The sequence below is a fragment of the Aedes albopictus genome, chromosome 1 (assembly GCF_035046485.1).
Source record: "Aedes albopictus strain Foshan chromosome 1, AalbF5, whole genome shotgun sequence".
NCBI classification, from domain to species: domain Eukaryota; kingdom Metazoa; phylum Arthropoda; class Insecta; order Diptera; family Culicidae; genus Aedes; species Aedes albopictus.
This window is the reverse complement of record NC_085136.1, coordinates 84,656,824-84,942,546: the sequence shown is the minus strand read 5'-3', so window position 1 is coordinate 84,942,546 and position 285,723 is coordinate 84,656,824. Positions and strand designations below refer to the sequence as shown.

The window sequence follows — 285,723 nt, the reverse complement described above, 5'->3', positions numbered from 1 at the left end:
ACCATTTAGAACTTTGGTTCATATGATTAGTTGGCAATTCGGCCGCTAGAGGGACCATCAACAATTTGATGCTAAATTGCACTACAGGAACCATATCAGGTTGTCAAGCAAACGTTACGATATGCGACAGCTCAAGACCCTGATAATTTGGAAGGATAGTGTCTTCGGAAAAGTTGTTGGGTACGCCAATAACTTACTGACGATGAGTTGCGACGTTCGAAATTCCTCCACTGGGCGGCGCTAGTGAGCAAGTAAATTTTCAAAACCTCATATCTCAGAAGCCCGATAGCTTAGGAAGTTGGTGTCTTCGGCAAAGTTGATCAGTATGACATAAACTTACATAAAAATAAACATTTGTTACAAAATTCTGCCACTAGGAGGCGCTAGTGAACTTGCAAATTTTAGAAATCTCATAGCTCAGAATCCTGATAACTTAGAAAGTTGGTGTCTTCGGCAAAGTTGATCAGTATGACATAGACTTACATAAAAATAAACATTTGTTTCGCAATTCTGCCACTAGGCGGCGTTTACCGGGTTTTTTGTCTTTTTTCGACTTTTTTGGCAGTTTTTCGGCTTGGCAAAACTAGTGTCGCTCTCCCCGATAACTTAGAAAGTTGGTGTCTTCGGAAAAGTTGATCAGAAAGACATGAACTTACATAAAAATAAACACTTGTTTCAAAATTCTGCCACTAAGAGGCGCTAGTAAACTTGCAAATTTTAAAAAATCTCCTAGCTCAGAATCCTGATAACTTAGGAAGTTGGTGTCTTCGGCAAAGTTGATCAGTATGACATAAAATTTCATAAAAATAAACACTTGGTTCAAAATTCTGCCACCAGGAGGCGCTAGTGAACTTGAAAATTTTAGTAATCTCATTGCTCAGAATGCTGATAACTTAGGAAGTTGGTGTTTTCGGCAAAGTTGATCAGTATGACATAAACTTACATAAAAATAAACACTTGTTTCAAAATTCTGCCACTAGGCGGCGTTTACTGCTTTTTTTTCATATATTTTGACTTTTTTGGGGGGTTTTCGGCTCAGCAAAACTAGTGTCGCTCCCCCCGATAACTTAGAAAGATGGTGTCTTTGGCAAAGTTGATCAGAATGACATAAACTTACATAAAAATAAACAATTGTTTCGCAATTCTTTAATTTTCTAATTATTTTAATTCGTCTAGTAGTTTCAGCTGGCATACTCTTAAAAATTCCACGGAGGATTCCTTTCGAGTCCGACTGACATCAAGTTATACAACTAATAAAATACCCAAGTAACACAGATTGTTTTATAAGAGTTTAAAATTCAAGTATCGTACTAACTCTGTTGTATTATTCTTGCATTATTCACGTCGTATGGGATACTTATATATTCAAAACAGCGCAAAAAATGGCGGCTTATAGAACATCGTAAAGGTTATACAAGATGTATCCCAATACTTTTATAGTACCAATAATTGCCTTCGATTCAACTTTTATGCATTAATTAGTTGCAATAAAGTTATCTGTCAACAATTGACACATGGAAAACACTTTAATAATGCAACTTTATTTATTGGTTGTAACTAAGCTGCTTTTTAGTAATATAACCTGTAGAATACTGTTATATAGCATGTCACATGTATAGGTTCAAATTAAGAAATTTTATAGTTATATATCTTGCGAGAGCCTTATTTAGAACAAAGCAATATAAACATGATCTCATAACAACTGTATTTGCTACGTAGTGACTGACAGAAAAAATAAACATATATATTTATATTTGTTACTTCAACAAGCTGGAAAATTATTTTCAGATGATGAAGGCAAAGACCATACATGTTATTTTATAAAACAAATAAATGAAAATTCGTGGATTGGTTTATTATCAGCAAGGGTAGTGCTATTTTATGTGCGATTGAAGATTTATGGTGAAACATATGTTTCTACTCATCCATAATTCATCCGCCACTGTATTGAATTTAAATATGCAGATTGAATCAACCAAATGAAGCATTTTTTTCTCTAAGTTGTCTATTTTTTTCCAAACTGAGATCAGATCAACATGGCAACTTTTATATTTGGCTTACAGTGACGTTCAAAAATTTCACTTTTAATATTTACTTTATTCAATAACTGAGCGTATGACAAGCTACTGATTATTACTCAAGTAAAATTCAAGTATTTTTAAAATGAAAAAGCATTTTTCTTGAAAGTTTTGATCAAGCAAGAGAAGCGTAAATTTTTACCATTTTTTTAAATAGTGTATTAACATATTTGTTCGGTACTGTAATCTGCATGACGTTCCTTGAATAAACAAAACTTTTCTCTGAAAGTGAAGTGTTTTGATTTGAAAACAAGTAAAAATTACGTTAAAGTTGCACCTATAGTTCACCTCGAGAGCAACTTTGCTATAAATAACGGAAAAGCGTTCAAAATACGTCGAAATAACATCATTCGAACATATCTTCACGCTAGTTATAATTTTGTTTCCAAAAACTTATAACTGCACCAAAATAACTTATTTAAAGCTACATTTTCAGCGGGGCTACATCTGTCAAACTGACCAAATAATTGGCAATAGTAAATAATTACGCTGCTGATGGAGGTTTGTTTTCCTTGACCGTGGGATTATAGGTGGTCGTGACCGTGGGAATATTCGGAATAAATCCGCGATTGCAGTGAAAATGACAACGCATGGCTCACTTCGAAAAGGTTCCGGTAAAACGCATGTCTACCATAGGTTGAGCTTGCGTAACCGTCGTTAACCAGCAGGTGTTAGCAGAACCGGAATGTAAGCTTGAGGAGTTAAAATAGTACCGACTGTTGGATGCTGACTCTTCCACGTAGTCCGGAATACCAGATGCGCGGTGATTCTGAATTGTATCCTACAGACCGGTTAGATTAACAGCCTTGACCTTTTGGCCTTCAGGATGTTCACCAAATTAGAGTACGCTGATTCTATTCCGGCGGGGCGTTCGTATATAAGGATATGGTACCCGGTAAAAGGTATGTGCGATCGGAATCTTGATGGTGGCTCAACAAAGACGTGCTGATTGAGTGTTTATTCTCGGAAACTCAACTGGTACTTTAGGTCAGTTCCCTTGAACCGCTTATTGTCCTCAATTGACCACAGCATTACAGAAACGGAGAAAATGAGTAGCATTTTAATTTTTATTCTTCTTTCTGTTATCGTGACGCAATTGTTTTTATAATTGCATTAACAACTTGATGTTTATGTTTTATAATAGTCATATAAAAATATTTCATACGTGATACAGAGAAAAATATTTGTTGTTGTTGTTTGTTATCGATCAACACAATTACAACTGGAAATTAACACAACATGTTTTCTGTATCGCTTATAATACACTTAAAATACATCTTTGGAAATTTTGTTGCCCAAAGATGTTTTCTGTGTTGCTTGGGTATGCATGCTGCCCAGGGGCAGAATTTCAAACCAAGTATCTCATCAATGAAGAATACAGTCTCTCCAAGATTGCAGAATTCTGAGCTATGAGATTTTCGTAATTTGCGTGATTACTGGTGTCACCTAGAGGCAGAATTCTGACACGTGTGTCCCATTTTGTGCAAGTCTATGTCATACTGATCAACTTTGCCGAAGACACCATCTTTCTAAGTTATCATCATTCTGAGCTATGAGATTTCTAAAATTTGCATGTTCACTAGCGCCGGCTAGTGGCAGAATTGCGAAATAAGTGTTTATTTTTATGTAAGTTTATGTCACTCTGGCCCATATAGCCGAGGCGGTAAACGCACGGGTATTCAGCATGACCATGCTGGGGGTGACGGGTTCGATTCCCGGTCGGTCCAGGATCTTTTCGTAAAGGAAATTTCCTTGACTTCCTTGGGCATAGAGTATCTTCGTGCCTGCCACACGATATACGCATGCAAAATGGTCATTGGCAGAGGAAGCTCTCAGTTAATAACTGTGGAAGTGCTAATAGAACACTAAGCTGAGATGCAGGCTTTGTCCCAATGAGGACGTTATGCCAAGAAGAGAGAGAGAGAGATGTCACTCTGATCAGCTTTTCCAAAGACACCAACTTTCTAAGTTATCGGGGGGAGCGACACTAGTTTTGCCAAGCCGAAAAACTGCCAAAAAAGTCGAAAAAAGACGAAAAAACCCGGTATACGCCGCCTAGTGGCAGAATTGCGAAACAAATGTTTATTTTTATGTAAGTCTATGTCATACTGATCAACTTTGCCGAAGACACCAACTTTCTAAGTTATCAGGATTCTGAGCTATGAGATTTCTAAAATTTGCATGTTCACTAGCGCCGCCTAGTGGCAGAATTGCGAAACAAGTGTTTATTTTTATGTAAGTTTATGTCATACTGATCAACTTTGCCGAAGACACCAACTTTCTAAGTTATCGGGATTCTGAGATATGAGGTTTTGAAAATTTACTTGCTCACTAGCGCCGCCCAGTGGAGGAATTTCGAACTTCGCAACTCATCGTCAGTAAGTTATTGGCGTACCCAACAACTTTTCCGAAGACACTATCCTTCCAAATTATCAGGGTCTTGAGCTGTCGCATATCGTAACGTTTGCTTGACAACCTGATATGGTTCCTGTAGTGCAATTTAGCATCAAATTGTTGATGGTCCCTCTAGCGGCCGAATTGCCAACTAATCATATGAACCAAAGTTCTAAATGGTAAATCTTATCAAGCCCTAAAACTTTGCCGAAGAAAGTATTGCGTTAACTCTTAACACACCCGAGATAATAGCCCACATCCCCGAAATACCGAAATCCCATAAGCTCTTAGTCTCCTATTAAGCGGATTCCTATTGCGCCCCCCGACCAGTGATCTTATAAGAGTCTCGACTGTAAATACGACTCGATACAATCGGCAAAGACCCACGCGACGAAATAAGGACTACGATTGGAAACTTGGAACATGGAATTGCAAGTCACTATCACTAGGTTTCGCAGAATGTGACAGGATAATTTACGACGAACTACATCCCCGCAACTTCGACATCGTGGCGTTGCAGGAACTTTGTTGGACTGGACAGAAAGTGTGGAAAAGCGCGCATCGAGCGGCTATCTTCTACCAAAGCTGTGGCACCACCAATGAACTAGGAATACTGTGGGGTAAGATGCGACAACGTGTGATCGGGTGGCAGCCGTTCAACGCAAGGATGTGCATGTTGAGAGTTAAGGGCCGTTTTTTAAACTACAGCATCATCAACGTCCACTGCCCACACGAAGGCAGCCCTGATGACGGGAAAGACGCGTTCAACGCGCAGTTAGAGCAAACATACGATGGGTGCTCGCCGCGTGACGTGAAAATCGGTGAAAATCGTTGTCAGCGACTTGAACGCGCAAAGGTAGGAAGGAAATATGCAGACCGGTAATCGGGCGAAACAGCCTGCACGCCGTATCGAATGATAACGGCCAGCGATGCGTAAACTTTGCAGCTTCCCGTGGTATGGTAGTCCGAAGCACCTTTTTCCCCCTCAAAGATATCCACAAAACCACCTGGAGATCACCCGACCAACACACAGAAAATCAAATCGACCACGTTCTAACCGACGGTTAATTCTTCTCGGATATAACCAACCGCACATTCCGCAGTGCGAATATAGATTCGGATCACTACTTAGTCGCAGTATGCATGCGCTCAATACTTTCGATGGTTATTACCACGCATCGAAGTCGAACGCCGCCGCTCAACATCAAGCAGCTGCGTAACGTAGAAGTGGCTCAAGACTACGTGCAGCAGTTAGTAGTGGCCCTGCCAACGGAAGAGCAGCTTAGCGCAGCTACACTTGAAGATGGCTGGAGGGACATCCGATCCGCCATAGGTAGTACCTCGGCTGCAGCACTAGGCTTCGCGACTCCAAATCACAGAAACGACTGATACGACGGCGAATGTGAACAGTTGAAAAACGAGAAGAATGCAGCATGGGCGAGAATGCTGCAACACCGTACGAGAGCGAATGAGGCACGTTACAGACAGGCGCGGAACAGGCAGAACTCAGTCTTCCGGATAAACAAGCGTTAGCAGGAAGAACGAGATCGCGAAGCGTGTTCGGTACGATGATAAGTGGACTGTATTCTTCGATAGGTCACTGCTTCCCGGATAGTTGAAGAGGGATTTGTGCCTTCACTCAAATCGGAACACTGTTTTTGGCAATTCGTTGGCCACTTCACTCGGCACGTTTATCCGTCGAATTCGAGACGGGTTCAGAGTCAATTGACTCCTTTTGTTGGGTTTCACTCGCGACGATTCTCGCAAAAAGGTTCGCACACGGGACAATTCGCCAAGAAATATTCTTGATTCCTGATAGCTAGGAATCGAAGCACTTGCGAAATTTACACACTCGTTACGGCGGTACGTAATTAGTCCGGACTTTAATTAGCAATTAGAGCGCAAAGTCTCAAAACTGCGGCGACTCGTTTTAGCACGTGCTACACTCGCGACGGGTCGGAATACAATGGCCGACCAGAAAATTTCTGCTGCTGCAGTAGGCATGCCTTTGTTCGCACTTCGCACGGCTCACACCACTCGGAACGACGATCGTTTTTTTCTCTTTCGTGTGTTCACGCATAGTCGATGCGGGATGTTCGCTTTCCCGCATGGCACCGTTTTTCGATTAATTGATTCGATATCACAGTTGGTTTTGGTTCACACCGCGGCCCTTCAACTCCGGCTCGAAGGACCAAAATGTTCGGTACGATGATAAGTGGACTGTATTCTTCGATAGGTCACTGCTTCCCGGATAGTTGAAGGGGGATTTGTGTCTTCACTCAAATCGGAACACTTAACACCGGTTTATTCTCGGTACAACAATTTTGTTTTATTATATCGAAACTATGATCGCGTAACACTTATTGGGTCGAGTGGTACTATTTCAAGAGGGATTCAAAACTCTAATTACCCTAGTATTTATAGGTTGCAGTAATGGTAAATCTCTATGTTTGTCTTTGTCTAGTTTGTACTTGTCTTTATTTCTCGGGACTCGTCTAATTTAACCACAGAAAATTTACCTACATTGTCAATGCACGCTAAGAAAGGGTTTACTCACTCGGGACGTCTTGTACAAAGCGATAGAAGAGCTGTACCGCGCTAAGGACACACGAAAGTTCTACGAGAAGCTGAACCGCTCGCGCAGAGGCTTCGTGCCACAAGCCGACATGTGCCGAGATAATTACGGGAATATTCTCACGAGCGAGCGTGAGGTGGTCGAAAGGTGGCGGCAGCATTACGATGAGCACCTTAATGGCAACGTTGCAAGTACCGAAGGTGACTCGAAGGTAACAGATCTAGGAGTATGTGCACAGGACGAAAGACTTCCGGCCTCTGACCTCCAAGAGATGGAGGAGGAGGTTGACCGGTTGAAAAACAACAAGGCCGCTGGAGCAGATCAACTACCAAGCGAGCTACTAAAATACGGTGGAGAAGCACTGGTGAGAGCACTACACTGGGTCATTACCAAGATTTGGGAGGAGGAAGTATTACCGGAGAAATGGATGGAAGGTATCGTGTGTCCCATCTACAAAAAGGGCGACTAGTTGGATTGCGGGAACTACCGCGCGATCGCACTACTGAACACTGCCTACAAGATACTCTCTCAAATTTTATGCCGCCGTCTATCACCGATTGCAAGAGAGTTCGTGGGGTAATATCAGGCTGAATTCAAGGGGTGAACGCCGCTATAACGGACCAGATGTTTGCCATCCGCCAGGTGTTGCAGAAATGCCGCGAATACAACGTGCCCACACATCACTTGTTCATCGATTTCAAATCGGCGTATGAAACAATCGATCGAGAACAGCTATGGCAGATTATGCACGAATACGGATTCCCGGATAAACTGATACGATTGATCAAGGTGACGATGGATCGAGTGATGTGCGTAATTCGAGTATCAGGGACACTCTCGAGTCCCTTCGTATCTCGCAGAGGGTTACGGCAAGGTGATGGTCTTTCATGCTTGCTGTTTACCATTACACCCTTTAAGTGTAGTAAGGGGTCATCCATAAACCACGTGGTCATGTTAGGGGAGGGGGGGGGGTGTTGGGTTAAGACCACGATACATACAAATTAAAATAAATGTATGAACGAAAGACCACGCAGGGGGGGGGGGGTAGGAATCTCCCAAAACATGACCACGTGGTTTATGGATAGCCCCTAAGGAGAGCGGAAATAAACACGAGTGGGATGATGATACACGCTCAGAAAACCGTTCTGATAAACGTGAACAAACAAACGCAAATATGAGAACAAGCAAATATACACCGTAAACTGGAACTAGTTCCAGCTGTCAATATGGGCGTTCTAGAAAACGTGAAATCTAGTTCACGGTGTACATTTCTTATTGTTGTTATCGTTGCTATGCATAGTTCCCGTTTGTTCCCGTTGCCGTGATTGGGAGTTCACGTATATCGGAATGGATTTTTTTGCGTGTATTGGTATTATAGCTCGCAAATTTGAGACGATGGTGGGAACGTACATCCGACTAAAGCTAGGCAAATTGGCTCTAAGGGGGAATCACCGCGCCCGCCACCCCGTATTTCTATCGACGGTGATGAAACCGAGGCGGTTGTGAATTCGAGTATTTGGGCTCACTGGTGACCGCCAACAATGACACCAGTAGAGAAATACATAGACGAATTATGGCAGGAAATCGAGCTTACTATGGACTTCGTATGCTATCGAATAAAGTTAGCCGTAACCTAAAAAAGGCTGATTACGTGCAGAACCAACCCTTGGAGTTTTCAAACGCAAGGTGTTACGTATCATCTATTAGTGCAGATGGCAGAAAGGACTTGTAGAAGGCGAATGAACCATGATTTGTATCAGCTGCTGAGACAACCAACTATCGCCAACATGGCATAAATTGGGAGGCTTTGTTGGGCGGGTCACGTCATCAAGATGTTGGATCACAATCCGATCAAAATGGTTCTCGAGAGCCATCCGACCGGTACCAGAAGACGTGGTGCACAGCAAGCTAGGTGGCTCAATCAAGCGGAGGACGATTTGCGGACCTTTCGCAGAGTGCGGAACTGGAAACGCACAGTCATGGACCGAGTAGATTGGAGATAAGTTATGCGTACAGCAGAGGACACTCAGGCCTTAGGATTCATTAATCAAGTCATAGGATCTGCAAGCGTAATTAGCTCGGAACGTCTGGAATCTCTTTTAAAACCGCCTGAAACGATTATGAAATGCTTTAAAGCGCCTCTGTTATCCCCCTGAAGCACACCTGAGAGAAGTGAGCCGAAATGTACTGAAGACTTTCTTAAACCCACTCAAAGTGCTTGTATCGCCATTGGCACCACCAGGAATCCCCCAATATGCCTCTGAAAACCGCTGAATACTCTCTTTAACTTCCTGAAATTGCACCTGGAAGCAACCTGAAACTTTCTCAAACCCCATGCAACGTACTTGAGACCCTCCGAAATCTCCTGTTAAGCCTCCGGGACCTGAAAATCCTCTGAAACTTCCTGAAATGCCACTGAAAGACCTTTGAACTTCTTAAAGACCCCATGTAACGCACCTGAAACCCTCCGAAACCCCTGAAAATGGTTTTGTAACTCCTCCGAAATCCGTTGACAGTTTTCAGAAACTTACTGTGATCTAACCGGGAATCCCCACGACCTCGGTGTAACGCACCTGATTTCTCCCGAAACTCCCCAAAGCGATCCTGTAACGCCTCCGAAAACCGTTGAAAGTATTCTGAAACTTCTTGCAATTCCAACGGAAACCCTCTGAAACCCCCTCGAATCACATGTAACGTACCTCAAACCCTCCGAAACCCCCAAAGCCGCTCATGTAACGTCTCCGAAACCCCTTGAAAATCCTCTGATACCTCTGATCTTGGAACCTTTGATATGCACCTGTGACCCTGCGAAACCAAATAACGTATCTGAATAACAGTTAAATTGGCCTTGCTGTTGCGAAAACTGGAGATCTTCCGGAGGGGTAGACGTGGCGATACGTGGAAGGATGGCGAGTTTCAGGCATTGCTACCTAAGAAGGAGTACACCAGATTCTTTTTTTTTTGCACGGGTCTGGTTTTTGCTATAACTTAGTCAATTTTCAACCGATGCTCAAGAAATTTTGTACACATGAAGGCACAAGTAGTACTATCATGAGAATCGGTTCAAAATGACTAAGTTATAGCAAAATAACGACCTTGATAACGACCCATGCAAAAAAAAAAAGAATCGGGTTTACTTGTTGAAGCAGTAAGGCGAATCCAAGGCAATTGCTTCAATAGATTTGATTCTTGAGCGATTGATTCATGGAACTAGAACGTCAATGGGACGTGAATCTCGAGGGAAATCTCGGTCCACAATATTTTTCCAAGTGCCTACTGATGGGTCATAGATCCGACTGCTTGGCCTAAGATGAGTAGCATTCCAGGGTAACAGCTTGGCCCAGTAATGTTGGAAGAAAAATCGATAACAAAACTGTAGATGCTACCACCCAGTAAAATCTTTATTCGCTATTTATCCGTTACTACGTTTTGTCATCAACTGCAGAACTAGAAATCGAGCTTGCAGACGAAACGATGTTCTGTACGCGAAGAAACACGAAGAAGCTCTGGTCGCATTCGTAAAGCTGGCGCAGTCAGAGGGAAACTGTCAGATCCAGAAGTGAAGGGAGAGCTGAATCTATGTTCGAGATTGCTCTAGGGGAAATTTTGTTTGCGAGATGGACCAAGTTTGGGCAAGATTGGACTATTATTTAGAATGTGAATATTTTGCCTGTCCTGATCATTTTGTCTATACACTGAACGTGTTACCGAAAGACCTTGCCTTGCTCTAGTGTTATTTAGCAGAAAGCGTTTGATAGTGCTGAACAGCAACCATTTATTGAAGAAGCTAATCGTCATGGTTGACTAATACAGAGTGCTCCTCGACAGGTATCATCTGATGCTATCCTGAATGTAGGAGAGATTCTGACCATACGGAACGTTGTGCTTCAGAGAATGTCCACGAGTCCACTCATAGTTGATGGGAGATCTGCCTATGGAACGACTGTGGGAAGCCAGAAGTGGTCTCTTGTGCCAACGCCACGAACTTCGTAGGAATGCGTTGAGAAATCAGCATTCTGTACCGTCTGTTCCAGAGCGCAGTTATAACAACGGAAACAGCTAGCAACTCGATCGAGTTGATAAGTTGAATCCTACCAAATCAGCGAACTTCAGCGGATTATTGAAAACGATCAAGGACATGACAGTGAAGTCGCTGAATGGCCACATACACCGTAGTCCGTTCGGACTGCATACTGTTGTTACGCAGATCGAGTTCAACCATACACTCGAGGCCATTTATGTCGATAAGCGAAGCAGCAACACCCCCCCCCCCCTTAACGCTCGCCAGATCTCCGGCAAGGTCCACCTTGCACGATGCCCTCCAAGTCTTTTCTTACCATCCGGAACTCTTGCGAATAATAGTTTTGCAGGGTTGTTGTCCGTAATTTTCACAACATGCTCTGCTCATCGTGTCCTCCTTGCTTTTGCCACTTTTTGGATGCTAGGTTAGCCGTAGGATGTAGCGAGCTCGTAGTTTATCCTCCGCCGCAACACACCGTTCTGCTGCATACCGCCAAAGATGGTACTAAGCACTCGACGCTCGGACACATCGAGTGCTTGCATTTCCTCTTCGAGCATAGACGAGATCTCGTACCCGTAGAGAATCACCTGTCTTATCAGCGCCTCGTACATGGTGCGCTTGGTGCAGGGTGAATCTTTTTCGTCCGCAGGTTCTTGTGGAGTCCATGGACTGATGACGCGCCTTCGTATTTCACGGCTAACCATGTTGTCCGCGTTAATAAGCATCCGACGTAGACGAAATCCACCACCACCTCAATGGTCCGGCTAGTCATATAACTCCATCCAGGGCAATATTAAACAGCAGGCGTGAGAGTCGTAGTCCCCGGCGAGATTCGAACGAATTAGACTGCCTAAGCTAGGGGAGCAGTTTGTACACGACATTCAAAAATGTGATCGCTCTGAAGTTCTCACATTCCAACTTGTCTTTTTTTTTGTAGATGGGGCAAACGGCCCCTTACTTCCACTCCTTCGGTAGCTGTTCGGTCTCCCAGATCCAGTCGATTAGTCTGTGCAAGCAGGTGCTCAACTTTCCCTGGCCCATTTTGTTGAGTTCAGCTCTGATGGGATAGTTACGCAGTAAGCGGTACATATTCCGCCGTCGATGTCTGGGGACAATCTTCAAGTTTATGTGAAGTTACTGGTAATTGAACCACTGTAGGGTTAATTTAAAGTTTTTCTGCTACGCAGTCTTTATTAAACTAACGACGTTTGCTGTTATCCCAACGTGGGGTCTTCCTCAGGGGGTAAATTACACAAGTATTTACCCCTTGAGGAAGACGCCCAGCAAGCGTCGAATCGTTGGGATAACAGCAAACGTCGTTAGTTTAAAAAAGACTACGTAGCCGAAAAACTTTAAATGTAAAGTTACTGCCACAATCACCACCTCAGTTTTGTGGTAAGCCAATTCCAGTTTCCTGGAGCTCATCCACTCTTCCACAACTGCAATGAAGTGGGCTGCATTCAATTCCATTTCTTTGATCGCTTCACCGTAGACCTTCAGCGTAATATTGTCAGGAGCTTTGCGGGATTCGTGAGGTTAAGTGAAAGCACTTCCGACCCACTTCTGTGTCGTAAACTTGTAACTCTTCAGAATCTTGTACAGGTACCCGGGCATGTACAGACGTAGGAGCACATCGGAAGTAACCACCCAACTCATATCCAGAGTCATTACCCGTCGCCCATCCTACTCCTCATAAGTACGACCTCGCTGCGTTCGCATTCTGGCTCGTAGGCAGGCGTGGAGAAGGTCCGTAATTGCTTGATCTCACCAGTACACCGGTGGTTTCCCATTTCATGAGTAGACTTGCCTTGGCATAGTCGCATCGCATGCACGCGAAAGCACCGTTACCAGATCGTCCCTGCTTAGACCTAGTAGAGTGAAGTGGGGCAAAAGTTCGAGTGGGGCAAAAGTTTCTTTTGAAGTTTTTGAGCTCAATTCAAATTATTTCCTTCGGGTGTCAAGGTTGTTCGAACCCTTTTTGAAAAATTGATCTAAATTTCGAAAAGTTATGACATAAAGTTGGTTTTTGATCAAAAAATTATAACATGCGATGATCCTTCCAACGCATGGAATGGAATTGTAATGAAATCGACTTCGATATTTTATTTTGGGGCGTAACCAGGTAATTTTGAAGATGATTTAGCATGCATAACTTTTTGCAAAAAAGATTTGGAAATCATATTTTACACATAGTGGGGCAAAAATTCGAATTGTGGGGCAAAAGTTCGAGTCATGTGGCAACTTCAGGTAAAAACCTAAAATTCTGCAAAATGTACATAGCATCTCTAAGAGTGATGGAATTAGTGAGAAAATTCGATCAAAGTTGAAAAAAGATGTTGTTTTTTCTGAATTTGGCGAAAAACTACTAATTTTCGGTGTAGTAAATTTAACCCTGATTTGGGTAAAATCCAGATCGAACTTTAAAGTGTATTCCAGTTTCAACATCAAATATCAAGTGGTTTCAGGTATTCCTATTACCAAAGTGTCAAAATAGTGTGCTACGGTTGGCGAAATTCCACAAACACTAGATTCGAACTTTTGCCCCAGTAGTGGGGCAAGAGTTCGAATAAAACACACATGTACAAAAAGTGTTGTAACTCAAAATTAAAAAGACATTTGGCGTAACTTTGTTCAGCAAAATATTAGCTCATGGAATGTAGAATCACCACACGGTATTTATTTATTTCTATCCGCTTCGATTTTTTGAAATAAGTTGAATTTTCAACTAGGGTCGAACTTTTGCCCCACTTTACTCTAAGTATCGCTCATAGCGGAGCGCCTCCCTAAATACCTCGTGTTGGGGTACGATGTCTTCCACCTACGACGGCTTGGCCTTGGCCTAGTCACCCCTTCGTCTATCCGCTGGCGCTGCGCCGCTGCCTGGTGTTGTTGAAGTCGATACGGTAGTGAAGCGACAGAATATCACTGTGAAGTAGGCATCGTTAGTTAGGCAAGACTACAAAAAGTAGCATCGGTGATCGATCCCGCCACGTCACGATTAAGGATACTGACATCAACCAAATCGACTTCTAGCATGGCAAGAGCCTCTAGCAGGAACTGACCCCCCTGCCTGGTTCGTAGAACGGCTTCACCATTCCTCGGCCCAGGCATTGAAGACACCGCTATTACCACCGGCCTTCGGCCTGTCCGCATGGTCGTCATACTGTCCAGCATTTGCGTGAACTGCTCGATCGTCCACGGCGAAGGCGCATAGCAGCTACAGAAGAAGACCCCGTTTACTTTGGCGACCACGAAGCCCTCATAGGTAGTAGATACCAACTCCTGCACGGGGTATTTACCCGTCGTCCATATCGCCGCCGTTTTCCTGGTCCCATCCGAGACCCAGTTGCCGTTGCCGGCGGGTACTCGGTATGGATCTACTATGATGGCGATATCCGTCCCCCACTCAGAAATCGCCTGACAAAACAGTTGCTGAGCCGCGTCACAGTGGTTCAGGTCCAGTTGCGTTACACCTTGGACCACCCGTTCGATGCCTGTTGCTCACGGATTTCCCGGTAAAAAGCAAACAATTGGGTAGACTCGTGCAGCCTTGTGCCTTATGGCCTTCGGCGCCGCATCTCGTACACAGTTTGCTCCTGTCAGTGCCTTTGCAGTGCTGGTTCCAGACACCTGAAACAAACCTCCGGTGGCTCGTGGAACGTCAGCTGACATACGCCAACAGCCTACCTTAATCCTCCCTACTTTAACGGATTTTTTTACGTCTACCACAGGTAGCTGAACCAAAGCTACCTGTGTCTCTGTCGGTTCCTTCCGTAGCCTAACAGCTGCGGCGACCACTTGCACCTCGCACTACTGTTGCCGCAGTGCCGTGACGGGCTCTTCTGCTTCGGTGACCTCATCTAGGTTTTTCACCTTCAGAGTCGCCTCTTGTGTAAGAACCCTCAACTCTACCCCTTCGCCAAGGACCTCTTTCGCCAAACAAGGCGGCTCCCTTTCGCTCCTAATCGCGGTTTAGCTCCAGGCAAACAATGCGGTTCGATTTGAGCTATAATCCGAAAAATCGGCCAATGGGAAGTGCCTTAAAAATGAGTGAACTTTTTTGCGCACAGACATACATACATACACACATACATACATCATCTCAATTCATCGAACTGAGTTGATTGGTATATGTGACTTGACGCTCCGAGCCTTCTATCGAAAATTTGTTTTTGAGTGAACTGAGTACACTTCGGTGTACGAGAAAGGCAAAAAGAATGGAATTTCCGAATATATGTGATATACACGCCAAATGGTCATTGACAGAGGAAGCTCTCAGTATATAAATAACAGTGAAAGTGCTCATAGAACACTATGCTTAGAAGCAGGCTTTGACCTAGTTGGGACGTTACGCCTATACATCCACGAATAAGAGATATCTGAAAGAAAGCAATCATAATGTGTAATTACATTTCTCCTCTCCCAAATCCGGCCCACAATTCCCTGATGAACGCACGTATCAGGCCCAAAAAATGACGACTCCCTACCTTCCATCCATCCCACACCCCCCAGTCCCTCGTTGGTGTAAACTGTGCTGAACGTGACAGCCATACCGACAGCATAAAAGGAATTCCCCGTGCACTTCACACTCCATCCGGGTGTCCGAATCCGGTAGTGATTGATGTCGAGTGTAGCTGAAGGATATTTATCATCACCTTTTTCGTCTGTTACCTACTGCTCTACTGGTGCAGCAGCCAGTTCCTGCGATCCCATGGGAAACTTTTTTTTTCTCACTCCCTCTTTCTCTCGCTCTGGTCGTTCTCAAACCATTTACACCACCGAAATTCCACCCCGCAATATGTCTCCGTTCATGCCAGCGCTCATAACTATGCGGAAGATGATGATGAAGAGCTACATCTACCACGACCGACTGACGACGGCGACGACAACGACGACTAACCAACCGGTATGGCCATTGTTTCGCTACTCAGGCAGCCAGTCAACGCCAGCGGGTGTGATGCTGCAGCATTCTTCGGATTCGGTTATTTCCGGAATAGAGCTTCCTCAATCTCCGTCGCATTCCCACACTGTGCTGCTCTCCCCTCCGGGACTTGCTTGTTGAACGGTCGCATTTGGAATACGGAATGACACTGACGAACTAGGTGGAAAGATCTATAGTAGCAGAGTGGGTTGGAGGAGTAGGAGTAAAATGAACTCTTTAAAGTAAGCTTCGATTTTCGCCTACAAATTTACCAGCCTCTTCATTCTACTGGCTTTCTACTGGTTTTGAAAGCCCTTATAATTGTTACTGGAAACTGCACCAGTTACGTACTATACCGGATGCAAACTTTGGAGATGCAGAGGGTTCATCGTGCTCTAGTGACCACGGTTGCTTTACTAACTTATATTCCTACCCTGTCTCAAATTACCGTAAGGCCGTGATTGGCACCGTTAGTTGCAATATTATGTCGTTTTGCCCCAAAAGTGCGCATTACACCACCTCCCCCCATATCCTTCAGCGGAAAGAAGACCCGTACAAAAGCAATTCCGTCCAGTCATCAGCCATCAGCAAACGTACTTATACCCATACCTCTATAGTCCGGATGGGTGCTTGTGCTGCTTCTGCCGCTGTCGCTGCTACCGCTCCTTCTGATGAGACGGAGTATAGTGCTTTATCATCCAATTAAATATTTTTCGAGACGATTTATGACGGGGGGAAGACTAGGTCCCCTTCGTTTCGTTTTAATTCCGACCGCGCACCACACCAACCGATCCATCCATCCATCGCCGTGTAATTTACATTCACCGCGTGGAGAGTTGCCTTCACAGCTCGCTCACGACTTTGGTATGCGTGTGCGACCCCAACGTTATTCGGCAAACTTTCAGGTAAAACTACAAGGTTAAATTCATCCATACATTGTTTTTCGATAGTATGCTTCTGAACTGATATAATAGCAAATGAATGTAAATCTTTGCAAATGAATGGTCGCAACCTTGCCAAGATGTAAGCATTGCAACGAATATCACTATCAGTATTTCGCATTCCCCATATCCATTGAGGGGAAAGTCGAACGTTCCTTTTCAGGCGGTCATGCTGGAGCATGGGATCCAAGTGATCTTTAAGGATAATTAACGCCGTTTCCCGGGTAGAGCGAAATGGCAAATGAAGGGCAAATTTTACCATTAAAATAGAATGTTTAAATGGCAAAATTTGCTATTTGTTTGTTTGAAATAAGAGTTAAAATAACAAAAATAATAACTAAATTTCTATGGCATAACAACTAAAGAATAACTGATTTTGCCATTGTAATAACAAAATAATAGCAAAAAGAATGTCAAAATAATAGCATATTTTAATATGATGGTTAATTATGTTATTGTTTTGATATTGTGGCAGGATAGTATGATAGTAACATTTGTTATTATTATGTTATTATACTATTTAATAACAACTCGTTAATTACAAGTTTTACAATGATAGCATATTTTGTAATTTATGTGTCATCCTGAGCTATTCATAAAGAACTGAAGAATTGCAAATTAAGATATGATGACAAAATATGTTATTCTTTAGTTATTGGTTTGTTATTCACCTCTACCCGGGTTGGAACACGCAGAAAAATGAGGCTTGTGTTTTAAACATATAAAACACATGGTTGATTTTCAAACTGACCATTTACTTATTCCAAAGTTATATTTCTTTGTTCTTACGTAGAGTTTATCGATCAAAACAACCAATTCTCATCATTCCATATAACGTTAAAAACTTCATTTGTATCAACAAAATGAGGACCACAAACATGGCCCGGAACCACTCACACATCTTTAAAATTCTTACCCCAACATCGCCACAACGAAGAAAGTGTAGCAAATCCATCACTCCAACTTCCAAGTGCAGTTCTGGCCGTGATGGATAACACGCAGGCACTCAAGACATTCATTTATTTAGTTAACATCAAATTTATGATAATACTGAATCAACCGGCCGTCTATTAAACCGGTTTGGTAACTTCCCACGAACTCATTTACTTTAGGTGAAAGACGACAGCAGATGATCTGGGATTGCACTTTGTAGGCGGCATTCAAAATGGTGATCGCTCGAAAGTTCTCACACATTAGCTTGTCGCCTTTCTTGTGGATGGGACAGATTATCCCTTCCTTCCACTCCTCCGGTAGCTGTTCGGTTTCCCAGATCTTGACTACTAACTGGTGCAGACAGGTGGCCAATTTTTCCGGGCCCATCTTGATGAGTTCTGATGCAATACCGTCCTTACCAGCCGCTTTGTTGTTTTTGAGCTGGTGGATGGCATCCTTAACTTCCCTCAGCGTGGGAGTTGGTTCGTTCCCGTCCTCTGCTGCACCAACATAGTCATTTCCTCCGCTGCCTTGGTCCTCCGTGCCTACATTCTCTTCGCCATTCAGGTGCTCGTCGAAGTGCTGCTTCCACCTTTCGATCACCTCACGTTTGTCCGTCAGGAGGCTCCCTTCCTTATCCCTGCAGATTTCGGCTTGCGGCACGTAGCCGTTGCGACATGCGTTGAGCTTCTGATAGAACTTTCGTGTTTCTTGAGAACGGCACAGCATTTCCATTTCTTCACACTCCGCTTCTTCCAGGCGGCGCTTTTCTCCCGGAAGAGACGGGTCTGCTGCTTCCGCCTCTGTCTGTATCGCTCCACATTCTGTCGGGTTCCTTGCTGCAGCATTACCGCCCGCGCTGCATCCTTCTCCTCCAGAACCGTTCTGCACTCCTCGTCGAACCATTCGTTCCGTCGATTTCGTTCCACGTACCTGATGGTGCTCTCGGTTGCGTCGTTGATGGCTGCTTTCACTGTACTCCAGCAGTCCTCTAAAGGGGCCTCATCGAGCTCGCCCTCGTTTGGCAACGCAGCCTCGAGATTCTGCGCGTATGCTGAGGCGACATCCGGTTGCTTCAGTCGCTCTAGGTTGTACCGTGGCGGTCGCCGGTATCGTACATTGTTGATGACGGAGAATTTTGGGCGCAGTTTGACCATCACCAGATAGTGGTCGGAGTCGATGTTGGCGCCACGATAGGTCCTGACGTCGATAATGTCGGAGAAGTGCCGTCTGTCAATCAGAACGTGGTCGATTTGAGATTCCGTCTGCTGTGGTGATCTCCAGGTGTAACGATAAGTGAGGCTGTGTTGGAAAAAGGTACTACGTATGGCCATATTTTTGGAGGCGGCGAAATCAATGAGTCGTAGGCCGTTCTCGTTCGTCTGCTGGTGGGCGCTGAACTTACCAATCGTCGGTCTGAATTCCTATTCCTGGCCTACCTGAGCGTTCAAATCACCTATGATGATCTTGACGTCGTGGCTTGGGCAGCGATCGTACTCGCGTTCGAGCTGCGCGTAAAATGCGTCCTTGTCATCATCAGTACTTCCGGAGTGTGGGCTGTGCACGTTTATTATACTGAAGTTGAAGAATCGGCCTTTGATCCTCAACCTGCACATTCTTTCGTCGATCGGCCACCAACCGATCACGCGCCTCTGCATATCACCCATCACGATGAAAACTGTTCCCAGCTCGCGTGTGTTGCCGCAGCTCTGGTAGATGGTATGATTACCTCTAAACGTTCGCACCATGGATCCTGTCCAACACACCTCCTGCAGCGCTACGATGCCGAACCCGCGGTCCTTCAGTAGATCGGCGAGTATGCGGGTGCTCCCAATGAAGTTGAGAGATCGGCAGTTCCACGTACCGAGTTTCCAATCGCAAGTCCTTTTTGTTCGCTGGTGTCGTTGCCGTTGGTCTCGGTTCGTATTATTCTGTTGCTGATTTTCCGTTACAATGGTTTTTTACGGCTGGCTCGTAGGGCATGACACCAACCCCCTACTTTCTGGAGGACCATAGTGCACAGTTGAGCTTAGAGTCCTTACCTGGCACTCGGACGTAGATCAGCCGCCCCTAACATGGAGATCAGACGCTGTTGTAAGCCGCTCCTCCTGGAGAACAGACGCTCAGGTTTACCGAAGCAAACCCCCCCTTCCCTGTCAGCCTACGACCAAAGTTCCCACCGGGGATGGTTACCCGATCTTCCCCAAGGTTGCTCATAGTTTCCAACGGGTACCGCGTGGAGGTTGAGATAGGAGTTGCTGGGCAGAGGCCATTGGATCACAATGGGATCTGAATTGCGCAGCATACCCAGCCTTTACCGTGCCAGGCACTCAAGACAACATCCTCAAAAAGTTGGTCGGTTTCGCCTTTTTGTCTTATTTTTATTCGTTGTCGCTTCCATCTGCTCGACTAGTGTCTAAAAATAGATTTTCGAGCTGCCGCAGGAGCAGCCAACACCAACACAATCACATTCCGGCTTTGTTGGAGGCAAAAGTGCAGTCGTTTAAAACAATCCGGTATTTTATGTTGAAACTACCAAATCTGTGTTTGTTCTAACAAACTGTCAAAAATTTCGGCAAATAAAAATATATGTATTATCAAACAATGGAACAGTTCAGTTTTAACTGGAAATCAGTTTGTCGCTATAGCAAACTGGAAAATTATTTGATTTGAACTAGAATTTAGTTGTGTTCACAATTTATTTTTCTGTGTGAAGAAGCGAAGAGCGAGAAATTGGAACTCATGAAACATGGAAGTTCTACTAAAAGCTCAAAGCGTTCCACAACGGTTTCGTGCCGCTAGCCGAAATATGCATAAACAAAGACGGGAACCTCTTGACGGTCGGATGTGAGGTGATTGAAAGGTGGGAGCAGCACTTCGACGAGCACCTGAATGGCATGGAGATCAGGAACGGGAGACTACGATAACAGAGGAAACAAATACGCCAATGAAACAAAGGACGGAAATGAGCCAACTCCCACGTTGAGGGAAATTAAGGATGCAATTCTCCAGCTCAAAACCAACAAAGCAGCTAGGAAAGATGGTATTGCAGCTGAACTTATCAAGATGAGTCCAGAAAAGTTGGCTCCCTGTCTGCATCGGTTGATAGTTAGGATCTGGGAAACCGAATAGCTGCCGGAGGAGTGCAAGTAAGGGGTAATCTACCCCATGCACAAATAAGGCGACCATTTGGAATGTGAGAACTTCAGGGCGATCACTATGTTGAATGCTGCCTACAAAGTGCTATCCCAGATCATCTTCCGTCGTGTGTCACCCAAAACGAATGAGTTCGTGGGAAGTTTTCAAGCCGGCTTTATCGACGGCCAGTCGACAACGGATCAGATCTTTACCGTACGGCAAATCCTCCAGAAATGTCGTGAATACCAGGCCCCAACGCATCAACTGTTCATCGACGGCTAAAATATAAACGACTCATAAGAAAGTGATCATTCTTCATAAATAATTCGAAAAGTCCCAGTGAAGAAACAGGGGTGTTACCAGTAATAAATAACAAAATTTCCATAAACAAATAAAAAAATGCATAAATAAATCAAAAGTTTCCATAAATAATTGATTTTTGAGCAATGAAAAACGTCAAAAATGCAATGAATAATTCAATTGTTGCAATAAAAAAAGCCAATTTTCCCACCAAAAAACTTTGAGTTTTCCATAAATAAATTCGATTATTCCATAATAAATTAGGAAATTCACAATAAAAAAATATCGAAAAAGCAATAAATAATTCAAAAAGTGCAATAAACAAGAAAATAAATTATCAATAAATGTCAAAAAAACGAGCAATAAACGTAAATGCATTTTGAGCCAAAAAAAAAATATGTAGACCATGCGGTGAAGCCGCATAGAGGATTGAGGAACTGAGGCGGCAGAAGGCCGCCGAAGTTTCCGATATCCGATGCACCGCAACTGCATCGATTCGGTTCTAGGCAAACCACAGATCCAAGAATTTGCCCGGTATAAGGCAAACTTAGATGAAATCCCTATTTTAGGTCCGACGAGCGATAGCGAGTTCGGACAGCAAGCAATTGCTCGGTAAATCTAAATAATAGTTACGCAAGCTTTTCAGTCGTTTCAGTCATATAAGTGCAGTTCAGCATTTCACTGTCTCATACGTTCCTGCATTTGTTTTTCTTGGGTAATTTCGTCATTTTTTATTGCATTTTTTGAATTTTTTATTGCTATTTCGATATTTTTTTTATTGTGAATTTTCTAATTTATTATGGAAAAATCGGATTTGTTTATGGAATATTCGAAGTTATTTGGTGGGAAAAATGGCTTTTTTATTGCAACAATTGATTTATTCATTGCATTTTTGACGTTTTTGATTGCTCAAAAATCAATTATTTATGGAAATTTTTGATTTATTTATGCATTTTTTTATTTGTTTATGGAACTTTTGTTATTTATTACTGCTTACACCCCTGTTTCTTCACTGGGACTTTTCGAATTATTTATGGGAAATTTTGTATTTATTATGGATCGTTTAATTGTCTGCCTTCAAAGCGGCATAAGAAAGTATTGACCGCACAGAGCTATGGAAAATCATGGACGAAAATGGCTTTCCTGGGAAGCTGACCAGACTGATTAAAGCAACGATGGACGGTGTGCAAAACTGCGTAAGGGTTTTGGGTGAACTATCCAGTTCATTCGAATCTCACTGGGGGCTGTGACAAGGTGATGGACTCTCATGCCTACTCTTCAACATCGCTCTAGAAGGTGTGATGCGCCGAGCCGGGCTCAACAGCCGGCGAACGATTTTCATAAAATCCGGACAATTTGTGTGCTTTGCGGACGACATGGACATTATTGCCAGAACATTTGGAACGGTGGCAGAGCTGTACACCTGCCTGAAACGCGAAGCAGCAAAGGTCGGACTGGTGGTGAATGCCTCAAAAACAAAGTACATGCGGGTAGGCGGAACCGAACACGACCGGATACGTCTGGGTAGTAATGTTACGATAGACAGGGATACTTTCGAGGTGGTGGAGGAATTTGTCTACCTCGGATCCTAACTGACGGCTGACAACAACGTAAGCCGTGAAATTCGGTGGCGCATCATCAGCGGAAGTCGGGCTCCGTAAGAAACTGCGGTCGAAAAAAATTCACCCATGCACCAAATGCACCATGTACAAAGTTCTATTAAGACCGGTGGTCCTCTATGGGCACGATACATGGACCATGCTCGAGGAGCACCTGCAAGCACTCGGAGTTTTCGAGCGCCGCGTGCTAAGGACGATCTTCAGCGGTGTGCAGGAGAACGGTGTGTGGCGGAGAAGGATGAACCACGAGCTCGCTGCACTTTACGGCGAACCCAGCATCCAGAAGGGGGCCAAAGTCGGAAGGATACGGTGGGCAGGGCATGTTGCAAGAATGCCGGACAACAACCCTGCAAAGCTGATGTTTTCAACTGATCCGGGGTTGGCACAAGAAGGCGTGAAGCGCAGAGAGCACGATGGGCGGACCAGGTGGAGCGTGACCTGGCGAGCATTGGATGCGACCGAGGATGGAGAGCGGCAGCCACAAACCGAGTATTGTGGCGTACTATTGTTGATTATGTCTTGTCACCCTAGGCACCCTACACACTACTCAAACCGTTTGACCAACATTGCCACCGCCCCCTGGTTGGTCGAACCAGCGAATGTTTCTGCAACTGTATGACGAACTGCCAAATCGTGTTGCACCAACATACTAATGTGATGTTGATCAAATAAATGTCTGTATGTATGTACGGTTCAATCAGAAACACCTCCTGGCATGTCTTTGTAAACCATTGCAGATTTTTTCAAATGTTCTTCCTGTTTTTTTGCCTTTCTCGTACACCAAGTGTGGCTTCGTGGTCGTGCGGCTAGTGTCACCAAGCATATAGTCGCATCGTGCTGGGAGCGCGGGTTCGATTCCAGCACGCAGCTGTCAGGAAAAGTTTTCGGCTGTGCCACTGGGCGTTGCATGCTAGTTCGTTGTCTAGTGTCGTGCTTCCTTCAAAGAGCGAAAAGCTCACTGGAAGTACTAAACGTGTCCGTGTCAATTTAAGTGTACTGGAAAGGCTATATGTTCACTCCAAAATTGACTGTTTGATAGGAGGCCCGAAGGGTCGAGTCACATATACCAATCAACTCAGCTCGACGAGTTGAGGTGACCCGAGCAGAGGAGAATAGCAAATTAATAGCAACATAATCACATTGCCTGTTTTATATCATAATTTGTTATTGTTAAATTATCAAAATATATCTTTTTAATAACATGTTTTATTGGGCATTCTTATTTTGTTATGTTCAAGTTATTGGGATATATTCACAAGACCACATTTCAATAATATATTTTGTTGTAGAACAAGTTTAGTTATTATTCTACTTTAGAGAATGTACAAATATGTGATGAACAATAACACAACAGTAACAAGTTCACAAATTTCCTGTTATTAAGTTGTAATTGGTCTAACAAAACATGTTTTTGAATTATTCTTCCCGGAAATTTTTTTTGTTATGATATTTGGTATTTTGCCGCTTATGACAGACAAGTTTATAACATAATATGTTATGCTAATAACATAAAAATTACTGATTTCATTGTAAAGGTATTAAGCCAAAATAACATATTTTATTATGTTGTTGATATTTTCTTCTGCTCGGGGATGTCTGTGTGTGTATGTGTGTATGTGTGTGGACAAAAAAACTCACATCTCTTTTTTTGAACTAAACCTCAACCGATTTTAATGACCGACGGTTCATTCGACGCGGAATCTGGTTCCATTGTTTCCTATTGAAAATGGTTTGGATCGGTCCAGTCGTTTCGGAGTTATGGCCATTTAGGTGTTCCGGACCGGTACCCCATGGGGCAGCAGGGACGGATGTCCTGGGGCCTGACGCACCCCCCCGCTTGCGAGTCAGCCGCGTAGTTGCCGGCTAAGAATAGGACTACTAACCCCAATTCAAGGTGTCAAGCGACCCGTGCCGAGGAATGAGTGATCGAGGGGGTGAAAAAGATGCTCGATCTTTAACGGAGCCTGTGGGGCACCTGGGCACCCCCCACAGTAAGCTGTCCCTTACCGCGTTAATGCAGAGCTCTGGCGTGGTGGACATTCTTTCTCGTGCGACTCGTGGGAATCAAATATGAGTAAAAATCTTAAAAATCAAAATACAGGTGGAAGTAGCGGTGCGATCAACCCCTTCGCAAGAAGCGGGTTGATGAGGTCTCCTACAAGGAGAAGCGAGGAGTCAGGTGCTGGAAGCTGCTTACGCAGCTCAAGCGTGGGAGCTCCTGTCCACTCCACGGCAAGCCAGCCGGCGGAGGTCATGGACGGAGCATGGTTGCTGAGGGCCATCAGCCAAGTTGCAGAAAAAGGACGGCCCGCATTTGAGGTAGCTGAGCAGCAGCTCGGCAAAATTATCGACTTTGCGACAACTAAGTCGAATATAAGCAAGGACCTGAAAACGGCCTTGCTTCGGCTTAGGGCGTCTGTCGATAATGCCAAGCAGGAGCACGCGGTTGCGTTGCTGGCTGCAGCAGCGGCGGAACCCGCAAAGGAGAAAGCGTCTAAGTTTACACAAACGGAGGCCTTCTCCTTCGCGGGTAGTCCGAAGAGAGTGGAAGCGAATGCTCGCGACAAAAGCGACAAGCATTCGCAGAAGCGGGCGAGGCAGCCGTCAGGTGAGGAGCTGTCTGGCGGCGCCCGCAAGGCCAGGCGTATAATAACTCCGAAAGCCGGTGGTAACGCTGGAAAGTCGGACCCCAGCCAGGGTTCCCGGAAAGCTGGGAAGGGTGGGCCTGAAAAGGCCGGCCCGTCCCGGAATGATGGGAACAAGGGGTTGCGACCAATGGTGGGCCCTCAGCAGCCACAGAGCAGGGCGATCCAAGGAGAAGACCCTCCTTGGACAAAGGTAGAGCGGAAGAAGAAGAAGAAGGTGAATCCGCAGGTAGAAGTACAGGACGCCAAACCAAGGCGTAGGAAGGCAGGTGCCAGGCGTGAGAAAGGCGACGCTATCGTCATCAAGACGGAACAGTCCAAGTACTCGGACGTCTTGAAGACGATGCGAAGCGACGCCAAGCTCGAGGGTCTTGGAGCCGACGTACGCAGTATTAGACGTACTCGTACGGGCGAGATGATCCTGGAGCTGAAGCGCCAGAAGGAGCACAAGGGCGCCGCCTACAAAAGGCTGGCAGAAGAGGTCCTTGGCGAAGGTGTGCAGGTGAGGGCTCTGACGCATGAGGCGACTCTGAAGGTCAAAGACATTGACGAGATCACCGAAGTGGAAGAGCTCGTCACGGCACTGCGGCAACAGTGCGATGTGCAGGTGGCCGCCGCAGCCGTTAAGCTACGGAGAGGGCCAGCAGGGACACAGATAGCTTTGGTTCAGCTACCTGTGGCGGATGTTAAAAAGTCCGTTAAAGTAGGGAGTATTAAGGTGGGCTGGTGTGTTTGTCACCTGACATTCCACGAGCCACCCGAGGTTTGCTTCAGGTGTCTGGAACCAGGACACAAGTCGTGGGACTGCAAAGGCCCTGACAGGCGCAAACTGTGTAGGCGATGCGGCGCTGAAGGTCATAAGGCCCAAAGCTGCACGAGTCCGCCCATATGCATGATCTGTACCGGGAAAACCTCGAAAAACAGACATGCGATGGGTGGTCCAGGGTGCCCGGCCTTTAAGAAAGCCGCAGTGAGCAACAAATCACAGTGCAGGTAACGCAGCTGAACCTGAACCACTGTGATGCGGCTCAGCAACTGCTTTGTCAGGCGGTTTCTGAGTGGGAGACGGATATCGCCATCATTTCGGACCCATACCGAGTACCCGCCGGCAACGGCAACTGGGCCTCGGATGGGACCAGGAAAATGGCGGCGATATGGACGACGGGTAAATACCCCGTGCAGGAGTTGGTGTCTACTACCTATGAGGGCTTCGTGGTCGCCAAAGTAAACGGGGTCTTCTTCTGTAGCTGTTATGCGCCTCCGCGGTGGCCGATCGAGCGGTTCACGCAAATGCTGGACCGCTTAACGACCGTGCTAACAGGGCGAAGGCCGGTGGTAATAGCGGGTGACTTTAATGCCTGGGCTGTGGAATGGGGAAGCCGTTTCACGAACCAGCGGGGTCAGATCCTGCTAGAAACACTGGCCATCTTAGATGTCGACTTGGCTAACGTCGGTACCAAGAGTACCTATAGTCGAAATGGAGCGGAGTCAATTATTGACGTGACCTTTTGTAGTCCTGGCCTAACAAGTAGTCCGAACTGGAGAGTAGATGATGGCTACACTCACAGCGACCACCTGGCGGTTCGCTACAGTATCGACTACAACAACAGCAGACAGCGGATAGAAGAAGAGGCGGCTAGGCCAAGGCCAAGCCCTCGTAGGTGGAAGACATCATACTTCGACGAAGAGGTATTTAGGGAAGCGCTCCGCCGTGAGCGAAACTTACTCGGTTTAGACGGCGACGAGCTGGTAGCGGTGCTCTCACGTGCGTGTGATGCGACCATGCCTAGGCGAGTCCACCCTAGAAATGGGAGGCCACCGGCTTACTGGTGGACCGACGCGATTGCGGACCTGCGCCGCGCCTGCCTACGGGCTAGGCGGCGGATGCAGCGAGCACGATCAGAGGAAGAGCGAAACGAACGGCGGGTGGTGTTCGCCGCTGCAAAAGCCGCGCTCAAGACCGAGATAAGAGCAAGCAAGAAGGCCTGCTTTGAGGGTCTCTGTCAGAGTGCCAATACGAACCCGTGGGGTGATGCCTACAGGATCGTTATGGCCAAGACGAGAGGTGTGATGGCTCCTACAGAGCAATCTCCAGAGATGTTGGAGGGGATCATTGGAGGACTTTTTCCGCGTCATGATCCTAGTCCTTGGCCTCCTTTCGTAGGACAGCCGGGGACTGGGGCTGGCGATGAGGAAAGGGTCACCGATGTGGAACTTGCGGGGATAGCTAAGTCCCTTAGCGTAGGTAAGGCCCCAGGTCCGGACGGAGTTCCGAACCTGGCCTTAAAAGTAGCTATTGCAGAAGCTCCCGAGATTTTTTTTTTTTTTTTTACCAGTTTATTTATTTATTTGGCTCGATCGCTTAATTAAAAACTTTACTGAGCCGAGAACTTGAAACAATAAAATATTGTATGAATATCATTTATAAAAAGATCAATAAAAGGTTTTCCGGGCGCACTTTTTTCTCGGGACTGTGCCTGAGCCTGAGCTTGAACCGGAACCTGAAGCGGCGTATTGAGCCCGTCGCTGTTTCGCCTGCGAAATGCCGAGTGCTTCCTGGATTGCATAACCGATCTCCTCCAATGTAGGTTCCTTCTTCTTTTTAAGTTTTTCTCCATGCAAGCGATCTGTGCAATCAGCAAGCTGCAGCTCATCCGATTCACCCGTATTAGTCGTTTGGTCAAAGCTTTCCTCCAATACTTCGATGATATCGTCCTCATTGGTGTCCGTCACTTTATCATCCACTACGTTCCCAGCCACCACCTCCGCATACGAGACAACCGTTTCCTTTTCTGTTGTTTTCCGCATATTTTTCTTAGGGTTCTTGGGACAGGAGTCCCTCCTGTGTCCAACAGCTTGGCAGAAGAAGCATGTGTCCTTGAGACCGTCATAAAATATATTTCCCCTCCAATTGGAAACGTTGATCGATGGGGGAATGTCCTTCGTGACGTCTATGTAAACACCCCGTACGCCAGTGTACAGGTGCTGGAGACCCGATTCCGCTGGAAATCTCTCCCTGATTACTCGATCCACCTTACCAAATTCTTCCAGTGCCAGCGATAGACTACCATCACAAATTTCTGGTGGTAAATCAAAAACGCGGACATACCGCACATTGATGCCCGCCGTTGTCATCCGAACATCGACCGTCTTGCCGCACGAATATGAAAATGTTCGTGGTTCCGTGTTATTTTGCAAAGCATTCTTCATAGCGTCCGGAGAAGCAAACTTTATATATAGCGACCGGTCATGGGCCGTCTTATAAACCGTTTCCATCTGTAGCACATCGGTATCCAATTGCTTTAAAAAATTTGCAATTTCAACCCAAGTGGGTCTCGGGCTGCCCGGTGGGAAGCAGAATTGTACAGTGTTAATCATCACTTCCATTTCGGTTGTTTATTTCAACGACACGAAATCACCACCGATGAGTGAGCTATTGTTAACCCGGCAAACAAAGCAATGCGTGTGTACCTAACAGCACAAACTGAAGGCAGAAAAAATATCCGATCAGAGCGATTTTACACGCGTCCGCTTTCAACGATAGCAGCGACAGAACTGAAGCTCCCGAGATGTTTAGGTCTGCTATGCAGAAATGCCTGGACGAGGGAGTTTTCCCAGAAGCTTGGAAGAGGCAGAGCCTGGTACTATTGCCAAAGGCGGGGAAACCACCCGGAGACCCGTCGGCATATAGACCAATATGCTTGATTGACACGGCGGGGAAGGTGCTCGAAAAGATCATCCTCAATAGAATGTTGAAGTTCACTGAGGGCGTAAATGGTCTCTCGAGCAACCAGTATGGCTTCCGGAAGGGGAGGTCCACCGTAGACGCTATCTTGTCGGTTACAAAAACCGCCGAGAAAGCACTCGAGCCTAAGAGGAGGGGAATTCGCTTCTGCGGGGTAGTGACTCTGGATGTAAGGAATGCATTTAATAGCGCCAGTTGGGCTGCTATTGCCGATGCGCTCCTGCGTCTGGGGATACCGGAGTACTTGTACAAGATTCTCGGAAGCTACTTCCAGAATCGCGTACTAGTTTACGACACGGAGGTGGGTCGGAAGTGCTTTCACATAACCTCAGGAGTCCCGCAAGGTTCCATCCTGGGTCCGGTGTTATGGAATGTCATGTACGACAGACATGTCCAAACACTGCACTGCACGAGGAGTCGATGCTCAAACACACAACCGTGGGTGCCAAGCCACCACCTAGCTCTTCGTGTTTCAGAACAAACACGCACCGTGTCTGGCTCAACACCGGTGTCTGTGGGTGCTCAGGCACTGGGCACGGTGTTTGACGCTTCGGGTAACACGGAGCCCGAGTGTTTCCGATTATACAAAACACTCGTGCGAGTTCAAGCGCTCGGTGCCGTTCATTCTCTAGCACCAGTTGCAAATGCTGTTGGTCGACGACGAGAGTGAAGTACTTGGCGGCTCCTTTTGTGTCTTTCTCGTCCCTTCTGACTCAGTGGCTCTGATGCAGCCAAGCTACCACGCACTGCGGCCGAGCTCACTGCTTTGGTGTTTCATGCAATCGGAAACACTCGGCCTCCGTGCCCAACCAAAACTAAAACACGGAGCCGAAACTGAGGCTCGAGTTATAACACCGACACGAGTGTTTCGCCAGTCGCACTGCGTGTTCATCAGTAGAAGCTGAACGAAGGTGGTGATATGAACACACACGGTGGTGTGTTTACGGGCAAACACGCCACCGGTGCGGCACGGTTTGGTGTTTTGCCCATGTCTGATGTACGACGAGGTGTTGAGGTTAGAGTACCCAGTGGGAGTGGTGATTGTTGGATTTGCCGACGATATTACGCTCGAAGTCTACGGTGAAACGATCGAGGAGGTGAAGTTGACTACCGACCACTCGATCAAAGTTGTGGAGGCGTGGATGCGGTCCAGAAAACTGGAGCTGGCTCACCACAAGACAGAGGTGACGGTTGTGAACAACATGCAGTCGGCGCAGCAGACGGAGATCAGTGTAGGAGAGTGCACTATCCTGTCGAAGCGCTCTGTCAAGCACTTGGGCGTGATGATCGATGATAAGCTTACCTTCGGTAGCCACGTCGATTATGCCTGTAAAAGAGCCTCCACAGCTATTGCGGCACTGTCCCGGATGATGTCCAATAGCTCAGCGGTGTACGCCAGTAAGCGCAAGCTTCTGGCTAGTGTTGCTACGTCCATACTTAGGTATGGCGGCCCGGCGTGGGGTACCGCGCTAAGTACTGAATGCTACCGACGGAAGCTGGAAAGTACTTACAGGCTTATGTGTCTGAGGGTTGCAAGCGCGTACCGTACCGTGTCACACGACGCTCTCTGTGTCATTACTGGTATGGTGCCCATCAGCATTCTTATCAGTGAGGATATGGAGTGCTTCGAAATGCGCGGCACAAGAGGCATACGCAAGACTGTCAGGATGGCCTCTATGGTCAAATGGCAGCGCGCGTGGGACAGTTCCACCAAAGGAAGGTGGACCCATAGGTTGATACCGAGGGTAGATAGTTGGATTAATAGGCGCCATGGGGAAGTTTCATTCCACCTGACACAGGTCCTTACAGGTCATGGTTGCTTCCGACAGTATCTACACCGTTTCGGGCATGCGGATTCTCCCGAATGCCCAGTGTGCAATGGTTTAGAGGAAACGGCGGAACACGTTTTGTTCGTGTGCCCGCGTTTTCGCACAATGCGTGACCGCATGCTTGCCACATGCGGGGAGGACACAACTCCGGACAACTTGGTCCAGAGAATGTGTAGGGATGAGATTAGCTGGAATGCCGTTTCAACGGCTATCACCCATATCGTCTGGGAGCTACAAAGGAGGTGGCGCGTGGACTCGGAGAATGGCTAGTCCAGATGCAGTACAAGAGGTGGTCCAGGGGTTCGAAGTCGGCTTCGTAGGTCATACCGGTGCCCTGCGGTCGAGATCGACCCTTACAGCGATTAAGTGGCCGCGGAGAGGAAGTCCCGGTAGCGGTGCTGTCGTGGCGTCAGTCTACTGGGTTGGATCTGAGCCCGCGGTTGGAAAGGGGTCCCCGGCAAGGGTCGGGGTAGGTGAGACCCTGCTGTCTGCAACCTACGGGTGCATCTGATAGGGCCTGAAGGGTAGTGATACCCTTCCTTTGCGGGCAGGTCAGATCGGGTTGCACGTGGGCATCAGTTCTTGATGTCCGCTCAGCAGTAGGGCGCGGGCGGGGTTGACCCTGCCCGCTGTAGTATCCGGGTTGTGAACGTACCCCATCCCAGCTGAAGAAAGAAAAGGGAATTTGAAAGTATACAAACTGTCGATATCTAAATATACATTAGTCTTGTACTGACTACCAACTGGTAAACATGCATTGTTGCTATTCGGTCCATCCGTCTTCCCCGTCGTTCACTTTGTGTGATCAAATACACGTTTATTACAGTGGCGAACGAGGATAAACATTTTTGCGTGATATTTTGTAATTTTTTTTATTTTGCGTGCATATCAGACATCAGTACAGTGAGAAGATTGTATAAACCTCGATCGTGTACATTAACGAATGACTTTAGTGCTTTTTTGTGTTTTCTATGTTTTTTTACCAACAAGTTAATCGCATTTTGTGTTGACTATGTGACATTTTTGTAATGGTTTTTATTTATACCAACATTTGAAGAAAAACATCCATGTAACAACACATTTTTTTAACGAAAATACTATTTTTAGTGATGCTTTTTATGTTTTGTGTGTGGTTGTTCTTATTCTTTCATGGATTTTTTGTGTACATGTTTGGTATTTTTTGGAGGCCACTGTAGCAGACCGATGAAACTCCAATGTGCAGCTGGCGTATCTGTGTCTTTTGTTTGGCGAGAATTTTTGTCGAGTTTTGTGTTAGCTAAATGCTATGACACTTTTTCCGACAGCATTATATTCATATACAGAGAACGACTTTTAGCTTCTACAGCTTATTTTTTGTCTCTTTTTGCTGCCAAACATTGCGCCGGGGTACGAGCACCTCCGTGCCTTTTTGCGATTGGGAATACACGATGGCTGATTACGACAACGATCACCATGACCGGATTTATTACGCCATCTAGGGTAATTCGCTAATTGTTGAACACTACCCAAATGTTGAACAGTTTCTGAAAATTTTATTATAAGTCTTACTTAAGTAATTTTTGCTCAACGTAAACGTATGATGTAGATGCATATACATGTGTGTCACGATATTGCTTCAATTAAGTTACTAAATTATACATATTTTACGTCAAAAATATTAATTGAAAATTTTGTACCGCTGATGACACGAAAACTGCACAATTCTTAAGATTAATTTTAAGAAATTGCTGTTACGAAATAACCTTTGCGGGCAAATTGATCACAAATATCAAAGTCACACCATAGTTACAAGAACTGTAGGGATGTCCTTAGCAGTTTAACATTGTTTAAAATCATATTTTCATTGTAATTTAATTTGAAAAAAATATTTTTCTTATCACACTATCATTATGCATCCATGATCCAATTGTTGAACACTGGCATAACCTACCATGTTAGCATGACTGCCAGATTTTTTGTTTCACTTTACCTAACCGTGCATTTCATGGGGTTTCAAGGGCGTTCCAGGGATGTTCCAGGGGTACTCCAGAAAGCTTCAGAAAGGTTCCAGTGGTTTTCAATGGGTTTCAAGGACGTTCCAGAAGTGTTCAAGAGGAATGCAGAGTGTTAAGGGGATCCCAGGAGTATTTTAAGGCGTTTCAGGGGGTTCAGCAGCAACCCACGGATTTTCAAGGGATTTCAAGGACGTTCCATGAGTGTTCTTGGGGGTTGAGTAGATCCCATGGGTTTCCAGGAGTGTTTCAGGAGCTTTCAAAGGCGTACTTTTCTTTTGTCGTTTTCGCTTCTAATCAAATCTTTTCAGCCATGTTTGCATCTAATCATGTTTTAAACGATTTCAGTCCACTAGAGCTGTCTTCAAATCAGCGATTCCTTGTCATTTAAATGAATTGTCACTAGCTGGGACTAGCTGGGCACAAAACACGAAAAACCCGGAAAAATTCCGCCAGAGTGAAAAAATGTCGGATGTCGGGTTAAAGTCGGGTCAAATTTTATCAAATGTTGGACCACTGTTGGACTCATTTCGGATAACTGTTGGGTCTATGTTGGGTTTGGTGCCCAAAATAAAAACAGATGAATGATAGGTTGATGTCGGGTTATACGTCATCAATTACGAACAAAACTTCAACCGTTCAACAATTGGCGAGAACCGTCCAACATTAGGATGAGCTAGCTTAAGGAAGCGTTCAACATTTGGGTTACAGACTTCTCATACAAATGTTCTATTTTCTCTTAGAAAATGGAATTTAAGGGAATACAAATTCAATGGGCAGTATAAGGGATAAGTAGATCTAGACGTTCACTGGATATTTTTCAACTAAAGTGGAATTATGCACGGAAAAACAAACGAAAACCAAAATGCCGGTACTAACCGTTCAACAATTGGCGAATTACCCTAATTGTGTTATTTAAAAGCGTTTAATTAGGTGCAATAAATTGATCAGTGATTTTATGATTACGTTTGCTTCAATTGATGTGATTTTGTGCTTTGATAAGTATTTAGCATTACTTTGCTATGGCATGTTTTTTTTACATACTATTATTTTATGTGAAGCTTTTCATCGAGGGAGATTTTTAAATGTGACATAGAGAAAGCAATTTTACGACGTTTTTTATTTTATATTTTTTTGTCGTTTTGAGTGAATACTTGTTCAATGTTAATATTGTTTGTCACCACTTTTTGTATACTGCCTAAGATTTATTTTGTTAAAAGAGTCATGCTGCCATTATTTTTATGAGCGATTTTTTTTAATGGACATTAATTTGTGTATGTGCCAAGACAGTTTTTTTTAGTTGCGTGCAAAACCTTTTTGTATGATTTTTGTTTGTTCTATACGAGTATTGTTTTATTGCTGCGCTTCGTTTGGCTATATTGTGTTTGGTCATATCATGAGCTTCGTTTTTATTTTACAATAGCCATTGTACAGTTTCTCGAAGCCTTTAAATGATGAATGATGTATACGAATGTATAAAAAAACAGAAAGCTTTTTTGATGAAGCAATTTTGTCGGTATCCGGTACAAATGATTTGTTAGGGTCAACGAGTTTATGGATTTCTGGTATCTGTCATCCTCTGAATTTGACTGCACCACATCCCACTTTATTACGGTGGAAAGGAGGATCACCACTGTATGACAAACCACTTGGACCAAGATGAGAAGCTGTGGTTTAACGAGAGGATGCGGAGACGGAAAAGAAGCTGTGCTGTGAACACCAACATAAAAAAAAAGTTTGAACGCAGTTGTGTTGTATTTAAAAAGGCTTATTAAGTTTTTGTAAATAGTGTAAAGTTAGTGTAACATAATTTATGTTCAAATTTAAAATGATTGTTATTATAAACTCGTTGATTGATATGTGTAACTGGACACTGGAAGTGGTCAAATGGAAAAGTGATCTATACCCAACCCATGCATGAGATAAATCAAATCGTGGTTTTTTAGGTAACCAAATGAACGTTAGCAATGAAATAGTCTCAGACTATATTTGGGAGACCTGTTACGGGAACGCATCGAAAGTAATCAAATGTACCATGCGACACATCACATCACGGTCTTTTTAATAACCTGAGGAACGGTTAACTAGAATATAGGCTCATACCACATTTAAGGCTACCGATAGGGTTGCACAACCAGCGTTTGGTACTTCTCCGGAACTACGAAAGTAAATAAAATCAATGCAAACGATAAATATGTGCAAGAAGACAAAATCTTGACAAATTAAACTCACATACAAACAGACTTCTCACTATACTCACTACTTATCGTCCTTGTTTTCAACAGTCAATAAAAAATAGCCTAAAACGTGCAAAAAAACTTTGTTGGAGACCGCAAAGTGATCTGTGATTGTGTGAAAAGTTATATCTTAGCTTATTAGTATCGTCTTGATATTGATCAGCCTTCAGTCACAGACAAACAGACGTAACAGCTTGAACGATTTTCATGAAAACCCATCGCCCAGTTCACACTACCTTCACCTGATGATAAATCGACTGATTTGGTGGAATTGATTAAGTTTGGCTACGCAGTCATTTATTGAACAAACGACGTTCTTTATTTGCCCGACGTTTCGACACGGGGATTGTGTCTTCCTCAGGGGGTAAATATTCGTGTCGTTATTTATCCTATGTTTGGTCTAACTATAACTGTCGGGTTTAGCGGTTTTTGGTACATGACTATGAAATTTCGAATTTTTCCCGCACAACTTGTACTGCTCAATGGCGCAATCTTTCTAAATTGAAATGTTGGGGGATCGCGGTTCGTGGGTTGAGTTTATACCTCTTTACAATCCTACGCTGTGTTGTTGAATTTTTTGTGCTTTCGCGAGACACTTTCTTTCCTAATTCCACAGAATTCCTCCCAGTATTTGTCCACCAGAATCTTTCCACTCCTTGCACTTCCCAATCTTCCTTTTTCTTCCACCAGAATAATTCCACTGTCAACACAATTTATATTGAAATTAAACCGAAACTTTATTCTTCGTAAAAAATAACTGCAATCTTTATTGGCTTAGGAAAAACTCGCGCGCGTGCATTATCCGTGTTTATTGCATGGCTATCGTTCAGAAAGATTGCGCCATTGAGCAGTACAAGTTGTGCGGGAAAAATTCGAAATTTCATAGTCATGTACCAAAAACCGCTAAACCCGACAGTTATAGTTAGACCAAACATAGGATAAATAACGACACGAATATTTACCCCCTGAGGAAGACACAATCCCCGAGTCAAAACGTCGGGCAAATAAAGAACGTCGTTTGTTCAATAAATGACTGCGTAGCCAAACTTAATCAAAACTACCATCACCTGGTGGAAAAGTTGCACGAATCACTGTGTTGTGCAATATCGTCAACAGAAGGCGCTAGTGTGAAACGTCAAACGCATGGAAAAACTATGCGCGCGCCTCTGGTTGTGAAAGCCACAACTACGAAAATTTAAAATGATCGGTTAAAGCGTGGTTGATGGAAATTTCGCAAGTGTTACGTCTGTTTGTCTGTGCTCCAGTGTTAGTGAAGGTGCTTAAGCAGTCAACTGAGAAGTCTGATATTATTCAGCTCTGCTTATACGTTGAACATAACGTTGGACTATGTTCTATCAATAAGTTTTAAGTCAACTCAATGATGGCTTTGATAAAATGCTTGCTTTTCTTTAAAAATATCAGGATTCAGGAACACTTTGACTTACGTCGACAGAGAGATTGTGAGTACATATTCGACGAGAAAGGCACTATCACCACTAGGTGGATTAATTTGGGTTTTTTCAATAGTTCTTCCAGAAATTGCACAAAAAATACTAGATAATTATTAATGAACATCCTGAAAAAGTTTCTTGAAAAATCCTGGAGAACTGTCTCAAGAAATCTTGAAAAAAAAAGAGTTCGAAACTCTTAACTATTTTTGAAAAATTTCGGGGGAAAATTGAACAAAATTTGGGAAATTATCTCTAGAGCGTTTCCTGGATGAATGCGTAAGGTAATACCTAGGATAATACATAAAAAATGCTTTAAGATGCCCCTTTTGCTCAGAAAAAAAACATGAGAGATTTCTGGAGGAACTCTGCAAGTTATTCCGTGAAGAAAATACTTGAGAAGTTACTAGAGGGACCCTAGGGAAAAATCCCGCAGAGGAATTTCTGAAGGAATCTCTTACACATGTTTTGTAAAAATCACAGACAAAAGTACTGGTGGGATTATTGAAGAAAACCGTCAATGAATTTCTGAGAGATTCCTTGAGAAGTTTTTACAGGAATCTTTGGAATAATTCCTGGAGATACCTGTGAAGTAATTTTCAGAGAAAAAATATACAATTTCTGAAGGAATTTGCACACAAAAACCCTAAACTACTACTTGGGAAGAAATTTCTGAATAAAATCCTGCAGAAATAAAAAAATAAAGGAATCAATAATTTCTGGAAATTTTTCAAGTAAAATTTCTAAAATGCTTAAATAAACAAATTCTGAAAGTTTTTTCAAAACTATGTGAAAAATTTCTCCTAGAATTGCATTTTTTAAAGAAATGTTTGGGAGAATTCATTGAGAAACCCTCGGAGTAATTCCTGAAAGAGTTTCTTGGTATATTTCTAAAAATTTCTGAAAATTTCCTGGAAAAATATATAACAGGTTTTTTGGAGGAATTACTTAAGTTTTGTTTTATGGAGTACATGAAGGAGTACCAGCCTGAACTGATGTAGTAATCTTTGATGTTATTTTCAAAAAAAAAATCCTTTCAGGTTTCTGAGGCGGAAATGCGGAATTTAGTTTTGAAGAAGCCTGTTATAACAGAATCCTGTGAGAATTTTTCTATAAACTCCTGAAGAAGTCCCCAAAATCAAATATCATGGACAGGAATGCTTTCTGAAGATATGCAAAGAGGAATCTTTAAAGATATTATTGCTAAAATTATTTAAAGAAATTATGCTAGAATCTTATTTTAATAAATAGGTATTCCAATTTTTCTGTTGTTTGCCTTTCTTGTACACTACACTAAGTGTACTGAAAAGGCTATATGCTCACTCCAAAAATGACTTTTTGATAGAAGGCCCGGAGAGTCGAGTCACATATACCAATCAGCTCAACCCGTTGAATTGAGGTGATGTCTGTGTGTATGTGTGTTTGTTTGTGTGTATGTATACAAACAAACTCACGTAATTTTTGGCAGTAAATCTCAACCTACACAGTTAAAATAAAAGTGTAAATTTAAGTTTATTTTGATGCACATATTTGGAGCATCAAAATAAACGCAAAATTCCATCGCGTTTTAAATTTACACGAGTTGATATGCGAGATAAATCGTGTAAATTTAAACGCCATTGATTTTTACATAAAGCACAGCCCGCGGTTCTCGCGATATGTTTCTTTTCCCGTTAGTTCCCCCTGATCCCACTTCCCTGGCCCGTAGAAGACAGTATGGTTTAATAAACATCGGTAGATCATGTCAGTATTGATTTGACAAGTATATTTTATTCAGCATGTTTCCATATTTTCATTCTGTACATTGGAGTTTATTTCGCAAAATCAGCTGCGGTTCCAGAAATTGATGAGTCTCGTCGCCCGTATCGATGGCCAGCGCCTCTGGCTGATTGTAACGAGCGAGAAGCAGCCTCAGATTTGTTGTGTTATGTGCATATCTGCAAATACGCAATTTATGGATAAAAACACTTACTACACTCAGCAACAAGAGCTTTATCTGTACTTACAATTCACTTCGGATGGATTTCAATCTAACGTACTCGCGTTTTCTCCTGTGTAATGGTCAAAAGTGCAAAATCCTCAGCAGCGAAGCTATTTCATGTCGGCCATACTACTTTTCTGAACGTGTCGGTTTTGGAAGCCGTCAGTGTAATTTTACACGTCAGTGGAAAATTATAGTTTTCATGATAGAGAAATCGATGCATATCAATGCGTTTTTGAGAGAGCGTTGCAAATACACGATGAAGTAATATCGTATGTTTAAAAATGTAAAATCGTATCTTTTTTCATGCTCTTATTATGTGCATTGATTTCAATGCAATTTTCCATCATTTTCTTTTTTCAAGTAATGTAAATTTATTGTTTTCATGGTTTACACGCAATTTAAATTTCAACATTTTTTGGTGTGTACCTATTTTAATGACCGATGGTTCATTCGACGGGGAATCTGGTACCAAATATATAAGCGAACCAAACCCATGTGTGCGACTCATCAAACTGCGGCTTTTCTCGATATCCTGATGAACGGAAAGCGGGAAAATAGTCTCCGACCATATCTGAACAGGTAGTGTTCCGGAACCGGTTCCAGGTGTCCCAGCGGAAGTAGTCAAACATAAAGTGAACCAAACACATGTATGCGACTCATCAAAGCGGGAAAATAGTTTCAGACCATATCTTAACCGCTTGTGTTCTGGATCCGGTTTTGAATGTCCCGCTGGAAGTGTCCAAATGTAAAAGTGAACCAAACCCATGCATGCAATATATCAAATAGCAGCTTTTTGGAATAGCTAATGAACGGTTAGTAAGAAAATAGTCTGAGACCATATTTTGGTCAACCGATAGTGTTTGGGAACCAGCTCTGGGTGTCCCACCGGAAGTAACCAAATGTAAAAGTAAACCAAACCCATGTGACATATCAAACCACGGCTTTTTTGATAACCTGATGAACGGTTTGCAAGAAAATAGGCCCAGACCACAATAGTGACTACCGCTAGTGTTGTAGAACCAGCGTTGGGTGGTTCGCCGGAAATACGAAAAAGAACAAAATCGGTGCAATATAAGAGTACAAAATCTTGACAAAATTAAAACATCTCATCAAATCACGCCTTTTCAGATTTCTGAGGTTAAGCTGTACAGTAGGATGATTCAACGAATTATAATTCAATCGCAATAACTCTAAACAAAGTTTTTTCCAACCTCTTTTGCGTCTAAAATAACTGCGTAAATTTTTGATGCGACTGGTTGCACCCTCGCGCTCTGTAATGTAGTTGAAATTTGAATGGGATTGAGTATGGTAAATTCCACTTGCTGGGCCTAAAAACTTTGTCCAAGACCGCAAAGTGATCGGCCTCCAGTGATAGTGAAGGTGGTCATGTAGTCAACTTAGAGGTCTGATATGTTTCAGTTCTGCCTATGCGTTCAACTCGGAATTTGTCAAGAATATGTGCCTTCAATTAGTTTCCCATTTCGATGATGGGTTTGGAAAAAAAGTTTGCTTTCTGGAACACTTTGACTTCAGTCGATGAAAAGATCATGAGTACATATTCGACGACACTACCACCACTAGATGGATTAATTTGAGTTTTTTATAAGTCTTGCAATAATCCTGCAGAATTTTTGAGAAAATTTGAGAATATTTTTTGATACACTCCCTGAAAGAACTTCATCGAGAATGTCTTCTGGGTAATAATTACATAATGCACTAAGGGGTTTTCTAGGAATAACTCTAAATTACGCGGAAGGGTGAAGTTATTTCCTTGGGACATAGCAGCATAAGGGGCGCTGGAATTGGAAATCTTGAGTAACCAGCTCTGATTTTAATATGACAGCACTGCTTTTAGGATAAGTTTATCTCAGAATTCCTTAAGAGGTATCTTCCAGGGATTTCTCCAGAAAATGTACCCAGATTTTTTTTTCAGGAATTCCACAAATACCTTTGTCTGCATTTCCTGCAGGGATTTCTGCAGACGTTTTTAGGTGATTTTTTTCGGAAATGCCTCTACGGTTTCTGAAGGAATTTATTCAGAAAGTTCTTCCAGAAGTTTCTCAGTGTTTTTTCCATGGAGATAACTTAGAAGTTTTTTCAGGTATTCTCCCAGGCATTCATTCAGGAAACCCTCTGAGATAATTTTTGATATTGCTTCAAGAATTTTTGACCAGGAATCCCTTCTGAAAATTTCTCAAAAATTTCTTTCAGAAATGTCCATAGCTATTGCCAGAGATTACTTCAGAAAATCCTTAAAGACCTTATTTAGAAATTCCTTCAGGGATATTGAGTGACGGAGTCTCTGAACATATTTTCGAAGGCATTTCAGAATGAATCTCAAAAGAAATTTTGGATGAAGTAGAGCGGAGCTGGTGTGATGGTTAAAGCAAGTGCCTGTCACGCCAAGGACCTGCGATCGAATCTCGCTCCCAACATACTCACACAATATGAGTTCTCCTACGGAAAGGATGTCCCGAGATGAACTTGACCTGGGTTATAAATCTTGTGAAAAAAAAAAATGTGTTTCAGAAGAAATCTCCAGTTGAATCCCTGTGGAGCATTTTGTAGACGTAGGAATACTTGAAGAAACGCTTAGACAAGCTTTTGTGAAGATCTGTGATGTTTCTTTCAAATCTTTCGTTTCATTACCGATTTTACATACTCCAATCTCCTCTAAATTATCTTTTAAGGAATTTTAAGGAAATGATTTTAGCCAATGTATGTTTCGGTATAGTGTGATATTGGTTTGCCAAATTCAAGATAAAACATTATGGGCGTAGTGGCCGTGCGCGGTCAGCGGCGGCAGTCGTCTAGGCGTTATCGTAAGCCTCGGAGTGTGGGATCGATTCCCACTTCAGCCGGTGGAAACTTTTCGTCAAACGAAAAAAAAGTACATGACTGGGCCACTGGGTGTTCCGTGTTGTCCGTTGTCTAGTGTAAGTAATGTGTTCAGTCTGTGCAGCCTCTGGCCAAAGGCGGTGTGAATTGTCTTTTTTTTTATTTCATTGACGAAGATAATTACGCCCCATGTCACATTCGATCTGTCTACCAAAACCGAATCCTTTGCCTGACCGCGTCACACAGGGCCCGCAACATACGTATCAAATTGCAGCTCAATCATCACTCAACTCACAGAATGTGTGCGCGACGCGCGTGTAACAGTTTTCTCACACACCGGACGCAATGTTTACACAAAAGCACCGGATACACCTAGTAAAATTGCTTATTTCTATACCCATCACCATCCATAGAGCATCCCAACCCAACCACCCCCACAGCTGCCGACGACGACGTCTCCTTGTGTATCCTTTATCGGGAGCAAAACAGCGAGAGCTTATCACCACCCAAAAGTGGTCCACATTCTCCGGCGGTGGACCAACATCTCCCTGTTCTCACGAGAAGAATGCAGTCCTAGCGCAGGCTCCCCCGGAGCTGGACCAGTTCTGTGCTCTTTTGAGAGCGAATCATCATCATCGGGTGGATACCCGATAAAAAAGTGAACGTGGAATCATCATCATCACCATAGTCATCGTCGAAAGGATGCTGCTCCCTCTCTCACTCGTGAGATGAGAACAGCGAGAGACATCCCGGAATCCCGACGACAACGACATCGGATTCTGGGGCCAGCAGATCCGCCAGTTCAGGGCATCCGTGCCGTCACTCGGCTCGGCAGTTAATACTGCGACTCGGACGAGGTCAGGCCGAAAATCTACCGCTAGCCAAGGGGGAAGAGTGTATCGCGAGCGTCGCGCGGTCACAACTAGAGAAACCGAGATTTCTGGGGATTGTGCTGATTTTCGGATTAAGGCACAGTGCGGTTCTGTCGGGTGCCATCCGCGACTATCGTTGGGGGAAAAATTCTGGGTGGATATCGATTGCTGTTTGCGCTGGTGGGATAGCTCCGGCGTAGATTCAGTGCCGGGGTTGGGATATTGGTGACTTACCACACCCTACTTGGAATAATTGGCACTTGGAGGGAGGGCGCGACATTTTGCTGAGTGGGCACTGAGGCCATGCGGTGAGGTCAAGTGTTGGTGGATAGCTCCTTGAGTGGAAGATGATAACGCGGAAACTGTAGTCTACGTGTATGTTGGAAAGCCAGCCGTCCTACAGCGTCCCCATGCGGTGGCTGTGTCCTTGGGTAGGAAGAAAGAAGAGCCTGACGTGGAACCCACTCAAATAATCATAATAAAAGGATTAAGCTGTTCCGGAGGACTCTCCTCGAATGCCATAAAGAGTGAATGCATTTTTCCTACTCCACAAACCAGTTCAACCCACTTCGGTAGATTGCGCGTGGTACAATACGCTGTGCCAAGCCACAAAGCCATTCGAAACTAATTGAGTGAAAATATCATAATTGCTGTTCGGGTCGGGTCGTGTGCTGAAGAAGAAATCCGTTGCTCAACGTCCCACATTTGCCAGCAATTAAAAGGAAATGAGCGCTCTATTGCCACCGCCGCCGCAGAGTTAAGCTAGTAGTGTTCCACCCATTGCTGCATTATATCCAGCTTAAAAGGGGATTTGTGCGGGGAAAAAAGCGTCGTCGTCGGTCGCTGTTGTTTGTGTCCAATGAATGAGTGAGTGGGTGACGTGTTGTCTCCGGCAGAGTTGTGGTGGCAATTGTCAGATGAAGAGGCGATAACGCTGAATTGTTGAAGGCCACCCGTGTTCTTCTCCTACCGAAATAGGACGGAGCCGTGTTTGTTGATACAGCACCCGGTGTGGGTCGTGGGAGTTTGAGGTGTTTATGTATGAAGTGGGGGAGTGTGTAAGTAGGTGGTAGCAGCATCCCCACCCGCCAGAAACAAGGAATTCGCGGAAGGAAAGAAAATCGATCCAAGGATAATTGAAGCAGCACATTAAAACTTTTTCCTGAGATTGCTGTTGGTGCTGTTCGGAAGCACATCCGAAGCGAGGCGTGTGAAACCATGCATCATCAGTGGAAGGCGATACTGTCGTTCATCTTCACCCTGCAATGTAAGTATGGCACGGAATTGTGTTTTTCTCCGGGGAGAAGTTACCTTTTTGCGATAACTTTCAGGGTGATCTGTAAACACGTATACCGGACAAAGATAGCCAGCAATTGATGAAACAAGTTACAACGAATTGACCATGGATTTTTTGCGCAGCGCAATTTGTACATAAATGCAATAGATAACTCGTAACAAATGTCGTATACAGCTCGTCAGGGATCAATTAGAAATTCTACAAAATAACAAATATTAAACTTTCAGTTTAAATTTGGTTCCATGCATCATTTAGTAATAATTCGAGAGTGTTAACCGTGGATTACTCAAGGGGCCATAAGCAACGCAGACTTGAAGAAGGACGGTGGAAAGGTCTGGCCAAAGTCTACGGTCCATACAAATATCAAAATGTGAATAAGGACAAAAATCTACGGTGAGGGGAGGGAGGGCAATTTCAGAGACGACCAAAAACGAACCTACGTAGTTTATGGACAGCGCCTAAGTGCTTCGGAGTTTTTTACGTATCAAGCAACATATTATTGGTCTTAGGAAGGGTATATTTCCGTCTTACAATCTATTGATTTCTGGCATCTTCACTACTGTGTGACACAGAAAAGTCGATTTTTTTTTCAAAACAGGTGATAAAAAGTGATTTTGAACATTATTTTTGATGAATGATTTATTTTGTGTAACGTAATTCCTAATTTTATGTGTTACAAATCAGGCCAAACTTTTCCGAACAACAGCCAGCGAGTCGCCAAAATTCATAGGTGGTACAGTCCTAGACCGTTATCATCCTCCCTATGGTGTTTGGGTCAATATGTCCAACATTGTCCACCTGGTGATCTCGAAAACATGATCAGTTCTTACCTTTCGTATTTTTTTTGTATTATAGACGCTAGACCACTATCGGTCATTCGCGTCTGTCTTTATTAAATACTATTTACAAAAGTTTTGCTACATCTAGTTGTTTCACAAAGTTTATAATATTTTCTTCTTGTTTACAATTATTTTACAAGAAACTTTTGAGATTGCCTGATATTTGATACTTTTTTCGGAGTTTTTTTCAGAGTATGACATTCCAATAATTTGTGCTCTATAGTTAGTATATCAGAATATTTTATACATCGGGGAGCTTCCTGATATGGTGATAACAAATAGCTATGTGTTAGACGACTATGTCCTATCCTAATTCCAGTCATAATCCTCTGTTCGTATTGATTTACTCTGCCCGTTCATTTTTTTTACATAATTTTTAATTTTGTTCAATTGCGTGCCTGGATTCGACGACGTCCACTCCAACTGCCAAGCTTCCCATGTTTTCTTTTCGACAAATGTATTTGCATCATGTCTCATTAATTTGTTGTACATTAAATCAGAGGATCTACCCTTGTTGGCCAATGAATCTGCGGCTTCGTATCCATAGATTCCAGCATGCCCTGAAATCCAAAGAAAACCAATATTTTTTCCTTGGCAAGCATATTCGCAGGCTTGTATCCATGGGTTTCTGGATGATCCTGGCTCAAGAGCTTTAAGAGTGCTAACACTATCCGAGAATATGACTGCCTTTTCCTTACTTTCAATGTTTCGAATTGCTGTGCAAACAGCCATTAGACAAGCAGAATATACCAAACATTCGTCATTTACTCTACCACACAGTTCCAAGTTTTCCGAATAAACACCATATCCTGTACGTCCTCTGCCCTTTGATCCATCAGTAAAAAACTTGGAATAATCAGTATATTTTTCGCTGATTAGTTTTTTATAAAACAGAATTGCTTTTCTTGAACTATCTCCAGCACTAACATTGCATTGAAGTGACCAATCTACATTCAAAGTTTTTTGATTCCAATGTGGTGGTCCCATCCTCCAAATACTGGTTCGGCGTATAATGGGCAAATCGGAAGAAGTTTTCTCCATTTCTAGCAAACGCATAGCGATTTGGTTTCCCTCAAATTAGCAAGTGAACCAAACGGCAGTTGACCTGCTTCCGTATAGCAGACTGGGTACCACCAGGGCATGCACAAGAAGATTGATGATTCCTAATGTTGATTCTCTTCTAGATTTTGCATGGTTTTGAAAGTTCAATTTACTATCTATGGTAAGTCCAAGGACTTTCATATGTTTAGCAACTGGAACAACAGTATTTTGAAGTTTTATATTTTGAACTGCTCCACGATGACTACGACTGTGGCACGCATGTAAAAGTTGGCATTTAGGCACAGCCATTTCAGGACACAATCTGCTGCCTTTTGCATTCTTGCACATAAACATTTTCTGTATGTTCCATAAGCAATCAACAGAATATCATCCGCATACACGTGAAAATTGCTTATCAGGAACAGTGAAACGGAAATAATAGAGCCTTGAGGAATTCCCCGCGATGTGTTGCGAGTATTTGATTCTGCGTGACCGACTTTAACCTTAAACGTTCGACCATTCAAAAAATCTACCAAATATCTGAACATTCGTCCTCCCAGCTTCAACTTTTTTAATCTAGGGTAATTGTTCCCTTCGTTGTGGTAGTACCTAATGTTGCGGTAGTGGCATTTGAGCACTTTTTCAATTGAAATGTTACCAAAAGACATTTTTAATAGATGTATTATGCTTAATTTATAAGATTGCACTTTTTGTGTGCTTAAGTTTTGCCCAAAAACCTCGTTTAAAAAAATATTTTCCTTAATATTTCTGCTGCTGTGTTCCTATTGTTGCGGTATCCCAGATGATTTCAATGGGATACCGCAACAATAGGAACCGAAATTAAATTTTACCTCCATAATAGGAACAGTGTGCCTATTATTGTGGTATGCGATTTTTGATCGAAAACAGAGAGAAACGATAGTTTTCATATTTTTCCCAGCAAATATGGATAGAAAACTACCGACTAACGTTTTGAAACCGTTCATTAGATGGTACACACTTAGATTATTTTACAGTATACTGTAATTTTTTACCGAAATCTCAACAGCTGAACGTTCGGTAATCCGTTCGGTAATCGAAACGATTACTGAACGTCCGGTAATTTAGATTTTCGACGAGCTGTCAAAAATTACCGAATTTCTCCGGTAACGTTGAATCGTGGATTACCGTAGAACTTCGGTAGTTTTTGTTTTCTTTTGCAGGTTTACAGTATTTCGGTACATTATTTCATTGAAAAAGCAGACGCAGTTTAGGTTTTCTTAATTTATTGGACAGAATTTTGTGCAACACAGTAAATTTACAATCTTTCCGAGAAATATCTGAAAGAATTGATGGATTGCTTGCGGGTTCCTTCACCTAGCCAAGTTTTCATGCCAATGGAGAGCAGGAGGACCTGGAACGTCATGTTGATCACTTGTAAGCGCAATTAATAAAATTATTGTATAAGTACTCACGCTATTGCTGCAGAGACGGTGATAGATTCTGTTACAACCAATCGCTTCACTTTATTGGATCACTTCACTTTACTTAAGCAAATAACAACTCAACTTCTCCAGCCAAGTAACTGGAGTGGGAATCACAACAACAATGTGACAGCTTTGACAAAAGCAAACAGTTTACCGAATTTCGGCCATAAATCGTAGGATGTACAAACTTTTTCGGTACTTAATTTACAGGATACGGTAATATCTCCATTTCACAGTTCGTACTGTAATGTATTTGACAGATGCTGACTAAATCACAATTCTATCGGTAAAAAAGTTACCGAACTCTTGTAAAACGAACGATAATTACCGGAAAACGGTTATTTTTTCACTTTACCAAATTTTTCCGGTAAAATAATTACCGAACAGCGGAATTGAATCTGAGTGTGTACGATCATATTTTTTGAATTAATTTACCTTATTACCACAACGATCGGCACACTTACCCTATCGATAACCACTTTTCTATCAACCGTGTCATACGCTTTAGAGATATCGATTGACATAAGCTCACAATGATTTCCTTCTTTCAGTGGATCACCAAGCAACCCTTCCAGTTCTGCTAAATATACATCAGTCCCTAGACCTCCACGGAATGCAAATTGCTTGGGGTGTATACACTATCTTTCCTCAAGACAATACATTAGCCTTCTATATACAAGCCTCTCAAGAACTTTTGCCATACAGCTTATCAAAGAAATCGGTCGATATTCTACTGGATTTCCTTCTTTTCGATTTGCTTTAGGTATAGACACAACAATTGCCTCGTTCTCAGGAATTATACCTGACTTCCACACAATGTTGAAAGTTGTTAAAAGGGCGCATTTGCCTTCAAGTGGTAATTTTTTTCAGAAGAGGATATCCTATTCCATCGGATCCAGTTCCCTTACTCGACCATTTGACCAAAGCCCAATTAAGATCGTCAAGCGTAAAATCAACATTGTCATCAGTATCCACATCAGTATCATTATCTGACAATTCTTCATCATGTGAGCTACTTCAAGACGGTTCAGTTATTGGGAGATTCGATTGAGATGCAGTGATGTTTGAAACTGTTGAGTAATGGTCTGGCCAGCCAATACCTCAATTATTTTGTTTGGATCATCAGTAACTATACCATTCGATTTAATGTGGAATTTTGGTATCTTATACCGGCCTTGCAAGGCACCAACCTTGCGCCAGATATCCGATGCTGACGAATCAGATTTAAGACCTTCTACAAAGTTTTGCCAACTATCATCTTTTGCCTTCTGAATAACTATGCGCGTATTGTTTCGTTCAATTCTGAATTCTTGCAAAGCGGAAGGAAGGCGGGGGTCATCCTTTTCGATCTTATGTAAACGGCGCAAAGCTGTTCTTCCTTTTTAACTGCAACGGCAACGTCCTTGTTCCACCAAGGCACCCTTTTCCCTCCAATTTTACCAGATGTTCGTGGAATACATGTGCCACGTTAAATATCAATTCGGATTTTTTTTCCGCTGAATAGTTGATTTCATGATCCAGAACTGATGCTTTTCTAGAATGATATTCCATCCAATCTGCATTTTTATATTTCCATCTTGCAGATGAATATTGATCCTTTATCATGTTGCAGGTTTTGAGGATAATCGGATAATGAACTAAGGTAGGTTTGAGATCCATCATTCAATACATCTAGATCGAACCCGCCCATCATTGACACGATTATACGCCCTCTTAAATCAGTGTTAAGACAACCCCGAATTTCAGAGTGAGCATTTAAGTCTCCCAAGATCATGAATGGCTTTGGAAGCTGACGTACTAATGTAAACATTTCATCCTTCAATCCATCATTTTGGTATGAAGGATTTTTTTTTGTTTTGTTTTTATTTATGTGTATTTTAACTAGTTGCTAATTGTACACTCAGGTATGAAGGAGGAATATATGTACAAAAGTTCTTTTTGTCGGGACTTCAAGGGTTACAGCGATAGCTTGCAAAGTCGTTTGTACCGGAATTTTAACAAACGGTAGATCTTTTAGCACGGCTATACGCCACCCCACCCAGTAAGCTGAGTGGGTGGTAGGCACAAAAGAGTGTAGTCTGATGAGAAGCTTGGGCAGTTGGCGGTGCATATTGTCTCCTGTAAACACACAACATAAGGTTGGTGTTTGCTAACTACGTAAGAAAGCTCAGCCTTTGTTGCGTGAGAATACGACTTGGGAACCCCTGCACAGTGTCGGAGCTGCATGTGTACATTTATTGTTTTTCTTTGTGTTTCTCTATTTCGCTTTGTCAATCACATCACAAAGCAGAATATATGAAATCAAGAGGCAGAGCGCCTCTAGGAGCGGACCTGGTGTGGTGGTTAGAACACAAGACTATCACGCCGAGGACCTGGGTTCGAATCCCACTCCCGACATACTCACAAAATGTGGGTTCTTCCTTCGGAAGGGAAGTAAAGCGTGGGTCCCGAGATGAACTAGCCTAGGGTTAAAAATCTCGTTAATACAGACAAAAAAAAAGAGGCAGAGCGGGGCGCATCGGGATTAAACAATTCCTGTGTGGAGAAACACCGAATTGCAAGTATTGTGATGTCTTATATGTATTTATAAAGCATAATAAAATGTTTTACAGCTTTGTAGCATGCGGCAAAAACAACTGTGTGTTTCATTTGCCCTGCTGAAAGGTCGGTGCCCAACTCTGTTCTCAACAGCCTTTCTTGCACGATAACCTCTAACGTTCCATTGAAGAGCCAGAATCGAGGAATGTAGTGGTGGAGTTAGTCTATCTGTTAAGTTGTGTTGACTAGTTTTCTGATTCGAAGAACTGTTGACTAAGATGTTAGTTGATACGTTGAAGATGTGGTTTTAAAGAAGGTACGGGCAGATAGAATTATGGCGGAGTTAGTTCAAGCATGATCAAGATCCATATCACGAGGTGGTGATATGTCCGTCCGAGAGAATTCCAGGGTTTTACCGTTAGATAACGTTACTGTATCAGTGTTAGTCAGATCCTTACCAGTTTCCAGTAATTTCTTTGTTTTAGGTGCCGTTCGGTTGCCGTTAGGGGATGTAGGGTTTGAGTTCGATTGACGCCGTTTCGTTGTTTTGTGGTCCTGTTTTGCTTCTTTTTAAGTGTGATTCAGCGTTGTAGCTTCCTCGGTTTCGGATGATAGATCCTGGGAGTTGCCGATTTGTGGGTGCGGTTTTGAGTGTAAAGATTTTTCTTTTTTCAGTTCTGCTACTTCGTTGATCAGCTTCTCGAGTAATCGCCGGAGATTAACAATTTCTTGGTCCTTCAATTCTAGCATTTTCGTCAACTCACATGATTTTGGTGATTCAAGTCTCGGTGACAATTACCACATTGAAGAGGGCTTGGATAATACGGTTTGGGTGTAACTTTAGCATAACTCAAATAGAAGCATTCGGGCAATGTTGTTCCTTGAACCGAAATTAGGCAGGTCGTTGTCGTTGGGAGTAATTTGTCTTTGTTTCCCGGATCCCGTGTGAGGAAATGTTTTACTTCTACCACACGCTGTAGCCAAAGTTCATCTAACAATTCTTGGTCGGACATCTTTAAACCGTGTTTGGTTGTTACTGTGCATTTTCTGATGTTCAGGGTTTGGTGGTAGTCTAATTTAACTTTGATTCCATCGGAGAGCTCACGGAGGTTCAGCAGTTTGTGTACTTGCTTGGCTTGTCTCACCTTCAGGATGTACTTTGATCCATTTGACTCGGGGCGGGCGTCCTTGATGCAACCGAATGCACATTCAATGGATTTCTTTATCAGCCACGGATTGTCTGGCAACGTACCTTTTTCTTGAGCTGGCATCATGATCAAGATGGATAATTCACCGTTGAGTGGATCCATCCATTCTGGTACACGTCTTCCTGCAAAGCTTCCATCAACCGTCTAGGATACTACGCCGGACGAGCTTGCCCAGTTCGTGCGCGTGTTTGAATCAGTGGATAAGTATTCATTTCTCGTCCCAGGAGATGACCCTGCCATCGCGCTGGACGTGAAGGATACCTGGGTATACCCCACTAGCCTTTCACCTGAATTCACTTAGCTGCAAAGGCTTAAGGTTCTACAGCTGAAGTTCACAAAAAAAATTTCAAGGTCAACTACTAAACAATTGACGAGTATCCAATCTTTGTTCTTCAACAATGTACAGGTCGGACTCGATTATTCGGAGTTACGTTCGGTTGCTTTTCAAACATATACCTGGGAAACGGAATGCTCTATAAGGCTGAAACTTTGACATGTTGTCAAGCCTACTTTGATTTGTGATCAGTCAAAATTTCAGCTTCTTACAGCATACCGTTTGCGAGATATTATTTCGGGAAGCGCCAGAACCCGACTCTGGATAATCGAGTCTGACCTGTACTTGAAACGGACCACTCTTTGAATACAGGGGATAGACAAAATAATCGGGGTCTCCAGTTAGCCTAGTGGTTAAGGCTACGGATAGCCGATCCGGAGACGGCGGGTTCGATTCCCGTTCCGGTCGGGAAACTTTTCTCGATTCCCTGGGCATAGTGTATCATTGAACTTGCCTCACAATATACAACTTCATGCAATGGCAGGCAAAGAAAGCCCTTCAATCAATAACTGTGGAAGTGCTCAAAGAACACTAAGTTGAAGCGAGGCCAGCCAAGTCCCAGTGGGGACGTAGAGCCATAAAGAAGAAGAACAAAATAATCGGGACAGGCAAAATTTCCACTTTTCAAAAAATGCCCAATTTGCTGTAACTTTTTGATAAGTGCATCAAATATTCTAAAATTTTCACTGTAAGTTGATCGTTTAGTTGTGTATTATTGAACAAAATTTGGAAAAGATCGGGCTATTATGCACGAAGTTATAAGCATTTTAGAAAAAGGTAGAATTATTCGATAGCCAACTTTGAGCTGTTATATCTCCGGATTTAATGAACCGAATGCAATGAAATTTTGTCCATTTATGACTCATATAATGAGCTCTGAAAAACGTTTGACACAACTTGAAGTTATTACCGAGAGAAAAAGTTATAACGATTTCATTAATTTTATGATTTTTTAGTAAATTGGTCAATTCTTAATATGCATCCCATTACTTTTTCAATGAATTGCCGCCTATGTTGTTTCTTTCTTTCAAAACATATCTGTATTCAAGAGAATCAGAGGGAATTTAAATAAACTATAATTAGCATCTTGAATTTCAGAAAGATGTTGAAATTTAAGAAAATTTGGTGTTTTATTTGAAAAATAATCTAATCGTTATAATTTTCTTCCGTGTTAAGAATTTTTAGTTATGTCAAAAGTTTTTCGAAGCTCATTATATAAGTCATAAATGGTCAAAATTTCATTGCATTCGGTTCATTATATCCGGAGATATAACAGCTCAAAGTTGACTATCGGATAATTTTACCTGTTTTTTAGAATATTTTTAACTTCGTGCAGAATCGTTCGACCTTTTCCGAATTTTCTTCACTGATACACATATAGTTAATCAACTTACAGTGAAAATTTGAAAATATTTGATGCACTTATAGAAAAGTTACAGCTATTTGAAATTTTTTTGAGAAGGGAAAATTTTTGCCTGTCCCGATCATTTTGTCTATCCCTTGTAGATAGCTGGAATGACACAATAGCTACACTCAATGTACTCGAAACGAGGAGAAACCGAAAAAAAACGTCCGATTCGCACGGTCGTTGAGAGTGAACCTTTCGTATAATTATACGCCATGGGGCACGATAATGTTTGCAGTTCGCGATAGAATCCACTTTCAAACGTAAATCGTTGGCGTTCCTGTTAACGCTAGCAAATTCAAGTGGGTTACCTGTTCGAATCAATCAAATACGTTTGAAAGTGGATACGTTCGTAAACAAAATTAGGGATGTTTCAGGGGTGCTCCAGGGAATTTCAAGGGATTTCACGATAGTATTATAAGTGATCCAGTGAAGCTTTCCGAAGGTGTTACAGGCCGTTTAACCTTTCTTTTGCATTACTTTGGCAGCAGCTCGCTGACGTAGTGCACGGTTTGGGTCAAAAATGACCCCAATGCCAAAGAAAGGTTAAGAGGGTTCAGGGGCGTTCTAGGGGGTTACAAGAAGTATCCTGAGGTCTCTATGGCGTTCCAGAGGTGTGCCACCTACGAAATTCTGCGAATTTAGATGTGTACAGTAGTGTAGTTTTACGAAATAAAATTGAACACTTTTCTAGGTCTAGGACAGAAGCTTCAAAAGCTTCAATGAAGTTTTATGAAAACTTGTGAATTACATCGTGCGTTTACATACAACTAGCTGTCCCGGCAAACGTCGTACTACTGTGTTTTTTGACAAATAGCGCCCTACACTGCCGTTCTACGCCCTATTGTCGGCAGTACAGAAATGCCCCTCAAACTAATCTACATAGGAGCCATTCGAATCCATAAGGGTCAGACAGGCAGACAGAAATTCATTTTTATATATATAGATATAAGTATTGTTTTTTATATCCAGTTCATTTATTTGGGGCTCAATCGCGTATAACGCTTTACGGAGCCGAAGATCTTTTTTGTACTTAATAGTATACATTATACAGAGTAATAACTTTTTATTGATATCTGTTAGTAATGGGTGGAAGCCACGGTACTCGTAGCAGCTCGAGGTTAGAAGGTCACATTTTGAAGGATGGACAGGGTAATGATTGGGCCAAAGGTTTCATGTATGTGACTTTGCGGGTCCCCAACACATCTCTCACAAGAACAAAGGGTCTCAAGGGCCTCAAGGGTATCCAAAAGTAGTGCTCTGGAGGCGTCATTATCCGGGCACTGCCAAACTATGTGGTCGATGTCATCATAACCGGAACCGCACTTAGTACAAACATTGCTCAACGCGAGGTTAATCCTGTGTAAATGCGCATCTAGCGAGTAATGGTTGGACATAAGCCTAGACATAATGCGAATGAAATTGCGATTTACATCCAAATCATACCACCACACTCGCAAGGAAACATTAGGAATAATAGAATGTAACCACCGTCCCAGATGGCCATCTCGCCAATCATTTTGCCAACTTTGAAGAGAACTCTGGCGAACAAAATGGAAAAATTCATCGTGTGAAATTCTTCTATCATAGATCTCACCTTCCTGTGCGCCCACGTTTGCGAGAGAGTCCGCCTTCTCATTGCCATCGATTGAGCAATGTGAGGGGACCCATACAAAGGTAATCTTGTATGATCTTTCGACCACTGCAACAATCTGCTCCCTGATTTTTGTAAGAAAGTAAGATGGGTGTTTAACAAGTTTCATCGACCGGAGTGCCTCAATCGAACTCAGGCTATCCGAGAAGATGAAGAAGTGGTCTACGGGCATGTTGGAAATCATCCCCAAAGCGAAGTTGATTGCTGCCAGCTCAGCAACATCAACCGAGCAAGGTTCCTGAAGTTTGCGGAAGGCGTTGAAATTTTCATTAAAGACACCGAAACCAGTGGATCCATTTATGCGAGACCCATCAGTGAAGAATCTCTTACAGGAATTGACTTTTTGGTACTTTTTGTTAAAAATGCGAGGAATAGATATACATCGAAGTTGATCTGGTATTCCATGAATAGCTTGTTTCATGGACAAGATCGTATTTAACAGAGGTACTGTCATTAGTGAAGTGTACACGGGGAGGATTATAACTTGGTAGGCTTATGTCAGATGACATGTAGAACAGATAGATTCTCATGAATTTTGACTGAGTGTTCAGACTGAGCATTTCTTCGATGTTTTCAATGACAAGTGTGTTGCTCACTCCACACTTGATAAGTAACCTTAGCGAGAGCTCCCAGAAGCGGTTCTGGAGAGGTTTCACCCCTGCCAGGACCTCTAGGCAGTGCCGGATTTAGGCTTCGGGGGGCCCGGGGCAAACCGTATAAAGTGGGCCCCCAAAAACAAGATTTTTAATATGTAAACCGTACATTAACGCTTTCTATTCAATGTTGTTTACTATTCGTTTTTTTTGTGCTGATTTTTGCGGTTTAGAAAGAACCTATGTCACTCAACTGTTTTGTTCATTCCAATGATGAATTTTTCATTCATTTATGATAAAATATTAAAAACCTTCAACTGAAATTCTCCAAATTATCGACCGATTAGGCCGATGCAAATATTATTTTTCTTTTATGTCCGAGACCTCTCATCGTGTACGAAGCGTGGACAAAAATAAATAAGGAGCAAACGAGAAAAAAAAACTATTGAAAAATTACAAATTTTACCAACTATTGAAAAAATATTTTTCAACTATTGAAAAATAGTTGCTTGTTAAAAAAAAATCTATTAAAAATGGAGTTATGTGACGCCATTTTTTTTTTCGCCCCTTCAATATTTCGGGATTTTTGAAGGGGGTGGGGGTGACATAAAACAAATTAAATATTTGAATCGACCTTATTTAAATAAATGATAAAAATGTTACGAACATGCATTCTAGTATATATGCTAAAATGTCAAGATTTCGCATACAGGTTTAAAGCGTACATGTAATCTTATTCACATCGTACATGTATTTTTAACTTTCATTCGAATTTAAAAGATTTATGAAAATTGTACAAATTAGCGTTCAGTTCGAATTGCAAAATTCTACGAGTGAACAAAGTCAGGATTCTAGGGGGCAACTGTAGCAATAACACTGTAAAAACATTGTTCTGAGATGTTTTTAAAAACTAGGTTTCCAAATCTGCCCCAAATTTCTCGAACATCTCCAGGAATAGTTATCTACGCTTTCCAATGATAACATCGGTGCTCGACGAACTGATGCAGATAGGTATTAAGCAGTTATTTGATAGAGACGCTTTTTTGTTGTAATGGTAAGTCCTAAAACAGTTTTTTTCCATTGAATTCATCAAGAACTTCATGGGGTTTTATAGAAACTCGCGTATAACGAAATTTAAAAAAAAAACACTTCATTTTACCTGATTATTAAATATTGTTATACCTATCAAGATAAGAATTTGCTGCAACCAAGCATTAAAACCGATCCCTCAAAATAGTCGTTCTGGGAAATATACTTCAATTCTACAGTTGAATGGCTTAGAAATTTAAATAATGTTTTTTTTTAACTTAATCGAAAGAGCAACATATTTTGGCACCAAACAAATATGAAACTGTAAAGCAGTGTTTCCCAAACTTTTAGGAGGTATCGCCCCCTTGGAGCTTGAGAAAAACTTTTTCGCCCCCCTAAATGAGATTTTTTTTATGAAAAAAGGCTGAAACTTTGTTGAGCTGAAGCCCTCAAAAACCCACTATTCGCCTCACTGTGGTGAAACTGATATTAAATGTATCTAAATTAGTATCTCTCTTATTAAAAAACGCATTATTGCATGTATAACAACGCATTTTGAAATCATGTTTGTGCTATACATATTCTTGAACAAAAACGAGCAAACAGAACGCACTGTAAACATTTACGAAAATTCGTTATCTTACACCAGATATTTTACTAGTGTTTTTGAAAAGGGTTCTACTACTGGTGGGATATTGAAATACAATTTAAAAAATATTTTTATACAGAAAGAACAAATCAGGAATATATCTGTGTATTTTCAAATGTAGTCAGCTTTTCAAAGTAAAGGCAAATAATGAAAAGTCAGTATAAATTGGAGAAACTTCTATTGTCAAATAAGTAAATATGCAACAGTCATTACTCGGTTTTGAGGGAAATCAACGCTGAATTCGTGGAAAAAATCAAAATAGCTATTAGTAATAAGTTAGAAATTTTCAAACATTGTGTGATAGCTCCCATCCAAAACGTGTTCTGAAATTCGTCTGAAACATCATGGTTTTGATTGAAAATTCCATAAAAAAAACGCCCATGAATTAAAAACAAAACTTTCTCATCAAGTAAAAAACGGTTCTTCTCATAATCTCTTATAAAAGTTTCTTCATAGTTTCTTAACATGTATAATATTAGATCTCCATAATTCCTAGGAATTATTTAGGAAATTCATATAGCAGTCTTATTTGTGTTTTTTTTCTTTGAATTTTGTCGAAAAGTCCTCATAAACATAAAAAAATTCTGTAGAATGTAGTCGATCTCAAAACAGACATTTTTCAATAATCCTAGAAGCAAAAACAAAATTTGAAATGTTAGGGATTTTCAATGATTCAGTTGACATTCTGGACTAGTATTTCAATACTTTTGATTATTTTCAATTATTCAAAAAATCGACCCCATTTTTAGTATTTTCGCCCCCCAATTTTGGTTTTTCATATTTTCGCCCCCTTCGGCCTGATTTTTGCCCCCTGGGGGGCGATTTCGCCCACTTTGGGAATCACCGCTGTAAAGATATCAAAAATAATGAAACTTTGGATTTTCAAGTGAAAATTCAGATATGAAAAAATCTGAATACCCTTAAAGAACTCAGTTATAACTACTCTAGGGCATGTATAAAATATAATCGTCTCTTGAAGTGCATTTTATGTTTTGATGAAGAAAATATAGAGTGCTTCAGGATTCTTGGGGGCCCCTGATCGGGGGCCCCTGATCGGGAGGCCCGGGGCACTTGCCCCCATCGTCCCTCCTAGAATCCGGGCCTGCCTCTAGGCTCACATTATGCGTTGAGTGGATACTGCCGAGGGCAATACGCAAACAACGGTATTGAATTCGTTCCAACTTTATTAGGTGGCAGTTTGCTGCTGAGAGGAAGCAGAAAGATCCATACTCGAGAACAGAGAGAATAGTCGTTTTGTAAAGTTTTATGAGGTCTTCCGGGTGAGCACCCCACCATGTTCCGGTAATTGTGCGTAGAAAATTGATCCTTTGTTGACATTTTTACACCAAATACTTAGTTTGGGTACCCCAAGTGCCTATTGAATCAAACCAGACCCCAAGGTATTACGAAGTTAAATACTGGTCGGTTTCTGTTCCCAAAAGCTTAAGTTACAATTGGGTTGGATTCCGATTTCTAGAAAAAAATAACTAATTGAGTTTTTTGCGGACCAAACTCGATCCCTAAATCTCTTGCCCAACCGGACAGATTATTTAGGGAATTTTGCAATGGTCTTTGCAACATTTCTTCATGTGGGCCTTTCAAAGAAACCACAGCATCATCAGCATCACAGTCGGCTCAGCGTGCATTGGCCTTCCAAACAGCTGTCAATGTCTTTCACATAGAAATTATAAAGCAAAGGGACTTAAACATGAGCCTTGGGGTAGGCCCATGTAGCTAATTCTGGAAGTTGTCAGTTGTCAGAGATTGAAGCTCATATGTTTTTCTGACAACAAATTATACAAGAAATTATTTAAAATTCCTGGAAGTCCACTATTGTGCAGTTTTTCCGACAATATGCCTATGGAAACTGAATCAAAGACGCCCTTAATATCCAAGAAAACTGAAGCCAGTTGCTCCTTTTCCGCAAAGGCCAGTTGAATATCTGTTGAAAGCAACACTAGACAATCATTTGTTCCTTTACCCTTGCGAAACCCGAATTGTGTACAGTCGGAACCCGCTCGTTGAACCACAACCTCCACCCAACCAACGAATTCGATTCGCTAGTTGGGTGAAGTGACAGCATCACAAGGGGCGAGTGCATTGTTTTTTTTTCAATCATGTTTAAGTTGGAAGTAAAAAGTAAAAATTTTCAATTTGTTTTACATTTAGAGCAAAACTGATCCGTTTTGCAAGATACATATATGGCCAATGCAAGAAATAATTATTTTCACCCATTTTTAGTCGGTGAAGTGAAAATATAGATGTTTATTAGGCCTGTCCAGCTTTTCAAAAATGGTCTCTGATTCTCAAGTCCACCCCCATATTTTGATTGGCATCCTAAAAGAAGTAACTGGTCAAAATTTCAGCCAAATCCATTGAAATTAAGAGGTGCATCAAATCAATTTTGTGTTTTTCGACTATTTTTGAACTTCAAAAAATCATAACTACACTAAAACATGTCAAAACTTAATTCTTTCGGCAGAAATTGAAAGCTATACTTGTCTGCTACAACTTCTCCGAACAACGTGTGCCAATAAAATTGAAGGAAACATGTGTAATTATCACATTTGTAATCAGAAAAACCTTAAAAAGTTGATTTTTTGATAGATTTCGTTCTGGAACACCCTAATTTACTTATTAAGTTGGATTTTTCAAAACGGCATCATATTCTCCAATGTTTTTTGGTTATTTGCTTCTTTGACACCAATGCTGTAGGAGTTGAGCAAAAATTACTAAAATTCGTGCAAGTCAAATGTGGCCTAAAAACTACCTTTTTGGAGGCAATCACGTTGTGGCGCGAAATTGTACCGAACGTAGTAGCTTTGCTTCCTAGTAGTTTGCCTTGGCTACCCCCTACCACGGGTGATAACAAACAAGCGCGATGACAGGTGTTGGCTATCATATCAGTGCTGACGCGATGCCACTTTTTGTGCGCCAAAGCGTGATTGCACCCGAAAAGCTAGTTTTTAGGCCACATTTGGCTTTCACGAATTTTAGTAATTTTTGCTCAACTCCTACAGCATTGGTGCCAGAGAAGCAAATAACCAAAAAACATTGGAGAATATGATGCCGTTTTGAAAAATCCAACTTATTACGTATATTAAGGTGTTCCAGAACAAAATCTATCAAAAAATCAATTTTTTAAGGTTTTTCTGATTACAAATGTGATAATTACACATGTTTCCTTCAATTCTATTGGCACACGTTGTTCGGAGAAGTTGTAGCAAACAAGAATAGCTTTCAATTTCTGCCGAAAGAATTAAGTTTTGACATGTTTTAGTGTAGTTATGATTTTTTGAAGTTCAAAAATAGTCGAAAAACACAAAATTGATTTGATGCACCTCTTAATTTTAATGGATTTGGCTGAAATTTTGACCAGTTACTTCTTTTAGGATGCCAATCAAAATATGGGGGTGGACTTGAGAATCAGAGAACATTTTTGAAAAGCTGGACAGGCCTAATGTTTATGAAACCACCCGGACCAACATGCAAGCACCAAACGCTTTCAATGATCGACAAAATAAAGATTGCCGATGTTTTGCATTTATTTCGAAGTAATTGTACATATTGTTTTTTTTTCAGAAACATGAAATAGAAATTCTTCTCGATTATCAGTAAAGTTTAAGAAACCAAAAACTCATTAGCTCGCCCCTCGGAATTACAGATTGGTTGTCATTTTCAGTTTGACATTGAATTATGACATCCAGGTACTTTTTAGTTGACTGACAGCTCAATTAACGGAGCCCCAACTAAAAGGCCACCCAACTATTAAGCCCCCATCCAGCGGGTCATGACTGTATTTGAAAGCAAGTTATTCGATTCGGCCCAATGATCGAGTCGTGATAGGATCATTTTTTCCAACAATTTCCTTAAACATGATAACATAGCAATAGGGCGGTATGAATTATGATCAGACGCTGGTTTACCAGGCTTTTGAGCTATTACTTTGACCTGTCTCCATTCATGCGGAACGATGTTGTTGTCCATTAATGAGTTGAACAGGTCCAGTAATCGTCTTTTTGCGATATCTGGGAGATTCTTCAGAAGATTGAACTTTATCATATCGCGTCCCGTAGCTGAATTATTTGATGAAAGAAGAGTCAGAGAGAAATCCAGCATGGAGAATGGCCTATCCAGAGAGCCGTTTCCTGATGAAGTTTCCCAAGAGAGCGGTTTAGCTGGGACCGATACTGGGCAGACCTTTTTTGCGAAGTTGAATATCCAGCGATTGGAGTATTCGTCACTCTCATTAGAGGATGAACGGTTTCGCATGTTGCGTACTTTCCACTTTAATCGATAAAAGCTATTTAATTGCATGCTTTTGTTAGCCATTATTATTTTTCGTTCATGAGCTTATTTGTTTTGTGTCGCTATACGTATCGCACACGGGCTTATACGTCAAAACATACAAATTCTCAATAATTTTTTGTTCGGCGCTAAACGATCTGTCAAAGTAACGCTTTGATTGTGAATATCAGAAAGTGCGTGCGCTGCTTTCGTGAGCTCTGTAAAAGCGAGCTTCAGTTATTATCAAGTATCGTCACCAGAACAAAGGTATAATTTACGTTCTAAATGTAGAAATTCATGTGACTGCAGCTAGTTAAAGCTTATTTCAGGCAAAATTTAAGTGATTCATTATTGTGCCAAGGAACACCGAAAATCACACAACTAATGGGTCAGTTTTTGTGCAGCATAGTATTGAGAGTTCTGCGTACATGGGCATTGCATACTTTTAGGCGTTTATCGGTGGTTGTGTTGAAGATTTTCTCCCAATTTTGAAAAATTGATTCCAAATCGTGAAAACACGCTTCTTTAAGAGGTTCATTTTTTTATACATTCCATTCATTTATTTTTTCATAGAATAAGTGATCATTCACTGAAAAAATAGACAAAACATTATAGTTGAGCCGATTCCTCTTGAGTGACCCATAATAGGCAACAAATTGACCCATAATTGTTAAACAGTCAATTTCGACCTATTATTGTGATTTTCATTATTTATCTCTATTTTAGTAATTTTCACCGCCTAAAGTGAATTTTACATTCAGATTTTTATTCAAAACAATAAAAAAGAATTTTCAATGAAGAGAATAAAAAATAAAAATAATGAAAGTGTTATTTTTGTATGTAAAAGATTCATATTATTAAATGATTGTTCCTTGAGTGACCCATAATTGTGCAATGAGTGTAAATAGGATAATCTTCCGCCTTATAACCAAATAGTTATTTGATTTTTGGCATCTTCACAATAGAACATCCTCCTTCGAACTACAGCTCAAAAAATGTGCTTTTTTATCGCAATCCCCCTCACGGTGAACAAGCGAAAAATTTTCTTTGAGCCCTACTGTGTAACAAAAAAAGATTAGTTTTTTTTTTAATGGTAAAAGTGTTTTTGGAAATTATTCTTTACTAGCAGTCCCGGCAAACGTTGTCCTGCCTGCCTACTCTGTTTTCTGATATCCAGTTCCATGAAGAAATGCCCCTCAAAATGGATTTTCAGATTTTTCTGTTTTTTTTGGCTTCCCGGTCACTTTTTCTAATTATTTTTTCGTACGAACACGTCGCGTCGTAGCCCTGGCGGAATGCAACAGTGAATGAATCATGTCGATCTGTTGACCCGTTCCCGAACCTATCGTGACATACAAACACCATTCCATTTTTATGTATATAGATGAACAATTTATTTTGTGTAAAGAATCTATTGAATATAATGCCTCATTTACTTACTACTTTCAGTCCTGTTCACCAACGGTGGTGCAGAGGGTCAAATTGAAAGTTTTCAATCCTGGGCGATTGCCAGCCATCGCCTTGACCTGTGGCCAGGTCAAATTTCTGTCGACATGCTTGCTGCTGCGATGTCCTGCTGGGTTTCAATCTTACGCTTGCTTGCAGATTTCGTTCCCGCTCCTACGTAGAGTGTGGCCGACCCACCTCCACTTTCGCTCCCGAATTTATGTTTTTATCGGCTTTTGATGACATCGACGGTGGAGCTCCACGTTGGACATCCAATTGTGAGGCCACCATGCACGAATTATATACCGTAGGCATCTATTGATGAAGGCCTGCAGCCGTTGAGTGTTCTCCACTGATACACACCAGGTTTTACTGGCGTATAGCAGTACAACGATTTGGTCTTGTTGACGTTGATGGTAAGACCTGCCGCTGAGGAGTGATTGACAAGATCTTCGAGCTTGCTCTGCATATAAGAGCGCCGTTGAGCTAGGAGAGCAACATCATCAGCCAGATCGAAGTCATTTAGGTATCCATAGTAATGGGCTGCCAAAGTAATCCACGATTTGTTCACGGTCAATCGCACCTACCGGGATCTCGTAGATTACGATGAGGAACAGTAAACGGTGATAGTATACATCCCTGCTTCACTCCAGCTACAACCCGGGTGGGATCGGTCAAAACTCCGTTGTGCAGTACTCTGCACTAAAATGCCCTGTACTGTGCTTCAATGAGGCCGATTTTCTGAGGGAGATCCTTGCGCCGGAGGGCTTCCCACATATTTCCGTGATTGAGACGGTCGTATGGGAATAATAACGAAAATCGTTGGTGATCCTGTTTACGCCAGCATATTCAAATGGATCAAAAACTCAAAACTTTTGAAAGTAAAGACGTGCATGAACATAATTGACGGCGGCTTAGGGATGTTTCAGGGAATTCCAAGGGATTTCAGGAGCATTCCAAGGGTTTTCAAGAGATTTCAGGGACATTTCATGAGTGATCCAGTGAGTTTCAGGTGCTTTCCAGGGACGTTCCAGGGGGTTACAGGAAGTATCCGGGGGTCCCAAGGGTGTTCCAGGGGTATTCTATAAGATTTCAGGTCTTTCCATGGATGCTCTTTTTTTCCTTCGTAACCATAGGGGGATAATCTGCAAACAGACACCCTAACATCAAGGATAGGGTAGTGTGGGGCTGAGGCCGTCTTCTACACCAAAAGTAAAAACCAGGACTACTCTCTCCTCGTACTGACTAAACACATTCCTATGGTCGCCAAACCCTACGTCTCTCCGGAACCACCAAGAAGGTATTGCTTCAGAGAGGGGCTGGTACACATCGCACCCTCAAGGTTAGCTGCGTAGCCTAGCAGCAACGAACATCGATAACTCGCTTAGGAGAGTCCATCACGGTAGCAGGCTGGCGCTTAGCCAGTTTCCCGAGTGGTCCTCGCCACTCCCTTTGTCCTCGGAAGGCGGGCAGGATCAACCCCGCCCGCGCCCAACTGCTTTGCAGACATCAAGTACTGATGCCCACGTAACACTATCTGACCTGCTGAAGGCAAGAGTATCACTATCCTCCAGGCCCTATCAGCTGCACCAGAAGGTTGCTGACAGCAGGGTCTCCACCTGCCCCGACCTTTGCCGGGGACCCTTTTCCAACCGCGGGCTCGGATCCAACCCAGTAGACCGACGCCACGACAGCACCGCTATCGGGACTTCCTCTCCGCGGCCATTTAATCGCTGTAAGGGTCGATCTCGACCGCAGGGCACCGGTATGACCTACGAAGCCGACTCCGAACCCCTGGACCACCTCTTGTACTGCATCTGAACTAGCCATTCTCTGAATTCACGCGCCACCTCCTCTGTAGCTCCCAGACGATATGGGTGATAGCCGTTGAACGGCGTTCCAGCTAACCTCATCCCTACACATCCTCTTGCTTCTTTCATAAGTTTATCGTATGAAATTAGTCATAACAAGCCCAATATATTTTAATAAGGTTTTGTTATGGCATCCATAGTGATTAGTTATTGCTATAATTCATTAAGTATGTTTAATAATGTCGTAAGTTCAGTTCACTGTTAAAGTGTAGAATTAGCTATAAGTTAAAATAGACATTAATAAAAAAAAAATCAGTTCACTGAGTTTATTTGCAACGAAAAAACTTACAGAATTCATAAAAAGTCCATAGAATTTTCGCCATATTTGTAATTACATGAATGCTACAAGAATGGTGGACTAGTAATTGTTCCATGTGGCGACCGTGCAACCAAAGATATTATTTTCCAATGTCAAAAAAGATTTGTTTCCATCGCAAGGTATGTGTGGTTAGAAACATGACGAATATCCCATTCGGACGGAGCGCAAAACAGTGAAATCTTAATATAAATGGCTCAACTTTCGTTCTCCAGAACTCTTAAACTGTCTGAACGCCCAGCGTTTTTCGGGATTTCTAGACCCCCCTCCCCCCTCTGTCATGCTATGTTCCTAGACCTAATACACGTACTGCCACACTTCTCAAGCCTCCCCCCTTCCGCAAATGGTGGACGTAATTTATGGACGTTCCCATATATAACCTTACAATTCGTAGTTGCTACTCCGTGTATAGCGATTGTGATAGTTCAGGGTTGTAGTAAGTGGGCGACGGTACTCCCGAACAAAGTCCGTTAGTCCACCACATCTTTTTCCTGCAATATTGCCCACTAGTTGTACAATTCATTTTTTGAAGTCGCCGAATTTCGATTCATGTGAAATTTCTCTTGAGACCCTTCTCAAACGAAACGTCCTTTCTAATTTGACCAAAACTTACCGAAATAAGACATCGGTTACACGGGGTCAAATATTTGACAAGGAATGAACTAACATCTAAACATGAAAATTCGATCGAGTCAAACCAAATGTTTGAGTATCGATTTGTTTTGCACATATATTTGGCCCTGTGTGCTACTCAGTACTACTTAACTTAAGACTTAATGTTTATGGGTTAATCTTGAATTTCTTCAGCTATTTCATGGAGAACTTAAAGGAATTCATTTGAAATTATGGAGGTGTAATTAGTTTAAAATATGGACTGAGCCGTGAAGCTTGAGTCAGCTCTGAGGAGTGACCAGTACAGAGTGTGGCGCATACAGAAATGAGAAGTGAGGAGTGAGAAGTGAGTATATGCACTATAGATTTGAGTGCCCAGTAAGGGTTGATCAGTGAAGAGAGATAGTAGTGAGGAGCGAGATGAAAGGAATAGTCAGTGAGTGGGGAGAATTGAGGAGTGAGCAGTAACGACTGAGGAGTGATAAGTGAGGAATGAGAAATGAGCAGTGAAAATAGAGAAATGAGGGATGTGTAATGAGGAGTGTGGAGCAAGGCGAAGTAAGAATTGACCAATGAAAAGTAAGTAATAAACTGTAAATAATGGTTAGTGAGGGGCTATGCGTTAGTGAAAAATGTAGAGTGCAGATTTGATGAGTAAGAAGTAAGCTGCGAAGAATGAAAGTAAGAAACTTTAAGCTTTGAGAAGGAAGAAGTGATATGTTAACAGCTCATGAGTGAGAAGAGGAAGGTGAGCAATGGGGATTGAGGTGTGAACCGCAAGCAATGAGCAGTGGAGTAGTCAGGATCAGGAGTGAGAAGTGAGGAATAAATAGTGAGGAATGAGCATCAAAACAGTATAGAGAGGAGTGAGGATGTGATTCAACAAGGAGTGAGAAGTGCGGAGCAGAGTGTCTGAAATCTCATGTATGGATTACTGCACGAATTTCTACTGGCCTGCTTACTCTCACGCGAAATTTCGCGCAGGCCAGCATAAATTCGTGCAGTGGACCATACATGAATGAGACAGTGTGCCATGCGCTGACTTGAAATGCGTCTCAAGAAAACTTGCGAGATTTGAGATCATAGCATGCTCATAAAAAAATGTGTGTACGTGTCTCAATGAGACGTCTCGAGAGACTCGTCTCATTGAGATGTTTGTCAGTTGAATTGCAGAGGAATTATATTAGAGGCCCAGATGAGATCTTGTAAACCTGATCCCAACCCAGAATTAGGGCAGAAATAGCGAGATCGATAATTATCTGGGGATTCAATACATTTATCAACTAGCGGTAATGGCGGTGGTGGTTTGGATTTTGACGTTTCATTGGAGATAATCGAAGCGGTTCTGTACCCCCTAACCCTTTCGCAGACCGCTCGCGAACTGGTGATCAAATAAATATTAGTTTTGGTGGTATCAGTTGAGGTGGCAATATCCCTAAACAAAGCCCACAAAATAGCTCATTGTCTTTAGAAGTTATGTAAGGTACAAAACTCTGGTGCACTAGGCGCACACGTTCAACTTGTCTGTGTGGATCATATTGATCCCAATAATTTACACATCCTTTTTTGACACCAATGGGACTGGTGACACTGAATGGTGGTGGTGATTACTCTGCGGGGCATAACTGGGTTTACGTAAAACTTGTTTTTTTTTTGGCTTTCAGTCACAGTTGATTACACAGCGCAACATTTTTTTTGTCTCAAGAGCAAACTTATGTGTCTCTGATAGATTTTGGGCTGCTGAATCTGAATCCGGGCTCAGATTTGCTCTAACACGTCACAATTTTGAGCTATACCCCAATTTATAGGGTAAAATATGCGATTTTGGGTTTTTTTGACTGCAAACCATTAAGTATGGACATATTTTTTTTAAGTAATCAAAAGGTAAATTGCTCAATTTACATCTAAATTAACGACTCATGCAAAATATTTCATTTTACCTAATCAAATTTGATAGGTTTAAGCATTTTATGTTAGTATCGAAACTTGCATGCAACTTCTGGAGGGTGACTTATATGGGAAAAATCGTACCTAACATAAATCGCTTAAAACTATCAAATTTGATTTGGAAAAACAAAATATTTTGCATGAGTTGTTAGTTTAGATGTTGATTGAGCAATTTACCTTTTGATTGCTTAAAAAAATATTTCCATGTTTAATGGCTAGCAGTCAAAAAAGCCCAAAATCGCATATTTTACCCTATTAATTGGGGTATAGCTCAAAATTGTGACGTGCTTGAGCAAATCTGAGCCCGGATTCAGATTCAGCGACCCAAAATCTGTTAGAGACACATAAGTTTGCTCTAGAGACACACCAAAAGTTAATTTTTGTTACGCTGTGTTATTTTAGATCATTGGATTTTCATCAGGGCTCGATTAGCCACATAGGAAGCCTAAAAGCTGTTCTCGTTTCTTGTCGCTTCAGGCTCTACTTTTCAAAGCAATTATGACATATGAAGGTGAAAAAAAAATTACCCGCCGATTACAATCTTCGCCTTGATGAACGTTAGGGCCATTTCCCTTGCACTTAAATGACCCTTCATCCCTCTCCGTTGGTCAATCAGAACACGTCCAAAAAATCTCACACGAACTGACCAAACGAGTATCAACAGCACTCTTATGCAGTTTCCCAAAACATTATGAACATTGGACATCTTGTTGGACATACTCACATCACTAGAAAAAAGTTCGTTCCAGGATTGTACCACGTTTCCCGTCGTATAACAACTTCCGGCTGCTTTCCATATGCCCCAGAGTACGTATTATTCTAAGCCCTTTCCACTCCTGGAAAACGTCAACCCAATCCCAGTGAAGGTTTTGTGAGTGTATCAAGTTGGCGTCGGGTCGTCACAAGCTGTACCTGGAGCCTCCTGGAGCTTGTCTCATTGAGATGTCTCATTGAGACTCGCAATGCTAATGTAATGTGCACCAACATCGCGAGTCTCAAGCTCAAGGAATTTTCATGTGCACACAGCCAACTTTTCTCAATCTCATATTGATATTTGTGTGTACAGATACTCTGGTGCGGAGTTAGGAGTGAGCAGTGAAGAAAGAGCGTGTTTAAAAAAAAAGACACTACACCGTCTTCAACCAGAGGTTGTACAGACTGAACAAGCACTAACATGACAACGGACAACACACATAACACCCAGTGGTCCAGGTGAGAATTTTCCGATTGACGAAAAGTTTTCCCCGACTGGAGCGGGAATCGAACCCACACTCCGAGGCTTACGAGACACCTAAACGACTAACCACTCGGCCACGTAGCCCCAATATACATTATGCATGGGTTTTCATTGATTCAAAACAACTGGAATCATGTGATATTCAGAACCATTCCGGAAATATTCCGGATTGTACTGTGATCAGGGGGTGGGGAAGTGGTCTACTTTGCAAAATGGCTAAAAGTGATTATTTCTTGTGTTATTGTTCCAGGTGTTTTGGAGTAGCCACATCAGTTGATACATACTTCAGTCAATTTTTTCTGCCCCATTCTCTCGAAATCATGAAGATTGATACTTCGGACGGCTTGTTTTGCTTGAAAACCAGAAATGTTCCCGATGACACCCCCGTAGAACCTGTGCTAGATGGTCCACGGTGGCCATATTAGTTGATACAAACTTCAGTCTATGTTTCTGACTCAGCCAATCGAAATCATGAAGATTGATATGTCGCACGGCGTATTTAGGATAAAAACCAGAAGTGTCCCCAATGAGGCACCGCGGACCCGGTCACGGGGAACCGGATGGGTCAACTTAATCAAATCTGGATATCACAGTTGTGTTCCACTGTTCGCAACAAAGATTTCGCTGAAAATCGATGGTTCAAACACAATAACACACGAAATAATCACTTTTGGCCATTTAGGCAACCCTTCTGACCCCAGGACAATCCGGAATATCCTCGGAATGGTTCCAGATATTGCACGGCCCTTTGAATAAAATAATCTAACGTCAATTTATGATTAATTGAGGGTGACTTCAAAAAAATCGAATAAAAATTGACAAAATGCCAGCATTTTGAAAATGAGTTGTCGGGGGTTGGGTACGTGAAGGTTATTAAATGATGCAAACTCTTAGTGGAATTAAAAGGAACAGTACCTTACCCGTTTATTTGAAAATGACGTTAGAAAACGATTTTCAGCATCTATTTGTCGAGCCTGTTCCAAAAATACACGTTTCACATGGGTTTACATTAGGGCTCCTATAAAGGCATATGTATTCAGCATTATCATGCTAAGGAAGACGGGTTCGATTCCTGGTCAGTACACGATCTTTTCGTAATGGAAATATTCTTGACTTTTTTGGGCATAGAGTACCTTCCTGCCACAAGATACACACACATACAAAATGATCAGATACAGCTTTCGGTTAAAAGCTGTGGAGCTGCTGAAAAACAGGCTTCGTCCCAGTTTTGACGTTACGCCAAGAAGAAGAATATGGGTTTACATTGAATTAATTTTCGAAAACTAGAAGCGACCATCTAGGATTTCAAAATGACGTCGTGCATTTATTTACAACATCTTTTCGTCGAGCGCGTTCCGTAAATATCTATGTATATTGTGACAATAGATTTTCAACAACCTGAAGCGTTATGGATTCTTCAAAAATCTTAACAATACTTCACACCTAGTTTTCCAGTAGTATTAGGAAGCGAATATGTTACACGTTGTGAGAAAATAAAAGATCTAGGAATAGTTTTAGACTCCAAATTAACATTTGTGGATCATTATAATGCAATTACTCTTAGAGCAGGCAACATGCTTAAGTTTATAAAACGTTTTAGCTAACATTTTCAAGATCCTTTTACACTCAAAACACTTTATGTTTCGTATGTACGTTCAATTTAAAAGAGAATCTCTGAAGCGTGCACAGTGAGAATGTTGACCACTCCCAGTCAATTATTCAGTTGATTCATTGCGCAGCTGTCATTGGTTCGGGTCAATCACGGAGTAGCAACCATAGATATGTGCAGTCAGTCTAAGCTAAGCTAGCTAAGCGTATGTACGTTCAATTTTAGAATATTGTTATGTTGTTTGTTCGCCCTATACTAAAATATATGAAGAGCGCAGACCAACTTAGGTTGGTCTGCAATGCCACTGCCATCGTATGAATCACGTTGCTTGTTAATTAATCTCCAAACATTGAAAAGGCGCCGAGAGTGTGCGATGGTGTCGTTTATTAATAATGTTGCCACTCAACGCATTGATTCGTCTAGTATATTGTCAAAATTAAATTTATATGCTCCAACTCGCCAACTGCGTAGAAGAAACTTATTTGCTGCAGATTTTCACCGTAGTAATTACGCTAAATTCGGTCCACTAAATCAGATGATGTCCACTTATAATCAACATTGTGAAAGGATTGATCTAACCAAGACTCGGACAAAATTGAAAAAATACTTTTATGATACTCAAAACCAAGGGCCTTAATAAATATTGTTAAGTGGAATAGTGCAATATAAAATGTACAACTAAGCATACTTATGTAACTAACGGTCTACGCATGATTGACAAAAAAAAATTACAAAAAATCTCTGGGAATTCCGAGTACATCTGTGCGAATCCTTGATGTTCTCCGGGAATCCTGACCAAGCAATGTCATATTAGAGCTACGGCAGCGTAAGTTTTGGTTGTATAGAAGTTAATTTGACGTTAATCTAGCATTGCATAATGGGTCCAGAGCCGCATTTACGAAGACAAAAATCCGTTTTTATTGAATATAACTTTATGTGTTGATTTTTCGCTATACTTTGTTCTGAGCACTTTCAGAGCATCCAAAAACTCACAATATTGTTGAAGACGCCAAGTTTGTATCTCATCGATTTAAGAGTTACAACTGATTTTCTATGTAAAAAAACGTATTTTTCAAATTCAAAAAAGATTTTTTTTTTCGTTTTTATTTTTGTGTATTTTAACTAGTTGCTAATTCTACACTCATTCAAAAAAGAGCTTCAAACAAAAAAGGTACTCACAACTTTTTCACCATCAATAGAACAGAGTACGATCTTTTCAATGCAATTCGACGATTGAAAATCCATTTGCTCCTTTTTGAGACATGACTTTTTTTTTTTTTTAAAAGTGTTTTTTTTTTGAAGAAAAAAGCCAATATCTTTTTAACTATGAGAGATAGATTATTGAGCTCTTTGGAAAAACTATGCGTCATTGATAGTTCTAAAAGTGCTCGGAACAATTGTTTTACGAGAAACGAATGGATTAAAAATTTTAGCAAGAAAACTGAATTTTATGGATCACCTTAACATGATTCTTTTAAAAAAATATAAGTTAGAAACCATAAGAGATAGAATAATGGTTTTTTCGGCAAACTTGCTCCAAATAAGTTTTTTTACAACTTTGTAGAACATTTTGTAAGCGTACATAAAACTATTTTAAAGCAGATGTTTGGAACAGCTAAACTTGAGCGACCACCCTAATTTCACAATGATGGGAAAAAAAATCGAAAAATATTAAGAAACTTTCCCAAAGACATCATGTATCTAAAACTTATGGTTTAGGCACAAACATTTTTGTCTTCGTAAATGCGACTCTGGACCCATTGTGCATTGTGTTAGAACAACGTCAAATTAACTTCTATACAACCAAAAGTTGCGTGTTGCTTGGGTGAGATTATGAGCGTGAGACAGCCTATGCTGAAAAATTTGGCATGGGACAACGCGATCTGCATGCAGCATATTTTGATATGGAGATCAAAAAGTGATATTGGTTTGTTTGATATAAGAGGTAAAAGTACTGGAAATAATAGCTAAAATTTACTCCTCGACCAACATCATCATAACAAATTTAGTTCTTTTGAGAGCTTGCCAATAGCAGCGAGCTATTCGGTTGATCTTCAAATAAAATAGCAAATTTTGCTATTGGTCAGACGTCCCACCTAGGAACATTTTTTGCTATTATTTTCAGTGCTTTTAACTCTTATATCAATCAAACCAATAGCACGTTTTGCTCGTCAGTACTTGACCTCTGCCCGGGAGATTATGCCGAGAAAATCCTGACAATTCATCAGCATTATAACTCCACCAGCATTTTTATTCAAAAAGATAAAATACGTTGAATTTCCGTTAGATTTACATTTATACTGCAATGATAAATACCAAATCCAACAGCTATCCAGAAAAAATTACCTTGTATTTTATAACATTCGTCGGAGAAAGGAACAAGTTTGAAACTAAAATCGAGTTTTTTTGCAGTTTGCAGTTTTGAAAGATGGGACAACGATTCTGCACACGGTACAATAGCAATCCAGATTTAACATTTCTTGTGCATTAGAGCCATTGTTGTCCCCAACCGTACACTACGTCAGCGAACTTTTCCCAACGTGATGTGCTAGGATGATTAAACTAAAGAAAGTATTATTTTGGTTTAATTGTCTTCGCACGCCATGCATTTGGGAAATTTTGCATATCTTTTTTTTTTAAGAAAAACTTCAGACTTCTCTGATTCATTTATAGAAAAAAATCTGTCACCTGAACCTTTTTTTGAACTCTTACCCCCTCCCCTTGGGCAAATGTGAACTTTTTAATACTCCTCTCACCCCTTGAGGTGCAACGCAGTTTGTCATCATATTCAAATTGACTTTGTGAGTTCAAAAACTCATCAGCATTTGATTGACGAGTATAAGGCTGTGCCGAGCAACCAGGTTCAGTTCTCGCCAATATTCATTTTCAATTTGCATTCATAACCAAATCTCCCGCACGACCGCCATGCAGTGAGCCAGCCAGTAGGTATAGTGTTGTTAACATGTCGTACTGTTTTTCCCATTTCTCCGCAGATTTCCGACTAATCCGAACGCTACAGCTGACGGAAATCGTCGTGCCGGACGTGGTCGACGTTCGTGATACGCCCACGCTGTCCTGCAGCTACGACATGGGAACGCACACACTGAACTCGGTCAAGTGGTACAAAGACGAAAGCGAGTTCTTCAGGTGAGTATCTGCCCTGGTGGTGGTTGGCCCTCATCTGGGCTCAGCTTCAAACGATAGCGACGACGACGAATGACCCACGAAACGAATGCAAACGAACGACGTCGCTGACAAGCGGCAGCAGATGTTTTGACACTGATTGGATTTTTCGATAATTGCTGTTTGCCCACTTTCGATGACGATTTGCGACGACGACGAGACTATCACCGAACAACTCAAGTCTGACCAGCTATCTATTTCAACAGTCCATCTTCCGGCTGCATCTATATCGGATTATGTTTGCTACTTTGCGTTCTCTGTTTTTTCCTTCCTATCTCCTCCAGGTACTCACCGATGATGGAGCCGAACGTGAGGACATTTCCGGTCGATGGTGTGACCGTTATCCGAGACTCGCCAGAGCACTACTGCAACCGGTTCATGTGTCGCATCCAGCTGCACCGGCTCAACATCAAATCGAGTGGGACCTACCGGTGCGAGGTCAGCGGGGACGCACCGGAATTCAAACTGGCCCACGGGGTCTACAACATGACGGTGGCCGGTGAGTATCTGCTCTGCACTTTCGGCGGAACAGAGTACGGGGTGTTTTCGATGAAGATTGACGTGGTCTGGGGATGATTTGAGGACTAATCGGTGAAATTATCGGAGAACGATTTGTGTCAACAGTTGAATGGGTCCATGACGGGTGTCTCCGCGTTTCTCTGCAGCAATCGAGAAGACAAATTGAAGTTTTTTGGTTTTCAAATTGTTCTTCAAAATATTTTCTAAAACTGCAATCAAAAGGATACTGGCAGTAAAGAATTGTAGATACAGTTGAGTTTCTACTTACGATTAGTCATCTATTTACTTCCACCACAGTTTTCGATTGTCTTTCATATGACTGATTTGATTTTTTTGTCGGTTAGACCGTTCCCTAAGTATGCTTTTTGCATTTTGCCACCCACCTGGAGAAATTCCCTGGAGGAGTTCCTTGAGTAAATCCCCGGAAAAAAATCTTAAAAGGTGTTCCTTGGAGAATTACAATAGGAATTCACGTGGAGCGGACCTGGTGTGATGGTTAGAACACTTGACTATAACGCTGGGATCGAATCCCACTCCCGACAGACTCACAAAATGTGAGTTCTTCCTTCGGAAGGGAAGTAAAGCGTGGGTCCCGAGATGAACTAGCCTAGGGTTAAAAATCTCGTTAATAAAGATAAAAAAAAAGGAATTTATGGAAAAAATCCAAAAAGAATTTCAGGAGGAATTCCTGAAGAAACCCTTGGAGAAATACCTGCAGAAATTCTTCAAGGAATTTCTTGAGGAATCTTTGAAGGAATTCCTGGAGAAGTCCCAGCAGGAATTTCTGGTGAAATTTCTGGAGGAATCTCTGGAGAAATTTATGGAGGAATCATTGGAGGAATCTCTGGAGGAATTCCTGGAGGAATCTCTTGAGGAATTCCTGGTAGAATCTCTGGAGGAATTCTTGGAGAAATTTCTGCAAAACATCCTGGAGAAACCCCTGGAGGAATCTCTGGTGGATTACTAGATGAATCCTAGGTGGATTCCTAGAGGAATCCCTGGTGGATTCCTAGAGGAATCCCTGGTGGATTCCTAGAGGAATCCCTGGTGGATTCCTAGAGGAATCCCTGGTGGATTCCTAGAGGAATCCCTGGTGGATTCCTAGAGGAATCCCTGGTGGATTCCTAGAGGAATCCCTGGTGGATGCCTAGAGGAATCCTGGTGGATTCCCAGAGGCATCCCTGGTGGATTCCTAGAGGCATCCCTGGTGGATTCCCAGAGGAATCCCTGGTGGAGTCCTAGAGGAATCCCTGGTGGATTCCTAGAGGAATCTCTGGTGGATTCCTAGAGGAATCCCTGGTGGATTCCTAGAGGAATCCCTGGTGGATTCCTAGAGGAATCCCTGGTGGATTCCTAGAGGAATCCCTGGTGGATTCCTAGAGGAATCCCTGGTGGATTCCTAGAGGAATCCCTGGTGGATTCCTAGAGGAATCCCTTTTGGATTCCTAAAGGGATTCCCTGGTGGATTCCTAGAGGAATCCCTGGTGGATTCCTAGAGTAATCCCTGGTGGATTCCTAGAGGAATCCCTGGTGGATTCCTAGAGAAATCCCTGGTGGATTCCTAGAGGAATCCCTGGTGGATTCCTAGAGGAATCCCTGGTGGATTCCTAGAGGAATCCCTGGTGGATTCCTAGAGGAATCCCTGGTGGATTCCTAGAGGAATCCCTGGTGGATTCCTAGAGAAATCCCTGGTGGATTCCTAGAGTAATCCCTGGTGGATTCCTAGAGGAATCCCTGGTGGATTCCTAGAGAAATCCCTGGTGGATTCCTAGAGGAATCCCTGGTGGATTCCTAGAGGAATCCCTGGTGAATTCCTAGAGGAATTCCTGGTGGATTCCTAGAGGAATTCCTGGTGGATTCCTAGAGGAATTCCTGGTGGATTCCTAGAGAAATTCCTGGTGGATTCCTAGAGGAATTCCTGGTGGATTCATAGAGGAATCCCTAGAGGAATCCCTGAAGGAATTCCTGGAGGAATCCCTGGTGGAAGTAATAGAGAAATCCTTGGAGGAATTCCTGTAGGAATCCCGTTAGGAAAACTTGGAGGAATCCCTGGAGGAACTCCTGAAGGAATCCCTGAAGAAATTCCTGAAGGAATCCCTGGAGGAATTCCTGATGGAATCCCTGAAGGAATTCCTGATGGAATCCCTGGAGAAATTCCTGGAGGAATCCCTGGAGAAATTCCTGGAGGAATCTCTGGAAAAATTCCTGGAGGAATCCCTGGAGGAATTCCTTGAGGAATCCCTGGAGGAATTCCTGGAGGAATCCCTGGAGGAATTCCTGGAGGAATCCCTGAAGGAATTCCTGGAGGAATCCCTGAAGGAATTCCTGGAGGAATCCCTGGAGGAATTCCTGGAGGAATCCCTGGAGGAATTCCTGGAGGAATCCCTGGAGGAATTCCTGGAGGAATTCCTGGAGGAATCCCTGGAGAACTTCCTGGAGGAATCCCTGGAGGACTTCCTGGAGGAATCCCTGGAGGAATTCCTGGAGGAATCCCTGGAGAACTTCCTGGAGGAATCCCTGGAGGACTTCCTGGAGGAATCCCTGGAGGACTTCCTGGAGGAATCCCTGGAGGACTTCCTGGAGGAATCCCTGGAGGACTTCCTGGAGGAATCCCTGGAGGACTTCCTGGAGGAATCCCTGGAGGACTTCCTGGAGGAATCCCTGGAGGACTTCCTGGAGGAATCCCTGGAGGACTTCCTGGAGGAATCCCTGGAGGACTTCCTGGAGGAATCCCTGGAGGACTTCCTGGAGGAATCCCTGGAGGACTTCCTGGAGGAATCCCTGGAGGACTTCCTGGAGGAATCCCTGGAGGACTTCCTGGAGGAATCCCTGGAGGACTTCCTGGAGGAATCCCTGGAGGACTTCCTGGAGGAATCCCTGGAGGACTTCCTGGAGGAATCCCTGGAGGACTTCCTGGAGGAATCCCTGGAGGACTTCCTGGAGGAATCCCTGGAGGACTTCCTGGAGGAATCCCTGGAGGACTTCCTGGAGGAATCCCTGGAGGACTTCCTGGAGGAATCCCTGGAGGACTTCCTGGAGGAATCCCTGGAGGACTTCCTGGAGGAATCCCTGGAGGACTTCCTGGAGGAATCCCTGGAGGACTTCCTGGAGGAATCCCTGGAGGACTTCCTGGCCCAAGTAACAAAATTAATTTTATAATGCTTTTGAAGAATTCTTCAACACCTATTCTTTAAAACCAAGCATAAACCAAATAACTCTGCATAACTACGTCATAACAATCATAAACCCGCCATAAGACGAAAGAGGCCCATCCTAAGATAGTCTTGGAGAAATAAGTTTAAGATTCTCTTAAAACCTGTTGTACTTCTCAAGTTGTCCTCTAATCGAATTGGTATTTCCTTGTAGAGCTCTTCGAGTGTACCATAAAACGATAATAAAATTGACTACTTCTGACAGCTTCAGTTGCTGCAGCAGCTTTTTTGTTGCAGGAAAAAAAATTGACTGGGGGAAAAATTTCATGATAATCAATTATGCAACATTGTATTTGGGATTACTTCCTAACACAAAACTGGAATACTTCCGTAGTGTCAACTGCCAAGCGAAATTTATCGTATATATGTTGCAAGATACTTCCGAAAATTGCAACGCACTTCGATAATAATGCAATAGGAGAATCTTTAAAATTATTATTTCAAGTCACGAGAACATTATTCATGAGTTTTTTCAATATGGCTTCCATTGAAATCCACGAAGTCGTCATTAATAATCGATGATTTTAATCAACATCACCATAAAATCGTCTTAAATTCCTTTCAACTCAATCAAGTGTTAAAAGCGTAACTCAAGAGTTCTCAGATTTATAACGTTCTTCACCAAAAGCGCCAAAAAACCGTCTTAAGTTTATTTCAACTTGACCAAGTTTAAGAAGGGTTACTCAAGAGTACACCGATTTATGACTTTCTTATTGCCGATTTATGCAAACTCCGCCAAGAACGTCATAAATCTTGATGCCAAAATGTAAACAAACAAATAATTCCATCGCACTGCGATGGATTGTGTATAATAATGTGAGCCGGCACTTAAAACTGGTCTCCCTCATTTTAAAAATTCCTTCTGCAGCCCGGTACCGCTGCCATCCGGGAGCACCTGTCCCGGAAACCTTGATACAATGCAGTACAACGTTCCTCCGGCCAGGTAAGAAGTTGATTTTCACTATGTCGTCAATGTAGTCGGATGAATCGATCACCGATTACACAAGAATCGACGTCCAATGACCAAACCAATATCTTTTCGGATGCCGGAAACGGAGGAGCTTGACACTGCCCCGCGTTAAGGTAGGTTTACGGGACGTATTTTCCTGGTTGGTAGCGATAATGAATCGTTGACATACATAATCTGATGCTCAAGTTTTTTTTTTCATTTTTCTTATACCAAACCGTTCTCACTCGAGAACAGTTGCTCTTGCTCAAGAATGGTTAATTGAAGATAACTACGAGAGCCTTATAAAACTGACAATAAGTTCAACAGTTCTTGTTGTGTTTATGGTTTTATGGCCTAAATCCCAAGTATTCTTGGAGGTGTTTTTAAAACCACATATTGTTGAAGAATAGTTGTGCTCAGCTGAATCTCTGATAAGATCAACTAGAATATGTAATGCTTTGATAAAACTATCATAAAAACAAATAAAACCAAATAGAATCAAGATTGTTACTTGGGGGAGGAATCCCTGGAGGACTTCCTGGAGGAATCCCTGGAGGACTTCCTGGAGGAATCCCTGGAGGACTTCCTGGAGGAATCCCTGGAGGACTTCCTGGAGGAATCCCTGGAGGACTTCCTGGAGGAATCCCTGGAGCACTTCCTGGAGGAATCCCTGGAGGACTTGCTGGAGGAATCCCTGGAGGACTTCCTGGAGGAATCCCTGGAGGACTTCCTGGAGGAATCCCTGGAGGACTTCCTGGAGGAATCCCTGGAGGACTTCCTGGAGGAATCCCTGGAGGACTTCCTGGAGGAATCCCTGGAGGACTTCCTGGAGGAATCCCTGGAGGACTTCCTGGAGGAATCCCTGGAGGACTTCCTGGAGGAATCCCTGGAGGACTTCCTGGAGGAATCCCTGGAGGACTTCCTGGAGGAATCCCTGGAGGACTTCCTGGAGGAATCCCTGGAGGACTTCCTGGAGGAATCCCTGGAGGACTTCCTGGAGGAATCCCTGGAGGACTTCCTGGAGGAATCCCTGGAGGACTTCCTGGAGGAATCCCTGGAGGACTTCCTGGAGGAATCCCTGGAGGACTTCCTGGAGGAATCCCTGGAGGACTTCCTGGAGGAATCCCTGGAGGACTTCCTGGAGGAATCCCTGGAGGACTTCCTGGAGGAATCCCTGGAGGACTTCCTGGAGGAATCCCTGGAGGACTTCCTGGAGGAATCCCTGGAGGACTTCCTGGAGGAATCCCTGGAGGACTTCCTGGAGGAATCCCTGGAGGACTTCCTGGAGGAATCCCTGGAGGACTTCCTGGAGGAATCCCTGGAGGACTTCCTGGAGGAATCCCTGGAGGACTTCCTGGAGGAATCCCTGGAGGACTTCCTGGAGGAATCCCTGGAGGACTTCCTGGAGGAATCCCTGGAGGACTTCCTGGAGGAATCCCTGGAGGACTTCCTGGAGGAATCCCTGGAGGACTTCCTGGAGGAATCCCTGGAGGACTTCCTGGAGGAATCCCTGGAGGACTTCCTGGAGGAATCCCTGGAGGACTTCCTGGAGGAATCCCTGGAGGACTTCCTGGAGGAATCCCTGGAGGACTTCCTGGAGGAATCCCTGGAGGACTTCCTGGAGGAATCCCTGGAGGACTTCCTGGAGGAATCCCTGGAGGACTTCCTGGAGGAATCCCTGGAGGACTTCCTGGAGGAATCCCTGGAGGACTTCCTGGAGGAATCCCTGGAGGACTTCCTGGAGGAATCCCTGGAGGACTTCCTGGAGGAATCCCTGGAGGACTTCCTGGAGGAATCCCTGGAGGACTTCCTGGAGGAATCCCTGGAGGACTTCCTGGAGGAATCCCTGGAGGACTTCCTGGAGGAATCCCTGAAGGACTTCCTGGAGGAATCCCTGAAGGACTTCCTGGAGGAATCCCTGGAGGACTTCCTGGAGGAATCCCTGAAGGACTTCCTGGAGGAATCCCTGGAGGACTTCCTGGAGGAATCCCTGGAGGACTTCCTGGAGGAATCCCTGGAGGACTTCCTGGAGGAATCCCTGGAGGACTTCCTGGAGGAATCCCTGGAGGACTTCCTGGAGGAATCCCTGGAGGACTTCCTGGAGGAATCCCTGGAGGACTTCCTGGAGGAATCCCTGGAGGACTTCCTGGAGGAATCCCTGGAGGACTTCCTGGAGGAATCCCTGGAGGACTTCCTGGAGGAATCCCTGGAGGACTTCCTGGAGGAATCCCTGGAGGACTTCCTGGAGGAATCCCTGGAGGACTTCCTGGAGGAATCCCTGGAGGACTTCCTGGAGGAATCCCTGGAGGACTTCCTGGAGGAATCCCTGGAGGACTTCCTGGAGGAATCCCTGGAGGACTTCCTGGAGGAATCCCTGGAGGACTTCCTGGAGGAATCCCTGGAGGACTTCCTAGAGGAATCCCTGGAGGACTTCCTGGAGGAATCCCTGGAGGACTTCCTGGAGGAATCCCTGGAGGACTTCCTGGAGGAATCCCTGGAGGACTTCCTGGAGGAATCCCTGGAGGACTTCCTGGAGGAATCCCTGGAGGACTTCCTGGAGGAATCCCTGGAGGACTTCCTGGAGGAATCCCTGGAGGACTTCCTGGAGGAATCCCTGGAGGACTTCCTGGAGGAATCCCTGGAGGACTTCCTGGAGGAATCCCTGGAGGACTTCCTGGAGGAATCCCTGGAGGACTTCCTGGAGGAATCCCTGGAGGACTTCCTGGAGGAATCCCTGGAGGACTTCCTGGAGGAATCCCTGGAGGACTTCCTGGAGGAATCCCTGGAGGACTTCCTGGAGGAATCCCTGGAGGACTTCCTGGAGGAATCCCTGGAGGACTTCCTGGAGGAATCCCTGGAGGACTTCCTGGAGGAATCCCTGGAGGACTTCCTGGAGGAATCCCTGGAGGACTTCCTGGAGGAATCCCTGGAGGACTTCCTGGAGGAATCCCTGGAGGACTTCCTGGAGGAATCCCCGGAGGACTTCCTGGAGGAATCCCCGGAGGACTTCCTGGAGGAATCCCCGGAGGACTTCCTGGAGGAATCCCCGGAGGACTTCCTGGAGGAATCCCTGGAGGACTTCCTGGAGGAATCCCTGGAGGACTTCCTGGAGGAATCCCTGGAGGACTTCCTGGAGGAATCCCTGGAGGACTTCCTGGAGGAATCCCTGGAGGACTTCCTGGAGGAATCCCTGGAGGACTTCCTGGAGGAATCCCTGGAGGACTTCCTGGAGGAATCCCTGGAGGACTTCCTGGAGGAATCCCTGGAGGACTTCCTGGAGGAATCCCTAGAGGACTTCCTGGAGGAATCCCTGGAGGACTTCCTGGAGGAATCCCTGGAGGACTTCCTGGAGGAATCCCTGGAGGACTTCCTGGAGGAATCCCTGGAGGACTTCCTGGAGGAATCCCTGGAGGACTTCCTGGAGGAATCCCTGGAGGACTTCCTGGAGGAATCCCTGGAGGACTTCCTGGAGGAATCCCTGGAGGACTTCCTGGAGGAATCCCTGGAGGACTTCCTGGAGGAATCCCTGGAGGACTTCCTGGAGGAATCCCTGGAGGACTTCCTGGAGGAATCCCTGGAGGACTTCCTGGAGGAATCCCTGGAGGACTTCCTGGAGGAATCCCTGGAGGACTTCCTGGAGGAATCCCTGGAGGACTTCCTGGAGGAATCCCTGGAGGACTTCCTGGAGGAATCCCTGGAGGACTTCCTGGAGGAATCCCTGGAGGACTTCCTGGAGGAATCCCTGGAGGACTTCCTGGAGGAATCCCTGGAGGACTTCCTGGAGGAAGCCCTGGAGGACTTCCTGGAGGAATTCCTGGAAGATTCCCTGGAGGAATTCCTGGGGGAATCCCTGGAGGAATTCCTGGAGGAATCCCTGGAGGAATCACTGGAGGAATTCCTGGAGGAATCCCTGGAGGAATTCCTGGAGAAATCCCTGGAGGAATTCCTGGAGAAATCCCTGGAGGAATTCCTGGAGAAATCCCTGGAGGAATTCCTGGAGAAATCCCTGGAGGAATTCCTGGAGGAATCCCTGGAGGAATTCTGGAGGAATCACTGGAGGAATTCCTGGAGGAATTCCTGGAGGAATTCCTGGAGGAATTCCTGAAGGAATTCCTGGAGGAATTCCTGAAGGAATTCCTGGAGGAATTCCTGAAGGAATCCCTGGAGGAATCTCTGGAGGAGTTTCTGGAGGATTCTCTGGAGGAATTCCTGGAGGAATCCCTGGAGGAATTCCTGGAGGAATCCCTGGAGGAATTCCTGGAGGAATCCCTGGAGGAATTCCTGGAGGAATCCCTGGAGGAATTCCTGGAGGAATCCCTGGAGGAATTCCTGGAGGAATCCCTGGAGGAATTCCTGGAGGAATTTCTGGAGGAATCCCTGGAGGAATTCCTGGAGGAATCCCTGGAGGAATTCCTGGAGGAATCCCTGGAGGAATTCCTGGAGAAGTTCTTGGAGGAATTCCTGGAGAAGTTCCTGGAGGAATTCCTGGAGAAGTTCCTTGAGGTATTCCTGTAGGAATTCCTTGAGGAATTCCTGTAAGAATTCCTTGAGGAATTCCTGTAGGAATTCCTTGAGGAATTCCTGTAGGAATTCCTGGAGGAATTCCTGGAGGAATTCCTGGAGGAATTCTTGGAGGAATTCCTGGAGGAATTCTTGGAGGAATCACTGGAGGAATCCCTGGAGAAATCTCTGGAGGAATACCTGGAGGAATTTCTGGAGGAATCCATGGATGAATTTCCGGAGGAATCCCTGGAAGAATCCCTGGAGGAATCCCTGGAAGAATTCCTGGAGCAATTCCTGCAGGAATTCCTGGATCAATTCCTGGAGAAATTCTTGGAGGAATTCTTGGAGGAATCCCTGGAGGAATTCCTGGAAGAATCCCTGGAGGAATTTCTGGAGGATTGTTTATTGGATTTACTGGACGAATCTCTGGGGGAATCTCTGGAGGTATCTCTGGAGGAATTCCAGGATAAATCTCTAGAGGAAATCCTGGAGAAATTCCTGGATGAATTCCTAGAGGAATTTCTGGAGGAATCCCTGAAGGTATTCTCAATGAATCACTGGAGGAATTCCTGGAGGAATCTGCACTGAGAGTCCCTACAAAAATTAATTTTGAATAAATTCTTGGAAAAAAAAATTTGGAGCAATCTATGCAAGATTTTATAAAAGAATTCTTTTTGAAATTTCTGAAGAAGTCCTTGGAGAAATTTTTGAAACAGCTCCTGAAGAAAATTTCCAAATGAATCTTTGCAATAAGGGGCCAATGGTAAGTCCTTGGAAGAGTTTTTTACCTTCGTGAATGAAATTCTTAAGGAATTTCTGGAGAAATTCTTGTAAACATTTCAGAAGAAATCCCCGGTGGCACTTTTGGGAGAAATTTTTGAAAAGTTATCTAGAGAATTTTTTTGTAGGAATTTCTACAGAATCTCATAAAGAAATTTCTAAAACAATCCATGCAATTTTATTTTTTCGAATGAATTCTTCTCTTTTCTGAATAAATCTTTGAAGACATTTTTAAATGCATTACACACACACATACACACACACACACACACACACACACACACACACACACACACACACACACACACACACACACACACACACATTTGAAGATTTATTAAAAAAAATGTCGAAATTTCCAAAGACACTTCTGGACTAGCTTCTGGAGAAATATTTGGAAAAGAATCTGAAAAACCCCTGGCAGAATTTCTGAAGGAATCCTTGAAAAAAAATCGATTTTTTTAAATATCTCGTTTTCGTTTTTCTTTTTTGCGATATTACTTACGATTTGACACTAATCAACTGTCATTTTTTCATGAATTCAAGGTGAAACTTTGGCAAATTTAGCATCTGCGAGTAATATGTATGATTTGATTTCAGTTTAGTTGAAAAAAAAGGGTCATATTGAGTCATGATATCTTGATATATGAACTCTAGAATCATGGGTTAAATTTGAAAAACCGTAAGCCTTATTTGTCAAACTAGTAGTTTTTGATAATATTGAAAATAAAAGGAATGATTTCAATACATGATTTCATGACTCTGTTCTATACTTTTACGACTCATCGGTTCTATGACACACGACACAGTGTCTCGGTATTTGATAAATGAAAACAAGTATAGTTTTGTCAAGGCGCCTTTGGCTACCATGGAAAGAGTCTGATATAATGACGATAGTAATCGATAACGTCATGACATCATGATCCGTAGTCATAATATGGCATATGCTATGTTTTCATGAATTCTTAGTCATGAATTTGGTATCCCGTGTCGAAAATAGCTTATTGATGGTGCTAATTTTTGAGTAACACATTGAATTATTATGTCTCAGGATCAGGATGCAAAGCAGCTAGAAATGACAAAAAAAAAATTTCAGTTCACTAATGAACAACATATACATTTTTCAAATGTCAATTTCTCGATTTTTTCTGAGGCTAACCAAGCCCAGTTGGAAACTGCAACGTTAAATTGCTTTGACATTCATTCAAACAACAGAAAGACGTGTTTGATGAATAAATGGGGATTTGAATTTCGAAAAGAAATCAACGTCCTCCGCTGGGAATCGAACCCACGACTCCCAATTCGTTAGACAGGCGCTTCTTTCCTCCAAGCTACGGACTAACGGTGGTGTACAAATAACATTTCTTTCTTATTGACCGTGAGGACGTGGTTGACGCCGGTATTATTTTGAAAGATTATGATATTATTGAAAGTGCACGCACAATGAGAACGACATGCTACTCTCTAGCTTCAATTGTATATTACTCAGGCCCATGCACAAAAAAGACGGCAAGGGAGGGATTTTTCTTAGTTTCGTCAAATTGCGGAGAGGTGTCTAGTATGTGAAATATGTATTGGCAATAGGTCTATCCCCCAAATCATCTCCTTGAGCTCCTGTTATACTTCTAAAATTTCCATTGTTCTGGTTGAATTGTATAGTCACTCATTGCTTATGCCCAATGCCCATATTCATGCTTGGGTCATTATGATGTTTCTAAATATCTTTGGCAATTACCTACGTTATCATCTACCGATTCTGATGAGAAAACAAGCTTGGTTGATACATCTTTTTTTGCAATCTAATAGAGAACATTAGACTATTCGCATTAGTCATGGCGCCTTCTCTCATGACTCCATAAATTCATCTGGGAAAATCGCCTAAGCTTGACGTGCTTAACAAATCACCGCCGTTGTCCAAGTGATTACCGCACAAAAGCAAAAAAAAAACATAAAATAATGCCACAAACAAACGTGACAGAACCCACAAAGCCCCACACGCAGCGCAGGGGGGTAGGAAAGTGACAGACATTGTTGGCAATTGTTCCCTGGCAAACCGCACAGTGATTGATCGTGGGTCCGTCCACCGGCACAGATCAAATAAACCCCGAGTCACAATTCACATCAGTCACTTCCGAGCGAGCATTTGCTTGCTCATTCCGACCAGCAGCGCCAACTCCTGGGAGAACGATTGGTTGCCAAAGCAGGAGGGACGGGGATTGACGACACATTCACATATTTTCCACAAACTGAAAATGTTACCCCACCCCCGTTCTCCGGTTCGCCAGGTCCACTGAGCCACTTCCTTGCTCAGGCTCAAGATGACTTTGTATACTAAAAAGCACACACCGGCGTTGGTTGAAGCAAGCAAACGAATCGGCACACAAAACGAACCGAGATAAAAAAGAAACAATAAATTTTCCACAACATTAAGCTCCTTTCTAGGAGAAAACCAACTTGAGAGAGGGTACCTCAAGCAGCTCTGCCAACCCACCCACCTACACAAGCATGGTAGGTACGTTCAGTACACGGCTAGTGGGAACTGTGCTGAATTGGGTTTAATTTTGATACAGATCGGTCGCAGTTCTGCCGTAACACTGCCTTACCTATCTTTTTTGGAAGCGTTGGGTCTCGCTTGACACATTTTTTCAAAGCTCCTCCTCCTATTCTTTATAGCTATATATTTTTTTTGAATCTAATTTACAGTTCCTTTGTCCACTAGGGCGTTGCGTGAGTGATTCAATTTTTTTACCTAATAATTTATTATAGGCTCATTCGCCCATAGGCATAACGGAGCCAAATTCAGTTAAAACTGTGCTTTCAACCCAATGCAAGCTCCATCGGCGTCAATGCCCACCAAACATCAGCAGATCCAAACTGCAGCATCAATGATCCTTATAGTTATCGCTCAGCTTCTGAGACGCGCGGACGTTTTCTATCGATTGCGCTCATCAAAAGTCAAGCGTCTAGTTTCGGTGCTTTTTTCCTTTTCTTTCGCCGTGCCGCGACACGCGCTGGAGTGTTTCGCGATGAGGCGAGAAAACACCTTTCGAATAGACTATTCGTGTTTCCCTGTGAAGCCTTCTTTCGAAAAGGTGCACGGTTTTTGCCGTTCAGTGCTCGGGCTGAAGAAAGAAGAAGTTGCAAGACTACAGTGCCACAAGGGTGAACAATGTGCGTTCGTCAAGGTCAACGACCTGATGCTCGCACAAAAAATTGTGGACGAACATGACGGCCGCCATGAAGTGGAACTCAATGGTAAGAAGCACAAGCTTCGTATAACCATGGAAGATGGTAGTGTGGAAGTGAAGGTTCACGACTTGCCCGAAAACGTGTCTGAAGAGAAGATCGTCGAGTTTTTGTTCCGTTTCGGCGAAGTGATATCGATTCGCGAATTAACGTGGGGTGATGGCTACGAGTTTGCCGGTATACCACTCGGCATATGGTCGGCCCGTATGCTGGTACGCCGAAATATTGACTCGTGGGTCAACATCGATGGGCAGCAGGCGTTCATCCTGTACAAGGGGCAGTTGCAGTCTTGCAAACACTGCAAAGAGCAGGCGCACACTGGCATATCTTGTGTGCAAAACAAGAAATTGCTGGTACAGAAGAGCTACGCTAACGTAGCGAAGCAAGCTGGATCACGACCACCACCGACAAAATCAGCTGGTGCGAAGCCGCCGATCTCAAAACCGATCGGCTCGAAACCACCCGCTCCACCACCATCGTCCTTGGACAATTTCCCTGCGTTACCGAATCCCACGAGTCAGACCGAACCGACTACCTCGGCTGCACGATCGGAAAGTCTGTCAACAAGCGTTGATCTAACGACTTTTTCCCGCCCGTCATCTCAACGCGCGCATTCCTCGTCATCGGAGAGAACAACACGGCTCGAAGAGTCCCAAAAAGCCATTGTGGCACTGGTTGACTGCTTCAAAAAGCCGACACATACGATGCGATCGCAGAGCAAAAGCGACAACGGTAACGGAAACGAAACCGATGACTCCTCTGCTTCAACGAGCAGCAGGCGAAGCACGCGAGGCCGTCCTCCCGGCAAAAAGCCGCGCCGAGAAGATGCTGACGACGAACAGGGCGAGGATAATCTGTCATAAATGGCTCTCACGTCGTACAACATCGCATCCATCAACATCGGCACGATAACCAACCCCACGAAATTGAACGCCCTACGAAGCTTCATCAGTAACCAATCGCTCGATATTGTGTGTCTACAAGAAGTGGAAAACGACCAGCTCTCCTTGCCTGGCTTTGTCGTATACACTAATGTAGACCACACGAGAAGAGGAACGGCGGTTGCGGTCAAAGAACACATCCAAGTCTCTCACGTCGAGAAGAGTCTGGATAGCCGACTGCTTGCACTGAGAGTGCAAGACACGACCATCTGTAACGTGTACGCTCCCTCCGGCTCGGCGCTGCGAGCTGCACGAGAGAATTTCTTTAATGGAACTCTCGCGTACTACCTACGTCACCGCACCGCGCACGTCATCCTCGCTGGCGATTTCAATTGCGTTCTGCGCGAATGCGACTCGTCCAGCCCAAATACAAGCCCTTCTCTCAAAACAGCTGTTCAACAGCTACAGCTGCATGATGTGTGGGAGAAGTTGTGCCCGCGAGATGCTGGCTTTACGTATGTCTGCCGCAACGCACAGTCCCGCCTTGATCGAATTTATGTCAGCACTGGCTTGCGACAGAATCTCCGATCGGCCCACACGCACGTCTGCTGTTTCACAGACCATAAAGCGTTGACGGTACGACTCTGCCTCCCCCAGCTCGGCCATGAGCCTGGGCGCGGCTTCTGGTCATTGCGGCCACACCTGTTGACCGAAGAGAATGTTGCGGATTTCCAGTACAAATGGCAATACTGGACCCGCCAGCGCAGGAACTACACATCGTGGATGGAGTGGTGGCTCACGTACGTTAAGCCGAAAATAAAGAGCTTCTTTAAGTGGAAATCTCGAGCCGTTTTCGAGGAATTCCACGACCAACATCAGCGCCTTTATGCTGAGTTACGGCTAGCGTACGACGGCTACTATCAGCATCCCGAAATGCTTCCCACGATCAACCGGCTGAAAGGCGAAATGCTGGCGTTGCAAAGGAACTTTTCGCACATGTTTATGCGCATCAACGAAACATATGTAGCTGGAGAACCGATTTCGATCTTCCAGCTGGGGGAAAGGCGACGCAAAAGGGCAAACATCACGCAGCTACGGACGGGAGAAAACCAAATCGTCGACCAACCACAAGCAATCGAGGCAAATCTGTTTGAATTTTTCTCGAACCTCTACACGGACGAGGCAGTGGACAACAACGACGACGGCGACGATTTTGCGTGCGAGCGAGTAATCCCCCCCGACGATCCAGCCAACGAAGCCTGTACGAATGAGATCACTACGGAAGAGATATTGTCTGCAATAAGAGCAAGTGCCCCTAGGAAATCCCCGGGCAGCGATGGTATCCCACGAGAGTTTTACCTCCGAATGTTCGATGTCATCCATCGTGAGTTGAATCTCCTACTCAATGAAGCACTTGGCGGCAATCTTCCCCCCTCCTTTGTGGAGGGCATCATCGTGCTGGTGAAGAAGAAGGGAGGCGACAACACAGCCCGGTCGTACCGACCCATCTCGCTGCTCAACAGTGACTACAAACTGCTCTCACGCATTCTTAAAACTCGGTTGGAGAGTGTGATGAGAGCCCACCACGTGCTGAGCGATGGACAGAAATGCTCCAACACCGACCGTAATATCTTCCAGGCAACTCTCGCAATAAAAGATCGAATAGCCAGTCTCCGTCATCAACGTCGCGCCGGGAAGCTCATTAGCTTCGATTTGGAGAACGCATTCGATCGGGTCAGGCACTCGTTTCTTTTCCAAACCATGTGCTCGCTCGGCTTCAACGAAGAACTAGTCACTCTCCTCTCTCGGATCGCCAGCCGATCAACTTCTCGGCTACTCATCAACGGACATCTATCTCGTCCGTTCGAAATTAAACGCTCGGTTCGGCAAGGGGACCCGTTGTCCATGCACCTCTTTGTGCTGTACCTCCACCCCCTGGTGCAACGCCTCGAACAAGCGTGCGGTAACGATCTTCTCGTAGCGTATGCTGATGACATCAGCGTCGTCGTGACGTCGGCGGCACAAATTGAAGCACTGAATGGGCTGTTTCACCGTTTCGAGATTATCGCCGGTGCGAAATTAAATCTGCGGAAGACGATTGCCATCGACGTTGGGTTTTGCGAAGGGAACCGAATCACCACCCACTGGCTTCAGACAGCCAACACAGTTAAAATACTGGGTGTTGTCTTCGCAAACTCGATCAGACTGATGACAACTCTCAACTGGAATGCGTTAGTGGGGAAATTTGCGCAGCAAATGTGGCTGCAATCCCTGCGTACTTTGACACTGCAGCAGAAGGTGATAATGCTGAATACGTTCGGCACTTCGAAACTCTGGTACCTCTCGTCGGTGCTACCACCCTTTTGCATACACACGGCAAAAATCACGGCAACGATGGGCACGTTTTTATGGAGAGGAATCGTCGCTCGCGTACCAATGATGCAGTTGGCGCGCAGCAAAGAACGCGGAGGATTAAACTTGCACTTGCCGGCCTTGAAGTGCCCATCCCTGGCAATCAATAGACATCTCCAAGAGATCGATTCCCTTCCCTATTATAAATCCCTTCTCTTCCATGCAAATCCCCGCCCTGCAACTCCAATAGATAATCCTGATATAAAATTAATCCTTTCGAAATTATCCCAAATTCCCCTCCAAGTCCAAGAAAACCCCTCCGCCGGTCGAATACACCAGTTCTTTGTAGAACAAACAGAGGCACCAAAGGTGGAACGCAACAATCCGGCGACAGACTGGTTACGCGTGTGGCGAAACGTTCACAGTAGACAACTGTCCTCCGCGGAACGATCAAAATTATACCTGCTCGTGAATGGGAAGATCGAGCACCGGAAGCTGCTGTTTGCAATGCAACGAGTAGCTGACGATAACTGCACGCACTGTGGCAACCATGTCGAAACGCTTCAACACAAATTCTGCGACTGCGCTCGCGTCGGCCCGGCTTGGGCGATCCTTCAGCGAAGATTGGCAGGCGTAATGGATGGATGGAGACGGCTCACGTTCGAGGATCTCGTGCGCCCTGTTCTAACAGGTATGAACAGAACAAAACGAGTGAAGATTCTTAGAATATTTTTTCAATACATCGTCTTTGTAAATGAGTGTTACAATGTAATTGATGTTAATGCTTTGAACTTTCACTTAGAACTAGAATTTTAAATTTTGTAAATAGCTCCTAATGAATTGACAAATAAAACTACTTTCACTATTAAAAAAAAAAAAAAAAAATCCTTCCAGCATTAGCGAACCCACAGCAAAACAAACTAAAATAACAAATAACGATAAAATTTACAGAGCTATACCATACATACTGTCACTTTCTCAACGAATTATAAAAATTTTGGCTAGGGAGTATTCCAATACAGCAATCGCCACAAAACAGACCAGTGTGGTAAAAAATCTCCACACACGAGTAAAGCACCTGGCAAACAAAGATGATGTTAGCAACAACATATACAAAATACCGTGCAATCAGTGCGAGAGTTGCTATATTGGAATGACCACTAACACTTTGAGGAAAAGATTAGCAGGCCACCGATCCAATATAAACAGATTAGAAAAACTGACAAATAACAACAATACCAACACAGAAATAGCTAAAACATCGCTGATAGAAACGACAACAACGCTAATACAACATTGCGTAGAGACAGACCACAGATTCAATCTAAAATAAACACAAATTATAGACCATAGCTACAGACATTTCACACTACCGTTTTCAGAGATGTGTCACATCACAAACATAAACCACACAGTCAATAGACGTACAGGTACAGATATAGACAGACTCAGTGCGACATACGCAGCAGTGTTGCACGACATCAAAAGTAAAGATGAGCGCAACAAAACCACTAGAACCAGCATAGAAGAGAGGGACTCAAATTTCTCCAATAGGGCATGTTAACCAATCCACAAGTTAAGAAAAAAAGGGACTGAAAAATAGAAAAATTGCGCCATTGCCAGTGTTACAAGTTGTGCGGGGAAAAAAGTGAAAGATTTCAATAGCATATTAATGTGAACTATTTTATAATGTAACACAATTTCAATTCACAGCATGTACCAAAATTCAACATACCCGACAGTTATAGTTAGACAAAACATTAGACAAATATCGACACAGGTATTGCAAGTCACACAAACCAAACATTCCCACTTATAACTAATTCCCGCCCACCAAGCATCGAAACGTTGGGATAACAACAAACGTCGTTAGTTTATTAAAGACTGCGTAGCCGAAAAACTTGAAAAAAAAACTGTCCACAATTTAATGTTTTTCACTTATACACTATATTAGTTTTGGGGAATCGTAAACTCGTTACAACACTTGACTATCACGCCGAGGACCGAGGAATGAACTATATTTGAGTTTTAAAGGCACGCAAAAGTTCAACATGAGTTCGGTTAGTATTTGATTGAACTCTGTTTTAAAGTTCAACATAAGTTATTTCTGAACCTTTTTTCGACTTTAATGTCGTTTTGAAGAGAAGTCAAAAGCTTGTACAAGTACTTCCAAGTTCATAAACAATACAAGAGTAACTTTTTGGAGAATTAAGTTCAACGAAACCGGAATTGAACTAAACTTGAACTTCTGAGTTCGTTCTTCAAGTGGAATCCGAACTTTTGGTTGCTTGGGTACTGTTACAAGTATATAGATCTGAGGTTCTAAATTCCATGATAGTTTGGATAGCCTGGAATATCCTAATAATGTCAACGAGTCACTTCAGAGCTTTAAAGATATGTGCGGATTACAGCAGATAATTTCATGTTATAGTTTGATGCTAAAACGAGCAAAATAGATCGTGTTCACCAAATGTACATTTAAATTTACGGGTAAACCAGTTGCTTTGTATTTTTTTTTAATATCTTGGTGCTCAACATGCTCTAAGGGTTATCAGATCGTGCATCGCGGTGCACTTGGTACAGCACAAAGCCTTGAAAAGTGCACCGCAACTCATTAAAATTTTCTGTTATCCCTTAAAGTTTATTACTTGAAAATTCAGGGATTAACACAATGCTTTGTCGAAGTTCTCGTTTGGAATTCAACACTTTTTTGGAACTCACTCAGCATTTCGAGGGATGTTGTTCAAAAGTTTCCAAGAATATTCCCGTCAAAAAAGGTCCTGATCAGGAAACCCTTTTACCAGTAATTCAGTAACCGTTTTCATCGTAATTTCCGACCATTAATGAAAACAATGACATAATCATAATATTCAAATATTTAATAACGAGTATAAACAAGAGGAAGTTGCATAGGAAAATGTGACAGCGTTTTTTTTTAAACTTCGTTCTTTGACTAATGAAGGAATTTCTGCTGGAATCTCTGGTGGTTTAAGACCCCTGCAAAAACTTTTGAAATAATCCCTGATTAGAATTTTTGATAAATTTCAGGAAGAATCACCGAAGAAGTTCCAGGAGAAAACCTCTAAAGAATTCTAGAAGGAATACTGAAGGAACTCCAGAGGAATCCCCACAGGAATTCAAAGAGGAATCCCGAAGAAACTCTAGGAGAAATCCCTGCAGGATTTCCAGGTGGAATCTCCGAAGAATTTCCAAGAGGAATTTCCGACGAAATTCCGGGAAAAACCTCTGAATAAATTTCAGAGGATACCCCCGAAGGAATTCCAGGAGAAATAGCTTAAGGCGCTGTCCATAAACTACGTAGATTTTTATGGGCCATCTCAGACCCCCCCCCCTCAGCCAACTTAAATTTTGGTCCATACAAAATATTCGAAATTTGTATTGAGCGTAGACTTTGGTCAGAAAAAGTACCGAAGGAATTCCAGGAATAATTTTTGAAGAAATTCCAAGAGGAATTCCCAAAGGATTTCTAGCAGGAATCCCTGAAGGAATTCTATCAGGAATTTCCAAAGGAATTGGAGGTAAAATCCTCGACATCCAGGAGGAATCCCCGAAGGAGTTTTCGGAGAGATCTCTGTAGGAATTTCATAAAGAAACTCCAAAGGAATTCCAGAAGACATCCCCAAAAGATTTTCAGGAGGAATTCCCAAAATATTTTCTGGGGGAATCTCTGAAGGATTTTGAAGAAGAATCTTCGAAGTTATTCCAGGAGAAATCAACGATGGTATCCCAGCCGGAATCCCCGAAGGAATAGTAAGAGAAGTCCCCAGGCGAAATTCTCTAAGGATTTCCAAGAGGAATGCCCGAAGATTTCCAGGAAAAATCTCCGCAGGATTTCCAGGTGAAATCCCCGAAGAATTTTCAGGAGCACATCCCGAAAGAAATCCAGGAGTAATTCCAGAAGGAAAACCTGGACCACTGCTTTTAAAACATCCTGCAGGAACTCCAAGAGGAAATCCTGGAGATAAGCCTGGATTATAAAGGGTGATACGGTCAAAATTTGGTCACACAATTTTTTTCATAACTTTAGACTGCGTACACCAAAACAGCTGATTTTTGGACCAGTTATGCTACATTATATGTAGATTATTCCATAAAATTTTCATCAAAATCGATTAAGTATTGGTTGATATATAGATTAAAACATCGACCTACCTTTTTAAAATTTTGTACAAAGGCGCTCCATAGTAAATTTTCGGAAAGCACAATTTTGATTATAGAACTACCAATACTGCTCCGATTTTTATCAAAATTTAACAGTATAATACTATTATGAAAATATGTTCTTAGTAAAATTTTGAGCCATTTTGTATGAATACTTTCAAAGTTGTAGCAGTTTGAATATGAAAAAAACTGACCGGGTGCCACTTAAGCAAATATAACGTTGTAACGGCTGGATCAAATTGGATGAAATTTTTACACAACATTTTGATATGCATACTTCACATACAGAAAAATTTTCATTGAAATCGGTTAAGTATCTGTGGCTCTATAAATAAAACAGTAAAAATGTGTGAGTCCTCCTTGCACAAAATTAAAAAATTGCAGATCTCAGGGTTCAACAATATCTCCGCAAATACTAGACCGATTTTGATGAAAATTTTATGGTACAAGCTACGTATACTGTACCATTACAGATCCAAAAATCAGCTGTTTTGGTGTACGCAATCTAAAGTTATGAAAAAAATTGTGTGACCAAAGTTTGATTTGACTTGACAAAATTTGACAAAATTTGACCACCTATACAAATATAACTCTGTAACGGCTGGATCAAATTGAATGAAATTTTTACACAACAATTTGATATGTATACTTTACATACAGAAAAATTTTCATTGAAATTGGTTCTGTATTTCTGGCTCTATAAATAAAAGAGTAAAAATGTGTTCTTATTTTTTAATCCTCTTTGTACAAAATTTTAAAATTGCAATTTTCAGGATTCACAATATCTCCGCAAATACTAAACCGATTTTAATGAAATTTGTTTGGTCTAAGCTACATATAATGTACCATTACTGGTCCAGCTGTTTTGGTGTACGCAGTTTCAAGTTATGAAACAAATTGTGTGACCAAATTTTGACCGTATCACCCTTTAGTTCTAAAGAACTCATTAACTTCTGGAGAGATCTCTTAAGGAACTATTGGAACAATCCCTGAAAGAATCATCATCTGCAACAATCATCGAAAAAACTCCCGGATTAATCCCGTGAGGAAATCTTATAGGAATACCTGTAGGAACTCCTAGAGGAATCCCTAAAAGTACCTCGGAAAGAATCTCTGAAAAATCTCCATAAAGCATCTCGAAGGAATTCCAAGAGGAATCCCCGAAGGAATTTCAAAAGTGTCTCTTGCCCAAGCAACAATTTGATTTTTTATTTGCTTTCAAGAGGTTTTGAGAGGGCCCATATAGCCGAGGCGGTAAACGCACGGGTATTCAGCATGACCATGCTGAGGGTGACGGGTTCGATTCCCGGTCGGTCCAGGATCTTTTCGTAAAGGAAATTTCCTTGACTTCCTTGGGCATAGAGTATCTTCGTGCCTGCCACACGACATACGCATGCAAAATGGTCATTGGCAGAGGAAGCTCTCAGTTAATAACTGTGGAAGTGCTCATAGAACACTAAGCTGAGAAGCAGGCTTTGTCCCAATGAGGACGTTACGCCAAGAAGAGAGAGAGAGGTTTTGAGAACCGCCGTGAATTCAGAACAATTTTATCTTGACTTCATGATGTTGATGATGAACCTGGGCTTGTTTGGTGAATATCTGTAAGTAAAAAGAAAATGTTAAGTACTGTTCCTTTGAATTTCACTAAGAATTTGCATGCTTCGACAGATACGTATTTCGACCTCAACTGTCAGGTCGTCTTCAGTGTCTTGTACTTGACTTGAGTCGAGACGACCTTACAGTTGAGGTCGAAATACATATCTGTCAAAGGATGCAAATTCTTAGTGGAATTCAAAGAAACAGTACTTAACACGATTTTCTTTTTACTTTCATGATGGTTGTTTAGGAGTAGCTCTACTAGTAACCCTAACATGTTCCACACGATCAGAGGATCGATATCTCTTTTACCCTCATTATTATCATCAGATTGTCTCGCATAGTCCAGGTAGCTTGTCGTGGAACCGAATCGATCGCGATCGGTTGTATTCGCGCGTATATTCACCACACTGACCCTAGGGTATCGCTTTATATACTCAGGGCAGTCAGTTAGCTCTCGATCGCGCGCGCAATAGCATCGAACCAATTTAAACTGTTGAGCCCAAATAAAGTGTGTTGTCTCTCGTTAGTTGGACGAAATAAAGTGTTCTCGTTTGCCAGTATAACGCGTGTGCCTTTTTGTGATCGAGAACGAATTCCGCAGAAGTGTCCGAACCAGGGTAGTCTCCAACGGTACCGGTAAGAACAATGGTGTTTATAACCTGTTGGAATCTACTCGACCTGAAAATGTTATTTGGGGGAAAAATTCAAGAGGTATCCCAGAAGGAATTTCTGAAAGAATTCCTTGAGGAATACTTGAAGGAACTTCTCTAGAAATTACTGAAGAAACTGCTGGGGTAATCCCTGAAGAAATTCCAGAAGGAATTCCTGGAAGAATTCTGCACGGAATCTCACAAGGAATTTCTTGAGGGATCCTGGAGCAATTTCAAAGAGGAATCCCAGAAGAAGCTCTTGTAGGAACCCTTGATGGAACTCCTGAAGAGATTTCTGAAAGACCTCCTAGACCAATCTCTGCAGAAACTCTTAAAAAGATCTCCGCAAGGATGCCACGATAAATCCCTGATAGGAATCCTAGAGGAATTCCTGAAGGAACTCTTGTTGGCATTCCTGAGGGAATGAATCACTGATGGATCTCCTGGAAACGTCACCGAATCGCCCCAAAAGAATATCTGAGGGAACTCCTGAAGTAATCACTGAAGGAACTCCTGTCGAAATACCTGAGAGATCTTCTGAAAAAAATCCATGATGAAACGCCTGAAAACATCTCTGAACGGTGTACCTCTGAAAAAACTACTAGAGACTACTCTGAACGAACTTCTGAAGAGATCTCTGAAAAAACTTTCTGCGGTAGGTTCTCGATAAATTTCGAAACCATAACTTGCAGAACGTTAGCCGTACAGAGCAACGCTCTTTCAAAAATTTTGTTCAATGGTATCCGGCCATTTGGTCGAATGCCGTTTGACCGAAATAAGTTTCTAATTTTACTAAGTTTTTCGGTCAAACGACATTCGGCCAAATTACTTGGAACCCTGTTCATCATAGCACTGGAAGGAGCGATAAGAGGAGCTGGAGTACACAGAAACGGAACCGTTTCCACGCTGTCGCATATGCTCCTGGCCTTCGCGGACGATATCGATATTATCGGAATCGACCGTCGTCGGTTCCATCAAAGAGGAAGACTGAGAGGATTAGACTTATGGTAGGGGTGACGGAGTGGTGCAAGGTGGTGAACAGTTTGATGTTGTGGACGAATTTGTTTATCGTTGTACTTTAGTGACATGCACTGATGATGTTGCCCGCGAGGTGAGAAGGCAGATTGCGGCTACAAATCACGCCTTTTTCGGTTCACAAAATCAGATGATGTCTCGTAGGCTGCAAATGAAGACAAAACTGGCGTTAAATGGGAACCTAGAGTAATACGCACCCCCGGGGCAAAACGCCCTCACGTTATTTCACTACATTAATGAACTAGACGTAAAATTTAGCCGGCCAAGCCTTAGCATTCAAGGCGGGAAATGCCAGAGGTCGTCAAGGTGCGTTTTGCCCCCAACAGATTTTCAGCACCCAAAACGAAACACTTTTTTAATTTGATAATTTAACTCAGTGAAATTGATATCACGCGGACCAAAAGTTGGCGTCTCTTAGTCAAATAAGAAAACTAGCTTTCAAAACGCAAGACACCAATAATATCATCTTAATCTTAGTTATTGGGCCATGTTTGCTTAGGAGGTATATATTACCCCACCTTCCCCTACATGACTTCGATTTTTGTGGTCACTTAATACGGTCATGAATTGTGGATGTTCGTAGAAATTGATTGGATAGCCTTAGGAGTCTTCGAACATAAAATGCTCAGAACAGTACTCGGTTGTAAACTAGAGGTCGCCATCTGGCGGCATCGCATAAACTACGAATTGTTCCAAGTATATACATTGATGGATAGAGTTAAGCGAATAAAACACGGGAGGCTGTGGTGGGCTGGGCACGTAGCTCGTATGCCGCAGGAAAGACAAGGTAAAACTGTATTCAGCAAAGAACCAGGAAGGGGCCATCGGTTTCGTAGTTGAGGAGGACGAAAGGACTTTCAACGTTCTGAAATTTACAACTTTTATAATTTTAGTAAAAAAATAATTATAGGTACCATTGTTTAAAAAAAGTAGAATCGTTATGCAAGTTATAATGTTATTCAATTTTTCTTTACTCATTATTAAATAAAACCAATTCAGAGTGCATCACAATATCCTTCAGCACAACCAAGCAATGTGAAGCCGGGATCACCAGTAAAAGACGAACAACTTCCAACAATCTTATGGTGGCTTATTTCGAAACTGCTTGCTACACTGACTGACACTGACTGTGCACCCAGTCCCAGTGGCAAGCAGCGAGGAAGGGGGAACCAGTGAGACGGCGCATTCCAGGATGACAATAAAAAGACAACCATGAAAATGCAGGAAATCCTCCCCCGAGCTCGACTCTACCATCCGATCCGCTTGCTTGGGGAGCTGTCCAACCCACAAAGCCCAAAGACGGGCGGGCACAATCTCTGTCCAGTCATGCCGATGTGATAATAATAATCAAATCTTTCCGTTTCTGGGTCCATCCCACAAATCTGGTGAACTGGAGGCGATGAAGATGATGCCCCCTTTCCCCCAAGTACCACCAAATCGTTATCCCCATAAAAGAGAGGGATTTCCTCGTTCGAGACAAGCCGTCCGAGAGAACTAAATCTGTTCAATGGAATGAATTTGAATTGATTGTGGTTTTTCGGAGAATTTGAATAATTTGGAGATTAAAATTGCGTGCTGTGCGGTTCCTTTTTCCCGGCCGTTTCGTCCGGACGGTTTTGCTTCGGTTCGATGTCTCTTGTCTAGGAGTGTTAGAAATGAACCGAAGTGGACGGACGTTGAAGAGCGATAATTTAATCAGGAAGATGCTTTTAAGCTTTGTGATAAATTTAGGAAATTAGATGTGTAAGTGACAGGCAACAGGGTTTTGACATTAATTTAAGAACTGCCTGATTTATTTCTGCGGAGTCTTTGGGTTTCAGCTTTTATTCCTCTGAAATTCTTTAAATACCACAGCCAAACAGATGTCTTAATCTTTTTACTTCTCATCACTAACTTTTTTAACAGTTAGTTCAAATATTATATAGTTAGACGTTTGATCACTACCACTACCAGTAGTCGCTTTGCAAAAACAGCGTGATTAGTATTCAGCAGAGCTGCACAATATCAGTCATGTCAGTTGATTACTGATTTTGCATCACCGTCACAATCACTGTAGGCCGATCTATATCAAGACGATAATGACAGGTAACGACTTGATACTGACCCGCACTCCAACCCAAAAACATTTCAACTGAAATGATATTGGCGTTTGTAGCAAAATTTTTAGCAAAACATGGTCTATGACTGATATCTACAGGCCATCAAAGTCAGTTTAGTCGTGAGAGACAGAAGAAAGTGACGGTTCCTGATGGTAACTCAGCAAAGCACACGCAAGCAGCCTTTCAAAATCGATGATGTACCTACCATTAATAGTAGTCCTGTTCAATGAAGTAGGTTGAACATTGTTGAAGTTGCTGCACACTGATCTTACCCATTTGTTGACGAATAGGTAAGAACACGATTCAAAAACTTCAACAATGTTAAACCTACTTCATTGAACAGGAGAAGTAACAGAATGCAACTCTGGTATTGAGTGATTAATGTTTCCCTGACGATGTTTTATATCGCAATTTGTTCGACCACTAGGACCAGGCTCGGCCTCTTCCATGCTTCTGAAACGACTCCTAAATCTACTATAACACATCTTTGCATAACAGATCTGAACATCTTATGAGTCTCTGTAACGACTGCATTGGGTCATTAGCAGAGATGCCAGATTGTTTTTATCAAAAATCTGTATCAAACCGTCGTTTTTCGGGGTAAAGAAGACACAAAGAGTCCCAGATTTCAATAGAAACTAACAAAAATGTTGGGGTAGGCGGGGCAATATGGACACCCGGGGCAGAATGGACACCCTCAATATTTTGAAATATGCGAACTTTTTTGAACTTTTAATGAATGGAGAATATAGTCCATTTGTCTAAAACGTAGTTTCAGGAAAGAAACATTCGAAATTAAAATTATACTTGATTTTACACGAAAAAGTTGCGTCCTCCGTTTTTTTGTGCATGGAAATTATAATTTTCACACCATCTAAAATAAGATTTAGTGATTAATTTATTGCCGGTCGATTAAAACCTGGTATTTCTAGAACACATGCAAATAGTTTTGCTGTATCTACATGCTTATCATGTTTATATTTCCTTCTTTATTATATCAAAAATCAAGTTTGGAAATATCTTCTGCTGCCGGGGCAAAATGGACACTAACCTTTTTGAAAGAAGCGGCAAGGGAAAAATATAACCTAAATCACATACCAACCAAATTCTTCGATTTCAGTATATTTTCGATTAAATGTTCACTATAGTAGACATAGGGTGAAACAAATTGGTCAAAAACGACTGCAGCTGAAAATAGTTGTTCTAGGCACAGCTGTACATGCCGACAAAAACAAAGCTTTATCCAAAACAGTCTGAATTTAAATTAGCTGAACAAAAATGAACTACTTCGGTGTATTATAAGTAACAATTTTAATTTTATCAAAGTTTTTTAGCGATCCAAAAATCCCAAACATAAAACCATTGATGCCGACTTGAAAATGCTCTCGAGTTCTTGTATGCCTCAATAAGCCCACGTTCTGGCTAGTTGGCCCAGTCTTATTAGGGTCTACATGACTTCGTATGCAAACCGGGTTAGGATTCCGGGTTGTATCATAGTTTTATCAATCTTCTAAATAAAACCATCTTCTGACTTGTCAAATAATTGCTTTGATTATTTTTCACTCTCAATGTTCGATATTCAGAATAAATTATGCTTGATTGTTTATCCAGCCATCAATTGGAAAGATGCAGATATGGAATTCAGCTTTGTTTTCCTATTTAATACGTGTCAGGAGACATGCCACGGAAAATTTGTGGTAAATATGGCTGTGATAATGACAAAAACTAAGTGCGCCACACAAACTATGCATAATTTGGAAATTAAATGCATTTAATTTACTCGGTGGAATTGGGTGCAAAAAAGTTTTTTTCAACACAGCGGAGTTTAAAAAAAATATGTAATTTTTCTGACGAAATAAAATGACGGAAACGTGTTGTATGGTTTAATTTGATCTTAAGCTGTACGTGAAATCATAAAATTGAGCAATAATTTTTCTGTATTTACATGAATTATCCCGCGGCTAGGCGACATATTTTTCTGATAAAACTCTGTGTTCCTGATGATTCCTCCAATAGGGCTAACCCTCCTGAGGTAGTCATAACTGAGCTCATGATAGAACTAGCGGTTTTATCACAGCATATTTTTGGTTTGTGTTACGGCTACGAAATCCATTGTTGGTTTTATGTATTGCCTCACAGTTTTGTGTATTTGTCAACAACAACCGCAAATGGAAGTTTTATTGAAATGGTATATAATAAGTGATAAAACCAATTCATGTCTACTTGCAAGTCGTTAATTGAAGATGTTTATAGCAGAAGTTATATGATAGTTTTATGGAACGCCAAAGGTTCAAAGTAAAAAACTACCACATAAAACTAATTTAGAACAACTAGCTTTTTGACATGCTCGTATAAAACCAGGATAAAACATGAATAAACCTTCAAGGCATGCTGATTGTTACTTGGGATATTCATCCATCATAGTTGTTTTGTAATGGAATGACTTTATAGGTGTAAATAATGTACGAAATTCGTAAAAGTCTCATGGTGTCCATATTGCCCCATGGGGGTGTCCATTCTACCCCGTATGCTTGAAGACGGTCATGAAAAACTAACATTTTTCATAACATTTTTTGAAGTGGATAAATCATTTTTCTTCGTGAGCATTCTTATGCAATAGATGCTAAATAGACTTTAAAAGGATAGCTTTAAAATTTTTACTGGTTTTTATTTTTTCTAAAACATGTGAGAAAATTTAAAAATTTTCATATTTTTTTTAAAGTTTAAGTAGCAATTAATAAAAGTTCCATTGAATTAATTAAAAATAACTTCAATTTTTATGCTTTCTGGAGATATCTGTATCAAACTTCAAAAATCTGTATTTTCTGTACTCTGTATCTTGGCTGTAGGGAAGACTTGGGAGACTTGATCCCTTTTTCTTAATTTACCTTTAACTTTAAGAAAAACACAAAACTAGATCCGATTTCCGTGCCGAATGGCAGGTAAACATCTATTGCAAGTTAATACACAACAGAAGGCCTTTAAATTATTGTTAAAGTTTTCAAAACTGTGTTTTTATGGAAGCATGTCTTATGATGTATTTAAAAAAAAAAAAGTGACACTTGATCGATCCCCTTCAGAACACATGGTTTATTTAAAGGGAAAATAATTCCAGAGTCTTCCTTTTCGTTTTCTTTTCGAGTTTTCTTGTATTTTCGATGAATATGGAGTGTTTGAAATTGTAAGATTTCCCTAAATTTTTAAGGATATGCCGTATTTTCAAAATGGGGAGACTTGATCCCCCTTTTCATGGTTTATACTGAAGTTATAATTATCTGACACATTTTATCGTTGAATAGACTAGAATTCCAAGTAAATAGAGGCTTTCGAATAGAATTTTATTTTTCACATATATAATGTGTGTGTAATCCTCGTGGGATCAAGTCTCCCCATGTCACTGTTGTGTATACTAAGCAGAAATAATTGAAATATGTTAACAACAGCCTTATTTGGATAAATAAGTTTAAAAGTATTCTATTTAAACTATGTGCTGTGAAATTTTGACACAATTTGGTTCAATTTTCACAAAGTTATTGAGATTTTCGGAATCGCCGAAAAGATTTCTGAAGGACTGAAAACATACCATCAGCCGGTAAAAAATAATGCAATGTACAATCGAAATCACTTGTAGCCAAAACATAGTCGTTTGTCCAGGAGTAGTTTTGGAAAAAATATGCTAGAAGAAAAATGTTTTTGATTCCGAGAAAATATGGGGGGAACAAGTCTCCCCAGGGATCAAGTCTCCTCAGTCTCCCCTATAGTAGGTAAAAAATCTGTATAATACAGAAAAATCTGTATATCTGGTATCCCTGGTCATGAGAGCCCCTTAGACGATCCTCTCCGGTATCTCTGGAGATTGCTTTGTGAAAGCTCTCTGTAGCCATCACAACTCTGTAGACGCCACTCCCGGGTTCTCACTGGCCAAACGTATGCCAAACGTTCTAGTTAGCCTCGTTCTATTTTACGATAGCCTTAATGTTGCAGTCTAGGACAGAACTGCGTTCCTAATTAACAAGGATGATGACCCGCCAGAAGGCGCCTCCTTGCCATTTATTGCTACTCCGATGTTCGGCATGCTGACCATCGCTACCTCCGTCTCGTGATGAGCTAATTGAAGCTTGATTGTATTTATCCATGTCTCGATAATATCGATCGTCTCCGCTGTGAACATCCCGCTGCCGAAGACGTCATCTGCGAGACCGACGATCTCAACTCCTCCGGTTAGTTTTATTTCAACACTGTAACACACAACACCATCTATGACATTGATTTGTCTCGTAGACCAGGACTTCGTTCTGGGAGTAGCTCCTCAAAAACTCGTTGAACGCATTCTTCACGGTGCTGTACCGATTAACCTTTCTCTTCCGCCTTGACAGCTTCTCCGCGTCATCCACGATCATCGTCTGGATCATGTCCACGGTCGACTAGACACTAGACAATCCAATCTTGCTTTTTAACTGCACTTCACCCGTCTGTTCAGGATGATCTTCTATGCGATGCTGAGGAAATACACTGACCGACACTGTAGTAGATCATCGCCTGATGGTCGCTATGTGTGTACTCCTCGTTCACTCTCCAGTTCATGTTGTCATCCAGCGATGGTATGCAGTACGTCCTATGATGGATTCCCGGCCGTCCTTACAGAATGTGCATACAGAGCCAATAGGGTAAAAGCTGTTATTTTTCCATTTAATGGTTCCAGTTGGCGCCAGCGACGAAAAGTGTAGACAAGTACCTTTATGGCATTCAGTGTCCGGCGTTTGTATTCAATCTATCGTCTGTGGTACTCTCGGTTGTCAACATTCTGAAACTTTCACCACAAGCACATGGAAAAATGGTACGTAGTCGAGAAATGTAAATCGTATCGTAAAACCGAGAGCAGCAGTGACGATGTGACTATTATGTCGCAGCCAGGTTGTCAGATTTGTAAACTGAATGCTATAAAGGTTTTTGTCCACACTTTTCGGTGCAAGCGCCAACCGGAAACAGTCAATAGAAAAGTAAACAGCGTTCACCCCATTTGTTGCACTGTTACGTTCCACTTTGCACTAGCTTACAGAAAATTGTACCATCTTTGGTTGGTCGTTCTCCACAGCCCAAGCGATGAAGACCCCTGAACCTTCCTACCTAAAGGGTCCCTGAAGCACTTTTGATGCACCTTTGAATCTTCCTGGTACCCCTTGAGATCCCTGAGACGCCTCTGAAACCCCTTTAAATGCCCCTGAACCTCTCTGGATCTCCTCTGTGACCTCCTGAAAACGAACTTGAGACCTTCTGAAACGCGCCTGAGACCTCTGAGCTCTCCCTCTTTTTATTCAGGCCATAAAAATAACCTGCACACTAAAAACACAGTCACGAAAACGTAATCGCCCAATAAATACTAAATGTATTGTGTTTGGCCGGGCCGCGACTAGATGGCGGTAGTGAGCAAACGTCAAACAGGAGCAAAAACTATACCAGCGCCGCGGGTGGTAAATCGACCTACTACTAAATATTGGAATCGACCGTTAAAAAAGTGATCGATGGGAAGCGATGAGAGTGTGACGTCTGTTTCTCTGTGCTAAAAATTTAAGGTTTTGAATCAAACGTTACATTCATTACCGCAAGCTCTGTTTGTTGCAATAAAATAGTTAAGACAACACAGGAACAGTGTTTAATAACAATTTTGCATTGGAACCTCTTGTCATGCACATGACTGGGGGTGCATAAATTACAAAGGGGAAATTTGTACGTAAATTAAGTTTTGGCCTCGATGAGAGAATCATGGGCATTTGAGATGGGGCTAATGGGGGTTTCCTGAAAACCCAGGAAGAGGAGGTTCCAAGGGGCTTCAGGGGCGCTTCAGCAGCCTTTTAAGGGCGTTTTGTCAGGTTTTGTTGGCGTTTTAAGGGGAACTCAGGGGTGTTTCAATAGTATTAAGGGGATTTCAGAACGTTTCAAGGTGCTTAAAGGGGATCTCAGGAGCCTTTGAAGGGAATAACAAGGGATGTGAAGGGGCATTTAACACCTATGTGCCTGTGCCTCATTTTGCACCCTATTTCAAAACTTTAAAAATCTGATTCTCAGCCGTTTCTCAACGAAAATTTGTGAAATTTTGACAGTTGATCACAAAATCCTTCTAGTTTATGGAACCGGTATCATGGTTCCGATGTTTTCCGTTGTTCCGGATTTATGGCCGTGAGTACTGGGGTAACCTCCTTATCAGATAGAGGTGCAACCTATAATTCGCCTTCGAAAACTTGCTTGCGGCATTCCAAACTTCATGATTTTGCAAAACAAGAGTATTGGAGCATATTTCTAGAGATGCTGAATACACTGGCCACTTCTCCGGATGTTCCGGAAACCTGGTGTCCTCAGGGAAGTGGTCACTTTCTGACCGGTTCTGGAACCTAGCTGGCGACATATCAAACTTCATGATTTTGCAAAACAAGACTATTGGTATATGTTTTGAGAGATTTCGGATACACTGGCCACGTCTCCGGATGTTCCGGAATCCTGGTGCCCCCAGGGAAGTGGCCACTTTCTGACCGGTACTGAAACCTAGTTTGCGACATATCAAACTTCATGATTTTGCAAAACAAGACAATTGGTACATGTTTTGAGAGATTTCGGATACACTGATCACTTCTCCGGATGTTCCGGAAACCTGGTGCCCCCAGGGAAGTGGTCACTTTCTGACCAGTTCTGAACCCTAGCTTGCGACATATCAAACTTCATGATTTTGCAAAACAAGACTATTGGTACATCTTTTCAGAGATTTCGGATACACTGGCCACTGGTGCCCCCAGGGAAGTGGCCACTTTTTGACCGGTTCTGAAACCTAGCTTGCGACATATCAAACTTCATGATTTTGCAAAACAAGACAATTGGTACATGTTTTGAGAGATTTCGGATACACTGGTCACTTCTCCGGATGTTCCGGAAACCTGGTGCCCCCAGGGAAGTGGTCACTTTCTGACCAGTTCTGAACCCTAGCTTGCGACATATCAAACTTCATGATTTTGCAAAACAAGACTATTGGTACAACTTTTCAGAGATTTCGGATATACTGGCCACATCTCCGGATGTTCCGGAAACCTGGTGCCCCCAGGGAAGTGACCACTTTCTGACCGGTTCTGAAACCTAGCTTGCGACATATCAAACTTCATGATTGTGCGAAACAAGAGAGACCATGTTTCTAGAGATTTCTGAAGCACCGACCACTTCTCGGGTTGTTCCGGAAAGCTGATATGTCGCAAGCTAAGGTTCAGAACCGGTCAGAAAGTGGCCACTTTCCTGGGGACACAAGGTTTCCGGAACATCCGGAGATGTGGCCAGTGTATCCGAAATCTCTCAAAACATGTACCAATAGTCTTGTTTTGCAAAATCATGCAGTTTGATATGTCGCAAGCTAGGTTTCACAACCAGTCAGAAAGTGACCACTTCCCTGGGGGCACCAGGAACATCCGGAGATGTGGCCAGTGTATCTGGAATCTCTCAAAACATGTACAAATAGTTTTGTTTTGCAAAATCATGAAGTTTGATATGTCGCAAGCTAGGTTTCAGAACCGGTCAGAAAGTGGCCACTTCCCTGGGGACACCAGGTTTCCGGAACATCCGGAGATGTGGCCAGTGTATCTGAAATCTCTCAAAACATGTACAAATAGTCTTGTTTTGCAAAATCATGAAGTTTGATGTGTCGCAAGCTAGGTTCCAGAATCGGTCAGAAAGTGGCCACTTCCCTGGGGACACCAGGTTCCGGAACATCCGGAGATGTGGCCAGTGTATCCGAAATCTCTCAAAACATATACCAATAGTCTTGTTTTGCAAAATCATGAAGTTTGATATGTCGCAAGCTAGGTTTCAGAACCGGTCAGAAAGTGGCCACTTCCCTGTGGGCACCAGGATTCCGGAACATCCGGAGACGTGGCCAGTGTATGTGAAATCTCTTTAAATATGGTCCAATATTCTTGCTTCGCAAAATCATGAAGTTTGATATGTCGCACGCTTGGTTTCAGAACCGGTCAGAAAGTGGCCACTTCCCTGGGGACACCAGGTTCCGGAACATCCGGAGATGTGGCCAGTGTATCCGAAATCTCTCAAAACATATACCAATAGTCTTGTTTTGCAAAATCATGAAGTTTGATATGTCGCAAGCTAGGTTTCAGAACCGGTCAGAAAGTGGCCACTTCCCTGTGGGCACCAGGATTCCGGAACATCCGGAGACGTGGCCAGTGTATCCGAAATCTCTCAAAACATGTACCTGTAGGAGATTATAGAAGTAGGCTATGATTTGTAGAATAGGGTCATTCGATGTAATGTCAGATTATTCAACCTCGAGTCGCCAAATATAGTAGACGTACCTATTCGGAGAAGCTCGTTGCGTTTCAATTACTTCAATTCAGAAGTGGGATGCTGAACTTGCGTGACTTCTCGAGGCGAGGAGTTGAAACTTTTTCTAACGTTGAAGGCGAATTGGAAGGACATGAAATGAGCATTACAAAGCGAATGAAGGATTTAAGTATAGAAGAAGACAGAACGCGTGCCGAAACTAATTCAATGGTTGTTGGTGAACGTGGAGCTATTGCGGATGAAATCAGAGATGATGGCAGGAGTGGAGCTGAATGTAATTCAAGATTAATGGTCGACAGGAAGAGCAAATCCGGTGTTCAGATGATATTGCATCCTGAGTATGTCCGTGGATTGATTCCAGAATTTGTTCCGGAGAAGATCACTGCAGAAAAATGGCTACGGAAAATTGATGCTTTGAAGACCGTACATGGCTGGGAAGAACGGGCAGTACTACACTATGCGATTATGCGATTAGGAGCGGTGTCAAAAATTTGGTTCGAAGCTGTAGAAGAAAATATCAACGGTTGGGACGAGTTCAAGAATAGGATAGTGGGAGCATTTCCATCAAAAATCGATGAGGTGGATATCCATGCCGCTTTAGTGAAACGAGTGAAGCTAGCAAATGAAACCTACGAAAATTTTGTCTATGATGTCGTGGCTAAAGCTAAATTGGTGGATCTTTCCGATGCGGTAATCATGAAATACATTATCAATGGCATTCCGGACTATCGTTTAAGACTGGCGTTAAGCACTTCTGGACATTCATCTGTGGAATCACTGTTGGAGGCTATTCTACGACAAGAAAATCAAACCCGAATGCATACAGAAAATCGTGAAAATTTTTCAAACACTTTCAAGAATCGTTTATGGCCAAAAAGATGTTTTAATTGTGGAGAACGTGGGCACTTGGCAAGAATGTGCTTCCGAAGACGTGGACAACAATTTGAAGGTGGTGGTAATTATCGACAAACAAATGTTGAAGATTCAAGGGCAGTCAACTCAAGTATCAGTCAACACAGCAAAGGTTTTGGCGGATCTGGTGACAACGGCGGTCATGACGGTGGAATGTTTGGCGATCAACATCACGCAAAAGTTACAGATTATCGAAAAACGGACGGACATTACATGGAGAAGCGATCAAATCTTATCTCGGTTGTAGAAGCAGATCAAGTACACAGAGGAACTGAAGAAAATAATTCGAAGCGATCTCGAGGTAGTATTGAGTTTAGAGGTAGGACTGTTTTAGAAAAATCATACTTCAAAATATTAGTTAGATTTTCACATTTTTATAGGGAATGTATAACACTTTTCGACACAGGTAGTCCAGTTTGCTTGATTAGAAGTAGTGTGGTGCCAAAATCAATTCAAATTTCCAAACACTTACAACACAATTTTTCAGGGCTCAATAATTCAAAAATCGACATTTTAGGGACATTCGAAACAGAAATTGTTATTAACCATTTTATTTATAAATTGCATTTTAAAATTGTAAAAGATTCAACCATGGAACCGATGTGCATTTTGGGGGCGGACTTCATAAAAGGGAATGACTTGGTGGCTGAATATGACGGTAACGCGATAGTTTTTGGTAAAAATAATGAAAAAAATGAGGAACTTTTGAATGTGATTGCAGAAAAAGATAATATTTGTTCTGATATTTATGATGTGGAGGTAAGCCCGGAAATTTTCTTGACTGGTAATGTAGATCAACTAGATATTGGAGATTCTACGATTCCTTTCGGAAATGTTGCTAAAATCAGATCTCTTTTTAACAATGTGTATGAAAATGGAATCCGACCAGTTAAACCCAAACATTTGTATACTATGAAAATAGAGTTGCAAAATAACAAAACATTTAATTTCCCTCCACGTCGTGTTTCGAATGCCCAGAAGCTAGAAATAGAAACACAAATCAATAAGCTTTTGCAAGAAGGTGTTATTCAAGAGAGCAATTCATCTTATGCTAGTAGAATTGTTTTAGTTAAAAAGAAAGATAATTCATGGAGGATGTGTGTAGATTATAGGGAATTGAACAAAATTACAGTAAAAGATAGATATCCAATTCCAAATATTGAGGACCATTTAGACAGTTTAAGGAATAAGAGATATTTCAGCACTTTAGATCTCAAAAGCGGATATCATCATCTTTTGATTGACGAAAATTCTCAAAAATATACAGCGTTTGTGTGTCATTTGGGTCAATACGAATATAAGAAGGTACCTTTCGGTTTATGCAATGCTCCTTCAGCATTCATGCGATTTATTAACACTGTTTTTAGAGATTTGATTAAAAAGGGAGTTTTAAGAATTTACATTGATGACATTATTATAGCTACTGAAACAATTGAGGAACATTTTGAAGTACTTAAACAAGTTTTTGAAATTTTAGTTGAGAATCATTTACAATTACAATTGACGAAATGTAAGTTTCTTAAATCTAGAGTTGAATATCTTGGGTACAACGTTAATTCTGAAGGAATCAGTCCTAGCGAGAAACATATAGAATGTATCAAAAATTTTCCATATCCTAAAAGTATTCATGATGTTCACAAATTTGTTGGATTAGCAAGCTATTTTAGAAAATTTATTCCAAATTTTTCAATCATCTCGAAACCGCTTTATGATATGGTTAAAAAAGATAAAAAGATTTTAAATTTGGAACAGAAGAAATGAATGCTTTTGAAATTCTTCGTGAAAAACTAGTTGAAGAGCCAGTTTTGAAAATTTACTCTCCTTTCGCTAGAACTGAGCTTCACACAGACGCAAGTGCTCTTGGATTCGGAGGTGTTTTGATGCAAGAACAATCAGATGGAGCTCTACATCCAGTAATGTATTATAGTAAAAGGACAGATGTTCATGAATCAAAATTACATTCTTTCGAACTTGAAACATTAGCAGTAGTAAACAGTATAAAAAGATTTCATATTTACTTACAAGGCATTAAGTTCACTATAGTTACAGATTGTATTGCACTGAAAGAAACACTAAATAAAAAGGATATTAATGCGAAAATTGCCCGATGGGAAATTTTCTTATCGGAGTATGATTATGATATCATTCATCGTAGCTCTTCCAATATGAGGCATGTAGATGCTTTATCTCGTTTGCCGATGATTTGCGCTTTAGGAAACGAAAATAATAGTTTTGAAAGAGCTTTATTGGCTAGCCAAATGTTGGATTCGAAAATTGAAGAAATTAGAGTTCAGTTAGAAAATAGAGAGGACAAAAATTTTGAACTACGCGATGGAGTAGTATACAAAAAATGCAAAAACAATAAATTACTGTTTTACGTTCCTCAAAGTATGGTTGGTCAAATTTTAAAAATGTATCATGATGATTTCGGACATTTTGGTGTAGAAAAAGTTTATGATTTGATTATTAGATCCTACTGGTTTCCAAACACAAAAGAACAAATCAAAAAGTACATTAATAATTGCTTGAAGTGTATTGTATACTCGAAGAAAAATTTTAGAAAGGATGGTTACTTGAATTTAGTAGATAAAGGAAATACACCATTTCATACAATACACATCGATCATTACGGTCCACTAACTCTTAGGAATTGTAATTATAAATATGTATTTGTTATAGTAGATGCCTTTTCAAAATATTTGAAGCTTTATCCCTGTAAAACAACGAATACGAGTGAGGTTATCAAGCATCTGAAGCATTATTATAATGCATATTCAATTCCTGATCAAATTATTTCAGATCGTGGAAGTTGTTTCACTTCCAATAGCTTTAAAGAATTCAATAACGAAAATGAAGTAAAACATATTTTAATAGCTACAGGATGCCCAAGAGCAAATGGTCAAGTAGAACGATTTAATAGAGTGCTAACTCCTGTAATAGCAAAATTAGTTGAAAGCAATCCTTCGAGAGGTTTTGGTCCAATTTTATCAGACACTGAGCATTTTATTAATAATACTTTTTGTCGTTCAATAGGAAACACACCTTCGCAAGTATTGTTTGGCATTAATCAAAAGAAAAAGGCGGTTAGTATAATTGAAAAGAGTATAAGTGAAAACACAGTTCATGAAAGAGATCTGATAAGTATACGAGAAAAAGCAATTGCTATTAACAAGGCAATTCAAGTATACAATAAAAATAAATATGATTCTGAATGTAAGAAGAGCACACAGTATCAAGAAGGTGACTTGGTTTATATACCGCATCATGCAATTCCAGGTAGTTCGTGTAAGCTACAAGCACAGTTCAAAGGTCCTTACATTGTCAAAAAAACGCTTCCAAATAATCGTTACATTGTAGGCGATATAGATGGTATTCAGCTAACTCGTGTACCCTTTACAGGAGTGTTTGATCCTGTCAATATGAAGTTATGGGATATTAGAAATGAATTGGATGCACATCGGGTCGATGTGGATGTCAGGATGGCCGAGCTGTAGGAGATTATAGAAGTAGGCTATGATTTGTAGAATAGGGTCATTCGATGTAATGTCAGATTATTCAACCTCGAGTCGCCAAATATAGTAGACGTACCTATTCGGAGAAGCTCGTTGCGTTTCAATTACTTCATACCAATAGTCTTGTTTTGAAAACACAGCGTAACAAAAAATAACTTTTTGTCTGTCTCAAGATCAAACTTATGTGTCTCCGAATGTTTTTGGGCCGCTGAATCCGAATCCGGGCTCAGATTTGCTCTAACACGTCAAAATTTTGAGCTATACCTCAATTTATAGGGTAAAATGTGCGATTTTGGGCTTTTTTGACTGCCAGCCATTAAGCAAGGAAATATTTTTTTAAGCTATCAAAAGGTTAATTGGTCAACTAACATCTAAATTAACGACTCATGCAAAATATTTCGTTTTACCAAATCGAATTTGATAGTTTTAAGCGATTTATGCTGGGTACGATATTTCCCATACAAGTCATCCTTCAAAAGTTGCATGCAAGTTTTCATACTAACATAAAATGCTTAAATCTATCAAATTTGATCTGGTAAAACAAAATATTTTGCATGAGTCGTTAATTTAGATGTTAATTGACCAATTAACCTTTTAATTGCTTAAAAAAAATATTTCCTAGCTTAATGGCTTGCAGTCAAAAAAGCCCAAAATCGCATATTTTGCCCTATAAATTGAGGTATAGCACAAAATTGTGACGTGCTAGAGCGAATCTGAGCCCAGATTCGGATTCAGCGGCCCAAAATCCTTCGGAGACACATAAGTTTGCTCTTGAGACAAAAAAATGTTGCGCTGTGAAATTCATGAAGTTTGATATGTCGCAAGCTAGGTTTCAGAACCGGTCAGAAAGTGGCCACTTCCCTGAGGGCACCAGGTTTCCGGAACATCCGGAGAAGTGGCCAGTGTATTCAGCATCTCTAGAAATATGCTCCAATACTCTTGTTTTGCAAAATCATGAAGTTTGGAATGCCGCAAGCTAGTTTTCGAAGGCGAATTATAGGTTGCACCTCTATCTGATAAGGAGGTTACCCCAGTACTCACGGCCTTAAATCCGGAACAACGGAAAAAATCGGAACCATGATACCGGTTCCATAAACTAGAAGGATTTTGTGATCAACTGTCAAAATTTCACAAATTTTCGTTGAGAAACGGCTAAGAATCAGATTTTTAAAGTTTTGAAATAGGGTGCAAAATGAGGCACAGGCACATAGGTGTTAAAGGCATTTCAGAGTAATGTCGGAGAGTTTCAGAGGGTTACAGGAACATTTTAAGGGTGTTCCTAGAGATTTTAGGGGCGGTGATAGTATTTTAGGGGCTTATCAAGGGGTTTCTGGAGCCTATTAAAGGCGTCCAAAGGGGTTTCAGAGGCATTTATAATTGAATATGATAATTTCGAAGGCGTTTCAATGGGATTACGGGGGTTTCAGGGGAGATTCGCGGCATTTCAAGTCAGGGCAGGGTCGTATCAGAAGGTTTCTAGAACACCCTTAAATTAAAGGGCATTTCAGGGGCGTTTGAAAAGATATTGTGATAGGGTCTCTGTAAATCATTTGAAACTTCTCTGAAATCCACTCTAAATCCCACATAAACCCCATGTAACGCACCTTAGATATTCCGTAACCACCGAAAACGTCTCTGAAATTTCCTGATATTCCTCAGTAATCCCCCTCGAGCGGCATGTAACGTACTTGATACCACCCGAAACCAAAGAAAACGCGTTGGTAACGCCTCCGTAATACCTCTGAATCCCGCCATAAATGCCCCGTTACTTCCTGAAATGTCTCAGAGATCCCCCCCAAAACTCCCTCGGACCGCATATAAGGCATCTGAGACTCTCAGATACCCCCGAAAACGCCTCTGAATCCCGTCGAAAATGCTCTAAAACTTTCTGAAACGCCTTCGCCATCCCCCTACAACCTCCTCGGATCTTATGAAACGCACCTGAAAACCCACGAAACCCCCAAAAACGACTTCGCAACGCCTTTGAAACCAGCCCGAAAATGCTCTAAGACTTCCAGAAATGCCTCCGAAACCCCCTTAAGACCCATTCGGATCCCATGTAATGCACGTGAGACCCTCTGAAACCAACAAAAACGTATCTGAAATGCCCCTACAGTCCGTCGAATTTCCTCTGAAACTCTCTGCAATGCATTCGGAAACCCCCTAAGACCACCGAACCCCCCCCCCCCCCCCCTGAGATCTCCTGATACCCCGTTGTAAACCCTTGGCATCTTCTGAAACGCTTCTGCAACCTCCCTTCACTTTCCCCTATAAACACCCCCTGGCCGCCGTTGCGATAGTTACCGTCGTTACAAAATTTTCTTCTGCACAATATTGATTCGGAGTAGGATTCCCCTTTTTATGCAGGGCATAAATAGGTGCATAAATTAAAAGTGTATAAAAGTAACTTGCATGAAAAAAGGTTTATTGTACTAAGGTTGAAACAACAAAATTATGAAAAAAAACCCACATTAATCCACCTAGTGGTGATAGTGCCTTTCTCGTCGAACATGTTCTCACAATCTTTCCGACAACGTAAGTCAAAGGTTTCTGAATCCGAATATTTTTATAGAAAAGCAAGCATTTTATCAAAGACATCTTTGAATTGACTTAAAACTGATTGATTGCACATAGACCGACGTTATGTTCAACGTATAAGCAGGGCTGAAAAATATCAGACTTCTCAGTTGACTGCTTGAGCACTTTGTTGAGCACCTTCACTAACACTGGAGGCTGATCGATATCAAGACGATACTAACAAGCTAAGCTATAACTCTTTACACAATCACAAATTTTTTTTCTGAACATTTGGGCTATATCCTATTGACCGTTGAAAATAAGAGCGATAGGTAGTGAGTATAGTGCGACGTCTGTTTGTATGTGGGTTTAATTTGTAAGATTTTGTTCTCTTACACATATTTATCGCTTGCATTGATTTTGTTTACTTTCGTAGTTCCGGCGAAGCACCAAACGCTGGTTGTGCAACCCTACCGGTAGTCTGTAATGTGGTGTGAGCCTATTTTCTAGTTAACCGTTCCTCGGGTTATTCAAAAAGCTGTGATGTAATATGTTGCATGGTACATTTGGTTTCTTTCGATGCGGTACCGGAACAGGTTCCGGAGCACACCGGGTCTCCCAAATATAGTCTGAGACTATTTCATTGCTAACGTTCATTAGGTTACCCAAAAAAAAGCACGATTTGATTTATCTCATGCATGGGTGGGTATTAGTGTGGGTCGTCGGAACCGTTTTCTCAGATCAAAGCTTTTTTGGTTCCGTTTCGGGTCCTGAGTATCTGTGCAAAATTTGAGCACGATCGGTAGCGTCTACACTTTGCGCATTGCAATTGAAATTTGTATGAGATTTTGTATGGGAAAACATACTTTTTTGCATTGTAGCCATAAGTTGAAAAAGTTTCTCTGAAACTTTTTAACCGATACCGTAAAATGATAGCCTAGGATGTTCTGAAAAACTTTGTTGAAGACCGCAAAGCGATCCGATGCTTGTGAAAATAGTTATAACCAACGAACTGCATGCATGTGTTTATGTTTTAACATGTAAAGGAATAACAAGAGCAACAAAATCATGCTGTTTCGCCAAGTAATGCCAACGCTACACCTTTTTTCATAAGCATCGGATCACTTCGCGGTCTTCGACAAAGTTTTTCAGGACACCCTAGGCTATGTTTTCACTTTATCGGTTACACGGTTTTAGAAAAATTCGAGCTTGTTATGAGAGAAATGCAAAAGAGTGTGTTTTCCCTTGTAACACCCCATACAAACTTCAAACGCGATGCGCAAAACGTAGACAAAACCGATCGTGACCAAATTTTGCACACTTATTTGGGTCCTGAAATGGGATCAAAAAAGCTTTGATCTGATGGGATACCATTGAAATTTTAATTTTTTCATATAAACGATGGCCTACTCTAGTGGGTATAGATCACTTTCACATTTGACCACTTCCAGTGGGACACCCAAAACTGGTTTCGGGACACTACCGGTTGTCTAAAATATGGTCTGAGGCTATGTTCTTACGAATCGATCATCGTGTATTCAAAAAAGCTGCTATTTGATGTAATGTCAAACACTTATTTGTGCATTTCGCCAGTTCCGGCGAGACACTCGAAAGTGGTTCCGGTACACTACCGGTAGTCTCAAAGTGGCCTGAGACTTTTCTTGCTGACCGTTCTGCGCGTCATCGAAAAAGCCGATATTTATTGCGCGGTGTGCATGCGTTTGGTTCCGCTCTACATTTGACCACTTCCGGCGGAGCACCTGGAACCGGTTTCGGCACAGTATTGGTTTTCCAAAGTGTGGTCTATGATTGTTTCTCTTGTTAACCGTTCATCAGGTTACCAAAACAGCTATTTATGGGGTTGGTTCTCCTTTACATTTGATCACTTCCGATGGGACACCCTTAATCGGTGAGGAATACTACCGGTTGTTCCAAATATGGCTGGAAACTTTTTTTTTTTGCCAATCAAGATACCTAAAAATCCGCGATTTGATTTATCGCATGGGTTTAGTTCACTTTTTTGTTTGGTCATTTCCGGCGGGACACCCGGAACCGGTTCCGGATCACTACCGGTTCAGATACATATGGTCTGAGAATATTTCCCTGCTGACTGTTCATCAGGATATCAAAAAAGCCACAATTTGATGTGTCGCATGTATGGGTTTGGTTAACTTTCAAACTTGGTCACCTCTGGCGGGACATCTGGAACCGGTTCCGGAACACTACTGGTTCCGATATGTTCTGAGAATGCTTTCCTGCATACTGTTCATCAGGTTATCGAAAAAGCCGCGGTTTGATATGTCGCATGCATGGTTTTAGTTCAATTTCATATATGGCCACTTCCGGCGGGACACCCGGAACCGGTTCCGGAACACAACCGGTTCAAATATGGTCTGAGAATATTTTCCTGCTTACCTTTCATCAGGGTGTCAAAAAAGCCACTATTTGATATGTCGCATGCATGGGTTTGGTCAGGCCCGTGCACAGAAGTGGCGCCAAGGGAGGGGTTTCTCCCAATTTTGGCAAAAGGCGGAGGGGCGCCTAGTGTATGGAGCGTCGGTAAAGGGGAGGGTTTAACACCCAAAACCCCCCCCTTGTGCACGGGCTTGGGTTTGGTTAACTTTTATACTTGGCCACCTCCAGCGGGACATCTGGAACCGGTTCCGGAATACTACCGGTTCCAATATGGTCTGAGAATGTATTCCTTCTTACTGTTCATCAGTGTATCGAAAAAGCTGCGGTTTGATATGCCGCATGCATGGGTTTAGTGCACTTTTATGTTTGGCCACTTCCAGCGGGACACCCGGAACCGGTTTCGGGACACTACTGGTTCAGATATGGTCTGAGACTATTTTTCTGCTTACCGTTCATCAAGTTATCGAAAATGCCGTAGTTTGATGTGTCGCATGGATGGGTTTGTAGCGTTTTCATATCTGGCCCCTTCCTGGGGTACCGATCCGGAACACCTAAATGGCCATAACTCCGGAACGGCTGTACCGATCCAAACCATTTTCAATAGGAAACAATGGGCCCAGATTCCCCGTCGAATGAACCGTCGGTCATTAAAATCGGTTCAGGTTTACTGCCAAAAAGTGATGTGAGTTTTTTTTTGTACACACACATACACACATACACACACACATACATACACACACACATACATACACACAGACATCACATCAGTAGGAGCCGATGAACTCAGCGTGGCTTTAGAATAACAAATTTGTGGTACTAACATAGAGTTTGCCGCTCAATGGCGGTACGCTAAGCAATAACAAGCTAACAGGAGCCGAAAGGCTAAGAACGAATTAGAATAACAAATTTGAAAAATAGCATGCATGTCGCTTAGTGGCGATACTGTAATATTAACAGCATACTAATGAAGCGGTGCGCATAGCATGAAGAAAACTAGGATAACGAATTGGTGATGGTGCACAAGGCACATAACGCCTCCCCTCCGAAGAAATACTGCATGGTGGTACCGGAGGGGAATTTAAGGTGGAGGCGAACTAGGAGAGTGTTTTTAGTGGGTAGGCGCACATTCGAATCCCACACAGCGTCTTTAGAAGATTTTTGGACTCCTAGAATAAAAAAAAAAAAAAAAAAAAAAAAAAACACACAGACATCACCTCAATTCGTCGAGCTGAGTTGATTGGTATATGTGACTCGACCCTCCGGGCCTTCTATCGAAAAGTCATTTTTGGAGTGAACATATAGCCTTTCCAGTACACTTAGTGTACGAGAAAGGCAAAAACATGACTAAACAATGAAATCGAAATAAAACATTTGATTGATTCATTTTTTCGAAAATTTAGGATTTTCTGTGAATATACCTTCCTCATTTTGTTTGTGGAACTCTTTTTGCAACTCTTCTGATTCCTCCAATAATTACCAAACAAACAAACTTCTTTGAGAATTCTTGTGTTGTTTTTTTATGTATCTTTTTCCAGCATTTTTTTTTAAATCCATAATGTTGTTCTTTTGCAAACTTTCTCGACAATTTCTTTGGGAATTGGAGACGGAAATTATTTGGGCTGCTGTATTTTTTTTGTATTTCATTTCAAATCTGTTGGACAATTATTTGGGATTGTTTCGAATTGAATAATTTCCCGGAAATTTCAATGCCATTTTTTTATTTCTTTGGCAATTCCATTGCAACTCCTGCGGTAATATCTTTAAGAAATTATTCGATAGTTTCTTGAGATTTTTTGTGCATCAGTCTCTCAAAAATGTCTTTGAAATTTCTTTGGGTATATTTTCTTGTGAATTCCTTCTGTATCTCATATGAAAAATTCTAATATATGAGAAAATTTGCAGTTTATTTTTAAATACTTCGGTCATGCTTTTGAGAATTCCTTCAGCATTTTTTAATTGTTGAATTATTTATAAACTTTCTCGATAATGATATTGGAAAATTCTTCGTCAACTACATTGGAAAACGCTTTGGAAGTTCTTTCTGAAACTGATACGGCTTTTATTTTGGAAATTGAATCGGCAATTCTTCAAATTTCTTTGGGTGTTTTTTGATAAATCAATCTGGCATTCTTTCGGCAATAACTTTTAATTTTTTTTCAGAAATCCCTTGGAAATTACTTAGCAAATCTTGAAAAATGAATTTGAACAATTTTTTTGAGAATGACTGCAAACATCTAGGCAAAAATTAATATTATTGTTTTCGCTTTTCGCATTTTTTTTAATAAATTATTGTGGCATTTTTTCGGCAATCTCTTCCGAAGTTTCTCCGGAAATGCCTTGGAAATGACTGAGCTGATTATAAAGTTTGAAAATTGATTTGGGAAATATTTTTTTAAGAATGCCTGCGGAAAATATGTTTTAAATTCACACAGGAGTTCCATTAAGAGCTTTTAAGGTTGTATTTTTAGGCTCGTTATGTTTTCGATTTTTATTTTCGGAATTCCAGTTTTGAAATTCCATTAGCAGTTCTTTTAAGAATTCTTTGCAAACTCCTTCAGCTGTTTTTTTTGTGCTTTTCCGAATTTCTATAAGAGTTGCCCAAAAATATTTGAAAAGAAATGTCAAATGGAAATTCTAGAAAAAAATCAAGAAAGTAAACTTGCCGTGAGTGAGAAATTTTGAAAAAGTTACTCGTCGTCTCGGTGAGACTCTAACCTACCTAGGGGGCAACTAGTTTCTTCGATATTTTCGCTTTAATTTGACCATTTCTCATTCACGTCATTATTTGTGAATCAATTTTCACTAATTCAGTAAAATACCCATTCGACTGGTTGAGCCGGAAATATTTATTAAATTCTATTGACTAGTCGGATAAAGTGCTAATAGAACAAAAAGGGAATAAGTGAAAAGATTTGCAAAGAAATAGCCTAGATAATTCTCAAAGAAGTCGCTGATTATTTAAAGAATAACTGAAAGAATTAAAAAAATGACATAGGAATTTCTAAGTGATTGCTGAAGGAATATCCTAAGAAATTACGGCAGTGCTTGCGGAGAGAATCAACAAACGAGTTTTTAAAATAGTTCCTGAAGAAATTGCATCTTTTTTAGAAGTAACTAAGAAAGGAAAATGTCGAAGAAATAAAAATAAAGTCACCGTACACCATAGAGACATTTAAAAAATTAACAATGGAGTTGACGAACAAATTCCAAAGAAATTATCGAATCATCATTAAATTTGAATTTCAAAAACAGGTTTATTCAAACAAATAACTATTGAAACTGCTTGAGACATTTATAAACAAATTTCGAAATTATAATTTTAAAAGGAATGACCGAAGAACGGCAAAAATAAAACAAAAAATAAATCTCAAAATGTAACAATACCAGACAACAATCAAATATATAACAATCAATACAATTGGTCACGGTAAAACCAGTTGTTATTACAAATGCATGACCTAAGGAAAACCCAAAAAAATCCGATGAAATGAAATCCAAATGAATTACAGAAAGATTGCAAGAGTAAAAAAAATAATAAAAAAAAACCAGGAGATTTACAAAATTTAATATATGAATTTTGAAAGAAATCTCCGTTTGAGTTTTCAATGTAATTACTAAAATAATTTCTAAAGAATCTATGAAAGTAGACGCCAATAAAGAGGGAACGAACTCTCAGAAGAATCGCCGAAGGAATTTTCTAACAATCTTTTCGATTAACAACATTTTCTGTATAACACGTTATATTGCAAATAGTGTGTTGTTCTGTGACTAATCATTTAAACTAGCATTGGGCAAATCTGGCTGAGACATCGATTTTTGTGAATCGATTCGAATCGGATCAGCAGAATCAATTCACCGATTTAATCGAATGCTCTGAATCGATGTTTTCACATCGATTCGATATTATAAAATATTACAAATCTATAAAATGATTCGTTTGCTGCATGTAGTTCAAGTTCATGGTATGTTTACCTTGTCTAAATAAATTCAAAATCAAAATTTGAGATTGCACAGCGAACATTTCGCGAATCTGATTCGAAAATGGATATAAAAAATTAAAAAAAAATTAAAAAAAATTAAATATAATATTTTTGAATCAGAAGAAAATCCTGAGATCCTGAAATTCCCCAGAATTCCGAGAAGTATTTCCATATAGTACTGACGGACTGCTTCAGAATTCTGAAAGGAGTTCCTCTAGAATTATGAGAGAGATTTCTTCAGAATGCTGAATATGGTTACACCAGAATCCTGAGCGACATTATCTAGAAAAGAAAGCAAGACTATTTCGGTATCTAGGTAGGAATTCTCTCTGAATTCTTCCTAGATTTCCTAGATTTCTGAGAGAGATTATTCCATATGGAATGCCTCAGAAATTCAGGATTTCTCCCAGAATCATGTGATAGATTTTCTCAAAATTCTATGAGAAGCTTCCCCTTGGGATTTTCCTTAAATATTCCAGAATCCCAAGACGAATTCTCCCAGAATCCTGAGAGGAATTCCAAGAGCGATTCTTCCACATTTTTAGGATAAGTTCATCTAGAATACTGTGAAAGATTTTCCGAACAAAAAAAAAAAGATTTTCGGAATACTAAGACTAAGATCCCAAGGGACTCAAAAGAAATTACCCAGAATCCTGAAAAGGGGAGCTTAAAACTCTAAGAAGGATTATTCCAGAATCGTAAGAAAAGTTCCCTCAAAATACTGGGCGGGATTGCCAAAGAAACCTGAGATATACTCTCACTGAATTCTAGGAGGTAGGATTCTCCCAGAATCCTGAGAAGAATTCCTCCAGAATTCTTTCAAGTATTCTCCCAGAATTCCCCTACAATCCTGGGTAGAATCCTTCAAAATGCTGAAAATAATTCTGCCAGGAAAGGTATTCCACAGAATTCTACGAGTGATTCCCCCAGAATCCTGAGAGGGCTCATATGAGGGGTTCTTCCAGAATCTTCAGAGAAAGATATCTAAAACCTAAGAAGGATTTTTTTCTGAAAATCTGATAAGGATTCCTCCTGGAAAGGATTACGAAAACTTCTATAATGCACTTCCCCATATTGTGAAGGGTTCCCTGGAATTCTGAGAAGTATTCCCACATAAAACAGAAAAACCACCGCAGATTCATGCAAGACAATTCCCCAGAATCTTTGAAAGGACTCCCCAAAACTCTCGAAAGGGATTGTCCCAGAACTCTGAGAGTGATTCATCTAGAATACTTTAAATTATTACACCAGAATCCCAAGAGAATCTTCCTCCCTGGCCAAGATCACAGGGTTCGACGGTATTAAAGTGAAGGATGTTAATTGTAATTCTTGTAATGAAAATATCACCTTTAACACTTTAATGCGCCTCCAACGGTTCATTGCGAACCGGCTGCTACAGATGGAGTATGGCTGATTTATCAGAAATGCTCGATAAACAGGAGGGACCTGCTGGGGCCTAGTAGTTTCTATACCCAGAAAACAGTTCCGGTCGATTGAGTCTGGGAAGGTTTCGAGAGTCGTTGTGAATCATAATGCAATTTTTTGTGTTTTGTGACGAGTTTCGGAATCTTTTTTTTTTTGAATCAGCAGACTTTGAACTATTTCCTGGGCTTCCCACTATTCGGTTAATTTTAACAAATACACTATACAAATACAAATTTAATTCAAATATGAAATAATTAGTAGTATCTCGCGTATTCAATTTGCTAATACATAGTTCTAACATTTGATGAGCTTTCGTGATTCAATTTTCTCTATAATTTTCAATATCAATTTAAAATAACTAAGAAACTAATAGTGGGAAGTGCAGCATTTAACAGTGCTTGTTATAGATTCGAAGCTAACGTGTGATCAAGACGAAATCGACAAAAACTGACTACTTCGACTTTGACTAACGTAGACTATTTATGACAAATTAGATAGTTTTTATATTTTTCGACTGAGTGTATGAAAGGTTTTCTTCAATATGGACTTATTTGGACCGATGCTGATAGTGCTAGGGATGTGAACGAAAGACAACTTACAAAAATAATAAAAACAATACTAAAATAAGGATCAACGAAAATGGACATAACAAACGCATCGACTATCTAACAGATCATAGGCACACCAAAGATTACTGAATTATAGGGCACAGCTTAAATATGAACAATAACACTCTTCCCAAGCAACACACATGTTATATAAAAGTTACGACAGCGCAAGTTTTGGTTGTATAGAAGTTTATTTTACGTTATTTCAACACTATGTTAGAATTACGTAAATAAACTTCTATACAACCAAAACTTGCGCTGTCGTAACTCTATTTTAACAAGTGTGTTGCTTGGGTTTAAACCTTGACATGACAAAAAACAAATACAATATCGACCATATAACAAAACCGAAACTTTCACACCTTCTACCGTAACCATCTGAGTCAGTACGCAACAGTGTCTTACTGGACGACATGTTCCGTGCACGGCTGGTGAACTGCTTCTGAAGGATTACTTTCTCTATCCTATCCAAAGGCCTAGTGAACTGTCGTTGTCCGCGCAAACGCGAAACGCTTGTGCGCACATTGATGGGAGAGGTTTCTACGTCCTTCGGCGTGCCGCTAGGAACCTTTCTAAAAAAAAAAGAACCCCAAGAGAATCTTCCCATAATTATTTATATGTTAACCGTCATAAAAAACTTAAAGATAGTTTGTTAATTATATGATATGTTAGAATAAGTAAAACTTTAGTTTATAATTTATATTCGTGCTTCTTTAAAAGGACGCTTAGTCCACTAGAAGCACATTAATGTTTTCTTTTGCTATTTCGTTCTCATATTAGATTTTTTTTATTATTCTCAGCCATTTAAATTATTGTTGTTTTGTTATTTTGATTGTTGTGTTGCCTGTTGACTGAGAACAGAGTGTCCAGGGAGCTCACTATGAAGCTTATTGGTGTGGGGAAGAGCGGAGGGTCACTCGAAAAAAAATCTTGTCAGGGATTTTCTCTGATTACTAAGAGGGACTCTTCCAGAATCCTGAAAAAGGGATTTCTGGAAGCAACTGCTCCAGAATACAGAAAACAGAATATTACTGGCATTCTCGTAGAATTCTAGAGAATCTCGAAAGAGATTCTTCAATAACACGGTCCGACAAAAAAACAACTTTTGTTCTGCCCAGCTCTAAATTTTACCTTTTCTGATTGCTCCCGACTAGAAACTCATAAATCTGAAGTTTTTGACCCTCCCCCTTCTGGGAGAGGGGAGGGACATTGACGTGAAATTTTGAAAAATCGAAAAATTCCGAGGTTTTTCGATCGCCATTTCGGTTGAATGCACGATATCAAAAAAGGAAAAGGTTGACCACGGAGCTTTAGGGGTTGTGCAACTACCAACAAAATTTCACGAAGATCCGTCAAGCCATTCTTGAGAAACGGTGTTTTTACGAAATGATGTTTTAAAGATTTCTTATATTGCACGCAAAGAATCCAACTACTATATGGCACAATTGTTGATTTAACCATGCCGTTTAGCATCATGGTGTCTTCGAGGAAGCTTTTCACTACGATAACGTGCTTCTTTTAACCTGTTGGTAAAAATGATCAATCCCCCTAAAAGTGAGATAGAAAATTTACTTTTTGAATTTTTTAAGATACAAGGTTGATGTCTTCACATGAGTTGTAGAAAATTCTGTTTTGAATAACTTTGTCGAAGACGCCAAATTCGTAACTCCGTTAGTTTTCAAGATACGTTACGTTTTTATTACCGGCGGCCCATTGAAAGTGGTTTTTCCCTCAATATTTTTTTTACTTCTGAATCCACAATAGGTCAATCATTTTGACTTTCAAAAAGAGACAATTACTTGTACTTTCGCATTTATATAAGATAATTTGCTTACAATTGCCTATAAAGTAGTGCGGGGCAAAAGTTCGCACCTTACAGTCTCTACAATATAACTATTAAGGGGAAAGACTTTAATTTCGTATTTCATTGCTTAACGATTCCCTACACGGTAAAAAATCTGCACTGTGATATAAACTGATTGGCACTTGAATTCGCACTACTGTTCAATCAGTTTGTTATCAATTACATATCATTTGACAAAGAACATCCAATGCCTCTTCAATTTTAATGTAACTTCACATCAATTCGTTGTTGACAATTTTTTGATTTCAAAACTAAAATTTAAAAAAATATGTACAGCCGCACCCAGGTTCGATACCAGGACCTTTAGAGTCACGATCAACTATTTTACCACTACACTGCTTCACATCTGTTAGAGAAGTGCAAATCGAAGCGAAGCACTTTCTACCGCATATTTACTTTCATGCCCAAAACAGTCATTACCAAATCAACAACTATTCACTTTGGATCGTATTGCTTTTTACAGTAGTGCAAATTGAAGGGATTTTCTGTTGATTTCTCTGGTGGGTTTGTTTTGGTCTTCAAATTAACACTGACAGCATTGCGATCTCAAAGGAAAAGCACTTCTGATCATGTTGATTACGACATTGAATAGTTAAGGGATTTTTCCCTTACCTCTAGCGTGCAGAATGTTTACCGTGTATCATGTAACCTTCAAAACATAGCACTAGATTTTATCGAGTTATTTTTGGAAAAAGTTCGCACATGTTAAAAGATAGTTTAATGGTACGAAGTACATTTATTTCAAGTTAATTTATGTTCATCCTTTTACTGAAGCAACGAAATGTGTTTTATTATTTTGATCTCAACATCATTATTCGTCATCTTAAATCGATTTAAACGTGATTTGATTGAAGATACCTTTTTATTAGTGATTTTGTAAATTTCTTATTTTTCTATTTTTTTTTGAACATCCCTACGCGACTTTATTTTTTCTTAAAGCCAATTTGAGTTCTCATTGTTTGACTCGAAAACTTGGTCGAAAACATTTTGAGATTTTGTGATTACTGTTAAAATGCTTTGATTTTTAAATCTTCTTTAGGAAAATTTCATTTTCGTGTTACTTTTGGAAAAATAATGCTAGTGTTCAATACCGCATAACTATTTTACGATGATATAATGGGTGGGGAAAATTTTGAAATATGTAAATTGTCGCTATTTAATACAAAAGAAACAATAAAATATGAGAGGTCACCAAAACGTAAATTTTTAGATGATAAAAAAGGAAATACGTTTCAAAAGACATTATAAATTATTTTTATATATGCTAAACAATCCTAGCTATCAAACTATACCCCTATCCCTGAGAGAGAGGAGACAGCTCACTGACGGCCCCGATGTTTACATTTCTTCTTCTTATTTCCTTATACAATTTTGTGTGCCGCACAATGATTTGAAAATTTATAATTGGTCAAAAATTATTTGCATATTGAATTCGCAGCTACAGAGCGTGGATAATAAATGAATTCGTTGCGCTGATTACGGAAAACTAATCATCATCAATTTATCTTCTTTAATTACAACAAACGAAGCGAAATTTTAATGAATTCTTTTTGATATTTGGCCACTTCACATCATCGATGTGCGTTTTCTGCTCGGTTCGCTGTGACGGTTTGTGACAGGACCTTCTTAACATTAAGTAGCACGCAATCGAAGCCAGCTGTCTCCTCTCTCTCAGCCCTATCCTAAGGTGAATATATGACGAAGCCACACCCGCTGGTGGTGACCAATCGATTAACTTTTCAGCTCAAACTGACATTCAGTTTTTCAGATTTGTGCTCTTGAAAATTCGAGGTGTGGCTTCGTCATATATTCACCCTAAGGGTTAAAATTAATTATGTAATGTAAAGTCAACATAAAAATAAAATATGATCTAATATTTTTCAAAGAACGACAAACCCATCAAATATAACGTCCACTATATTAATTTCCTGTGGAAAGGCTGAATTTCAAAAAAAATATGAGCTTTTGCACAAGTTCACTTATTTGGCGTTTTGGTGGTGCCATGTTTACATAGAATGAACTTGTTTTCATGGCCACCTAGATAACACGGCAGAACAAAAACCGTTACAAAAAAGTTACATGATACCCGGGAAGAGGTGAAATACTGACGATCAAAACGTGATATTGGTTTGATTGATATAAGAGATAAAATATCTGAAAATAATATCTGAAAAATGTTCATCCTGGAACAAGATCAAAACTTGATATTTCAAGGGCAAACGAATAGCTCGCTGCTATTGATTAGATCTTACAAAATCTGAATATGATATGATGATGATGTTCCAGGAGTAAATTTTTGATTTTATTTTTAGATCTTTTATCTCTTATGTCAATCAAACCCATATCATTTTTTGATCTCCATATCAAAATATGCTATTATTAAGCTCTTTTCCTCTACTCGGGTAGGGAACCGTTGAGCAATGAAAAACGAAATTAATGTCTTTCCTCTTAATAGTTATTTTGTGGAGACTGTTAGGTGCGAACTTTTGCCCCGCACTACTTCATAGGCAATTGTATGCAAACTATCTCATACAAATGCGAAAGCACAAGTAATTGCCTCTTTTAGAAAGTCAAAATGATTGACCTATTGTGGAATCGAAAGTAAAAAAAAATATTGAGGGAAAAAACCACTTTCAATGGGCCGCCGGTAATAAAAACGTAAAGTATCTTGAAAACTAACGGAGTTACGAATTTGGCGTCTTCGACAAAGTTATTCAAAACAGAATTTTCTACAACTCATGTGAAGACATCAACCTTGTATCTTAAAAAATTCAAAAAGTAAATTTTCTATCTCACTTTTAGGGGGATTGATCATTTTTACCAACAGGTTAAAAGAAGCACGTTATTGTAGTGAAAAGCTTCCTTGAAGACACCATGATGCTAAACGGCATGGTTAAATCAACAATTGTGCCACATAGTAGTTGGATTCTTTGCGTGCAATATAAGAAATCTTTAAAACATCATTTCGTAAAAACACCGTTTCTCGAGAATGGTTCGACGGATCTTCGTGAAATTTTGTTGGTAGTTGCACAACCCCTAAAGCTCCGTGGTCAACCTTTTCCTTTTTTGATATCGTGCATTTAACCGAAATGGCGATCGAAAAACCTTGGAATTTTTCGATTTTTCAAAATTTTACGTCAATGTCCCTCCCCTCTCCCAGGAGGAGGAGGGTCAAAAACTTCAGATTTATGAGTTTCTAGTCGAGAGCAATCAGAAAAGGTGAAATTTGGAGCTGGGCAAAAAAATTGTCGGATCGTGTAATTAATAATTCTGAAAGAAAATGCTCTAGAATCTTGAAATATATAGCCCCAGAATCCCAAGGATTTCTCCAGAATCATGAGACAAATTCCCCAGAATCTTGATAGAAATTTACCGTTGACGGGGATTACCCCAGAAAGCTTGAACTTAAATCTTAAAGAATCTAACGTAAAGTCCTGAGAAGGATATCACTAGAATCCTGTTAGGAATTCCCCCAGAATCCTAAGAAATATTTCCCCAGAGTTCTGCGAGGAATTTCGCCACAATTCTGAGAATGCTGAGTATGATTCTCCAAGAAGCCTGAGGGGAGTTCCTGAGAATGCTGAGAAAGATTTCCTCAGAATTCTGAGTGGGATCCTAAGTGAAAGTCTTCCAGAACCCTTACAGGAATAAACCTAAATCATCCAGAAATTTCTTATATTCTTGAAATGGATTTCACCCTTGGTAGGGAACTCTGGTAGAAAAAAACACAAAATCCAGAAATGAATTTCCTCAGAATTCATAGATTCCCTAGAACTCTGATAGGTATTCCCACATAATACTGCTGAGATAAAATCTTCCATAATTTTTAAAAGGACTCATCCATAACTGTGAGGATTCTTCTAAAACTCTGTGAGAGATTCCTTCAAAATGCTGAAAATTATCACACCAGCATCCTGAAAGACCTTATTCTAGAAAAGCGAGAAAGACTCTTCCAATAGGAATTCTCTCTGAATTTTATTAAGGATTTCCCTAGAATCCTAAAAGAGATAGCTCCAGTTTTCTGAGATGGATTCTCTCCGAATCTTCAATAGGAACTCTTCCAGAATCCTGATTTCCTCAGATTCCCGAGATGGATTCTACCTGAATCCTGTGACGGATTGACTCAGAATCCTGAGAGAAATTTTCCTTGGGATTCTCCCAGAATGCTTAGACGGTTATCTTCAGAACACCCTGGCGGGTCCTTCCAGAATCCTCAGAGGAATTATCCTAGAATCCTGAGAGAAAATCTCCTGCAGTATTGAAAGACATCCCGTAAGAATCCTGAAAGAGGTTGCCCCAGAATCCTAAGAGAGATTTTCTGCATTATTAAGAGAAATCAATCTAGAATCCTGAGAGGAATTCTCAAAAAATGTTCGGAATCCAGAGATGGACTGACCTAGAATCCTGAGAAGGATGCGCTAGAACCCTGAAAAGGACTTTCTTCTAGACCATAAGGAGGATCCCTTTAGAATCCTGAAGAAGATTCACTTAGACTGCTTGGAGGGATTATCTAAGACGTCTGATATACAGGTATGTATGCCTCGATTTAGTGGACCCTAGATTATATAGACCCTCGATTTTATGTACTTCAATTTTGTGTACATTCTACCACGATATTATATACATTTTTCAATAGTTAAATTCTAGAGTGCATCCCAAAAAAACAGAAATTTAATATTTTTGAATCAAAAGAAAAATCGAATGTAAAAAATCGATTCGGTCAATTTCGTCATTTCATCGATTCAAAAAATCGATTAATCGGAACAAAAACATCGATTCAAAATTGCCCAACGCTAATTTAAACAGAACAGCAATATTAACATGAAAATCGAAGGTGATAGATTTAAATTATAGGATGATAGACAAAAATTCAGTACAGCGGCTCTTCTATCGAGTTTTGGGGTTTTAAACTTTTCAACATAAATATAGTTTATGTGAAGAAGATATTTGTCATCCAAAAATAATAATCAAAAATATCCAAGGGGCTTTCCAAAATTAAAGATAACGTACCGTAATTCAAAATGGTTGATAATTCATGAAGTTTTGATCTTTTAAACTATGCATTGTGGGTATGCTTTGTATGGTGAAGATGTTTGGAACGTCTTTTTGTTCGTTTGATAATTGCAACTAACAATATTTCAACGGATTGGAAACCAAATTAAGAAGTTTTTCCAATTCCAACGTTTATGTTCCAAAGGAGAGAAGTGACATATACCTCGAGGTGACGCGTTTCGCAAAATAAATTCCTAAATTCAGAAAATTTTGCTGAACCGATAAATATATTCTACTGATTTTAATAGACTTTACTGAAATTCGGTAAATTATGCTGAAAGTTCATGCTGTTAAAAGATTTATAGATCTGTATTGTTGAATCATTTGCGAAATCCAAAGTCAAGAGATCTAAAATCAGCTTTAAGCGTCTATTATCTTCCTCAACGACTTAACGACTTCAAACTGATGGCACCGGTGGCAAAGACCGGAAATGCCAAAAGATTCGTTTTTCCATAAAAAAACCTACTTACCATTTCAAGATTTAATTAAAGATCGGTTGTTACCCGGAAACCACGCCATCGCTGGCACCACAAAATGTCCCACTCAAAAGCACCAACGACGGAACGTGAACGTCTCTAAAGTCGGACGACCACACCACGCTACGTCGGTCGTTTCCCCTAAAACGCGTTAGAGCATTTTATGCTTCTCTGAGTTTTGGTCTTTTGTCTTCGGTTTTGGAACGGCGGCCTTGGTGTTTGGTTGGGCTAGCAAAACCGGGTGAGGATCTACCGAGACAGCTCAACGCTGCGCAGCGGGATGCCAGTCACCACCACCGCCGTTGAAAAACGGAAAACGGAAGGAAACCGCTCGCCGAAGAAGAGCGATGATTGGTTAGGGGATTTGAAGGTCGCCAACCGGGGAATTTAAATATAGAACGGTGTGACGGTGAATTCCATCAGGGGATTCCGAAGTGTTTCCGAAGGGAGAGCGAGGTTAAAACGACACTTTTTCAATATTGTCCATAACATATGCAGAATATGTACAGTGTGGAAATGTTTCGGATGCTGAAATGTTTCAATCCTGAATTATTTCAAGTTGAGCAGTTCAAAGCAATCGCCTAGATGTATGCATCACTTGAAACATTGAAGACGTGCGGGTTCTATATTGAACCTAAGCATTCTCTAGGAAGCTTTATTTTGCCCGCTCTTCCCCAACGATGGCTACAATTTTAATATTTCCTCTTGATTGCCTATGTCTGGCAAAGAGAGTTTATTTTGGCACCCCATCAGCGTCGTTCGGGGACGATTCGGAAGCTGAATGAATAATACGGAACCTGTTTCGAAAATGCCAGCCACCGGCACGCGGGAGTATTTCATTCGGTAGAACGTCTTACGAAACAAAAAAAAACTGGCATTGTTTAGATGGATAAGCGTGGATTTTCCGGATTGGGGGAATTTTTATTAACTTTTCTCCGAAGTTTGGGACGGGGGAACGGCAACACTTGATGGACTTTAAGGTGGGCATTCCTGGAAGTTGAAGTGCTATTGTTCCGTGCAATCGCCAGAGTTTCACGTTTCCGGAGCTTAATTTCCGACCGTTGCGATCCAAATTGGCGGATGAAAGAATTATGGGGCCTGCAAAATTAGAAACTTTTCGCCGGTGAGGAAGAATACCCACCTTCGTGTTCCACCCCCAAAATTGCTCTGCCTTCATTGAACTAACAGCTTACACGGACTGGAAGCTCCGCTCCTCATTCCAAAACGAAACGTTCTTAATTACAGCTAAAGCAACATTAATTAGCCATCAATTTGCACGTTTGCGGACACGCGGACGTGAATGAGGCAAGGCTATATTCATCCGGCTGCTGCTCGATGGTGGATAAGGTGGAACCCGAGCAGAATGTGTATATTATTTGGTATTACTATTGGCAAATAATTCGGTATAACATATGGCGTTCAATTAGACTTTCTATAGTTTTCAGCTTTACGCGTGGCATTCCATTTGGCACTGCATTAGGCATTCCTTCTGGCATTCGATTTGGCACTTTATTTGGAGTTTCATTTTGAATTTCATTTGGCATTCCATTTGGCAATTCATTTGGCATATTTTCGGGCACTCAGTTGGCATCCTATTTGGCATTCGATTTAAAATTTTTGTGGACATTTCAACCGGTATTCTTTTTGGCACTCCATTTGCGTTTTTTGGCATTTCATTTGACGATTTATTTTTCATTCCAGTTTGCCTTTTCAGAAAAATTCTATTCGGCATTCCCTTTGCTATTATATTTATCATTGTATTTGGCATTCAATTTGGCTTTCCATTTGTCATTTCTTTTGATTTTCAATTGGCAACTTATTAAGCATTCCGTTTGGTGTACTATTTTGCAGTCTATCTGGCTTTCAATATGGCATTCCATTTTACATTTCATTTGGCATTCTTTAGGATTTTCCACATGGCATTCCTTTTGGCGTTCTATTTGACATAATGCTTCGCGATTAATTCGGTATTTCATTTAGAATTCCGTGTGGCATTCTTCTTTTTTCATTATTTTTTACATTTAGTTTTCCTTTGATTTTTGTATTTTTTTTAAATTCCGCTTGTAATTATGTTTGACATTCAACTTAGCATTTCTTTGAAATTTAATTTGATATTGCTAGCAGTCCATCTTTTAGTCCGTTTGACATTCCATCTGGCATTCCATTTGACATAACATTTGTGATTTCACTGAATGCAATTTGGCATTTCATTTGCCAAATCTCTTGGCACACCATCTTTTATTTCTTGTTGGCTCTTCTTTTGACATTCCATCTAGCAATCAATTCAGAATTCATTTTGGCATTCCATTTAACATTTCATATGGCATTCCTTTTGGCGTTCTTTCTAAAACTGCGTAGGAGATCTTCGGGGAATTCGGAATTCCATTTGGTAGATAATTTTGCATTCCTTTTGAAATTCTTTGAGGAATTATATTTGAGAATCCATTTTCATCCAGAGTTTTGCTTGCCATTTATGTTTGACATTCCTTTTGCCACTCCATCAGGTTTGGTATTTGTCTTAGCTTTATTGTATTATATTCCTTTCGTCATTCTACTCGATACTCAGTTTGGAATTATATTTTGCATTCTTTTTCACGTTCCTTCAGGTATTCCTACTGGCATTCCTTTCGGCATTCTATTTGGCATTTTTTTTGATAAGCTTCTTGATATTCCATTTGGCTTTTATGCAGGCATCTCATTGTGCTTCTCATGTGCCATTCCTTTTGGCATTCCATTTGGAATTCTATCTGTAGCATTCTATTTGGGATTTCATTTAGCAATTAGATGCATATACCTTCGAGCATGCAGTTTGGCATTTCATTTGGCTGTGCTGAAATTTTTCGACAGGCCTTTATGATAGCGATATTTTGCTTTTTTCATTTTCCCCGTTTTGGTTTTCCTGTCAATGTTGCTTTCCGATCAGCAACACGGGAGCGAAATGAAATAGGTACTCACTCTCGCACGCAGCGTGCTGAAAGCGAGAGCTGACAGGGCTTAATTTCCATTCAATTTTCTGTAGTTAAGTGTTTTCACCCGTGGTAACGTATAGGGCACTCACTCTCACAGTCACCGCTTGAGACGAATGGCCTTTCAGCATGAGTAGTGTGTGGATGATTGATCTTGTTGGGTCGCTCACGAATGGAGCTCTCGGACTCTGTCAGTTCTCACATCGAGGAACTGAAAACGACCGCCGCAGTCATTCATTTTCGGCTGAAAAACAGGCACTGAGACAGATATTTTGCAGGACTGCTTTACATTTGGATTTTTTTTATATTCATGTGGCATTTCTTTTAGCATTCCTTTTGGAGTTCTGTTTGGCAAATCCATTAGCTATTATTTTTTCATAGTTTCTGATATTTTTTTTTTTCAATTGAATTTGACATTCTTTTTAATTTCGCTTGGAATTATGTTAAGCAAACAGCTTGGCATTTCATTACGCATTCCTCTCGGAAATTAGTTTGCCATTCCTGGCAGTCCATCTTTTAGTACATTTGGCACTCCTTTTGACATTCCATGCGTTATTACTTTTTGGAATTATTTTTGGCATACAAACAGTCCTGACATTTGGCATTCCATTTGGCATTCCGTTTGGCAATTGATTTGACATTTCATTAGCAACTACATAAGATATACCACTTGGCATTTCGCATTCCTATTGACATTTGATTTGCCATAATCTTGGCACTCCACCTTCCAGCCTATTTGGCACTCATTTTGGCATTGCATTTTGTAATTTTTTGCATTATTTTTGCCATCTCCTTTGTAATTATTTTTGGAGAAACTTTTGCCTTCCATCAGGAATTTGGCATTCCTCTTGGCATTCAATGTGGCATTATTTTTTGTATTCCGTTTGTTATTCCACTTGCCGTATAGTTTGGAATTCAATTGGGCTTTGCTTTTGACCTTTCTTCGGGCGTTCCATTGGGCATTCCTTCTGTCAGTCCTTATGGTATACCGTTTGACACTCCTGTTAACAAATTTATGCCATATAGCTTTCGAGTTGGCATTTCATTTTCCATTCCATTTGGCAATCCTTATTGCATTTCATCTGGATTTTTTAAATGCTTATGGTATTTTATTTGGCAAACCATTTTGCATTGCTTGCTATTAGTTTTGAATTCCGTTGGCATTTCTTTTATTTTTCATTGGACAGTCTGAGAGGCATTCTTTTGGCATTACATTTGTATTTCCACTTAGCTATCAACTTTGCTTTGCATTTGGCATTTCGTTTGGATTTTATGTGGCATTCTTTTAGGCATTCCAAGGAGCACTCAGTTTGGAATTTTCTTATAAAAAACAGTCAAGTGGCAATCGAGAAGCAACCAGATGAATGTAAATCGAATGGCATTCGAAAGTATATCGATTAACAGTCATATTAGAGACGCATTGATGGATTATCAAAAAGCCATCCAATAGCAAATGAGTGACAATCAAGTGGCAATTATTGCCAATCAATGGCAATCGAGTCACAATCAAGCAACAATAGTCATATATGGTATTCGAGTGGCCATTGGTTAACAGTAGAATGACAATCTTATGGTAAATAATTCGAACACAAATGTCACACAATTTGATGTTAACCTTATCGCAATAAAGCGGAGTTCAAATTACCAGGCAAATTACAGTCAAGAGGCAATCGAGTGGCTTTCGAATGGCAATCATCGAGTGCCAATCAAGAGGCATCCGAATCACAATCTAATAGCTGTCAAATATCAATTGAATGGCAACCATACGGTTTATCCATATGGCTGAATGCAGTCGAATGGCAACCAAAGTTTGACAATCAGAATATCATTCAAAAACTAATCAAGAGACAATCGAGTGACAATCAATTGTCAATCGAGTGACAATCGAATGGCATTCGAATGACTGTCAATGAATGGCAGTTGAAGTGATATTTGGAAAGCAATTTAATGGCAATCCAATGGCATTCAAAGATTGGTGATTTAATTGCCATTCAAAGAGCAATCTAGATGCAACCGAGTAGCAATCGACAGTCAATCGATTGACAATCGAATGACATTCGAATGACCGTCAATGAATGGCAGTTGAAAGAATACCACAGAGAACAGACATCCAAGTTCGGTTCCCAAAATGTGTAAGGAATTTAACGGCCATTTGAAATCGGCAACACAAGTGGCAATAGCGTGGCACTGCCATCGGGTAATTCCCATACTAATTTAATTCACCACTTGAAATGTTTCAATTCACCACTGACTGTGGCAATATGGTGTTTGGTGGCGTAAGTGTTGTCATCGTGTATTGGTTTGCAACCTTACTCAAGTAAAGATTCAAATCCTTACACAACATTCCGAATGAAGTTTGTTCTAACCTGGATGTCTGTTCTCTGTGAGAATACCACGTGAAATTCTAATGACATTTGAAGACCAAATGAGTGACAATCGAATGACGATCAATTGCCAATTTATTGGCAATCAAATGATCATCCAGTAGTAAACAATTAGCAATCGAAAACGAATCGGATAACAACAGATTGGCCATCAAATGGCTATCAAAGAGTCATTTAAAGGTCAATCTAGTGGAAATCCAATTGCCATTCAATGGTCATGTTCAATTGCCATTGCATGGCAATTGTGTGACATTCGACTAGCAGAAGAATAAAAATCGAGTGATCATACAATAGAAGGGAAACCAAGTGGCAATGGAGAAGCAATTGAATGACAATTGGATGATGATCAAAACTCAGAGAGTGGCAACTGAGTAGAAACTGAGTTGCCACGAATAGCAACCAAATGGCAACCGAATGCCAGCTGAGGAGCAATTAGGTGGCACTCGGTTGACAATCGATTAAAAACATAATAAATCGAATGGCAATCGAATAGCAATTCGAGGAACAATCTAGTGGTTAAAAATTGCGATTTTATAGTAATGAAATGACAATCGTGGCACATTGGAATGTAAATTAAATGAGAAGTGGATATCAAGAGGTAATCGAGTAGTACACGAAAGTACACGAAAAATCAGGAAAGTCGAACACCAATGTAATAGCAATCATATGCCGATCAATGGCAATCGAATGATAAGCAAATAAAAATCGATTGATATTTGAGAAGCAATTGTATGACAATCAAATGACTATCAAGAATTGGCATTCAAATTGTCATTTAAAGGACAACTACTAGATTGGCAATAGAATAGCAGTCACAATTTGTCATTTGATGACAATCGGTTGGGAATCAAATTTCAATCGAGTGGTATTGCAATCAATTACTAAACAATTGCCATTGAATGGCAATTGAATTTATATCAAGTGGAAATTGAATGACATTCAAAAAGCAGTCGAAAACGAACAAATGACAATTTGAATGTAGCAAAAAGCAGGACTTTACATATCAATAGTATGGAAAGCACAGCTAGCGAATAGTCATTCAAAGCACAATTTAGTGGTGATATAATAGCGATTTCATGACAATCAAATGGCAATCGAGAAGCAGTGGAACATCAATCAAATCAAAATAGAGTTGTATTGCCATACAAAGACAATCGAGTGGCAGTGGAGATGAAATTGAGTGGCAAATAAATGATAAACCAATGGCAATTCGAAACCAGTCTACTGGAAATTATGAATTGGATAACAACAAATGGCAACTGGATTCCATTTAGATAGCAACTAAGAGGTGATTAAGTGGCAATCAGAAAGAAACTAAATGCACTTTTAGCGACTGAAAATAGAGTGGTCATGATAAAGAGGCAAACAAATGGCAATCGATAAACTATCGAAAGACAGTGGTATAACAGTTGGATGGCGTTCGAATGACAATCGCTTAGCAATCTTAAAACAGTTGAATACGATCAGTTGCCAATTTCATTTAAAGAGACATTCGAGAGGCGAGCAAAAGGCAATGGCATTACAATGACTGTCAAATGACAGTCAAAAAGATATTGAATAATATTCAAACGGCAATCCATTGGCAGTTAAATGGCAATCGGAAGACAATTTCCTTCAATGGCAACAGAATGGCAATAAAATGGCTGCCGAATAACAAAAAAAAGTGGAAATGCGATGGCCATAGAATGGCAACTGAATTTCAAATATTGGCGGTAGAATGGCCATGGACCGATAGCCAAACTGACAGTTGTCAAGTCGACTTTCACACTGTGCCATTCTGTGCCGATGACAGCGCCAATCACCTCAGTAACTTTTTACTCGGGCACCCGATTCCCGCGCACTCCATCGAGCAGAGAAGAACAACAACGTGCGACTACCATCACTACCTACTGCGCACCGGTTGGTTGTTGCAATGGTGCCTGATACTATTACTGTTATTAGGTACCTCATCAGCCAACCGCAACACGAGTCGAGACGTCGCCCGACGCCACTCAGCCTGACTCCATCCGCCTCTTCATCGCTACCTACTTGAGATTTGCGGATGGACCACCTGGATGTGCACCCTACTTTTCACCCACCATCATCCATCGGAAAGCTCGTTAAAGTCGAACCCGCGCAGAAAGCAGAAACCGAAATGTATAGGTAGGACGTAACCGAACGGAGAGTCAAGCCGAAATTCTTCTCCTTGACGATCGGACCGCCGCGCCGTCGAGCGCCGTGCCGTTTGTGGAAAGTTGGTCATGCGGAAGGTATTTTTCGAATTTGGCTTCCCAGAATTGGATCATAACAGGTACAGGCTCTGGTATAGGTAGTGAGATTGTAGAGGGTGGGATTCGTTGAAGGTGGCAGTAAATGGGATGATCCCTGTCGGATATTTATTTACGGTTGAGTGGTTCCTGAAGGGTTTGACGGTGTGCTCGCTTGGTTGTTTACTTGTTGGTGCCAGGTTTATTCATTATGGGGAATACTCTTGGGAATACTTGAACGAATCATAATAAGGGAAGCAGCAGTTGATGGAGAATTTTGATGAATAACAGTATGCTTATTTCTCAAATTTCTGAACTTATTCATTAAACAGTATATGTTAAATTTACTGTTTGTTGAATGTTACTTGATACCTACCTTCTGTATGTTCGTTTTCAATTTGATGTACATTCTTATAGTCTAGCAGTCCCCAGCTATATTAAAGCTATGGAACATTTATGGCAGTAGCTCCTCTTTGGAGCCACCAATTGCTGCAATTGGCAGCACGATTGGTGTGGTGTTCTTCTTGCGATGAGCCTGAACCAAATACTTACTGATTCTAGCAGCACTCTTGCCGACAGCTCTCGCGATGATTAGTCGACGATGATCAGGATGACGAAACCCACAGTCTTTTCTCAGTACCGTTCATGAAAAGATGATGAAATAGTGGTTCTCGTTACGATCTACACATCTGATACATTTGGTATGTGTTTTAACATGAAAATATGAGTGGAAAAGATTCTTGAATGATCTTTTGCGGGTTCATGGTTAATCGTGATTGCAAAGGAGAAACATTTTCTTCCTCTAGGAGAAAATTGAAACGAATTTGAGCAACTTCTCCAGCTACATGATTCAATTGTGTTTGTACAGAATTACGTCTACCAATCATATTGTGCACATTTTCCATTTTTTTTTTCTGGGGATCGTCCAAGTATTTCTCTAGAAGTTCTTCTGGGATTCCAACAGGATTTTTTTTTTCAGTATTCCTGCAGAAGTTTGTTTTGGAACTTCTATCTTGGATTCTCCTAGAGCTTTCGCTGAATTATTTCTTCAATTGTTTTTTGGTATTTCTCCGGAATTTTTCAATGTATTTCCTCCAAGAGTTTCTTTTTCAATACTCCTGAAGTTTATTCTTGCTGAATCCTTCAGTAGGTCCTTCTGTAATCCCTCCAGAAGTTCCTCCTGGAAAACTCCAAAGGTTTCTTTTGGGAAACCTCAATGAGTTACTTCTAAGGATTTTCTCGGACCTCCATCTGGAAATGCTGCAAGAGTTCCTTCTGTGAATCTTACAGAGGCACATTCTGGAATACCTTCAGAAAATTGTTGTGCCGTCTGAAAATCGCCCAGAAGTTTCTTCTTGGAGCCCTCCTGATATTTTTTTGAAAATATTCCAGGAATTATTTCTGTGAATCTTCCAGTAGACCCTTCTGAAAATCCTTCAAAAATTCCCAATGAGAACCCTGCATAAGTTTCTTCTGGGAATTTTTCAGTAGTTCTTTTTAAGAATCCTCCAAAATTTACTTACGAGTATCTAACAGGAGTTTTCCAAGTAATGCTCCAAATGTTCCTTTTAGGAGTCCTTTAGGAGTTCTTGGAGAAATCTCTTGATCGAATTTCCGGATCCAACACAAAACTCATGTTGGAATCCCTAAAGAAGTTTCTCATGGATTTCATGGTGAAATTCTCAGAAAATAAAACAATAAAGGAATCTGGAGGAATCTACCATTCCGAGGTGGAATCTCAAAAATGAACTTATTGGAGGAATCCCCAGAAGGAATTTCCAGCTGAAGTTTCTTGAGGAATTCCCAGAAGGAATTTCAAAATAAATGGCATTTGGCATTTCTAGAGGTTTCGAAAGCAGGAGTTCCTGGAGGAATTCCCTGGTGAAATTTCTGTAGAAATCTGCAAAATGAATTCCTAGATCAGTGCTCAGATGGCATTCCTGGTGTAATTAACAGATGAAGTTTCTGGAAGAATCTTCAGATGGAATTCGTAGATGAACCCTCAAATAGAAATCCTGAAGAATTTCATCGAAGATTTTCCAGTTTAAGCATCTAAATTTCTGCAGGAATTCAAGTTGGCCTTTTTAGAGTAGCTAATCGACAACTGCTACCACATAAGGGCTCATATAGCCACAGCTGTAAAAGCGTGGGTATTGAGTAAGACCATGCCGAGTGTGATGGGTTCGATTCCCGAGCAAAGTTTCATAATAAACGGGTAACAAACTGTGTTATCTGATATCAAAAATAATTAACTAAATTTGTTCTCAGTTTGGTTGAATAAGCAGGCAACATAACAAACATGATAACAACCAATTATACCCACGATATCATTAAAATATCTCATTATGTTATCATCAGGGGCATCCTGATAACAACTTTTGTAAATCAATTAAATTGATCTGATTGAAAACTCATTTTGTTATCAGTAAGATATTTTCTCGGCCATTGATAACTAACTTCCGATGTTGACGCTTCAGAGTTTGACAGGTGCGGTAACATGAATTATCAGGATGATAACATATGTAAAATTGGTAAATGGGTTCTGGAGTGAGCACCAGTTATCATTTTGATATGAGGCTGTTATTCGACTTTGCTCGGGTTCCCGGTCAGTTCAGGTACTTTTCGTAAAGAAAATTTCTTTGACTACCTTGGGCATAAAGTATCTTCGTATTTAAATGAAATCAGGAGGTTTGAGTGTTCGACTGTTTGGATGCACTGAATATTGGATTTCTCGGCGAATCAAAACCATTGTCGTTCCAAGGAGTTTGATGACTGCATAGCCGAGAAATCCAACATTCAGTATATGGAATCAGCTTCAAGAGGTTTCATGGGTGTTTCGGTGTTGATTCAGAGGGATTTCAAGGTGTTTAGTAATTTTTTGAAGGAGAGGATGTCTCTGAGAGTTTTAGGAGTGCTTCCGAAAACTTCCAAAGGGCCTTTAAAAAGCGATAGAATAGTTTCAGAGGAGTTTCAAGGCGTGAATTCCAGAAGGTTATAGGGAGTTTCTTCGGGTTTTTATGGAGATTCTCACGGGTTAAAGAGGCATCAGGAGATCTTCAAAGAGATTTCGCTGTGCTCCAGGGAAAGAGGGAGTTCCGAGGATGTCATAGGAGTTCAGGGACGTTGAAAAGAGCTTCAGGTATGTTTTAATGGGGCTTTAATGCGAATCAGCGAGTTCCATTAGGTTTCAGGGTGTTTCGTGGGTCTTCAAGAAGGTTCCCGGGAATGTCTCCAAAGGTTTTATTTGAGTCCCAGGGGCTCCTGGAAGTCTAAGTTGAATTTTAGGGTTTCACGGCATTTCAGAGAGTTCCAGGGGATATCGAGGAGCTTCATGAAGGGTGCAGTGCTGAGGTGTCCTCACGAGGCTTGAGAGGTATTTCAAGGTATTTCAGGGGTTTCAGAGAGTTTTAAGACATTTCGGAGGTTACGGAGCACTACATGGGAGTTCAATGTTATTGTTAAGGGTTATCAATTGGCGTTCAGGATAGATTGAAGGGGTTGAAAAGGATGAATTTTGTATATCTCTTTCGGGACGGAGCACAAAAAAGTGAAATCTTCATACAAATTGCTCATCTTTGGCTCTCCAGAACTCTTAGATTTCCCAAAAAAAAAACAACAATTATTTTTCCTCATTTGAAAGAACTACTCTTTAACTTTCGATTTCTAGCTTAAACAACCTAGATAAATCGGACATAAAAAATATGCGACAGTTAAAACTTTTTCATGTTTAACGGTTTCTATCCACTTTTTGTTTACATTGTTGTGGTAAATTCTACTGGTAATGTAAACAAAAGTTTGTCCACACACATACAAGTATAATTAATGGCGGAATGATGGAAACAGTTAACATAACTTAAAAGAAAGTCTAAACAGATGAGAAAAATATGCAAACCTGTTACCGCATAACAGCACAATTGTGTTCGTTCGTCACGAAAGGGATATGTATGAGCATATGTAAGAATAATCCATATTTGATATGCATCGAGAGACCATTTGCTACACTTGTAGATTGATCCGTAATAACGTAAGATAACGTTCATATTCCTCCTTGCTCCCTCCAATTTAGTCTCGCCTTAAAAACCACCCTCTTCCCCTCTCCCGCAAATCCTCCTTAAATTTTATCTTTAGTCTCCCAACTGATCTCAATGAATACTATCAAAATACATAAAGGTTCTAGTGTTTCAATCGGCGATATGTGTCAGATTGACGAAAAATGTTGGTGGTGGCGCTGGAAACTGAAACCTTTTCAAAGCGAATCAAGATTTTTCACCAGAATAGTTTCCATCGGAAGCATTCGATTTCTAGGGCTGATCAACGCCATCAGAATGTATGGAATTCTGCAGAAATTATTAATTTATAAATTTTCTGCAAATTGAAAAGTTGGAAACCTGTTCGCCAAACTGATGTAAACTTCACTCACTTGTAATAAAACAACCTGTTCAGAAACAGCGAGCCACAGGTGCTCTTTGCTAATTCGTTGCCCAATACTCTTTGTGCCCCACCTTGATTGAAATAAGATTGAAACCCCAACTAGGACAATTTACATTTCGTCGGTCGCGCGTCCGTAAATGGGTGGGTATCCATCACCCGAAAGCGCTTCAATTTGCTTGCTGCCTTCTTCGCTCCATGTATACGTAATGGAACCCATCCCCCCTCACCACACCCCAGCTCATTAGGAAGATCTGAAAAGATTAATTAGACGCAGCTGAGAATTCGCCGTGCAAACTTTGCTCTCTCATAACTTTTGTGGCAAGTTTTGCGCTTCCCAACGGACTGTAGGGTTGTGAAGGCACCTTCCCGGGAATTGGAAGGGGATGTTTCGCTACTAGTGTTGGAAGTGTGTAGAAGGCAGAAGCGAGCCGGTACCGGCATAGAACAGTACACAAGTATACAAGTTTCGGAGAATAGAGCAATGCGATTGATTGATTCCCGGGAAGCTTTTCGCTGCGCTGCTGCTGGTAAGGCCGCGGAGGGAGTCGATGTAACTTTCCGAGCATCCCCTGTACATAATTAATGGTAATCAATTAGCAGTCAGTGCAACATTTTTTTTCGGAAAACATGGATCCGGATGAGTGAGTTTCAGTTGAGTTGTATTGTATACTGCTTTTCGAAGTGGTGTTACCGTTTTACCGGTGGAATTGAAGTGGAGACTATGACTATAAATAACATGGTTGGAACGGTCCAATTACTCGCAATCCACGTCTTCTTGTACCGATCGGATGACTCTCGAGAACCATTTTAGTCGGGTTGCTATCCGACATCCTGATGACGTGACCCGCCCACCGTAGCCTCCCGATTTTCGCGGTATGGACGATGGTTGGTTCTCTTAGCAGCTGATGCAGCTCGTGGTTCATTCGCCTTTTCCAAGTCCCGTCTTCCATCCGCCGTAGATGGTGCGCTACGCCTTCCGTTCCAAAACTCCAAGGGCGCTTTGGTCCTCTGCACGTAGGGTCCATGTTTCGTGCTCATAGAGGACTACCGGTCTAATCAGCGTTTAGTAGATAGTTAACTTCGTTTGACGGCGAACTTTGTTCTCGTAGAGCTCTGCGTAGTCCAAAATAAGTTCGATTTCCTGCCACAATGTGTCTCTGAATTTCTCTGCTGGTGTCGATATCGGCGGTCACTAGTGAGCCCATATACACGAATTCTTCAACCGCCTCGATTTCATCACCGTCGATATAAATTCGGGGTGGCGGGCGTGGTGATTCCTCCCTGGAGCCCTTTGTCATCATGTATTTTGTCTTTGACACATTGATAACTAATCCGATTCGCCTGGCTTCACTCTTTAGTCGGATGTACCTCTCCACAATCGTCTCAAATTTACGAGCAATAATATCAATATCATCAGCGAAACCAAGCAGCTGAACGGACTTCGTGAAAATCGTCCCACTCGTGTTTATCCCCGCTCTTCTTATTATACCCTCCAAAGCAATGTTGAACAGCAAGCACGAAAGACCATCACCTTGCCGTAACCCTCTGCGAGATTCGAAGGGACTCGAGAGTGTCCCTGATACTCGAACTACGCACATCACTCGATCCATCGCCGCCTTGATCAATCGTATCAGTTTATCCGGGAATCCGTATTCGTGCATAATCTGTCATAGCTGTTCTCGATCGATTGTATCATACGCCGATTTGAAATCGATGAACAAGTGATGTGTGGGCACGTTGTATTCGCGGCATTTCTGCAACACCTGGCGGATGGCGAACATCTGGTCCGTTGTAGCGCGTTCACCCATAAATCCAGTCTGATATTGCCCCACGAACTCTCTTGCAACTGGTTACAGACGGCGGCATAAAATTTGAGAGAGTATCTTGTAGGCAGCGCTCAGTAGTGTGATCTCACGATAGTCCCCGCAATTCAACTTGTCGCCCTTTTTGTAGATGGAAAACATAATACCTTCCATCCATTCCTCCGGTAACACTTCCTCCTCTCAAATCTTGGTAATGACCCAGTGTAGTGCTCTCACCAGTGCTTCTCCACCGTTTTTTACAACCTCGCTTTGGAGTTGATCTGCTCCAGCGGCTTTGTTGTTTTTCAACCGGCTAACCTCCTCTTCAATCTCTTGGAGCTTAGGGGCTGGAAATCTTTCGTCCTGCGTACGTACTTCTAGATCTGTTATCACGCCACCTTCGGTACTTGCAACGTCGCCATTGAGGTGCTCATCGTAATGCTGCCGCCACCTCTCGGTCACCTCACGCTCGCTCGTGAAAATATTCCCGTGATTATCTCGGCACATGTCGGCTTGTTGCATAAAGCCTCTACGCGAGCAGTTCAGCTTCTCATAGAACTTCCGTGTGGCCTTAGCGCGGTACAGATCTTCCATCGCTTCGCGATCTCGTTCTTCCTGCTGGCGCTTCTTCCTCCGGAAGACTGAATTCTACCTGTTCGGCGCCTGTCTATAACGTGTCGCATTCGCTCTCGTACGGTGTTGCAGCATCCTTGCCCATGCTGCATTCTTCTCGTTTTTCAACTGTTCACATTCGCCGTCGTACCAGTCGTTTCTGTGATTCGGAGTCGCGAAGCCTAGTGCTGTAACCGAGGTACTACCTATGGCGGATCGGATGTCCCTCCAGCCATCTTCAAGTGTAGCTGCGCCAAGCTGCTCTTCCGTTGGTAGGGCCACTGCTAACTGCTGCGCGTAGTCTTGAGCCACTTCTACGTTACGAAGTTGCTCGATGTTGAGCCGCGGCGTTCGACTTCGAGGCGAGGTAATAACTGTCGAAAGTTTTGAGCGCATGCATACAGCGACTAAGTAGTGATCCGAATCTATATTCGCACTGCGGTATGTGCGGACATTGGTTATATCCGAGAAGAATTTACCGTCGATTAGAACGTGGTCGATTTGGTTTTCTGTTTGATGGTCGGGTGATCTCCAGGTGGCTTTGTGGATATCTTTGCGGGGGAAGAAGGTGCTTCGGACTACCATACCACGGGAGGCTGCAAAGTTTACGCATCGCTGACCGTTATCATTCGATACGGCGTGCAGGCTGTTTCGCCCGATTATCGGTCTGTACATTTCCTCCCTTCCTACCTGCGCGTTCATGTCACCGACAACGATTTTCACGTCATGCGGCGAGCAACCATCGTATGTCTGCTCTAACTGCGCGTAGAACGTTTCTTTCTTGTCATCAGGTCTCCCTTCGTGTGAGCAATGGACGTTGATGATGCTGTAGTTGAAGAAACGGCCTTTAACTCTCAACATGCACATCCTTGCGTTGATCGGCTGCCACCCGATCACACGTTGTCGCATCTTGCCCAACACTATTAATCCTGTTCCCAGTTCATTGGTGGTGCCACAGCTTTGGTAGAAGGTAGCCGCTCGATGTCCGGTTTTCCACACTTTGTGTCCAGTCCAACAAAGTCCCAGCAACGCCACGATGTCGAAGTTGCGTGGATGTAGTTCATCGTAGATTATCCTGCAAATCAAGCGACTTGAGTATTTTCTCCTATGTTATTTGCAATGAGGATTTTTTCGGATGGCTCATAGGGCCAACGCCAATACTCCTGCCATCGTGCCAGTTCTGTTTAACGTCCCAACCAACACTGAGACGACCACGCTGAATTTAGCTGGGCGTGATGCAGCATTTCTTACTCAGCCGCTATATGCCAGAACATACGCTGTTTGAGCCGCGCCTCCTTGGTGAACAGACGCTCAGGTCGTACCTTATCAATCTAGCTGAAGTCAGAAGGACAACAGTGCCCAGGCTGCACTACCAGCTAAGCACACAACTCTTAGCTGGCGGTCTTTGTCATCGCTCGACCCGTTAAAGCATGAGGTAGGAACTTGTAAGGACCAGAGCTATGTTGAACGCTTCTTCTTTTTCTTTATGGCTCGACTTCCTCACTGGGACTTGGCCTGCCTCGCTTCAACTTAGTGTTCTTTGAGCACTTCCACAGTTATTAATTCAAGGGCTTTCTTTGCCTGCCATTGCATGAATTTGTATATTGTGAGGCAAGTTCAATGATACACTATGCCCAGGGAGTGCCCGGAACGGGAATCGAACCCGCCGTCTCCGATTGGCGATCCATAGCCTTAACCTCTACTGAACGCCTGAACGCTCTACTTATCGACTCACCGTTTTGCTACCCGCCCACTGCGAAGACGTTCTCTAAGTCGACGGTAAGTATGACTATCCGGCGAAGGTGAGGCTATTTTTGAAGAAAATTGGCACCAACTTCTACGAGCCATACGTCAACAGTCCTATCCTGCTCAAGCATCCTCGCAATTATGGCCTGGACGAAACGGTGAACAAATTCAAGAAACTCTACGGCCAACAGACCTCATTATTTAGCAAGAGATGTCGCTGTCTCCAGTATATGAAGAACAAAAACTATTTCCGTGGCAAGTGCAAAAGGAGATGACATAAAGAGAGATGCTGCTATGCGGCGTAGAGATTCCAGCTCATATACAGTCTTATATGAAGTTGAATAGGATGCTAAAGTTAAGACCATATTCGTACATGTCCTCCTTTAACCGCGTGTAAAGTGTGCGTATATCGCCTCCACTTTTGCATCCTATAGACTGTTTCAGAAATTATAAATACACTAACGATAACCTGCCATTTCAATTTGAGCACATTATCCAAAAAAGTTTCTTCTAGCTCTAATAGTAAACATGCTAACGAAGCAAATAATACAAATTTTGTTGATGTTTCTGATAGAAGTTGAAAAATAGGGCTCTGTAAACAAGATGATCAAAATTTGAAGTTGCACAAAGTGGTCAAAAAATGAAGCACAGTAGAAAAGAAAAAAATCTCACAGATGAAATATTTAATTTCCAAACACAATAGAAATTGCTGTATCGATAATAAAAGATATTTCTCGATTGGTAAGAGAAATTTTTACTGGAATATTTAATCAAGAACCACCATTACGGGGCTTCTCAAAACAAAAATTTGTGTTTCAAATTTCTCAACAACACCAGTCGCAACAAACGTTAAGCAAACGAATGTCTTAATTACTGCTTACTGCATTCGTTTTTATGGTATGACAAGCTTTGCCATCTGAAGGATCGAATGCGCTGAAAAAAATAAGTTTGTTTAGATTAAATGCGTTCAGGAAAGCTAAGTTCTAAGGTAGTTCTTATGTTCCGTAGAAAACCTTAAAAAATGAGAAACTTGATCTCCGAAAAAATGTTGTGGAAATGCCTTTATCGATTTTTCCCAAATTTTGATCAAGGCATTCCTTAGACAACTTGTTGAGAAAGCGAATGTGATAAAAATTTGGATAATTTTTGATATTTGGTGATAAATAATGTTGAAATCATTAAAAAACACCTTTGTGCAAATGCAAATTTGAAACATTTAGTTATTTGTTGGAGAACTCGACTGTTCTTTAAAATTTCAAGACAATTGAAAGGAAATATAAAAATATGGAGTACAATATGCTATACTCTGAAAGAAGTAGGTAAAAATCATTAGAACAGTTCATTTAATTTACTAAACAAAGTGTATTTATAATTTCTGAAACAGTCTATACATAACATCATATGCGATCGTGTATTGACTGGGTTGTCGGTATACACAGTGCGGTGCGAAAAAAGCCCGTGCTTCAAACAATCTTATGTGCTTATCACCGTTTTTGCTGAGAGACAGAGACGTATGAGTGAGAGCTTTTGTAACTGTGCGAGAGACAAATTGCAGCACTAGCTCTACTGAGTGAGAGTAATGCACAGCGCTTGGCACTGTGATGTCTCAGTGCATTTGGTGTTGTTAGGATTGTTAAGTGATACAGCGCTTCATTCGAAATTTCACCAATCTTGCGTAGAGTCAAGCACAGTGCTAAGCACAGAGACAATCACAGAGAGAGTACATACGGCAGAGCGCGAGAGACAGGAGACCTCCAGCGCACGGCAAAGTAAGTGTGCAACACACAACCAATTACTCGGCTCGTTCTCGCCTCCTTCTAGTTTGTTGTGCTGTCTCATGGCAGCGTGTGCGGCTTGAGTCGCACCCTAATCCTGATACGGCGGAAACGAAATCTTGACCTGGAAGAATATTTGACAAATCGAAGACGATGGAGTATGTGTTATCTAAAGGAATTTCGGTGTAGCGTATTGAGACACAGAAAATGACCCTTGGATTCAACGGACTCTTCAACCGAATGACGACTCAAAAATCGTAGCTATCAGCGCTTTCGGTGACAAAACCGCAAGCCACTGTTGAGAACCTTTGTTTGAAAATGTTTCACAGCTCACCTGGGAAATGAACAAAAGCAAAATTGAAACTGTACCTGTAACTCGATGCCCGTCTAGTTTACTGCCCAAAACGACCAGTCGCATATGCAGCAATACTTAAGGTTGATGCCGAACTTCAACATCTTCAAGACAAAGGAATTATCTTTCCAGTGAAGTTTTCCGACTGGGCAACACCGCTAGTAACGTTATTCCGTTATTCGGACAACCCATCCGTTTGAATTAGTGGCGACCATTATACAAGACTAATATCAAAATCCATCATGGGCGACAGTGTATCGCGCGGTTCTACCAACAGGTGGCAGTGTGCTCATGAAAAAGACACCGGGCAAAAGTTTTCGATGAATTTCCTTTAAGAGTTCCGTCTGTTTATCTGTGCTTCTACGTAACTAAGTTGGCGATTAGGCAGAAAACTGCCCCGTGAATTTGAGTGTGTTAGTAGAAGAATCAGTGAATTGATGAGTAAATTCGTATGAGCTAGTGAGTAAATGCGTCAAAAAGCTAGTGAGTTAGTAGTTTTATGAGTATGTGAGATATGATTCGTTGGAGTAAGTGTATTGGTGAGTGATTTAGCGAGTTAGTGAGTGTGTTTTTTTCTCTGTTCCACTGCGACCAGTATTTGATCTTTTCTGGTAGAATAAGTTACCGAGTGAGTTAATAGGCGAGTTTTATTCTATCGTATGTAGAGTCTTTTAACATTGTGGTATTGATTAGCGAGTTAGTGAATGGGTAAGGTAATTAATGAGGAAGTTAATGAGTAAATCAGGGAGTAAGTTGGTAAATGAGTGGGTTAATGAGTTGGTTAGAGTGGGATAAAATGAGTGAGCTTATAAATTATTGTGTAAGTGAGTGAATCAGAAAGTGAGTTTGAGAGTTTGGGAGAAAAAAGTTTGTGATTTAGTGAGTTATTGAGTTAAATGCAAGTGAGTGATTAAGTGATTGAGTGAGCCAGTGAATTAGTACATTGATGAGTAAGCCAGTAGTGAGTAAAGTAGTGAGCTATGTAGAGAACAGTGAGCCAGTGAGTGAGTGAGCTAGTTAGTGAATGATGCAGTGAGTTAGTGAACTAGTGATGTAGTGGGTTAGTGGGTTATGCAGTGCATAGTGGGAAAAGTTGAACCCGAAATACGATTGAATGGGTCAGCTGGGTAACGGGTTTTTCCAACGACTGAGACCATTTTCGTTTGAAAAAAGTATGCTGAATCAATTGGATGGGCGGTCCCATTGACCGGAGGCCTCACCCTGGTCAGCTAGAGGCCGGAATCAACTCGAGTTCCTTATGGAACGCAAAACATTATCATCAAAGAATACTTTCGCACTAAATATTTATGTTGAAACCGCAAATCGCATTCCGGATAATATCAGTTGCATTCAGGCTGACTGCAGTGGGTTGATATATTGATTAGTAAGTAAATTGATAAGTTAATAGGAAAGTAAGCGAATGAGCGTGTTAGTGAGTGAATGTGTGAGTAAATGAGTGAGTGATTCAGTCAGTAATGCAGTGAGTCTTGTAGTGAGTGAATTATCGAGTTAGAGAATGAGTGAACCTATTCAGCAATAATGTGTGAGTGAGTGAGTGAATAAGTGAGCAAACGTGTGAGTGCGCGTGCAAGAATGATTATTTATGAGCATGTATGTACGAGAAGCTGTAACAGGGTAATGATCTCAATGCCAACCAAATACAATGTTTCAGTAGCTATTCAGCAAAAAAAAAAAAATATTCAACAGCATGTAAATTGAAGATCAACTCAAAATCGAACAGTTCAATTGAAGTCATGAAACTGTGAAGAGAGAGTTTTCATTGAGAGAATGTATTTCTGGACAATAGTCTCATTCGCTCTCACACCAACCAATTGAGAGACCGTCATCTGGAAACTTCCTTTAAAGATATCAATGCAAATCGACATGGACCAAGCTGCTTGAAGATTCCTATTCCATATCTAATCGATGGACATCTGCAAAATCTGGTGAAAGTTGAACACCCAACAGAGAAACTGCCATGAGAAGATATGCTACCTCCATTTATTGAAGTTGTTCTTGCAGACAATGTTGAAAATAATGAACCCGATGCGAAAACGAAGGCTTCCTTCGTGGCTCTCACCACATGACCTTTTCTGGAGGGAGAGATGTTATAGAGAATTGGTTTAAAGTCATGATCAATGCAGCCCACGTTAAATAAGTTATTCGACATATTCTTTTGCGGTCTCCAGTTAGCCTAGGCTTTGAATCGCCAATCCGGGTTCGTTTTCCGTTCCGGTCTGGAGCTTTTCTCGATTTCCTTGGGTGTAATGTATAAGAAAATCCTTCAAATAATCACTGTGCAAGTGCTCAAAGAACACTAAGTTGAAGAGAGGCAGGCCAAATTCCAGTGGGAACGTAGAGCCACTAAAACGAAGAAGACATTCTTCTCTACAATTATTGCTGTTCCACCCTCTGAAGTAAATACTCCTAAAACTACAAGCGATCTTTGATTCCTTGGAATTGTGACACTAAATCCTTTTGAAACTCCTTCGAAACGCCCTGAGCATCACCTTAAACGCTCCTGAATCCCCTTGAACGATACCACAATAATCGCCCCTGAAACTCGCTAACAGTCCCTAAAACCCTCTCAAAAGCTCCAGAAATCCCGTGAAATCCCACGAACCGCAACTAAAATACCCCAAAATAAACCTCAAGCGCCCCCAAATTCCTTCGAAACACTTAAAAACTCAATCAAAATCTCCTAAAACTATCCCGAGATTTCTTGAAAAACCATTCAAAGAGCTAAAAATACTCTAAAACTTCCTTGGTATCCTTCAAACGCACCTGATGTCCCTCAAAACTCTTAAAACCTTGAAACGCTCTAAATCCCTAATGATATCCATGAACCGCTCCTGAAATCTTATGAATCCTTCTAAAACACTACTAGAATATGAAAAACTCACCTGAAGTTTTCTGGAATGCCCCTGAGAATCTTTGAAACGCTTTCAAAACACAACGAACTCCCCTAGTCCCCTGAGGCCTATAATGCCTTAAAACTCCCATCAAACCTCCTCGAACACTCCGGAAACTTCTCGAACTGTCCTTAACCCTAAAAGGGATACCTTTGGTCCATTGGACCCCAGGCGCCTTTCAGAGCTCGTCTTTGATGGAACACACTCAGTGAGGTGATGAAACTGAGGTCATGAAGGTATCCCCTTTAGGGTTAAACCCCTTTAAACGCATTTAAAAGTACCTTGTAACGATCTTAAACTTTTTCGATAGCCTCGAAACATTATGACAAACTCCTGAACACTATAGACAGCCCCAGAACTCCTTGAAAGCCTTTCAAAGGCACCAAATACTCTCCAGATTCCCCTGAGTTCTTTGACACGCCATAAGCCCCCTGAAACTTCTTCAAACGCCTCGAAACTCCTTGAGACCTGCTAAAACTCTCCTGACAACTCTCTGAAGCTCCGGGAAGCTCTCTTGAGACTCCCTTTAACCCTAAAAGGGATACCTTCATGACCTCAGTTTCGTCACCTCGCTGAGTGTGTTCCATCAAAGACGAGCTCTGAAAGGCGCCTGGGGTCCAATGGACCCCAGGTATTCCTTTTAGGGTTAAAGATTCTAAAACGTTTCGAAACGTTTCCGAAATTCCTTGAAACGCATCTGTAATCCAGTTAGCGTAGTACATAAGGCTTGGAACGCCAGATCGGAGAACGCGGTGCGATTTCCGTCCCAGTCGGGAAACTTTATGTTGTCTTCTTGGGCATATCATAACATTGTGCTTGCCATACTATATATGTACAAATTCATGCAATGGAGGACAAAGAAAGTCCTTCAGCCAATAACTGTGGAAGAACTTAAAGAACACTAATTTGAAGAAAGGCAGGTCAAATCTCAGATAAAACGAAGAACTAGAAAGAAGCAGAAGCATTTGAAACCTACCTGAAACACTCCATAATCTCCTTGAATCGTTCATAAAACGACCCGGAATTCCTCTGTTAAACACTGAAGTGCTCCTAAAACCCCATGTAACCAGCCTTATACTCTCAGAAACTGTACTGCAACCCTTCTGAAATCTCCATTCAACTGTCTGAATCCCTGTGTTTCCCTGAAATGCTCTTGAGTGGCACCAAACACAGAGGGTGTGGGATTGTTTATGTTTGCTTGAAAAATTGAAACGACCATAATATTTTGAAAAGCAGTGAACGGAAATACATATCTCAAAGTTTGGCAGATTTGCTAGTGATTACAAGCAGCGTGAAATCAACGGGGAATAAATTGGCTTCTAAGTTGCTTGTAACAAATTGGGATTCAATGGTAACACATTTTGCTATCCTTATGTAAAGTGCAGTGTCTTTCTCTCTTCATCTTCATCCATAACGAACTCGACTCCCAACTTTAACCCACTAAGACTCCTCTAATTGGCTAATTTTTCACTTCTCATTCTCTGTTCCTTCCACAGTGCTGCCCCAGTACGACCCCATCATCAACGGGTTGCAGCACAACTACGCCTTGGGCGATTTCGTGGTGGCCAACTGTTCCTCGGACATGTCCAGCCCACCGGCACGGCTCTACTGGTTCATCAACGATCGAATTGTAAGTGTATTTAGACCATCAGCGAACCTGACCCCCTTAACCCCCACGGTTAATCTCCTCTTTTTCCCGCACATAACAGGTCCCGTCGGACTACCTGCAGCCGCAGCAGGAAACCACCATCGAGAACGATGGCTTCATCCTGCGCTACCGGACGCTGGAGATACGGTTCCACATCGACGAGGCCCGGCTCGGCAAAATCAAGGGCAAGCTGATGCTCAAGTGTTTGGCCCGGATCGACGCGTTTCCGCAGGGCACCCGGGAAACCACCCAGGTGGTGTACATCCCGATGACGGATGAGCTGCGTAACCAGAAGCTCATCAACTGGCGCAACGGAGGTGAGTGGTTGGTGGCCTGAATGTTTTTTTTTATTTTTACTGAGTTGGGTTTCTTTCGCTGCTGGTTGAAAGCGAGAGGGTGTGGGATTGATTAATGAGGTTATTGAGATGCGGGTGCTCCCAATTTGTGCTACCGTATCCGTCTATCCATTTCATTGTTGTTCGTGTAGAATATGGCTTGAAACAGCAATTAAAGCTGAGGGATGATTTGTGGACTTAATTAACGATGTTGAACAAATAAAAAAGCCGTGTCTTTAGCTGTATCTGTACTTGCATAGACAGCTTTTTTAAATACCAATCCCACTTAGGTGGTACACACAAACAAGACAATCAGTCTAAAAATGTAAATATTTTATTTTGTTATAACTGTACTTAAGATGAAAAAATGTAAATTTGTATCACTTATAAGACAAACATGTAAACCCATATACGAGAAACTGAAATAAACTATCATTTAAAGTCAAGTCAAAAAAGACAGCTTTTTTTTCTCAGTCTTCTTAACATACACTCAGTCAAATAAACTTAAGATTTCCGTAAGGCCCAACTTATGAAATGTGCTTTGAACAATTCATAATGATCCAAAAAAAATTCATAAGGGCGCTCTAAGACGAAAATTCGTCTCAGAGCTTGGCTTTTATACATGTTTAGCAAAATGGTATTCTCAGGCGTCGGTTGATAAAATACGAGCTTAGGTTTCCCGACATTTGTGGATCGAATCCAGTTTGCATCATTTTGAGGTTGTTTTGTTCTTCTCATTAGTCTATCTTATGAAATACAGGGGATAGCCAAAATGATTGGGATAGGCAACTTTTTTTTCTCCAACAAAAAAAAATCAACATGCTATAACAAATTTTGACAGTTTGTCAACCTATTATATGTGCATCTTTGGTACAAATTTGGGCACGATTGATAAATTTTTCGCGAAGTAAGAACCGTTCGGGTAAAACACTATTATTGAGACAACTAATTTTTGAACTGTCATATCTCGGAAACCAGTGAACCATTTTCCAAGAAAATCTTTCATGAATACATGCAAAGGGCTCTTCAGTTCTATCATCCTCCTCTCTCCTCTCCTCTTCTTGGCGTAACGTCCTCACTGGGACAAAGCCTGCTTCTCAGCTTAGTGTTCTATGAGCACTTCCACAGTTATTAACTGAGAGCTTCCTCTGCCAATGACCATTTTGCATGTGTATATCGTGTGGCAGGCACGAAGATACTCTATGCCCAAGGAAGTCAAGGAAATTTCCTTTACGAAAAGATCCTGGACCGACCGGGAATCGAACCCGTCACCCTCAGCATGGTCATGCTGAATACCCGTGCGTTTACCGCCTCGGCTATATGGGCCAGTTCAATCATGTATTCACTAAAAACTTTCTTCAAAAATTACCTTTGTTTGGTTCTTTAAAAAAAATCATTTAGTATTTTTTTTGTTTCTTCTTCAAATTAATAAAAAAATAATTATTAAATTATTATTAATAAAAATCAATTAATTAAAAAAGTTAATTAAAGAAAATAGTAACGAATTTCTTCCGAGAATTTCAAAAGATCATCAAACGCTCAAAGGTTCCTTTCCGACAATCCTCACTTTTACTAGTATTCATGTCACCAAAAATACCTGATAAAGCTAATTATGATAAAGTCATGCGATGATCAATCATAGAGAAGAAAAAAAAAGAAATAAAATCCTTAGGAATCCCTGCGCGAGTTTTGAAAAAGTTTTTAGGGAAGTTTCTATAAAAATCCATTAAAAAACTGTTGTAGAAATCTCTTGCTTCTTCTTCCTCTTTATGGCTCTACATCCCCACTGGGACTTGGCCTGCCTCGCTTCAACTTAGTGTTCTTTGAGCCAAGGGCGTAGCCAGCTTTTCGGTCAGGGGGGGGGGGCAAGCACCCTTAGCAAATTTGTGCCTACTAGCTTTTATATCTATGCGTAATACGATGAAATTGAATACATATAATAACATTATATACAAAAAGCATTATTTAACCCTTCAGCAGTCACGCTGTTGTATTTTGTACAATACGTTAAAAAAACTCTCGTGATCTACATGATTCAAGGTGGTGCAGGTAGCGGTGAGCAATTTCTGGAAGATTAACGATTTTTAGGACTAGACTTTCCTGGTTCCTGTATAAGTCCTTTTTATATTATCGTCCAATAGTATTCGCTGGAGGAATTCGTCCAGAAATTCTTGAAATAATTCAAAATAAATCATCAGGTAAACCTGGAGAAGTTTTTGGGTATATGTCTGAAAAGATGATTGAAGGATTTCTAAAATTTCCGAATAAATTTTTGAAGAGAGCTTGACAGGTATTTCTGAAGAAACATTTTGAGGAATTTCCGGAGCAATCCCTGGAAGACTTCCTGGATAAATCCCTGGAACAATTCCTACAAGAATGCCTGGAGGAAACCCTATAGAATCTCTAGAGGGATTCCCGGAAGAATGCCTGGCAGAATTTCTGAAAGTATACCTGGAAGAATTCGTGTATAAATTATGGGACGAATACCTAGAGAAATATCGGAAGAGATCTCATGAGGAAATCCTAGAAGATATTCTAGATAAATTTCTGGAGGATTGATTGGAAGAAGTTCTGGAAAAAATCCTGGAGGAATTCTGGGAGGAATTCCTCGAAAAAAAAATCAAAATAAATCTCTTGAGAAATTCCTAGAGGAAATCTTATAGAAATAAAAAAAAAATCCTTGGGGGAGTTCTTGGAAAAAATCTCTGAAGGAATTAGAGGAGGAACCCCTGGAGTAATTCCTGGGAAAATTGGATAAGACCGAACAGGAAATCCTGTAGAAATTCCTGGAGAAATTTCTTGGATGAATTCTTATAGCAATCCCTGGAAAAATTACTGGGGAAACCTCCAGAGGAATTCCGGGAGGAATTGCTAGAAAAAATTTTGAAAAAATCCCTTGAAAAATTCCAGGAGGATTTCCTGGAGGAACCCTTGGATGAATTTCTGGAGAATTACCGAGAGGAATCTCTGGGAATATCCCTGAAGCAATTCCTGGATAAATCTCTGAAAGAATTCCTGGAGGAATGTCTGGAGGAATCCCTTGAAAATTCTGATAGTATTCCTGGAGAATTTCCTTTAAGAATCTCTGAAGAAATCCCTAAATTCTGGATAATTTCCTGGAGGAATTCCTAGAGGTATTCCTGTGATAATTGTCGGTGAAATCTCTAGAGAATTTCTTTGGAAGAATTACTGGATGAATTTCTAGAGGAATCTCCAGACAAATTCTTGTAGATTTCTATATCCGAAAAAAATCCCTTGAGAAATTCCTGGAGCAATCCTGGAAGGAATTCCAGAACGAATCCATGGGGAATCCACCCTTGAAGAAATTTGTGGAGAAATCCGGGAGAAGTACCTGGGGGAATCCCTGAAAAATTCCTGAAGGTATTCCATGAAGTTCTCCTTCTGGAAGAATTTCTGAAGAGATTCTTGAAGGATTTCCTGGAAGAATCATAAGAGAAACTTCAGAAGTATTTCCTGGAGGAATCCATAGGAAAACCCTTGGAGAAATTCGTGCAGAAATCTTGGAGGAATTCCTGAAGCAATTTCGGATGTAATTTCAGAAGAAATTCCTGGAGAAATACCCGGAGGAATCAATACAGGAAATGCTAACAAAATTTATGAAGGATGACTTGGGGTTATTCCTAGAGGAGTTCTTGGAGAAATTCCTGTATAAAATTCTGGAGGAATGCCTGGAGGAAATCGTAAAGGTATTCCTGTGGGAATAGCTGAAGGAATCCATGATGAAATTCCTGGAAGAATCTCCTAAGGAATTCTTGAAAGAATTACTGGATAAGTTTCAAGAGGAATCTTCAGAGGAATTCTGGGAGATTTATATTACTTTTCTATTTCTGAAACCATGAGAAAATCCTGGAGCATTTTCTGGCGGAATTTCTGGAGAAAGTCCTGAAATTCTCGGAGGAATTCCTGAAGGAATCCCTGGGGGAATCCTTGAAGAAATTTGTCAGGAAATCTCTGGAGGAATTACTTGAGAAATTTCTGGAGGAATATCTGGAGGTATCCCTGAAAAATTACTGGAGAATTTTATGCAAGAATTTCTGAAGAAACCCTTAAGGGATTTGCTGGAAGAACCCTTGGAGGAACTTCTGGGGGATTTCCTGGAGAAATCTTCGAAGGAATCCCTGGGAAAATTCCTAGAGAAATTCGTGGAGAAATCCCTGGAGGAATTCCTGAAACAATTCATGAAGGAATATCAGGAGAAATTCCTGGAAAAAGGTTTGGAGGAATCCCTGAAAAATTCCTGAGGATATTCCTGGAGAGTTTCCTGGAAAAACTTCTAAAAAAATTCCCAGAAGATTTTCTGGAAAAAATCCTGGAGAAATTGCTGACATAATTTTAAAAGGATATCCAGTTCACAACTCCCTGATTCCTTGAGTTATTACTGGATGAATTCCTGAAGCAATTCTTGGAGAATTTCCTGGAGGAGTTCCTGGAGGAATTTCAGGAGGTTTTCCTTTGAGAATTGCTGCAGGAATCCTTGAAGAAATTCCTAAAAGAATCTTTGGAGAAATTCTTGCAACGATTACTGGATGAATTTCTGGGGAAATCTCTAGAGGAACTCTGGGAGAAATTTCTGAAAAATTTTCGAAGGAATTTCTGAAGGAATCTTTGGAGAATTATTGGGGAAATTCGTGGAGAAATCCCTGGAAAAATTCCTGAAGGAGTTCCTGGAGGAATTTTTAGCAAAATTCCTAGAGGAATCCATGCCTAGAGGTAAATCCAATTTTTGGGGAATTCCTGAAAAAAATCTTGAAGAATTATTGAAAGAATCCCTGAAGGATTTCCTAGAGAAACTCCTGGATGAATTACTAACATAATTTATGATAGAATTCCTTGATTATTCTCTGGTGAAATTCCTGCAGGAATCCCTGAAGAAATTCCTGGAGAAATTCCTGTATGAAATCCTGAAGTAAAGCCTGCGTGGATTTCTGAAGGAATCCCAGGATAAAACAATCCCAGGAGGAACTCCTGGAACAACTCCTGGGGAATTCCTGGAGGAATTCCTGAAGCAGTTCCTGGAGGAATTCCTGGGGAAATCGCTGAAAAAAATCCTTGAGAAATCGCTGCAAGAATCCAAGGATGAATATGTGGAAGAATGCCTGGAAAATTTCCTGGAAGAATGCCTAGCAGAATTCCTAGTCGAATTATTGGAGGATTCCCTGAAGTAATTCCTGGAGAAATCTTTGGATGAATTCCTGTAGGAGTCTCTGGAAAAAATCATTAGAGGAATCCCTTGCAAATTTCTTGGATAAATTTCTGTAGGAATTCTTGGAAGAATCCCGGAAACAATTATTAGAGGTATCTCTGGAGGAATGCCTGGAGGAAGTCCTGAAGGAATGCATTGAGGAAAACCTGAAGAATTTCTTGGTGAAATATCTAAAAAAAATCCTGTCGGAATTCTTGGAGGGATCCCTGGAGGATATCGTAGAGGCATGCCTGCAGGAATTCCTGAAGGAATCTCCAGAAGAACTCCTGGAGAAATTTCTGGCGGAGTTTTTGGAGTAATCTCAAGATGAAATGAAATTCCTAGAGGAATTCCTGAAGAAATTCGTGGATGATTCTCTTGAGAACATCATAGAGCAATACTAGGAATAATTCCTGAAGAAACCGCAGATGGATTTCTTGGAGATATTCTGGAGGAATCCTCAGAAGAGTTCCTGAAGAAACTCCAGAAGGAATCCCGGAAGCAATTTTTGGAGGAATTCCTAAGGAAATGCCTAAACAGTTCCTGGAGGAAATACTGAATTATTTCCTGGAGGAGTTCCTCAAAGAATACAAGGAGGATTTCCTGAAGGAAACTTGAGAAGAGTTCCTTGGAGAATCTTTGTAAAATTTTTTAAAATAAGTTGTTCCAGAAAGAATCACAGAAGAAATTCCCGAGTTAAGCCCTGCAGATAATCTTGGAGGAATCCATGGAGGAATTCCTGGAGGATATCCTAGAGAAATGCCTGTAGGATTTACGGAGGAATCTCTGGAAATACTCCTGGTGGAATCTCTAGAAGAATTCCTGGAAGAGTTTCTGGAGTAATCCCTGAATGATTGTTTAGAGAAATCCCAGCAGCAATTCCCAGAGGAGTCCCTGAAATAATTCCTGGGGAAATCTCTGAAGAAATTCGTGGAGGAATCCCTCGAGAAATTTCTGTGGGAATCCCAGGAAGAATTCCTGAAGAAATTGCAGATGGAATCCTTGGAGAAATGCTGAAGGAATTCTAAGAAGAGTTATTGGAGGAACTCCTTGAGCAGTATTATTGGAGGAACTGCCTGTAGCAGTTCCTGAAGGAATCCCTGCAGGAGCTCCTGAAGAAATCCCAGGAGGAATCCCGGAAGCAATTCCTAGAGGCATTCCTAAAGCAATCCTTAAACAGTTCCTCCAGGGATACTGGATTAATTTCTGAAAGAATTTCAAGAGGAACTCCCTAAAAAGTGTTCCTGGGAAAATCGTTCATCGAGGAATTTTTAAATAATCCCTTGAGTTGTTTCTGAATGAAACACAGAAGAAATTCCCGGATGAATCCCTGGAGGAATTCTTGATGGAAAATATGGAGGAATTCCAGAAAAACTCCATGAGGAATCCAGGAAGCAATCCTATAAGGAATTCCTTAAGAAATCCCAGGAAAACTTTCTTAACAAATTACTGGAAAAATTTTTATTGAAAAAAAAAATATATAGGGGAATGCATGTCTGCAATAATTTTTTGTCGAATTATTGTTGGAATCTTTGGATGGACTCAAAAAAGAATGTTTTGTATACAATGTTTAAAGGAACTCCTGGATTTTTTAGCACATCTCTGATAGAATTTCCGGTAGGGAATTCTGGAAGATATTCCTGCTGAAATACTTCGAATTAATAAACATTTAATTATATCTCTAGTGCAGCGATCCTCAGGCCTACTTTTTTCAACTGTTTGTATTGCACTTCCCAGATCCATTTGTGAAATATTCAACCCGGTATTCTAGGTTATTTTGGGAGTAGAACAACCTTCATAAGAAACATTGCAAGAAATTCTATGGCAACATAGAGAACTCGGCATCACGTGCGGCCCGCGAGCCGCACTTTGGTGATCATTGCTCTAGTGGAATTTTTGAAGGAATATATGGAGAAATTCCTGAAGAAATCTCTGAAGGAACATTTGTAGAAATACCTAAAAGAATTTCTGTTGACATTTCTATGGGAATCATTAAAGAAATTCCTGGAGAAAACACTGGAATAATCACTGGGGGAATCTCTATAGATATCCCAGGATAATTTTCCGGAGGAATGTCTGATGTAACCTATAGAGGATCTCTTGAAAAATTCTCTGGAGCAATCAATGATGGAATCACTGAAGGCCGCTATGGAAAAATAAAACCTGGAGGAATCCTTACAGAAGTATTTATAAAAAAAAAATCTGAATTCACGAAGCAGAAACTCCTGGAAAGAATCCCTGAAGAAGTCCCTGAATAAATGAATAAAGCAATTTTTGAAGCCGTCCTTGAAAGTATTCGTAAAGAAATCCGAGGCATTTTGCTCTTAACATGACGTTTGTTTGAATTGAATACTAGTGAAAATTCGTGTTGCAGTAGCACAAAACTGCACTCTATAGCAGCATATGGTTCTACAAAGTCCTTCCTTTTCCCTACCGGAACCGGTTCCGGCATATCTGAAAAATTTGGTATGCTGTTTTTGTATTGCCATCACAAAATTTAGCCATTCAACCAAGCTTGTTATATGGTAACAAATCTCAGATAAGATTGAAGTGGTTCTCTTGGAGAAATATTTGGCGAAATTTCCTGTGGTTCTCGAGTAAAAAGGGTTGATAATTGTGGATAACCTAAAGTTTTAAAATATAAAATTTTTTGAGATTTTTTTCCTGGAACTCTGAATTATTGATAATTTTTTTTAAGTCTACAAACAAATCTACAAACAAATCAAGTCTACAAACAAACAAACAAATCATTTTTTCTTTAAGTCTACAAACAAACGACAGTTATGGGCATTTCAGACTATTCCTATAAGTATCCCATTCAACAACCAATTGAACTTTAATCCTTATCAAAATGCTAATTGACTTTATCTCTCTATTCCACAGCGCAATCTCTACACTACCGGTCGCATCCGCACTCGCAGCAGCACCTAAAGTATGTATCCCTTCTAGTGCTATCGTTGCTAGCGATAATTTCACTATCTCTGTAAAAGCCACACGACCCTCTCTCTATATAACCAAAAAGGACGGCGTGGGTGGTTGGCACGTGTTGATCGTTAGTTCGTTCTCGAACGCAAGCCAAAAAGCGCCCAAAAAATGAGGCAGCAAGCCAACACCAATCGAAGAGAACTGAAAACTAAACAAGTTAGAGTATGTACACAGAATGAAGCGTGATAGAGACCTCCTTAGAGCAAGAGAAAAAAAAACGAAGAAGACAAAATTCAAGTGGAAAGTTAGGAACGGGGAGAAGAGAAAACTATCGGAAAACTCAAGTTGTTAATTTTTTAGAAGCAATTTCCGTTGATCCCTCATATAATGTATAGTGTGATGATGGCGCGTTAGAGGATGGAGGAAAGTACTTGAAATTCGTTCACTATTGTATCGTTACTATCAAAAGCACTCGCACACACAAAAACACACACCCTACATGGCTGGGAGGAGGGGGTGTATGTGGGTTCGCAATTTTCACCACTCTCACACACCCCCTCTCGCTCGCCGCCATTGCACTCACTAATGGACATAAACTTGTACAGCAAAAGTCGGGACGGGCCGAACCGAGCGAAACCTTTGTAAATAGCTATAGAATAAAAAGATGCTCGGAGCAAGCAGTTTCCAAAACGTAAAAGTCAAAGAAGGCAGAATCAGCAGCAGCAACAAACGGCACCCAACAACTCCACATGTTACTCTAGTTATAGAAGCTCCTCGTTTCTCCTTTTATCTCGTGTTGTTCCTTTATTTTTTCGGCGTAAGATAAAGATAAACTAATCCTATTTAGCGTTTAAGGCGAAACGCTGCACTGCTGTGAGTCGGAGGAGCGACAGGGCGAGAAGCGAAAAGAAAAACAAAAACGATCATAAGATTGGGTGAGATATGAGAAATAGGACAAAAGTTAGATAGTTTTTATAAATATTTTTGTAACGTTTAGTTAACAGCAGCGCGTGTTTATACCAGAGCAGCAAGATGCGAGCAAACGAGAGTGAGAGGGACGAAGCCGACATGGAGAAAAGAAAAGGAAAACTGAATGGCGAACGCGTCAGCAACAGAGATAGACAGCGACACGAAGGACTTGTGCTGGTGCACAAGGTTGCCAGGGAACCAGGGAAGGTGGGGATGGGGAAAGGAGGTTGTGCTGGGGATAAGCCCGTTTCTGAGACGAGAAAAACAGCGCGAAAGTTAAACAATTGCAAATCAAAGTCAAACTCTCTGTCAGCACTCTGCAGTTGGGGTGTTATGGGGTGAAGAAATGGAATAAGGGTAATAATGGAGAAGCATTCAACACTAGTGAGGAACATTGATATATGTTGCCTTCTACCGGCATTTACCAGATTTGCTGGTGTGTCTGAAACAAACTAATAAATTTAAATTAGAAGGCACGGAATGTTGCTGTTGTTAGATGGCAAATTGGGAGGTAAATTGTGAAAAATAAAAATCGTGTTCCGATGGGACTCGAAACCACGACTCCATATTCGCTTGACCTGTGCTTGAACCAACTGTGCCACAGATCAGTTAATGATTCTGTGGAGTAGAAAGCCAAACAGACTCCTAGTTCACACAATGAACACTTCCTTTTTCACATATCCATCTCTCTTAACCTTTTGGAGCCGATTTATTGCCGCTGTCGACGCAACCTCGCTGGTATAGAACACGTTTGTTATGCTCGGTTTCATCGCCGGGGTCATATATGACCCCTCCGGCTCCAAAGAGTTGAGGCGAAACTGGAAGCATTTTCTCATTTTTTTCGATTTTTGATTTTTTATTAAATAACGAAGCAATATTTTCAAAACCGGTTTTCGTACACATGTAGAGTATGGATCAAGGAACCTTCTGATTTTTTTTTGAGGTGGAAAATGTTTTCCATTTTTGCAAAAACCAGTTTTTGGTGAAATTTTGTTCAAAAATGGTTTCTGCAAAAACGAAAAACATTTTCCACTACAAAAAAAATCATAAGATATCTTGATCCATACTCTACATGTGCACAAACGATTTTGAAAATATTGCTTCGTTATTTAATAAAAAATCAAACACCAAAAAGTGAGGAAATGCTTCCAGTTTCGCCTTAAGGCTTAAAAACCAATTTTCAAAACACCGGTGCTTGTGCCAATGCACACTAACTACAAGTGACAGCAAATTATTTTCATCGCTATTTCTCCCAAATCTTCTCCATTATACTAGTGAAGATTTGTCAGATTTCACGAAAAAGCTGCACCAAGAGTTTTCTCAAATTTCCTCCCAGATTTGCTGCGAGACTTCTTTTTTTCTCCTACATTCACGGCGTGGAGAGTTGCTTTCACAGCTCGCTCACGAGTTAAGCATGCGTGTGCGACCCTTATGATATTCGGCAAACTTTCAGATAAAACTACAAGGTAAAAGTCATCCATACATTGTTTTTTGATAGCATGCTCATGAACTGAGATAGTAGCAAGTGAATGTAACTCTTTGCAAATGGTGAATGCCATCCCTGCTCACAATTCAGCATTCATTGTTACTTGGATTTTCCCGGGAAAGCTTTCCTACAGCTTCTCCATTTCTTCCTAGATTTTTGTGAGACTTTGGCATTGCGACTTCTTCTGGAGATTTTTCTCTAAGAAATTTCCGGGTTTATGTTGGAGTTTCGCGTCGGATTTTTGCCGCTGTTATGCTACGGAAACGGCGAAGCAGTCTCGAGGAAATCAAACGGTGTTTTTTTTATATTGCCCAACGTTCAGACCTCTATTTTGGTCTTCTTCAGGAGGATTATCGGCATTATCGTTTTTTATTAAGTGCTTTACATAAACTGTTAATGTCTGGTTAACTAGTTGGTATATTTAGGTGGTAAATTAGTAATTTGATTAGCTATTTTTCAAAAAGGGGGTTCCAATGGGCTTCAGGGGCGTTTTAAGGGTTTATTTCAGGGATTTGAGGGCCCTTTTAAGGGCGTTTTCAAGGTTTTGTTGGCGCTTCAATGGGATTGCGGGGAATCCAGGGGCATATCAATAGTTTTAAGGGGGTTTCAGGGATATTTCAAGGGGCTTTAAGGGCAATTCGAGGGATCTTGGGAGCCTTAAAAGGGCGTTGCAAGGGGTTTAAGAGTCGCTTCAAGGTATTTCAGAGTAATATCAGAGTCATTTAAGAGAGTTTCAGGGTGTTTCAGGAACATTTTAAGGGTGTTCCTAGAGGTTTTTGGGGCATTGTATAGCATTCCAGGGGCGCTTCAAGAGTTTTTCAGGTGCGTTTCAGGGGGTTTGTAGACCCTATGAAAGGCGTCTGAAGGGGTTTCAGAGGCATTTATAAATGATTATGATGATTTCGAGGGCGTTCCATCGGGATCACGGAGGTTTCAGGGGCGTTTCGAGGTGTTTCAAGGGTTAAATCACCTTTCAACCCACCGGTGTATCAGCTTCAGGGGCGTTTAAAAAGACATTGTGATGAGGTCTCTAAAAATCCTCTGAAACTTCCTGAAATGCCTCCCAGACAACTCCCTCCCCCCCTCAAACCACCACGGACCCCTTGTAACGCACCATTTAACGCTACCACAACGCCACTGAACCCCGCCGAAAAAGCTATGTAAATTTTTGAAATGCCTCTAAATTCCCCCTAAAACCCCTTGGACCCTATGTAACGCACCTGAGAGGCTCAGGAACACCCGAAAACTCCTCCCTAACGCTTCAGTAACGCCTTTGGATCCGGCCAAAAATGCTCTGAAACTCCCGGAAAACCTTTAAAATCCCCTCGCACTCCATGTAAAGCACTTGAGACGCCCCGAAACCTCCGGAAACTCCAACGTTTTTTTTTAAATTTATTTTTATTCGTGAATTTTAACTTAGGCTAATTCTTCACACTCCAACGTAAATCTTCCGTAACGCCGCTGAATACCGTCGAAAATGCCCTGTCTCCTCGGATCCCATGTATCGCATCTGAGACCCTCCGAAACCCTCGAAACCACACTCGCAACGCCTCTGACTCCGTAATGCTCTAAAACTTCCTTGATTGTCTCCAAAACCCCCTCAAGACCCATTCGGACCCCATGTAACGCACGTGAGACCTTCGGAAACCCACGAAATCGTACCTGTTACGCATACAAAACCCGTTGAAAGTTCTCGGAAATTCTCTGGGACCCTCACACCCAACCATGAGAAGTATAAATGCAATCTAGCTACAGGTTTAGTCATATTTAAGCTCCAAACAAATTGTAAAACACAAAAATGTCCGAAACGCCAATAAAAGTGAGTTTTTAGATCATTGAACACACAAAAAATATTTCTATTAAATAAAATTATATAAGATAATGATAAAACCAAGGCTAAATGGCGTGTTTAGGACATTTTTGTGTTTTACAATTTGTTTGGAGCTTAAATATGACTAAACCTGTAACTAGATTGCATTTATACTTCTCATGGTTCCCTTGGCAACATACAACATGGTAAAATATGTGCAAAAATGTTGTACTAATTCACACAAAACAGTAAACTTTGAACGCTATTTAAAAAAAATCATCAAATATCATGTCGGTGAAAAAAATTTACATGAAAGCTTATGTATTTTTTAGGTGATCGCCAATGAAAAAACTTGCCCGAACTTGCCCGACTGCAAGAACGTCCTATATACATTTTGCGTGATTTTCAGGAACTTTCTATGAAAAATCAATGTATATTTTGTTTTTTCCAACAAATTTATTTTACATATGTTTTATTTTAGTATTTTTCATTATTATAACTCGAAAACGGACATTAAATTTGTTTACAAACGTAATATAATGAAAAAACTCGATTTTAGGTAGGTATTTTTTAAAACGACTAATATCTCAAGAACAGTAGGCTTTGGAAATTTGACGTCTTCGGCAAACTTTTTTAGCATAAATAGCCGAACAACTTTGCCGAAGACACCATACCGCTAAAATGAAAGATGGCCAAAATGACTTATAGGGCTTTTATGCGAATAACGTAAGAAAAATATGCTACCGTTCATAATATCGACCTTGTTCATAGAAATATTTTCTCTGAAGACACCAAGTGCGTATCTCGACATCTCGACGAGCTAGAGGTTTTTTCCGTGTATTTTCAATCCTGCCCCAGTGTACGCCCTTGCTCTCCTCTATAACACCCACTTGCCATTGTTGAAATAGTTCTGGTCATTATAAAATATTCTTAGGCTCTATATTGGCTCTGAGTAGCTTTCCCTCATTTCATGCAGGGCATAAAAAAGTTCATAAATTGAAAATCTTTAAAAATAACATGCATGAAAAGAGGTTTTAGTGTACCCAGGATTTCTCCCAAGCGTAATTCCGAAATATTCCAGCTTTTCTCCGAGTTTTCCCCGAAATTCCTCTTGTTATTGCTTCATAGTTCTAAATGTACTTTCTCGCGAGGATCAGGATTTCTACCAGCATTTTTCGTTAATTTCTTATTAACATGAAATTTGTAGGCCATCTCAGGAGGTATTCTGAGACAAACTCCTGAAAAATCCTGACAATAACTCCCACAGTATCCAAGGAAATACCGGAAAATTTTCGATAGGGATTCTGGGAAGTACACTATGAGAAATCCTGGGAAAAATCTCCAAGATAAATCTCAGAACGATCACAGCAAGCAATCTAGGAAACAACTACGCGAAAAAGTTTTAACAAACATTATTGTAAAACAATCACGGGAAGAACTCCATGAGAAGTCATCACAATAACTCCTGTAGACATCCCAAAGAGAACTCTGAATAAATCCCGGTAGAAATTTTGGGAGAAGTTCCAACATAGCCGGGGCCCGTAGCGTAGTGGCTACACGTTCACTTCATAAGCTGATGGTCATGGGTTCGATCCCAGCCCCGGCACTTGCAATTTTTCGTCAGTTGCTCTCCCCCCCCCGAGAGCAGCTGACACCTGACCAGGGATGCCATATATACAGATTTATCTGTATTATACAGATTTTTGAGCATCCGTACAGATTTCGTTTTATATGAAATACAGATTTTTGAACAAGAGGGGCCATTTTATTTTTGTATGAGATACAGATTTTTCACCAAAATTTTGTATGGGATACAGATTTTCGGAAATAGTGATACAGATTTTTCAAAAAATCATCTGGCATCTCTGCACCTGACCCTCTTCTGAGCATATGCTCTAACGGACCTGGAAACTTGGGTATCGGCTAACGGCAACTCATAATGAACCCCCAATCGGACTGGATAAGGAACAAGAGCCACGCATCAACATCCTCTCGTGCTCATCGTTCTACCCATGGACGGGGTAGAAAGTGACAGCAGCGCAACGGCGACCAGTTCCGGTATAGTACAATTAAGATAGAAAACATTTTCGGCGCTGTACAAAGTGTAAGTGCAGCCGCCAATTGGAATCGCTCACGCAGTGCCCTAGTGGACAAAAGAGCTGTAAATTAGGTTAAGTGGTTGAAGGATAAAAAATGTCCCAACATAACATCCTGGATATCTTCGGAGTGAAACCGAATGAATATTTTTAAAATAAGTTTAGGGACAAACTCCGAATAGAATCTTGAGGAATACTTCTTAAGAAATCCCGCGAGAACCCTTGAGAAGAATTCAGGAAGAAACTCTAGAAGATAGATCACGATAATTTCTTGAAAACAATTACCCGATTAACTCCGGAAGGAATCCTGTATTTTGATGACCAATAAGGCTTGTATGGGTATTGGGAACCGCCATAAAACCTAAAACCTTTTATTTTGGTTTTATGATGGTTTCAAAAACCTCTTCTAATCTATTTGACTAAAAAATGCAACTTGGGCTGTAATAATCCTGGGGGGAAATTTGGTTCAAGTGCCTGGAATGACTCTCATTGAAATTCTGGGAAAATAGTAAGAAAATCTCTGGCACAAAAACCGGAAGCACTCCTTAAAAAATCCAGGGAGGAACTTTGAAAAAAAAAACTACTAAACTAAAAAATAATAATAAAAAAAACCAGAGAAATTCTAGGATGAATCACGTGACAAACACCTGTAATTACTTGCATAACTTTGAGACAATAGTACTGGACAGAATAAAGTACGCATTACCAGTTTTTCATCCTCTCCTCTTCTTGGCGTAACGTCCTCATTGGGACAAAGCCTGCTTCTCAGCTTAGTGTTCTATGAGCACTTCCACAGTTATTAACTGAGAGCTTCCTCTGCCAATGACCATTTTGCATGTGTATATCGTGTGGCAGGCACGAAGATACTCTATGCCCAAGGAAGTCAAGGAAATTTCCTTTACGAAAAGATCCTGGACCGACCGGGAATCGAACCCGTCACCCTCAGCATGGTCATGCTGAATACCCGTGCGTTTACCGCCTCGGCTATATGGGCCCCAGTTTTTCATACGAAATGCAAATGTTTGGGGGGCTGCATAGCAACTTCTAATGCACCGATTGATCTGAAATTTCGGAATCCAAAATCGAAATTTTTCGATTTTTCTTGAAATGAGAGATTCAGGGGGTCCCAAGGAGTTTCCGTGGGGTACCAGGAGATCTCAGGGGAGTTTTCGAGGGTCTGAGGGTGTTTCGAAAGCATTGCAGAGAGTTTTAGAGGATTTTCGACTGTAACCATCGGCGGCCAGGGGCGATTATAGGAGTGAGGAGGGGGCTTACAGGGGTGCTTCAGAGGATCCCAAGGGGTTTCAGGGGGATACCAGGTGATCTCCGGGACGTTTCCAGGGTGTTCGAAGAGATATGAGGTCGCAGTGGTCTTCTCACGTGGTCTCAGGTGGCCTCAGGTGCGCTTGAGGGGGTCACAGGGGAGTTTCAAGGGGATCTCAGGGGGGGCTCTAGGGGGCCGTAGCAACGCTTCAAATGGTCTCAGTGGTTCCAGGGAACTTCGAGAGGGTTTCAGGGGCAATTCATAGAGCTTCAAGGGGGTACCAGAAGATCTCAGGGGCGTTTCAAGGGTGTCCCAGGGGGTACCATGGGGTCTCACAGGCCTTCAAGGGATCTCAGGTTCGTATCAGGTGCAAATAAGGGGATCTCAGCGGCGTTTCAGGGAGTTTTAGAGGGTGCCAGGAGATCTCAGGGGCGTTTTCAGGGGGACCCAAGGGGTTTCATGGGAATATCAGGAGATCTTAGGGGGGGCAGGATATCTCAGGGGCGATTCGAAAGCAATGAAAAAAAAACCTTGAACGACACTCGGTGAAAATCGATGACGTAATTTTGGAAAGTATTAATGAATGAATCTCGGAAAGCTAATGAAAGAATCATGAGCGAAACTCCTGGATCAAATCTTAGAAAAGTACTTGATGATTTTTTGAGGAAATCCCGGGAAACATAAATGAAGAAGAACAAACTTTTAACGGAATTGAAGAAAAAAATCCTGGAGACTTCCTCGATAGAATCCTGGAGGAAGCTCTGAACGGATCGCCCATGAGGAGTTTGCTAATGTTGTTGTTGTTGTTTATCGATTTAATCTTTACCGCCTGAGGCGGCCTTCGATTGGAGTCTCCTAATGAATCCCGAGTATAGTCAATGAAAAAAAAAAAAAAAAAAACAATCAAAAATCTCGGAAAGAGTCCTAAAAAGGAACCCCTTGGAAAATCACTGAAGGAAGTAACTGAAAGAATCCCGGTGGAAATAAATGAAGAAATCCCGCGATGAATCTCTGAAGAAACACCGCAAGGGTTCCCTGATGGAATCGCGGGAGATATCCCTAGATGAAGTCTGTAGAAAACGTTGAAGAACTCTCGAGATGAATCCTTCTGAGGATACCAGGAGGAACCTATGTAAGAATCTCGGGAGGAATTCCTGGAGGAATACATAGAAAAATACTTGAGGGAATTCCAGGAAGAAACACTAGAGGAATATGTACTGGGAGGAACTCCCTGAAGCAATCTTAGGATTTCTCACTACAGGATTCTCGAAAAGATTTAGAAGATGAAATGTAGTAGGAATCCTAGGAGAAATTCATGTAGAATAGACACATTGATGACACCTGGATCCATCTCGCAAAACAATTGAATCTCTTCACTTCAGAGAATAAATATTGAAGCTGACACAAACCGTGTACGTGCATGATAAAAGAAGGAGGAAAAATGCTGCAAGTTCTCTGATTTCATCACCAATATCTTCGTTCTCAACGCCGTCAGTGACAGCAATAATAAAATGACCCCACTTTCGTTGCAGTCGCGTCGTCTCATTCTTTTAACTTGGACACGATGACATGACGCCTTCCAGCGTAGAGCTCTGAAGTAGCACTTACAGTTGGGGTAAAATGGCCACCCTTATTAAATGATTCGATCTTGAAAATTGATCTTTTTTCTCAGGATTTTAGCTTGAACAGCATTTTGTAATTATTATTCTGACAGAGGTTTTACGATTATCTTTTTTTAGTATGATGTCAGTGCTTCTTCCTACACTTGTTTGAAAAAGTTTGCAATTGGTGCATTTTCCCCCAATCTTCTCATGTTTTTCTTTATCTTTCCATTCGGTTTTGCACGAGGCGAGACTCGGAGCGAATAAAAAACCAAGGTTTCATTTTCATTTATATTTTCCTACTTCTTCGCCCGACCCCCACAATGCAATGTGCTAACCAAACCACTTTTTATCCCAGTGCACATTTCCGAGAAAATCTGGTTCTGAATTAAAGCATTGCGCATTACGAATGAAAGAAACTGGGTGGGTACCTACTCTTACGCCATTATCCACACAATCGGATTTCTTGGCTTCTTGACTTTTGCTATAGCTGGTTGGTTGGTGGGGTAACCTGTTTCTTTGCTGTGTTCTCGGCAGATTCTATTCCTCATAGCATAATAAGATCTGTTCGCCTTTAAAGTTTTAGAAAAGAGAATCCGTCGCTTTTTTAAATTCTGGGAGATCATGATGAAAGAAGACTCTCATAGCTCATCGAAGTGATTGTTCTGGAAGAGGTCTGCACAACCTCAGAAAGAAGCTTTCAGAGCTTCCGAAAGAGGCTTTCTGAGCTTCTTAAAGAGGTTTCCAGAGCTTCTGAAAGAGGCTTTCAGGGCTTCTGAAAGAGGCTTTCGAAGCTTTTGAAAGAGACTTTCAAAACATTTGAAAGAGATTTTCAAAGCTTCTGAAAGAGGCTTTCAGAGCTTCTGAAAGAGGCTCTTCGAGCTTCTGAAAGAGGCTCTTCGAGCTTCTGAAAGAGGCTCTCCGAGCTTCTGAAAGAGGCTCTCAGAGCTTCTGAAAGAGACTCTCAGAGCTTCTGAAAGAGGCTCTCAGAGCTTCTGAAGAGGCTCTCAGAGCTTCTGAAAGAGGCTCTCAGAGCTTCTGAAAGAGGCTCTCAGAGCTTCCGAAAGAGGCTCTCAGAGCTTCTGAAAGAGGCTCTCAGAGCTTCTGAAAGAGGCTCTCAGAGCTTCTGAAAGAGGCTCTCAGAGCTTCTGAAAGAGGCTCTCAGAGCTTCTGAAAGAGGCTCTCAGAGCTTCTGAAAGAGGCTCTCAGAGCTTCTGAAAGAGGCTCTCAGAGCTTCTGAAAGAGGCTCTCAGAGCTTCTGAAAGAGGCTCTCAGAGCTTCTGAAAGAGGCTCTCAGAGCTTCTGAAAGAGGCTCTCAGAGCTTCTGAAAGAGGCTCTCAGAGCTTCTGAAAGAGGCTCTCAGAGCTTCTGAAAGAGGCTCTCGGAGCTTCTGAAAGAGGCTCTCAGAGCTTCTGAAGGAGAACTTCTGAGTGACTTTATGTACTTCTGCAAAGGCTTTTCAGAGCTTCTGAAAGAGTATTTCGGAGCTTCTGAAAGAGGCTTTCAGAGCTTCTGAAAAAGGTTTTTGAAGCCTCTAAAAGAGGCTTTCAGAGCTTCTGAAAGATACTCTCTGAGCTTTGAAAGAGGCTTTCAGAACTTCTGAAATAGGCTTTCAGAGCTTCTGAAAGAGGCTTTCAGAGCTTCTGAAAGAGGCTTTTAGAGCTTTTGAAAGAGGCCTTGAGAATTTCTGAGGAAAGCTTTTAGAACTTCTGAAAGAGGCTTTCAGAGATTCTCAAGGAGGTTTTCAGAGCTTCTGAAAGAGGCTTTCAGAGCTTCTCAAAGATGCTTTCAGAACTTGTCGACGAGGCTTTCGAAGCTCCTGAAAGAAGCTTTCAGAGCTTCAGGAAGAGGCTTTCAGAGCTTCTGAAAGAGGCTTCCAGAGCTTCTGAAAGAGGCTTTTCAGAGCTTCTGAAAGAGGCTTCCAGAGCTTCTGAAAGAGGCTTTCAGAGCTTCTGAAAGAGGCTTTCAGAGCTTATGGTAGAGGCTTTCAGAGCTTCTGAAAGAGGCTTTCAGAGCTTCTAAAAGTGTCATTCAGAGCTTCTGAAAGAGGCTTTCAGAGCTTCTGAAAAAGACTTTCGGAGCTTCTGAAAGAGACTTTCAGAGCTTCTGAAAGTGGTCTTCGAAGCTTCTGGAAAAAGCTTCCAGAGCTTCTAAAAAAAGCTTCCAGAGCATCTGAAGGAGGCTTTCAGAGCTTTTGAAAGAGGTTTCCAGAGATTTTGAAAGAAGCTTCCAGAGCTTCTGAAAGAGGCTTCCAGAGTTTCTGGAAGAATCTAACAGAGGTTCTGAAGAAGACTTCCAGAGCTTTAAGAATAGGCTTTCAGAACTTCTGAAAGGGGCTTTCAGAACTTTTTACGAAGGCTTTCGGAGCTTCAGGAGAGGCTTTCAAAGCTACTAAAAAGGCTTTTATAGCTTCCGAGAGCTTCTGAAGGAGGCTTCTGATATAGGCTTTCAGAACTTCTGAAAGAGGCTTTCTGAGCTTAGAAGCTTCAGGCTTTCAGAACTGAAAAAGGCTTTCAGAGCTTCTGAGCGAGGCTGGCGAAGCTTCTGAAAGAGGCTTCAAGAGCTTTCAAATAAGTCTTTCATTTCTTTTGAAAAAGGAGCTCAGAGCTTCTGAAAGAGGAATTAAGAGCTCCTGAAAGAGGTTTTCAGAATTTCTGGAAAAGGCATTCAGAGCTTCTGAAAAAGGCTTTCAAGAGCTTCTGAAAGAGGCTTTCAGAGCTTCTGAAAGAGGCTTTCAGAGCTTCTGAAAGAGGCTTCCAGAGCTTCTGATAGAGGCTTTCAGAGCTTCTGAAAGAGGCTTTCAGAATTTTTGGAAGAGACATTCAGAGCTTCTGAAAGAGGCTTTTAGAGCTCCTGGAAGAGGCTTTCAGAGCTTATGGTAGAGGCTTTCAGAGCTTCTTAAAGAGGCTTTCAGAGCTTCTAAAAGTGGCATTCAGAGCTACTGAAAGAGGCTTTCAGAGTTTCTGAAAGAGACTTTCGGAGCTTCTGAAAGAGGCTTTCAGAGCTTCTGAAAGAGGTCTTCGAAGCTTCTGAAAAAAGCTTCCAGAGCTTCTAAAAGAAGCTTCCAGAGCATCTGAAGGAGGCTTTCAGAGCTTTTGAAAGAGGTTTCCAGAGATTTTGAAAGAGGCTTCCAAAGCTTCTGAAAGAGGCTTCCAGAGTTTCTGAAAGAATCTAGCAGAGATTCTGAAGAAGACTTTCAGAGGAGGCTTTCAGAGCTTTAAGAAGATGCTTCAGAAAGGGGCTTTCAGAACTTCTTACGAAGGCTTTTGGAGCTGCAGGAAGAGGCTTTCAAAGCTACTCAAAAGGCTTCCATAGCTTCCAAGAGGCTTTCAGGTCTTCTGTAAAAAGTTTTCAGAGCTTCCATAAGTTTTCCAGAGTTTCTGGAATAGTTTTCTTCTTAACTTACAAATAAGATTTTTTAGTTCATGATTCGCAATTGTTTAACTAGTGTGAAAACATAACCTCTTTTTCTCCACCTCCGGATTCTATGACCGTTGTCTATTTTTATTTTCAAGCAGTTTTCATGAGAAGCAGTAAATAGTTAATCGCTGTTATCGTAAAATACTGTCAGGTACTCTTTAACACACGAAAACTCTCACACATACATCTACACACACACACATCCATACAGTAGGCTCTGAATGAGATCACGGGCGATGCGAGCGAATGTGAAAGATACATAAAACGAGGCCTTATAATTTGTACATTGAGTATGAAATTGACGAAACAAACAAGAAACAAAATAAAACAAATAAAAAAAAAGATGTTGAATCAAACAACAAGAAATAGATGAAGTAAAATGTGCAAATATTAATCGTGAACTTGTAGTAGCGGAACGAAACCAAAAATTACTATACCACTTAGCGAAACGGGCAGGGGTGTGACGGTGACAACGATAGAATTGTACGATGGACGCTATACAGAGAATGTATAATAAAAACAGAAAGAACTTCAGGCAATCTCGGAGATTCTTTGGTCGATCCACTTTAAGCTTACGGAATTGTTCGAAGTCGAGGTCATCGTCGATATGTTATAGCAGATTGAAGGTAAACGAAGCACTTACAATGTCAAATTAAGAAAAAGGAAAAACAGTTCGGTTTAGAGAGCGTGAGCACTAAGCAGATCATGCAAGTTATAAATCCAAAGGAACTAAATCGAACAAATCTATAAAGCAATTGTTGTGGTTAAGGAATGCCCAACATCGGTACTTTTTTCGATTCAAATATTCAAAATCATGGCAAGCATCATTCCAAATATCGAGCAAAACTACTATATGACAAAAGTAAACAGAAAACTTAAACTTGCGATAAGACAAACGAAAAAAAAGACACAGTTCGTGCACGGGGAATATTTTTGTAACATAGCCAAGTAACAGGTGAACAAAAAAAAACCTTAAAACAAAACTAATGTTATCTCTAGTTTAGGTAAATAAAAAGGAAAAAAAGAAGCATAAGCTACTATAAATAATTGAAAAGTAAGTCACACATATATCGGTAAATCAATGTAACACCCTATAGTGGATAAGGCTTGATCGAACAGACAGAGAGCAGCAAACCATCATCACTTTGTTTGTAATTTAGTTGCAAATGATTTACCCTTCGTTGTTATTGTTGAGGATTTATATTTTCGAGGAATAAACTCGCAAGCAAACAAACAGTGGAAATTAAATCGATTTCAGGCGTTGATGATCGTCAGCAAATTGCCCGAGACTGCTGTGAGAAAAAAAAAAACAACTACAAAATTTGCAACGCGAATCGAAAACAAAATCAACTTTTTCACGCACGACTGGGAAAACTGTCTGTGAGAATTACATCGACAGATGAAAGAAAAATAAAACACAAAATCAAACAGACACAGAAGGATAAAGTGGTTAAACCAAGAGACTTGGAGATGAGGACGAGATACGCAGAGCGAGTCGGGGATAACAATTAAATAAAGAGTAATTAAACATATCAGAGAGCGAAAATTATGCTGTTCATAATTGATAGGTTCGGGTAATTCAATTAGAGAATGGTCGTTCTGCTGTTGTCGGTGTGCAGTTTTGGAAGCAGCCGTAGCTGCTTTACCAATCAGAGTTAACGGTGGAAGCGTTTCTTGGTTGTGGAATATGTAAGGGCCAAGGTTTTTTATTTATTTGTTTATTGTTTCATTTTTGTTACTGAAAGCAATCAATTTAACTCTAATTCGTATGGTGGAAGTAAGTGTAACTTTTAGTTTAACGATGATTTTGCGAATTCCGTAATCTCTGCTACTTAAAAATTTGTTTGGGACTTGGCTTTTCTACGCCACAATACTCGGTTTGTGGCTGCCGCTCTCCATCCTCGGTCACACCCAATGCTGGCCAGGTCACGCTTCTCCTGGTCCGCCCATCGTGCGCTCTGCGCTCTGCGCTCCACGCGTTCCTGTGCAACCAGATCAGTAGCAAACATCAGTTTTGCAGGGTTGTTATCCGGCATTATTGCAGCATGCTCTGCCCACCGTATTCTTCCGGCTTTGGCCACCTTCTGGATGCTGGGTTCGCCGTAAAGTGCAGTGAGCTCGTGGTTCATCCTCCTCCGCCACACACCGTCGCTCGAAAACTCCGAGTGCTTGCAGGTCCTCCTCGAGCATGGTCCATGTCTCGTATCCGTAGAGGACCACCGGTCTTATTAGCGTTTTGTACATGGCGCATTTGATGCGGGGGTGAGTCTTTTTGGACCGCAGTTTCTTCTGAAGACCGTAGTAGGCCCGACTTCCGCTGACTATGCGCCTTCGAATTTCACGACTCATGAATTCCTCCACCACCTCGAAAATATCCCTTCCCCGTCTATCATGACATTACTACCCAGACGGATCCAGTCGTGTCGTGTTTTTGAGGCATTCACCACCAGTCCGACCATTGCTGCTTCGCGATTCAGACGGGTGTACACGTACAGCTCTGTTACCGTTCCAAATTTTCTGGCAATAATGTTCATGTCGTCCGCAAATTGTCCGGATTTTGCGAAAATCGTTCAACGGCTGTTGAGCCGGGCTCGTCGCATCACGCCTTTCAGAGCGATGTTGAAGAGTAGGCATGAGAGTTCATCACCTTGTCGCAGCCACCGGCGAGATTCGAATGAACTGGATAGTTCACCCGAAACCCTTACGCAGTTTTGCACACCGTCCATCGTTGCTTTAATAAGTCCAGTCAACTTCCCAGGAAAACCGTTTTCGTCCATGATTCCTCATAGCTCTGCGTGATCGATACTGTCGTATGCCGCTTTGAAGTCGATGAACAGGTGATGCGTTGGGACCTGGTATTCACGGCATTTCTAGAGGATTTGCCGTACGGTAAAGAGCTGGTCCGTCGTCGACTGGCCGTCGATGAAGCCGGCTTGATAACTTCCCACGAACTCATTTGTTTTAGGTGACAAACGACGGAAGATGATCGGGGATAGCACTTTGTAAGCAGCATTCAAAATTGTGATGCCCTGAAGTTCTCACATTCCAAATGGTCGCCTTTCTTGTGTATGGGGCAAATTACCCCTTCCTTACACTCCTCCGGTAGCTGTTCGGTTTCCCAAATCCTGACTATCAGCCGATGCAGACAGGTGGCCAACTTTTCTGGGCCCATCTTGATGAGTTCAGCTGCGATACCATCCTTACCAGTTGCTTTGTTGGTTTTGAGCTGGTGAATGGCATCCTTAACTTCCCTCAGCGTGGGAGTTGGTTCATTTCCGTCCTCCGCTGCACTGGCGTCGTCGTTTCCTCCGTTGCCGTGGTCTCTCGTGCCTACGTTCTCCACGCCATTCAGGTGCTGATCGAAGTGCTGCTTCCACCTTTCGATCACCTCACGTCCGTCCGTCAAGAGGCCTCCGTCTTTATCCCTGCCAGGCTGGCTAAATATCAGTTTCAGTGCCTGTTTTTCAGCTGAAAACGAATGACTGCTGCGGTCGTTTTCAGTTCCTCGATGTGAGAACTGACAGAGTCCGAGAGCTCCATTCGTGAGCGCCCAACCGAGTTCAATTCCAAATCATCCACACATGCTAACAGGCCATTCATTTCAAGCGGTGGCTTGTGAGAGGGAGTACTTTATACTTTACCACAGGTAAAAACACTCAACTACTGAAAATTGAATGGAAGTTTGACCCTGCCAGATCACGCTTTCAGCACGCAGCGTGCGAGTGTGAGTACTTTTATCATTTCGCACCCGTGTTGCTGATTGGAAAACAACAATGACAACCAAAACGGCGAAAATGAAAAAACAAAATATCGCTATCTTAAAGGTCTGTCGAAACATTGCAGCACTGATCCCAGCAAATTTCGGCTCGCTGCACGAAGGAGTTGCGGGATGCGTTAAGCTTCTGATAGAACTTCCGTGTTTCTTGGGAACGGCACTGCAGTTCTATTTCTTCGAACTCCGCTTCTTCCAGGCGGCGCTTTTTCTCCCGAAAGAGGCGGGTCTGCTGTGTCCGCTTCTGTTTATAACGTTCCACGTTCTGTCGAGTCCCTTGCTGCAGCATTACCGCCCTCTCTGCGTTCTTCTCCTCCAAAACCGTTCTGCCTGCACTCTTCGTCGAACCATTCGTTCCGTCGATTTCGTTTCACGTATCAAGTACGGTGATCTCGGCTGCGTCGTTGATGGCTGCTTTCACTGTACTCCAGCAGTCCTCTAGAGGGGCCCCATCGAGCTCCGTCTCGTCTGGCAACGCGGCCTCGAGATTCTGCGCGTATGCTGAGGCGACATCCGGTTGCTTCAGTTGCCCTAAAGGTTGTACCGTGGCGGTCGCCGGTACCATACATTGTTGATGACGGAGAGTTTTGGCGCAGTTTGACCATCACCAGATAGAGGTCGGAGCCGATGTTGGCGCCACGATAGGTCCTGACGTCGATAATGTCGGAGAAGTGCCGTCTGTCAAACAGAACGTGGTCGATTTGAGATTCCGTCTGCTGTGGTGATCTCCAGGTGTAACGATAAGGGAGGCTGTGTTGGAAAAAAGTGCTACGTATGGCCATGTTGTTGGAGGCGGCGAAATCAATGAGTCGTAGGCCGTTTTCGTTCGTCTGCTGAACTTACCAATCGTCGGTCTGAATTCCTCCTCCTGGCCTACATGAGCGTTCAAATCTCCTATGATGATCTTAACGTCGTGGCTTGGGCAGCGATCGTTCTCACATTCGAGCTGCACGTAAAATGCGTTCTTGTCATCATCAGTGCTTCCGAAGTGTGGGCTGTGCACGTTTATTATGCTGAAGTTGAAGAATCGGTCCTTGATCCTCAAACTGCATATTCTTTCTTCGATCGGCCACCAACCGATCACGCGCCTCTGCATATCACCCATCACGATGAAAGCTGTTCCCAGCTCGCATGTGTTGCCGCTACTCTGGTAGATGGTATTATTACCTCTAAACGTTCGCACCATGGATCCTGTCCAACACACCTACTGCAGCGCTACGATGCCGAACCCGCGGTCCTTCAGTATATCGGCAAGTATGCGGGTGAAGTTGAGAGATCGGGAGTTCCACGTACCGAGTTTCCAATAGCAAGTCCTTTTTGTTCGCTGGAGTTGTTGCCGTTGGTCTAGAATCGTATTATTCTGTTGCTGATTCTCCGTTACATTGGTTTTTTACGACTGGCTCGTAGGGCCTGACACCAACCCCCTACTTTCCGGAGAACCATAGTGCACAGTTGAGCTTAGAGTCGTTCCCTGGCACTCGGACGTAGATCAGCTGCCCCTAACATGGGGATCAGACGCTGTTGTTAGCCGTTCCTACTGGAGAACAGACGCTCGGGTTTGCAGAAGCAAACCCCCCTTCGATATCAGCCTACGTCCAAAGCTCCCAACGGGGTTGGTTACCCGATCTTCCCTAAGGTTGGTCATAGTTTCCGGCCGGTACTACGAGGAAGTAGAGATAGGAGTTTCTGGGCAGAGGCTAGTGAATCACAATGGGATCTGAATTGCGCAGCATACCCACCCTTTGCCGTGCCAAGATGAACCGAGAAAAATATCTTTTGATGTTATGGCGACGGATGAAAACTTAACAATCCGTTTTTGAGTTTTTCTTCCAAGACTGAAAGCCATAACCTCAAAACATAAGATCAACAGTCGATTCCTCTAGAGAGAAAAATATCTTATGAAATTATTTTTATCATTTTTCGCAAACTTTTCAAGGGTACCTTAGGTGATTTTTTTTTAAGAAAATTCCAATTCCAAAATTACCTTTATTACTTGCTCCCTTCAAAAATCTTTAGGAGTTCAATTTGGATGAAAGCTCTTCCAACTTCACTGTGCTGGCCGAACTCCGACTGGCCTTAGGGGTTGCTGGATCATAGGAGAATAATCGCGTAGCACCTTCCTTACTTACTTACTTTCGTCCTGAGCACCCATGTTGGTACAGAGGGCCGAATTTTAAAGACCTCCATCCTAGGCGATTGCCAGCCATCGCCTTGACCTATGACCAGGTCAAATTTCTGTCGACTTCGTTTATTTCGTTGTTAAGGCTGCGCCGCCGTGAGCTTTGGCACCTTGGCGAGACGAAATATGGATTGGCTTTGGTTGAGTCGGTGTACCCAAAAACAAACAAAATACTTAACTGCTCGAAATGCTTCTATTAATCTTCATCACAGCTACCTACACCATCGCTGGCGACAGACTTGGGAACAATATTTTGAACTAATTGGATAGTATCCTGCGGACCAGCTTCCTGGTCTCTGATAGAATAGCGGCTATTGGATATGCAACTTCGAACTACATGGGTGTCAGAGCGCCACCGGTAGAAACGAGTTACGTTCTTTCGTTGAATCCCTGATCGGTAGCATGCAAACCAGTCTGATTATTCTTCGAGAAACTCCATTGCTTGTCCGCACCAATACGACTTGGTTGTTTCGGTCGGAGTTTTGGAATGTCGCAGTTATTCAGTGTAGGTTTCATTGCAAAACCATTGTCACAAATGCTATGATGTCACGTTACCTTGTTCAATTCGTCCGGTTGTGCAGTGCACAGGAGTTCAAGGTAGTCCACCTTTTCACAGTTACAAGGTGTAGCATTGTTAAGGTTCGATCCCAGCCCCGCCACTTTAATTTTTTTGTCAGTTGCTCTTCCCCCCGCGAGCGACTAACACCTGACCCTCTTCAGAGAATGCTCTAACGGACCCTAAAACTTGGATATCGGCTAACGGCAACTCATAATGGACACCCAATGGGACTGGCAAAGGGACAAGAGCCACACATCATCATCCTCCTCCTCCCCCTCATCTTACCATGGACAGGGTAGGGAAGTGACAGCAGCGCAAAGGCAAACCAGTTCGATATATGTAATAGAATTAGAAGAGAATACATTTAGGCGCTGTACAAAGTGTAAATACAGCTGCCAATTGGAATCGCTTACGCTAGCCCCAGTGGACAAAAGAACTGTAAATTAGGTGGTTGAAGAATAAAAAGGTGTAGCATTACAGTTTCTGTTAGACACAAACATTTGGCTGACTGGGATGGTTTCCAAATGGGGTTTGGCGATAGGCGGCAGTGATCGTTAAAATAGGAAGGGCCCAGATTTGAGCGCTTCAAAGTCTCCCAGATTGGTGCACACCCGAACGGGAGGCCTAGAGTTGAACATCTCGTCGACCTGCGTGAGAGCGGCCCGCACTTCTTCGAATAACAATGTCCGTATTCCGATGACCATCTTGAAAGTAATCTTGACCGCTGTGTTCTGAAACTGCTGAAATTCAAACAGCCCAAGTAACACAACTTGTTTTATATTGGTTTAAAATTCACTATTCATACTTAATTGACTGTTTTTATCTTGAATTATAGACTTAATATCGAACACTTATATAATCAAAACAGCGCAAAAAATGGCGGCTTATAAAACATCTTACAAGTTATAAAAGATGTATTGCTATACACCAATTGTACTCCCACGGTACGTTCTAACCAACTCTATAATATTGATTGGTTAGAACCAAGTTTTTTGATAGTTGTTAAACTTGCAGAATCCGATTATAATGCAATTACATTCTTAGGTTAGAATCAAGCTTATTTCAAGTTATTTGACCTGTAAAAAACCCTAATTAATCCACCTAGCGGTGATGGTGCCTTTCTCGTGCTTTAAAATATCCTTTCAACAAAACTCAAGCGGCATGTTGACGACATTGACATAAATACAAAATGAAAACTGCTTGCTAAATCTACTCAATATGGATACATTTTATATTAGCATAACATCCAATATTCAGAAATTATAAAACAAAATTCAAACCATATAAGTGTCATGAAGCCGCAACATTTTGAAACGTCATTTTACATTTTCCGGTCATCATTTTATGACTCCGGATATCTACCCCAACTAAACTAACCGCCATCTTGAACATTGAGACACCATCTTGGATATCCTGGTATTCATTTTTGGACCTAAAATTACATAAAATAGTTGCCGTATTGAATTTTGGCATGTCGTTTATGATTTTCTGGTTACCAGTTTTGGATGAAGACCGACATTCTTCCCTATTCAAACTATAGTCATATTGCAGACCTTGTGAAACAGCGGACAGCTTGGGTTTTCTGATTACAAATTTTGAATTCTGAACATATTTCCATACAAAATATGCCCATAATGCAAGAATTAAAAATCCTACAAAATAGGCACTTACTTGAATACTGGGCCATTATCTTGGATTTTGGACCGCTATCTTGGATACTCTGGTGGACTCCGAAAATATTTCCCATACCAAACACACTTATTTTACATAGTTTTAGAGCTCAAAATTCCTTAAAACAGCCACCATCTTCTGTTGACGCGATCAAATTCTTAATTTTCCATTCAACGTTGACCCATCCTGCTATAAATTTACACCTTAGGAATCTGAAACGGTACGATTTGGTGAGATCGCTTTAGTTTTGTCTATATTTTGTTCTCTTTCATATATGTGAACTTAGACCGATTCGTCACTGTTGCTCATACCTAACGTTTATCAGTCCATTAAACAAAGCCTCGATTTAATTTTTCACATGAACGTTGGTTCTGCTACACAAAAGCTAGTCTCTAATGTGATCTAAGGCTATTTTCTTGCAAACCGTTCATTAGATTATCAAAAAATCTGCGATCTGATGTGTCGTATACATGGGTTTGGTTCATTTTTATATTTGGTAATATCCGGTGGGATAGCCGAATCTGATTCTATGAGTCATGGACCATGACACTACCGGTTGTCCCAATTATGGTCTGAGATTATTTTATTGCTTATTTTTCACCTTTACCTCCTCCTCTTCTTGGCGTAACGTCCTCACTGGGACAAAGCCTGCTTCTCAGCTTAGTGTTCTATGAGCACTTCCACAGTTATTAACTGAGAGCTTCCTCTGCCAATGACCATTTTGCATGTGTATATCGTGTGGCAGGCACGAAGATACTCTATGCCCAAGGAAGTCAAGGAAATTTCCTTTCCGAAAAGATCCTGGACCGACCGGGAATCGAACCCGTCACCCTCAGCATGGTCATGCTGAATACCCGTGCGTTTACCGCCTCGGCTATATGGGCCCTTTACCTTTACCTAATCACCGCGATTTGATATATCGCATGTATGAGTTTGATTCACTTTTACTTTTAACCACTTTCGAAGCCACAGCTGAACCCGCAACACTACCGGGTCTGACCCTATTTTTCCATCAGGATGTCGATAAGTCGTGATCAGTCTTGATAGAGATCACAGTCATTTGAACCTTTTCGTCGATATTCGGCCTCCTTTGTCTCCGGTATTCGCAACACAATCAATCAAACTTCTGTTCGAAACAAAAATGCCAAACGAATGCACTTCACCCCGATAGCGGCTTCGGAAGACGGTTCGGCTTTTGTTATTCCTGTCTTCTTCCATAACAAGAGCTATGTTGCCCATCTGTGTGCCGTATTCAATGCAATGCAACATGCAAGAATAAACTCATATTAACATTCATAATCGGAATTGGCTGAGAATCTATGCGTAATGCTAGAATTACACACGTGTCATCGTGTCAGATGACATTGATTTGACACTTTCTTATGTTTATTGATCTTCGTTCTACTGCTCGTGTTGTGTGTAAGTAAGAGGTAACGGTAGCGCACGAATGTAACAAAGCAAGCTGACACCCGACTGCGGCAACGAAATGAAGGTAGTGAAAAGTGTCGAATGTTTACAAGACTGGTCGTGATTTGATACACCGCATCCATGGGTTTGGTTAAATTTTACATTTTACCACCCGGATCTGATTCTGGGTAACTACCGGCTGAACCAAATATGGTCTGACATTATTGTCTTGTTAACTGCTCATCGGTTAACCAAAAACGCTGCAAATAGAAGGTGTCACATGCAGAGTTTGACAATTTCGACGGGACTCTCGGAACCCTTTCCGGAACACTACCAGTTGTCTTTAGTGTGACCTAAGGCTATTTTCTAGCTAACTGTTCATCAGGTTATCGCAAAAGCCACGATTTGATGTGTCACATGCCTGGATTTGGTTTACTTTTACATTTGGCCTCTCCTGGCCACTCAAAACCGATTCCGAAACACTTGCTGGCCGTTTAATAGGTAATCTAAAAAGCTGCTATTTGATGTGACGCATGCACGGGTTTGTTTCTCTTTCAGATTTGACCACTTCGGCGGGAACCCCGGAACCGGTTCCGGAACACTACTGGTTCAAATATGGTCTGAGATGGTTTTCCTGCTCATTATCCATCAGGTCATCGAAAATGCCGCTATTTGATGTGACGCATGCATGGGTTTGGTTCAATTGTATATTTGGCCACCTCCAGCGGGACGCCTAGAACCGGTTTCGGAACACTACCGGTTCAGATATGATCTGAGACTCTTTTCCTACTTACCGCTCATCAGGTCATCGAAATTGCCGTGGTTTGATGTGTCACATGCATGGGTTTGGTTCAATTGTATTTTTGGCCACTTCCAGTGGTATGCCTAGAACCGGTTTCGGAACACTACCGGTTCAGATATGGTCTGGGATGATTTTCCTGCTCATTGTCCATCAGGTCATTGAAAATGCCGTGGTTTGATGTGTCGCATGCATGGGTTTGGTTCAATTGCATATTTGGCCACTTCCAGCGGGACGCCCAAAACCGGTTCGGGAACACTACCGGTTCAGATATGGTCTGAGACTATTTTCCTGCTTACCGCTCATCAGGTTATTGAAAATGCCGTGGTTTGATGTGTCGCATGCATAGGTTTGATGCATTTTCATATCTGGTCCCTTCCAGGGGTACCGTTCCGGAACACCTAAATGGCCATATCTCCGGAACGGCTGGACCGATTCGAACCATTTTCAATAGGAAACAATGGGACCAGATTCCGCGTCGAATGAACCGTCGGTCATTGAAATCGGATGAGGTTTACTGCCAAAAAGTGATGTGAGTTTTTTTGTACACACACATACACACATACATACACACACACACATACATACACACAGACATCACCTCAATTCGTCGAGCTGAGTTGATTGGTATATGTGACTCGACCCTCCGGGCCTTCTATCGAAAAGTCATTTTTGGAGTGAACATATAGCCTTTCCAGTACACTTAGTGTACGAGAAAGGCAAAAACGTTTATATTGCGTTTCGTTTCAACTTTTGTAATTAAGCTTTTTTGATGTTATATAACTTGGAAAATCCACTTATACTACCTGATGCTGAGCCTGACGGTAAGTGAAGTGAAAAAAAATACAGAAAAAAACAATAACAAAATGTTTGTTTTTTTTTTTTTTTTTCAAATAAATGCAGTTAGCTTCTGAATCATTAAAAAAAATCGAAGTGATGTAGTAGGCATAATATTTTTATAATTCAGACAGCAAACAAAATAATGGGTTATAATTAGTGGCATTGGTATTGTTTTATTTGCGCTTCAAGATTTATGGAGAAACTTATAATTTCACTCATGTATAAATCATGCGCCACTAGGATGAATTCAAAAGTGTGACCCAAATATGCTATTTGATGCCGATTTTATGATTTTTTTCCATAATGCACGCGAAAACGCAAAATGGCAGATGATGGATGGGGCATACAGTGCCATTTAAAATGCTTCGAATAATATTCTATTTTCAATAATAATTATAGTCAAATCCATTACTGACTGAACACGGTTCATGGAAAGTCGTATACTGTGAAACATTTTCCATAAGATGATCAATGTATCTAAATAATAAGAATGTTATTTAGTTCGTTACATATTTTTGTTTGTGTACTCATTTATTTACTCGGTACTGTAATTTATTTTATTTCTCTAATGAGGTGAAGACAGAACACAGTACAACACGGATTGTATTTCGATTAAAACCTAAGTTGAAATTGCTTCGAGATTATGTCTTGCGAGCAACTATACAACAGTTTGAGCAACAACTTGTTTATGACGTTAATCATGTGCCCTGATAACATCTTTTCAAAATACTTCCATGTTAGTGTATTTGGCGAACATAATTACAACGTCAAAATAACTATATTACAACAGGTTTCTTGGCTTGGCTTTATCTGTCATTACATCGAAATTTTATCAACAATTAATGTAAACAAACCGCTCTGCTGATGGTTCGGAATTTTGTTACTATTTTAAAGGTTCCGCGAGATTGCAAATTCGCAATGAAAGATCATAACGACTATCCCATGTCCGGTGCCATTCCTGATCCGTGAATCTGTTCGCGTATTGGGAGAATTGACCTGCAGTTCGGCAACGCATTCAATTTAGGAACAACGAATGACACGAGATTGGAGCTTTGGAAGTCTCCGTGGTAAATGTGCGTAGATTCGTCGAAAAGTTCCTGGGATTGCTAATGCAGCGTAGCGCCGAATTGGTGATTGGATGTTTTCAGATTTGTGAATGTTGAGTTCATAGTGGGAGTAGGATGTTTTATGATTAGTGGGAAGGTGACCCGGACGAAGTCGCAACCGCTGCTTTTCGGGCAAGGCGCTTGATTATTCTTGAACATTTAGCCAGATATCAAACTGAGGAGCGTGTTGGAAATTGTCAAATCCTGCTGTAGCCACGACATGCTTATGCTCACATCTTTGCGGCCTTCCTGAATGCAACAGATAGCCGCAGCGATGATAGCTTCATCAAAACCTCATGAAGTGGGAACATTCATATTGGCTGTCGAAAGTGAATGATGATTGATGGATAATGCTCTAAAAGAGTTGAATAATTGTATTACCAAAACATTTCTTTACGATTTAAAGCCATTGATAGTTGTTTTCTCTTTATCATTTGCCAACATTAAAAAATCTTTAAGATAACACAAGATGTTTGCTGATACACTTATAGTGCAATTATGTAGCATCTTCTGAAGTTTTGATTTTTGAAGATGTTTTCTGTGTTACTTGGGAGTTTCAACATCGGTTGAAATACCCATTGATTCCTAAAAAACTCTTGGCGTTGTTACTCATCATCACTACCGAACGTCCTTGCCAGGCGACGAAACTCTTCAGGTTTTCCAGAATCGCCTTTATGGTGAGATCAGTGACTAGCTCGATATAAACCACTTCAACTACGAGGAAATGGAGACTGCTACAAAGCGTTCTACATAAGGACTACCCTATATCCTTGAATTTCAGGACTGACGGTGTCGGACTCCCGACCGCAACACTACCATTAATTATTCCTGGTATCGGGGTAAGCGGAAACCAGAAATACAATCGTGGAGGCACTTCCATACAAGCTTGCGAATGATTAGAGCGAATAGCGGTAACTACCTGTCCTGTCCAGAACTTGAGATTAAGAATCTGAAGAAGAATCTTTACTGATCCTCCTGCTCCTGGTACAAGCTTGCTAACCCTTGACTTTCGATTTTGGTTTCTGTAACGTTTCTTTGGGTTTCGGAAACAGTAGGTTGTTGACCTAAGGTTCCCTTTCCACCGTGGGACTTCTGATGGAGGAGCATTTCATACTCAGCCGCTGGATGCAAGAACAGACGCTGTTTGAGCCGCACCTCTTTGGTGAACAGACGCTCGAGACGTACCTCCTCAATCTAGTTGAAGTCAGAAGGACAACAGTGCCCACTGCCCAGGCTGCACTACCAGCTAAACACACAACTCTTAGCTGGGGGTCGTTGTCATCGCTTGACCCGTGGAAGCATGAGGTAGATACTTGCGAGGACCAGAGCTATGTTGAACGCTCTCCTTATCGACTCACCGTTTTGCAGCCCTTGCTAACTCTTGGGGTTCATTCAAATATTACGTAACGCAAAAAATACAATTTTAGACACCCTTCCTCCCCTACGAAACAATTTTTGTATGGAAGATTTGGAAATTTTGTATGAAGCGCACAGTGCTAGACGGGGGTCCCCCACCCCATTGTGCTACGTAATATTTGAATGAACCCTTGTGGGAAGCATTTCTCTTGAGACAGCGGCATCGACTGGAGTAGTATGTCCTTGTATCATTGAAACCTGAGTATTCGGTCTTTCCGGAACTACGTTTCACTTTCTGCGAATAGTGGTGAAATGGCGTATCTGAGTTACTAGGCGAAATTGCGACGACAGTGAGGAGTGCAGTGAAATGATTTCTCTAGGAGGGATGGATTGCAGCGGCAATGTGACGGCTTTTTGTTCATCCAGTCATGCTGGATCAAGTTGATTGATGGTGACTCTGGAATTTTTTAACCTAAATGTCAGGTTTTCATCCAACCAAACAGGCATGTTGAACCAGAGGGACTGGTATTTTAGTTGAGTAGCCGATATACCTCAAGGAAGAAAATCAGCAAGATTCTGAGCACCTACTGCCTGATTTAAACCATCTCTCTTTTGGAGGTGCTGGATCTCGGATACACTGTTCGGAACAAAATCTGGTATGGTGACGGTATTAAGGCAATCCAATACTTCGAATGAGTGTAATCAGTTTCGTACCTTTTAATTCCGCCCTATGTTGCTTATCCTTTGACAGATACGCATATTTCGACTACCACTTGTAATCTTCCTCAGTGTCAGTTATCTACTGTGGATAACTGACACTGAGGAAGATTACAAGTGGTAGTCGAAATACGCGTATCTGTCAAAGGATAAGCAACATAGGGCGGAATTAAAAGGTACGAAACTGATTACACTCATTCGAAGAGGGTATTCTGCTTAGAGGGTTCGAAAAGTCGGTACAAAATCCAATACTTGCTGAAATAGTGAAAAATGATGGAATGGACAACTGAGTGGTCTGACATTTTCGTAGAGGTGACTAAATAGTTTGGCGGATGATAAATCAAAACGGGGTGTACCTAAGTAACAGCTGTAATTATCGTAATGTCGTAATTATCTGCTGAATGTCCACCCGCATACAATAAGTGTAATATGCGAGGGAGGGGGTTAAAAATACTCGTTTCTTTTGGGTCATATAATTTGTGTATCACCCCCAGTTAGAAAAAAAAACATGGGTATGCAATCGTCCTCAACGGCATCATGTTGAAACGCATTGCTACCTCAAAGTAAAGCTGCTTGCGAAGAATGAACTGCCCGTGCATACAATGTATGCAGTTTTTTGAGAAATATTTGTGTTAAGTAGTTCGGATATTCCTTGTGATTCATATTTCGCTTTTTAAAAACAACCTTTACTACAAGCATTATCAATATTGGTTCTCGTATGTCCCACAAAAAATATACCAGGAAAATCGTCATCCATCATTAGCTCTGCCTAGCCGACAACAGCAGGACTTCCAGCAGAGGGTAGAAGAGTGATCATATTTAAACGAGAGTATTCAATTTTTAATTTAATCATCGTTAATTGAATTCTCGAGTTCATGCATGGAAAACGAGCGCAACTGTGGCCCATAAAACCTGTACCCTGGTCTCATATACCGTCACAAGCACAGAACGCAAGCTCATTTCAGCATGGGCGAGCTTAAATTGCGACCATACAATGACAGAGCTCGTAATAGATAAAAGTTTCAAAAGAGGGAATAAAAAAAATGTGAAAGACCGAGATCAGTAGCAGGGATCATAGTTTGAGTGATGCGTTTGTTAATATGCCCGCATTCGGTGTCGATGAAACGGAACCAGTTGAAATGTAATCACCTACCCGTACACACACCCACACATTCAAACACACACACAGACAGGCGAAAAGAGTAAACACTAGACCGACCGAAGCATTACTGTGACGACGAATGAAAAACAGCAGCAGAAAAAAATACGGTGCACGGTTTTCACCCAATGATGATGGTAGGGAAAACCCGGCAAATCTACATAAAATAATCTGTAAATCGAGCATAAAACGAGTGCGCGCGGCTGAGAATCGAATTAAAAATAATAACTCCGTTAATGGAAAAATTGAAAAACACAACACAAAAGAGCGGGAAACCTCGCTCGGGCGAGAAATGAAAATGAAAAATGAAACAAAAGTTAAAAACAAGTTCACACTGGAACTGGAACCCGAAGCATACGCCGCAAACAGTCTCACACACGGAAAACGCATTAAAATGGCATTAACTATAAATAATGAATTATGATAATTAAAAATAATTGTAATAAAAACTGATATATTTTACATTAAAAACAATCTGTGGGTCCCTCCGCGTCGGGGGGTTGCACTTCTTTTATTGCGGTATCCGAAATAATAACCCTTATGGCGGTGGACGGATTTGCCTCAGAGCTGGAAGCTGCAACAATGTCTTGTTGGCATCAGGTAGGTAATCGTTATGACTGCTTTTTGGGTAACGATTTTAAAATACGGTTTCATAACGAATTCCTTTTTACTATTATTATTTATCTTCAATTTCGAGATTCCCAACCACCGACAGAATTACTTGATGATTCCCATCTATTTTTAATATGCTGTGCGCGTCGGTAAATCCTGGCCCCTTAATTCCAATCGACAAACGCAACTTTTTAACTAGCACATGTTTGCTTACTTATTTAGAATTATAATTTGTATTTTTTTTTCTTATCTGTGTTTCCGAGATTTTAGCCCTGGGCTAGTTCATCTCAGGACTCACGCTTTACTACCCTTTCGAAGGAAGAACTCACATTTTGCGAGTTTGTAGTGAGTGGGATTCGATACTCAGCTGCTGAGAGAACCAACCATCGTCCACACCGCGAAAATCGGGAGAATACGGTGGGCGGGTCACGTCAGTAGGATGTTGGATAGCAACCCGACTAAAATGGTTCTCGAGAGTCATCCAACCGGTACAAAAAGACGCGGTGCGCAGATCTGCGGACCCTTCGCAGAGTGAGGAACTGGAGACATACAGCCATGGACCGAGCAGAATGGAGACGACTCCTATGTACAGTATAAGACACTCAGGCCTTAATCTAACCGGCAGTGATGGAATTACTCTCATCATGAAGCAATTCGCGAGTGTAAAGTCAACACGATCCCGAGAGTAAACAGTGTGTGAGTTTATTCGCACCCGCCTTCTTCGTGAGTAAGAAGCAAAACAAAAACAGAAACACTCATGAGTTTTTATTCGTGATGAACTAGTGGAGGTGCGAGAAGTGCATTTTATTGTTGTTATAATAGCTGTTGAGGCGCCGCAGTACCTCAAACGGGAAGCTCTTGGATTTCTGGCGGGAAGGAGTCTCGCAAGACCGGTACCAGAAATCCTCTGTTGATCCGGTTCGAAGGACCAAATGTTTGGGGCTCCGCAGTGCCTCAATCGGGGAATTTCTTTCCTCAGAAAGAAAACGCAGGGTTTTCACTTAAAACACTTTATTCACTTAACTTAGCGTTGTCCAAGCCACGCCAACGCTTGTAAGTACACTTCTACTTTGACTTATCACTAAACACTTCACTTATCACTTGACCGTTAGCCGGATCAAAACAGACTATTTCGCAAAACGCTGGAACGCGTCTGCTTATATAGCGTTCAAAAATGTTGCACGACATAAATTCAAATCTTCTGGAACAATCCGGAAATCTGGTGACACTGCACCAGATGACGATGATGACGCTGAGTTACCGACGGTGGTAGTGGCGGCAGCACGCGCGTTCACTCAGGAGCGCGTGTTTACATTGATGAGTGGCGATGATGGCGGTGCCGGCAGCGGGTGAGCAACTTGCTGCTGCTGATGATGTTCCTGCGTTTGACGTTTCCATCTTCTCTCGCGTGATAGGGGAAAGTGGGGCACATTTGCCACCGGAGCGTACTTGTCGGTAGCATACAATAGCAAATCCAGTGATTATCCAACATAAACTAATGGTTTATGCTTCATTGTTCCTGAAAAGCAGCACTGCCAGTTGTTAAAACACGTTTTTCATCAAAAAACAAAAAAAATCACGAAGCTTCGCGAATCACATGCGAGTGCTTGCCAGCTTCGTTTACTCACGAATAAAGAAGTGCGAGTGTTCTCGGGCCCCTGTTGTCCACGTGTATGTTTGTTTTGGTTTGTGTCTGCTCAGCTGCAATCTTCATCATTTTCCATCTCTGCTGACCGGTAAGGTAAGTTACGTTTCCATTACGGTCGCTACACATGGCGTGAGAAGGCGTTGTTTTTTTTTCTCTGGAAGCCATTAACAGTTTCGAAAAACCTCCGCATATCATTCTGTTTCATACTCTCTTACGCCTGGGCAATATCACATTCTTCTCACCCTCTTTCTTGTCGCGGATGAATGCCGAAAACCATAGCATGTGGGATTCATGGATGAAATTCCGGAAATAATTTTTGGAGGAATTATTGTAGGAATTGTAGGAATCCCGAAGCGAGTTCCGGAATGAATTTTGGGAGTAAATTTTGAAGATATCTCTAGAGGAATCCTAGAAGAAATAATAAAACTGTAACGATTGTTAGTACCCCCTCAACAGGTTATTGAGAGTTTGTCGGCGTGTAGTGCAATTTTCGTTAGCTTGTTTAATGCCAATGTAGGAGTATGCTTGTGTCATATGTTTCCACTCTGATAAGGGCTCAGCCAACCACTGCAGCAACCGTCATCCTGCAACTTTAAAAACATCATAGGAGACCCAAATGCTTATGTAGACCAGGAGAAGAAATTCAGACCGACATGATTGGAAACTTCAGTGCCCATCAGCTGACAAACGAAAACGACCTACGACACAACGCATCGGTTTCGTCGCCTCAAAAACATGGCATCACGTGGTACCCCATTTTCCTATCACAGCCTGCCTTATCGTTTTCGTTACACTTGAAGATCGCAAATCGAACACATTCTGATTGACGAACGGGTTTTCTCCTACATTATCGGCTGTGGCGCTAACATCAGCTTTGGCAACTACCTGATGATGAGCAAACTGCGATAATAGCATTCTGTCATCTACAGTGTACGATACCGGCGGCCGCCACGGCACAATCTTGAGTGATTGAAGCAACTGGGTGTCGTCACAGCATTAGCTCAGAATCTCGATGTCAGACGAGGGGAGGACTTTGTGAACCTTCTAGAAGACTTCTGAAGTATAGTAAAAGCAGCCATCAACGACGCAGCCGACAGTACCATCGGGATTGTGGAACGGCTCGACGGAGCGATTCGTTCGACGAGTAGTGCAGAGCGATTTTGGAGGAGGAGAATGCAGCGTGAACGGACATGATGCAGCATGGGACCCGGCAGAATATGGAACGATACAAACAGAAGCGGAAACAGCAGATCCACCTCTTTCGGGAGAAAAAAGAAAACGACGTCTGAGAGAAGCACATTGCGAGGAAATAGAACTGCTGTACCGATCTCAAGAAACACGCAAGCTTTATCAAAAGCTCAACGCTTCCCGCAATGCACTCGTGCCGCGAGCTCAAATATGCATATATAAGGACGGGAGTCTTCTGGCGGACGGGCGTGAGGTAATCGAAATGTATGGGGAGTGCAGACGTGGAGGACCAAGGCAGTAGGAGAAATGACTATACACCGGGGAGCATCAAGTAGCCAACTTCCACATTGAAGGAAGTTAAGGATGATATTCAGTAGCTCAAGAAAGGATGATTTTGGAGCTGAACACATCAATGCATGCACCGGTTATTAGTAGGGGAGACTGGGGAGACTTGATCCCTTTTTCTTAATTTGCCTGTAACATTAAAAAAAAACACAAAACTAGATCCATTTTTCGTACAGAATGGCAGGTAAACATCTATTGCAAGTTTATACACAACAGAAGGACTTTAAACTATTGTTAAAGTTTTCAAAACTGTGTTTTTATGAAGGCATGTCTTATGATGTATTTTTCAAAAATGGGTCACAATTGATCCCCTTTTGAGCACATGTTTAATTTAAAGAGAAAATAAGTCTAGAAGCTTCCTGTTCATTTTCTTTTCAAGTTTTCTTACATTTTTGATGAATATGGTGTATTTGAAATTATAAGATTTCCTTAAATTGTCAAGGATATGCCGTATTTTGAAAATGGGGAGACTTGATCCCTCTTTAAATGGTGTGTAGTAAAATAATAATTATCTGACATGTTTTATCATTGAATATACGAGAATTCCGAGTAAATAGAGGCTTCCAAATAGAATTTTATTTTTCGCATGTATAATATGTGTGTAATCCTCGAGGGATCAAGTCTCCCCATGTCACTGTTGTATACACTAAGCTACATTAATTGAAATATTTATATAACAACCTTATTTGGATAAATACGTTTGATAGTATTTTATTTATACTATGTGCTGTGAAATTTTGACACGATTTGGTTCAATTTTCACAAAGTTATTGAGATTTTTCGGAATCGCCTAAAAGATTTCTGAAGGACTGAAAACAAACCATCAGCCATTAGAAAATAATGCAATACACAATTAAAATAAATTGTAGCCAAAACATTGTCGTCTGTCCAAATGTTGTTTTGGAAAAATATATGCTAGAAGAAAACTGTTTTTGATTGCGAGAATATATGGGGGGAACAAGTCTCCCCAGGGATCAAGTCTCCTCAGTCTCCCCTACTGAATTGGGAGATCGAATAGCTACTGGAGGCATGCAAGGAAGACCCAAGTAACAATTCCATTGCTAAGGTGGATGAATTTGTTTGCTTTGTATTATGGTTTATTACAGCAATAGCCAAAACTCACACTTTTATTTCATTTTTATCTAAACCATTGATGAAAGGTTTCATAGAATTCTTGAATCTAGCATAGCATAGCATAGCATAGCCGACCGTACACATCCTGGGGTGGCTGTCGATAGAGACGTTTAATGCGCCAGAAAAGTTGCCTGGGATTTGACAAACCTTTCATTTAACAAACTCTCGACACCTGGCCAGGTCCTTACGATCAGCGGGGATGGGGGGGGGAAATGTTGATTAGATATCTACTCAGAATATGTCCAAGAACTTGGCCCACTTCATAGATATCTGGAGTTGGAAATTGGAAAGGGTTTAATGGGGTGCTTTCCTTGGTGAAAAAGCAGATATTTGGCTTATTCACAAATATAGCAAGTTATTGAAATTTGCATTTACCTGAATTGACCTGAAAACAATAATTATTAAATCAAAATGGCTAGATCTCACCAAACTGAAATATTTTCTTATGACTTGGAGAGATCTTCTGCTGCCGATCTTGCACAAGAACAGTCCTCAACTGGTCATGTTGTCCTAGCAGGGGATTCCGGTCTCAATCAGAAAATTTACTCCTGGGAATCGACTTCTCTGAACTTCAGCGTTGAGCTTTACATCTCGTCGGAAATCGGGCAGCTTGCTGTTGACACCGTTCCGCAGCAGAACATGTGGAAGGAAATCCATCCAACTTCTTCAAATGCAAATGGTTTATCTGCGGGCTCCTCTTCTTACCGTTTGAATTCACTGACGTCGAGTCGCTTTCTTTTGTGCAACATCGTTGATGTCGCCCTACTGAATAATTACAGAATAAGAATGAAATATAATTGTTTCATGATGATGATATTCATTGTTTTCGAGGCGCATTAATTTTGTGCTTCTACAACCCCAAAGCTTCTTACGGCATTATCAGCATCGGCAGCCATGTTGGATATGCGGCTCGAAATTTCAAAGTGATAATTCTCTGCAACCAAAGCGAATATTCGTATGAAAAAGTATCACTCTATTTGCTCACTCGCAGTGATTACGATGATACTTTTTCTGCTGCGTTGCTGCAGAATTGACAGTTTTTTATCACTTCAAAAACGCGAGGCAAACAATCATTGAAAAACAAATTGTCAATGATTCGTATGAATGCTTCGTGATGCATTATGACACCATAAGCCTCAAAGCTTAATAACCTCTAGAATATTACTTTGAAATTATCACTGCATACTTGCGAATAATAGTTCCTCCTGATCTTTTCATGTCGTTGAAGAAACTATTCTGCACCTTTGGGTTCAATGAAAAAATAATAATGATAAACTGTCAAACATTTTGCTGACAAAAAAAAAACACATGGTCATCATCATTACCCCCGGGGGGTGGGAGATTGACTTTCAATTAAGTTTTAAAACAGCTTTATTGCTACTATTGATACCATTTAGCAAGAAGATGCTGTTAAAGATGTTATCAAGGGATTTTGAAGTTTGAAAGTTGGTTATGGAATCCTTATATAAAGTGGAATCAGGGTTCCTGATTTCCACTTTTCATCTTCTTCCACATGCGAAGACAGTCAGCAGCGAACGGTTGTCGCTTTAGTTTGTGTGCTTGCTTGTCAGCGACGACAGCAAACTCCGGCGAACGGTGGGAAGCCACACTTGGAAACTACTCATTCGTCCACATTCGCATCGCAAGCGATCAAGCGGTGATGCGATTCGTGAATGATGTTTTGCAAACGAATTTTTAGTTACCTCTACATACCTCTTCAATCTTGCTGAAGTCAAAAGGACAACAGTGCCTACTGCCTAGACAGCCCTACCTACTAGCTTAGCACATAACTCTTACCTGGCGATCTTTGTCAGTGCTGTGGAAGCATGAAGTAGGGACTTGTGAGGACCAGAGATATGCTGTACGTTCTCCTTCGACTTACCGTTTTGCAACCCAATTTCATTTCAGTATTGCAAGACATTTTCAAGCGAATCCGTTTTTATAACGTGTACTGTATTTAACTCGTCTCATGATCCTATTCATATCTGCATTTATTGAATTCCTTTTCAAAGCTTAACTGCATCGCGCAACCCGACCACGTACTTAATCGTCTAACGGTGCATAATTTGGCGCACGCAGAGTGACACAAAAATGCCACTCAAATGCCACCATCAGCACTAGATAAATCCATCACTTTGCAACGGGTCATGACGTGCTGCTGCTGTTGATGCTGCTCAGAACTACTATCCTTCATTCTCTCACCTTTGCTTCAGTGATCCTTCAGCCCGGTAGTTACCCAACCCACCAACCGACCAACGACGACCCTTGTTGGTAGAAGAGCCAGCCTGTGTAAGCACATCAGCTTGATTCGTTTTTTGTTCCGTGCTGAATCCTGATGCAGTAGCAGCAGCAGAGGAATTCCACGGAGTCATGTCAGTCGATCCTGAGCGACCATTTCAAAAATATCTGAAACTTTGCACAGTTTTTCAATTTCATCTAAATCGCCATTTTTCGATATTAAACCTTCATATTCACTCACGACTAACTTTTCAAAAGGGTGTATGCGAAAATAGTTCAAAAATATTCTAAAAGCTGTACAGCAAAAACGGATTGTTCGATTGTTATGAATTTTTCAGCAAAGTTAGATAACTAAATGATGATTCCTTAGAAAATATACACTGTAAAAAATTTATTTTTTTACTTTAAAAAAATATGATCTTTGTCACAAAAACTCAAATATCTCAAAACCCTATCTTTTTACCAACGTCAATTTTTTAGGGGAAATGGCCCATTATATCAGCTATCTACCATAAAATATTGGTGATGGTAAACTGATAAACAAAAAAGTTATGACATTTCAAACATTTCACAATTTTTACATTTAGTAACAAAAAAAATTTTTTTTCTGTGTAAATTATTTCGAGAATTATATTTTGATGTTGATTTTATTGTAAAGGCTACCGCCTGAATTAAACAAATTGTTTTCATGATATTTTTGTTTGATTATTCATAATTGCTGTAGTATCTATTTGAAACTTAGACGCGATCCAGTGTTGTGATCAAAAACATTGAGAGCGTCATACTTTTTATTGTACGTGACTGGTGAAAAAATCCCTTGATAGTGTTGAAAAGCTGTTGATTATAAGAAAAATGGAATTAAACTTATTTTTAAGAGAAAAGCTGTATAATAAAAGTTTTATATACGCGTATACGTCTAGTTTATCTAAAAAAAAATTACCTCTTAAAGAATAGACTTTATGATCGGAAGAATGTGAGTAACTTCAACAACAACAAATGCATGAGAGGTACATACCATAGACAAACAGACGAAACGCCTAGAACAATTTTCGTGAAAATCCATCGCCCAGTTCACACTAACACCACCTGGTGGAAATGTTTCACGAAACACTGCGTTGTGCAATATCGTCATCAGAAGGCGCTGGTGTGAAACGTCAAACGCACGATGGGCGCTCTTCTGGTTATGAAAGCCACAACCAAGATTCAAAATGATCGTTAAAGGCGTGGTCAATGAAAATTTCGTCAGTGTTACGTTTGTGTGTCTGTATACATACCATGACAATGCTCACGAAAAAGCAAAGAAATACTTCGCTATGGATATTAAATTAATTATTAGTAATTTTTTTCTTCAGTCAAGCAAACAACACCAAACTAGTCAGTTAAAACTAATAAGTGATTTTGTTTATTATAATCTAACAAACAACATGAACAGTCGCTTTCTCAAAGGTCTTCAACTCAACGCTCTCTTGTAGACCGTTTGATGAAAAAAAAATGTTCAAAAGAGTTACGAAATCTCACCGAAAGCACCATAGATAAACTGAAAGAGACTCGTTATGTCCAAATGCCCACATTGAATACAAATTTACTTGCACGTCCTGCCGTCTAGACTTTGACAAACGAGCCATCTGTATATCATCGGTAAAGCAGGGCGCAGGAAGTTCTAAAACGACAACAACTGAGAAATTGCCAGAAGTGCTAAGTGCAGAGAGTCATGCCACCGCACCATCAGCGACATCTGTTTAAACAATTTAATCACGCCCCTTTTCAAAAATGTTTTGGAATATTCTTCAACATCTATACCCATTTCAATATTTTTAACGTTGCAAAACACGCTCTCAACATTCATCTTGAAGAAGAGGGAAAACACTTGTCCTCAAATGTAACAGCAAATTAATGAATAAGGTACACCGGGGCAAGTTGAAACGGGTGGGGCAAGATGAAACAGCGGGTTAACATGATGTTTTCTAATGATAATAAATAGTTTGATCGCCGTAACGCATAGTTTTTGATTCAAACAATCTTTTAACGAAAGATAAATTACAAAATTGTATTGAAATCTGTTTCAAAACTTCGTGTTTCATCTTGCCCCACCCATTTCAACTTGCTCCGGTGTACCTTAAACGACTAATGCGCGGAGGGCGTGATAAAATCGGAACATTACTGTACATATAATATACATAATACATAATAAAAACAGATTGTTTTACTCACGCACGACCATTAACAATAAAATCAGCATCAAACTGCGATTTCCGGCCGAAATAATTTACACTTAAAAAAAATATTACTAAATGTGATAATTGTGAAATGTTTTAATTGTCATAACTTTTTTGTTTATTAGTTCATCATCACCAAATTTTTATGGTAGATTGTTAATACAATGGACCGTTTTCCCTAAAAATTACGTTGGTAAAAAGATAGGGTTTTGAGATATTTGAGTTTTTGTGACAAAAATGATATTTTTTAAGATTAAAAAAGATTTTTTTTTCACAGTGTATATTTTCTTAGGAATCACCATTTAGTTATCTAACTTTGCTTAACAATAAAATCAGCATCAAACTGCGATTTCTGACCGAAATAATTTACACAGAAAAAAATATTTACCAAATGTGAAAATTGTGAAATGTTTGAAATGTTATAACTTTTTTGTTTATTAGTTTACCATCACCAAATTTTTATGGTAGATTGCTAATATAATGGACCGTCTTCGCTAAAAAAATTACGTTGGTAAAAAGATAGGGTTTTGAGATATTTGAGTTTTTGTGGCAAAAATGATATTTTTTAATGTTAAAAAAGATTTTTTTTCACAGTGTATATTTTCTTAGGAATCACCATTTAGTTATCTAACTTTGCTGAAAAATTCATAGCAATCGAACGAACCATTTTGGCTGTGCAGATTTTTGAATATTTTTGAACCATTTTCACATACACCCTTTTGAAAAGTTAGTCGTGATTCAAAATTAAAATTTGATATCGAAAAATGGCGATTTAGATGGAACTGAAAAACTGTGCAAAGTTTCAGTTCAATAGAAAATCATGAATTAAAAAATTTGCTTAATTTTGATGCCGTTGCTTGGAATCGCTCAGCAACAACGAGCTCCCATAAATTCAACCGCACGCGATATGCAACTCTTGTTTGGAACTAGTAGTACTTTCCGGTAGCTGCCGTGCAGTGGAAGTAAACTAAAATAGGATTCGTGTGGAATCCAGGTAGACGTTTAAATTGTTATTCACTAAGTGAAAAAAAACCTATTATTCAAAGCCTTGAACGCCGTTGCACGCAATTTATTACTCGACTCACTACTAACTAGTCACTACAACTTTGAGTTTTTGAAAAGTATACTTCTTCTTATACTTTGAGAGTATATTCTGAATTCCAATTAATGACTTTATTCCTACCAAGGAGCACAGCATAATTTCGAAAACCTGGATAATACGATAGTCTGGTCCTGCCTACGAGGATGTTAACTATTATTTTTGTTTGTTTTTTTTTTAACTGTATTAACGAGATTTTGGATAGTTCATCTCGGGACCCACGCTTTACTTCCCTTCCGAAGGAAGAACACACATTTTTTTGTGAGTTTGTCGGGAGTAGGATTCGATCCCAGGTCCTCGGCGTGATAGTCAAGTGTTCTAACCATCACACCAGGTCCGCTCCAACTATTATTTTATATAAATACCTCAGACGTGAGCTCTCAATGTGTACATCCAGATTTTAACGAACCACGATTCTAGAGAGCACAGACTACCACCCAGGATTCCCCGGTAGATGAGCCCTTATTTGAATTCATCGCACATTCGTCGGCGGTGGCGGATAGTGAGCTGCGCTAGCAGCCATTTGCTGGCATAATGATCATAATAATAATCACCCCTGCCTGATGCAGGCAGCCGCCTGGCACCCACTGCTGGAGCCTTCAAACTCCATCTAATGGGAGCAACCGTGAAACCACCAAGAAGCATTTGCTCTCGATACATACTGATTCTGGAAAAAGCGGGAAGGGTGCACGCCCACTCGGTCTAAGCCCAAGCCCACCGACGAACTAGATATTTACCAAGAATAAATTATTCAGGCTCACCTTCGTCTTTACGTGCGGAGACTGCTTGCTAGGAAACCTGGCATTCGTGTCGTGGCATCTTGAAGATGAAAATCCATCAATCACACCTTTGTTCGTGCATCATTGCTGTTAGGAGTTGGTGCTTCTAAATGAGATGAATATTTTTGTATGGAAATCTGGAAAATACGACACTTTACCTTTTAAACTATCATGCTTTCTTGTAAAGCCATTTCCTATAACTTAACTGGACACTATCGGTACATTCAATTGTTGGGAAATCGAAGAGTTATGGAGAGCCAAAGTTGAGCCATTTGTATGGAGATTTCATTATTTTGCGCTCCGTCCCGAAATGGATATCGAAATCCAAAGCAGATAGAAAAGTGTCGTCTTCGGCAAAATTGTTCAGAGGAATAAGAACAATCTGATGATTCACCAATTAATTGGAGAGTTTGCTGCCAGGTGGAGCTAGTTGTCAAGTTAAGTTTTGAACTACTTCATATCGAAATCCAAAGTAGATAGAAAAGTGTTGCCTGAATCACACTTCTTTTGGAGGTCAAGATCAACATATTTTTCTAATTAGTTTGTGATTTTGTAACTAGCTGGCATTTCCCAAGCAACATTCGTATCATATAAGAGTTACGGCAGCGCAAGTTTTGGTTTTTTTATTCTTCAATCACTTAACCTAACTGACAGCTCTATTGTCCACTAGGGTACTGCGTGAGCGATTCCAATTATAAGCTGTACTTACACTTTGTACAGTGCCTAAATGTATACTATTATAATTATACTATCTCGAACTGGTTGCCGTTGCCTTGCTTTCACTTTCTATCCTATCATGGTAGAATGATGAGCACGAGGATGTTGATGTGTGGCTGTTGATTGTTCCTGTTTTCAGTTCGATTGGGGGTCCATTATGGATTGCCGTTCGCCGATGTCCAAGTATACGGGTTCGTTTGAGCCATGGACTCAGTAGAGGATCAGTGTCAGCTGCTCTCAGGAGGAAAGAGCAACTGACAAGAGTGCCGGGGCTGGGATCGAACCCACCACGTTTTGGATTCATAGAAGTTAATTTGGCGTATTCTAACACAATGCTAGAATAACATCAAATACTTCTTTACAACCAAAACTTGCGTGGTCGTAACTCTTACATGACATGCGTGATGCTTGGGTTGTTGTCAAGTAAAGATTCGAAGTTCTCTATCTAGAGATTCAAAGCAAAAGTGTCGTTTTCAAAAAAGTGGTTTAGATTTGAACGCAGCTAGCTTGGAATTCAAAAAATATAGAATTAGAACAGTGTCATCTTCGGCAAAGCCCTTTAAGAGGTCAGCAGTTTTTACGAAAGAAGTTTTAAACTTGACTTGACAACTGGTGCCACCTGGTGGGGAAATCTACAACTAATCTGTGATTCGTCTCCCGCAATAACTTTGCGGAAGACGACACTTGTCTACCTGCTTTAGATCCAGCGATCTTCAAGCTAAAATTCATACTTGACAACTAGCACCGCCTAGCGCGAATTTATCAACTAATTGTTGAATCACAGATTATTCTGGATTTTCCGAACTTTGCTGAAGAAATCATTTTTCCAAATAAACAAGATCGTGAGATATCGCTGTGATAACCTCTGTATGCTTCTACTGCGTATACAGCAACTACTTCTGCAAAGCGCCCCTATCAGCAAAACTGCCAGTTAATTGTATGGTGCTATCTTGGAATACGCCTAAGATATAAACCCACACTCCAAATTCGAACCAACCATGTAGTAGGAGTTGGACTGTGCTCGATTTGCAGCTGCAGCTCTCCAGCGTCGGTCAACCCCAAATCACGCCCAACCCCAAATCCGCCCAACGAGCTCTCTGAGCTACACGCTTTCTTTGTAACAACCGGATGATTAGCAAACACTAACTTTGCAGGATTGTAGTTCGAAATTTTTACAACATGCCTTGCCTACACACTTAGAATAAATTACAGTATTCGGTGAAAAAAATCACCGAAACTGGTCTGTAAACAAGCAAACTACAGTATTACGGCGAAATCGATGAAATTGCAGGAGAAAATCGGTGAAATCTAAGAAATCACCAAAGAACCGGTGAAATCAGACAAATTTACAGGAGACCTGTGAATATTTTACCGAACAGATCGGTGATGGGACTATTTTACCATACTACTGTAAAATGCGTTTGACAGCCACGCCGACAGCTTCGAGCATCAGTTCTATCAGAATTTGCGCATCATCTCCAAGCAAGATTCTCTTGTACAGTGGCAGCAAGTGTGGTTCCTGATCAGAAGGTCATGTATTCAATCCCATCATCGACGTTTTTTATGAAAATATTGTTATTTTTTTGTGCTCGCATAAAATCGCCGTAAATTTGTAAAATTTACCGTACGTTCAGTGATATTGAGAATTCATTTGTAAACAAACATACCGAACGTTCTGCGATTTTTACGGTAAATTTGTAAAAAGTACCGAACGTTCCGGTAGTTTTGACAGATGCATTTTCCTGAGATTCGCAGTACGTTCGGTGGTTTGAAAAATCACCGAACTTTTTACCGTACGTTCAGCTGTTGAGATTACGGTAAAATTTTACCGTAATCCGTCATTTTTTCTAAGTGTGTATCGTATGCTTCCAGTTTTCGCGACCTTCTGGATGAGTATCAGGTATTAGTAGGTCGATTCTCTGTTTCATCGTACTTCTTGCTTGCGACTATGCCGCTAATCTGAATCGAAAGCTCGTAGGCTTATGGATAGCCGGCGTTTTTTGGTCTCTACCCGAATATTCTCCGGACGTCGTACATCGTCTACGGCGATTGGTAACCCACATCTTACATTCTTGTGAAAGGAGGGTATTCTAGAAATTACTATATCTTAGTTTCCACCAAATACTCACATTTCTGCCTTTCACTGGTGTCGTGATCGGAGGAAATTTCGATCCATCCTTTGGTGGCCGACGTGAGGGAACTCTTGAAATCCTCAGTACAAGCCATGCCATACGCTCCGACGAATAGAGGGCGGCACCACTCACCGCTTGCTACAAAAGGTGGTCCAGGGGTTCAGAGTCGCCCTGCGGTCGAAGTCGTCCCTTATAGCGATTAAGTGACCGCGGGGAGAACATCCTGGTAATGTTGCTGTCGTGACATCGGTCTAGATCCGAGTCCGTGGTTGGAAAGGGGTTTTCAGCTAGGTCGGGGCAGGTGGAGGCCCCACTTCGGCACGTCCTTTTGTGTGCTGGCTAAAAGGGCCTTACCTGCGGGAAGGTCAAATCGTTGTTCACGTGGTATCAGTTCTTGATACTTGCTGTGCATTTGGAAGCAGACGTGGTGTCGACCCTGCCCACCTTCCGAGAACAAAGGAAGTGGTAAGGACCACTAGGCAAACTGGATAAACGTCAGCATGCTACCTTGGTGGACTCCCCAAAGCGAGTCATCGATGTTCGTTGCTGTAGGCTACACAGAGCTAACGCTAAGGGTGCGATACGGGCCAAGCGAACGCCAACAGGGAATAACTTTTATTGGCGTTTCAACGCAAATGTTTGTGTGGAGCCTCACTAGCTCTGTTGGTAAGAGTGCTGGACTGGCAATCTAGAGGTTCGTTGTTTAATTCCAGGCGCAATATTTTTTTCAATTATTATTATTAATATTCAATCTTTTTTTTTTGTGTGCTGCTGAGGGAAACATTTACTAGGCGCATCAGCTAGGCGCACTTGGAAGAAGAGCGAAGCAAAACGAATGAAGATTTTGTTTTCTTCACGACGCAAGCCATTCATGACGATTCGCTGGCAAAAATGAGTCCTCCTCCTCTCCTCTTCTTGGCGTAACGTCCTCACTGGGAGAAAGCCTGCTTCTCAGCTTAGTGTTCTATGAGCACTTCCTCAGTTATTAACTGAGAGCTTCCTCTGCCAATGACCATTTTGCATGTGTATACCCGGATAAAAACTAACCATAGGGTGTATGGTGAAAACCATTCCTGCACCATACAATGTACCAGCTACAATAAAGTGTATTGTAATGAAATGGTTCGCTATACTATACATTTACATTGGATTTTTATGTAACAATATATTATACTGTTTTTCTTACGTTTGAACCATTCACTTTTCCGAAACATTATTTTTCCGTGAATTTTTAATTATTTCTGGTGTTCGATTTGAATAGATCGTATGTTTGCTGTGATTCCTATGCAGATTCGACCTATTCAAATCGAACACCAGATTTATTCAGTTTAAGATTTTTTCCGTGCTTTGTTTTGTTGATGTTTGTGACTTTTTTGATGCAAAGGAAAGGAAAGAGAAAAAAGTGAATAAGTTGAAACATCAATTTAACCTTTTGGAATCGATTTTTTTCGCCGCTGTCGACGCAACCTCGCTGGTGTCGAACACGTTTGTTATGCTCGGTTTCATCGCTGGGGTCATATATGACCCCTCCGGCTCCAAAGGGTTAATGCCAATAACATGATTAAATCAGTGGTAAACCAGATGTCCTAAGAACTGCAGGTCCAAGCAGGGGTCCAAGAGATATGGCGGGCTCGAGGGCGGGCTAGGTGTGTAAAGTGCGATGAGAGAAATACGAATGCAATGTAGGCCAACCCGGAACACAGCCTCCTGTCACCGCAATACTGCCCCACAGGAAAATAACGAGCCAACATCTCTGGTTCCGACTTTCAGCCGCCTCATTGAGCACAATAGCGGCGGCTCGGCGGCTTGGTTCCCCATGATAGCGCAACAACATAATTCCAGGAGCAAAAATCAAAAGCGGCGAAACTTTTTTTCACAACCAATTTTTTTTACCTTTTAAAATCGTTAGTTTAAGCGAAACATGATTTTTAATTTCGCAATTATTTATTTAAAAATGAAGTCGTGATAGTAACAGCTCGTCTTCGTCACGGGAATAAAGTTTCCATAAAATTTAGAATTGTTATTGACATGATGCAGCCACAGTCAATAACCGATCCTGGATTTTGATGCTGACCTCAAAAACATGGCCGCGTGACAGGAGGCTGGTTCAACACTATTCTTTCTGTATTTGCATTTAAGGGAGTTTTCTCCTCTTCTCTCATGTGAACTTGCCTTCGACCACAATCGAATCAAATGCGGTTGACAAACTTTATCTTTGACGTAGAGCCATCTTTAACATATGGACTGGACTGAACACTGAAATGACTTTTGATATAGGTTCGTCTGCGGGTTCGCTTTTTAACCTAACTTATATTTGAATCGAACTTGACAGTTATCTCATGAGTTGTTATGTATTTCAAACTTTAGTCAAACTGGTGCCTCAATATTGCAATAACGGTTAAGCACGCTGTAATGATACTTATGTACCTCGTCACCCACTTCATTCAACTACATTAGTGGTCTAATAACACTTAGCGCGCTCGGCATAGTTCCATCATGCCGCTCAAAGTGTTGCCACAAATAATGCTAAGTTTGCAAAACCCGGTTATCTGGCTGGTGGGGCATGGGAGCCTAAGCTTCAACTGTTAATGCAATCAGAGACTACTCAGACTTAGACGTGGGCGATCCTATATATGAAGGGTTATCCAAAACGCTCTGGAGAATTCCCAAAGCGCATTCTAATACCGTATTACCCCGCTAATACGACACCGACAGTTGTCGAATAACCGGGGTAAACTTTTAATTCGACAAACTGGTCACCCTACACCATCATGCTCATTAAAATTTGACAACTCTATTTTTGTTTTTGTTTTGATTTCCGGGTTTGTTATGAAACATAGTTTCAACAGATATTGCAGTGGTGCGAATAAAATGCTCGTTCTTTCTACGATTGTTGCCATCCTCAGTTCATTCCGGTTCGTCTTCAGGCGATTTTGGTGTCGAATAGCATCAACTCAGAACTTCCGGAATTAGCGGCTGCAAGAGGAGCTGCTGCGAGTGCGAGTATAAGCGCAACATCAAACTGTTTTGCATTTACAGTGTACATCGCTGTGACATTTGAACACTTTTTAATTCGACATGTGTCGTATAAGCGGGGTACGAATTAAAAAGTGTCGTATTAAAACGTGTCGAACGAACGGGGTAAGACGGTAAATCTAATAAGCCTATGATGCCATTAACAGGAGGAAAATGGCAAGATAATATAACAATATATGGTTTATGTAATGTAAAACAATTCAACATAACAAAAGAGAACCATTCCAAAACCATTTGATTAAATGTATAACCAGTAGTGAAATTACAATTAAAAACAATTTATTTACGGTACATTTTATTGTTTGAAACCATTCATGTACCATACAATGTACGGTATATTTAAACCCACGTATCAGTATTTTGAACAATTCATTAACAATAAAATGTATTGTTTTGCAAAAAAATGTATATGGTGAAAAATATTTTTTTATATTGTTACGATACTTAACAACCTGTATAATATATTGTAAAAATCTTATTTACAATTCACGGTATGGTGTCCTACATTACATCTTATTGTTTTTGTATTTTTATTTTTACAGTGGTGTCTATTGTAAAAATATGGTTCTAAATAGTACTGTTACAATATAACGTTCGGTTTTTCTACTGTATTTTTTATTCGGGTATCGTGTGGCAGGCACGAAGATACTCTATGCCCAAGGAAGTCAAGGAAATTTCCTTTACGAAAAGATCCTGGACCGACCGGGAATCGAACCCGTCACCCTCAGCATGGTCATGCTGAATACCCGTGCGTTTACCGCCTCGGCTATATGGGCCCTTAAAATATGGGCTATATGGGCAAAAATGAGTCATCCAATGTGAAACAATCAGTGACGACTGCCTAGTTTTCGTTCTCGTCGTCCACTTTTCTGTTCGGACGTCGACTATTTTCAGCCCTGGATGTGGATGATAAAATTTATCAAATAAATAAATAAATAATAAATAATACATAATAAATAAGAAATAATAAATGAAATCTGATGGAAAAAATTGAAAAAAGTTCTATGAGTTTCGCATTTGATTGGACACCCTGAAATTCTATTTGAATTTCTTCAGAAATTCTGAATAAGAATTTTCTGCAGAATTTGATAAAACACTAAAAAGAAAAAAAAATAGACAGACCAAAGTTCCAATGACTAGATTTTAAATTGTTAGAACTTACTGTTTTAAATTTTAATATCATAAGGGTACTACTTTAGTGATTGTTTTTTTTTATATTCTCTTAATAATATTCTATTCATTTTCAAATAATCTAATGGTAATCTGCTAGAGAATGGCTTTGGTCAGCGAATATAACTGCAAAAGTAACCGTATATGAATACAGTCAGGTCTTTTTTTTACGCGGTTTTCTTTTACGCGGCCGCGTAAATGAAAGCTTCATACAAAAAAAAAACATCGTCTTATTTTTGCATGATTCGTCGAGAAATGGTGAGACTTTTTTGACGCGGTTTTTTGAATTTTGAACAGAGTTTTTTTTACGCGGTACGTATCCCCCGCGTAAAAAAAACCTGACTGTAATAGATTTTCTCTTTGATGATGAAAAATCAATTATTGCAGTCGAACTCTTATGATAGCGATCGTGAGCCTCGGTCGGCGTCGGCTCTAGTTGGAAAAATCTAAATGATGTTTAGTGTGGTGCTGACGCAGGTAGCCACCCGCGAGTTACGGAAGGTTAACCGATTACAAGAGAAGATTGACACAACTATCCGGCGGCGGCAAGCAGAATTCTGTGCCGGACGATCCTGTGTGAACCATATTGCGACGATCCGTATCATCTTGAGCATATTAATGAATTCCAAGAATCTCTCTACCTGGTGTTCATTAATTACGAAAAAGCTTTCGACCGTCTCAATCAGGAAAACATGTGGGAAGCCCTCAGGCGCAAGGGTGTCTCTGAGAAAGTCATCGGCCTCATTGAAGCACAGTCCATGGCATTTTCGTGCAGAGTACTGCACAGCGGTGTTTTGTCCGATTCTATCCAGGTCGTTGCTGGAGTGAGGCAAGGATGTATACTATCACCGCTACTGTTCCTCATCGTGATCGACGAGATCCTGGTAGGTGCGATTGACCGTGAACAAAATCGTGGATGGCTGTGGCAGCCCATTACAATGCACCTATATTAATTCGAACTGGCTGATGACGTTGCTCGCTTAGCTCAACGGCGCTCTGATATGCGGAGTAAGCTCGATGATTTTGCCGATCGCTCCTCGGCGGCACATCTCACCATCAACGTCAACAAGACCAAATCGTTAGATGTAATCACGGTCACCCCTTCCAGTTTCTCGGTAGCTGGGCAAGCAGTGGAGAATGTTGAAAGCTTTCAATATCTTGGTAGGTAACCAAATGGCAGCCGGTGGCAGCACCAAGATCGACAAGAAGCAAGGGCTGCCTTTGCGAGTTTAAGAAACTATTTGTTTGTTCACTATCTTCGTCATGGACGCACAGATTGTTTGATTAAGCTAGGTTTCTAATTCTATTCTTAAACTCTAATTTGGACATATTAAAATCGAAATCTGCACTAACAACATTAAAAGCTTACAAACACGCACAAAAAGGACTATTTTGACCATAGTTGGTTCTATGAAGCGGGATTGCAAGAAGCGTTGAGCTACGGAATCGTCGCGGTGGAACATTCAAGGGAATTTCACCTAGAAGTGTAGGACAATCGATGTTACCATTGAGGAGATCAAAGACGAACAATCGTTGAAGTTTAAATCTCCTTGCCGCCAAGGATTCTAAATTGATGAGCTGGCAACGGTCTGGATAACTTGGAAGGTTAGTTGGATCCGACCATGAAAGCTGCCGCAACGCAAACCGCAAGAATCTACGTTGTAGACGCTCAATCCTTAACGTTTGTGTTAAATGGAACGGTGTCCAAACTGGTGCAGCATACCCCAAAATGCTCCGAACTAGTGCGCAGAACAGTGTTTTTAGTGCGTAGACGTCAGTAAAATCCGAAGCATGCCGGTGAATAAAACCTAACGCTGACCACGCTTTGTCAATAACTGTAGAAATGTGCTCGTTGAACCGGACTTTCGAGTCGATTAAAACTCCGAGATCGTTAATAGATTGAACACGAGCTACTGGAGTCGATCCGATGAAATACTGCTTGATAACCGAAGTGTTGCGGTGAGTGAAAGATATAACCTTGCATTTGCTTTCATTGATTGGCATCCCTTTGCCACCGCACCACACAAACAGCGTGTTCAAATCTTCTTGCTTTGCCACGCAGTCTAACGATGAGGTGATGACACGATACAATTTCAAATCGTCAGCGAAGGATAGCTTGCCGATGATGAACAGCAAGGGCCCTAAAACGCTGCTTTGAGGTACTTCAGAGGAGATGCCGAAATTGCAGGACCACGTCGAGTTAACTGAAACGCATGCTGAATGGTCCGAGAGATAAGATTACAGCCATTTTGTCACCCAGTGTGGAAATCCAAGGTGGGTCATCTTTTCTACGCTTGTAAAATGAGGCACCGTGTCGAAAGCCTTCGCAAAATCAATGTAGATTGAATCGACCTGGCGATATGATTCCACCTCGCGTTCACGATAGTTCAGTGACGTAATCCATCAAGTTTGTTGTAGTCGAGCGATTCCGTTCGAATCCGTGCGGGCATTCGGATAAGACCGGCAAGGAGGCAGTGTTCAGTGCATTGTGGACCAGTTTCTCAAGAACTTTGCTAAAGCAGCATAACAGTGTGACACCACGATAATTTTCGACGCGATTGAAACTCCCGATTTGTGAATTGGCACTATAACACCACTTTTCCACGTGGACGGGAATGTCGTTTGTGCGAGCGAACGGTTAAATATATCCGTAATTGGGGACGCAAGTGCAATAGCGCAATTCTTAAACAGCACAGGAGGAAGACCGTCGGCTCCTGGTCTTTTTCCGGCATCGAGATCTTCGAGAGCCCTGATCACTTCCTCCACAGACAGTTGCATGGTTGGAAGGCGGATATCTAACACCGGCATGTTCACAAATCTATCACGACATGGCACTGGTGATGCGCGAGTAAAAACGCTTTCGAAGACGGCGGCAAAGAGATTGGCTGCCTCAGTGTTAGTGTGCGCTTTAACTCCCCTGTATTCCATATTAGCCGGTATTCTATTGTCGGAACGCTGCCGTTTAACGAAACTCCAGAAGGAGGAAGGATCATGTTTCACACGGGACTGGATGCTAGACACGTAACTATCGTATGAAGAGCGCAGAAGAGAACTGTACATATTCTACACGTCTCGGAGGAAGCTTCTGTCATCAGTGGACTTCGAGGAGAATGGAAAATCAATTAGATTAGTCGCCGCACCAAAAACCAAATTTTCAACTCGTACGAGAAATCTGTGCTGCTGTACGCCAGTGCAACTTGGTGTGTATCAGCGGAGAATACTCAACGGCTGCAGGTCCGCATTAATAGATGCCTGCGGTATAAAATTCATGCTTGGTGGCCTCAAAATTGGATCTGCAACGTGGAGCTTCATCGTCGATGTCATCAAAAGCCGATAGCGACAGAAATTCGGGAGCGAAAGTGGAGGTGGGTCGGATATACTCTACGCACGGGCAGAAACAACTTTAGCAAGCAAACGTTGGATTGGAATTCAGCAGAGGCAGACCCAGAGACTCATGGCGGTGCAGCCTCAACAAGGAAATAAAGAAAGTGGACAGAAATTTGACCTGGTCACAGGTTAAGGCGATGGCGGGCAATCGTCCAGGATGTCGATCTTTCGATTCAGCCCTCTGCACCAGCACTAGTGGTACGACTAAAAGTAAGTAAATTCATCATCTCCTGGTGTAATAACAAGCAACGATGTCAATTCCATGTCACACTTTATCAAAACTTCATCTTGCTAAAATGCTCTTTTTAGAGTACCTTTGCTCCAAGTCACCCCACTAATTCCATATCTCTCTATCTCCACAGCACCCATCAGTGTCAGAAAAGCTAGTCCCAAATATAAGCAAAACGGACATCCGGTCTGAAAACTAATCCGACCTTCTGCGCGATTGCACCGTCGCGTCGTCCCAGTTTCCAGTTCAGCCGTTTTGCCGCACCGCCAGGTTTTATCAATGCAATGGCCTGACCTAACCTCGTAGTCATAGGTATAGGTACCCGTCATCCGACAGCATGGCTCCAAATTAAAGTGCAAGATTACAACGGCTGAGACAGCACCCCGAACACGGACGCAATTTACAGTCACCTGTACCACTAGTCCACTAGTGCTGGGGTCCACTAGTGCTGCAATGGAAATTATCCCTCTACTCACAACACACCTTGAATTTGCAAAACTTACCTCCCTTCCGTACGGTGGTGGTGGTGGCTCAGAGCTTCTGTGCTTCCGGATTTTGGCAGTGGTTCAAAGGATTGGGCTCTCAACCATTCCGCATGGTCCAGCAAATTCGGTTGCTTCTTGCTTGCAGCATCGTCGTCAATGATGGCGACGGGAAACAGACACATCCAACATCGTTCCAAAGCCAAATTTGTACATCCACCACCGACCGGCGGCGGTGGACGCCAACGACGACGGATATGGAGAATAAGGCAAATTAAAATATGCACTCGGACAGCTTTACTCACCTGTCCTTTCGGGCAAAGCTCTCCTCCAGCAGAATGGTTGGCTCCACACCATTCAAAGCGGTGCTGCATATTGCTGCATCCGAGAGTGAGTGGCCTTGCCACTTCCGGATTTCGACTATTTCGTTTGGCTCTACAATAAAATAACATGGCTTTTGAATGCGGGAAAGGGATGGCGCAAAAAAGTGGAACACAGACATACCCGTGTGGGTTGGGAAGGTTTGTTTGCATCCTTTTGCCATAGAGGTGACTATTTATGTTGTTCTAGGTTGCACTCTTTGCAGTCACATTTATCACCGAGATTAGGGGCTGTAGTGTTGGTTTTCTGGCATACACGCCTCGAGAAAAAAAATGTTGGCTTGGTGGATGTGCTTGCAGCACAAGGCTACCGATCGGTAGTACACGAAGACGTGGTCGTTAACAAGGATTTTTGGGATGGAACAATTTGCCACTGGCAACTTGCTAATCTATTGCGTCTGGTGACCGGTTGACCAAGGTGATTCATCAGGATTTGTAGCCGGTGATAAATTGATCGAAAATAGTTTTAACCTAAAGTTTTCAAAAAATCCTGAACTTCAGGTGCATCAACAGGCACCAGAATTCTACACTCGACAAAGCAGTTATTGGGTCACAGTCAGTGGTTCAGATTCAGCAGATTACCTGCACTGTGATTTGTCAGCTGCGGCTCTTCTGCAGGCCGGGCACCTTGGACCTTCCGTTGGGTGCTTGCTGTTCACGCATTTCTCGAAACAAATCAAACACGTAGGTGGACTCGTACAGCCTTGTGCCTTGTGGCCTTCGTCGTTGCCGCATCGTCTATACAGCTTGCTCCTGTCAGGGCCTGCTTCCAGACAACTGAGGCAAACCTCCGGTGGCTTGTGTAAGGTCAGTTGGCACACTGACCAGCCCACCTTGACCATCCCTACTCTAACGGACTTATTAGCGTCCGCCGAAGGTATCTGTACCAAGGTCATCTGTGTCCTTGCCGGGTCCTTCCGTCGTAGCCTAACGGCTGTGGTGGCCATATGCATCTCACACTATTGCCAACTTGCCGGGATGAGCTCTTCCGCGTTACTGCGCTGCCATAGTACCGCATCAAAGTGAGAGTGGGAGTGCGCGTCCAAAGGATTTGCGTGGATTTGTTGCTGTTGATATTCTTCTTTGTGGCTTCGCACGGTGCCTTTAGTGGTCTCGTCTAATATTATCTCCTTGAGAGTTGCCTCCGCTGCAAGAGCTTTCACCTCAACGCCCTCGCCAAGGACCTCTTCTGCCATACTTTAGTAGACGGTGCCTTTGTGTTCCCTATCACGCTTGAGCTCGAGAATCATTTCAGCTGTGCATTGCCACCTGGTATCCGAGGTATCTGGTCAGTGCTGCCATGGTAAAATCAAAGCTGGTTACTCGAGGTTTCTAAATCTCAGCACCACGTGTACAGATATGTCCCCCATGAAAATGATTTCAATAATGCGCTTTTCGCATATTGTTTGGATGACTTTTCCTAATATTGCCGGTAATTTCTTTGGTAAAATATTAAAAGAGCGCCCAAAACAAATGATTTTCTTCACAGATACTGCCATGTACAGCATAGTTGTCCCATGTTCTATGGGAATCCCTATTTATATGGGACAACTATGCTGCACACGGCAGGATGCATTGGCGTATCTAGGATTTTTTCCTAGGGGGTGCCTATAGGGGGTGCCAGTTTCAGTGGCTTTCGGGTTGTTTTGCTTTTTTTTTTGTAAAAGGTGTTACCGATCCACCCTCAATTTCTTTGCATAATGATATACTGCGACGCGGGAAAAATTAACCAGCAAATTGAAACGCGCTATATTTTAAAGAACAGCTTGAAAAAAAAAAAATCGAACCGTTGTACTGATTTAACACTATCCCGTCATGTGAGGTTTGAAAACTCGATTGCGTATAATACATGGAATTTCTATTTTTAGTTTGAACTTAACAATCATCGCGACATTCCCTTTTTTGTGGATTGAAAACAATCAGGTCCGTAAGAATATATTTTCAGAGCAATTATTAGAAGTGTAAATCTCTGAAACTATGAAACATCCCCAAATTTGTGTTAATTTGCATTTATCGTGAAATCCTCTTTGCTTTATTGCATGATAACAACCCTTATAAAAACAATTTTCAAGAACAATTGTAAGAGTTATGAATACTTCAAATTGCAAAATCAGGATACATTTTTCATTAACGGCGATAGCGTTTTCGTTTCATTCGTTGAACACTACCACATGGACATGGAAAAATTTTTACAGAGAAATTGTGAGTATGATTCTTAAAACTACAAAATTTAAACTCGATTATCCTGAGTTCCGTTCTGAAGCTTCACGAACATATTATCAATTTAGTTGAAACCCGAAATTTGGTACAAGCGAACTTCGATTTTTCTCTTCAGGATTCTGATGCTCGCACCAAATTCCGATTTCGACGATCTTCGTATATCTGGTAAACGAAATGCTGTATAAAGCTGAAATTTTGACTTACGTAAAGCCAACATTGTAGTAATCAGTAAAAATTTCAGCATCGTTAATTTCGAATACACAAGAATTTTGTGTTTTTGGCGAAACATTCTTTTGGTAATTCCTCAGGGAATATTTCTGGCAATTGTTTTGCAATTTATTTCATTTAAGATTTCTTTTGTAAATCTCTCAGTAATTCCTTTGGATTTAGCAAATTTCTTCGGTAATATCTTTGGTTCTCTTTCGGCAATTTATTCAAGAATTTATTTGATACTAAACACCTTCACGCATCCTCTGATTTTTCATCGACTGTTCCATTAGAAGTTATTTTAAACTTCGTTTCCATAATTTTAATGAAAATTCTTTAGACAATTTCTTCTACATTTCTTCAGTAATTGTGAAAGGAATTCTTGCAGCAGATGGTTTCGGAATACCTTCGGCAGTTCCGATGTTACTTGCATTGACGATTTATTTGGGAATCCCATCAGCAATTCCTTTGCAAACTTTGGAAACTTCGATTATTACTTCGGATATTTCTTCGGTAATTTCTTTGGAAATTGATCCAGCAAATTTCTTAAAGATTTCCCTCGGGAACTTATTTGAAAAAAAAAATCTTTGGCGGTTCTTTAAAATTCTTGCACGATGATTCTACGGCAATTACTTTTGGAATTCTTTCTTATTTTTTTTCAGAAATTCCTCTAATTATTTCGGAAAATTCTTTGAAAAGCTTTTATATTTTCTTCGTGTGTTTCTCTGGTAATTCTTATATGAGTTTTTTTGACAACTACTTTGAAAGTTCTAAGGTGATTTTGATGGATTTTTTCCGGTTATTTCTTTGGGATTTTTCAGGAAGTTTTTCGTGAATTTTATATGATTTTCTTTGAGCATCCCCAGTTGAGAATTTATAAATTTCCAATTCAGCAATTTTTGGAAGCAAATAATATAAATACAATAAAATCATTGAGGAATAAAAATATGACCACGATAAAATTGCCTGAAAAAAATTGCAAAACGACTGAAAAAAATTGCTGAAAAGTTTAGGAATAGCCATTTAAATTATAGAAAAAAATCCAGAAAATTGTAGATTAAATGCCAATGAAACTACCATAAATTTTCAAAAACAAAACAATCATGCCGAACGAACACTAAAAGTTATGGCCATACTGCGGTCTGGCGAGTACAAAGTCGTTCGAATCCCATCAGAACGCGATTTTTTTTTTCACAAATTTATTTCTCAATTTACTAGTTTGTTCCTCACATTCCTATAGGATTTCACTGGAGATTTCTCTAGTAGCACCTCCTGGAATTTCTCTGGAAATTTCAACTATTTCCGAAATTTGTTTAGGGATTTCTCTAGAGATTTCTTTTGGGATTCTTTCAGCTGGAATTCCTCGAGGAAGGCCAAGAGGTGTTCCAAGAGCAGAGGTGGGTACGCTTGCCGTTAACCGTTAACACATTTCGGACGAACATTTGCCTCTATTTTCGCAAAGGTCACATAAAAGTTCACTATCAATGTTCTCCAATCTGCAAGTGTGTACCTTTCTATTGATGTGGAAAAAAATCAATTTGAACTTTTAGTTTTCGAGTTATTAAGAGATGAACGCAATTAAACGGTTGACGGTTAATGACAACTATCAGTTAACCGTTAAATTGCGTTTGTCACTCAAATTAACACCGAAGAAATTAATCTTTTTTCACCTCAGTGAAAAGATAGGGTAGCGCACCCAGAAATCGCCCAGTTTATGTGTGAATTTGTCTTCCACAGCATAAAAATCATGCTTCTAGAGCAAGTATATCTCATATTTTTCCGATAATATGTAAAAACGCATGTATTCTTTATATTACGGAACAAAAAATACAAATAATATTGTGTAATCTTAATTAAATGGTTTAATTAAAAACGACCTCAAGGTCCCTAATTTCGACCCCCGTGATCCTATTTTCGCCCACCATTGGAACCAGTTTTCGCCCACTTTGATTTTTTTTTGTTTGAACATACTTTATAAGTTTTGTTGCTTAAGATAATGGCATTTCTATGTAGGAACACTAAAATAATAATGTATGACGTCAAAATTATTGATCTATGTTGCCTGATGAAAAATACACCATAAATAGTCGGCAAGGTATCACCATGACAAAATTGCTCATATTTTCGTCAATTTTCCATTTTTTTTAAATCAAATTCACCTTATTTGCTACAGAAATTTTTCTTCCATTGAACAGTTACCAAAATGAACCGGTGAAGCAATCTTTTTTTTTTAAATAGGGTGCAATCGATGGAGTACTAGATCAGAAGTAGTGAGCTGAATTTTGTGTTATTGTATGCTCCATGTCTTGCATGTTACACCACACAGTGGACCGGGTTCATATTAATTTGGCCGAATGCTATTTAGCCGAAAGTCATTTGGCGTATTGCCATTTGCCCGAATACCGTTTGGCCGAATGCCGTTGGGCTGAAAAGAAAATTGTGAGCTTGAGTGATAATGTCACTGTTTTCACTATCAGTAAAATTCGAAAGAACAGAAAAGACGGAAAAAACTCTGTCGAAATTATTTACCATTTCAACGCCTACTAATCCTTTAAACGGTAAAACTAAAAAGAATAGCGTATGATTCGAAGAAGGAAATATTTCTGATTATCATATTGGACACATTCCAAGCGTTACATTTTGCGCGAGAATCAAATTTTTGCTTAAAAAATTGTTATGATGTTAACAACATGCTAACCAGCGCATCAAGCGATCAGATTTGACTAGAAGACTTAATTTATGCTTTGGGAATTGTATCATTTAACTTCGGAAGGAAACAAGAAATACGGCGTAGCGGAACACCATCGCACAATAAAAAATACAAATTTTGGCTGAACGCTAATAAATTTTCTACTTTCTCGAATCAGTTTTTTTTTTAAGTTTCGAATACTACTAGAAGAATAGAAGTAATTATGTTCATTTTGGTGCAAAAAGAAACAAAATCGACAGTAGGAGCCCGGAAATATCGTTTGATGAAGTTGAAAAACTGCGGTGTTTAAGTGCGTGGGATGTGTCATTATTGCTAACTAGACTAGAATGTTATCCAAAGTTTTTCTGCGCCTCTAAAATCTGTTGATCATAACTCGTTCAAACGCCATTCGGCTAAATGACCCTTTTCGCCAGATGGTTTTCCGCAAAATGGCTTTCGGTCAAACTCCTTGTCCTGTGTCGAGAAGCATTGTTATACATATGCAACACCAACATATAGGTATTAAACTTCAGAATAACAACCTATTGTGACTCGGAACCAACATAAATAATCTATACGGACGTTTTCTACCTACAGATGTTTCTTAGGTTGCAATCAAAAAAGCTGTTATAGCCCTCAGGAGAACTTAATTCTTCATTGCATTAATTTTATAACAGAATGAATCTACAGAATAAACTTCAAGATATTTGATATCAATATTTCTGATGATTTACAAAGTCTGTTTCTTAGCTTGCATAATGCTCTTCCACATTTATAAACTAAGAGCTTTTCTCTGAAAATAATCATTTTGCATTTCTTAATTGAGTGGCAGATACAAAGATATTCTTTGCTAAAGGATGTCAAAGAATTTCCGAAAAGTTCTTGTATCGACCAGGAATTGAACCCGTCACCCTCATTATGGTCTTGCTGAATACCAATGCTTTTATTTAACGCTTTGACTGTATAGACTCTGTCTGCCTTATACGGCAGAGTGTATAATGAGGAACCCGTCATCCTGCTTCTAAATTTTGTAAATCAATCCAAAAGATTTGAATACACGTTTTCTTGAATCTGACAGAGTTTCAACTTCCTTCAATTTCATTATTCTATGAAACAAAAACATCGTGGCTTTATCATTAAGAAAAAAAAAGACACTACACCGTCTTCAACCAGAGGTTGTACAGACTGAATAAGCACTAACATATGACAACGGACAACACACATAACACCGGGCCTTACTTACCTTACCGGTCAGGCTAAGGCCGGGGTGGCCTCTGCTGTACATAGTAGCCGCCTCCATTCCACTCGGTCCATGGCTGTATGTCTCCAGTTCCGCACTCTGCGTAGGGTCCGCAGATCGTCCTCCACTTGGTCGACCCACCTAGCTCGCTGCGCTCCACGTCTTCTTGTACCGGTCGGATGACTCTCGAGAACCATTTTAGTCGGGTTGCTATCCGACATCCTGATGACGTGACCCGCCCACCGTAGCCTCCCGATTTTCGCGGTATGGACGATGGTTGGTTCTCTCAGCAGCTGATGCAGCTCGTGGTTCATTCGCCTTCTCCAAGTCCCGTCTTCCATCTGCACTCCGCCGTAGATGGTGCGCAACACCTTCCGTTCGAAAACTCCAAGGGCGCGTTGGTCCTCTGCACGTAGGGTCCATGTTTCGTGCCCATAGAGGACCACCGGTCTAATCAGCGTTTTGTAGATGGTTAACTTCGTGTTACGGCGAACTTTATTCGATCGTAGAGTTCTGCGGAGTCCAAAGTAGGCACGATTTCCTGCCACAATGCGCCTCTGGATTTCTCTGCTGGTGTCGTTGTCGTCGGTCACCAGTGAGCCCAAGTACACGAATTCTTCAACCGCCTCGATTTCATCACCGTCGATATGAATTCGGGGTGGCGGGCGCGGTAATTCCTCCCTGGAGCCCTTTGCCATCATGTACTTTGTCTTCGACACATTAATGACTAATCCGATTCGCCTGGCTTCACTCTTTAGTCGGATGTACGTTTCCGCCATCGTCTCAAATTTACGAGCAATAATATCAATATCATCGGCGAAACCAAGCAGCTGAACGGACTTCGTGAAAATCGTCCCACTCGTGTTTATCCCCGCTCTTCTTATTACACCCTCCAAAGCAATGTTGAACAGCAAGCACGAAAGACCATCACCTTGCCGCAACCCTCTGCGAGATTCGAAGGGACTCGAGAGTGTCCCTGATACTCGAACTACGCACATCACTCGATCCATCGTCGCCTTGATCAACCGTATCAGTTTATCCGGGAATCCGTATTCGTGCATAATCTGCCATAGCTGTTCTCGATCGATTGTATCATACGCCGATTTGAAATCGATGAACAAGTGATGTGTGGGCACGTTGTATTCGCGGCATTTCTGCAACACCTGGCGGATGGCGAACATCTGGTCCGTTGTAGCGCGTTCACCCATGAATCCAGCCTGATATTGCCCCACGAACTCTCTTGCAATCGGTGATAGACGGCGGCATAAAATTTGGGAGAGTACCTTGTAGGCAGCGCTCAGTAGTGTGATCGCGCGATAGTTCCCGCAATCCAACTTGTCGCCCTTTTTGTAGATGTACCTTCCATCCATTCCTCCGGTAATACTTCCTCCTCCCAAATCTTGGTAATGACCCAGTGTAGTGCTCTCACCAGTGCTTCTCCACCGTATTTTAGAAGCTCGCTTGGTAGTTGATCTGCTCCAGCGGCTTTGTTGTTTTTCAACCGGCCAACCTCCTCCTCAATCTCTTGAAGGTCAGGGGCCGGAAGTCTTTCGTCCTGTGCACATACTCCTAGATCTGTTACCACGCCACCTTCGGTACTTGCAACGTCGCCATTGAGGTGCTCCTCGTAATGCTGCCGCCACCTCTCGACCACCTCACGCTCGCTCGTGAGAATATTCCCGTGATTATCTCGGCACATGTCGGCTTGTGGCACAAAGCCTCTGCGCGAGCGGTTCAGCTTCTCGTAGAACTTTCGTGTGTCCTTAGCACGGTACAGCTCTTCCATCGCTTCGCGATCTCGTTCTTCCTGCTGGCGCTTCTTCATCCGGAAGACTGAGTTCTGCCTGTTCCGCGCCTGTTTGTAACGTGCCTCATTCGCTCTCGTACGGTGTTGCAGCATTCTCGCCCATGCTGCATTCTTCTCGTTTTTCAACTGTTCACATTCGCCGTCGTACCAGTCGTTTCTGTGATTCGGAGTCGCGAAGCCTAGTGCTGTAGCCGAGGTACTACCTATGGCGGATCGGATGTCCCTCCAGCCATCTTCAAGTGTAGCTGCGCCAAGCTGCTCTTCCGTAGGTAGGGCCACTGCTAACTGCTGCGCGTAGTCTTGAGCCACTTCTCCGTTACGAAGTTGCTCGATGTTGAGCCGCGGCGTTCGACTTCGACGCGTGGTGATAACTGTCGAAAGTTTTGAGCGCATGCATACAGCGACTAAGTAGTGATCCGAATCTATATTCGCACTGCGGTATGTGCGGACGTTGGTTATATCCGAGAAGAATTTACCGTCGATTAGAACGTGGTCGATTTGATTTTCTGTTTGTTGATCGGGTGATCTCCAGGTGGCTTTATGGATATCTTTGCGGGGGAAGAAGGTGCTTCGGACTACCATACCACGGGAGGCTGCAAAGTTTACGCATCGCTGGCCGTTATCATTCGATACGGCGTGCAGGCTGTTTCGCTCGATTACCGGTCTGTACAATTCCTCCCTTCCTACCTGCGCGTTCATGTCGCCGACAACGATTTTCACGTCACGCGGCGAGCAACCATCGTATGTTTGCTCTAACTGCGCGTAGAACGCTTCTTTCTCGTCATCGGGTCTCCCTTCGTGTGGGCAGTGGACGTTGATGATGCTGTAGTTGAAGAAACGGCCCTTAACTCTCAACATGCACATCCTTGCGTTGATCGGCTGGCACCCGATAACACGTTGTCGCATCTTGCCCAACACTATAAATCCTGTTCCCAGTTCATTGGTGGTGCCACAGCTTTGGTAGAAGGTAGCCGCTCGATGCCCGCTTTTCCACACTTTCTGTCCAGTCCAACAAAGTTCCTGCAACGCCACGATGTCGAATAACACCGGGCCACTGTGGAGAATTTTCCGTTTAACGAAAAGTTTTCCCCGACTGGAGCGGGAATCGAACCCACACTCCGAGGCTTACGAAACGTCTAGATGACTGACGCCTCTAGCCGCGCGGCCACAAAGCCCACCAGAAGAAGGTAAAAATCACATGCGCCTTGGCCTAAGTTTGTGTTGCTTAACAATATAACCCCTCCCCTCAAAGATTTTTGTTCCAGTCCACCCTCTTATCAACATAGCTACGAGATATAAACGATTTTGAACTAGAAATAAAGCTATTTTAGGCATTCTCACTGCTTTTATAAAAATAACAGCTTTTCGATAATGTTCGCCAAAGAGGGTCGAAAACTGGCTCAGCGGGTATAAGAAGTACAGTATATGAAGATTCGCCCAGGGCGAATTATGGATCAGCGACTTAATTCGTGTACCAGTTTTCGCCTTCTGATGTAATTGGAATTTCGCGAAGTAAATCACAATATTTTAACTTAAAAAAGCTTTTAAAACGTAATTTATTTGATATTCAACGTTATAAGCGAAAATATATCGAGAAACACTTTTAATATATACATTTATGCCTATTTTCATTTATGGCCTTTCTAGTGATTCAGCATATGCTGAGGGCTTGGTTATGCATGGTTCGTTTAAACATACGATTTATGAATCAATTTCAGAATATAATGCTACAATTATAGGTTTTTGATGAGTAATAATGTAAAACTATTGATTGTCATTAAAATTGATCTTTCAAAAACAGATTTAATGTGTTTAAAATAAAAAAGATCCAGAGGGTGGGCGAAAACTGGGGTGTGGGCGATTTCTGGGTGCGCTACCCTATACCTCACTTGCAGATTGGAGAACATTTAAAGTGAACTTTTAAGTGACCTTGGCGAAAATTGAGGCAAATGCTCGTCCGAAATGCGTTAACGGTTAACGGCAAGCGTGCCCACCCCTGTCCAGGAGTAATACCATGATTAATTTCTAGAGTAATCCATGAATAAAAACTCAAGAGGACTTGAAGAGGAGAATTAAAGACATTTCTGGAAGTATCCGAGGACAACTGCCTAGAAGAATCCCAGCAAGAATGCCTGGAGAAATCCCTAGAGGGATTGCTGCAAGTATCACAGTAAAAATTCCTGAAACATTAGAAGCAGCAGAAATTGCTTATGGAATCCCAGGAGGAATTCCTGGATGAAAGTCAAGAGGAGTTCCTGGAGAAATCAAATGAGAAATTTTTGAAGAAATCCCAGGAAAAAGATCCTTTAAGATTTCCAGGAGGCAATACCGAAGGTACTTCTGCAAGGCTCCTAGGGAGATTGCCCTGAATAATCCCAGCTAGTTTTTGAAGGAATCTCTGGAGAAATTCTTAGAAGAATCCCTAGAAAATTCCGGAAAGTAAGATTTTTTGGAGGATTCTGGGAGAAATTTCTGGAAGAACCACAGCAGGAAATTCAGCTTGAGAAATTCAGCTGAAAGTCCTGGAGAAAAGCCAAGAGGAGTTCCTCGAGGATTCCCATGAGAAATTTATGAGAGAATCCTTGGATAAAATGTCTTGGATAAAAATTCCTGGAGTAATTATCGGAGAACTTCTGAAAAAATCACAGGAAAAATATCAGGAGGTATTCTTAGAGGCATTCTGGGATGTATCATTGTAGAAATATCACCAGAAATCCTAGAAGGAGTTGCTCGAAGAAATTTCTTATACAGGAATTTCTAGAGAAACCCCACCAGGAATGCCTGGGGGAATCCAAAAAAATAATCCTTGGAATATCTACAGAAGTTCCTGCAAGAATCGGTAAAGGTATTCTGGAAGAATCTATAAAGAAGGTCCTGAAGGAATTGCAGGAGGAATTTCTGACGGAATCTTAGGAAGATCTCCCGGAAGAATTCCATCCATAATGCTAGGATAAATTCGTATAGGAATCACTAGAATTTCTGTACATATCATAGTACGAATTTCTGGCGGAATCGCTGGAAGAACCACAGGAGGAGTTGTTTGAGGTATTCTTTGAGAAAGGTCAAAAGGATTTTTTGCAGGAACTTCATGAGGAATTTCTGAAGGAATCCTAAGGTATCCTAAGAGAAGTTCCTCTAACAAATGCCTGGAGGAATAGCTACAGTTCTCCTTGAAAGAATCAGTGCAAGTATACTGGAGCAATCTTTGGAGGAATCTCAGGAAGACTTCCCGAAAGTGTTGCAGCAACTTAGTATGCCAGGAGAAATTTCTAGAAGTATTTCTGAAAGAGTCCTATTGGATATTGCTTGGAGAATTCCAGCTGGAATTCATGGAGGAAGGTCAATAGAAGTTCTTGGAGAAATCCCCTATGGAATTTCTGGTAGAACCTCTGGGGAAAGTCCTGGATAAATCCTTGGAGAAATCTCTGGAGTAATCACCGAAGGGATTTTCAGAAAAATCCCAGGGAGATTTTTCGGAAGAAATTCCCTAGAAGAATTCCTGAAGGTACCATAGTGAGAATTTTTGAAGGAGTTCTAAGAGAAATTGCTGGAAAAAACGCAGTAGGAGTTGCTTGAGGGATCCTAGCCACAATTAGGTTTTTAAATTTGGAAAAATTGTTCGATTTTTTTTTAATTTTTACGAAAGAGCACCTTTTTCTGAGCCACTATGTTTTTTTCTGTTTAAACATCATTTTGACACCTCTGATCAATTTCAAAGAGATTTTTTATATCACATTTTGACAGCTGGGCAATAGCTTGACAGCTCCGCCCAGTACAAAATGGAACAACGGGTGATTCGACAAATCGCCTCGATACAAACTTCAATTGAATTTTTGAATAGGTCCCCGGACTACAAAATTCATGAAAATTTGTATTTCGGATCAGTTTGGCGTGTGGATTCATAATATGGAATTATATCAACACCCATGAAAAGTCAATTTCCGGAGGAAGGCCAATATAAGCTCTTGGAGGAATTCCATGAGGAATTTCTGGAAGAATTTCTGAATAAAATCTCCATAGGAATTCCTGAAGAATCACCGGAGGAACTTCTGGAAGGATCCCTGGAAGATTGTCTTGAATAATCTCACCGGGAATTCATGAAGGAATCCCAATAGAAATTTTTAGAGGAATTCCTAGGATAATTCCGAGAAGTATCATAGTAAAAATTTCCAAAGAAATCCTAGGAGAAATTACTGGATCAATCTCTGTAGAAATTTCTAGTATGTACAACCCCATCAGGACTGCCTAAAGAAAGCTAAGGGAAGTTTATTAAAGAAAAATTGGGAGGAATCCATAAAGGAAACCTAGAGAAATCACTGTATAAATGGATAGAGTTATTTCTGGAGCAATGCATGAATAAGTTTGTTGATTGTTCCTACCAATATCCAAAACGCCAAAACGTACAACTGGTATAAGTAATTCCGTGTGTGCTTATGTTTTGTTCAAATGTGCGATTCATAAATATTGGAATTCTTGTGTGAAGTTTTAAACTTTAGGTGACTGTCAAGGAAAAATTCTAGGGGTGCCGAATTTGTTCTAGGGGGTGCCAGGCACCCCTGGAACCCCCCTAGCTACGACAATGGCAGGATGCCTCCAGGAAAACTGATAGAAACCGTTAAAAATTCCATCAGGGGTTTCTTTCAGCATTTTAGGAAAAAAAAAAGGTTGTTTCAAAGGACTTCAGGGGTGTTTCAGATAGTTGTTTCAGGAGGTTTCAGAAGCCATTCAAGGGCGTTCCGTCAGGTTTCGATGGCATTTTATTGGGATGACGGAGATTTCTGGAGCGTTTCGTTTAGTATTAAGGGGGCTTGAGGGACGTTTCAAAGAGCTTTAAGATTGATTCAGGGGGCGCCACTGTAGCCTTTAAAGGGCATTACAAGGGGGTTCAAGGGCGTTTCAAGGTGTTTCAGAGATATTTCAGAGAGTTTCATGGGGCTTCAGGAAAGTTTAAAGAGCGTTCCCAGAGGTTATAACCTTAGAAGTTTCCCAAGAAACTGCTCAAAAGATTCTTTTAGGGACCATTCCTCAAGATTGTCCAGGTATTCTTTCATAGATTTATTCAAATAAGTACGGTTTTCTCGGAATTTTTTTTTTGTCTGTATTAACGAGATTTTTAACCCTAGGCTAGTTCATCTCGGGACCCACGTTTTACTTCCCTTCCGAAGGAAGAACCCACATTTTGTGAGTATGTCGGGAGTGGGATTCGATCCCAGGTCCTCGGCGTGATAGTCAAGTGTTCTAACCACCACACCAGGTCCGCTCCACGGGTTTTCTCGGAAATGCCTGCACCGTTTTATGCAGGAATTCTTCCACAGATTTCCATAGGAGTTTCATCAGAAATTCCTTCAGAGATTTTTGCAGGAAATCTTCAAGCAATTTTTTTCAGGAGATCATTTTTTTCCAAAATTTCTTTCACAAATTGTTGTTGGAATTCTTTCAGAGGTTTCTACAGGTATTCCTTTTAATAGTCTCCCAGGAATACCTTCAATATGGAATTATTCCTTGGCATTTTTCCAAGAGTTTCTCCAGAAATTTCTCCAGAGATTTTTTTGAAAATTATTGTAATAGTTCTCTAGCGATTCCTTCATATTGTAATCTTGCAATTTATTCAGACCTTTTTTCAGGGATACTTTCGAAAATTATCGCCGTAATCCTTTAGAATTCCTTCAGGAATTCTTCAGGAAATTACTCAAGGGTTCATTGGTTGGCGTTTCTTCAGATTTTTTCATCAAAACAAATCTTGAACTAATGCCTGCTGAAGGTTCCCCAGTTATTTTGACGATTCCTTCAAAAGAATTCTATTTCTTCAGAAATGTCTACAGGGATTCTTCCAAACACTTTCGAGATTTTTTTTTCTTAAATTTCTGCGGGGTTTCCTTTAGAAATTCTTTCAGCCATAACTTTATAAATTGTTTTCTCGGCCCTTTGCCGTTTATGCTGTTTATGAACGATGAAACGTTGATATTAGCGCCAGGAGTAGTGTAAATCGCCAATTTTAGCACACCTTGAAAACTCGCCAATTGCTGCACACTCCATGCTTTTCATGGGGATAACAGACTTACTTCCAGTGTTAAAAAATACCACCAGGTTATTACACTAAGTCAGAAGCAAATGCCAATCACGTTTGATTATTTATTTGCTAGCAGGGAAATCTCTGGACCAAGTACAGCATGTTCGTGACTTCCGTATTATTCTCGATCACGGTCATCGATCATATATCATTTTCTGTATTTGTATCGACTTTTCGAACCCTCTGAGCAGAATACCCTATTGTTTTTCTGTAGTTTATGCAGGAATACCTGCTGAATGCAGTTTGGGATTCTTTAATTAATTTATCTTGATTTATCAAGGGTTTCTTTCAGAAATCTCTTCACGACTGTTTTTCAAAATCTTCTCCATAAGTTATTTTTTTCAGATTTTTTTTCAGGACTTCTTCCGTAAAAAAAACTTACAGAGCAGTACTGCCATGGCAAAATCAGAGCCGATTACTCGAGGTTTCCAAATTTCAGCGACCCTATACTGGTACGTCTCTAACGAAATGGCGTAACTAAAGCGCTAAATAAAGGATTATTCCGGGTCTTTCTATGAGTTTTTCTTCGGTATTTCTCTGAAAATTTTTATAGACGTTTTTCAAGTAGTTTTTTGTATTTCTCCAAATGTTTCTTCAAAACGTTTCTCAAAAAAAATGGAATTCCAATTCGAAGATTCTTTCAGAAATTTATCTGGGGTTTCCCTTTAGAAAGTTAGAAATTGTTCCAGAAGTTTTTTCAGAATATATTGATTAAATTTCTCCAGAGTTTCCTTCAGGTAATCCTTCAGGAATTGTTTCAAATTTAATCAAACCTTCTTTCAAGGATTCTTTCGGAATTTTCTCAAAGATTCTCTCATAAATTCCTGCGAAAACTACTCCAGAATCTATTCCTTAGTATTGTTCAAGGAATTTTTCAGAGGGCTTTGCAGTTCTTTCAGATATTATTTAAAGAATCCCTTCCAAGACTATTATATTTTTATTTCTTCAGTGGTTTTCAAAAGAATTCCTCCAGTTTTTTTTTCTGCAGAAATTCATCCAGGCAGCAACTAAGGAATTTTTGTTTACCTATTTCTTCTGAATTCCTAAAAGAAACTGTTCTACGAACTCCTTCAGATAAATATCCAAGAGTTCTACAAAGGATTCGTTCAAAAAATCCTCAAGAATTCCCCCAGTACCTTTATCAGCGATTTCACTAAAGGGATTCCTGCTAAACTTTCCGGATGAATCACAGAAGATTTTTTGGACTCATTCATACGGGAATTTTGAATGAAATCCCCGAAGCAATTCCTGAACAAATCTCAAGTGGAAATATCTGAACCAATTCATGAAGAATCTCTGGAAATTTTTCTGAAGAAACCGCTGAAAGCGTTGATGAAAAAATCTTAGAAGGAATCTCTGGAGAAGGATTTGTACAGTAATACCTGGTGAAGCTTTAAAAGGAACCCACAATTCTTGGAGAAATTTCTGAAGGAATCTAAAGACGCTATGGTTGGCTTTTCAGTCAGGATAAATTATTGGTGGTAGGGGGGGGGGGGTCTACTATTTTATCTGAGGTTTCGATCCTTGGTTTGGACCTTCTTCAGGGATGCCTAAAATGAGGGTGTTTTAATACCAGTTTTATATTCTGCTACTGAACTATATATTTTTTTTTTAAAATCTCACTACAGGGATTCCGCTTCTTATTTGTTGTCGGTTTCTTGTTGTTGGGGTCGGTGAATTTAGACTGTAAGGTGATTATCGGTTGATTGTAGGAGTCTAGGATTAATTTTAGAAGAAATCCATAGAAGATTTCTTTGGAATCCTTTGAAAAAATGTTTTGGGGAATATCCTCAGGAATATTTGAAGGAATCTTCAAGGAAATTTTTAAAAGAACCCCTTGAAGAGTTTCTGGAGGATTCTTGGTAACAATTTTTGAAAGAATCTGTAAGATTTTCTGAAGAAATCCTTTTAATAGTTTCTAAGGAAGCTTTGGTTTTATTAAAGAATCGCTGGAAGCATTTCTGAAGAAAACCTGAATGAATCCCGTAAGAATTCCTGAAAAAATCAAGGAAGGAACTTTAAAGAAAACCCATGGAAGTTTTTCCAAAGGATTCTGTAGAAAAACTGCTGGAAGATGCTCCGAAGAAAGTTCCGGAGAAAATTCTGGAGGAAATTCTGATGAAAATTATGATTTTGGTGCGTTGACTATTCTGGTTGTTCTTCCATATGTTTCTTAAACTCGAAAAAGCAGCCCTCGCCTTCTTGATTCGTGCACCTATATCGATCTTGGTGCCGCCCTTTGGCTACCAAGACAATTAAAGCTTTTAACATTCTCCACTGTTTACCCAGCTACAGTAAAGCTGGAAGGGTTGACTGTGTTTACATCTAACGATTTGTTTTTGTTGACGTTGAAGTCATGAAAGAGCGCCCTTGAGCTAGGAGAGCAACGTAATCAGACAATTCGAAGTCATTCAGGTGCTCCATGGTAATGGGCTGCCACATCAATCCACGATTTGGTTCACGATCAATCGCACCTACCAGGATCTCGTCGATTGTTTACTCGTCTATAGGCGCAAAAAATGAATATTTATGAAGTCTATTTTGCTGCAATTCATAAGGGCGTAAAACATCTAAATACACAGGCAATTTTCCTATACTTGACAGAGTGTAAGAAAAAATAAAACAATATCACAAAGGAGATTCTTTATGGAACGGGCTGGGTGGTCGAGTGGCTATCGTTTTTGAGCCGTTTGTAAAAGCTCTTGGGTTCAATCACTGGCCCATCCCTTTTCTTCTACTTTGTATCTTTCTAGCTACTTTCTCTAAACTCTCCTCTTTACATATAAACTCATGCTCGTAGCCATCGCTAGAACCAGAACCGGTTGTAAAATTGTAAACGGTTGTAAACATTGTAAAATGTAAAAATATTGTAAAAAACAACAAATGATTTCGGCTCAGTCATGTTCATGAGGCGCCCGAGCCTTCCAAATAAACGAATGAGTGAAAAAAAAATCTGAGGTATCTCTGGGGAAAGTTTCGAATGAATTCCTAGAATAGTTAATAAATAAATCTTTGAATGCCTGGAGGAATGTCCTAAAAATCTCAAGGAAAAAATCTGTTGGGAACTGAAGAAATAGCGGAGAGAGTTTCAGAAACAACGTATGGAGGTATTTATGGGGATATCTTTGGTAGATTTTTAGAAGAATTCTCGGATACATTTCCGTAGAGCTCTCTAGAGGAATTTCTGAATGAAACCATGAAGAACTTTATGAAGAAATTCGTCGAAGATTTTCTGAAAGAAATCTATTTTAAAGACATTTCATGGAGCGATTCCGGGAGGAATGCATGAAGAAGTTCTTGGATAATTTTCTGGTAGAATCTCTAGCGAACTTCGGAATAATTTCTAAAGGTATCCCTCGAAGAATTATTCAGAATTATTGGAAGAATTCTCCCTGGCAGAATGTCTTTAAGATTACATGGAGGTTCTATGAAAGAATCGAATTTTCAAAATATGCATGGATGCTGTTTTTATTGGAACCTTCAACAAAATTCCGAAGAAATCTCTCGATATTTTAGCCAAATAAAATCCTTAAGAAAGTATTTCTGAATAAATTTATGGGAGGATTTATGAAGGAATCCATACACGATTTTCTAAATTATTACTTTGAGAAATGGTGGGGGAAAAACTTGTGGAGTTTCCAAAGAAATCCCTGAATCAAATTTACGAATGAATCATTACAAGATTTTTTGTAAGAACACGCAAAGGAATTCCTAGGGGAATTTATGGAAGAATCCCTGAGAAAACTTCCGATGAAGTACGTGTGGGAAATTCTTTAGAAATCCCGGAACTAATTTTCGAAATAATTTCTGGATTTTTTTTATTGGAAGGATTTCTGAAGAATCCTTGAATGAGGTCCCAATTAATAAGGAGTCTGTATTACGTATTGTCAATATTTGTCGGGCCATAGCATAAACATAACATAATTATTCATTAATAACATAGAATTTCATATTACACTCCCAAATCAAAAAAAAATCTTCTGAAAGAAGTCTATGTTCCTTAACCGTAGAATTAAAAACTCATAATGCTCAATTATGATTCCGCTATAATACTTTCCAATCGGCCATGAATATTTCCTATCTTCTTTGTCTGCCTCTAGTTCAATCGTTTCCTAAATGTCACACTTTCAGGCAAGGTAGCTACCTACCAACTTCCCAAGAACCAATGGACCACACTTCCCCCAAAGCACGATGAAAGTCTCTCGTAGAACTTCAACACTATTGGGCTGTCGCGCGCCGTGCCACCAGTCGTTCCATTGTCGATCAACAGCTGGCATCGAGCCATCAAAAGCAATCACCTTTCGTTCGAGAACGGCCAGCCCGCCGCCAAGCTACCGCACTACTAGATACCGGGCGACAACGACGCCGACACCGTTGTTGCTGTCCCACAGTCATGCCTACTTCTACCGAACAACCATCGCATCGCATATCGGACGACCGTTTTCGATAATGGCTATATTTACTACTTCTGAGCCTGAGCGCTGCTCCAACGGGCTCTCCATCCCGTTGCGTAGTGCTGTGAAAACTTGAGCAACACGCGGAACAGGTGGCGACACTTCTTGACTCGTTCTTTTGATGCTGATAAAACTTTCGCTTCTACGGGTGGCAGGAACTGTCGTGTGCCATGATCGGCTTCAAAAATCAAGAAGCATTCACCTACGGGTAGGGGTGATTTTGCTCACATTCATTTCCTTTAGAGAACGTCCACAACTTACGCTCCTTTCCCCTTTTGGCCACAACTAATTGCAAAGCACGTAAAATGCCAACACCTTTCGTTGATACTTAGGTACGAGAGAAGTTTTTCCCCACCGGACGGACGAAACGCAGCGCACGCCAAGCAAAAAGCTTATACCTGGCGCTAGTGGGTACTTTTTGAAATTGCGCGATTTTGCGGAGGCTTACAGGTTAGGAAGCGCCAGAAGTCAGAACAGAACAATGCAATATGCGGCCTGAGCAACTTCAACTTGGCCAAAAGTGACAGAAGCAATTTCCACCCCAAGTTTGTTGGGTAGTTTTTCTTCTACTCTTTTTTTTTTGGTTTTGCTACTTTCTCTGTCTGGGTCACACTTACTGCTGCTGCTGATGTTCGTTCGTACGGTTTGCCTATTCAGGGTGATTGCTTTTGACGATGCAATGGAGGAGGGTCACAAAGACAATATGCATCCTACCTCGGAAGGTTGGTAGCTAGTGGGAACTTTTTCGCGCGGAAAATAGAAAAAATTTTGGGGAACAACATTTCCGGCTTCAATCGATTTTCAGGATATTGAACAAACATTTTCAGCAGCTTTTGTAGAAAAGTGTGCATTGTTAGTAGGTAAGTATGTAAAAAGCCTGGAATAGCGAAGGCGATATATTGCTCTTCCATGTGTTGATGATAACCAACTATGATGTGAAAAAATCCACATAATCCGGAGTAGAGTACCCCCAGGTACCTTACCCAGAAGTCCCAGAAGACCCAAATGGTCCGGAAGACCCAGAAGCACCCAGTAGAACCCCAGAAGACTTGCAGAGGACACCCAGAAGACTCACAAAAACACCCAGAAAGCACCCAGAAGACACCCAGAAGTCACCCAAAAGAAGCCCAGAAGACACTCAGAAGACACTTAGAAGACATCCAAACCACATCAAGATGATACCCAGAAGTCATCCAGAAGGCACCCATTAGATACCCAGAATAAACCCAGACGATACCCAAAAGACACTCAGAGGACACCCAAAAATTTTAAAATGACACCCAGAAGTCATACAGAAGGCACCCATAAGATACCCAGTAGGCACCCAGACGACACCCAGAAAACACCCAAAGCACTCCCAAAAGACGCTTACAAGACACCCTGAAGACACCCAAAAGACACCCAGAAGACACTCAGAAGAATTCCAGAAGACTCCTGAAAGACACCCAGAAGACACCCAAAAAATATTAAGATGACACCCAGAAGTAGAAGTCTTACAGAAAGCACCCATAAGATACCCAGTAGACACCCAGAAGGATCCCGAAAAGCACCCAGAAGACACTTAAAAGACTCCCAGAAGACACACAAAAAACACACTGAAGATATCAAGAAGATATCCAGAAGACACCCAGACGACACCCAGACGACACCCAGAAAACACCCAAAAAACACCCAAAAGACACTTAGAAGACACCCAGAAGACACCCTGAAGACACCAAAAGACACCCAGAAGACACTCAGAAGACACCTAGAAGACACCCATAAGACTCCTGAAAGACACTCAGAAGACACACAGAAGTCACCCAGAAGTCAACCAGAAGATACCCAGAAGGCACCCAGAAGGCACCCAGAAGACCCCAAAAGACAACCAGAAGACACCCAACAGATATTAAGACGACACCCAGAAGAATCCCAGACGACACACAGAAGACACTCAGAAGACACTCAGAAACACTCAGAAGACAACAAAAAGACACCCATCAGACTCCTAGAAGACACTCAAAAGACACCCAAAAGATATCAGGATGTCATCCAGAAGACACTTAAAAGACACCCAGAAGACACCTTAAAACACCTGGAAGAAACCAGTAGACACCCAGAAAATACTTGGAAGAAATCCTGGAGATACCCAGAAGACACTCAGAAGACATCTAGAAGACACCCAGAAGACTCCCGAAAGACACTCAGAAGACATCATAAAACACCTGAAAAAAACCAAGAGACACTCAGAAAATACTTCGAAGAAATCCTGAAGATACCCAGAATACACACATACGACTCCCAGAAGACACCCGAAAGACACCTAGGAGAAAATCAGAAGACACAAAAAAAAACATCAAGAAGACACCCAGACAACGCCCAAAAGACACCAAGAAGGCACTCAGAAAATTCCCATAAGACACCTAGAATACACCTTTTAAAAAATCCAAAAGAAACTTTGAAGACACCTAGAAGACACGCAAAAGACCCCAGAAGACACGCAAAAGACCCCAGAAGACACCCAGACAACGCCCAAAAGACACCAAGAAGGCACTCGGGAGATTCCCATAAGACACCCAGAATACACATTTTAAAAAATCCAAAAGACACTTTGAAGACACCTAGAAGACAAGCAAAAGACACCCAGAAGAAATCAGGAAGACACCCTGAAAACACCCAGAAGACAGATAGATGGCACCCGGTAGGCACCCACAAGATACTCAGAAGACACCTAGAAGACACCCAGAAAACACCCGGAAAATGCCCAGAAGACACCTAGAAGACATCCAGAAGACACCAGAAAGACACCCAGGTGACACCAAAGAGACACCCCCGAGGCACCTAGTACTAATAAAAATATATGTAAACTATAAATTTAGAAGACACTGAGAAGCCAACCCAGGCGACACACAGAAGGCACCCAGAAAACATCTCGAAAAAAACTAGAGCACACCAAGAAGACACCTCGAAGACAGCAAGAAACACCCAGAAGAGTCTGAAGTTAGAAGGCACCAAGAAGACACCCCAAAGAAACTTAGAAGACACCATAAAAATACCTAGAAGTATGCACAGAACTCTTCTAATTCTGGGTCTCCGTGGTCTCCGTGGTCTCCGTGGTCTCCGTGGTCTCCGTGGTCTCCGTGGTCTCCGTGGTCTCCGTGGTCTCCGTGGTCTCCGTGGTCTCCGTGGTCTCCGTGGTCTCCGTGGTCTCCGTGGTCTCCGTGGTCTCCGTGGTCTCCGTGGTCTCCGTGGTCTCCGTGGTCTCCGTGGTCTCCGTGGTCTCCGTGGTCTCCGTGGTCTCCGTGGTCTCCGTGGTCTCCGTGGTCTCCGTGGTCTCCGTGGTCTCCGTGGTCTCCGTGGTCTCCGTGGTCTCCGTGGTCTCCGTGGTCTCCGTGGTCTCCGTGGTCTCCGTGGTCTCCGTGGTCTCCGTGGTCTCCGTGGTCTCCGTGGTCTCCGTGGTCTCCGTGGTCTCCGTGGTCTCCGTGGTCTCCGTGGTCTCCGTGGTCTCCGTGGTCTCCGTGGTCTCCGTGGTCTCCGTGGTCTCCGTGGTCTCCGTGGTCTCCGTGGTCTCCGTGGTCTCCGTGGTCTCCGTGGTCTCCGTGGTCTCCGTGGTCTCCGTGGTCTCCGTGGTCTCCGTGGTCTCCGTGGTCTCCGTGGTCTCCGTGGTCTCCGTGGTCTCCGTGGTCTCCGTGGTCTCCATGGTCTCCATGGTCTCCATGGTCTCCTTGGTCTCCTTGGTCTCCTTGGTCTCCTTGGTCTCCTAGGTCTCCTAGGTCTCCTTGGTCTCCTTGGTCTCCATGGTCTCCTTGGTCTCCTTGGTTTCCTTGGTCTTGTCTTCTGGGTCTTCTGGGTCTTCTGGGTCTTCTGGGTCTTCTGGGTCTTCTGGGTCTTCTGGGTCTTCTGGGTCTTCTGGGTCTTCTGGGTCTTCTGGGTCTTCTGGGTCTTCTGGGTCTTCTGGGTCTTCTGGGTCTTCTGGGTCTTCTGGGTCTTCTGGGTCTTCTGGGTCTTCTGGGTCTTCTGGGTCTTCTGGGTCTTCTGGGTCTTCTGGGTCTTCTGGGTCTTCTGGGTCTTCTGGGTCTTCTGGGTCTTCTGGGTCTTCTGGGTCTTCTGGGTCTTCTGGGTCTTCTGGGTCTTCTGGGTCTTCTGGGTCTTCTGGGTCTTCTGGGTCTTCTGGGTCTTCTGGGTCTTCTGGGTCTTCTGGGTCTTCTGGGTCTTCTGGGTCTTCTGGGTCTTCTGGGTCATCTGGGTCTTCTGGGTCTTCTGGGTCTTCTGGGTCTTCTGGGTCTTCTGGGTCTTCTGGGTCTTCTGGGTCTTCTGGGTCTTCTGGGTCTTCTGGGTCTTCTGGGTCTTCTGGGTCTTCTGGGTCTTCTGGGTCTTCTGGGTCTTCTGGGTCTTCTGGGTCTTCTGGGTCTTATGGGTCTTATGGGTCTTCTGGGTCTTCTGGGTCTTCTGGGTCTTCTGGGTCTTCTGGGTCTTCTGGGTCTTCTGGGTCTTCTGGGTCTTCTGGGTCTTCTGGGTCTTCTGGGTCTTCTGGGTCTTCTGGGTCTTCTGGGTCTTCTGGGTCTTCTGGGTCTTCTGGGTCTTCTGGGTCTTCTGGGTCTTCTGGGTCTTCTGGGTCTTCTGGGTCTTCTGGGTCTTCTGGGTCTTCTGGGTCTTCTGGGTCTTCTGGGTCTTCTGGGTCTTCTGGGTCTTCTGGGTCTTCTGGGTCTTCTGGGTCTTCTGGGTCTTCTGGGTCTTCTGGGTCTTCTGGGTCTTCTGGGTCTTCTGGGTCTTCTGGGTCTTCTGGGTCTTCTGGGTCTTCTGGGTCTTCTGGGTCTTCTGGGTCTTCTGGGTCTTCTGGGTCTTTTGGGTCTTCTGGGTCTTCTGAATCTTCTGGGTCTTCTGGGTCTTCTGGGTCTTCTGGGTCTTCTGGGTCTTCTGGGTCTTCTGGGTCTTCTGGGTCTTCTGGGTCTTCTGGGTCTTCTGGGTCTTCTGGGTCTTCTGGGTCTTCTGGGTCTTCTGGGTCTTCTGGGTCTTCTGGGTCTTCTGGGTCTTCTGGGTCTTCTGGGTCTTCTGGGTCTTCTGGGTCTTCTGGGTCTTCTGGGTCTTCTGGGTCTTCTGGGTCTTCTGGGTCTTCTGGGTCTTCTGAGTCTTCTGGGTCTTCTGGGTCTTCTGGGTATTCTAGGTCTTCTCTGTCTTCTGGGTCTTCTGAGTCTTCTGGGTCGTTTGGGTCTTCTGGGTCTTCTGGGTCTTCTGGGTCTTCTGGGTTTTCTGGGTCGTTTGGGTCTTCTGGTCGTCAGGGTCTGTTTGGAAAAGGACAGTCGTAAACTGTCAAGATCAATTTTCAAAGATCTTTTAAAAACATGCTAGAAAATAATTCTTTACAGATATGATAATGCTACATGGGTCGTCTGGGTATTCTGGGTCTTCGGCTTTTCTGGGTTTTCTGGATTACCTTGGTCCAGTGTAGAATTAGCAATTAGTTAAAATACACATAAATAAAAACAAAAAAAAATTACCTTGGTCTCCTTTGTCGTTTTGGTCTCCTTGGTTTTCCTGATCTTATAGGTCTTCTAGGTCTTCTTGGTCTTCAGAGGTTTCTGGGTCTTCTGGATCTTCAGAGTATTCATGTGCTTCTTGGTGTTCTTTATCGATTTCGTCTTCTTCATCTTCTATTTATTTTTTCTCTCGTCTTCTTATATTTGCCTCTTCTTGACCTTTGGACATCATTCCGTTTATCTTCTTGGCCTTTATTTTTGTTTTATTATTTCCATGTGTTAGTCTAGTTTCCTCAATTTCGATGGCTTATTTGTCATTTTCCTTACGAGCTAGCCCCAAAACTAAACCTCCAAAACGAGCACAACTAATCTGTCATTAAATTTAGCACTTCTCCACCTTTTCCAGGTACGCTGTGTCTTGGGGGCGTGTCATGTTCCTCATTTGACGCCAGGTTTGCACCAGACCGAAACGTATAAATGCCTTGTATATAGTCACAATCACTAAACCTAAAGAGATCACAAGCCGGGTGGGAAACACCACCGGCGGCAAAATTCCAAGGAACCCCAACCGAACGCGTCGGCACCAATGCGGGTGTTGTATGTTACACCTTTTAATGGGATACCTTTGTCTTGTAGATGTCATTCTCCGGGGTGGGGGTATGGCGTGTTGATAACTGCAGATGTAGTACCAAGTGGCACATCAGCGTGTTAACGCTTTTTCAGTGACAGGCGGTCCAGCTTATTCGACAAAGAGCGAGAAAAAGAGAGAGAGAGAGAAAATGACAAATAGCAATGGTCCAATTAGGAGATGACAATTTTTTTGCGACAAGAATAAATATTCCAGTATGATTTTTGTCACGAAAATCTATGAATACAATTACGCCGGGGCAAGGATCAGTGCCGGGAAAGAAAAAGCGAACAATTAAAAGTTGAAGTGTGTTTATTTAGTTTAATTGCGAGTTGTCCTCCCCTCAATGTCCATTTGCACGGTTGCTCCGCCAGAACGACAGGAACAAGAACAATGGTTGGTAGGGCTTTTTCCGTGAGGATGCACTTTCCTGGACGAGTCCGGCGTTTTTGTGTCCCCTGACTCGAGAGGCGAGTTTTTCTAGTGGCAAGTTGAAAGCTTCCTATACAGGGCGAAGGAACGGGAACAATTTCCGATGCAAAAAAGTGGACAATTTAGAAGCGGTCGGATGTTTCCCCAAATTGTGGCCGCACAGTTTTATAACGACGTCCGAATTAATGAACGACGAGTACCTTAAGGGTGGCCATTTTCCGACTTTTTCTGAGAACAATAGATGCTTGGAGAGCTTCAATTGCTATCCAGTTTGACGACCATTCGATGAGTCTGGGAGATAGAAACAAAATGTTTCCTAGTATACACATTGAAGAACACATAAGGAATTCTGCCAATCCATCAAATTACACCCGAATCGAATCACTTGATCAGCTTCATTCCACAAAAGGATACATTTCTTCATTCACGGCTTCTAAGGAATTGCGTTTCGCCCTAGAACACATCGTGAACCTCCATCAAACGAGTCGTGAATTGAACTTCCGTGTGTCAACCGTCATCGTTCCCGGCGTTGTCATCGTCGTCACTGTGCCGGGACTAATCATTCAAGTTCGTACCTTAGGTACACCCCGGTGTTATAAATTTAGCAACGATGCCCGTGAGGGGTGAAACATCAGACACCGCCACCCGCCATCAGCACGAGAGGAGCATTCATCCAGACGACCGATCCTTAGACGGTTGGGAACAAACAACCGTTGACGAGCACCCGACCGGTGCCGTGGCAAGGTAGCCGGGTTTTCAGCTGATGAAGGTTTTGCTCCTGTCCGGGAGCTCATTTTGATCCTATCTGTTCCCCTTTCGTGTGTCAGCGAACGTGCGGGTGTGTAGTGTACCTACCTATGCCGGTGAGGTGTCTCCGGTTCGAATCGCGGATGCCCGACCCAAATTCCCAGTGTCGATTTCCGGCCAGACGTGTGCCCGGGGCCATGTGAATTATACTGAGATAAATCTAATTTCTGCTTCAGACGGTTCGATGGTTGGGACGTCGTCGCGACGACGACGTGGTGTTTATGTCTTCGGGTAGACCCCTTGCGCTATATACCTAACTACTATACCTTCACACCCTATTGAGCTGGGTAGCACCATTGAACTTCAACACATGAGAGCGATGCGGGCTAAGAAGCGTCATCATCAGTCAGCGGTGGTGATGGCAGATTAGTCGTTGAAAAGCGAATGGGGCTGGAGTGGCACAATTTGCGAAAAGAGCCTGGGAAGTGTAGGCTTTGGTTTGTTTACGTGGCTCCTATACTGTACGGAAACTTTGAGTATGCAACATCTAACACGGCGTTTGTGGCTAATTAGCTCAAATTGGTGACTGATCAGCTTGAGGACGTATTTCAAGAAAATATTTCAGAAAAACTGGAAAGCTAACTTTATCAGACAAAACATATATAATATATGGAAAATCAGACCAGAAAGCCACATAGAAAAACAAAACCAAGAAGCGCAAAAATATGAAGAAGACCAAATAGACAAAGAAGACCAAGAAAACTTAGGAGAAAACGTAGTCCAAGAAGACCAAAAAGACCAAGAAGACTCAGAAGTTTCAAAAGACCCAGAAGACCCAGAAGACCCAGAAGATCCAGAAGATCCAGAAGACCCAGAAGACCCAGAAGACCCAGAAGACCCAGAAGACCCAGAAGACCCAGAAGACCCAGAAGACCCAGAAGACCCAGAAGACCCAGAAGACCCAGAAGACCCAGAAGACCCAGAAGAGCCAGAAGACTTAGAAGACCCAGAAGACTCAGAAGATCCAGAAGACCCAGAAGACCCAGAAGACCCAGAAGAGCCAGAAGACCCAGGAGACCCAGGAGACCCAGAAGACACAGAAGAGCCAGAAGAGCCAGAAGACTTAGAAGACCCAGGAGACCCAGGAGACCCAGAAGACACAGAAGAACATGGGGACCAAGGAGACCAAGGAGACCAAGGAGACCTAGGAGAACACGTAGTCCAAGAAGACCCAAAAGACCCAGAAGACCCAGAAGACCCAGAAGACCCAGAAGACCCAGAAGACCCAGAAGACCCAGAAGACCCAGAAGACCCAGAAGACCGCAGAAGAGAAATCGATCAGATATGCCCGTATATACTAAGCGCGAGAAATATAAGAAAACGAGATGAAAAAAAAAACTAGAAAACGAAGAAGACTGATGCTGGCTACACTGGCTTGTTTACAATCGTGTTTATATAGCAAAAATTAAATTCGCGTTTTTTACCGATTCTGTTGTGTCAAAAATTTGTGATTCGTCGATCTTTTTATACTTTTTGACTCGCATTTCTCGGTGTTATTAAAGTTTATTTCGGTGTTGTGCAATTTGTGCCTTAGTGTGGAGATTATTTTTGTGAAGTGATTGTAAATTGGACCCTTCACAACCTACCCACGCATTTTTTTTCGAACGCAGCGCCATCTCTCGGCAATAGTTAGAAGCTCCTACTTTCGTGCAAGTTTCTACACAAGTTACTCAACGCAAAAAAAAGCTGTTCGCGTTGAAATTTGGACACCAAATCTGCAGCAAGCGAAAATACCTGGAAAAATGTCACTTGTTTGCCATTCCTGTGCTGGTGAAATTGATGATTTTAAAGTCGAGTGCCGTGGTTTTTGCAAGGCTATTTTTCACCTAAGATGCTCTGGAATACATGCAGATGCGCTCGAAGAAATGATGAATAATGAACAATTTCACTGGCTTTGTCCGTCCTGTACAGCCTTAATGAAAGAAGTGCGCTTCAGGAACACCGTGCGTGCTGTCTACGAAATCGGCCAGAATCAAGCACTTAATACTGACATGATGCAAAGCTTGAAATCGGAGGTTATGGTTGAGTTGAAGGCCGAAATCAGAACAAATTTTGCTAAGCTAATCAACTTCAGCTCGTGTACTCCAAAATCATCTAAACGCGTCGGCTTCGATCCACAGACCACTAGGGGTCGAAGATTATTCAGTACTGCTAAAGAGTCAATCCCGAAGCAGCAGCCTCCTCTTTTACTTGGAACAGGAAGCACGCCTTCTCCATCAAATGTGATCGCTACAGTCCCTCCAGTGCAACCCAAATTCTGGTTGTATTTGTCACGAATTGCAAAAGACGTTTCGGCTGATCAAATCTGCGCCTTTGCAAAAAAGCGCCTTGGTGCTGATGACATACAAGTCACAAGGCTTGTGGCGAAAGGAAGAGACATTAGCACTCTGTCTTTTGTCTCTTTTAAAATTGGGATGAGTATGGATTTGAGATCCAAGGCACTTTCAACCTCTACGTGGCCTAAAGGCATTCTCTACCGGGAGTTCAATAATAGGTCGGGAGAGGATTTTTGGCGACCAATACCTGTTGTTACATCCGACGTTCCACCGAACCTTCCAATGGAGGAAGTTGTTTCAATGGAGTAAGGAACCCTCTAATTCATCTGCGTTCTACACTGGTAAGCACACTTGCCGCAAGCCTCAATGGACACTTCGTAGACTCGACTAATACAATCATCCAAGACATCCCGGGTCGCATATTTGCCTCAAGAAATAAGGAAGCCCCTATTCCTCTCACCGCAGTCCCGCCCTTCCTTCCAGCGACCTTCAGCCGTCCCGGTCCTGCGTGTGAGTTGGAAGATGGGGCCTTCCGAACTCCTACTACAGGCAAGTACTTTAATCGTCCGAGAACTTCGTCCGCTGTATCACCTATTACTTTCAGTCGTACTTCATCAACTTGCTGTAATCCGAGAAGCTCCCTTCATGTTAGGATCAAAGAAGCCTCTATCCTATTGTCAGCCGATCATCAGCAAGCTGCTTCAATCCGAAAACCGGGACGCACGCCTGTCCTCAGCCTCGTGGAAGCCTCTTACCCGCCCAACACAGTCGAGCCACTCCAGCCAGCGACCAGCAGCCGTCTCGGTCCTGTGTTTGGGATCGGGAACGAGGTCTTCCAAAATCCATGTGCAGGCAAATCCAACAACACGTCGAATAATACCCGCCCTGAAGTGTTTTATGCTTCCAGCCCACCTCATTCAAATTGTGTGCCACCGTCGGATGTCGCAGCCCCTGCTTGTTCCACATCTCGAGGTGCTCTTCTCCGGCGCACCGATAGTTTGCTGGTTTATTACCAGAACCTGGGAGGTATGAATTCTTCCATTGGAAACTATCATCTAGCACTCTCTGATCGCTGTTACGATATCGTGGTTTTCGTGGAAACTTGGCTGAATGATGACACTTTTTCAAGTCAAGTATTTGGCCCCAATTATGAAGTGTTTCGATGTGATCGCAGCTGCAAGAATAGTCGTAAGTCCACTGGGGGTGGTGTTCTGGTTGCCGTTAATAGTGAGTTGAAATCTAAAGCCTTAGAAAATAGTGTTTGGGAATGTCTTGAGCAGGTTTGGACGATAATTCAACTCGAAGATCGCAAGTTGTTTTTGTGTGCATTGTATATTCCACCGGATCGCACACGTGAATTAGACTATATTGAGGCTCACTGTAAATCAGTACAAGATGTTCTTGAAACTACCAGTGCGGTGGATGAAATTAACGTGTTTGGTGATTTTAACCTGCCAAATGTCTCGTGGATATCATCCAACAAAGGCTTCCTCTACCCCGATACCAGTCTCTCTACTTTCCTCGCCGGAGCAGTCAAGCTTCTCGACAGCTACAACTCAGCAACGTTATTGCAAATCTGTGCTGTTGCTAACGAGAACAACCGCCACCTTGACCTATGTTTTGTCAGCGATTTGAATTCAACTGCTCCTGTAATGTTAGCTCCTTCACCGCTCGTAAAAATGGTAACCCATCATCCTCCGTTACTTCTTTCGATTATGCGCGTTACCGATCACGACTTCACCAGTTCGGAACGAACCTTATCGTACGATTTCCGTAGAGCTGACAACCGCAGTATTGCCAACTTGTTATCCTCGCTCGAATGGGATAATATTACGCATCTCAACGATGGCAATACTACAGCTCAAACGTTTTCTAACGTCTTGTCGTACGTGATCGACAGACACATCCCGAAGAAAACTATCGATCGACAACCTGGACCATCTTGGCACACGGCTTCACTGCGTCGACTGAAGACAATTAAAAGAGCTGCCCTGCGACGGTTCGTTTAGTATCGCACACTTCCGCCTAGAAACTTTTATTACAGACTCAATCATGAGTATAAACGAGCCAACCAGCAATGCTTTACTATATACCAGCAGAATGTCCAGCGTGATTTAAAGTCTAATCCTAAACGTTTCTGGAAGTATGTAAATGAGCAGCGCAAAGAATCCGGACTGCCATCTTCTATGACGTTCAATGGAATCGCCGGTACGACGCCTCGTGAAATCTGCTCACTGTTATCCGAAAAATTTGCAAACGTATTTGCAAACGAAGAGTTAACGGCGGATCAAATCGAACTCGCAGCTAGCAACGTCTCTCAGTCGAATCAATCATTAGGAGTAATTGATGTAGCTATGATTATCAGGGCCTCATCTCAGCTGATGACATCTTATAACCCTGGACCTGACGGATTTCCATCAGTGCTTTTGAAGAGGCATATAGACTTGTTGGTTACTCCACTTCTTTTAATTTTTCGATCCTCACTGCGCAATGGCGTTTTCCCATCCTGCTGGAAGTGTGCGCATATGTTCCCGGTGTACAAGAAGGGCGACAGAAGAGATATCGACAATTATCGCGGCATCACATCTTTAAGTGCGGTCTCAAAATTGTTTGAGCTGGTGATCATGGAACCCCTTAGGGCCCACTGCAAGCACCTACTCAGCGGAGATCAACATGGTTTCACACCGGGACGGTCGACTACGTCTAATCTGCTGTGTCTTACAACCTACATTACGGACAGCATGGTTCGCCACACTCAAACTGATGTGATTTACACCGATTTAACAGCCGCTTTTGATTTGATAAACTACCGAATAGCGATCGCAAAACTGGACAGATTAGGAATCGGCGGAAATTTATTGCAATGGTTTCAGTCTTATTTGACAAATCGAAAATTGAAGGTAGTCATCGGAGATTGTGTATCACCTTCGTTTTTGTCTACGTCAGGGATTCCACAAGGCCGTCATTTGGGACCTCTAATTTTTCTGATTTTTTTCAACGATGTGCATCAGGCAATCAAGGTTCCTCGTTTGTCGTATGCAGATGACCTCAAGCTCTTCCTAGAAATTCGATCTTTCGATGATTGCAATCTTCTCCAGCAACAGGTTCAATGTTTTTTGCAACTTCTCATCGTAATAGGCCATTTTAACTCACGCAAATCTGACAGGAAAAGGCCTACTTTCCCACATCAAATTAACAGTGCTGTAATGGTTCATTACAGCACTGATTTGCGTTGCGTAATGAACTGTTACAGCACTGTTTTCAATTTTGATCAACTTATTGATGCTTTCTGGACGCAGGTTTGGAAAATTGTGACAACTGCACAGTACAACCTGCTATGATCAGACTTCCTTAATCATGACTATGAACATCAGTGTGCAGTCTGATGAAAAAGTTTGATTAAAAACTATCCTCAAGTGGTAATTTATGAAGTTGCAAAATAGTAGTTTACGCAACAAGGTGCAGAATGACGATTTTTACAGCACGAGTCGTACATTTATCCAACGAGGCTTGCCGAGTTGGATAATTACAACGAGTGCCGGAAAAATCGAGTTCTGCACCGAGTTGTGTACAACGTTTTTTTGCAATTTCATAAATTACCCTTGAGGATAGTTTTAAACAAAACATTTTCATCAAACAGCACACTGATGTTCAAAGCCATTTTTAAGAAAATCTGATCATAACAGGTTATACTGCGCAGTTGTCACAATTTTTTAAAACTTCGTCCAGAAAGCATCTGTAGGGTCTAGCTCGAATCAAAAGTAAGATTCAATCCTGGATTCAATAAACCACGATCAGATGATGAACGGGAAATCTAATTCTTCAATTACTTGCACTCAGAAACAGCGTGTTTATATCACCACGTCTCAGTCAATTCTACCTTCCAAGTAGGTCCCCGACTACTATGACCGTTTCTTGTCGTTGCCCCTAACAACGAGCACATGTCTCGGGACACCGAAGCAACTCATCTACTCATTATTTTAGAATAACATTATCAATTTCCTACAATCCTCCTTTTGCTTTTTTATTCCATAAGTGTAAAATAAAGTATTTATTGTAAAACGCTTCGTTACAAAATTTCTTTCTGATTGTTTGTTCTTTATCAAGTGCGACCTATCTACAGTTTTGTAGCATTGGTCATTTTCTCCGCAATATCACAAACTTCTTTATACTGTTGCTCTGGTTTGCCCCTGTTGCTAGTTTGAGGTAACTGACATTGTTTCTACACTGCTGCCCTAATTCATCCGATACTCCTTTCTATTCTCGTTACAATGCACTCCTCGTTGAGAAAATCTGTATTTATATTTTATATATAACCTTTTATTGTTTTCTTTATTCATTCCATTTCCACTTTCGTTTTAATCACTGTGTTCCCCGAATTGCCTTTTTCCATGTATGTAGCAGTTTTTTTTTCGAATGAAATTGTCATACTTCAGTCCAGCGTCCGATGTTAAAGCTGTAAGTAGAACTCTGCGGTATAACGTTCAGCTCTGTCATCTTACCACTTTTCTGTAAGCTGACTGATATGGATGATTGTTTCAGCTCATTCTAGAATCCATATGTTGTGAAGATCGCATATAACCATTCTTCTTCTTCTTCTTCTTCTTCTTCTTCTTCTTCTTCTTCTTCGTTCTGTTAGTCCTGTTACTGACAGAGACCGAGTGGGGATGGCAACAGCTTATGCTATATCGCCAGCATATAGCTCTTGGATGCTATAATGATAAAAATTCAAATCTTTCCAAAATCTTTCCCATTTGCGCGAATCGCGAACAACAACCCACGAATGCTGACTAACTTAATATTACCAATCTAAAACAGTCTGCATATTCCAGAATCACTCATAAATACCTACAGCGCATTAGATCACATTTGAATATGAGCTTTGAATTCCATCACAGTAGGCACGTAGTACAATGGTATACTAGGCAACATACTTTACCACTTCAATTTTCAAAACAAGACACTTTTGCAAACAAACGTTTTCTTCTACTTCCATTTTTTTACTCTCCCAGTTCTGGACAATTATGCTTCAAATACAACATAATTCAATACAACAATTATTTTAGGTAAACTCTCCCAGTTTAGGCTCTGCCAACATGCAGCAAATGAGTGGACCCTCCCGGTCCGTTTTCTTTTAGCATCCAAGTAAGTGGACTCTCCCAGCCCAGACGCTGCCAGCATGCATTTTTTTTTTTTCAACTTTAGTGGACCCTCCCGGTCCGGGTTGTACTGCCTCTTTTGGTTATGACATCACATTTAAGCATTTTCTCACATAGTGGACCCTCCCGGTCCGGGTTTTACTGAATTCCTTCAGTAATTACACCGCATTTAAGCGAATTACCACAGTGGACTCTCCCAGCCCGGGACTTTTACAACGCATTTAAGCAACTTCTCATAGTGGACCCTCCCGGTCCGGGATCTACTGAATTCCTTCAGTTCTGTAACCGCATTTAAGCATTTCCTCAGAGTGGACCCTCCCGGTCCGGGGTTTACTGAACATTTTCAGTTGTTACAACGCATTTAAGCAACTTCTTTCAGTGGACTCTCCCAGCCCAGGCATTTTTTTTTCGCTTTTCAGCTTCAACTTTGTTTTTTTATGCTTACCTAAGTTTATCCTCGTCGCCAGGTTGTAGGGTCTAGCTCGAATCAAAAGTAAGATTCAATCCTGGATTCAATAAACCACGATCAGATGATGAACGGGAAATCTAATTCTTCAATTACTTGCACTCAGAAACAGCGTGTTTATATCACCACGTCTCAGTCAATTCTACCTTCCAAGTAGGTCGCCGACTACTATGACCGTTTCTTGTCGTTGCCCCTAACAACGAGCACATGTCTCGGGACACCGAAGCAACTCATCTACTCATTATTTTAGAATAACATTATCAATTTCCTACAGCATCAAGAAGTTGATCAAAACTGAAAACAGTGCTGTAATGGTTCATTACGCAACGCAAATCAGTGCTGTAATGAACCATTACAGCACTGTTAATTAGGTTTGGGAAAGTAGACCTTTTCCTGTCAGATTTGCGTGAGGTAAAACAGCCTATTACGATGAGAAATTGCAAAAAACGTTGTACGCAACTCGGTGCAGAACTCGATTTTTACAGCACTCACCGTAATTATCCAACTCGGCAAGCCTCGTTGGATAAATGTACGGCTCGTGCTGTAAAAATCATCATTCTGCACCTTGTTGCGTAAACTACTATTTTGCAATTTCTCATCGTAATAGGCTGTTTTACCTCACGCAAATCTGACAGGAAAAGGCCTACTTTCCCACACCAAACTAACAGTGCTGTAATGGTTCATTACAGCACTGATTTGCGTTGCGTAATGAACCATTACAGCACTGTTTTCAGTTTTGGTCAAATTCTTGATGCTTTCTGGACGCAGTTTTGAAAAATTGTGACAACTGCACAATAAAACCTATTATTAGCATTAGCATTAGCATTTAGCAAGTCGCACAAATTCGTAGGTGGTACAGCCCTGGATCGCTGTTATGAGGGTTGCATCTTTCCTGTCCGTTATCAAAGCACAAAGATTTGGGACTAATCTCTGACTCTTAGACAAGATTGACGCAATCCTCCAACGGTCGAGTGCTGTCCTGGCCACGTCCTTGCGACAGCTGAGGGATGGGGAAGGAAGATTAGTTGGACACCTATGAAAGTACATAGAGACCTCTACATTCTTTCAGGCCTAGGCGTCACGGGAATTTGGATGTTAGTGAAAGGGTAAAGTTCAAAGGAAACGTTTGGTCAACGTTCAGGTGCACGCAATATTTTTGGTTGATGCCTGGTTCCTTTCCTAATTCCTTGTTGGGTGTTCGATTCCAAATCTGAAATAAAAAGTAAAATTATAGATTTTTAAATGGTGATAGGCTCACAACAGTAACATAATTACAAATTACCTGAATCCTCCTGAAAGAGATGGTTTATTAACAATGAAAAACATAACATGTAAAAGAAAAAAAAAGTAGAGCAAATTGTGATCTTGGATTTTTTCTGCATTTAAATTAATAAAGCTAAGAAAATACAAGATCAAAATTTGTTATGGTAGATCTTACGCCGTAACGCACCATTATAAGGTGATCTACCCACGTTACGGGACAACTGCACAATAAAACCTATTATGATCAGATTTTCTTAAACATTGGTTGTGAACATCAGTGTGCAGTTTGATGAAAAAGTTTTGTTGAAAAACTATCCTCAAGGGTAATTTATGAAATTGCAAAAAACGTTGTACGCAACTCGGTGCAGAACTCGATTTTTCCAGCACTCGTCGTAATTATCCAACTCGGCAAGCCTCGTTGGATAAAGGTACGACTCGTGCTGTAAACATCGTCATTCTGCACCTTGTTGCGTAAACTACTATTACGGATTGGTGCTCTGTCAACCGAATGATTGTTAACCCTGCCAAGTGCTCGGTAATAACTTTCTCGAGGAAGAAAAGACCGATACGATTCAACTATTATCTTTCTGGTTCCGAAATAGGACGAGTGGATCACGTGAAGGATCTGGGAGTGATATTAGATACAAGCTAAACATTCAAACACCATGTCTCATATGTTGTAATTCTCGGATTCATCTTTAGGGCAGCTAAAAATTTCACTGACGTATACTGTCTCAAAGCATAAGGCAATCCATGAGACAGATGCGATCAGCTGATTTTTTTTGTTTACCATGTATTTTTGACACTCGATGATCGGGGTGACAGTTGGGCACAAAGGAATTTGTTAAGCACTGACGACACTTGACGAAACTTTGTTAAGTTGTACTCACACTGTGTTTACATTTTTGGCTGTCACCCCCATCGCGAAAAGTCGTCATGGATTGCCTTATTATACTGTTCCCTGTCGCGTTCTATTTTGGAATACTGCTCCGAAGTTTGGAGTCCATCCTACAATAACGGTGTCGAGAGGATTGAGTCCGTGCAAAGACGGTTTTTACGTTTTGCGCTCCGAAGGCTACCGTGGAGAAATCCCTTTCGTCTCCCTAGCTATGAAAATCGTTGCCAACTTATTGACCTAGAACCCTTACATGTAAGACGCAATACAGCCAGAGCCCTATTCATAGCGGACGCTCTGCAAGGTCGTATTGACTGCACAACTATTTTGGAACAAATTAATTTGTACGCTGCTCCTAGAGCACTACGCAACAACCTCCTGCTTCACTTGCCACTTAGACGGTCAAACTATAGCATGTATGGAGCCGTAGTTGGCATCCAAAGGGTCTTCAACCGGGTAGCCTCCTATTTTGACTTTAATACCCCTCGCCGCATTCTCCGCCGAACTTTTTCCAGATATGTATTTTAGCAGTTCCCGTTAGATGTGTTTAATTGCTGTGTATTTTTTTGTGTTGAGTTTTATGTACTCTTGACTTGTGTAATTCTACCTTTAAGTATGACAAAGTTATTGTTAAAAATAGACATTAGAAATAAGTCTAGGATTAGGTTAAACATCATTGGGGCTGTTGTTTGCCTGTTGATGTGATGTGTCCATAAATAAATAAATAAATAATTTTAATTTTAAAAAGACGGATAGACAGCGAAGACCCAGAAGACCCTGTAGACTAAGGAGACCCAAGAGACACAATTGTCACATTAAAATCACGGCGGCACAGCTGTTTGTTGCCGTGACTCTTCAATGATAAGTGTGTTACTTGGGAGAAGACCAAGGTGACCAAGGAGACAAGAAGACCAAAAAGACCTAGAGAACCCAGAAGACCAAGAAGACATAGAAGACTGGGTGTCTTCTGGGTGTCTTTTGAGTGTCTTCTGGGTGTATTCTGGGTGTCTTCTGGTTGTCTTCTGGGTGCCTCTTGGATGTCTTCTGGATGTCTTATGGGTGTTTTCTGGGTGTCTTCGGGGGGTCTTTTGGGTGTTTTCTGGGTGTCTTTTGGGTGTCTTCTGGGTGTCTTCTGGGTGTTTTTGGGTGTCTTTTGGGTGTCTTCTGGGTGTCTTCTGGGTGCCTTCTCGGTCTTCTACTTGTCTTCTGGGTTTCTTCTGGGTGTTTTATGAGTGTCTTCTGGTGTCTTCTGGGTGTCTTCCAGGTTTATTCTGGATGTCTTTTGTTTTTTTTTCTAGATATTTTTTGGGTGTTTTCTGGGTGTCTTCTGGGTGTCTTCTGGGTGGCTTCTGGGTGTCTTCTGGATGTCTTCTGGGTGTCTTCTGAGTGACTTTTGGGTGTCTTCTGGGTTTCTTCTGGGTGCCTCTTGAGTGTCTTGGGTGTCTTCTGGATGTCATCTTAGTGTCTTCTGGGTATCTTTTGGCTGTCTTCTGAGTGTCTGGGACCAAGGAGACAAGAAGACCAAAAAGACCTAGAGAACCCAGAAGACCAAGAGACATAAAAGACTTCTGGGTGTCTTCTAGGTATATTTTGGGTGTATCTTGGAGGTGCCGTCTGGGTACCTTCTGGGTACCTTCTGGGTGGCTTGTGGATGTCTTCTGGATGTCTTTTATGTGTCTTCTGGGTGTCTTCTGGGTGTCTTCTGGGTGTCTTTTGAGTGTCTTCTGGGTGTCTTCTGGGTGTCTTCTGGATGTCTTTTGGGTGTCTTCTGGGTGTCTTCTGGGTGCCTCTTGGGTGCCTCTTGGGTGCCTCTTGGGTGTTTACTGAGTGTCTTCTGGGTGCCTCTTGGGTGTCTTCTGCTTGTCATTTGGGTGTTTTCTGGGTGTCTTCGAGGGGTCTTTTGGGTGTCTTCTGGGTGACTTCTGAATGGCTTCTGGGTGTCTTCTGGATGTCTTCTGGGTGTTTTCTGGATGTCTTTTGGGTGTCTTCTAGGCGCCTTCTGGGTGACTTTTTGGTGTCTTCTGGGTGTCTTCTGGGTGTCTTCTGGATGTCTTCTGGGTGTTTTCTGGATGTCTTTTGGGTGTCTTCTAGGCGTCTTCTGGGTGACTTTTGGGTGTCTTCTGGGTGCCTCTTGAGTGTCTTCTGGGTTTCTTCTGGATGCCTCTTGGGTGTCTTCTGGGTGTCTTCTGGGTGTCTTCTGGGTGGCTTCTGGGTGTCTTCTGGATGTCTTCTGGGTGTCTTCTGAGTGACTTTTGGGTGTCTTCTGGGTTTCTTCTGGGTGCCTCTTGAGTGTCTTGGGTGTCTTCTGGATGTCATCTTAGTGTCTTCTGGGTATCTTTTGGCTGTCTTCTGAGTGTCTGGGACCAAGGAGACAAGAAGACCAAAAAGACCTAGAGAACCCAGAAGACCAAGAGACATAAAAGACTTCTGGGTGTCTTCTAGGTATATTTTGGGTGTATCTTGGAGGTGCCGTCTGGGTACCTTCTGGGTACCTTCTGGGTGGCTTGTGGATGTCTTCTGGATGTCTTTTATGTGTCTTCTGGGTGTCTTCTGGGTGTCTTTTGAGTGTCTTCTGGGTGTCTTCTGGGTGTCTTCTGGATGTCTTTTGGGTGTCTTCTGGGTGTCTTCTGGGTGCCTCTTGGGTGCCTCTTGGGTGCCTCTTGGGTGTTTACTGAGTGTCTTCTGGGTGCCTCTTGGGTGTCTTCTGCTTGTCTTTTGGGTGTTTTCTGGGTGTCTTCGAGGGGTCTTTTGGGTGTCTTCTGGGTGACTTCTGAATGGCTTCTGGGTGTCTTCTGGGTGTCTTCTGGGTGTCTTCTGGATGTCTTCTGGGTGTTTTCTGGATGTCTTTTGGGTGTCTTCTAGGCGTCTTCTGGGTGACTTTTGGGTGTCTTCTGGGTGCCTCTTGAGTGTCTTCTGGGTGTCTTCTGGGTGCCTCTTGAGTGTCTTCTGGGTTTCTTCTGGATGCCTCTTGGGTGTCTTCTGGGTGTCTTCTGGATGTTTTCTGGGTGTTTTCAGGATGTCTTTTGGGTGTCTTCTGGGTGTCTTCTGGGTGTCTTCTGGGTGACTTTTGGGTGTCTTCTGGGTGTCTTCTGGGTGCCTCTTGAGTGTCTTCTGGGTGTCTTCTGGGTTTCTTCTGGGTGCCTCTTGAGTGTCTTCTGGTTGTCTTCTGGGTTTCTTCTGGGTGCCTCTTGAGTGCCTTCTGGGTGTCTTCTGGGTTTCTTCTGGGTGTTTTATGAGTGTCTTCTGGTGTCTTCTGGGTGTCTCCAAGGTGTCTTCTGGATGTTTTTTAGTTTTTTTCTAGGTATTTTCTGGGTATCTTCCGAGCCAGCGGCTGTACAGACTGCACGAAACTCAACACTAGACAACGGACACACGGAGAATGCACCAGTGGATACGGAGAAGAAATGGCGAAAAGTTTCATCGCCCGGAGCGGGAATCGAACCCTCACCATATAGCAAGGTGCGATTAGAAGCTTGGTGACCCTATCCGCATGGCTATGAGGGTCCACTTATTTATGCAGCAGTTACACCTAGTTTTTATCGAAATTTCTCCAGCAGTTTCACCTGGGAATTCTACAAGATTTTTGACGGGAATATCTCCATGAGTTTCGGGAATTTCTTCAGTTGTTCCTCAATAAATTTATTCAAGAATTTCCTCCTGAAATTTCTTCAAGAGGAATATTTCCACAGGATTTCTTCCTGTACATTTTTCTAATAATGATTCAGAGCATGTTTCTCCAGGTGTTTATTCAGAAGTTTTTGTAGAAGTTCCTCCGAAAACTAAATCAAAAGATCCTCCAGAAGGAATCTTCAGGAATATTCCCCAGCAATACATGCGGGGTTTCCCGACGCCAAGAGTTTCTGCTGGAGTATTGCTTATGAAGTGTTTTTTTCCTACCTGAAGACCGTTCATTTTATAAGCTCTTTGAGGACTGGTTTTTTACAAGTACTCTCGGCAGTGTTCCTCTGGAGTTCCTGTGGAAATGCGGCTTTGAGAGTTTCCTTGCGAGTGCTCCTTCAGGAGATTTTCTGGCAGTATACCTTCATAAATGTTGCTTCTAGAGTACTTCAGGGATTCCTCATGGAGTATTCCTTTCAAAGTGTTCTTGTAGGAGTAATTCCGAATATGTTTTTTTATCTGTATTAACAAGATTTTTAGCCCTAGGCTAGTTCATCTCGGGACCCACGCTTTACTTCCCTTCCGAAGGAAGAACTCACATTTTGCGAGTTTATCGGGAGTGGGATTCGATCCCAGGTCCTCGGCGTGATTGTCAAGTGTTCCAACCATCACACCAGGTCCACTCCAAACCGAATATGTTCTTCTACAAGTTCCACGGAGAGAGTTTATTCATTCTTCCTGGAGTGTTCTCCCAGGAACACTTACGGAAGTGCTTCTCTAGGAATAGCTCCTAGAGTGTTTGTGCAGTTGTTCCTCTAGGGGGCTTTCCAGAAGTTTCATGTGCAGTGTTCCTGTTCCACCCAGGCCCGTGCATAGAACAGGTGACAAGGGAGAGGTTTTTCCTCATTTTGACCAAGGATGGAGGGGTGCCTAGTGTATGGAGCATCGGCAATAGGAGGGGTTTAACCTCCAAAACTTTTCCCTTGCGCACGGGCTAGGTTTCACCTGAAGTATTTCTTCAATGGTACTTCCGGAAGGGATTTCGGTAATTTCTATTAGAGTTCCAGTGGTTCAGAAGTTTCCTCAACAATCTTGTAGGTAGTTTGTTTGGAAATTTTCAAAATTTCGTTCGTTCTATGAAATGTAGAAAATATATTTTTGAATTTATTAAATACTAGCTGTCCCGGCAAACTTTGTCTTGCCAAGCTGTGGTGGTTTGACAGCATAATCTGAAAACCCATTTTCACTTTCTCATCACATTTTAAACCCTTGAGAAATTTGCATGGCTCATGACCCCTGAGGTTTACAACAGCATTATATTGTACTACCTGAGACGCAGAATATTAAAAACAATCACACCTTCTCGAACATGCGTTTTTTTGTGAAACCAGCGTATCGCAAGACCCCAGCTTGAGAACCACTGAGTTTTGCAAAGCCACTTTATTGAAATAATTGCTTCTTGAGACGCAGAATCTAAAAACCATTTTCACTTTCTCATGGCACTCCAGATTCTTGAGAAATTGGCATAGCCCGTGACTCCAGATTGGAAACCTCTGAGCTTTACAAAATCACTTCATTGCAACTAGTGCTCCTTAAGATGCAGAATCCAAAAAAATATTTGATTCTCGTGAAATTAGTATGGCCTGAAACTAGTATAGCTTGGGAACCACTGAGCTTTGCAACACCAATTTATTGTATTAAAGGGCGATTTCTTCACCCTGGCTTAAGCGTTGAACCAGGTTTAACTGTATGGGTAAGCCTGGCTTACCGGTTAAGCCGAGGTGAAGAAATCGGCCCTAAGTGCTTCTTGAGACGCAGAATTTTAAAACCATTCACACCTTCTCCTGGGACTTTCGATTCTTCCGAGATCAGCATGGCCCGTGACCCCAGTTTGGAAATCACTGAGCTTTGCAATGCCACTATACTGTGGTAAATGCTTCTTGAGTTGCAAAATATGAAAACCTTTTCCAAATTCTAATCACACTTTTGGTACTTGAACAATTAGCATTACCCGTGGCATCTGCTTGGGAACCACTGATCTGTGCAACACCACTTTATTTAAATGCTCTTTGAGATGCAGAACCGGTAAAAAATCTCATCCTCTCTTAGATTAGAATTATTAGGACCCAACAAACAATCGCAAGCAGCAAACAAACGTACGTGTTGAATTGTTGCTTTGTAATAGTAACAATAGCTGAACTAAAATTATGCTGTACACAATACTGTACAAATGCTTTTTCAATTGAAAAAGTAGTCAATGTTTATCCTTTCGCATCGGCATTAACAATGGTAATTTAAAACACTTATCAAGCGCTTGATAAGATTTTTGTTCGACTTGCAGTTATTCCTTTACGAAATAGTTTAACAAGACCTTTTTCTGCTTCTTGTTAAACTCATGTGAAAATTAGCACATGTATCTGTATAATGTGTTTCTCACAAGTCAAATGCCACTATAATATAGCAGAAGCACCGTTCGTGTCATCGTTCTCTTTTTAATCCTCTTATTATTATTTTGTTCATTTCCAGCAGCGCTCAGGTGCGAAGGATGCGTGCCACGGCACCGATACCGGGATGCTCATAAATTATCTCTTATTTCTGAAATACGTAGCTAACGAATCGTACCCGGCCGGCATAGGTACACCGAGCTGTTGTCACACCAGTAGTGGTAGCAGCAGTGTGTACATAAATGCAATCAACAAAAGTCACCTTGTTGGTCCCGGACCGCTGTGCTGTGACGTCCTGCGGGAGATTACCCTCAAGATTTGGGGGAAACATTCCATGCCCGCCACCACCAGCAAAACCGCGGCGTACCCTTCCCTAGAAGCTCGAAAATTCGTGGCACGACCCCGCCACCGCCCGCTGGATGGTTGATGGCCTGATCTGGTTTTACGCAGGTATATCACTCTGGTCCGCGTGCAAGGTACGATGCGAGGGACGAGTCCTCTCGAGAGGACGACAACGACGATGAAGATGGCTTCAGCGTGCGGCTTCGTTTGGCTATGCATGGCACGATGTTGGCTCCTGACGCGTGTAAGTTGTTCGTTTTACTGATTAGAAGCGCTCGGCCTCGTGCGTGCGGCTTCGCGATGCTGCTGCTGGCTGGGTGGCAGCAGAATGGATGCGAGCAATATTTCTAGCTTAAAAATCTTGAGACGCTTGATACACTGCGGTACTACTGTGCTCTGAGAGAAGACGACCGAAGCACAAAGCCTGAATCCCACGCGTGAAATGATTCATCACCGGCTAATAGGCAGGCGAACGAGTTTTGTCGCTGTCGTCCGGGAGGCAGTGGTTCTCCAGTCACGATCCGTCATCCTTGGTTTGCCTTAACTTTGCCTTTGGCTTTGCCTTTGGCTTTGCCTTTGGCTTTGCCTTTGGCTTTGCCTTTGGCTTTGCCTTTGGCTTTGCCTTTGGCTTTGCCTTTGGCTTTGCCTTTGGCTTTGCCTTTGGCTTTGCCTTTGGCTTTGCCTTTGGCTATGCCTTTGGCTTTGCCTTTGGCTTTGCCTTTGGCTTTGCCTTTGGCTTTGCCTTTGGCTTTGCCTTTGGCTTTGCCTTTGGCTTTGCCTTTGGCTTTGCCTTTGGCTTTGCCTTTGGCTTTGCCTTTGGCTTTGCCTTTGGCTTTGCCTTTGGCTTTGCCTTTGGCTTTGCCTTTGGCTTTGCCTTTGGCTTTGCCTTTGGCTTTGCCTTTGGCTTTGCCTTTGGCTTTGCCTTTGGCTTTGCCTTTGGCTTTGCCTTTGGCTTTGCCTTTGGCTTTGCCTTTGGCTTTGCCTTTGGCTTTGCCTTTGGCTTTGCCTTTGGCTTTGCCTTTGGCTTTGCCTTTGGCTTTGCCTTTGGCTTTGCCTTTGGCTTTGCCTTTGGCTTTGCCTTTGGCTTTGCCTTTGGCTTTGCCTTTGGCTTTGCCTTTGGCTTTGCCTTTGGCTTTGCCTTTGGCTTTGCCTTTGGCTTTGCCTTTGGCTTTGCCTTTGGCTTTGCCTTTGGCTTTGCCTTTGGCTTTGCCTTTGGCTTTGCCTTTGGCTTTGCCTTTGGCTTTGCCTTTGGCTTTGCCTTTGGCTTTGCCTTTGGCTTTGCCTTTGGCTTTGCCTTTGGCTTTGCCTTTGGCTTTGCCTTTGGCTTTGCCTTTGGCTTTGCCTTTGGCTTTGCCTTTGCCTTTGCCTTTACCTTTGCCTTTGCCTTTGCCTTTGCCTTTGCCTTTGCCTTTGCCTTTGCCTTTGCCTTTGCCTTTGCCTTTGCCTTTGCCTTTGCCTTTGCCTTTGCCTTTGCCTTTGCCTTTGCCTTTGCCTTTGCCTTTGCCTTTGCCTTTGCCTTTGCCTTTGCCTTTGCCTTTGCCTTTGCCTTTGCCTTTGCCTTTGCCTTTGCCTTTGCCTTTGCCTTTGCCTTTGCCTTTGCCTTTGCCTTTGCCTTTGCCTTTGCCTTTGCCTTTGCCTTTGCCTTTGCCTTTGCCTTTGCCTTTGCCTTTGCCTTTGCCTTTGCCTTTGCCTTTGCCTTTGCCTTTGCCTTTGCCTTTGCCTTTGCCTTTGCCTTTGCCTTTGCCTTTGCCTTTGCCTTTGCCTTTGCCGTTGCCTTTGCCTTTGCCTTTGCCTTTGCCTTTGCCTTTGCCTTTGCATTTGCTTCGGCTTTGCTTTGGCTTTGATTTGATTTGTGTTTTTTTTTTGGCTTCGCTTTCGCTTGGGCAATGTTTGTCTCAGCTTGGGAATCCCTTCCGATAAAAAATATTAAGTTGAGTGTCGTGTGCGTACTGCGGCGACAAGCAAATCTTCTTACGCGACACAACTGGCACCTGGCACCGTGCCGTCTTGCTGGCCTTGTGTGACAGCCCCACAAACAACTACGACAACGGCGTCGTCCCAGCATTCTGCCCGAGTAACGATAAACCTACACGTACAACCCACCAAGCGTCCCAAAATCCGACAATCAAAGTAATGATGATTTAAGACGTTCAGCCCCAACCACGCCACGTGGCGACCGTGTCTCGGTGACGGTGGCGGTAGCGGTTCGGTTGTCTTCCTTGTCATTGCGTACATGTATGAATAATAGCGTGAAAAATGTACCACTCATGATGGCTGGTTGCTTATACTGATGGCCTCTTGCGATGTTGCCGGTCTTTGTCTTCGTCATCGCCCGACAACCCCCGCCTCGCCAGGACCGCAGCTTAGTAGACTTACATCAATATTGCTGGGGAGAGAGGTGTAAAGAATCTTACAATAAAAATTGATAGACTGTTGAGTATATTTCCAAAAAAAAAACTTTCAATAAACTTGTCTTGAAAATGTTCCCAAGTAACACACATGTTATATAAAAGTTACGACAGCGCAGGTTTTGGTTGTATAGAAGTTTATTTTACGTTATTTCAACACAATGTTAGAATTACGTTAAATAAACTTCTATACAACCAAAACTTGCGCTGTCATAACTTTAATATAACATGTGTGTTGCTTGGGTTTCCAAGTAATATTATCACGTCAAATTAATTTATATACACTCTAAGAGCTGTCATAAAACCAAAATAAAACCATTAAGTTTAAGCGATTCTTTTCAGAACCTCCATAAAACTTATTAAGCTTGCGTTCTAAGCGTTCTAAGACATCCTGAATTTGGAAAGGTATGAACAACCGTCATAAAACCAATAAGACTTCACTTTGGATTACAACACAGTCATTAGAACCTCTTCTAATCTATTTGGTTTATAATGTTTTCTTCGACGCCAAACAGAGACCTCTTTGTTCTCAAAATTATCTTAAAACTCGATTGAGTCAACTTTGGTTTATGACGACTCTCAGAACCTTCTCAACACCAGTTAGACTTGGCATTGTCACTCAATGTGTCTCCTCAAAGGAACATTCCGACCCAACTCCCCACTAGAGCCAAGAAAGCCAACGATTCCCCGGGTCTTCTTGGTTGGTTTACTGGGGGAAGGATAAATTAGATCCCCGCATTATTAATGTTGTTTCGGCAAGCCGTGTTCTACCAGAGTGGAATGCTAATCGACGACCGGTTGGCACCCATCATGGACTGGATACAACGCTTGCTAGTCCCAAACCCAAGACCGAAGGGAAGTCAATTTCTTGCCGTCGTCGGGATTCCAGAACCAGAGCTGAGAAAAAGGTGCTACACAGAGAGACAGAGAGCAAGTGGGTGGTTTTTACCTGCCAAGGTAGGTCACCCGATGCCATGGTAGGAAATACTGTTTGAGCTAGTAGTAGCAAGTTGTTCTAGCGAAATGTTGCGAAACAAGAAGTTAAACACACTCACACACACACACACACACACACACAATCGCATACTCTTCCACACGATGAATAACTAATGATGGGGAAAGTACGAAGAACAATCGAGTTCCGGCATTGAAAGCAGGGATGGCATTCACCATTTGCAATGAGTTACATTCACTTGCTACTATCTTAGTTCATAAGCATGCTATCAAAAAACAATGTATGGATGACTTTTACCTTGTAGTTTTATCTGAAAGTTTGCCGAATATCATTAGGGTCGCACACGCATGCTTAACTCGTGAGCGAGCTGTGAAAGCAACTCTCCACGCCGTGAATGTAAATTACATTCACGGCATGGAGAGTTGCTTTTACAGCTCGCTCACAAGTTAAGCATGCGTGTGCGACCCTTATGATATTCGGCAAACTTTCGGATAAAACTACAAGGTAAAAGTCATCCATACATTGTTTTCTGATAGCATGCTTATAAACTGAGATATTAGCAAGTGAATGTAATTCTTTGCAAATGGTGAATGCCATCCCTGATTGAAAGTGTTGTCAACTTCCTGAAAGGCCGCTGCTGTTACATTCGAACATCAATTATTCATCGAGAAGGATTTTGTTTGATATGGAATTTTATAATGAGGGTGCACATTGAGAATAGTTTCCTGTTCTGTTCAAATTTCAAGAAAGCAATGGGTTCGGTTTCTCCATATAAAACGGTAAAGCTAATAGCCGACACGTTGCTGCTCGCCGAACAGCTGCTAGTCCCAAGCAGCTATCGTATTGATTCCTTTTTTGAGTGTAGTTGGTCTGGGGATGCTGGATCTTTCCGCCAATTATTTTAGGAAATTATCTTGATAGTTGTCTAGGGCTTCTTGGATATTTTTTTATTCTCAGAAATTTCTCCAGCAATTCTTCTGGAAATGTGTTGGGAAACTCCGACGATTTCTTCAGGAAATTCTCAGCAACTGTTTCAGGAACTCATCAGTTAGTTTCTATAGGGATTCGTTCGTTATTTTCTTCAGGTCAGAAATCACTCCACCAGTTTATTTCAAAATTCTTCGGACATTTTTTAATACTTTATTCGTCAATTCATATAAGAATTCCACGGCCATTTTTTTTCTGCGTTCTTTCGGCGATTTTTTATGAAATACTCCACTTAGCATTTCTTATCAGGCAATACATTTGTATTATTTTCAGAAATAATTTTGAGAATGTTTCTCAAATACCGTTAAAAATCAATTTTATAATTTCTTTTAAGAATTTCTCCGGCAGTTTTTTTTAAGATTAACTAAGGAAATTTTTACCAACTTTTCCATACATGTCCTTCAGTGACTTCTCACGCCTTCTGTGTAGTAGTTGAGTGGCAATATTTGTTCTGGAATGTTTCTGATAATTTCGCAAAAATTTCTATGACAATTTTTATGTGAATACATTTGGCAGTGATTTCTGGAATTTAAATTTTCAGATATATTTTTTTTTTATTAATGTGTATTTTAACTTATAGCTAATTCTACACTTTTTTCAGATATTCTTTCAGGAGTTTCAAATAGATTAATTGATGAATTTGCTGGCATTTTATAAATACCAACAGTATTTAAAATTTTTCCGACACGTTCTATCTATGGTAGTTTTTTTTTTATTTTTTCTTTGGAATTGTGCTACATTTTTCTCAAGATATTTTTCTGAAATTTGTTAAAAGATTTTTTTCAATATATTTAGAAATTTGCAGAATTTTCATCGGTAGTTTCTCACAGATTGAAGAAATTCGTCCGACAATTCTTTCAAGAATATTTACAGCAATCGGTTGAATAGTCCCTCTATCAATTTCTGAAAATTACTCTGGATATTTCTGTAGAAATTCTGGTGGCACTTCTTTCAGTAACACCTCCGAATTATCTTCCAGAAAATCTTGTTTCAAAAATTTCTTCGGCAATTTTTTTAAGAAGTACCTTAAGTAAGGAAAGTATGGAAAATCTTCTCACATTCTTCCTGACATTTCTTGAGGAATCCCTCTGGTAAACTCTTCCAAAATATTCTGGAAAATTTTCAGGAATTCTTGCTAAAATTTTAATTGAAAAATACGACAAATTCCTAGGTAAGTTCTTTTTCGAAAGATCTGGCCAGAAGCTCGACATCATCATCGAGTTATTGAGCTGCATTGTCTCTACATCGAGAAAAACCTGCGCAGATAAGTTATGTTTTGTTGTTCATGGCAATGAAACTTTTCCTACCCGTATGTCCAACCAGTTCTGTCATGGTAAAATCAGAGTTGGTTACTCAAAATTTCCAAATTGCTGCGCTCCCTCTACTGGCACGCCTTCATGAAAATTACTTCAAGGATTTTTTCTAGAAATTCCTCCAAAAATTACTCCAAGAAATCCCTCTAGGATGTCTTTAAAATGCAATTCTATGATATTCAGTTTCACAATGATTTGGAGATTATTTCATGAACACTTTCAGATGTTCCTCAAGGGGTTTCCTTTAGAAACATAGATTAATTTTTTAAGAAATTATAGTTGATATTCCTCCAGTCCAAAGGTAACTCCATGTATTCAGGGACTCTTTCAGGCTTTTATTTGGAAAGCCCTGTAAAAAATGTCAAATGATTCTTCTGGAAGTTCCTCCAGGAATTACTTAGAACATATTCAGCCCTTTCTTCAGGAATTCGTTAGGATTTTTTTCGGGATTTCTACCACAATAATTCCTGCACAAACTTCTCCACAATCTTTTCTTTGGCATTTTTTCCAAGAAATTCTTCTTTACATACGTGCAAGGAGTTCTCCAGTTCTACCTGGTATTCTTCAAAAGATTCCATTATAGATACATGTTTTTATCTAAAATTTCTTCAGTGATTCTCCAAAGATCTCCTTCATTTTTTGTTATTTATTTTCATTTATCACTAATCGCTTCCGAAACTGTGTGAGACATTTTTCTTAGAATTCCTTCAGAGTTATCTCCAGGAGTTTTTCCTAGGATATCTTCGGAAAATCCTCCTGTGATCCCTCAAAAAATTATTGAGGGATTCCTTCATGAAGTTCCTTCACTAGCTCACTAGCTTCATAAGCTTTTTATTTGGGAATTGAGGGAGTATCTTAAAAAAAATCTTCAGGTATTCTCTCTGTCATTCATCCAGGATTTCCTCCGGAGGTCACGTAAGGAATTGCTTCATGAATTTTGGTCCAGTAATTTTCAAGAATATCTGCTGGGAATGTCCAAAAGTTACACCAGGATTTATTTTAAATATTCCTTCGGATAATCTTCCAGGATTTTCTTAAAAATCTATATGTAATTCTTTCAAGAACTTTTTCAGTATTTTTGTAAAATGTCTGGGAAATGTTCCGAAAATATCCCTGCAGAAATCTCTGACAGAATCCCAGTAGGAATTTCAAACGGAACCGTAGGAGTGATTTCTAAAATTGATTATTGTGGGAATTCCTGGAAAAATTTCTCAAGCAATTCTTGGAAGAAGCCTTAAAAGACTTTCCAAAATAATCTCTGCGGATTTTTTTAGGAAATTATTAGAGAAATTTCTGGAAAGTTCCATGATAGGGTTTTTAAAGAATCCCTTGCTAAAACTCCAGAAGAAACTCTTGATGGAATTTCTGGAAAAGTTGTTTATTGAAGAATTTTATTAAAATTATAGGAGGATTTTCATTTTGTTAAAATATTTCAGACGGGATTCAAATTGTTAGAGCTATCCTTAAAGGGAACGCCAGAGAAATTTCTAGGAAAAACATCTGCAGGAAATCTTGAAGGAATCTCTGTATGGACTCTTGTAGGACTCTCTAGTAGAATACCTACTTGAATTCCACTGAAAGCAATAATGTAAGAATCTCTGGAGGAATCTTTGCAGGCAATTTTGAATGAATAAGAATTCTTGGATTTATTTCTGAGGGCTTGATCAAACCCTGAAAAAATTCTTCGTTCCTTCGGAAATAAGAAAGGAATGAAGATTTTTTTATTTTCAACCACTGGAAAAAGAATTTATGAGAGAAACTTTTGAAGAGTTTTTGAAACAGTTTCTGCATAAAACTTTAAGAAATTCATAGAGGAATTCCCCCATGGTTTTCTAAACGATTCCTAGTAGAATTTCTACAATTATCCCTGGCGGAGTTTCAAACGGTGCCCATGAAGAGTGACCTGGAGCAATTTCCTAAAGTATTCCTGGAAAAAATCTGAAGAAACCGATGGAGAAGCATCGAAAAAAAGCTTGGTAAAATTTAGGACCGAATCCGTGGAGTTATTTCAGAAGAAATCCATGAAGCAATTTTGGAATGATTTTGTAGAAGATTTCTACAATAAATCCTTGAACACATTCATGGAGCAAATTAATAAAAAGTTTCTGAAGGAATCTCCAGAGAAATTTCGAAAAGAATCTTTGGAAGAATTTCTGAAGGATTGTAGAATATTTTCCTAGAAAATCTCTAGGGGAATTTTAAAAGTATTCTGAGCTTTTGATTTTCTGAAGACATCGCTGAAAGCAATTCGAAATCCAAACATGGCTTCCAGATAGACTTCTCGTACGAATTTCTGAAAGAAATAATGGAGGAATTTCTGAAGTAATCCATGGGAGTTTTTTTTTCTAGAGGAACAAATTTCAAGAGTGTCCTCTGAAGGAAATTCTAGAGGATTTTTTGAACCATGAATAATGTTCTTGAAGCACATTTACAAGGAAACCGTGAATGTATCCCGGATAGAATTTCAAGAGGATTTTCTAAAGGAATTCATGGAGCAGTTTCCCATGGAATCCAAGGAAGGTTTTATAAAGAGAAGCGCGTAAGTCACGGAGCTTTGATTTCTTATAGAAATTGTCACAGACATTTCTGAAAGAATTGCTGGTGAAGTTTCTGAAATAATGTTTAATATAAGTGCCTAAAAAAAATATAAGGTCATCTCCAAATAATTTCTTTAAAGATTTTACGACAGAATCTCCATTAAAAATTTACAGAAAAAATCTGCAAGAGGCCTCAAGGGGGAAAAAACAACTAACGAAAAATAGGGTCCTAAAATTAAAGACGAAATCTTGCTTATATTGAATAATATGATCAAGTATGGTATTCTAATCGGAATTGTACTTTACTCGAACTTGTAAAACAAAGGAATAATGAGAAAATTCGAAATAAGAAAAATGGTAAATAGTTCTACTTTGACATTTGAGGTCAACCTTGTGTGACTGAGCTCGACCATTTTTCGCACTGGGATTTCAAAAATGTTCCTATCTGACATACACGGTGAAAAAAATAATCACTCAAAGTATGTGTTATAAGCCAGGGACGAGACAAAAGGCTACATAAAAAAATAAAAATTATTTATTTTCAACTAAGGTTAATAAAAACGTAAAAAAAATGAGTAAATATGTACTCTTGAACCATATATTGTGGTTAAAAACAAGAATCCCGATAGGACTTTAGGAGCCTATTGCAAGATCCGGGGCTGGGATCGTACCCATGACCATCCACTTATGAAGTGAACATGTGACGACTACTCCTCGGGCCCCGGCTATCCAAAAGTTACCTTGAAGCTTCTGCAGAATACCTGCAGAAAACTTCGGGAATATGCTTTCCTTTAAAAAAAAAATCTAACAATTGTCTAAAAAACTTCTCCAGCGGAACTTTTGTTCAGAAAATTGTCGGATATATTTCCCAACAAATTGCCAGATGAAATTCATAACGAATTTCTGGATTGCTAAATTTCTGAACAATGCCGGAGGTCTTTGTGAATGGATTGCCTGAAGAACTTCCAGGAGAACTTCTGAGAAAATTTTAGTAAGAATTCCTGATGAAATTGAAGTAGGGATTCCTAAAATAATTAACCTAGAAATTTATGAAACAAGAAAAGAGTCGGATAATTTTTTGGGAATTTTCCAGAATAAATCTTAAGAAAGTTTCAAAATCAATTGCCAAGAAAAATCTTACTGAAACTACTGGAGAAATCGTGGAATTGAGAATTCCTTATGGAAGAAGAGACTTTTCAAGAATGAGACTTTTAAGAAGTCAATAATGGAATTTCAACAGAAATTTCTAGAAGAATTTCCACAGGAATTCCTGAAAAAAAATCCTCGTTCATTTCCAAAACAATTGTCGAAAGGAATCTGGAAGAAATTGTTAAAGAGTGTGGGAGGTGGGGGTTAAACATCCTTGTGCACAGGCTTGATTTAAGGAGAAATTTTGCCGAAAGAAATGTGAATTAACTGCCAATATAATTTCTGATGGAATAGTCGAAAGAATCGCCAGAGAAATTTCCGGAGAAACCTGTGGAGCAACTTCTATGAAAATTTCCGTTAAAATGCCCAGAGAAATTCCTCTTGAAATTCTTTTAAGAACCTATTTGTTAATTACCACGGCAAATGCGTCGGAATTCTCTTAAGGCAGGGTAGTTCATCATCAGCAACGGCAGCCATTTCAAAGTTTAAAATTTTAGCAAAGCGAATATTCGCATGAATAAGTATCATCCAATATGCTCACTCACAGTGAGTGTTATGATACATTTTCAGCGGCAAGGCTTCAGCAGTTACATAAAACATTTCGGAAAATTCTTCAGGACATTTATTCAACAATTTCTCTAGGGATTTTTCTAGAATTTTCATTATCATTTCTTCCGGAAACTGCTTAAGAAACATCTCTAGTAATATCTTGCGGATTTCTTGAAAAAAAAAAATAGTGGAGCTGTAATTTTAGAAATTGCCGGAAAGATTCCTTGAAAAATTGCCGGATGTATTTCTTAAAAAATGTCATATTCCAGAATTTCTAAAAACAACTATAGGTCTTTTTAATGGAATTTCCCGAAGAATTTCAAAATGTATTGAAGGAGGATTACCTTAAAATATTAGAGAAAAAGTCGATATCACAGCTTAAGGAATTTCCGGAATATATCCTGAAAAAAATCCGAGGAATTCCAAAAGTAACTGCCGGGAAAATTCTGGCACAAATTACCGAAAATAATGGATTTTCAGAAAAAAAAAACTTAATGCATTGTCAATGCAATTATTTAAAAGTTATCCGAAAGCATTTCCATTACAGAGCTGAAAAAAAGCAGAGAAGTTTCTGAGGTAATTTTTAAATGAATTCCTGAAAAGTTTTCGACGGAATTGCTAAAGAAATTGTTGTAGGAATTTCCGCAGCAGGTATAAAGTGAATTAGCAAAGGAATTTTTGAAAAAATCGGCAGACGAATTCTTTATTAGTTGCCGAAGGAATTCCTGAAGTAGTTTACGGGGGAATTCAAAATGATTTTTTCCCACAAGAGAATCTCTTGAAAATACTGGTGGTCATTTAGAAAAGATTTTTAAGTGGAACTTCCAAAGATTCTCCTTGAATAATTATTGGAGGGTTTGTCGAGGAATTCATTCTTGGTTTTAACGATTACCTCCGGCTTCATATTTTTTTTTGAATCGCTTTTGTATTTTTTAAGAAATCATCCAAAAAATAGTTTGGCAGATTCTTCAGGAATTTCTCCAGCAATCAATTTAAGAATTTCTTTGGCAATTTATTTTGCCATTTAGAAAATTATTCCAAAATTTCTTGAGAAATTGACCAAGAATTTCCATCATAATGTCTTCCTGCAAATATGTATGGAACATCTCAAGTAATGAGGATTTCTCATGGAATTGAGTAGAGTTATACTTAAGAAATTACCGGAGACATTCTATGAAAAATTACCGTACTAATTTCTAAAAAAAAAAAATAAACTGGCGGATATTAAAAAAAAAGCAGAGTTCATGAATTTCCAAAAAAACCGGATGTCTTTGTGAAGGAATTTCCAGAAGAAATATTGAATAAATTGTAAATAGAACTTCTAAAGATATTTAAGGACGAATTCATTCAAATAATAGATTGTCAAATTTTTGATAAAAGCCGGTGTTAATCTTTGAAGACATCCTGAAAAAAAAATTGCCGGGGATTCCAAAAGTAATTTCCAGAAAAATTTATACAAAAATACTAGAAAAAAAAAATGGGATTGTAAATTGCTTAAGGAGCTTCCGGAAAAATTCCTGACAAATAGGGTGCGTGTACCAGTTATCGCACCACCTAAGAAAAACTATTTCTACAAAAATAAGAAGAAGACCGACGAATGTAAACAATAAGTCAAATGATAGATTAGTTTTCAAACTTTACAGGAAAAATATAAAAAAGGAGCCAAAACTACTTTTAGTATTTATTACGGCGTGTGCCAATGATAGGAACCCTGTACCAGTTATGGACATATTTGTTAAATTGAGTTCCACTTCGCACTATTTACATGCATTCCTTATGGGATTTGCCATAACTGGTACACTATGGCGAAATAGGGTGCAAGGAGGCCGAAAAGTTAAGGAAAATGATTTATTTCTACCATAATTTGAGCAAATAGTGAAGTTTGAATGATTGCAATCATCTTTTGTGATCGTGATCTGTTGTTCACGATTATTTTCTTGATGATTTGTATCTTTACAGGTTGAAAATCAACTATGGCGAATTTGAGGTACTATAGCCATAACTGGTACACTGAGCCTATATAAAGAAATTTCTGTCTATTCTTGGATCATATTTTGTAGAAGTTTTAAAGATATTTTTTGAAAAAAAAAATTCTACAATAAAAGTCACACAAATTTCCAAGGAAATTGTCAAAAGAATTACTAAAGGAATTCTCGGAGATATTTCTGAATAGAATGTTAAAGGATTTCCTGTAGAAGTTTTCTGGAGAATTTCTGGAAATATTCTATGAAAAATTTGAAAATAACTTTAAAATAAACCGTGGTTCTTTTTGCCAGAAACATTTCCAAAAAATAGCATTTCTGAGAGTTAATCCTGAAGAGTGCCTAATGAAAATTCAGAAGAATTACCGGAAAAATTACCAGAGAACATTGTGTAAGAGTTTCTATGAAAATTTATGGTAACATGCTCAAAAGAATTGCCGGAATAATTTTGAAGAAAATTACCAGAACAATTCATAAAGACTTTTTTTTTAAAGAAATCCGGAAGAATTCATCAAATGCAATCCTGAAGGCATTACTAGATTCCTTAAGACATGGCCTTGTTTTTCCTTTTGCATCATGTTGGCAGCAGCTCGCTCACATAGTGTACGGTTTAAGTCAAAAATGACCCTAATGCCTAAGGAGGGTTAATTCTTTAAGGCATCGCCAGTGGAAAATTTGAAAAAATGCAAAATTTCTAAATAATAGACGGAGTAATTATTGCAGTCATTATTGGTGGAACTCCTCATACAATTTCCAGAAGAACTTATTACGAAGTTTTCTGAATAATTTCTAAAGAAATTCCAAGAATAATACCAAACGAAATTGGTGAAGGATTTACTTTAGGTATTATCATACCAAGAATATGAAGAATAACCACGAGAGAATGGATGATCTTCACGATTTTTCTACAAAAAAAAAACCTGTGTCAACGTGTGATTTCGCTACATAAATTGTCCCAATGCTAGCCCGTTTAGCACAGTGTAGTATGCACGAAGTGGAGTACCGTCGAGCCCCGACCTGGCACGGTGCAGTGCGAATAGCCATTAAACCGCCCTCTGACTCGAGCTACACGGTCGAAGTGCCATGTTGGTGAACCGTGGCCCACTGGGGACAAGAGGCGCCCAGTAGACGACGGCGGATCATCTAAAGAGAAGGCGATGGTTATCCCAAATAGCTAGGCACCTGGTTTCTTCTGGGTGTTATTTGGGTGTCTTCCGGGTGCTTACGGGGTGTCTTCCGGTTCTTCTGGGACTTTCTGGTCTTCTGGGTCTTCCGGGCCTCCTGAATCTTCAAAGTCGTCTGGGTCTTCCGGGTTGCCTGAGTTTTCTGGGTTTTTTATGTTTTCTGAGTCTTCCGGGTCTTCTGAGTCCTCCGGGGCATCTTAACCTTTCAGATCTCGTTCATCTTCTCGTTCATCTTCTGGGTCATTTAAGTCTTCTGGATCTTCTTGGTCTTCTAGATCTTCTGGATCCTTTGGGTGTTTCGGGGTTTGCTGGGTCTTCTGGAAGATCTGGCTCTTCTAGGTCATCTGGGTTTTCTTAGTCGTCTGGGTCTTCTAGGTCCTTCGGGGCCTCTGAACCTTTCCGGTCTTCTAGATCTTCTCGTTCTCCTGGGTCTTCTCGGTCTTCCAGATCATCTGGATCTTTTGGTTCTTTTTGGTCTTCTAAATCATCTGAATCTTCTGAGTTTTCTGGGTCTTCTAGGTCTTCTGGGTCCACCGGGACCTCTGAATCTTCTGGATCTTCTCTTTCATCTGGGTCTTCTGGGTCTTCAATATCTTCTGGGTCTTTTGTGCCTTCTGGTTCTTCTTGGTCTTCTAGATCTTCTGGATCTCCTGGGTCTTCTTGGTTTTCGGGGTCTTCTGAATCTTCTAGGACGTATGGATCTTCTGTGTCTGCTGGGTCTGCTGAGTCTTCTGGGTCTTCCGAGTTTTTTGAGTCTTCTTGGTGCTACGGAGCCTCTGAATCTTCAGGGTCTTCTAGATCTTCTGGGTCTTCTAGGTCTTCAAACTTTCCAGGTCTTCTGAATCTTTTGAGTTTTCTGGGTCTTCTAGGTCTTTTGGGTCTTCTGGGTCTTCCGGGTCTTCTGGGTCCTCCGGGGACTCTGAATCTTGTGGATCTTCATCCTCATCTGAGTCTTCTCGGTCTTCAAGATCTTCTGGGTCTTCTGGGTCTCCTGGTTCTTGTTGTTCTTCTAGATGTTCTGGACCTCCTGAGTCTTCTGGGTTTTCTGGGTCTTCTGAATCTTCTTTGTCGTCTGGGTCTTCTGGGACTACTGGGTCTTCTGGGTCTTCTGGGGCTTCTAGGTCTTCCGAGTCTTCTGGATCTTCTAGGTCCTTCATACATTCCAGGTCTGCTAGGTCTTCTGCGTCTTCAGGATCTTCTGGGTCTTTTAGGTCTTCTTTGCCTTCTGGACCTTCTACAGGACTCCTGCATAAACTAATATGATCGCTCAAAGCGACGATGGATTGAGTGATGGGCGTAGTTCGAGTATTAGGGACACTTTCGAGGCCCTTCGAATTTCACGATCAAAAGTTCGCCGTCACATGAAGGCAACTATCCACATACAACCGGTAGTCCTCTATGGGCACGAAGCATAGACTCCACATGCTAAGAACCAACGCGCCCCAGGAGTTAACGAACGGAAGGTGTTGCGTACTATCTAAGGCACAGCAGATAATAGACGAGACTTGGAGAAGGCGAATGAACCACGAACTACATCAGCTGCTGAGAGAACCAACCATCGTCCACACCGTGAAAATCGACTGGCTGCGGTGGGCGGGTCACGTCATCAGGATGTCGGATTGCAACCCGATTCAAATGGTTCTCGAGAGCCATTCGACAGGTACAAGAAGACGTGGTGCGTAGCGAGCTAGGTGGGTCGATCGAATGGAGGACGATTTGCGGACCCTTCGCAAAACATAGGGATTGGAGACGCACAGCCATGGACAGAGTAGAATGGAAACGACCCCTATGACCAATAAGGTAAGTAAGGGTCTTCTTGGTCGTCTGGGTCTTCCCGGTTTTCCGTATTTTCTGGGGTTTCTGAATCTTCTGGTTCAGTCGGACATAGAACCGACTCTTTTCAATATTCAGCATTAAATCTCAGTTGAAATACCAATCTTGTTACCACGGGAATTCTCCTTCAGTCGGGCAACACCAGCTCTGTGTCCCATCAGTAGTATTTTTATTTCGAATTTTACCCGAGTAATACACAATAAATTTTTGATATTCAGTTAGCCAAATTGATTTATTGCTCATTTCGTGTGCTGTCGCTCTGTACCCCAAATTTATTGCCACGCTCTCGCTCTAGCAGTGTGATTTTTTCCGGAGGAACCACACACCTCGTTCACAGTCTGTCACCGTGCTTATCTTCACCGGAGAGGACCCGAACCTTCCAAGAAGAACATTGGGCTAGAGTGTTCCACATGGTTGTCAACGCTGTGCCACCCCTTGGAAGTGCGCCACCCCCCAAGCATCCAGATCGTGTGTACCAACTCTCTCACGTTCCTGTTCCACATCCTTTGTGCTCGGCGGAGATAATAAAATATTAAACATAATAAATCTTCACCAGTATCTTTAAGGTCTATTGCTTCTGTCGGTGTGTCTCCGCTGGAACAATACTCGTGTGCGCAGCTCCCCACAATATGTTCCTGCTGGGATCTGGCAGGAGGAAAGTTCATGGAACAATATCTGCACACAGCCAAGTGAAACGATATTGAATTTTTCTTTTATCTTTCCCGTGTAACCCCCTTAGGAATGTTGATACTACTGCTGCTGTTGGCGTGTGCGGTGCAGAAAGAATTCCGCCGGAATTAACCGAAAAGATATTGCTACAAGAACAACAAGGGGGCGCATTCCTCCGCAATGGCGCGGAACTTGGCCCCGCGAGCGAACGAGCGAGCGAGCGTCGGTCCTAATTAAGTGAGCCCCCTCCGCATCTGCTGTGTTTGTTGACTTGATAAAAATTCTTTCGGCATAAGGCGAGATGTAGTTGTAGTAGCTGGTGCGGGGTTCCAGCCGGAAGGAATACAGATCATCATGAAACGGAGCCCGAAGAAAGCCTAGTAGCGAGAATGTAGTGCGCAAAATTGAAAATTCCATCCACCCGACTCTGGCTGCAGTTGGAGTTTTGCTCAATGGGCGGAACGAATGGTTGTTGTTGACGGAAATGTGGAATAGCAGAGTCTGTCTAGCTCGAGGAACAAGCGCATATCTCGCGTATATTATCGAAGTGATAAGGGCTTTGTATGGGAAATTCATGTCAAGTGAGCGGAAACGTGAGGTCGTTGAACTTCTTCTTACGGAATGTGTAAGCAGCAACCTTATCTGCACTATCGAGCTTGAAACTCAAGATACAATTTGAGAAAACTTTCTGTAAGGTAGCACATATTGAAAGTTAAGGACATACCAAGTTCCACCAGGTTCACAAACTTCACACAGAGCAAAAAGATACGCTGTAAATATTATTCGTCCCTGTTGGAAGCACATGTGCAGAAAGTGATTCCTATTGTGTGCTAAACAAAATGGAAAATACTGCGTTGGTTGGTACATACGTACAAGACAGAGGTACTGGAACTGGTAATAAAATGTACTGTTAAATTATAGTCGAGCATAAAGGAATGTACTCTTCCATCAGTTGCACCATCCTTGACAGTGAACATTTTTCATTTGCGCATCATGTGTGCTACTGAGCAATGTTGGTTTCATCTGCAGATATATTTATGTGAGCTAACCGTGTACCGAAGCGTCGGGAAAAAAACTTTTCCTTCAGATACAAAAATTTAAGAACTAAACCAGACATAGTTTGTACTATACACAAAAACCTTTTTTATGCATGTTATTTTAAAGCACTTTTCTTTTTAATCTTAATCACTTAACCTAATTTACAGCTCTTTTGTCCACTAGGGCACTACGTGAGCGATTTCAATTGACAGCTGCACTTGGATTTTTGTACAGCGCCTAGATGTATGCTATTTAATAGTATCGAACAGTTTGCCTTTCTGCTGCTTTCACTTTTCTACTCTATGGTAGAATGATGAGCACAAGGATGATGATGGATGGCCTTTGTTCCTTTCCAGTCCGATTGAGGGTCCATTATAAGTAGCAGTTTGCCGATGTCCAGGTATCCGGGCCCTTTTTGAGCCATGGGGCTCTGTTACTAGAATTAGTAACAATATGTTGCTTCCGGAAATTTAACACTCGTTTTATTGGTTGTTGAGAGAGAGTTATAATTTCCCTAAAAAATTCAATAGTATTAGATGGATACATAGTAGATTTTTTGAAATTATCTTACGTTTAGTATTTTCCATAGTAGGTTTAAATTCAGCCTGCCGAATTCAATTGAACAGCCTCTACACAATCTAGGATAATAAATAGAATTTAGTAACTTGTAACTAGATGTTCATAACTATTTTACCTCAATCAATGCAATTTTAGTTTTTTTCAAAGAATAATCGCGCTAGCTATCACCGAACTAATAATTTTGTAATACCTACAAAAAATAGATTGAATTCACCTTTTTTTATAATTCACATATTGAAATCTCACCTTAGATAGGAAAATAAATTCAATTATTAAGCAAAAATATAACTTATAACTCTAAAAATACTATAATTTTATGACTTGCACGTTTTAGGTAGTTCACTTCATTTGCATATCAATGTTCTCGATCTATCAATTTGACTCGTAGGTGACGGACCGCTTCGATAAACCCCTTTCGAAACTGGGTGTTTCTGTGTTGACGGAAGTGTTGCCATGAGATGGCGTAACACTCCCCCCCAGTACGCTGGACTCCTGCTCCTGCTTACTTCCGTTGCTTCCGACATCCAAAACAGCCAGTTTGACTGCTGGTCTTTGGTACACTCCATGCGATGTTTGCACTGTTGCGCTTCGGACTTGTCCACAACTTGCATTCACACTTATAACCCGTCCTTTAGGCCAAAAGTTCCGAGGGAGTTCGTCATCTACAATTACCACGATATCACCAACTTGTATCGGCTTCACCGGTTGATGCCATTTTGTTCGACGACAGATGGTGGGTAAATATTCTTGGATCCATCTTTTCCAAAAATGATTCGCATATTTGTCGGAGGTTCTCCAACTATTCTTAAGCGTTGCTGGATGGTCGTCAAAGGGAATTAGTGGTTTGGCCCCGCTTGATGTTCCAATCAAAAAATGGTTAGGTGTCAAGGCAGGCTCAGATTCGTTGTCGATAGGGAGATAAGTCAGTGGTCTTGAATTGACGATATTTTCAATTTCTAGTAAGGTAGTTCGTAGGACCTCATCAGAAGGATTTCGTGGGAACTGCATGTGTCTTAATACCTTCTTCACTGATTGTATTAAACGCTCCCAGCTTCCGCCCATGTGTGGGGAGCTAGGAGGGTTGAATGACCATTGCACGTGGCTTGCAACAAACACATTACCTAACTTCTCTTGGTCGATACCCTTAATCGCGTCTTTGAGCTCCCTGTTGGCACCAATAAAATTTGTGCCTCTATCACTATAGATGCACACAGGAGTTCCACGTCTTGCCATAAAGTTTCTCAAAGCCATTATGCAAGAACTAGTATTAAGAGTATGGGCTATCTCTATATGAATTGCTCGCACCACCAAGCATGTTAGCAAAACGCCCCATCTTTTTTCGACACGACGCCCAACGACTACTTGCAAGGGACCGAAATAGTCAATTCCCACATGTGAGAAAGGAGGAGAATATGCTTCCAGTCTTGCAACTGGTAGATCACCCATGGCTGGAGGCCTGGGCAATGCGCTTCTATTTTTACATGTTTGACAGTCCTTGCGAACCTTGCTGCACATTCTGCGAAGTCTTGAAATCACAAACCGTTGGCGTAGTTCATTAACTACTGTTTCACTATTACAGTGGTGGTATTTCTCGTGTTCATACTTTACCACAAGTTGTGTGACGTAATGCTCTCTGGGCAGAATAATCGGACTTGATGCATACGGCCCAATGTACTTACATGTTCTCGTCCGTCCGCTCATTCTGATGATTCCGTTCTCGTCAACATATGGCGACAAGCTGTACAAATTGCTACTTTTTGGCAGTGTGTATTCACCGATTCTGTCTGATTGCGAGGCCAATTCCAGGATTCGAATTTCATTTGCATAATAAGCAAGATGAGCACGCCGAAAGATATAGCCCTCCGCCGCAAGTAGTTCATCTTGAGTTATTGCACCCGTCAACCTTGCTAGCCCCTTTTGCTTTCTTCGGATATTAGTTGGAAAACGTTGAATGAAAACGATGCGCCGCACAAGTCGCCACCAGCCGGAAAAGTCCTCAAAGTTGACCACGTTCTCTACTACGGAGTGATGGTTCATCGTCCGTTGAAGTTCCTGTTCAGTCACGTATGGATCAGATGGCTTCCCAGGCCACTCCTGAATTGGCTTCCACAAGAAATCAGGTCCACAGAACCAGCGACTGGAAGGTGCGAGGTCTGGCGCTTTTTGCCATTTGGTACCCTCATCCGCTACATTTTCACGTGATCTCAGCCAGTTCCACTCTGAAACGTCGGTTGTTTCTAATATCTCACCAACGCGAAATCCAACAAATTGAGTAAATCTACGATGATCCGATGCCAACCAAAACAGAACATCCCTAGAATCTGTCCAGAAATACCGTTCCTTGATTTGTAGCTTATGGGTTTCTGCAATACTTGTAGCCAACCGAGCGCCGATGACTGCTGCTTGCAGTTCCAACCGAGGGATGGAAACAAATTTTAACGGAGCCACACGAGTCTTCGAAGTTATTAGGGAGCATTCAATGTTGCCTTTTTCTTCGAATCGAAAGTACGCTACTGCTGCATATCCATCGATACTGGCATCAACGAAAATATGAAGTTGGATCGTGTTGGTGGCGTCCGGTGAGGTCAGCAGTCGGTAACATCTTGGTATAGAAACCGATTCAACCTTTGAAAGTTCCTTCAGCCACCTTCGCCATTTTTCGAACTGCTCGTCGCCAATCTGTTGGTCCCACTGAACACCACTTCGCCATATCTCTTGAAGAAGAATCTTGAGGAACATCAGAAGATTTCCGAGGAATCCCAACGGATCGAACACGGTCATCAGCGTTCTTAATACTTCTCTTTTTGTGGGTACTTTTGTTCCAGACAATAGTTCTTGGTCGTGCTTGATCGATAACCGAAATGTGAACATATCTGAAGCCGTATCCCACCACAACCCTAGTACCTTTTCTGTTGCTAGTTTTGCTTCCACGTTGAGGTTTTTATCGATGGCAGGGCTATCTTTGAGCGCTTCGGTGACTACAGTTGAGTTTGACATCCAACCCCGTATCTCGAATCCAGCTTGCCCATGAATGAACCGAATCTGTCGGATCAAATCCAGTGCTTCTTCTTCTGTTTCTACGCTGCAGAGTAGATCATCCACATAATGGTCTTCGACGATCACTTCCACGGCCTTCGGAAACTGATCTACAAATCGTTGGGCATTTGAGATTTTACAAATTGCGCGCTACTAGGTGAGCAGGTTGCACCGAAAGTCATGACCTGAACAACGAAGACAGATGGTTCATCCTTACGCAACCCGGTTTTCCAGAAAAACCTCTGACATTGTTGGTCCTCTTGATTCATCGCTACTTGGAGAAACATTTCTCGTATGTCGGCAGAAATGCCAACACGGAATTCACGGAAACGTTGTAATACAGCAACCAACGAAGCTACTTGATCTGGACCCTTTAAGAGAAATGAATTCAAGGATGACCCGCGTGCTACAGCAGCTGCATCCCATACGATACGGAGCTTTCCTGGCTTATTGGCGTTATAGACTGGAAATATGGGTAGATACCATACTCGAGAATAGGTGGCTCTCTCTTCTGCTTCTGTTAACTCGCGAATGTACCCTTTTTCTACATAATCGCGAAGTTTGGCATCCATAGCGGCTGCAAGTTCCGGTTCACGCGTCATACGCCTTTCCAGACATTCATAACGCTTGAGTGCCATTGGCCGACTGTCTGGCAGTGTGAAGTCGTCATATTTCCACAATAAACTAGTTTCGTATTTATTGTCCCTCAGTTTGGTGTTCGTTCGAAGTAATTCCAAAGCTCGATCGTCCGCCTTCGATAGCAATGGCTTTGTAGCTTGTATTCCAATGCTATCAAACGAAAAATAGTCTTTCACTACGTTATGGAGTGTTTCACATTCGCAGATGTGGAAACTGTGCTCGACTTTCGCTGCCTTCCTTTCATCTGTAGAACATGGACCATACACCACCCATCCTAGCGGAGTTTCGGCGGCAACTGGCTGATACTTTCCTCCTTCTCTGCAGTCCATGAGTCGCACCAAATGTATGTTGTCCATACCGATCAGTATTCGTGGTCTAACGTTACGGTATGAATCGATCGGTACACCGACCAAATGTTTGTAATGCTCAGTCAAATCAGCAGTGTAAACCGACTGCATCGGAAGTTGCAGACTTTTTACGGTATGAACTTCCTTCATAACACTTCTCGTCTTTGTCTGCCCTTGAACACCGGATATTTCCACAGCGCAGATTATAGAATCTTTTTCGTATCTGTTATGGCCTCCGGTCCAGCTGATACATAACGGATGTGCTGTTCCTGTCATGCGGAGCTCTTCCCATAAACCGTGCTCTATCAATGTACATGAAGATCCTTCATCGATAAAGGCGAATGTTTCGATGGTTACTCCTCGCCCGTATAATATCACCCTCACGTATTTTAGTAACACAGATCCCAGGCAGCAGTAATGTGAGTTGCTGTGCTCAACATTATTCGATGAGCCGACTCCAGTATGCATGATCGTCGTAGGTTGGTTCGAGACCTGTCTTGCCGAACGGTGTCTGGATTCATCATGCAGGAGTGGATGGTGTAGATACGTACATCCATTTTTGTTGCAAACTTTGTTCACTTCGCAGGCAGAAAAGTGCCTATTTAAGCATTTTTGGCATATTTTGTTGAGCTTAATTAGGGTCCAGCGGCTTTGAAGATCCATTCCCAGAAATTCTTTACACTCTGCAATCGAAACACATGGTCCACCACAAACGACACAAGGTTTGCTCTCATGCTCAGGCGATGGATCTGCGTGAGCGTGAACATAGGCTTCTTCCTTATACCGGCGTTTTTCCTGTGAGGAGTGTCTACTGCTCTCTGCCGGTCCGGTGACTTTACTCAATGCCTCAACAAGATTTCCGACCCAACTACTGAAGTCCTTCAGGGTTACTGACTGCATAGTTTGCCGGTGTAGCGCCCAATTTATCTTCATAGCAGCCGGAAGCAGTCCGGTAAACTCGTGCAGCAACGCAACATTATACAGGTATTCCTTCATTTGGCACGCCTCAATGGTTGAACATAAGTTTTGCACTGCGACCCCGAAATCGATGATGCTCCCCATCCTATCTGTTTTCGGAGGCGGCATGGCACGGATACGCTTGATCATTGTCTCGACGATGACCTCAGGATTCCCAAATAGTACTCGTAGTCGGGACATTATGGTTGGCACGTTTTCTGGATGCAGCAACAAACTTTTAACTGCGGCGAGGGCACGGTGATACTTACTGAAAGTAGGTTGGGAACCCCTGTCCCATATAAAATCAATGGAGCAGTGGTTGTCAACCTACTTTTCTCAGGGTCGTTTTGTGTGTTTCTCCCGGACAATCTTCCCGTATATATTTGGTGGCAAGGCGGACAAATAGAGTTCAAAATGGCGGAACAAGATTCTTAACAAAGAAAATAAATTAAAGCAATGGACAGTTGAGGTTGAGAAGGCCATACAATGATATTTATTAAAGAAAATAGAGGAAAAGCTGAATTGCAATTTTCTGGTTAAACTTTTATTTTTGCAGAATTAGCGCTCACCGTTGCGGCCGATCGATGACTCCGTTGGCATGCATAGAACTCGACGACACAGGAAACTTCCGTTGGCTGGCATCACGTGGGATCTTCTTCTTTCTCCTTCTAACCTTCTACACTTTGCTTCTTCTTCTTCTTCTTGGGGTTTCAGGGGTTCACGGTTCTCATGAGCGGTACGAGAACTTGTACACGTGTCGGTAAGGCCGATTTTAACGTAGGGCCATGTTCCAGTTCCGGGGAGTGGTACCGTGCGCGCGCGTTTTCAAAGGTGGCCAATCAAGCGAGCCTGCACCAAAAAGGGGCCGGACAACCACAGATTCGTCGACATGCCATTGTTCATGTTAATTCACTATTTTGTCCGGCCGGCCACACTATATTGTTCTCTACACAATTCACTGCAGTTAATTGTCCACCACTGGCTCGCTTGTTCACTTGGCGTACGTTGGAGATCACCGGAAAATTAACGCGGTTAGAGTTAACTGTATCGTCTATGGTGCACTTTCTAACCGTTAGTGGTGTATTTCCAATGATCCGTACTAGCTTTTAACTTTTTAGATGTTATATGGTTATGGCATTTAACTGTGGTTTTAAATTTTAACACCTTTTAATTTGTAGTTTTATTAGTATTTAGGTTTTAGTTTGGAACGTACATCAAACATGTAACGAATAACTACAAGGAACTACCGCGGTCAGTATGTTGACGGACTAACTCGCGGACCGACACTTTTTCGTCACTCCTCCGGAACGATAAAAAATACAAGAGGCCTGGCTCTATTCCGCGGCAACTATTTATAGCTCCCATGAGCCAGCACATAAACCCCGAACATACCCCATCATAACTCATAGCTGACGATCATACTTCCATGACGACGATGACGATGATAGCAGACACGATGATGGACGAAGTTTGACGGTTCGGGAACACAGGCAGAACAAAACTTACACACTAGAATGGTTGATGTCCCATACTACTTTAAACATTTACTCCGACAAATTGGCTGCATGCTTAGCCTTAACAAATAAAAAGTCCCTATATACTTGTTCCGCATATATTATTAAATTTTGTAAATAAATATGAAAAAACTATGAAAAATAAAAAATCTGAATAAATAAATAAATAAATAAATAAATAAATAAATAAATAAATAAATAAATAAATAAATAAATAAACTAACTCAAAAATAAATAAATAAGAAAATAAATAAATATATGAATAAATAAATGAATAAGTAAATAAATAGAAAAATAAATAAACTACTGTCGGAATAAACACAAAACAAAAAATATATTTCAGAAAGACATCAACCATGGGGCTACTAAATGACAAAATAGACGTCACTCAAACACTTATAAAAGCGGAGACAGACAAATATTTTGACATTTAGACATTTAGGGTTTGACAACACGAACATAAATAACAATATTTTTATTTCTTTTCTCAACCTTCAACTGGCCTTGCCACCAAATATTTTATTGTGACGATTGAACGGTCACAACGGTCATGCAAGCTTCTTTCTAATCTGTCCAACAACTCATCGTTACTGAACGCACACATTCTGGTAGTGCGATTGTAGGCGGCAATAAATCGCGGCCAATCTTCTGGATCACCGCCAAATCGGGGCAGGTCTTTCACCGTTTGGCGGGCTGCTAAATGCATATTCGTCAGTGTCACTGTTGTTGTAGAATTAGCTGCAGACTCGGCTATGTTGTTTTGTTGAGAATACAACTCGTACCTGGGTAGCGATGTCTCGTCCAAGGCGGCAACCGTGGGATCACTTCGTCCAATATCTTCCGTTTTCTCGAGCCATTGATTTATTTTCAGCACAGCATCCGCTTCGTTGACATCTTCCTCCGAATCGAATTCGCTCGCTGCCAGAATGGATTTCTCCAGCTGTAGATGTTCTTCCAATTGACGCCTTTTCAAACTTTGTTTCGCCTCTAACGCTTTCAGCTGATACTCGTGCAACTTGATTGATTGTTTTGATGACTGACTTCTCTTATCACAATGTGATTTACTGCGTTGTGTCGCCGGGGGCAGACCGACCGCTCCTTCGATGTTCACGCTTTTCTTGATGGTACCGGTATATCGCTGTGCCGCCTGTTCTGGGGCCATGGATTGTGTCGTTTGAACTTTCAGCTCAAGCCTTTGCATAAGCTGTTGCATCTGATTCATCTGCTTTCGATGCTCATCCCTCTCGGCAGCCAGACGTTGCTCCATTTCATTCAACTGTGTAGCAAGGTCACGGTTCAATCTGATGATATCGTCTTGAGTTGGTGTTGAAGTGACGGGGGTTTGCCTTGTTTGTGTATGCTGCTGTTGTGACAGTTGATGCTGCTGCAGCTGCGACGATGCATTCTGCTGCTGCTGTGACAAGTACTGCAGCTGCTGTGACATATATTGTCGCTCCTGCTGCTGCTGTGACAACCGTCTGTGTTGCACGTCATCACAATGTTTGCAACTCCAAGACACATTCGCAATACCATCAGTGACATTCACACAATCAAAATGATACCATGCGTCACAGTCATCGCACTGGACCATGGGATTGTCATCAAGCTTGTGACATTCTCCACAGCTCATACCTGTCGTTAGATGCAAGTCACGGTTGTCGGTGATATTCTTTTTGTCGCCAGTGGAGGTCTCCTTAGACGACATGGTTATGTATGGAAAATACTAAACGGAAATTATAATTTGTTACTAGAATTAGTAACAATATGTTGCTTCCGGAAATTTAACACTCGTTTTATTGGTTGTTGAGAGAGAGAGTTATAATTTCCCTAAAAAATTCAATAGTATTAGATGGATACATAGTAGATTTTTGAGGTTATCTTACGTTTAGTATTTTCCATAGTAGGTTTAAATTCAGCCTGTCGAATTCAATTGAACAGCCTCTACACAATCTAGGATAATAAATAGAATTTAGTAACTTGTAACTAGATGTTCATAACTATTTTACCTCAATCAATGCAATTTTAGTTTTTTTAAAGAATAATCGCGCTAGCTATCACCGAACTAATAATTTTGTAATACCTACAAAAAATAGATTGAATTCACCTTTTTTTATAATTCACATATTGAAATCTCACCTTAGATAGGAAAATAAATTCAATTATTAAGCAAAAATATAACTTATAACTCTAAAAATACTATAATTTTATGACTTGCACGTTTTAGGTAGTTCACTTCATTTGCATATCAATGTTCTCGATCTATCAATTTGACTCGTAGGTGACGGACCGCTTTGATAAACCCCTTTCGAAACTGGGTGTTTCTGTGTTGACGGAAGTGTTGCCATGAGATGGCGTAACAGGGCTCAGAAGATGGTCAGTGTCATCCACTCTCGGGGGAAGAGCAACGGACGAAAAATTGCAAGTGCCGGGGCTGGGAGTCAAACCCATGACCATCCGCATATGAAGCGAACGTGACTTTAGGCACTTTTAATTTATGCATCTTTTTTATACCCTGCATAAAAAGAGGGAAAGCTATTCAGACCCAATATTGTGCATATGAATATTTAATAATGACGGTAACTATTGAAACGGCAGCCGGAGGGGGGGGAATGTTTTTAGGGGGGAGCAAAGGAAGGTTACGGGGGTGTCTCAGCAGTCTGAGGAGTATTGCAACGCCCTTTAAAGGCTCCTGAGATCCCTTGGATTGCACTTAAAGCCCCTTGAAACGTCCTTGAAGCCATTAAAACACCAACAAATCTTGACAAACTACCCTCAAAAGGATCCTCAAATCACCTGAAACAACCCCTTAAATCACTCCTGAAGCCCCTTGGAACCCCCTTTTTGGGCTCTCTGGGAACTTTCTGGAAACCCCTTTAGCCCCACCTCAAACGCCCAGGAGCAAGATCTGTTCTCGCGAACTAGATTTCCTCATTGAAGCTCAAACTTAATTTATGCATAAATCGGCACCAACATTTCAAAAGGGCGTAACTGCATTTACAACCAATGCCTTCTCACAAAGCTGGGGAGCGTATCCCATCCCTCTCGAGCAATCCACTAGCACAAATAGAAAGATAAAATCCTCCTCTTTCGATTAATGGATGTGAATTGCGTGAGATAAATGAAATACGACCCACAGCTCTGTGAGAAGGCATTGGTTGCAAAAGCAGTTACGCCCTTTTGAAATGTTGGTGCCGAAATTTTCCTCTTTTTATGCCTTTTTTATTTAATTTATGCATAAAAAGAGGTTCAAGTGTACCTTCAGAGTTAAAGCTTGGCTGTTGAAGCGCTGTTTGTTTTGTTTCTTATTTTTGTATTTTTTGTTATGATGAATATGGGAGCGTAAGATTACTGATGGCACACATACCCTATTAATTTAGTTTTAAGATCAATAACTATCATCAACTATGCATCAATGATGTTTTTCAACACTAAATATTTCCCAGGCTTACCCTGTCGCGCTCGGTTCGGATAGGCATGTACTTGTTTCAGTCCCAGTCCGACTTTTGAAAATTTGCGATCAAGGCTACGGTTAGGTATGTTTATGTCCATTCTTGTGGTACTTTGAGTACCTTCATTTAGATAACATTACAGGAATGGGTTTCAACTACATTCTACCCAAGTAACACAATTGTTCCACATTGATTATGAAACTCGCATTGTATGACTAAATACGGTTATATAACAGTTATATGCACTTTTGTTTGACATGATATTCAGCAGAGCGTTAATGATTAATCATAAATTTAATCATGATTAATGATTAATGATTAAGATTAATCAAAATCATTAATCATAATCACAAAAAAATCTCATTTAATCATTAATCATTAATCTTAATCACACTGTTTTTGCAATCTAGTCATTAATCAGTAATCATAATCACAAAGAAAAAATATTAATCAATCATTAAATCATTCATCACCAAAAATGATTCATTATATAAAATATATGATCAAATTTAAATTGGTTCAAATGCTGTTCTAAATAATATAATTTATGATTCTTTTTTCTAAAATCTCCCGGACAGAGCTACCTTTTACTTTTGAAACTTCAAAAACATGTTTAACAATAAATATATTTTAATCATTTCCAGTTTTTTTGTGATTGATTAATCATGATTAATCATGATTTTTAATCAATGAGCCATTTTTAATCATTAATCATCATCAATAATCACAGATTAAACCAATTTTAATCATTAATCATAATCTTTAATCATCCTAAAAATCAAAATAATCATTAATCATAATCAATAATCATCAAAATTGGAATTTTAATCATCAATGATTAATCATGATTAAAATTTTTGTTAATCATGAACGCTCTGATATTCAAAAGAGTAGTTGGAGGACCCATGATTAGATTTTATGAGAATTTACGACATTTACGAATTTACAGATTGATCAGTATCTCCTAGAACGTCATTGAGTATGGGTCGTCGAAGCTACAAGCGCCACAGAGGTCCAATTTTGAGAAAAGCTGGCAAAAACTCAATTTTTGAACACGTCTTACATGGCATACAGTATATTCAGCATTCATCCATTATACCAGGAGCACTAACTGGCATTTAAAAAAATGGAAATATTGATTTTGTATCTTGTTACAGCACTGAATAGCTGCTGATGGAAAAAGTGCTGAATTTTTGATAAAGAACACAAACAAGTTCAACCACTACAAAAGTCTATCGATAAAAGTAATACAATTGCTTTCAAAGGTTTATTTGTAAGTTCTTGTGTATATCAGACATCTGCAATGGAGCAAAAGATCAAAATCACACTTTTGGTTTCAAATTTGACATTACATATCATTTGTACGAGAATTTTTTACAGTTTGACTTCAAAGTGTCTTACAAATCGCTCCCCGCTGCTCCCCGCGGGGAGAATCCGTTTAAATGCTCGTTTATGTATGCAGAATCGATTAAAGAAAAATGCAACTGCCAAGAACTGCCAAAACCATAGCGCCATGGTGATATGTGTATAGTAAAAATGTATGAAAAACATCAATTTTATTCGGATTTTGTTCGAAGAAATCGACAAAAAATGGAAATGCCTTTAAAATGAAATTGAGCGCTAAATCATGTTGCAATACACTCATATAGGCAAAAACTAGCAGACTACTATGATTTGGCAATTTTTGCCAGGAATTTTCAAATCTGGACCACTGTGAAGCGTAACTATGTAATGATTTCTCGCAGCTTCGTGGCCGAGCGGTTAGTGGCGTCAGTCGTTTAGGTGTCTCGTAAGTCTCGGAGTGTGGGTTCGATTCCTGCTCCAGTTGGGGAAAACTTTTCGTCAAACAGAAAATTCTCCACTGGGTGTAATATGTGTTGTCCGTTGTCGAGTGTTTGAAATGTTCGGTCTGTAGAGGCCGCAAGGTCGAAGACGGTATAATAATTATTGTCTTTTTAAAAGAATCTACTCACAGTGGCTCATTCAAATATGGTTTACCAATTTCACCCTGAAACCACTCTGATGGAGCTTCCCTGAAAACCCTTGAAACATCTTGAAACTCCCCTCAAAACTCCCAGAAATTTCACGTAAACTCCCGTGTAGCCTCTTGAAAACTTAAACTTCCTATAATCCTCTGAAACCTCTTGAAGCCCCTCTAAAATCCCCCGAAACGTTTGGTAACTTCTCCCCCGAATGACTCTCAAGAGTGCCCCTTGAAGCCCCATGAAACCCCTCAGAATCCTCATTTACATGCCTTAACCACTCTGAAAGCATTGAAATGCTTTAAGCTCCTTTCAAAACACCCCCCCCCCCCCGAAGGGGGACCCACTAAACGCCTTGAAACACTTTGAAACCACACTTGAATCTCCTCAAGGCCTCCGTAAACCACTCTTAAACGCTTTTGAATCCCTCTGAAACGCCTCTCGATGCCCTCTGGAATCACCTTTAAATGCTGAAACGTCTTAGGATGTTTTGTAACCTGGAATGCCTCCAAAAGAGTAATTTTCTAAGCGGACGTCCCCTGAAACTTCTTGTAAAGCCCATAAAACCACCAACGAGCGCCTAGAGCCCCTCTTAAATCTCCCTAAGCCCCTCATAAACGTCTCCGAAGTTCTATTGAAGTCCCATGAAACTGCTTGAAAGCTCCTAAAACCCCATTAAAGGTCTCAAAACGCCTTGAAGCCCCAATGAAGCCTTTCCAAAACCCCTCCAATATCTCCGTAAAGTTCTTTGGAACTTTTCTGACGAGCTCTGCTACTCCGTGAAGCCTCATGAAACTCCTGGAACCCTGCTGATACGCCTTGAAGCGCATTAAAACCCCTACCATTGCATTGGACGACGAAATGTAGCGCGAAAATTTCGACTATGAGAAACCTTTGAAAGTTTTGAAACCCCATTATTCCTTTCTGAAACCTCTTCTGAAACCTCTAAGAACTTCGTAAACTACGATTCAATTCTCCTGAAACTCTCTGGAATACCTTGAAATCTCTTTAAAAAAGTCCCCTTTAGAAGCCTGGTGCTTTCCCTGAAACCTCCGGGATCTCTCTGTGATGGTCCTTACCATTCTTCTTGAAACACCGTCATAAAATTATGTGTGACCATCATTGTACGGTGCACCTGGAAGCACGATAATGCAATTTAAGCATTTACTGTGAATGCAATATGCGGCAATATGCGCCCGGCTTAGACAACCTCAGTCCAGACGTGTTCTACTGACAGCGGCGTTTCCACTCCGAAAGGTTAGCCTTTGTTAATGTTCGAGGAAAAGTAGACCGATTCTTTATAGCAACACGCTTTAAGCTGAAAGTATATTTCGTTAATTCAATTTCCAATTCGATTTCTTATATTATAGCGAGCTTACAAATTCGGTTCACCCTAATGCTGATTTTACCCTCGAACAATTGGTTGGTAATTCAGATCTCTCGTATGCTAAAGTTAAGATTATGATATTATAATAAGGCATTGTATAATTAAAGAGGAAAAATGTCATACATACTTAGTCCGATTGTTATAATTGCCAATTAACGGCTTGACTAGTGGTCCAATACTAGCATCTGGGATTGCTATGGAGACATAGTATAATCTTTAAGGGTATTGCAATTCAATAAACGATTCA

At 41.6% G+C, this 285,723-nt stretch overlaps 1 protein-coding gene across 1 annotated transcript; it reads left to right on the top strand.

Annotated features, from left to right (window-relative positions):
• Positions 1–42,429: 42,429 nt before the first annotated feature.
• LOC109622458 (uncharacterized) lies at positions 42,430–163,365 on the top strand. The gene is made up of 6 exons (XM_062844920.1): positions 42,430–43,776; positions 72,881–73,034; positions 73,355–73,569; positions 152,892–153,025; positions 153,105–153,360; positions 161,465–163,365. The coding sequence occupies exons 1-6, from the start codon at positions 43,728–43,730 to the stop codon at positions 161,566–161,568; spliced, it is 912 nt and encodes a 303-aa protein (XP_062700904.1). The 5' UTR covers positions 42,430–43,727; the 3' UTR covers positions 161,569–163,365.
• Positions 163,366–285,723: the final 122,358 nt, after the last annotated feature.

What these genes read in the sequence shown, in the direction of transcription:
- LOC109622458 (XM_062844920.1), top strand. Translation starts at nt 43,728, where the DNA reads ATGCATCATCAGTGGAAGGCGATACTGTCGTTCATCTTCACCCTGCAA. An exon ending in GTTCATCTTCACCCTGCAAT is followed by an intron (nt 43,777 to 72,880) that starts GTAAGTATGGCA and finishes ATTTCTCCGCAG; the next exon opens with ATTTCCGACTAATCCGAACG. An exon ending in CATCAACTGGCGCAACGGAG is followed by an intron (nt 153,361 to 161,464) that starts GTGAGTGGTTGG and finishes TCTATTCCACAG; the next exon opens with CGCAATCTCTACACTACCGG.